The 234,544-nt window shown below is 34.6% G+C and overlaps 24 protein-coding genes, 6 long non-coding RNA genes, 2 other non-coding genes and 1 pseudogene across 44 annotated transcripts; 16 read left to right on the top strand and 17 right to left on the bottom strand.

The window, feature by feature from the left end:
- Positions 1-7,930: 7,930 nt before the first annotated feature.
- Positions 7,931-13,027, top strand: LOC104892566 (uncharacterized). Its single transcript, XM_010678531.4, has 2 exons — positions 7,931-8,246; positions 12,581-13,027. The coding sequence occupies exons 1-2, from the start codon at positions 8,136-8,138 to the stop codon at positions 12,806-12,808; spliced, it is 339 nt and encodes a 112-aa protein (XP_010676833.1). The 5' UTR covers positions 7,931-8,135; the 3' UTR covers positions 12,809-13,027.
- Positions 13,028-14,706: 1,679 nt separating this feature from the next.
- Positions 14,707-23,564, top strand: LOC104892565 (uncharacterized). Of its 2 annotated transcripts, XM_010678528.4 has the most exons (4): positions 14,707-14,934; positions 22,583-22,783; positions 22,870-22,938; positions 23,169-23,564. In XM_010678528.4, exons 1-3 carry the CDS (start codon positions 14,824-14,826, stop codon positions 22,921-22,923), a joined length of 366 nt encoding a protein of 121 aa, XP_010676830.1. In that variant the 5' UTR covers positions 14,707-14,823; the 3' UTR covers positions 22,924-22,938; positions 23,169-23,564. The 2 variants fall into 2 exon arrangements, with proteins under 2 accessions (XP_010676830.1, XP_010676832.1); XM_010678530.4 differs by lacking the exon at positions 22,870-22,938 and having other exon boundaries at positions 14,711-14,934.
- Positions 23,565-26,157: 2,593 nt separating this feature from the next.
- Positions 26,158-28,755, top strand: LOC104892564 (putative FBD-associated F-box protein At5g56440). 2 transcript variants are annotated; one of them, XM_010678527.4, is made up of 5 exons: positions 26,158-26,509; positions 26,668-26,703; positions 27,059-27,931; positions 28,027-28,167; positions 28,277-28,755. In XM_010678527.4, the coding sequence occupies exons 1-5, from the start codon at positions 26,507-26,509 to the stop codon at positions 28,712-28,714; spliced, it is 1,491 nt and encodes a 496-aa protein (XP_010676829.1). In that variant the 5' UTR covers positions 26,158-26,506; the 3' UTR covers positions 28,715-28,755. The 2 variants fall into 2 exon arrangements, with proteins under 2 accessions (XP_010676829.1, XP_019105007.1); XM_019249462.3 differs by having other exon boundaries at positions 26,161-26,509; positions 27,566-27,931.
- Positions 28,756-30,242: 1,487 nt separating this feature from the next.
- LOC130591558 (uncharacterized) lies at positions 30,243-33,403 on the bottom strand. Its single transcript, XR_008969337.1, has 3 exons — positions 31,730-33,403; positions 31,524-31,598; positions 30,243-31,433 (listed from the first exon to the last, which is right to left on the bottom strand). It is a non-coding gene; the product is annotated as an uncharacterized LOC130591558 (long non-coding RNA).
- A 2,273-nt stretch (positions 33,404-35,676) lies between these two features.
- Positions 35,677-41,505, bottom strand: LOC125497616 (uncharacterized). The gene is made up of 3 exons (XR_008969336.1): positions 41,183-41,505; positions 37,511-39,222; positions 35,677-36,339 (listed from the first exon to the last, which is right to left on the bottom strand). It is a non-coding gene; the product is annotated as an uncharacterized LOC125497616 (long non-coding RNA).
- Positions 41,506-44,660: 3,155 nt separating this feature from the next.
- LOC104892563 (probably inactive leucine-rich repeat receptor-like protein kinase IMK2) lies at positions 44,661-48,014 on the bottom strand. The gene is made up of 2 exons (XM_010678526.4): positions 45,990-48,014; positions 44,661-45,534 (listed from the first exon to the last, which is right to left on the bottom strand). The coding sequence occupies exons 1-2, from the start codon at positions 47,776-47,778 to the stop codon at positions 44,921-44,923; spliced, it is 2,403 nt and encodes an 800-aa protein (XP_010676828.1). The 5' UTR covers positions 47,779-48,014; the 3' UTR covers positions 44,661-44,920.
- A 3,962-nt stretch (positions 48,015-51,976) lies between these two features.
- LOC104892562 (PRA1 family protein B4) lies at positions 51,977-52,844 on the bottom strand. Its single transcript, XM_010678524.4, has one exon. It carries the CDS (start codon positions 52,676-52,678, stop codon positions 52,004-52,006), a length of 675 nt encoding a protein of 224 aa, XP_010676826.1. The 5' UTR covers positions 52,679-52,844; the 3' UTR covers positions 51,977-52,003.
- A 1,328-nt stretch (positions 52,845-54,172) lies between these two features.
- LOC109134858 (uncharacterized mitochondrial protein AtMg00310-like) lies at positions 54,173-54,769 on the bottom strand. Its single transcript, XM_019249242.1, has one exon. It carries the CDS (start codon positions 54,767-54,769, stop codon positions 54,173-54,175), a length of 597 nt encoding a protein of 198 aa, XP_019104787.1.
- Positions 54,770-57,672: 2,903 nt separating this feature from the next.
- Positions 57,673-58,149, bottom strand: LOC104892732 (uncharacterized). Its single transcript, XM_010678718.1, has one exon. The coding sequence runs from the start codon at positions 58,147-58,149 to the stop codon at positions 57,673-57,675; it is 477 nt and encodes a 158-aa protein (XP_010677020.1).
- Positions 58,150-60,547: 2,398 nt separating this feature from the next.
- LOC104892561 (hypothetical protein) lies at positions 60,548-66,146 on the top strand. Of its 2 annotated transcripts, XR_789950.4 has the most exons (4): positions 60,548-61,513; positions 62,211-62,305; positions 63,237-63,394; positions 65,877-66,146. XR_789950.4 is itself a non-coding variant. In XM_010678523.4 (3 exons), exons 1-2 carry the CDS (start codon positions 60,611-60,613, stop codon positions 62,256-62,258), a joined length of 951 nt encoding a protein of 316 aa, XP_010676825.1. In that variant the 5' UTR covers positions 60,548-60,610; the 3' UTR covers positions 62,259-62,305; positions 65,877-66,146. The 2 variants fall into 2 exon arrangements, 1 of the variants encoding a protein (XP_010676825.1); XM_010678523.4 differs by lacking the exon at positions 63,237-63,394.
- Positions 66,147-71,665: 5,519 nt separating this feature from the next.
- On the bottom strand, positions 71,666-74,137 carry LOC104892560 (dehydration-responsive element-binding protein 2E). Of its 2 annotated transcripts, none has more exons than XM_010678522.4 (2): positions 73,919-74,137; positions 71,666-72,998 (listed from the first exon to the last, which is right to left on the bottom strand). In XM_010678522.4, the coding sequence occupies exons 1-2, from the start codon at positions 73,939-73,941 to the stop codon at positions 72,146-72,148; spliced, it is 876 nt and encodes a 291-aa protein (XP_010676824.1). In that variant the 5' UTR covers positions 73,942-74,137; the 3' UTR covers positions 71,666-72,145. The 2 variants fall into 2 exon arrangements, with proteins under 2 accessions (XP_010676824.1, XP_057250929.1); XM_057394946.1 differs by lacking the exon at positions 73,919-74,137 and adding an exon at positions 73,745-73,912.
- Positions 74,138-77,627: 3,490 nt separating this feature from the next.
- Positions 77,628-79,272, top strand: LOC104892557 (dehydration-responsive element-binding protein 2A). Of its 2 annotated transcripts, none has more exons than XM_010678520.3 (2): positions 77,628-77,867; positions 78,072-79,272. In XM_010678520.3, the coding sequence occupies exons 1-2, from the start codon at positions 77,836-77,838 to the stop codon at positions 79,021-79,023; spliced, it is 984 nt and encodes a 327-aa protein (XP_010676822.1). In that variant the 5' UTR covers positions 77,628-77,835; the 3' UTR covers positions 79,024-79,272. The 2 variants fall into 2 exon arrangements, with proteins under 2 accessions (XP_010676822.1, XP_048500973.1); XM_048645016.1 differs by having other exon boundaries at positions 77,628-77,871.
- Positions 79,232-87,483, bottom strand: LOC104892558 (protein DETOXIFICATION 44, chloroplastic). 3 transcript variants are annotated; one of them, XM_010678521.4, is made up of 13 exons: positions 87,186-87,480; positions 86,976-87,097; positions 86,302-86,460; positions 86,061-86,194; positions 85,448-85,583; positions 84,790-84,886; positions 84,581-84,681; positions 83,867-84,030; positions 81,735-81,806; positions 81,503-81,619; positions 80,330-80,425; positions 80,084-80,205; positions 79,232-79,872 (listed from the first exon to the last, which is right to left on the bottom strand). In XM_010678521.4, the coding sequence occupies exons 1-13, from the start codon at positions 87,422-87,424 to the stop codon at positions 79,821-79,823; spliced, it is 1,611 nt and encodes a 536-aa protein (XP_010676823.1). In that variant the 5' UTR covers positions 87,425-87,480; the 3' UTR covers positions 79,232-79,820. The 3 variants fall into 3 exon arrangements, with proteins under 3 accessions (XP_010676823.1, XP_048500971.1, XP_048500972.1); XM_048645014.2 differs by lacking the exon at positions 85,448-85,583 and having other exon boundaries at positions 86,072-86,194; XM_048645015.2 differs by lacking the exons at positions 79,232-79,872; positions 80,084-80,205 and having other exon boundaries at positions 80,363-80,504; positions 87,186-87,483.
- A 3,814-nt stretch (positions 87,484-91,297) lies between these two features.
- LOC104892556 (protein BREAST CANCER SUSCEPTIBILITY 2 homolog B) lies at positions 91,298-101,749 on the top strand. 2 transcript variants are annotated; one of them, XR_007274605.1, is made up of 19 exons: positions 91,298-91,598; positions 91,678-91,836; positions 92,657-93,694; positions 93,773-93,897; positions 93,983-94,131; positions 94,922-95,044; positions 95,139-95,388; positions 95,477-95,527; positions 95,624-95,699; positions 95,808-95,919; positions 96,005-96,076; positions 97,344-97,539; positions 97,628-97,810; positions 97,945-98,087; positions 98,164-98,226; positions 98,334-98,544; positions 99,374-99,541; positions 99,623-99,766; positions 100,850-101,749. XR_007274605.1 is itself a non-coding variant. In XM_010678519.3 (19 exons), the coding sequence occupies exons 1-18, from the start codon at positions 91,448-91,450 to the stop codon at positions 99,677-99,679; spliced, it is 3,327 nt and encodes a 1,108-aa protein (XP_010676821.1). In that variant the 5' UTR covers positions 91,298-91,447; the 3' UTR covers positions 99,680-99,707; positions 100,850-101,749. The 2 variants fall into 2 exon arrangements, 1 of the variants encoding a protein (XP_010676821.1); XM_010678519.3 differs by having other exon boundaries at positions 99,623-99,707.
- Positions 101,750-101,877: 128 nt separating this feature from the next.
- Positions 101,878-104,358, top strand: LOC125497618 (protein BRASSINAZOLE-RESISTANT 2-like). The gene is made up of 2 exons (XM_048645017.2): positions 101,878-103,793; positions 103,898-104,358. The coding sequence occupies exons 1-2, from the start codon at positions 103,476-103,478 to the stop codon at positions 104,084-104,086; spliced, it is 507 nt and encodes a 168-aa protein (XP_048500974.1). The 5' UTR covers positions 101,878-103,475; the 3' UTR covers positions 104,087-104,358.
- An 869-nt stretch (positions 104,359-105,227) lies between these two features.
- On the bottom strand, positions 105,228-108,886 carry LOC104892555 (protein trichome birefringence-like 35). The gene is made up of 6 exons (XM_010678518.4): positions 108,555-108,886; positions 108,028-108,304; positions 107,727-107,898; positions 107,417-107,613; positions 107,177-107,329; positions 105,228-105,656 (listed from the first exon to the last, which is right to left on the bottom strand). Exons 1-6 carry the CDS (start codon positions 108,721-108,723, stop codon positions 105,326-105,328), a joined length of 1,299 nt encoding a protein of 432 aa, XP_010676820.1. The 5' UTR covers positions 108,724-108,886; the 3' UTR covers positions 105,228-105,325.
- Positions 108,887-109,820: 934 nt separating this feature from the next.
- LOC104892554 (protein trichome birefringence-like 34) lies at positions 109,821-121,125 on the bottom strand. The gene is made up of 5 exons (XM_010678517.4): positions 120,522-121,125; positions 117,804-117,975; positions 112,201-112,397; positions 110,954-111,112; positions 109,821-110,447 (listed from the first exon to the last, which is right to left on the bottom strand). The coding sequence occupies exons 1-5, from the start codon at positions 120,917-120,919 to the stop codon at positions 110,096-110,098; spliced, it is 1,278 nt and encodes a 425-aa protein (XP_010676819.1). The 5' UTR covers positions 120,920-121,125; the 3' UTR covers positions 109,821-110,095.
- A 687-nt stretch (positions 121,126-121,812) lies between these two features.
- Positions 121,813-130,416, bottom strand: LOC104892553 (protein trichome birefringence-like 34). The gene is made up of 5 exons (XM_010678516.4): positions 129,782-130,416; positions 126,996-127,167; positions 124,177-124,373; positions 123,141-123,299; positions 121,813-122,368 (listed from the first exon to the last, which is right to left on the bottom strand). Exons 1-5 carry the CDS (start codon positions 130,216-130,218, stop codon positions 122,017-122,019), a joined length of 1,317 nt encoding a protein of 438 aa, XP_010676818.1. The 5' UTR covers positions 130,219-130,416; the 3' UTR covers positions 121,813-122,016.
- Positions 130,417-133,136: 2,720 nt separating this feature from the next.
- On the bottom strand, positions 133,137-140,335 carry LOC130591557 (uncharacterized). 5 transcript variants are annotated; one of them, XR_008969334.1, is made up of 7 exons: positions 140,007-140,335; positions 138,800-138,903; positions 137,868-138,052; positions 137,607-137,761; positions 137,077-137,196; positions 136,704-136,777; positions 133,137-133,439 (listed from the first exon to the last, which is right to left on the bottom strand). It is a non-coding gene; the product is annotated as an uncharacterized LOC130591557 (long non-coding RNA). The 5 variants fall into 5 exon arrangements; XR_008969332.1 differs by having other exon boundaries at positions 137,868-137,959; XR_008969331.1 differs by having other exon boundaries at positions 137,868-137,920.
- Positions 140,336-149,154: 8,819 nt separating this feature from the next.
- On the bottom strand, positions 149,155-150,326 carry LOC104892551 (abscisic acid receptor PYL4). The gene has a single exon (XM_010678514.4). The coding sequence runs from the start codon at positions 150,188-150,190 to the stop codon at positions 149,519-149,521; it is 672 nt and encodes a 223-aa protein (XP_010676816.2). The 5' UTR covers positions 150,191-150,326; the 3' UTR covers positions 149,155-149,518.
- A 3,183-nt stretch (positions 150,327-153,509) lies between these two features.
- Positions 153,510-156,055, top strand: LOC125497619 (uncharacterized). The gene is made up of 3 exons (XR_008969330.1): positions 153,510-153,724; positions 154,091-154,157; positions 155,607-156,055. It is a non-coding gene; the product is annotated as an uncharacterized LOC125497619 (long non-coding RNA).
- A 2,136-nt stretch (positions 156,056-158,191) lies between these two features.
- Positions 158,192-161,886, top strand: LOC125497620 (uncharacterized). The gene is made up of 6 exons (XM_048645020.2): positions 158,192-158,398; positions 158,508-158,682; positions 158,756-158,881; positions 161,084-161,221; positions 161,293-161,493; positions 161,570-161,886. Exons 3-6 carry the CDS (start codon positions 158,837-158,839, stop codon positions 161,675-161,677), a joined length of 492 nt encoding a protein of 163 aa, XP_048500977.1. The 5' UTR covers positions 158,192-158,398; positions 158,508-158,682; positions 158,756-158,836; the 3' UTR covers positions 161,678-161,886.
- A 435-nt stretch (positions 161,887-162,321) lies between these two features.
- On the bottom strand, positions 162,322-164,573 carry LOC109134862 (auxin-responsive protein IAA4-like; annotated as a pseudogene).
- A 3,781-nt stretch (positions 164,574-168,354) lies between these two features.
- On the top strand, positions 168,355-169,232 carry LOC125497936 (putative formamidase C869.04). The gene is made up of 3 exons (XM_048645655.1): positions 168,355-168,424; positions 168,600-168,790; positions 168,876-169,232. The coding sequence occupies exons 1-3, from the start codon at positions 168,355-168,357 to the stop codon at positions 169,230-169,232; spliced, it is 618 nt and encodes a 205-aa protein (XP_048501612.1).
- Positions 169,233-171,266: 2,034 nt separating this feature from the next.
- On the top strand, positions 171,267-173,998 carry LOC130591672 (uncharacterized). The gene is made up of 3 exons (XR_008969688.1): positions 171,267-171,740; positions 172,276-172,333; positions 173,633-173,998. It is a non-coding gene; the product is annotated as an uncharacterized LOC130591672 (long non-coding RNA).
- Positions 173,999-178,685: 4,687 nt separating this feature from the next.
- On the top strand, positions 178,686-181,967 carry LOC130591556 (uncharacterized). Its single transcript, XR_008969329.1, has 4 exons — positions 178,686-179,135; positions 179,835-179,868; positions 180,388-180,444; positions 181,725-181,967. It is a non-coding gene; the product is annotated as an uncharacterized LOC130591556 (long non-coding RNA).
- A 1,358-nt stretch (positions 181,968-183,325) lies between these two features.
- Positions 183,326-184,441, top strand: LOC125497937 (uncharacterized). Its single transcript, XM_048645656.2, has one exon. The coding sequence runs from the start codon at positions 183,326-183,328 to the stop codon at positions 184,439-184,441; it is 1,116 nt and encodes a 371-aa protein (XP_048501613.2).
- Positions 184,442-191,194: 6,753 nt separating this feature from the next.
- On the top strand, positions 191,195-197,728 carry LOC104892550 (hypothetical protein). The gene is made up of 3 exons (XM_010678513.4): positions 191,195-191,440; positions 195,172-195,226; positions 197,230-197,728. Exons 1-3 carry the CDS (start codon positions 191,354-191,356, stop codon positions 197,598-197,600), a joined length of 513 nt encoding a protein of 170 aa, XP_010676815.2. The 5' UTR covers positions 191,195-191,353; the 3' UTR covers positions 197,601-197,728.
- A 999-nt stretch (positions 197,729-198,727) lies between these two features.
- Positions 198,728-198,813, bottom strand: TRNAM-CAU (transfer RNA methionine (anticodon CAU)). The gene is given in 2 exon segments: positions 198,728-198,763; positions 198,776-198,813. It is a non-coding gene; the product is annotated as a tRNA-Met (tRNA).
- Positions 198,814-198,883: 70 nt separating this feature from the next.
- TRNAG-GCC (transfer RNA glycine (anticodon GCC)) lies at positions 198,884-198,954 on the bottom strand. Its single transcript has one exon. It is a non-coding gene; the product is annotated as a tRNA-Gly (tRNA).
- A 1,676-nt stretch (positions 198,955-200,630) lies between these two features.
- Positions 200,631-205,572, bottom strand: LOC104892549 (hypothetical protein). Its single transcript, XM_010678512.4, has 2 exons — positions 205,195-205,572; positions 200,631-201,116 (listed from the first exon to the last, which is right to left on the bottom strand). The coding sequence occupies exons 1-2, from the start codon at positions 205,390-205,392 to the stop codon at positions 200,940-200,942; spliced, it is 375 nt and encodes a 124-aa protein (XP_010676814.2). The 5' UTR covers positions 205,393-205,572; the 3' UTR covers positions 200,631-200,939.
- A 4,749-nt stretch (positions 205,573-210,321) lies between these two features.
- On the top strand, positions 210,322-215,528 carry LOC104892547 (ferritin, chloroplastic). The gene is made up of 8 exons (XM_010678511.4): positions 210,322-210,750; positions 213,477-213,560; positions 213,665-213,725; positions 213,852-213,939; positions 214,629-214,690; positions 214,812-214,877; positions 215,014-215,077; positions 215,200-215,528. The coding sequence occupies exons 1-8, from the start codon at positions 210,434-210,436 to the stop codon at positions 215,232-215,234; spliced, it is 777 nt and encodes a 258-aa protein (XP_010676813.1). The 5' UTR covers positions 210,322-210,433; the 3' UTR covers positions 215,235-215,528.
- An 8,766-nt stretch (positions 215,529-224,294) lies between these two features.
- Positions 224,295-233,267, top strand: LOC104892546 (probable inorganic phosphate transporter 1-4). The gene is made up of 2 exons (XM_010678510.4): positions 224,295-225,071; positions 231,559-233,267. The coding sequence occupies exons 1-2, from the start codon at positions 224,295-224,297 to the stop codon at positions 232,402-232,404; spliced, it is 1,623 nt and encodes a 540-aa protein (XP_010676812.2). The 3' UTR covers positions 232,405-233,267.
- Positions 233,268-234,544: the final 1,277 nt, after the last annotated feature.

Here is a 234,544-nt window from a genome sequence, read left to right as displayed (position 1 = left end):
TTTCCAAATTAATTGCCACATGTTTCTTATGGGTGGTGCAATTTAGTTTCAGTATATCCCTTTTAGTATTTTTTTCTCTTAATCTTTCTTTAATATTGGGCCCTCTTATAATTTATCTACTTTTCCTCTCTACATTGCTACCCCTATCTAAACTTTTGTCAAAAGTGTGCAGCAATTAAAGCGTGACAAAAAAAAAAAAAAAAGTGTTTTTTTAGTGTTCTAAGAACATCCCTAAAAATGTTAGGCATACACCCATTGTCATTGTGGATAGAAGCGCCAAACTCATTTAAAAATCAGAGTTCTAGAATGATGCCAGAATACTTTCACAAGCTTAAATGTTCTTTGTTGGCAGTTTTTCTGGTTCTGGTTTTTACTTAATAAAGCAATCAAAACTACATTAGTCTAATGGAGTTAGACGAGTGGTGATGGAGGTGGATAATATAAATGTGATCAATGCTTTGAACAATCGAGCTAATGGAACGAGTACTTTTTATCTTATTTTAGAAGACATGTTGTGTTTAATTAATTATTTTGATTATGTTTGGTATTTTGTTAAGCGTAGTGGTAATAAGGTTGTTTATTATATGGCTCATCTCAATCCTTTAGAGGTGGGACGTTGTTGTTGGTGCTCGTTTCGATTTAGTAATATAATTTTCCTCTCTTTGTGGGTTCGACAAAAAAGAAATTTACTTCCTCCGTTTTAAATTAATTGTGACACTTTCACTTTTCACGCATGTCAATGCAAAATTTTGAGGACATACATCTCTAATTTTGTATTTGTAAAACCTATAAAAAGCACATATTAAAATATATATAATATTAAAACGAATCTAACACGATCTCACATGAGTACTATATTTTTATTCACGTATAAATCACAAACGATGGTCAAAGGGAAATTTGTGAATCGTGTAAAATGTCAAAATGTCACATCTAATTTGAAACAGAGATCTCCTTCTCTCAATGACGGTAGTAATAATATCACTCCCGAACCAGCCTTCATCCTCCTCCAATGGTAATAATTGAAACCCTCTATACTCCACCTTTTTTTACTTCAACAAAGAAAACTTCAACTATATCACTTCCGCTCAACCCTTCCGGCACCCAATAGTTCGACTACCAAGTGTTGCCAAACATTAAAATCTTGAACAAGTAGGTCAATACTCGCAATTTTTAGTCTTCTCTCCAAAGAAGACAAAAGAAAAAATTCCGTCCAAAGTAGGCTCATCAGGTTTCCAAATTGCGGAAAGAAACGAAAAAAAGCCCTACTTGAAATTGATGCATTTAGTGTACAAAGTCTACTTCTAGCTAAACTCCAAGTTATATTAATTTCATGGACCTCTTTTAAAAGAAAAAAATTAAGGTGAATGGGTGGTTCACAAACTCCTCAAGCAAGACTTATCAACTAAAGTTCATGCAGTGCATGTCTATGTCAAGATCTTACTAACAAGACCCGACTTTATTTTTCAACGCTAATTCTAATCAATTTCTTTCACACCCTTTCTTCAGCATTCAGAAAAAGAAGTAAAGACCTTTCATCAAAGAAAAGTAAACACCAACTTCTTTCGGTTGTGAAAAACATCTTCTATATGTTTACTTTTCAAGTTCGTATGGTAGGAACGAAAACTGGTTACTAAATAAATTAACTTATCTGATAATCGTGTTGTGAATGAAACACTGTCCTAAAGTTGAATTTGTCTCGCTATATCACACGGACTTACAACGATCAACCTTCATGGATACACGGTTTCTACCTTTTCGGTGTAGAAAGAAAAGTAGATTGAGAATGATCAAGAACATTGCTCAGAATAATAGAGAAAATTGAAAGAGAGCAGAAGATGTGTTTACTTTTTTTGTGTGTTCAACGAATACCCGAACACTGGTATTTATAGGAAATAGAACCCAAATGTGATCAAATTATGGTTGATAACGTGGGAGAAAACGATCAGTAATGGGTTAATGGCCGAAGACGTGGAGAGAAATTAGGAAAACAGTCATTTAGAAAAAAAAACGGTAACTTAATCAGTTACAAAAGACGGTTAGTAAATGCTGATAAAAAATTGACTCAAAAAGATAGTTAAGTTTATTCCGCAAGTCCCAAGTCCCTAGCCCGAACCGGGCAGCGCAAGTGGTAACTACACATCACCACATACCCACTAAAAGTCTCATTGCTAATCAACTCAAAGGGTAGAGGAAGAGTAATGATTATAAACCTTACTTTTCCCTTCCATTCTTTTAATATGGGACAAAAGATAAAAAAGACTCTTCATATTCTTTTGAAGCCAACTTAGAGTTTCTACTATAAACTCCAACAATCCCCCATATGATTCAAAAGAAAAAAAATAGAAAAAAACGGGGATGAAAAATGATGATCTGGGTAATTGATATTAGGTTTTGAAGTATCAATGTCTTATGGACTTGAATTGACACTCAATATATACAAATATATCTTAGTGTCGTAATAGGTAGATTTATCTTTGAACCTTTCATGAAGTTATCAAAGCATAGTTGCGTACTCAAACTTTTTCAAATCAAAAAACGTTCTCGCAATTGTAATATCGGTTCCCCACAATTAGCCTGGATTCTCATGAATGTTGTCGAGAGCCTAAGCCTTTTGAGTCATAGGGGATTGGGCGTAACCCGCACATTCACATAGGTAAGTTCATCAAGTTTGCACTGTAACAAACCACCTTAAATAAAGCTATAAACTTATTAATAACACTAAGTTGAACCTTATAGTACATATAACAGTATAATAAAACAAAATACTACATCACTTTTATAAATAGGAATGGTAGTAGTATATAATAACTTGAGTTTTTTTATGATTTCGTTTGACCCTTTTAACTTAGAAATTCCTAAGAAGGATATCCATCACAATTTACTCCACAATAGGCTTTAAACTCATTCCTTGTGCTGACTTCAGTGCCATTTTTCTACAAAGGTCTTTAGTGAGAGGATCAACAATATTCCTTTCTGACTTTACATATGCTCAACTGATAACACATTATTTTAATTAAATATCTAACTACGGCATGCCTTGAGCGAATATGCCTCTCTTTCCCTTATAGGCTTGATTATTCGCTACCCCAATTGTTGTTTACGAGTCACACAACATAGAAACTGATGGCACCGACTTCCTCCACAATGAAATATCATCGAGCAAACTCCTTATCCATTGAGCTTCTTAACCTGCCAATTCTAAAGCATTTGACAATACATGTTTTCTTTGATGACTTCCATGATATAGCTCCTCCATCAAGAGTAAAAACATAACCGCTAGTAAATTGAATTTCATCATTATTCGACACCCAATTGGCATCAGTACAAAATCCTTCAAGGATACAAGGTGTTCATTGATAATGCAGACCCCAATTGATAGTGCCTATTAGATACTTCAACAATCTAATCAAGGCACCCCAATGCTCCCAACACCCAATTGGAGAGAAATTAGGAAAACGGTCACTTAGAAAAACGGTGCTTAATCAGTTACAAAAACGGTCATTAAATGCTGATAAAAAATTGATCCAAAAAGATATTTACGTCAAGTTATGAAGTTCAATTTTATTTAGGTTGAATTTCATGTTCTAAGATTTTGTATTTCATATTCTAAAATTTGTTATTTCACGTTCTAAAACTTGTTATTTAATGTTCTAAACTTTGGAAATTCGTGTTCTAAAAACCATAGCATATGTTCTATAAATTATTGTTCTAAAAAGTGTTGCATATGTCCTAAAACAAAAAAGTTAAATATATTCTAAAAAGTATTGCATATTTTCTAAAAAGTGTTGCGTATATTCTAAACATAAATTTATTTTCTCATATAATATATGTTCTCACATAAGGACACACACACACACACACACACACACACACACACACACACACACACACACACACACACACAACACACACACACACACACACACACAACACACAACACACACACACACACACACACACACACACACACACACACACACACACACACACACACACACACACACACACATATATATATATATAAAATTAGATACAATTTTTTACATTACTTCTTCAATATGTTTTAAAATATATACCCACGATAGCGAGGTAGAAATGAAAGGAGTATTATTCTTTCCATAGATGCCCGATTCGTTTCCTATATACGCTTCCGTTCCATCCTACTAAAAAGGCGCGTAAAGGGCCACCCGCCTCTCCCCTTACGCAGCAATGAGTAGTTCGCCCTAGGACTCCAACCCTTCGAGAGCAGGATGCCGGCCGAGATGGAGCTGGGAGCCAACCTAGACTTTCCTGGGCCCCAACAACTTCTTCTCCATGGGGAATGGCAGGAGTGAAATCTCAATCCAAGAGTTCCTTTTCGCGGAATCACAACTAAGAACTATCGAAGTAAGTAGGTCAATGATTTAGCTCAAGAAAGGAATAAGGCCATTTTTAAATAGGGAGATACCAATTGTCCCACGTTAATTAAGTCATTAAGCAACATCTCTTTATACCTTAGTATATAGTTAATGGCCTTGTTAGAAAGTTCAGAACAACAAAAAGGTCTTCTTATCTTATCCAGGCAACACTTTGAATATTGGCCAAGGAAACATCACGGCCACGGGCCTTTTACATTAGTGAAGACTAGAAGACAAATAGGTATAGTACATCATAATTGTTATTTTTTATACAGATTTTTATTGATACAAATTATGTTCATATTTGGAGACGAAATCAGGAATCAAAAGTTAACGGATTAATAATATTTTTAGTAAATTTATATGTAAATAATTATTTTTATCATTCTCACTTTACAACTCAAATAAGAATATTTATATGATATAATAATCAACTTTGATATATTTCAAAAACTCACAAAAACGCTATAAAAAATATATAGACCGCAAATGTAGCCGACGGGGCTGGCCCCTGCTAGTCCCCTTGTAGCCTCATTCTGGACTTAATATGCTTGATTCATGTCTGCTTTGTTACGGAGGAAAACCTACGAGCTAAGTTAACCTACATTCTAGCTCTTCAAGCATCAATAGAGACCACTAACTTCTCTTTGATTCATAATTAGCGATGACTTTTGAATGATCCCCTATTCCCCATTATAGAGATCAGTGGTAGGCGTCAGGCAATAGTCCCTCATTAGTCGAATGAATTAATTTATTAGTCAAATTTTCAAGGATAGACTAGTTATTAGGTCCGGGCTATGTCCCGGGTAAGAAAAAATTTCATATTAATATAATATCTTATGATAATAACACTAAATACAACTTAGCTTAGTGGTTAAGACTTTAGTATATTGTACTGAGGTCTCGGAATCAAACCCTATACTATGCAATTTCTAAATTTTTTATTTTACATGGATTACATGAACTAAAACTCCCTAGAGATAGCGCCACATGGCACAGTTTCTTGTTTATGCACGCCTTTTAATATATTTGTATAGACTAGTTGTTGAACAGTGTGATGCCTCGAGGTTATCTATATATTGCATTACATTTTAGTTATTTAAGATGGTTAATATTGTTCTTATTTTTACTTTTTTTTTTCTTTAAAAAATGTAATCCATTAATGAGAATTTGTTGCTTAGAGGTGTTCATAGTCGGTTACCTAGTTATTAATTTGGGTATCAAATATGCGGGTACCAGAATATGTAGGTATCCTCATTTGCAGGTAGCTAAAAAAAGCAACCCATGAGCCATGACTCGACCCTGAACAACCGAGTGTCAACAAAAGTGTCATAACTTTTTTTATGAAAAAAGATCCATAGGAGAAGCTATTAATATGAGTGTCAAATGTCGATCCATATTGATTACAGTACTTGGGGTACTACCATGAGTGTCAACTGTCAATTGCATGCCAACTCTATTCCTCATTTCTCAAAATGATCTACTAACAATCAACATAACGTAAATATTCTCAGTTACAGATTGCATTGCAATTAATTATTCATCAACATGTTGATTCATCAAATCCTTTTTTTTAAATGTTGAATTGTTGATTCATCTAATCCAACTTCTCCTATAAAATGTTGATTCTTCTTATTGTTTATCTTTTCTTTTCCCTTTCAAAATCACAAGAACAACAATATGATACCTGGAAGTTAATAAGCCAACTTAATACATTTTCATAATTGTTTATTGTAAGAAGAGATTAATGTAACTGTGAAAAAAAGAAAGAGAAAAATAATGTATAACAATGTGTTTATTCGAGATACACGTTTAAATAAAGCAAGCCCATTAACCGACTCGATTTGTGCATCTTTTTTCTTGGGTCGGTTACTTGACCCATAAAAATAAAATTTCATTTATTACCTTTTTGGGGGTAGAGTTCAACATGTCGGATCAAACAAATCGGGTCTCTTGAACACCCGTGGTGTAATTACAATTTGGTTCTTAAAGCAGAATCAATGTAGCTTGTAGCTATAATTTATGAAATATTAGGCTATTAAACTTTCCAAATTTGTCAATCATATACTTTTTTTTTGAAATTTAAATATTATATTGCCTATAAATAACCCCCCCCCCCCACCCCACCACCACAAATTAAAGACAACTATGATATTGTAGATTAGTTGGTTAATGCATTTGTATATCAAATGGGAGGTCATGTGTTTAGCCTTAAACACTATATTTTTATAATTTAATTTGTGTCTTTTGATTAGGGAGGGGAGTACACGTGACAGCATGACAAATCATATTTACTTTGCATCATTTGTTTGGGGAGGGAGGGGAGTACATGTGAAATCATGGGTATGTAACACCTAAATGGAAGGAACGAAAGATTAGCAATTGTACTTCTTACTTCTATGAGAATGTTGAGTTTGATTAGTCATCCGGGTGTGTATTTGATGGTTTGTGTATTTGATGGTTGGTTTGGATCTTTTGATGGATATAGAGCAAGCAAATGAAGGAGGGACTATTAGCTGTAGTAGTGTGCACTTTTGCTCCAACAATGTTGGCAATAAGCCACATAAGCTACTTGTATTATGGGCCATAACTTTTGAGATAATTGGATGTAATAGTAGGTCTCCTCAATAATTGTGTGGTATATGTGAGATGTAAGTTACCACATCTTTAAAATGCTTTTCTTAGATGTATGTTATACTATTTTTCCTCCCCACAAAAACCAAAAAGAGATTGTAGATTAGTTGGCTAATGTGTGCTTATGTCAAATGAGAGGTTGGATGTTCGAGTCTTCATACATGCATTTTTGTCGATTACTTTGTATTATTTGTTTCGAGGGGGAGGTACATATGACATCATGACATTTCTTTGCTTTGGGTTTTAGATATATACTAGTGATACATCATATATATATTTTTTTGGTAAGAAAAAGTGGCCCATGTTTTGAGAGAAAAGTAGGGGTATTTTGAAAAGTCTGTGTATAAGGATAATTTAGTCCAAATGAATTAATAAAAAAATAGACACAATATTTTGGGACACCAAAAAAAGAATGCGAGCATTATATTATGAGATAGAGAGAGAAGTATATTTCAGGTAAAGCTGATCAACTCCAGCCTGACCCGATTATGATCAGGTTTGGACATAATTTGTTTTTCCTCGCGATCAAGCCCGCCGCGATTTTTTTTTTGCTTTGGGCCGGGCATTGGGCAAGTCAAAAATGACTTTTTAGTCTATTTTTTGTCCCGGCCCAAATTTGGCCCGAAAAGCCTGCTCATTTTGTCCCGAATAGCGGGCTTTGACACAAAATTTTGCCCCGAATTTCGACCCGACCCGAATTTTTAATGCGTTGTCCGAACCCACCCCGACCCGGTCCAGGATCACCTTTAATTTTAGGGACTCCTTTACTTTTGGGCATTTGGTGTCATCATTGGCTAGTATGAAAGTGATAAGGGCTTAAATGCATATTCACTTTAAGTACCATCTGCCCATCTCTGTCTTTCACGCTCATCCAATATGGACTCAACTTACCGACTTAATTACTGCCGTTTCAGACTCCAAAATATTCGACTTCTTTTATAATACACAAATGATTGGTACCTAATATGCCACTATTTAAAGCCCATAAATACTAGATCCTCAGAATTCAATTATATCTAATCTTCTAAAACACCCAAAATATATTCAAGGAGAGAAAAAAAAAAAGGAGCAAAAGATAAGTTATTAAGAAGAAGAGGAAAAATGCCAGCACTAAATATTACAACAAATGTGAAGTTGGATGGAGTTGATGTTGAACCCATCTTTTCTGAAGCTGCTGCTGCTGTTGCTTCTATAATTGGCCGACCCCAACATGTACGTACTCTTCTCTCTAGTCTCTAATGAGTCTGTTTGTTTTATCTTGGTACGTAATTTGGTAATTACTTGTTGTAAGTCTGCAACATAGTGTTGTTGGATTTGTCTCGATATATATAACGCTAAAGATTGAGGGCAATAGCTAGCTAGTAAGTTAACATATTGGATGATGTGTGAAAGAAAGAATTTTATAGTTGAAGTTTGTCAATGGTTAACATGTCAAGTTAGTTATGATTAGGAAGATAACTAACTAAATATTAGCTATATAGTGTGAATACAAAAAACTACTTCCTCTATTTATTTTTTCTTATAACACTTTCTATTTTTGCTTTTTCTTTCTCTCTATCTCTCTCCAATTACATAAATATCTCTCTTATTTTCCTCTTTATCTCTCTCCTACCCCAAATTTTGCATTGGAGTTGATGAAAAAAAGTGTTGCAAGTAAAAAAAAAACGAGGGAAGTATTAGAATAAAGATTGAAAGTTTATGTATATATTTAAGCGATTTTTTTTCAAGAAGATTTCTAGGATTGATCCTAGTTGTGCTCCATCTTCTCATAATAATGCTAATAATTAGTTTTTTTTGCCCGGGCGATGCCTCGGGTCAATTACGATGAACAAATATGTTATTATTTTTAAATTTCATAATTTATTTTTCTATTTTTCATATTTTTTGTCTATTAATAAATTGAAAAATTCACGTCACGACGTGATAAGTAAAATTGAAAGGTTTGAGTTTGAAAACAATACCTTAAAAAGAATTGTGGTAAGAGAATATGACATCAATATTCTCTTATAAGTTACGTAATAAGAATGTTAGAGATGTATATACTTGTTTAAGTCTTTTTTGTTAATTATAATTATTACAAGAATTCATCATATTTTATTTGAAACATTAAACAATAAAGTCATAGTGTATTGATGATTAAACTCTCACTTTTCACTTTAAAGTCACGTGTTCGATACCTTGCACTTACACATTTTTTTAAAAGTGAGGAGAGTGTTACGTGGCACATAAGCTTTCTATCGCACGCCTTTTAATATATTTGTATAGATATGTTATCCAATAATCATAATCTAACCTATCGAGTATTGGGGTGCTCTCATCTTGATCTAGAGATGTGAAAAAACTGGTTCAATTGGTTAAATCGATGATGTCAATCTTAGCTAGTTAGGAAGAAGAAGGGAACTAGAGACAGATAGAAAAAATAAAATAAAAAATTACAGTTATCAGTCAATTGAAATCATTTGAAAATATATGTCATACTCATAATATTAGAATTACGCATAATATTTTTTTTTATGTCCAAAATTTGAAAATTTTCTGCATTTTAATTTTGTCTAAGCTAAGATTCAAATGGTCATTTGTCTAAATTAACCAATAGAACGTAAAATTTATACTCCTATCTAAACTTAAAAATTATGGACTAATTAAAGTTACAACTAGCTTATTCAATTGTAAGGTGAACTTGACCCGAGCGTAAAATGGCCCAAATGCACCAGATGTTCCCTAAAATGCATTGCTATATAATTGATTTAATCATACTCGACGAGAATCAACCTTGTTCTAATCCTAACTTGACTCGATCGGAAGTTGATCCAATACGAGACTTGATTGTATATACAACTCTACGTGAATCCAAATTAACTCGAATTAAACTTAACTTGACCAAAACTCAAAAGGTCGACAAACGACTCTCATTTAGCCGACCAAATTTAAATAGACAAAACGGGCACATGTCAACTCAATCTTAACCTAATATGACCTGAATCCAACCTACACACTCGAGTCTAGACCGGTGATATTATTGTTATTGGGCATATATATTCGACTTTGTAGCTGTGAAGTCAAGTATTGCTAGTTTGCTACATAAGCTTGCTAAATATTGATGGCCGGCCTACAAGGCTACTATATGTAGAGAGATAGATCGTAGTATAGTACACCAAATATAGTGGATTGTTACTTTGTTAGTTTATTAGTTTGTTACTAGACAACCAATCAATATCACTTTATCAAGTTATGGTGACTTCAATTAGTCTTGTAATGGGGTCTATTGCCAATTTGACTATGGAGCGGAGTGTAACATCAACAATGTGTTTTCCACAATACCACTATAGCTACATATAGCCTATAGGTTATAGGTTATAGGTTATAGGTTATAGGTTATAATTTTTCCCTCAAAAAACACCTCATATAATATCATAAAGTATTGAGAAATTTCCTCGGATACCTCTGAGATTTAATGTAATTCTCAAATTACTCCTTACATTTGAGAATTCCTTAAATACTCCTGAATATTGTGTTTGGACTCAAAATACCCTTATCATACACCCAAATTCAAGTGCATTAATTTCCTAAGGTACTCTTGAAACTTAAACTTTGAACTTCAAAATTCAATAAGTGTATTTTGATAATTAAGCTAAATCTCAAAGGTATTTTTGGAAATTCCCTAAAGTATATATATTACCACATGGTTATATGAAGTATGGTTAAATTCTCTCTTAATGTTTATTTTGAATAAATAAAATATAGTTCTAACTTTTCTATATGTACCTAAAAGATGTTAATCAATGTTCAAATATGGAAGATTGTACACATAATAAATGGAATTAGCGGAAAGAAGCTGGGGGAGGCGAAGTATTATATAAAATCTATTTGACTACCATGCTAGTAATATTAGGACCAAATAAAAAAAAAATCAACACCAAACGTGTCACTTCACATTTTTATTGATTACCAAAGTTGAGAGTATTATAATTTCTTGTTCCTCTATCACATTTTCTCTAAGACCCTTTATGATTTATATGATTTCTACACCTCAAAAAAAAAAATCGATGTCTAAGACCTTTTCTTAATGTAGTACTACTTTATAAGTAATATATATGTAGTATAAATTAACATGTGTGTGAATACATCTCTTAATGTAGTACTACCGTATACTTCCCCCGTTTCATAATATAGTGCTTGTTTCTTTTTTATATGGTGTCCGAGATAAACATTTGACCTTCAATATTTTCAATTTCTTATTAATAAAAAAATATAAAAAGTTGATATTATGAAAATACACATTGAGGCAAATCTAATAAGATCCCACATGAATAAAATTTTTTATATACAAATGAGAATATTTGGTCAATAATTTTAAAGTTTGACCTTAAAAAAGAGAAATAAACGCTATATTATAAAACGGAAAGAGTAATATATTCCACGACAATTCTACGTTGGAAACCACACCAACAGGAACCAAGGCCTTAAGTAGGTTTCTTTTGCGTAGAAAAGATATACAGTGGAGTTAGTACCTAGTACCAATCAACAGTGGATCCTTACATTTTCAAAAGCTGTTTTGATTGGCTTGTAGAAGTATAATTTTGAACCCTAAGTAAAGGTGATATTCATAAACATTAATTAAAAATATTATCCACTTTTGAAATTTCTTTCAAAAATAAATTTCATGTTAAACTCACGTGCTAAAAAAGATAAAAAGTGCACCATGAGGCGCCCATGGCATGATTTTATGGGGCTTTTTTGGATACTTAAGTTGTTGGCGGGCTGTAAAGAGATTGATAGAAACTATTCTTAGGACTCCAACCAAAAGCTTAAGCTAATAGTTGGAGTCTCAAGAATAGTTTTATACTCTATATTTTTTAGACTCCAACCAAAAATTTAAGTTAATAGTTGGAGTCTCGAGAATAATTTTATACTCTATCAGAAATATACAGTTCTAAATATAATCAAGTGGTCGATAAAGTTGTGTCACATGTGTGGCACTTTTAAATCAATTTAAGAGCTTAAAATAGTTTGATGACTCTTTTATAAAAATGTCTTTAGAGTTGACACATTCTAAGTTGATCGAAAGTAATTTTTTAAAAACAAAACCGAACATAATTAGACCATTATTTCCCCCTAGTTTTCTCATTAAGGTTCCAATGACCATCATATGATTATTTTATATATCTAAACCCAAGTACACAAGTGATGACACAACCACACATAATGGTCTGTTCTTCCCAGTTTATTTTCAGTTCAGTTTAGTTCAATTCAATTCAGTTCAGTTCAATTCAGCTCTGGACAATACTTTTACTTTCACATATCACTATTCATTTTAGTTCAGTTCAGTTCAATTTAGCTGTTTTATGTAGAAGAGAACAAGCTAAGGGACCATGACAACTTCTATTAACTTAGTTCAAATTTTTGTAAATGATATTGGTTACTCCATTGTCTTTTTTCATTTGGGACATTTCTTACCTTGGGAGTTGTACAAGCTAGGTAGGTAACTGAAAATGATGGATCAAATAATTAACTTTGTGTGTTTTTGTTGCGATGTGTGGGTGCAGTTGGTGATGGTGGTGCTGAAAGGATCAGTTCCAATATCATTTACAGGAACAAAGGAGCCTGCAGCTTTTGCACAATTAATATCAATGGGTGGAATTGATAAAGTAGTAAAGAAAAAGCTAATAAAGAGTCTTGGAATTATCCTTGAAACTCACCTTTCTATCCCTCCTACTAGATTCTTTTGCCATGTTGTTGATACTACTGCTGGTCGTCAGCAATCTAAGCTTTGAATAAGTTATGCTTATGCATGGTGATTAATTGAACATCATCTTCTTTGCTTAAATTCAACTTAAAATGTACCAATTGGAATAGAGCTAGCTAGTGTGTGGTAGATGGCTAAGTTATTGGTTAGTTCAATTTTTATTTTTAAAAACTTTTTGTATTATGAGTTATGATTCAAGGGTTTCATCTCAAGATCTATGTCGAAATTGAAGTGAATTTTCATGTGATTCTTTATATCTTCTTACGGTCCATATGGCAAAAAGGGTACAGGGTACTCTATGGTAATACCGACTATATAATTTGGAAGCGGCTTGCCTATTTGTTGCCATGATAATGAAATCTCATCTCCAAATATGTGAAACTATTTGCAATCTAGTTCGCTCGATTTGTTACCTATGCTTTTTAGCGGTAGTAGATAGAATATTATTCAAAGGTTACCATGTTCTTTTGTTTGTTGACATGAGGTGGAAGGCATTAAAAAATATTAATAAACACAAAATTCAATGATATGACAACTCAAGTTTTAGGGTGTGATTGTCAAAAGAATGCTGGAGGTGAGTATAGTGTTGAGACTTTGTCAAGACACTTAAGTCTTGTGCGGTAAGGAGTATGAAAACTTGGAGGTATTATAGGCATCTCATAGTGAGATGCCAAAATGACATCTCACACAAAAAGACTAAATTTTTGCTACCAAAGCGAAGTCAAAGTGATACCAAAATAAAATCACAATACAAGATTGTCATTTTGGTACCAAACTGAAAGTTACCACTTTGACTTAGCTTTGGTACCAATTTTTTTTGCCTTTTTGTGTGAGATGTCATATGCGGGGACGCCAATACTTTCTCGAAAACTTGAGAGAGTTTGGAAGTTGGTCTTTAATTCTCAAACTACATTCGAGATTGTCAATGTTAAATGAAAGTCATGTGGGTAGCAAATATATTTTCCTCCAACCCATTACAAGCCCAAGTAGCATCCATTTTATCGTGCATAAATAATAATTGAATCAAATATTCTTACATATTTTTGATGAGTTTAAGGGAGTTGGAGAGAATCTGATCGATCAAGTATAAAACTGAAACAAGTCTGAAAAATAAAATAATTAATAAAAATTAGTGAAAAGCTCATGTGCCACAGACTGAAATTTGGTGTTATGTCTAAGGAATAAACTCACGTATAGCTAGGTTATGTGTTTGGTGAACTTGTTGTCTAGTAACTTTGTGGATGACACGCCAACCTTTGCTCTTGGAGAGTTGTTGAATTCGAGTAAGGCTCTACTTAGTAACCATAAGCCTAACGTTCGTCTCAACTCTTATACTTTGTAATAAACTTACCAAATTATGCAAAACAATCCAAAATTGAGTTGTTCGATGCGGTACATAAAACCCCCATAGCTTTAAGACAAGCAATACCTTTCTGCATGTAAAGTTGAATCTGCTCCTTCATAAGCAGTGGTGGAGATAAGATCTTCAATGGGAGAAAGATGGTGTAATTTTGCTATATTACCGAATACAAATGAAAACAATTCCTACCAATTAAATTTGAAATTTAACAAAATCTAAATACAACATACATACTTCAACAAATAAAATTATATTTAGGTCATGCTCTTTTGGACTTGTTTTCAGTTTCGTTTACTTCAAACGCTTTGTTAAGCTTTGTAATAGTTTAGTTCATTTCTTCTCAAAATTCAAGTTATTCCACTCAATTTCTCCCGTTCCAAAAGAATGTGGCCTAATCATGAGCACATTATGAAACTTTGGCACCCATTTTATTTGAGTTGGATGAATAACAATTTTGTTTGCTTGGGCCAAAATGGATCCTCACAAAGCCCAATCATAGTGGCCCATAATGGATTAATTTCTAGAAGTTTCTTTTTAAAGTGCATGTAAACAAAAACAAACAAAAAGATCATTTAGAAATTCCCATATCCCAATTCCCAACCTTTGAGGTTTTTGCTGGTTCATTGATTAGCAAAGAAAGAAGAAGAAGAAGAAGATAGAAAAAATCAGTGAAGCAGGAGAAGATGCCGTGCCTCAACATTTCTACCAACGTTAATCTCGACGGTGTTGACACTTCCGCCATTCTTTCCGACGCTACTTCCTCTGTCGCCGATCTCATCGGAAAACCTAAAGCTGTACTCTCTTTCTCTCTCCTCCTTTTAAGTTTTCTCGCTATATTGATAATTTCCGAATTTTGGGTTTTGTGCTTTTGTTATCCCATTTCTGGTTTTGTATGGTATTTGAATTGTGGTGAAATTACGGCTTCAATTTTTGATTTTTTTTGGGTTTTAGGTACTGGAAAAGATGTTGGCTTTTGATTTTGCTTGGAACCCTAATTTGTTTTTCCTGATTAAGGGATTTTATGCTGACACATTACTGTTACAACGTTTGAGTTGAATTCCTGGTTTTTTTTTTCCATCGATAGACTTTTCATTTCTCCTTTTCACATTTGCTAATGCACTTTTTGTATAATTATTATTTTTAATTACATTTATATTTGCGTAATTTACTCAATTATACGAAACGAATCAAATAAGACTCTACATGATTATGTTTTTTTAGTAATACAAACTTGATGACCGGATAGGTCATACAATGAGAGCACAAATTCAAAGGAATAATATTAAAGAAGAGAGAGAGAAATAGATGAGCAATAACGGAATTAATATTCTCTTTTAATGCTGCCCACTACCAAGGTCTCATTACATATTTATAGGCTAAAACCAATAAAGGACAAGGACAAAATATCACTAAGTAAATAGCTGTAATAACATGGTAATAGTGCTGCCCTTAATACTCCCCCTCCCTCAAGCTGAGGAGGGAAGACCATCTGAAGCTCCCAGCTTGGTGACTAGCTTCTGATGCTGCTTCACAGATAGAATTTTAGTGAGTATGTCTTCCACTTGGTCAGAGGAAGAGACATGTTGGGGGATAATTGTGCCTGCTTTGACTTGATCTCGAACATAATGGCAGTCAATCTCGACATGTTTAGTTCGTTCATGTTGGACAGGGTTAGCAGCTATTGCAAGTGCTGTGTGGTTATCACATTTGAGCACTGTGGGGGGGAGATTTGTGAGCCCAAGATCCTTCAACAGAGCGGAGAGCGAGGTAACTTCACAAGCAGTAAGTGCCATGGCTCTATATTCTGCCTCAGCAGATGAACGAGCCACCACTGGTTGTTTTTTTGTTTTCCAAGAAACGGGAGATTGCCCAAGAAAGATACAGAAGCCTGGTAGAGCGCCTAGTGACAGGACAACTTGCCCAGTCACTGTCACAATAGGCAGTGAGTTGAGCACCGGACTTGGAAGCAAGGAAGATGCCTTGAGAGAGGGTACCAGAGAGGTACCTTAGAAGTCTTTTACCAGCTTGAAAATGCACAGTAGTGGGTTGGTGCATATATTGACTTAAGAGCTGGACAGTGAAGCTGATGTCATGTCTAGTAATAGTTAGGTAAATTAATTTACCAAGTAGTCTTTGATAGATAGTGGGGTCTGGTAGGGGGTCACCCTTGTCTGGGGTTAATTTAAGGTGAGTATCCATGGGAAGGTGTAGGGGTTTGACATTGAGCATGCCAAATTCCTTAAGTACATGAGTGGTGTGTTTTTTTTTTGTGAGAGAAAGAATCCAGCTTCACTTCGATCAATCTCAATGCCTAGGAAGTACCTCAAGTCTCCTAGGTCTTTCATGTGAAACTGAGAGGATAACATATCCTTGAGGTGCTGTATGGCAGTGAATTGATTTCCACAAATCAGCTAATCATCGACATAAATTAGAATGAGTGTGATACTTTCAGAGGTAGTTTTCACAAAGAAACTATAATCTGATTTAGATTGAGTGTAACCAAGTTGAAGCAAGGTGTTAGAAAGTTTGGAGAACCATTGACGAAGGGCCTGTTTGAGGCCATAAAGGGCTTTTTTGAGTTTGCAAACAAAGGGAGCAGTGGTAGATGAAGAGGAGTGTGGGGTAATTCTGCATCCTAAATCGGTATAGCCTTGAGGAAGTTTCATGTAGACATCCTAAGGAGGTCTCCATGTAAAAAGGCATTGGTAACATCCATGTGAATGGTGTACCATTCTTCAACTGCAGCCACAGCTAGCACAGTTCTCACAGTAGCCATTTTGGCTACTCGAGCAAATGTTTGATCATAGTCCTCATCTGGTTTTTGTCTGCAACCAAGTATAACTAGTCTGGATTTACCAGGTGGAAGTGTGGTGACTTCCCACGTCTGATTCTGTTCAAGTGCAGCCAATTCAGTGTTCATGGCTGTAATCCAGTGAGGATGCAGAATGACAGCTTTGAAAGATGCAATGTGTTGTGGTGAGGGTGGAAAGGAATGAGGAAAAAAGTGGTTGTATGGTGGTGTAGGCTAGGTTTGAGATGTGTGGTGGTTGAGTGGTAGAAAGATTGGTAATGTAATCTGAGTGCCAGGTAGGGGGGATATGTTATCTCGTGCTTTTTCTTGGAGGGGGAGGTGTAGGAATTTTATGAGGTGATGCAGGAGGAGTAGGTTGAGGAGAAAATGAGATAGGAGTGGATGGAGTAGAAGGGTGATCAGTATCAATGTAAGTGAAATCATCTATGAGAGGGGAGGATGAGGATGGGTGGGGGTTAGGTATGGGGTGCATATAGGACTGTGAGGAAAGGAAGTATAGATTCATGAAATCTAACATCTCTTGACACAAATAGTTGCATAGTGATCAAATTCAACAGTTTGTATCCTTTTTGAGTGGATGGGTAACCAAGAAAGACACAGGGAACACCTCTGGGAGAAAATTTATCAGTGGAGAAAGCTGGGTTTGTAGCAAATGCAAGACATCCAAAAAATTTCAGGTGGTCATAGGAAGGTTTGGTGCCAAATAAAGCTTCATAGGGTGTTATATTGTTGAGAACAGGGGTAGGAAGCCTGTTAATTAGGTGCACTAAGAATACAATCTCCCCAGTAGGAGTAGGACTGAGGTAAACCACCTTGGAATCTCAACCCTCTACTGATTTCCAGTATATGCCTGTGTTTTCTCTTTGCTCGAGCATTTTGTTGGGGTCTTTTAACACATGAGGTTTGATAGATAATGCCATGATCAGCAAAAAAACTTGTTACAAGGGGCATCATCAAATTCTAAGGCATTATCATACCTTAGTTACTTGATGTTCTTGTTAAAATGAGTTTGAGCATAAGAGAGAAAAACTTCTAAGGTGGTTAAGGAATCAGATTTGTATTATATCAAATATACCCATGTATGTCTAGTGTGATCATCCACAATGTTAAGAAAGTATCTATACTTTCCTTTGGTGCATTCTTTGTATGGTCCCCATATGTTCATGTGAATGAGCTCAAAAGGAACAAGAGCATGGGAGTCACTGAGGGAAAATGAGAGTTTTGTGAATTTGGCTATTGGACAGGTAATGCACACCTTGTGATCCTTAATGGTAGTGAGGGGAAACACAGGGGAGAAGTTTAAGTTTGGCTAGTGGGGCATGCCCTAGTCTGTGATTCCACAAAGCTATGGGATCATGTATGTCAGGTTGAGATGGAATTTTTGGAGAAACATCTGTAGAAGTATTGGTTGTGAAGTGTGAAGAAATTTGGTTTGGCTGAACAGTGGAGTTTGTGAGATAATAGAGGCCATTTCTAGCTTTGCCTACACCTTTAACTTGTTTAGTGGTGCTATCAATGATGCAACAGTGAGAGGGAAAGAACTGAATTTCACAGTTGGATTCTCTTACAAGTTTTTGGACTGATAGGAGGTTGTGTTTGAAATGTGGAACACAGAGGACTTTTTGAAGGATTAGGCCATTGTGAAGAATAACAGTTCCTATGTGAGTGACAGCAGTGGTGGCACCAGTGGGAAGGTTAATAGTAGTTTTGGCTATTTTAGGAAGGAGTTGAGCAATCTGAGCCAGCTGTTGTGGTGTAAAAAGAAGGCCTCCATTGTTAGAGATTTAAGCTGTAGCTGGTAGTTTAGGTTGGTTTTTTTTGTGGTGCAGGGTTCCATTTTGCAAAGTTTTGTGATGGGTTTTTAGGTTTGGTTTGGTAGGATTTGTATTTTGGGTTAGGTTTAGGAAAACCAACAACAAACCAACAAGTATCACTAAGGTGACCTCTTTTGTGGCACACAGTGTTGTGTGCACTTGCTAGATTGCCCTTGAACATACATAGCAAAGATGGTGTCATCCAGTTTAGGTTTATGCAAGATTTCTCGTTGAGATTCTTCTTGCATTAACATCCCACAAGCACTTTCCACACTTGGAAGAGGGTCCAGGATAAGAAGCTGACTTATTTGAAGACTATATGTCTCATCTACTTCATTAAGAAACACAAACAGTCTAGACTCCTCTTTGAGTTGCTCTATTGTTTCAAGGAGTTTTTTCACTTCATCAGTGGGAGTTAAAATCACAGGCAACACATTTAAGCAATCTAACTCTTCCCATATGGATTTCATCAAGGTGTAATAATCATTCAAAGGCATGCCATTTTGTTTTACTTCATACAAATCTTTGTTCAAGTTGTACTTTCGAGAACCATTTGTAAGAGCAAAACGTTTTTCCAGATTATCCCATATGTATTTAGCATTTGTCATATACATAACAGATTTTTTGACATTGAAAGAGAGATTATTGGTAATCCAAGCAATTACCATATTATTACACGTTTCCCATAGCTCCGCCTTTGTTTCATCATCAGTTGGCATCTCCACTGTTCCTTTGACGAATCCCAGCTTGCGTTTTGAAGATAAATTGATCTCCATTGTTCTTCACCATGTTCTATAGTCTGTTGACCCTTGAAGCTTATCAATTTGTATAGATGTGGCACTCTCTGAAGGATGGAGAAACAGTGGATTCATCATATCTTGGTATGTGATTTTTCCACTTGCCATTGAAGGTTTGGATTTAGGGAGAAAGGAGGAGAGAAGATTTACTAATTTAGTAGAAAAGAATGAATTTTTGAGGGATTTCAGAGAGAAATACAGGGAAAGGTCAACACTTTTAGGAAGAAAGAGGAAAGAAGAGAATTTTAGAAGAAAAGAATTTTGGATAGATGGGAGATGAAGGCACAGAAGCAGGGATTAGGTTTTTTTTTTCCACAGAATTTTCATTCCTTTGGACAGGTGTATGGCTCTGATACCATGATGACTGGATAGGTCATACAATGAGAGCACAAATCCAAAGGAATAATATTAAAGAAGAGAGAGAGAAATAGATGAGCAATAACGGAATTAATATTCTCTTTTAATGCTGCCCACTACCAAGGTCTCATTACATATTTATAGGCTAAAACCAATAAAGGACAAGGACAAAATATCACTAAGTAATTAGCTCTAATAACATGGTAATAGTGTTGCCCTTAATAAAACTTTTACCGATTAATTTTTAATAAGTCAACCTTTCGATTATTCTTGAATAATGTAAACCTTTTGGAGGTATTTGCTTTTAATGGGCTTTGACGTGTTGATAATCAGTTTTTCTTTGATAAGTCACATTTTCCAACTCGTCCAATTTTCTACTTCCCTTAGCAAATGTTAATGTTCTAGACGGTGTTCATTCGTTTACACTCATTAGGAGTAAATAGGGTATAAAAGTTGCATTATTCAGGAATAACTGAAAGGTCGGTTTATTAACAATCTATACAAATATATTAAAAGGCGTGCGAAAGAAAGTCTATGTGTCATGTGGCACTCTCCTCACATTTCTAATACAAATGTTTTATGTCTATGTGTAATTGTGTACTACTCACTTTAAAAAAATGAGTAAGTGTAAGGTATTGAACAAGTGACCTTTGAAATGAAAAGTAAGAGCTTAACCATTAATACACTATGACTTTGTTGTCTAATGTTTCAAATAAAATATGTTGAAGTCTTGTAATAATTATAATTAACTAAAAAGACTTAAACAAGTATATACATCTCCAACACTCTTATTACGTAACTTACAAGAGAATATTTATATCATATTATCTTACCACAATTCATTTTAAGGTATTGTTTTCAAGCTCAAACCTTTCAATTTTTTGTACTTATCACGTCATAACGTGAATTTTTCAATTTCTTAATGGATAAAAATACGAAAAGTAGCAAAATAAATTATAACATTTAAAAATAATAACGTATTTGTTATTGTAACTGACCCGAGGCATCGCCCGGGCAAAAAAACTAGTTAATTGGAGAAATGTTGTATTAATAGAATCAATTACTTCTTTTTCTTATATATTGGATAATTGGAAAAGGGAAGATTTTCTTTACTTATTAATAGTGCTAAAATTAGAAATGGCAAATATGTTGGGGGACATAGGGAATTAGGGAGCACATTTCAACGAGTAGCGAATTTTTTGCAATTAGTAAGATCCTTTTGTCTTGGGTTTTTTATGAGTATGTTATAGGTAATTCTAGTTACTTCCTCTGTTCTTTATTAATTGCTATATTTCCCTTATTTGGAAGTTTGATATTAATTATATTATCTATTTGTATCTCTCTCGTATTCCTTAATATGTGTGTCTTCCAAATTGCCTTGTTTTGCATCCTCAGCTATGCAAGTGATATTGTTACACTGACACAACAATCTTTTCTTAGAGCTCCTTTATTTTGTAAACCCACAATTTCTGGGTCTTTGTCAAAATGGCTTTGTGAGCACGACATGTCATTTGTGCTGTGTATGAATTATCAACCTGCCGGTGGCTTATGATCGCTGTGTTAGCCCTCAATTCAGTTGGCTCTCTTCTGATCAGACTATTAGTGACCTTACTATTGTCATTTATCGAAAGATATCATTTCCAACTAGAATATTTTGGGGGTTGCTTAAGGATCCTTAGCGGCTAGCGGTATCATCGTTAGATATGAGTGGTCCGTATTGTTTTTGTGCTTCTTGATAAATGGTGAATAGATCATCAAGAGTGGCATGTAATTGATCAATGATCACACTCACAATCCTTATTTGTGAGACTGAATTCTCTTATAGTACTCTTTTCTTATTACGGGCCGCTAAACTGCAGCTACTCGGTTTTGTTCAGTAGGAGCCTCTGTCTAGTTAGCTGTCGCATGGGGTAAATAATTTTTTTCGTGGTGTTAGGTGCTGTGGCGAATGTGATTGAGTTTGTTTTCCATAACCTTTCGTTACCTGCATGATGTTAATCCGTATTTAACTTCTTTGATCGCTACCTTACTATATCATCATCCAAATGTTGTCTCTTCTATTCTTAGTCCATTATAACCTGATAAGAAAAGTTCATGGGATAGCGAGGAGTTCATAATTTCAGCTCCACCTTCGCTGGTTTCTTGAGGGTCTGTGACTTCAGAGGAATTAATGTATCTTGGTGCCTTGCAGGCTTAGTCTCGATTGAACTGACGTATGTTCAATATTAGCCACAGGCGATGCAAGCTTTACTTTCCAAACAAGTCTAATAGAAATGAGACGTTGGCTTATAGTTTATCCAACCCCCTCCTTTTCTCCAGATCAAGATAAGGACATTGATGCCTGTGAAATGTCATTTGGAATTGGTTGATTGGCTTATTTCCTACTATCTGCTCATAACCTATCGTCCAACTCCTTCATGTGTCAGGCTATGCTTGCTAATCTCTGTTTGATGCTGACTAGTGCAAGTGATGCTTCATACGTGTATTTTGTGTCATCAATATATAATTGGCCATTTTCTTTGTATCCTGAACTATGAAGAAAATCTGTTTTGTCCTTGTTTAATTCTGATTTTGCTTTTTGTTTGCTGAAAATTACCTTGTGTATTAGATGTGTACATCTTGAGATTGAAATTGGCCTACTACCTTGAACAAAACATTGCAGTATGTTATGGTGGTGCTCAAAGGATCAGTGCCCATGGCATTTGGCGGATCTGAACAGCCTGCAGCATATGGTGAGCTTGTTTCCATTGGAGGACTTAACCCTGACACGAACAAGAAATTGAGTGCTGCGATTGCCTCCATCCTCGAGAGCCAGCTGTCTGTTCCTAAAAACCGTTTCTTCCTCAAATTCTATGACACCAAGGCAAGTTATTTGATCATCTTGTTCATGTTAGTGGAATACCCATCACACCCTCATTTTCTTATCATTGCACTCTTCCTGCTGTTTAGGACCATCCAATTCAAGAACATGCACAGTGTTTGCATGCTTTACACCAGTGCTAGCCAGTAATAGAACATGTAAACAAGCTTTCACCATGTAAAACTGTCCTCAAAGCTAGTCTTTCATTTCCCTTGCATCTGCCGGTTTTTCTTTGTTGCTATTTTTCTTCATATTATTTCTAGAAAGTTCTGTATTAATGGTCGGGGGAGTAACGTAGTTGCAGGTTTAAGTTCTGCCATGAGTCACTGTCCAACATTATCTCGCATTTCACCAGTTGATTTAGAATCCTTTTCCTGAACTTTTGCAGGGTTCCTTTTTTGGATGGAATGGAACCACCTTCTAAAAGGATGTATGGTTGAAGGATACTATTATCTATGTCTTCAAGTTTGCCGCTAGCTGGAGCTTGAATCGTGGAGCTATTTCTGTTCTTACCTGGTAGTAGAATATTATGTAGCCTTGTGGTTCAATTAATGAAATGATACTATAATTAACATTGCCCCTCATATTAGAACCTCTGTTATGAAGTTGTTAATGTTAGTACTTGCCCTTATAAGTCCGATTCGCGAACCAGCAGAAGTGTAAGTAACCCATAGCTTAGTCTTCACTGGAGCCACAATGAGCAATTGATCATTGTAAGTGCACTCTTTGAAGGTATATTTGGCTTGTTTTTCAATAATTGGCTGCAGATTGGTTTGCTCGACAAGCAGGTTTGGTGGCCTAGAGTGGATTAGCAGTCTGTTTATCTGTGTCTTTTGTTGTCGGCTTGCTGTTCTATATGAGTAACATATAAAAACTTGTCCGAATTTCTAATGGTTATATGTGAATAGTAGCATGTCGATGGGTATCTTGTGCATTTTTGAAATAAATTACGGACACTTGGGAGATTTCCTAAAAAATCGAAGGGGTCTAGTGTTATTTTTCTACAAAATCACCAAATGGTCAAAGCTAATTAGCCATATGTTGTGACAAATATGTAGTTGTTGGAATCAATCATGAGGGGGAAAGCTAGAGGTTGTGGATTTTATCGCCAATCTCTTCTATACGAATACATTTTTCACTTTTCCTAATGGTTTATTTCCAATTAAGGAAAAGAAGGAAAGAGAAAGGAAAAATAAGAGAATAAAAAGTAGGAAAACCTTGATCCTTTTTTTTTCTTTTGTTTGAAGGGAACTTTTAATTATTTTTTTCTTAGTTGTAATACTATTACTATTTGTTTTTAAAATATCAAACTTCAAAACATTAAAAAAACTAATATGAACCCGTTGTACACTTACTTAGTGTATACCTTATTCATCTCACACGAGTTTTAATGATTACAACTTTTCGTTTTTGCCGCGTTTAGTCTTTCGCTCTTTTTTCTCTCTTGATAACTTCTTTCTCGTCTGATAACTTCACTCTCCTGATAGTGTATTTTTAAAATAATATAGCGTATTTTGAAATAATACAGTATATTTTAAAATGATATAGTGTATTTTAAAATCATAGTGTTTTGCTGAGTTTTTTGACATGATAGTGTTGCATGTTATAGTGTATATTGACATGATATAGTGTATATTGACATGATATAATGTATTTTGACATGATAGTGTGTTGCTGTGTTTTTTTGATATGATAGTGTTGCATGATATAATGTGTTTTTACATAATATAGTGTATTTTAAAATGTTATAATGTAGTTTATTTGTATATTACACAAAATTATCACAATCGATCGTTATAGTGTTTGACATGATAGTGTATTTTGACATCATATGTATATAAATTTAGAAAAACAAAGCATATAAATTTTTGAAAAGTAATGTAGTATAAAAAATATAGTAGATAAAATTCTATATCAAAAATATAATAGAGTAAATATAACTAAGAGTGTCGCCAAAAAAAATATACAACGAAGAGATTACAGAAAGAATTTTGTGCATATGAGTTAAGAATTAAGATAACTGCTTTATTTATTTCTTATTTATTTTTTAAGATTGAACTTTACAAATATGCCCTAACTACTTTGTGTAAAATGAAAAGCTTTTAAAGGTTAATTTGGTAATTTCATATGGATACCAAATCCCGCAGGAATTACCTCATATAATTTATTTATTTTGACGGGAACTACCTTATATAATTAAGATTATATAAAAAAAATCAAAAATGGCACTCACCTACTTGATCATTCAATTTTCAAAGTAATAAACCTTTTGACCTCTCTTCTTCTTCGTATTTGTGCATCCAAGGGTACATATAATCATATATCTCTAACGATACTTAATAATAAATCACCAAAAATAATTCTCTCTTCTTTCTTATATTCACTTTTTTGTATTGTTTAAATTAACCTAGTCTGTATTTATATATATCTCTAACGATATTCAATAATAGATATCTCTTCTTTCTTATATCCACTTTTTTTTGTAAAAAGTTAACCTAGTTTGTATTCATATATATCTGTAATGATACCCAATAATAAATCATCAAAAACAATTCTCTCTTCTTTCTTATATTCACTTTTTTGTATTGTTTAAGTTAACCTAGTTTGTTTTATATATATATCTCTAACGATACGGCCCAATAATAAATCACCAAAAATAATCCTCTCTCCTTTCTTATATCCACTTTTTTTGTATTGTTTAAGTTAACCTAGTTTTTTTTTTTTTTTGAATAGTAAAATTAATTCATTAATAAAAAGTCATACGACATCTACATAAGCAATCGAATCAAACAAATACATAAGTTGAATCAAACAAAAATTTCCTTCATAAAAACTACGATCGTCAAACAAATCTTGCAATGTGGAACATCTCCCGCTTATATCGCTGGAAAATACAGCCTTGTTGGAGAGACAATCTAACGATCCCTTGTAGTCGTGAGGACGATTTCCGTCGGATTCATCTGACCGTATTCGAAAAATTGATAACCTTTGTGATCCCGCATAATTCTTCACCAACAAAATAATTTCACCGCAATCCATTAGATCTAGTATCCCGGATTGTAACCTATAGAAATTCCCCCTCAGGAGAAAAACCCTGTCTTTCGAAGGAGGTCGAAAAACCTTGTCTTTCGAAGGAGATCGAAAAACCTTTTCTTCAGAAGGAGATCGAAAACCCTGTCTTTCGAGGGAGAAATCGTTATTGGAAACCTAAAAAACAAATAAAAAAGCAAAGGTGGGGGCTTTCCAACGGTAAAAACCGATGGAAGCCCCTTTAAAAAATCAACAATGGAGGCTAGGGTTTTTGAAAGTAGAGAGGAGAGAGGGGAGAGAGAAAAAAAGGGTGGAGTCGGTTCTGATATGTTTTTTAAGTTAACCTAGTTTGTATTTATATATATCTCTATTCTCTAACGATACTCAATAATAAATCACCAAAAATAATTCTCTCCTTTTTTTATATCCTTTTTTTTGTATTGTTTAAGTTAACCTAGTTTGTATTTATATATATCTCTAACAATACTCAATAATAAATCACCAAAAATAATTCTCTCCTTTTTTTATATCCTTTTTTTGTATTGTTTAAGTTAACCTAGTTTGTATTTATATATATCTCTAACGATACTCAATAATAAATCACCAAAAATAATCTTATATCCATCGGCACCGCCGTCTTCGATCTCCACCACCATCCACTGACCACTTTCATCTTTGATCTGTGGTTAATTGTTCATGGTAAGACTTACTTTTTATATTAGTATGTTTTAATTTTAAGATACAAAAATACTTGTATATGTATATTCTCTTGAATATTGCTATTCTATATATATTGAATCTCATCTAACACTTGCCATGAATCCATGATACATATCTTGGTCGTACAAATGGCTTAGGTTGTTGATGCTGCAATGGAAGATTCTATGCTTATGGTAATTAGTTTACTCTCTATTTTTTGGTTGTTTATTTTGTACTTGGTATGTTTTATGTTTTTTTTTTTTGGTAACACATGACATGATAATGATAAGTAGTGTATGTTATGGTTACTCGGTGTTACTGCTAAATTGTGCACTTCTACTTGTAATCTACTCTCTGCGTCCTCTATAAGTTTACGTGTATTCTTTTTAAGGATGTCCCTTATTCTAAGGGGTAAATTAATAGAGGACGGAGGGAGTACTTTGTAGTGACTTTCCTGCAGCACCTAGACTCTTTTATCATTGTTTTTTTGGTCACCCAAGGCTCTAACCACTTTATTTTCCTTTCCATGCTGCTGGTTGTAAATAAAAGGAACAAATTGATAAAAATGACAGGCTCACCAATTTGCCAGACGATATTCTTTGGTTCATTCTATCCCTGGTTGACTTCAAAGATGCTACAAAAACTAGCATTCTTTCGAGGAGGTGGAGATATATGGCAACTTATTACACAAGTTTGAACTTCGATATTGCGCAGATATTGGTAGATAATAGTCCCAACCCCAATGATATTTTGGCATATTGGAAATCAACTATGAATAGAAAAAAGAAATTCCCAAATTGGGTGAATGGGGTTTTGAACTTGCATCGTGCTCCATTCATTAATGACTTTAGAATTCGCGTTCCATTAGGTGAGTCTTGTACACATTATATCAATATGTGGATTAAATTTGCTATTTCTAAAAGAGTTAAGAATTTGGAGCTCGATTTGAGTGGTGGAACATCTGTTTATGAGCGTGATTACTCCTTACCATTGAATGTCTTGAATGATTTTTTATACGAGAATGGGCTTAGCTACCTAACATCCATATGTTTAAAGTGTGTTGATGTGAAGGAAGAGGTTCTAGAAGCGCTCTTGTCTCAGTGCCATCTGTTAGAACGGCTACACATCGAAAGAGCTGACAATCTGTCAAATGCGAAGATCATGAATTTGTCACAAAAGTTGAAATATTTGGCTATTCACAATTGCTTCTTGCTGGGTAAAGTTGAAATACATGCTGTGAATCTTCGATCTTTTGAAATTTCATCCATCACCAAAAGGCTAGATCTGGTTTGTGCTTGTGTACCATCGCTTGTTGAATTAAGTTTCCGTTGGAGGTATTTTGATGCTTGCGTGCTTCCAAATATCTTGCGGAGCAAATGCTTCCCCACACAGCTGTCTAAGCTTTGCCTTGATATGAACATGGTCTGTATATAGCAAACATAGTCAGCAGCATCTAATATATTATTATCATTTTGTTTGGTTCACACTAATCTCAAATTTTCAATTATTATTGATAGATTACTGGTGATCTTAGCATTCCTTCCTTTCCTTGTGTCAAATACTTGGAGTTGCGAGTTATAGTTGATCGCCATAGAAACATTCTTCCGTTGATGTGCTTTGCAGAGGCCTGTCCTTTATTGCATGAATTAAAGTTGCAGGTGAATGAGCTAGCTAGCATTCTTTTTGGCTGTACTTGCTAGTTTTAATCTTTAGTCATTATTTTGTCATGTATTGCATGTTATCTCTAATTTTGGAGGGGTTGTACAGGTAATGTGGTGGTGGTGTCGTTCTTGCAGGAGACCGGATGTTGAATCGAATTCTGAGAACGAGTCAGAGTCAGAATCAGAATCAGAGTCAGAGTCAGAATCAGAGTTAGAATCAGAGTCAGAGTCAGAGGAGTGCAATCTGGATTATGTGAAGCATTGGTTGGAGACACTAGATGATACTAGTGCAACCCTTCCTAACTTACGAAAACTCGAATGGATGGGAGCTTTTAGTGTTCATGAAAATTTAGAATTTACATTAGCCTTGTATTGTCTGAAGAATGCCATCAACCTTGAAAAATTCATATGCAATCCGCGGGATTTGTCATATAATTTTCTTAAGCGTGGTGGTGATACTAGTGGAATTGAAGAATCTGGTAGACGGCGTGCAAGGAAACTAGCTTTGGTTATCCCATGTCATGTTCAATATGTCATTCTTTGATAATACACAATGATTAATTTTAGCAAAGACACATTTATCTATCCCTAGTATTATCCCATGCTTTAATCATCTTTGAGTTACCAGCTTTCAAATCATTTTTATATTGTCTAGTTCAAGCTTTTCAGAGAACACCAAGATATCATCAATATATAGCTAGTAGACAACAATTATTAAGATCTTTATATATATTATCCATCCTTCTTTGAAAGATTTGAGGTGCATTTTTTTAATCCAAATGGCATAACTAACCATTTGTAATGTCCTTGAGGAACACTAAATGCAGTTAATGGAATACTTTCTTTTTCCATTTTAATTTGCCAATAACCACTCTTGCAATCCCGGATAAGAAAACATTTCATTTATTAATATAAAATTTATGATAATAACATTAAATACAACTTAGCCTAGTGGTTAAAACTTTAGTATACATACTTGAGGTCTTGGGATCAAACCTTATACAGTGCAATTTCTTAATTTTTTATTGTACATAGATTACATGAACTAAAATTTCCTAGGGAGAGCGCCACGTGACACGATTTTTTGTTTTCGCACGCCTTTTAATATATTTGTATAAATTTATAGGCGTGGTTATTGGGCCCACGTCACAAAGGGACTGAGTACTTGTTAACATCGCACATGAGTGCGTTGGCATGAGGATTAAAGGTTCGTGGACACCCGAGACAAATAAACCAGAGTCATAGGTTCGGGGACAGGGTACGAGTGTGAATCAATAAGCCACACTCGCCCGCTGCAGCGGCCTCTACTCGGCCTCATTTGTAATGTCACCGTAATAAGACTTAACCAACATGGGTATGTCAGTTTCAGGGCCTAAGCATACTACCTAAATTACTAGGTGGATTAAAGTTGATGCAAATTTAAACTAAAATTGAATGTGACCACTTACGATTAGTTCAGGTTTAAAATCCTAAAACAAACCTCATTGCAAAGGTGACTATGGATCATGGACAAAAGTTATAGGATAAACTAAAGGGCCAAAAATACATTGGTTTAAGTGACAAATGATCAGAACTTATATGGGACAAAGAAATTGCATAATAAGAGACATGGAAAATAAGGTTATTAAGAGCCTAAAAATATTAACATGAAAATTAGCCTAAAAACTAGGTCGGTTTCTACTAATTATAAACATGTTAAATTAAACTCGAAACTAGAATTAAGCATAATGAAAATAGATTATTGATTAAATTAAATAAAACTAATTAAACTTGAAGTTAGTTAAAAACATAGTTTTACATGTAGTCATACACAAACAAGGCAAAGAAAATTAACTAATTACATTTTTAATTAGTTAAAGTCGATGCAAGTTCACAACCCCATTCACCCAATTTGGGAATTTCTGTTCTCTATTCAAAACTGATATCCAATATGCGAAAATATTATTGGGTTTGGGACTATTATCTACCAGTATCTGCGCAATATCGAAGTTCAAACTTGTGGAATAAGTTGCCATATATCTCCACCTTCTCGAAAGAATGCTAGTTTTTACAATTTCTGGTCCATTTATTGGGTTTGGGACTATTATCTACCAGTATCTGCGCAATATCGAAGTTCAAATTTGTGGAATAAGTTGCCATATATCTCCACCTTCTCGAAAGAATACTTGTTTTTACAATTTCTGGTCCATTTATCTTTAGCGCTAAAATATTAATAGGCCCAGTTCACATGCAAACACTCTCATACGGACTAACCCACTAACTCAGTGTACTAGACCCTCACTTGTCACTGTCAAGTGGAAACATCTTGTCAACCTTCACTCCCTTAGACGCTGCCAACTCTATCATCTCAGGTTTCTCAGCAACATCTTCTTTTAAAACCAGGATGCCCATCCATTTAGATTGTTCTTTGAGAAAATTGACCAGCCCCGTTTCTGAGATTTTGGAGGCCCAAGGGCGAGCCTACATATTATGGACCTAATTAAGTCCAAGTTTTTTGAATGTTTTATTTTTCGGTCTAGACCGAAAAATAAACAATTTTTTGGTCCGAAATTTTTGAAAGAGACGTTAAAATAAGGATGTAAGTACTTGATCATTTAATATGTCAATCAGAAAACTCAAAAACAAAAAAAAATCAAAAAGATGCACGATTGAATGATTAATAAAGAAATTACAAATAAAGTTTGATCATTTAATATGTCAAACAGAAAATCCAAAAAAAAAAAATCGAAAAGATGCACAATTAAATGATTAATAAAGAAATAACAAATAAAGTTCAATTTTGCAAAACCAAAAAAAGTTGCAACCATCCATTGGAGAAGGACCATTTTTTTCTATTTTTCCTTTTATTCTCTTTTACCTTTACTTATTTGGGTTATGTGTTTTGGACCGTGGACAGCTGCCCCTCTCGCCCATGCCCAAATACGGCCCTGGCGTTGACTTCCTTAAGAGACCCAACTAGAAATACAAACTTAGACATTTTCTTGAAGATGTAGTCCATTTCTTTCTCCAGGTCAGCCTCCAATTGGCTTAACATCTCCCTATTCTTGTTCCTTTCCTTGCTAAACTGCTTCCTAATGGATGGTGCAAGGCTATCTTTGTTATGCTTTTTTTACTTTGGACGAGTTGAGTTTTATCCATCCACTGTTCATCTTACCAATCTCCTATTCCCTTTCCTGAAGGTAGGCCTTCCAATCCTCAAATTTGCCATGTGCTTTCACAAAGTTTTGAAAGCACACCTGAGTTAATCCTCCATAATAGAACTCCTGCCATAATTTAAAACAAATTAGGTATATCATCAATTTATTAAAGAAAAAGTATAGAATTGATGCAATAAAAATCAGCATATATATTACCTCTGCATATTCGACCAAATCTTTCTGATCAGTAGCTACAGAATTAATCACTTTTGAAATCAGATACTTTGCGATCTGCGAATATACAAGGGTAGGTTAAGTGCATATGTCTATAAATACATTAACACAAAGATTATTACTGCTCTCTTAACTAACATATCTTTATTTTTTTCATGATAGTGTCATATAAGTACAACATTTCATACCTCTGTTGGAATCTTCTCCATGATCATGATAAGCCTATTACCGCATTGCATTTGGAGCAGCACATCTTGAAGGTACTTCTTAACTTCTTCATAGGGCGTGTTCGGCACAAGCTTTTCAAGTAGTTTTTAGTGTTTTGACTTGGTCAAAACACTAATCTATATATATATATAAAGCTAAGTACATAATGCTTATTTGTCAAGCTAATATCAATTCCGCCAAATGTCGTCTCCACAATTATCCTCACATTTTCAATACCACGTGTCGTCTCTATCTCTAAATTTGCTGATGGGTAGACTCCAGAATCAATCCATGCATGTGCCATGGTCATATAAGTTTTGGAAATTAAAAGTAATTGGATAAGGTAATAATTTGGTTCCTTAAATCAAGGAAAGATTGATTTGGTTGAAAAAAATTATTATATTTAACTTCCCTTTTCATTTGCCAAATCAATGGATTGTATAAAATGTCTTGATTAAGGACAAGATTGTTCAACACCAAAAAAAAGAGGCTAGATTGTGTTCCTCGAGAGAAATGCAAGAGATTTTAAAACTTTCTGCAGTTATATATATACGATATTATTATGCAGAAATTTTCGAGGCACCATTGCACACACAAAATAAGGGTATTCCAGCAATAGATACATAATAGAGTAGAGCGAAAAAGAACATGCAACACTCAACAATTAACCATTGTCCGATCGCTGGTGGCAGAACTCCGGTGGAAGTACCGGTGGCTTCAAGTTCGACAAAAAAAGCAGAGAAAAATATAGTTGTGCAAATGAAAATGAGTTGGACTTAAGAGAGTCCCAATTGAGAAAATTGGTTTAGATATTAAGAAAAAGATTTTTTTGGTGAATAATCTGGAAGATCTAGGATGGTGGATTGATTGAAATCAGGTTCGTATCATTTGGTGAACTTCATTGAAGAAATAGGAAATGGATTTCTAAATATTATATGGAGAAAAGAAAACGGGACGACATTCTAAATAATAGAGAGAGAAAAGGAGAAATTGTTTTACTATATATTTGTAATACTAATACTGAGTACTATAATAAAAAGCTTTTTTTAGGATAGTATAATACAAAGCTAGGATAATTAAAGAAATTTTATGTTATTGAGGTACACCAATAACTACGAAGATAAAATACTTAATTGATATATTGGGAATGATACTCATCTTCGCAGATAAAGTGAGGTAAATGAAATGAGAAATGGTAGACATGTAACTTAATAAGTTACGGACTTTTATTTTTAGAGGATAAGTTATTGACTTAATCATTCACACTATATCAATCAAGCATATATTGAATCAATCAACCACCTTAAGCATTGTGAATTTTCGCCATAAATAAGACAAGTTAGGGAATGTTATCTTCGGCATAAAACAGCTGAACTGAACTGAACTGAGCTGAATTTAGTTAAACTGAATTGAATTAAATTGAATGTAATAAATATATAAATAATACTTAAACAATAATAATATGAATATTAAATAATAATTATAATGATAAGTAATAATAATAGTATTTGGATATTTTTAAATGATAGTTATGAATAACTAATATTAATAATCATAAAATAATAATAATAATAATAATTAATGATAATAATTAAAGATACTAATGATAATTAATAATTATTATTCTATATTATTTGTATTAATATATTAATAAATGATGATGATTATATCATAATAATAATAAATAAGAAGTAAATTGAATTTACTATTTTAATAATTAGATTTAATAATATAATAATATTTAGTAATAAAAAGAATGATTTGGTCGGATGCGTAAAATTACATCATAAACCATTTTGACGCAATTTGATTGGTTTATGGGCTAAAAAACGTGGCTTTATTTGTGTTTTTTACCTAAATCATATTCCTTCTAATAAATAGTAATAATAATGAGTAAATCTATAATAAACAAAATAATAATATAATAATAATACTAATAATAATAATACTTAATAATAGTGATATAACAATAAATAATAATAATAAGAGTAATTAGTAAAATAAATTAGACCAACATAATAATAATATTTAACAAAATGGTTATAAAAGAATGGAGCTGAACAGAACTGAGCTGAGCTGAACTGAAAATAAGCTGGGGAGAATAGGCCCTTAGGGCCTGTTCACTTCGGCATAAAACAGCTGAACTGAACTAATCTGAGCTGAACTGAGCTGAACTGAATTGAACTGAGCTGAACTGAACTAAATTAAATTGAATTCAATTAAACTAAATTAAATTAGATTGAATGTAATAAATATATAATTAATATTTAAATAATAATAATATGAATATTAAATAATTATTATAATATAATGATAAGTAATAATAATGAATAATGAATAATGAATAATAATAATAGTATTTTTGGATATTTTTAAATGATAGTTATAAATAAATAATATTAATAATCATAAATTAATAATAATAATAATGATAATAATGATAATTAATAATAATTATTTTATATTATTTATTAATATATTAATACTTGATGATGATTATATAATAACAATAATATCTAAGAAGTAAATTAATATTACTATTTTAATAATTAGATTTAATAATATAATAATATTTAGTAATAAATATAATGATTGGGTCGGACCACGCAAAATTGCATCATAACCCGTTTTGAAGCAATTTGATTGGGTTATGGGCTAAAAAACGTGAGTTTATTTGTGCTTTTGACCTAAACCATATTCCTCCTAACAATAATAGTAATAATAATGAGTAAAGCTATAATAAACAAGAAAAATCCTACTACTAATTATAGATAATAGTAATAATAATAAGTAAAGCTATAATAAACAAGAAAAAATAGTTAAAGTTAAATAATGACCCTAAGAAGGTCCATTTTTTTAGGGCCCGTTTCAAGAAAAAAAAAGAAAAATCCTACTACTAATTATAGATAATTCACAAGTCATAATCTTGCAGCACAAGGGTCGTAAGCCAGTTTTAAACAATTCTCATTACAAGATTCTAAATTTTTTAATCTCAAGGCCATAATAAATATTTTAACCTAAAATTCCGAGATACACCTCATTCACGAGTATGTTAGAATGTAAATATAGAAGTTTGAAACTGGTCTACAATTCAATTCTAAAAATCGAAAAGAATATAGAAAAAAACAGGTCATATGGTGATTAAGAAATAGAAGGCAAATCAAGACAAAAACATGCCATATTTAAAATAATTTTTTCACTTAGAGATTTAGAGATAACCTCATTCATTGTGATGAAAATCATGCTATATAAACTTTGAGATTGTTCTTTAATACAATTTGGATAATCATATCATACAAAAAATAAAATCTGTAATAAGATAGTTAATAAGAGAGAGGGTTGAGCGAGACTGCAAAAGCAAGGAGTGAAAGTTGTTGCATGATTGAGTGCACAAGTAGCGCACATATGAAGCCTCTGAATAAAACAATGGCAAAACAAAAGCTTCTTCATTCAACTATTTTTTGTTTAAAAAATTTTTTTTGCTAAGCAAGTAATTATATTAATTAGAGCAAACGATTACAACCTAAAACCAACTAAGAGGAAGCGAACAAAAAAAAGAGTTGGTTGGTCACATGTTTTATCATGACATTAGCTACATCAACCACTTAACATACGGGTCATAAGTCGGTTTTAAAATTTATTTTTAATACACGATATGATTATGAAAACTTGAAATCAATCAGCTACTATTCAAATCATGATTTTGTGAGAAACATCCTAAAATCTTAAATTTATAAACAAAGTATTCCCCCGCATTTTAATGTGTTTTTTGTTTCATGTACGTATTTATAGATGTATATATCACGATTACAAGATTTTTAAAGTTTAAAATATAGTAACAAAGGATTTTTATATATAATATAATTTACATTTTATTATTTTAATCTTAAATAAATAGATTCTAATAATTACGGATTAATATATTTCGAATAAAAACAACTACATAATATACAAAACAATTGTTGTACATTATACACGGCTCCAAATCATTTCTACATAAACCTCCCGTGCATTTTTGCACGGGTGGAAAGCTAGTTAGAAAAAATAAAAGTGTTTGGCAAGATAGTGGTGTAAGTAGCTTTTAATGGTACAAGTAGTGTTTTAGTAGTGTTTGTCAAAAGCTACAATTTGTAGCTTTTGGGTAGCTTTTAGTGGTGTATAAATTATATGTTAAAGTTTTATTTGAGTTTTTAACTAGTTATTCTTAAACAACTACTTTGACAGCTTCTTTTACCGAACATCAATATTTTACACCGCTACTTGGACATCTAACAGCTAACAGCTACACACCAACCACTAACAGCTACCAGCACAGCTAACAGCTACTCTCACAGCTAAAAGCTACCACCACAGCTATTGTTGCCGAACACGCCCATAGTCTATTACTTCTGTTAACTTGGCTGGTAGGATGGTTTCAGGGGCACCAGAGTCCCCTGTCTCCATCTTCGAGGCTTAACAATTTTGAAAAATTAACATTTCTCAGAAATAGAAAGCCTACTACAATAAAGTATGAATGGAAATCATTACCTACGGCAGATGCGTTCTCGCCGGAAAGAAAACCACCAATAGCTATGGATAGCAGCTTTTGGACCTGCAAGTAGTAGTTTTAGCATCAATCACAGTCAGATACTTGCTCTAGAAAGTAGAAACAATGGAGAGCTTGTCACTATAGCTACCAAAGGTGTTTACTTATAATCTGCAAGCAATCTCTCTTGCCCAGCAGCGGACTTGCCCAATGAGTGAACCTCATCAATATTCAATCCATCTCTTGCCCAATGAATGAACCTCAATATTCATGGGTTTCATGGTTAGGGCATCTCAAGAGAACTATAAGCCTTTTATTAGAGACTATTGAGTTTCAGTAATGAATAACATACTGATATGTATTAGGGATGTCTCATGCACACTTTGCAAAGAAGAATTGATTACAGTTGATTAAGATTAAGCGTTCCTAGGCTTGAATATCTAATTCTAAAGGCTGGAAAAACGTAATTAATAGCAAAGGATATGAAGATATTAAACTTAAGCAAAGTCCAATATCAACTAGGATGAGTTTGCATTCACTGCTCAACAAGGATTCTCTCCACAATTTTACTCAAATTCACACTAGGACTTAAGAGGAAGAAGCAAATAAATTCCAGAGTTCATAACACCTTTTATCCAGCATGATGAAGCACGTTTTTATAGCTAAAAAAGTGTGTTTACAAGGTAATTTTAATCCTATCTGAATTAGGATTACATACCTACTTAAACTGATAAAAAAACTAATTAAATCCTTATGCTAAGCTGGCCGGATTAACAAGTTATTTCACTTAATTTGGGAATCCAAGTTCATCCTAGTAAGTAGTAACCATGCAAACCTAAACAAACTAGGAGTATTATCATTCAGCCTGATCAATTCGAAATTTAACCAAGTAATCAGCAGCTCAAATCCGAATAAGGCTAGGCCAGAATTCATATCACAAATCAGCCCAAACATTAATTAAAGAGCCTAAGTCTGAATTATTCAACTAACAAAGGCCTAAGTAATTCAGACTAATTACATTTAAACAGCAAAAATAAAGTCCAAGCTTATTATTCTTAAACCAGAAACTAAATTAACTTAAAACTAAGCATAGAAGCTTCTAATGTGCCACTTGAAACCAGATCACATACACTACATTATCATTATTATGTGTTGCCAAAAATATAAACACTAAAAAAAAACAGAAATAAACAATAACAATCAAATAACCAACAGTTAAGTATTCAAGTTTAATTACCTTAAGTACAGACTCCGCTTGCGTAGCCATTTGTTGTGATCGACTGCATATTATGAACACAGACATCACACATCAGTGCCAAATACCAATGGTTACTAATGAAATCTCCTTATATTAAGCAACAATTCAACTCCAATGAAAATATATCAACAAATATATCAATATAAATGGAAATTGTGAGTAATATACACTTGTTATTATTCAAACAGTTGGAGAAAACACAAACTTTTATATGAGGCGGGCCACACCTTCCTCTTATTTCCTCTAAAATTTTACCATTAACACATTGATAAATAAGGACGTGGCCATCTAATAATAAGTCCAAGCTATGCCTTATAATGATGCTCGTGTCCCATTTAGAAAAAGCCAAGCGTGAATCCGTTTTCGAATAACCATATCTGAATGTACGTGTAATGCTTATTATTTGTAACCTTATTTTATGATACAAGGAACCCATTACTTCATAATAAGTAACTATTATTATTTGTACACTTATTTTATCATACGAGTAACCCATTTATTTTACAAGTAACCCTCATATATATTTTCAAATGACCCATTATATTATAAAAGTAACCTCATTAGTTAATAAAAGTAACCCTAATTACATGTTTGAGTAACCTTATTTATTTGTTCGAGTAACCTCATATGTTCGTAAAAGTAACTCTAATTATTATATAATAGCTTGAAATGTTTATAAAAAGTAATCATAAGAAAGGTACAAGTAACCCATTAATTAGTTCATAAAAAGTATCCCCGTTATATATATAAAGTAATCTCATTTATTCATAAAAAGTAAAACGCGTTGCTTTTCAATGTTAAAGTGTTACTTTTAGTGAATTAGAGATTACTTTATCCAATACTAAGGGGTTATTTTACTGACACTAAGGATTACTTTTTATAATGCTAAGGAGTTACTTTTACTGAAAGTATAGGTTACTTTTTGTACCTACTGAAAGTATAGGTTACTTTTTGTACCTATAAGGGGGTTACTTTTTTTGTAAATAGGGGTTACTTTTATTATACATAGGGGTTACTTTTATTGAAAGTATAAGTTACTTTTTGTAACGGTAAGGGGATTACTTTTACTATAACTAGGGGTTACTTTTTGTAATGTTAAGGAGTTACTTCTACTAAAAGTAAGTGTTACTTTTGTAATTATAAGGGGTTACTTTTATTGAAATTAGGAGTTACTTTTTAATTATAAGGGGTTACTTCAACCGTAAATAGAAGTTACTTTTAATTATGAGGGGTTACTTTTGTAATTATGAAGGGTTACTTCTACAGTGAATAGTGGTTACTTTTTATAATTATAAGAGGTTACTTTTACTTGTAAGTGTCATTATAAGAGGTTACTTTTACTGAATTAGAGGTTACTTTTTATAATTATAAAGAGTTACTCGTGAGTCTCATCAGATTTTTACAGAGCATTAGATAATCCTATTTGCTTCATCTTCTTCAGTTGGATAAGACCTTCTCTCTCCTTTACTCCATTACTATCTAAAACTAACCTTTTTCAGAGGAGAGAGAAAATCATCAACAACAACAACAAAAAAAAAAAAAAAAAAAGTTAAACATCCACTTCCATGGAAGCTACACTTCATTTCACAGCGATAACTCCATTTTCCTGCCAATTTCCTTCTCTCTCCTCCACCTCAAAACTCAGCAATTGTCCTTCTTCTTCATGGACTGGTTCAATTCTCGCCATTAATCTATCACCAAGAAATTCTTTCACTGTGAGCTTCTCAATTTTTTTGTTAATTTGATCATAAAATTAATCAAATTTCGCATAAAATGTCTAGCTGACATGATTGAGCGCCAGGTGAAGCTTGTTGTTGGGCACAATTCACAGCGATAACAAACACAAATCAAATCCTTAAAAACCACAAAATTCACCGAGCAAAATAAAAGTCAATCAGAAAAAAGCTAGGGTTTCCTTATCAAATAACAGTATCACAACGAAATCAATTCCACAATCAAAAATTCAAAAACATCCATTGAAGCTCTGAAGAAGAAAACGTATATGGCTTGAAACTGTCGACGAGAATTCTCGCATCATAGCAGAATGATGAAGGAGGAGAGAGAAAAACAATTTCTGGGGTTTTTTTTAGAAAGATAAATGAAGGTGGAAAATTTGTGGCCTGCAAATACATTGATGCTTTGCAGAAATGAGGAGAGAAGGAAAAGAAAAGAGCAACATAATGAGGAATTGGGAAAAAGAGAAGGAAAAGAAAAGAGCAACGTAATGAGGAATTGGGGAAAAGAGAAGGAAAATTCGCGTGTTTTTGAAGGATTTGTGGAATTCTTTTGGATTTTCTTCAGGGAATTCTGCAGAAATGAGGAATTGGGGCAGGAGGAGAGAGAAAATGGCAGAAATGAGGAGTGAAGGAAGTGGCTCAGGGAAGCAGGAGGAGCTACATAATGTGGCCACACGGTTTGGGTTCCGTGTGGCGTGTTGTACAAAAAACGCACTTTGGAGAAAATGTAGCAATTTTCTGAGCAGCAATCATACAAACTGAAATAAAAGAACATATAATATAATTGAAACTGACATTATGAAAGTAATGCGTCAGAATTGAAGAAAATAGATATCTAATGGTGACTTTTCACAAACAATTGGTGCGTAAGTATAGAAATCTAGAAGAATGAGAAACAGATACTAGAATTTAATCAATTGCAAGAAGAATCTGAGCAGAACAATGAAATATCAATTCAATCGAGCAATTATAGGAGGAATTGTTCAGAACAAATCAAGAATCAAAACAACAGAATCAAATCTGTCAAAATTAATGAAACAGAAACAAAGAACTAAAACTAAGCTAGAACAACTTCAAATGTAAAAATCAAAAAGAATGATAGACAGATACTAGAATTTAATCAATTGCAAGAAGAATCTGAGCAGAACAATGAAACATCAATTCAATCGAGCAATTACAGGAAAAATTGTTCAGAACAACAACAGAATCAAATCTGTCAAAATTAATGAAACAGCAACAAAGAACTAAAACTAAGCTAAAACAACTTCAAATGTAAGTATAGAAATCTAAAAGAATGAGAAACAAATACTAGAATATAATCAATTGCAAGAAGAATCTGAGCAGAACAATGAAACATCAATTCAATCGAGCAATTACAGGAGGAATTGTTCAGAACAACAACAGAATCAAATATGTCAAAATTAATGAAGCAGCAACAAAAAACTAAAACTAAGCTAGAACAACTTCAAATGTAAGTATAGAAATCTAAAAGAATGAGAAACAGATACTAGAATTTAATCAATTGCAAGAAGAATCTGAGCAGAACAATGAAACATCAATTCAATCGAGCAATTACAGGAAAAATTGTTCAGAACAACAACAGAATCAAATCTGTCAAAATTAATGAAACAACAACAAAGAACTAAAACTAAGCTAAAAACAACTTCAAATGTAAGTATAGAAATCTAAAAGAATGAGAAACAGACACTAGAATTTAATCAATTGCAAGAAGAATCTGAGCAGAACAATGAAACATCAATTCAATCGAGCAATTACAGGAGGAATTGTTCAGAACAAATCAAGAATCAAAACAACAGAGTTAAATCTGTCAAAATCAATGAAACAGCAACAAAGAACTAAAGCTAAGCTAGAACAACTTCAAATGAAAGCTTGAAGAATAAGAAAACTTCATTACCTTTGTGAGGTATTCTTGGTTTCTTACAGTGAATATTTTCTGGTGTGAGAGAAACTTAAGAAAAACAGAGAGATACAAATGCGTGTTTCCTAATTCCTCAGCATATAGTTAACTTTGTTGTATAAGCTTATAGTTAATTCTTTAGCTTAGAAAATCAGCTACTTGTATATAAGCTGATATTAATGTGTGTAGAATTCAATATTAATAAAATTCCTCTCTCCTCTTTTCAATATCTCTGCCTTAGAAGCATTGTTGTAGATTGAATATAGTCATCCAATGATCTCTTAAATGCAGGCAAAACTGAATTGATGAGCCAAAATGCATGTAAAATTGGGCAATTGATGAGCCAAAAAAGTTTCGACTGCCACGAAAAATGTTTGAGTAATACTTAGGGTTGCCAACCCTCCTAGTCTTAGACATGTATTTATTTTCATTGTAATTTTTGTTGATGCAATTATTATTTTTACTAGGGGCCATTTGGATGTAACATGTATTTATTTGTTCAGATTTTGTGGGTTGCTTTGTAAAATGCACGCACAACATATCAAGTGATTAATCTATTGGTTTTATGGGAGGATATCGTTTCTACTTTGTCATATTTTATGATAAAAAATAAATCTAAACACAAGCATAAATCAGTTTTAAACTCAATCAATACCCGTAACCCGTTCATTGTATGAGGTTATGATTACTAATCTAGCCATCCTTATTTGAGTTGAGCATCAAATTATATCCCACCCCTTTTTATCCAAAAATAAAATAAAATAAAATTATATTCCACCACAAAATAGATTGGTTCCCTGCGATGCACGATTTTAACAAATTTATGTGTAGAAACTTGTAAATATAGAAGTACTTCCTCCGTTTCTTTTTACTCGCTACACTTCCATTATGGAAAGTTTCACATTACTTGCTACACTTTTTTTTGGGCAATAAACTCTCTCTATCTCTCTCCTCCCACATGGGTCCCTTTTCTTTTTACTCTCTACCTCTCTCTTCTACAAAAATTGCCTAGGAGTCCGTGAAATGAGAAGTGTAGCGAGTAAAAAGAAACGGAGGAAGTATAATATTTATGTTTAAATATTCATTAAATTACTATTAGAAGAGAATTATCTTGGTAACTAATGAAAGAAATGATCTTATTTTTTTTGGAACTTAAATGAGTAGTAATTAAAAATATACTCATTCTTATATTTCTTTTAATTTACAACAGATTAACTTTTTATGTCTTATAGAAAAAACCACACTTGTTGCAAAAGCTAACACCCAAGTAATGCCCGACTTTTCTTTTGGGAATAGAATTTAGCGACTTTTCTTTTAATATGGGTCATTTGGCATATACAATATATTTATTTACCAAGCCTTTGTTTTAATTTCTTTTAAATGTTGGTAGCCAAATAGGAACCTTAATTAAATTTTATAATCCTATGATTGTTAAAAACATGCAATTAAATAAAATACTTTTTTATGTATGAAAAAAATGAATAACTTATAAAATAAAAATAATGACAAAATTATTATGAATTTCATCTAAATTATGAATTCAATTAAACTTTTTACGAGTTCTTTTATATTGCTACTAAACATTACATGAATTATTTTATTAAATACACTTTAATAAAAAATTTGTGCAAGTGATGCAAGTGAATTATAAAATACATGTAAATTGTTGAAACATTCGTTATCAACATTATTCAATAACCATTGACCAATTTTTTCTAGTTGAAACAAAGAGTGAAAAAGGATTAATATGGTTAGTAGTGTAATTTCACATGATTGTAATATATTTAATTTACTAAAATAACTTTACTCAAATAAAGAGTAAAGAAGAAATAGTAAGGGTAGTATTGTAATAATCTCACATGGTTATAATATATTCAATTTACTAAAATAACCTTAATCAAATAAAAAGTGAATAAGAATTAGTAAGGGTAGTAGTGAAATCTCACGTGATTATAATATATTCAATTTACTAAAATAACCTTAATAAAATAAAAATTGCAGAAGAATTAATAAGGGTAAGGTGGTAATTTCAAGTGCCCACCAACCACCACATCCTATCCTCTCTTATATAATAGAGATAATCAATATATATATATAAAAGAGGAACTTTTCGGGAGTATAGAGCGCACCACCTAAGATTGCCACGTCATCTTATTAATTAAGAGATAATAAAATTTAGAGTTTGAGAGATAATAAAATTTAGAGTTTGAGAGATAATAAAATTTATTCACTCTACGGCTATGACAAAAACCAAAAAAATTTATCTTTTAGGGATCTATTATAACTAGGAATCTATTATAAGTACTACTATACTTTATATTCACTCTACGGCTATGATTCAGATATAAAATCACAAAATAAAATAAGAAAACCCGATTCTTGAGATTTGCCTAAACCATACAATAACATCTAATGAACTGCTGCAATTTGCATTTGTGGAATTGTGGCCACTCAATATCTACTTTATTTTATTTTCAAACTTTTATTATAGTGATATACTGATATGTTAGTTGACAATACCGGTCAACATGCCTTCACTTATTAGAGATGGAAACAACCATTGCAATACTAACTTTATATCAACTTTTTGTAAACTTATTAATAGATAATTAAAGATATTAAAGATAATCTAAAAATAAGGGTATAATGACAAATATTTTATCAATTCTTTTTCTACTACAATAATGGATTTGGGCATGATTTTTAAGAAAATGAAAAAAAATGTGTAGTTTAGCATAGAGGTACTCCTTTAATTAACAAGTGTAGGGGATAAGTGAATCCTTAATAAAGTAAGCGTAACTTTATGAGGCAATTTGATGATGATTTTATTAACATAAAGTAAAGGTAATACAAAATCAATAATGTTAACAAAAAATTACAAAAAAAAATATAAAAAAAACAACCCGTGCAACGCACGGGCTTCAAAACTAGTACTAAAATAAAACCAGAAGTGCCACATGACACTTCCTGATTAAAAAAAATTTCATCCATCTTCATTTAACAAATATACCAAAAAATATTTATTTTATAATACTCTATAGAATCATAAACATCTATAATTATCTATAAAATAGCAATACTAATCAATTTAATTAAATAAATCAATCAAAACCTATTCATATTAAGCACTTTTTTTAATGAAGATATATCTGCTTTTTTTAAAAAAGAATGAATGCATATATATCTAAGTATATCCTAAATATTAAAATATAATATATTCATATTGAATATTAAAAAACACATACTTTAATTATAAATCAATTTTATAGCCAATGGAGTTATATATTGCAATTTGTTCTCATATAGTCATATCTCCCTCTACCTAATATTCCGATTTTGATTATTGTTCACAAAGAACCTAGTGGTATTACTGTGTAGCAGTTGCTACCTTTGATACGTAAGTGCACCAATTTTAACAACAGATTGTTCACAAAGAACCAAGTGCACTGCTACCATCATAGGTGAAAGTTGAAACTAAGAACTAATAACATAGTCAATATATTACAAACCACAGATCTCTTACAACATATTACTGCATCTCGACCTGAAAAGAATAACAAATGCTACATCTTCTACAGTATATGGACCTTATTAGTATTTCCCATGTTCAAAGAATAACAAATGGCACATCTATAAGACTACAACTGAAGGCCTATGTACTAGAAAGAATTGAAGTATATAGTATATCACAAGTATATAGTACAAAGACTATACCAAAAAAAGGATAACCAATTTTCAGATAAGGTGATGGTCTTTCTCAGCAGGATCCTCAGAAGCTTCAGCAATGAGCTTAGGGTTGATCTCCTCTAGCTGCTGAAGTACCTGTTGGACATCTGGTCTTGCATCAGGCGAAGGATCGACCAAGTGCAATGCCAATTTCAATGTATTAAGCATTTCATCCCCTGTAGTTGAAACATCCCTCATCAGCTCTAGATCAAAAACCTCATTAGTCCACTCTTCCTTAACTGTTGATGCCACCCACTGTGGCAAATCTAAACCGTCCACTGCTTCGTTAGGAGACTTCCCTGTCAGAAGCTCCAATAGAACCACCCCTAGACTGTAGATGTCAGTTTTTGTAGTTGCCTTCTTCGTCTTTGGAAGTTCAGGTGCACGATAACCTGCTGAGCCAACTGTGGCAATAACATTGGTGTTTGCAGTATCAGTCATCAGTCTGTGAATTCCATAATCTGATATTCTGGGGTTGTTTTGCTCATCTAGGTAAACATCACTTGAAGTGAGATTTCCATGAACTAAGTTTTCTTGGTTATGGATATGGCTCAGTCCACTTGTAATTCCTATCGCGATCTTCATCCTTGTTGGCCAATCGATGGTAGACTCTGGTCCTCGAGCTGCAGCAAAACACTCCACGTCATATCCATGACAAATTATGCAAATCTTTATCATTTTAATCAAGATCACAATGTTACTTCTATGTACTTATAGACTATTATAGACTATTATTACATGAGTGAATTGGTAACTAAGTACGAGGGTTGCCTACTGCATAACTGATAACAACAAAAAAGAGGTAGTCTGTTGAATCAAAATACTATTTTTTTGTACATTTTTGACAGTTGTGAACTGGGCTTTTCTCCTAATAGGCCATCATCTTAGTCATGCATAACATAAAAATTTCATTCATTTAATCCCTAAACAGTTATGAACCAGGCATTCTCCTAATAAACCATCATCATCTTAATAATGCAAAACTTAAAAATATCATTCATTAAATCCCTAACATGACATATACTCCTTGTAAGTTGTAACACACAATTGCTGGTGTGAAAGTTGAGTTGCTGCTTACCATGAAGAAAAGAGGAAACACTACCCTTGGACATGTAATCGAACACCAATAGCTTCTCTCCTTTAGGTCCCAAGTAATAAGCCCTAAGGGGGAGAAGATTCGGATGGCGAATCCTTCCGAGAGCAGCAACTTCAATTTCAAACTCCTTAGGAATCTTTGCAAGCTTCTCTCTAAGCCTTTTCACTGCAACTTGGTTACCATCCTCAAGCGTGGCCTTATACACCGTCCCATAAGGGCTCTTCCCCATGATCTCAGCTGTTGCACACAACAAATCATCAGCTGTAAACACAAATGGTCCATCAAACAATACTAATTTACCGCCATTTGGTCCAGCTTCAGCACTTCCTCCTGCAGCTCCTGCAGCAAAACCCTTCTCAATACCAGCAGTCTTACCATTTCTAGCTTTAGAACCTGCTCTTTTCCTGATCAAACAAAACAGCAAAACACAGCAGAGTATAAACAAAATAGCAAGGAGTGCTCCCACTATTATGAGGATTATGTCTTTAGTACTCAATCTTCGGTGGTGGTGTTCTGGTTCCTCACTAGTTGATGGACTCATTGATGGAGCCTCAGACACTGGTGATGCTGCAATACATGGAGTTGAGGCACTAAACCCACATAACTGAATGTTTCCCACAAAAGAAGAAGAATTGAATCGCTTCGAAAGGCGAATGGGTACTTGGCCAGAGAAAGAGTTGTAGGAGACATTGAAAGAGGTCAAATTTGAGAGATTTTCAAGCGAGGCCGGAATTTCTCCTGTGAAATTGTTTTCTGATAAATCAAGGAGACTAATGCTAGAAAGGTTACCAATAGTAGAAGGAACATCTCCTGTAAGGTGATTTTTCTTAAGATTAAGAGATGAAAGATTCTTCAAACCAACTAATCCTTTAGGCAAACTACCATTAATAGAATTACTAGACAAATCCACAGCTCTAAGCTTCAAAAGACTACTTATCTCATCTGGGATAACACCATTAATCTTATTATGACTCAAAGACAACTCCTCAAGATTACCCAACTTACCCAAAGAATGTGGGATACTCCCAGAAAAAGAATTATGATCAAGGGTCAGTGACCTTAAATTTTGGGTACCCCAAGAACTAGGAATTGATCCAGAAAGATTGTTATTTTGAAGAGCAAGAAAAGTAAGTGATGAAGAATGAGAAAAACTACTAGGAATCGAACCCGAAAACGAATTAAAGCTCAAATTAACCCTATAAATCCTTGGAGAACTAACAAGATTTTGTGGAATAAACCCAGAAAGCAAATTATTACTAAGATCAATAGCTTGAAGTTGAGGAGAGTTACCAATTAAAGAAGGAATCATCCCAGAAAAACGATTGTTGAAAAGATAAAGTCCTCTAAGTTTAGGGAGTGACCCTAAAGATGAAGGGATAGTACCCCCAATAAAATTATCATGAAGACTAAGCTTTCTTAACTCTTTAAACTGCCCAATTTTGTTTGAAATTCTTCCTCCTAAAACCTTAAATGGAAGTTGTATAGCAATAACATGTCCTTTCATACACTTAATTCCTGTCCAGCTACCTGAACAAACTCCATTTCTTGATCCATTCCAGCTCTTAAGCGTGTCTCGAACATCAACAAGTTCACGCTTAAATGCTTGAAGTGCTTGAAAATCAGAAACATTGATTATTTCTTCATCAATATTTTGCCCTGTAACAATCTTAGGTAACACACACAATTCATGAAAAATTGAGAAGAATAACACAAATTGAAGCAATTTCCAGATTAACCCTCTATTCTTTCTCATATGATAGTGATTACCCATAAATTAGAATGCTATAAAAATGCAAAATCAATGCAAAAAAATAATAATATGTATGTATAAATAAATACTATAATAGTAACAAAAATGTGATGCTAAATACAACAAAGCAAGTTTCTTTAACTTGCTTTGTCTTCTCTTTTGATGTTATAGATCAGGAGGAGAGAGAGAGATAGAGAGTGAGAGAAAGATAAAGACAGAAGAAAGATTAATGGAGGAAGTGAGAGTTGGTGAAGGGGAGTGATATGGAGGGTTTGGGTAGATTCCAACGGCTAGTTTTCATGTTTTTTTTAAGGTATTGCAGGAAGAAGAAACAAAAACTAATGTTAATTTGTTCAGGTGATAGTCAGTTTAACGGGCTTTTGCGTTGAAAATTGGTCGTGGAGTTTAGTTTAGTGTCCCCATTGTTGAAAGAGGTCACGGATCTAACGTATAACGGCTCTTTGTGGATGTTATTATGAACCAACGCCTTATAATTATTGAGTTATACTCCATTAACTTTTAATTTGTCATGTTGTTACTTTGTCATGCTCATTTGTATTAGGAAATATAATAGATCCGAAAACCAATTTTTATTAGTTCAGAAATTGGGTATAAGGTTAAACAACTCAAAAATAAATGTTTTAAGAATTTGAATCTTGAACAATGCCCTATAATTTAGGATGATAGTACACTGAACTACCACCTCTAGCTCGAAAAAGTACTTTTATGATTATTTATATAAGAAAAATCTATTTCAGTATTTTATACACTCTAAGATTCTTAAACATGTTGGCTTATTAAGGTACAATGTGCTCCAACCTACAAATGGATTTATAAAACATATTAGAGCCATTATCATTTCACGTCATCCAATGAATTTTGAAATTGAATTTGTTGATTGAATTTTTTTTTATTTAATAGCCTCCTTTTTCTATGATGGTGTTATAAAGATGATAGATTCTTAGTTTGCTAAAAATTAATTTCATTAAATGTCGTCAACATAGAATCGGATATTTTTTATGATTCCGACACATGAATCACAACAATGTAAACAAAAAAATAGTTGTCTATTATAACAACTAGTGAAATTAAACCTGCAGAAAATTACAGTGACTTTGCAAACTTAAAGAAAAAAAGTCATATTAATTAGCTAGGAAATAATGGTGTCGTCTCACTACCACCTTGTTTCCATGATTCCACAACCCAAAAATGGAGCTATTGCTACCCTTTCAACATATTTTCTCTAAATTCATTTCATTCTTTATTGATCCTTTACATACCTATAATATCCCGAATATTTATGAAATTATAAATGCATTCTATTATATTTATAAAGTGTTTTAAGGAAGATGTCAATGGAAAGTTTGTATTATATTTATATTATAGTAAAATTACTAATAAAGCTTTGTTTTATATTTCATTCAAATGATTCCTATTTTTAAATGAAAGGAAAAGAAGTAGAGAATTTCCTAATTTAGTAATACATTTTAGGATCTAAAAAACTCATTACATCACAACCCAAAAGTCTTTTATTGCAAGAACAATTTATTTGATGCTGATGCACGTACGATGTAATAAGGCAGTAACCACATTTATTCAATTACTACTGAAATTTGTTCTTGTGTAAGTTTGTTGGTCTGTTTTACTACTACTTTCAATATATTTGGAAACAAAGGCTTTTTCATGGCTAAAGTTCACTTATTTTAACCCCCTCTTTCACTATTTGCATCAGTAAATACACAGTAGAATACTATAATTGGAATCTTGCTAAATTTGTTTCAAGGAGTAATTTCGAATTTTCGACTTTTTCTAATACTACTTCAGTTGCTTTCTCTTGAATCTTGATGTCTAGGAAGATAGTAGTGAGTATCCAACAATTTTGGGTATGAAGCCAACTCTAAAGTCTAAACTCTGATCCCATGTAGTATTAATAGCCAGATCGGTTGTTGATTATCAAGAATGGTCAATGGCGCAAGGACAGATAATGATAATCTTAAATCCTTGTATTTATGAGTTATTAGGTAGACCACAAGGCACAACTCTACGTTCGACACGATTTGGGTGTACATTGTGTGTGCCGATGGTGCTCCCGATACTTAAATTGGATCGTCCAACATGATTTGGGTGTACACTGTGTGTGCCGATGGTGCTCCCGACACTTAACTCTCGATAATGATGCCACTATCCTGGCCTGAAACAAAATACATGTACCTGAAAAACAATATTGTACTGCCAACTCAATCTAATCACTGAACAAAATCATACTCCATCACTTAAAAGTTCAATCCATACCAGAATAGTGGCTGCATCGAGTAACTACTACCACGCATGTCATGAAAATATGGAGTACATTAGACAGATGTAATGTTCAAAAGCAATGAAAATACCTGAGTCCAAAATATACAGGAACGATGCAAACTATTTTTCTACGGTTTTCATTTATCTTTATCTCATCCCCTTCACCCTGGCAGGTGAAATTGCAACACTTACAGCGTATTGCCTCAGACAACCAACATTGTGAACATCATACACCCAGCAAGGCAAAAACCTTCCAACAGACAGACCTCAAAATCAACCACACATAACCCAGAAAGGCATGCACATTCTGAGGCGAAGGTGTCATGATATCTGATATGAGTATTTTTATAAATCTTACCTCACACAATTGATATCCTATTAGTCATTCTTTTATTTTTCCTCGCACAATCAAAGAGCTTGGAGTGGCACCCTAGTGGTAAGCATACCTATCTCCCATACCTAGGTCACAGGTTTGATGCTCACGAGGGTTTGAGGTTTTAACTAGTAGCTTTAGACGCTTTACCCTGTCCTGAGATAGGATACATGTACCCGAAAAGACAACATATTGCCAAGTGCCAACCCGTATCAATATATAGGGGCTGCATCAAGTAATTACTAATGCCACCAGTCATGAACATACAAAGTATAACTCTAACCGCATGTAAACATCATACTGCACCTAGCAACGCAACAACCTTCTACCAAACAAACCTCAAATCCTCCCCCCCCCCCCCAATTTAAAGTCCTGCACCCCAAGGCAAGGGCGGTATACAGGATCAGGTATGTGCATTCTTACATAATTGATACTCGTTCTTAATTTTTCCTGCACACATTGAATATACTAACTAAGAGTTCTCAACTTCTCACTGAAACACATGGAATAGGAGAGGAGAAACTCCGCCTTCAACTTGCATAATGTGTTTTGTTGCAATACCTTGTCTTAAGTATCTCCTCCACACTCATATACATTCCTAGATTCTTGAATGATACAAGTTCACCTATGATCATACCTCATCGTCTTAAGTATCTCCTCTACACTCATATACATTCCCAGATTCTTCAATGACACAAGTTCATCTATAATCATACCTCCTCTTAAGTATCTCCTGATTCTCCTCTACACTCAAATACATTCCTAAATTCTTGAATGATAAACTTCATCTATTATCATACCTCGTCTTAAGTATCTCCTCTACACTCGCATACATTCCTTAATTCTTGAATGATAAAACTTCATCTATAATCATACCTCATCGTCTTAAGTATCTCCTCTACACTCATATACATTCCCAGATTCTTCAATAATACAACTTCATCTATAATCATACCTCATCGTCTCAAGTATCTCCTCTACACTCATATACATTCCCAGATTCATCAATGATACAACTTCATCTAAAATCCTACCTCGTCGTCTTAAGTATCTCCTCTACACTCATATACATTCCCAGATTCTTCAATGATACAACTTCATCTAAAATCCTACCTCGTCGTCTTAAGTATCTCCTCTACACTCATATACATTCCCAGATTCATACCTCGTCATCTTAATTATCTCCTCTACACTCACCTACATTCCTACATTCTTCAATTATATATAAAACTTCATATATAATCATAGTATTAATTAAGGTAAAAACAAATTATTATTGCAATCAAATTCCATCAAAATCAATCACCTTACATTATTTGCTGATCCATCACATTTCTTACAAAAAAAAGTATTGCAATCATTCATCACACACATCATCAACTACTAATTATTATTATTAACATTCAAAAAAAAAAAAACATTATATTTACCATAGATCTGTAATTAGAAGACGAAAACACAAACAAAAAGATCAGATCGATCATACACTAAAACATTCATCCAAATCTTAAAGAATTCAATTACATCTCATATTTTTTACCGTATAACAAACGATCCACCAAAATCAAACGATCATCAAACACGAGCAGGGGCAGCTCCACGTGTAGCAGCACCAAGAAACGACAAAAACCCAGTCGTTTCACCACCAATAGAAGAATCTTGTTCATCAAGGAAAAGATCTTCAGGAACCCTAAAAACACCATGCGCACAAACAGCAGCAACACCGACAAATACAGCGTACATAAGAACAGACGCAACATTGGTAAGAAAAACAACGAATATACTAAGAAGAGTAAGACATCCTAGGGTTTCACGATCAGAGAAAGTCCGCCCAAAAAGAACAACGGGCCTATCGTCGGGCTTGAAGAGGTAAAAGAAGGACCATGTAGCGAGGAGGAAGGCAAGGGTGAGGAGAGAGAAAGGATGAGTAACGAGAGATAGAGCGACGACGGAGGAGATGAATGCGAGGTAATTGACGCGGAAGTAGGAGTAGTTTTTGCGGAGACGTGTAGTTGCGTCGGAGAAAGAGTCGGGTTTAGAGATGGCGGATCTGTCGATGAGTTCGGGCCATGGGCGGGCTTGGGAGAGAGCGTCTTTGATTTGGTCGTGGAGACGAGAGATGAATGCGCGGAAAGCGGGGGTTGGGGTGATGGTGGTGTCGGAGGTTGTGGTGGTTGTGGTGGTTGTGATTGTGGCTGGGGTGGTGGTGGGGGTGGAGATTGGGAGGATTGGTGGAGCTGTTGTTGCCATTTGAGAAATGAGGAGAGAGAAAATAAAATTTGTGATTTGGTAGATGGGTTGTGAGAAATGAGAATGAGATTTAGAATTTTGCAGTAAGAAAAAGATGATTATTGCTTACAAGTTAAGGTAGAGAAATGTGTGACGGTCGAATGTAGTTGAAATAAACGAGGAGTTTCTGGGGAATGGATATTGACCGACGATATTTCGTGGAAGGTTACGACTAACGCGTTTTTTTTTTTTTTTTTAAGGGAAAAGCGTAGTGCATTATATTAGGGACAAATTGTCCATAAGTACATAAGGAGCAACAACACTACGACAATGATTAATCCAGCATTGTTCATAACCAAACGGCACTACCTTCGCGAGGTGATGGGCAACATAATTCCCATCCCTTTTAACATGAGAAAAGCTAGCAAAATCAAAATCTTTAACAAGAAAAAGAATATCACTAAGAATAGCATCTAAATCAGATAGATAGATGGTCGCCCGGGAGAGCCGAGATATAAGGATCTGAGCATCAGATTCAAAAACCACCTTCTTAAGACCTTGTCTTCTAGCCCAGCTAACCGCCAAGAGGATGGCTTTGGCTTCGGCAATCTCCGGAGGCCACCAGGCCTTCACTCGCTTCACCGCTGAAAAAATTACCGAGCCCGTACTGTCACGTGCAATGGCACCCATGCCAACCCAACCTTCCTCACTCAAAGATGCATCCGAATTTATCTTCACAACTCCCAAAGCTGGCGCATTCCATATGTTCGAGCTGGCCACTATACACGTTCGCGGACGTGAGTAAATATTACATGAGTATGCATTAAATTCCTCCAGTTGACGATGAATGCGCTGGGCTACTATGACTATGGGGGTAGCCACTCCGTCAAAGACGAACTTATTCCGCTCATACCACAGGTTCCACGCTAGGTAACAGCCTTTTCTTACCATCTTCATGTCCAACTCACTCTAACGATCAAAGATTTCGAAAAAACTCCATCCTTCGATTCCTGTAATCATATCACCACACCCACTGTCAAACCAAAGCTGTCGAATCCTTGGACATTCGAAAAGAGCATGATGTGTGGTCTCATCAACCCCGACACACCACGAACAATTGCCAACATTAGTAATATGACGGTATCGCAGCAACGCTCGCACAAGGAGGGTATTTGTGCAGACTCGCCACAGGAAATGGCGGACTTTTGGGGCCACATCCATATTCCAGATATTAACCCAAGCTCCATGAAAATCCTCAAGATTACCACCCTTGCCCAGCATATATGCAGTTTTCACTGTATACTTCCCATCTTTGGAGTAAGCCCACATAAACTCGTCCTTGCCACCGCGCATACTAAGTGGGATTGCCAAGATACATTTTTTGTCTCTCTCATTAAAGTATCGCTCTAGCAACTCCTGTCTCCACTCCATCCTAGCGTGATCAATTAAGTCTCCCACACTCTTTAAATCAGGTGTTACTGCACTCTCGATAAATCTTCCCCGCTCATCTCCAATTCAAGGATCACGCCATATATCGATGTCTTTCCCATGACCCACTCGGTACATCACCCCTTCTTTCACCAAACTCTTAGCACTCCATATAGTACGCCATGAAAAACTAGTAGAATGCCCCAAACTTGCTGTGAGCATATCACCATTTGGATAATATTTTGCTTTCATGACACGGCTTAGAAGAGAGTCCTGGAAATGAATCAGGCGCCATACTTGTCGACCAAGGAGAGCATCATTAAATACCGTGATATCTTTAAAACCCATTCCTCCCATACACTTTGGTTTGCACAGTTTATCCCAACTCAGCCAATGCATACCCCTCGCTTCCCCTTTCCCACCCCACCAAAATCGAGCCATCGCTGAACTGATAGCCTGAGTAATTGCCACTGGAAACTTATATACACCCATGAGATATGTAGGAATCGCCTGAATCACCGCTTTTAATAACACTTCCTTCCCAGCTCGAGACAACAACTTTTCCTTCCATCCCCCCAACTTCTTCCACACTCTATCCAGCAGATTACGGAAAACCATTCTCTTTGATCGACCACTGACAGTAGGAATGCCCAGGTACTTCTGGTGTTTATCAACTTGCTTCATCTAAAGAAGATTAATCAGTTCCTCTTTACGCTCCCTACTAACTCCTCTACTAAAAGATACTTCCGACTTCTCATAGTTAATTTTCTATCCGGATGCTTTTTCATATTGGTTGAGAATGTCAACTATTATCAAGCATTCCTGTCAGGTAGCACGAGTGAAGAGTAAACTGTCATCTGCGAAAAGAAGATGAGAAACCTCAGGACCGTTCCTGCTAGTTTTAGCCCCATGGAGAGCTCTGGAGTCAACCTTTTGCTGGATCATCTGAGAGAAGGCATCAGCTACTAAGATAAATAGGAAGGGAGAGAGAGGATCTCCCTGCCGCAGACCCCTGGCAGGTACTACTGAACCACATACTCTCCCATTAATGATGAAGGAGCATGACACTGTGGAGACACACTGCATCACCAGATTAACCCATCTGCCATCAAAACCCATGGTAAGAAGAAGTTTTCGCAGGAACCCCCATTCAACTCGGTCATACGCCTTGCTCATATCAAGCTTCATAGCCATAATCCCTGTTCTGCTTTTTAGTTGTTTCATAGTATGAAACAATTCTAGGGCTATCAGAGAGTTATCAGTAATCAGACGATCAGGAACAAAGGCACTCTGGTTCTCCGTTACAATCGCAGGCAGAATATTTTTTAGTTTAATCACCAAAGCCTTAGAGGCTATCTTATACAAAACATTACACAGACTAATTGGTCTAAACTCAGAGACAACAGTAGGGGACTTGACTTTTGGGATGAGAGCAATATTAGTACAATTAACATTATCAGGGAAGAATTGATGATGTAAAATATTACTCACAAAAGAAAATACCTCGTCTCCAAAAATATGCCAAAACCTCTGGTAAAAAATAGCGTGCATACCATCTGAACCTGGAGCCTTGCAGGGATGCATATGATTCAGTGCAGTGTAAATCTCCTCCTTTGTATAAGGACGCATAAGCTCTGCATTATAAGCTGGAGTAATAGAAGGCCGAATATACTGCAGGACTTCGTCGAGATGAGCTGTAGATGGCTTATTCAACGTGAAAATATTCCGAAAGTAATTCCCAACCTCTACTTCAATGTCCTCAATCTCAGTTCGCCACTGTCCCTCTCCATCCAACAGACCTTTGATAAAGTTCCGTTGCTTCCGCTGAGACGCCTTATGGTGAAAATATTTCGTATTACGATCACCATCCTTTATTTCCGCAACTCGAGATCTCATATACCAGTAGGCTTCTTGTTTAGCATGCAAATCATCCAGTTGTTTTTCCAATTTAGCACACTCCTCACAATTTGCCGTAGAGGTTGGTCGGCCTTGCGCCACGTGAAGCGCTTTTTCCACCTTGTCGATCTGTTTAGGCAAGTTCCCACAGCTACCTTTGCTCCAACTCACCAACTCCTTAGCCACCTGCTCCAATTTAACCTGGATTGTCTCCCCCTCCGCCGCCTCCCACGCTCTCTTCACCACCCCTTCACAGCCTTCATCAAGCAACCAACACGTCTCGAATTTGAAATTTTTCCTCCGTCTCCCCCACTTAACACCATTCGGCTCAGAATCTCGGAGTATAATGGCCGCATGATCGGATCGGTATCGAACAAGATGCTCGATATGAGCCTCCGGAAAGTGCATATTCCAATAATGAGTTACTAGGAAGCGGTCTAGCCGCTCTCTTATCCGCGTCTCCGGACTGTTTCCCCTCTCCCAGGAATACCACTGACCAACAACTCTCAGGTCTCCAAGTCCACACGCGTCCGTAAAATCACGGAACCCTCGCATCTCCCGCCTATCTTTATTCGAACCGCCCTCCTTTTCGCCATAATGTAAAATCTCATTGAAGTCTCCCCCAATCACAGTAGGCAAAGAAGTAGAAAGACAAAGATCATGCAGGAGTGACCATGTTCTGTGCTTATTAGATTCCTCCGGCCAACCGTATACACCAATGAACCTCCAACGAAATTCACCCTTACTCACAACATCGCCGCAAATGTGATTTTGGGAAAAAGAAATCATATTAAAAGAAATAGTCTCCCGGTTCCACATCAGACATAACCCACCAGATAAACCCACACTTGAGACTCCAATAGCATTAGTATAACCAATTCTATCCTTCAACTTTTCTGCAACAACTTTTTTAATTTTCGTTTCCGACAAGAACATAATGTCGAGGAGATGAGATGTATACCATCTCTTCAGTTGACGAACTGTCCAAGGGTTGCCCAAACCCTGACAGTTCCAGCACAAAACATTCATAATGCCGGGCGGGGTTGGTCTTCTCCAACCTCCGCCTCGACAGTTACCAGACCACTGCCAAGATCAAAATTAGGCACACTTTTTGGTTTTTTTGGGTTCTGCAACTCAGTACCAGTTTTGTCATTCACAAGCATCATATCAGGTAACTTCCTTTTTTCCCCCAAACAGAAATCATTCACAGCATTATTAATGGACCCCTCTGCTTCATTAATCTCCATAAGGACCACACGTGATTTTACTTTATGCTTTCTTGTTTTTGGTACAGCTTGTTTGGAGATAGCATTAAAAGCAAATAAAGGTGGGTCATTAGTCATATGGGGAATGAAATTACCTGGTGGGGCAGACTCCTTAGGAAATGAGTCATCCATCTTGGGATTCGCATCCCCCAATTCAGTGGCTCCAAGAACCGTGGAACAGACCTCCACCCTAGCAGCTGGGCCATTTGCTACTGCACAAAAAGGTACAACCACCTCTTGGGTGACTAGGCTCTTTTCCCCAACAGACCCACTAATGCAAACAAGATTCGGCTCCTTCACAGTCGAAATTACAGGCCCATTTTCCTCGCTCATTTCCGTAGACACACTAGAAGGAGTTGCTTCCTGCCTACCTTTCCTTAAACTCGCAAAATCAAGAGACTCTGCACAACGGAGGAATTGTCGTGCTTAATCTTCCATTTTCAGACGCCCCTTTCGCGGCGAGGCTCGTAGCCACGATCCCCATTGCTTCTCAATATCCTTCTCCTCATCTTGGGGCATCATGCAATCCCTTTCTATGTGACCTATAGTCCCACAGACATAGCAAAAAGTCGGCAACCGTTCATATTTTATTTCCACCATTGTCGAGTTCCCATTCTTTAAAGAAATACGTTGAACCCTGCGCAAAGGTAGGGTTACATCAAGCAAGATACGGGCTCTAACAGATTTGTCCCACCGAACTCCATCATTCTCCACCTCCAGAACCTCCCCCAAACAGCCACCAATCTGCCGCACATGGCGTTCCGACCGACTTCCTAGAGGCAGATTATAAAGCCTAACCCAGAAAGGGAAAAACTTTAGGGTTATATTAGATGGTTGTTGGTCACCATCGATCTCATTCAATAAAACTAGATGTTGATCAAAAGTCCACGGGAGACCCGCCATGACTTTTGCTTTATCCCGCTGATTCGCAAATTGGACCACAAAGAGGCCATTTTCGATCACCCGAAATAAGGCGCCATTAGAGATAGACCATATCTGGTTTAGAGTTCGCTTCTTAGCATCAAAGTTATATGATCGTACAGATAAAAGTTTCCCCACCAACGATAGGGCAAGATCTTGATTATTTTCATTTTCCAAATTTCCGTCGAGAACTAACAGTTTGTCTTCGCTTCTGTAATTCGCATATTAGAGACTTTAAGAGAGATTTCTTCAGCCATAATGGCCAGTTTCAATCCCAAGAAGGGATCAAAACCTCGAAAGATCGAGAAGAAACAATGGACTACCAAGACTAGAACACTCAAACCCTAGTTCGCCCTAGGGAGAGACTTTCATCGTGCAAGATTTAATCAGATCAGGTCAGATCATAAAAAATAATTTCATATCAGGTCAAATCAAAAAAATAACTTTAGATTAGTTCAGATCATGCTTATACTTAAAAATCATTATTAATATTAAATATCTTTCATTACATATTAGTAAAAATTATAATAATTGAATATTAATAAAGTATTCATCGAGACGAATCAAACAAGACCCCACATGACTATATTTTTTCTTATATATTGAGAAAAATCTAAAAGATAAGATCTTGTAAATCAGATCAGATCAGAAAAAATAAGTTCAGATCAAATAAGTTCAGATCATAAAATTTCAGGTGAACTAAACATAGCCTGTGTGAAATACGAAGTCAGTATATATAAAAAAAAAAGGCTAGGGATTCGAACTTGTAACTTGTAGTTCAGGTTACTTTAATTTTAACCACTACGCTAAGATATTCTTAGTACGACTTGTGTGTTTGTGGATGTGGTTTTTTTTTTCTTCTTTTCTCTGTTTGGGGTGTGTGAATTATTGATCTATTGGGTGTATGAAGAACATGATAGAGGCGAGGGGTGAGTACAACCAGAAATCTGGTGGAATTTTGTGGATCCGAAACTGGGATGGGTCCCAAAATATTGCAATTGGAATTGAAATTGATCCAACCGGGTACTAATTTTTGGACCCAGATTTGAAACCACTAGGTATCGGGTTCAGAACTAGTTACCCGATTGTCGGTTTAACATCATACAAAATGGGACTATTGAGGTGTGAAATTCGAAAAACAATTAAACGGGCCTAAAAGCCTACGAACTTTTTACTTAGGAACTTGTTACCTAATTATATTTGGAACGTCTAACCACCTCACATATGCCAAAAATAGACCAGGTTCGGGTCTTGGATCGGGTTCCCGAAATTTTTGCTCCCCCTAATAGAGGCAAGGCTTTTTTTGTGGCTTATTGGTCATTTGATATCATCCAACTAAGCAATATATACTTCTTCTTTTTTTACCAAGAAATAAGCATTATATAGTAAAGAAAGATAGTTTCAAATGAGCAAATACAGGTAATTAAAAGAAAGCTATATAATCCGAGTTAGTATCATATTCAACTTTCTAGTAGCTCAAATATGCTTAAAGAATTTGAGACAAACCATTATTGTCTATTAAAAATCCAATAATTATGTTGAACTTTCACAAAGAGAAATTGGGTTTAGGAAAATTGGTGTAAGGTTTCAAATCCACCTTAAATACCTATCTTAGTGAGAGTACAATTGTTATAAAACTACATTAATACACATATTTTGGAACTAATATGTCCATTAAATAACGTTCTTTTCTTTTTGGTGTAGAGAGAACAACAATGACAATCAATGTAGACTTGAATTTAATCACGGGTCTTAGGTATCACCTTGTAAAACCCTAACTAATTATACTAGTTGATATTTGGTAAAGTATAATGTGAAATAGGTTTTCATATTCCATAGATATTCAAGTTTTCTCTTAGAAATAAAATGAAGGATAGATGAACTAATATGATGGAAGAGAAATGGCAAAGAGAAAACTTTCCCAAAGAGTTACCAAGCTTAAAATTGAATACTATCATTTTAAAAAACTTTTTTTTTTCTTATTGTAATATAATCGTTACAAAACGACAACATTACATATATTTTAAAACTATGTCTAGTTGATAAAGTATTTTGTGAAATAGGTTTATGTGTTTCATAATTATAACTATTTAACCTTTTTCTTTTAATAGCTACACACCTCTTATAAAATAAATATAATTATTTAACTTTTCTTTTGAAAATAAAGGAAAAATGAACGAATACGATGAAAGAGAAACAATCAAAAAAAAAAAATTGAATTCTTTTACATGAGTTTGTGTTCATCACATGAAAAATATTCAATTTCTTTATCCACTTGTCATTTGTCATCACTACAGTTGACATTATAAACATGAAAATCATTTAGAATTTTTAACCACCAATGTAAATGCTCTTATATAAACAAATTACGTATGAGTCCACTCTCAGAGATCAGGGAATCACGCCTCCACACCTATTAACAATACCAAAACAAATTGAAAAAATGGCTCCCATCCCACCACCTCCCAACCTCAATCTCACCTCACTTTCTCTCTCCTCTCTTCCTTCCCCAATTTCACTCTCTTCTTCCGCCATGGAAGACCTTCCATTGCAGAAAATCACAATCTCAGGTCCAACTCTTTCTTCTCTCATCAATCGCTTATCTTCTTCTCCATCAAACATTGAGGGTCTTCTCTTCGGAAAATTCTCTCTCCAAACTCCACTTTCTCTTTCCGACGACTCTCCTTCTCCTTCCCCTGACTCTCTCGTCGCCACAATCACCGGATTCATCTCCTCCGCTAACTCTTCCGGCGATATATCCTCACTCCTCCACCGGAATCACCACCGCCAAGTCATAGGATGGTTTTCCGGTCGCCGGAAATCGCATCTCCGGCCATCTCTCCGTGAATTCGCCGTCACTCATTCTATGTCCTCGGATTCACCTCGGATTTTCCTGATCCTTACGACGCCGTTTCAGGATTCTCAAACCCTAATTCACACTCACGATTATAGGGTTTATCAGTTTAGGAGATCGGATAATTCGTTCGAAACGATGTCGTTGGATGTTGTTAACATTGGTCCGGCGTTTCGAGGGCATTATAGTGCGTTTTCGCCGAATTCGGAGCTTCCTTGTTTTCCGTGTGAGTTTCAAGGTGGGTCCCCCATGAGGGAGGATGAGAAGGAGAGAGAAAATATGAATTTGAAAGAGATGAAGAGAGTTGCCAAGGATCAGAAGGATTTGGGGGCGTATGTGGAGGGGTATGAGCTTGGGAGTTTGAGTAGATTAATGGGAGTTGATGCTGTGAGTTATATGGGTGGAGTTGAGGAGTTGTATGAGAAGATGCTTGCTAAGCTTGATTGTTTGGCGAGACAAGTCGAAAGCTCGTCTTCGAAAGTTCTTGAGATGGTAAGTTTTATGTAGTGATTGGTGGTTTTAGTGATTGTATTGTTTGGTTTCGGAATCGTGTTGGAACTATTGTGTTTGAGTTGATTGGAACTGGAATTGAATTGAATTTTGTTGGATTGATATCGAAATGACATTGATGGGTTATTGATGGTATGTTTTGTGTAGTGATTGGTGGTTTTAGTGATTGTATTGTTTGGTTTCGGAATCGTGTTGGAACTATTGCTTTTGAGTTGATTGGAACTGGAATTGAATTGAATTGAGAAATGTGCATTGTTTTTTATGTTAAAAGTTATGTAGGGTTTGTACTAATTGCTTTGTTAAATGCTGTGAAAATTGGGAAATGTGGATGCATTTGATGTCAACTAAGATATGAGTTGCACAAATGTTGTCTTAACATGCTATGGAATTTGGAATTATACTATTAATGACTTCGGTTACGAACTTTTGAAAGACTTGGATTGAATTTGATATGTATAAAGGCTGACATTTTCCAGAATTTTAGTAGCTATTAAAGAATATCGTTTATCTATTGACGTTGTATTATGCGGAAAAGATACAAAGTTTGCTCTAATATTTTATTGAATTCAATGGTAACTGGGAATATTGAGGGTTGACTGATATTTCAAATTTTGAACTTCTAACAATGCTGGGCTGTGGTACCAAGAAACTTATTGTGTTCCTTGATTGTTTTGTATAGGAAAATCACAACATGAAGTTAAGGCACAGAGTTGCTGGGCTTGAATGATTGGGTGGTTGTGGATAAAATTGGGCATATTTTTGTTCTAGTTTCAGGTAACACTCCTTGAATTTCTTATGACTTCATTATCATTGCTTATCATACTGTGAAAAGTTGAATATGATGCTGCAAGCTCATTCTAAGATGATGATAGACTATGGAATTTCATTGTTACTGGATTATGTGTATTTTGAGTTTAGTATTGTACCTACCAATTATCTTTCTGTTCTAGTGGGTTTAGATTTATCTATAATTGGTTGATAGTGTGCAAGTATATGAAAATTTCTCTTTTTAATACGCAGATGTGATGAATGTCTGGAAGAAATGGGTATTGGGCTAGTGTCATAGTGAAAACCTCCTAGGAGTGCTCAATGTTCTCTGTGTATACCCGTTGATGTTTATCATTGTTGTTATTTTTAACAAACTAGATATCTAATCATTTATAAAAACAAGCTTAGCCAAAGCAAGTTCAGCTCACCAAGATAAGTTTAATTTGGTTAAGACAATTTCTGGTAAGTCGGAAAAAATACGAGTTGAAAAGAGTCAACCATTACTGTATACTCAATGCATTAGATAATCCCTTCGATATTTCTCCCTAATATCATTTTGTTAAGGTGACAGCTGTCCAAAATGGCTCAATATAAGGAAACGGTTAGAATTTGGATGAAGGATTATTCTGATTAGAATATTGGTACTAGTTTTCGGAGAACAAGCACAGGTTGTCCCCTCCTTGCTCATTATGTCTAGGTCCTCTATCTCGAAACCTTATACTTTGTGTGGTGCTGGTTTATTTATTATTTATTTCCGTCTCTTGCATCTTGGTTTTGGACTTTTGGAGAATATAATCTAACAATTTCCTATTTTAATTAGGATGTTTTGTGCTGTACCTTATTGAAATTTCGGTCGTGTTTGAGGAACTTTGATATTTCTAGGTCTTTTTTTGTTGCTATTCTAATCCTCCCTGTTGCTCATTTTCGCCTTTGATAGCTTCCGAGGGTACACAGCGTGCACAAATAAATAGGAGGGATTGTTTCTCATTCAATGCTTGACGAGTATATATGTAAATTATGTCCAACAGTGAAGGCTTTCCTGACCCTTATCTTTTCCACGGATCTTTGCTTCTCAGTTTGAAAGACTAACTTAAGGTGAGAGATTTCTAACTCCTAAGCCATGTTACTCAGACTCGGGATATTTGTGTTAGACAGGGGTCAGAGTACAAGTGTTGAATTCAGCTATTTCGTGGCAAAAAGGAGAAATTTTTATTCAAACTGAAATGTCAAGTGTCCATACCCATGTCCACTAGACGCCTGTGGTGAAATGGAGACTTTGAGTAACATACTTTTAAGGGTGGGCTTTTCTAACATATGAGAGACAGTTTCTCATAGCAAGGGGTCAAAGAGTGTTAAGGTGTCACTTTTGGGCAACTCATACATGGAATAGTAAAATAGGTCTTAGAGTCAGGGCTGTTTTGATGTCTGCCCCTTTTTTTTTCTTTGCCTATCTTTGATTTTCAGTTTGATAGACAGCTTTGGATAAAGATATAATTAAATGAGGGTTAATTAGCTCTTATAAAAAAATTGAGATAGAGCTTTTCAGGGTTTATCTGCATGTTTAGAGCGAGACATTGTGGCTGAATAGATTCTGCTTTTGTGACAGATACTGCCAATTCAGCCATAAGCGCTTGGACCAACTTTCAAGAAGCACTTTAACATTGCTTCTGTAATTACGCTTGTTTTCTTTTTTTCTTTGTTTCTTAGATTAGTAATGAGTATACAACAAATCTTGTGTGCACAATAATTTATTGTAAGACACGTCACTTTTAGCCCAAAAGGGTGACTTTTAAGTCAAAAGGGATCACTTTAAAAAGAAAAGGGTATCTTCTTTCGAAATTGGGAAGTCCTGGTTCTAGATAAGTGCGTTTGACTAGTTGCATCCACTGAGGCAGACAGGCTTGCTTGTACGTGCTCTATTGATAACTTACCTCATCTTTTCAAATCTATACCTGTGTAAGTATTTGGGTTCTACCATTCTAGTGTGAGATTTGAAGTTTACACATTTTGTTCTCCTGCTTGTCGTTGTGTTTGGAGAAGAGGGGGGGGGGGGTTGGGGTTAGTGTAGTGTGGGGGTTTCCAAATTTACGAGTGCTACCTCTTGCCATCAGATTTTTCGTGCTTGTCGTTATTTGGTTGGGGGGGGGGGGGGGGTTAGGATGAGGGTTACAGATTTACAAGACGCTCTTCCCATTCATCCAGTTGTGTTTCTTTCCTTGGTATAGCCTTCTGCTACTAGCTCCAAATATAGAGATAAGACAAGATAAATTATATAAAGTTTTGAAGTTCAAAATTTTCTCTGTGAAGATTTCACAATGTTATGGTGGTGCGATGGTGGTCTTGTGGAGATCCTATTTCTTAATACCTTTTTTCTTTTGCTGAGAGACTGAGACTGTTGTTGCTTATAGATGCTAAAGTCAGCAACTTTTTACTTGATTCAGTGTAATAGTTGACCCGGCAATTAGCATGTTTTTATTAAATCAGTTTCTGTTTGCATTGAAATTTGAACCTGGTCAGATGCTAAGCCTTGTTCATGTTCTAAAACTTGGAGATCTTTATGTACAGTTTTTAACATGGTAAATTATTGGTAACTAATGTTCAGGTTTTTTGTTAAGATTGATTCATGCTAGATGTTGTAGACATTATAACTTTATGGAAAAGAGAATAAGATAAATGCAATCCGGACTTTGCATGCAAATACAAGGAAATTACAACAGCCGACTCATCTTTCTTAAAACCGATTGTCTGTCCCTCTATTAGCTGATATACCTGGAGAGGATAGAGGAAGTTAGGTGAATATGTAGAAATCGAGAATAATCAAATGGTGATTGAAGGTAAATAGAAGTATAAGAAAGTTAGAAAAAGAAGAGCCAAAATGGTAGGATTGGATAAACAAGTTGCACTAATCAATCTCTTTCTATTAGAGCTGGATATGGCCAAGAAAGTAGAAACGATTGTAACTCGCTCTAGATATCTGATAGAAGAATCCCTGCGGAAATTAACAATTATGTTGTAGAGCTAGCTTGGGTATTCTGCAGCTATAGATTTCTGGAATCATAAAAGTAAGTTGCTATTCTGGCAACATCCTTAAATCTCTGCACTGAATAGGAGTATTAATTGACTCATCATCATTTATATGATTGCTAACATAGGGAGAAAATTGTCACTTTTCCCAAACTGTACCCGCTTATGTGCAGCTCGCGCGGGTGTTGAAGCTACTTCTCAGTTACAGTCGTCCCACCCTCCCTCCATCTGGCTTAGATATGCCAACTACACTGCAGAGTCTTGTCCGTCTTTCTCTTCCCTGTCATGCTAGGAAAACGTCATGAATTGACCCTGGGTTGAGGGGTCATTGAAACTCAGGAGATAGAATCACAGTTCAGGATTTTTGTCTATGGTGAAGATAAAACCACAGCAAATAGGGGTATTTTGGTCACTAACAAATGAAATTGATAATTTCAAAGTTGATAAGATGACATGCCTTATCTGCTGATGTGAGTTTATATCTGCCTAAGAACAGTCATGGATATTTGTTTTAGCAGCAATCCAATTTTGAACTCTTGTTTGTACTTTTCAGCTGGAAAGGGCAGCTGTTTTGTAAATGAAGCATCAGCATGCTGCCACTGCTTCTGAGATGTGTGCTAGCGTTATTGTGATTGGACGAAACGACTGGCAGATGTCTTGCTGTTGCAATTTGACTGAAGGAAGCGTTGGTACTTTTTCTGTGGGTATACAAGTGGAGATTACAGTTTGTTTTTGAAATGTACAGCCATTGAGCTCAGATACAGTAACAACTTTTTGCTATCTGTGCCTTTGTCAAACTTGGAATGGAACGCAACTTGTTATATACTACGGTTTTAAGAGGTATGATAAATCTATATCAGATATAGGCAGCATAACCTATATCACCAATATAAAATTGAAAAAGTAATGTTGTGAAAAGGTTGAAGTACAAAAATAATGTATTAAATTCAGAAAACATATTTGAAAGGGAATAGAAGGGGGAATGGAAGGGAATGGGAAAAAAGTAACATCCTCTCTCTCTCCTCTCTTACAATTGATCTGACCAAACAGAAAGCCATTCTCCAAAACTCCAAAATTCTTACAGCTAACTTTATTTTTATTATGGAGAGAAATAAAAACTAAATTAAGTGGGAAATTAAATGTTGTTGAATTGTGGAAAAAAGGCCTCGTCAATTTGCTTGTTTTGAAGATATTGTGGAAATTTGGAGAATAAAATTGGGCTTTCATGGAGGTCGAGAGCTGGGAGAAGAATCAAAAATCAGATAATTCAGAGATGAACAATTCAATACAAAAATTAGATAATTCAAAGATGAACAAAGCATGCGTAGAAACACAATATGTATCTGCATTGTACAAAAAAGACATGACCATCACATATGTTGTTCAGAATATAGCCTAACTGATAAACACAATACCATGTCTTTATTTTCATTAGTTAATAAATTGATAATAATAACATTAAGCTACAAAAAATTTATATTATAAAAAATTGTTTTTATTTTTTTATACAACAAAACCATCATATTTTCAAGAAAACAATACTAGTGTATAATCTTAATTTGTGTGAGTTATCATCCAATAAAATCATTTATATACAAATAAACCTTATAACATGTATAAATTAACCAAAACGAATATTACATTGAATGTTAATGGAAAAAAAGTTGTTGCATATTAGTTCGTTTTTCACATCTGAATGATTGACTACTAATAACACAATTTTAATGCGACGTTAATAATTTACGATGGGATTTATTAAGAAAAAAGGCATGCGTGGAAAATGTTCACACGAACACCATATCTATCATATTTGACAATATATGGCAACGCAGAAACACAATACATTGCAATTATAACACCATTTCTATGTATTAGTGTATAATCTTAATTTTTTTGACTTATCATATATATATACTAATAAACCATTTAACAATAAATTACCCAAAACCAATATTATATTGAACGTTAATGAAAAAAAAGTTTACGCATTTCATTTTTCGATATGAGGGATTGACTACTAATAACACTAGTTTAATGTCACAAACATAAGTAATTTACGATGTGGTTTATTAAGAAAAAAAGGCATGCGTGGAAAAATGTTCACAAGAACACCATATCTATCATATTTGACAATATATGGCAGCGCAGAAACACAATACGTTGCAATTATAACACCATTTCTATCTATTAGTGTATAATCTTAATTTTTGTGACTTATCATATATATATACTAATAAACCTTTTAACAATAAATTACCCAAAACCAATATTATATTGAACGTTAATGGAAAAAAAGTTTACGCATTTCATTTTTCAATATGAGGGATTGACTACTAATAACACTAGTTTAATGTCACAAACATAAGTAATTTACGATGTGGTTTATTAAGAAAAAAAAGACATGCGTGGAAAAATGTTCACAACAAGAACACCATATCTATCATATTTGACAATATATGGCAACGCAGAAACACAATACGTTGCAATTATAACACCATTTCTATCTATTAGTGTATAATCTTAATTTTTGTGACTTATCATATATATATATATACTAATAAACCTTTTAACAATAAATTACCCAAAACCAATATTATATTGAACGTTAATGGAAAAAAAGTTTACGCATTTCATTTTTCAATATGAGGGATTGACTACTAATAACACTAGTTTAATGTCACAATCATAAGTAATTTACGATGTGGTTTATTCAGAAAAAAAAGACATGCGTGGAAAAATGGTCACAAGAACACCATATCTATCATATTTGACAATATATGGCAGCGCAGAAACACAATACGTTGCAATTATAACACCATTTCTATCTATTAGTGTATAATCTTAATTTTTGTGACTTATCATATATATATACTAATAAACCTTTTAACAATAAATTACCCAAAACCAATATTATATTGAACGTTAATGAAAAAAAAGTTTACGCATTTCATTATTCAATATGAGGGATTGACTACTAATAACACTAGTTTAATGTCACAAACATAAGTAATTTACGATGTGGTTTATTAAGAAAAAAAAGACATGCGTGGAAAAATGTTCACAACAAGAACACCATATCTATCATATTTGACAATATATGGCAACGCAGAAACACAATACGTTGCAATTATAACACCATTTCTATCTATTAGTGTATAATCTTAATTTTTGTGACTTATCATATTAATATACTAATAAACCTTTTAACAATAAATTACCCAAAACCAATATTATATTGAACGTTAATGGAAAAAAAGTTTACGCATTTCATTTTTCAATATGAGGGATTGACTACTAATAACACTAGTTTAATGTCACAATCATAAGTAATTTACGATGTGGTTTATTCAGAAAAAAAAGACATGCGTGGAAAAATGGTCACAAGAACACCATATTTATCATATTTGACAATATATGGCAGCGCAGAAACACAATACGTTGCAATTATAACACCAATTCTATCAATTAGTGTATAATCTTAATTTTTGTGACTTATCATATATATATACTAATAAACCTTTTAACAATAAATTACCCAAAACCAATATTATATTGAACGTTAATGGAAAAAAGTTTACGCATTTCATTTTTCAATATGAGGGATTGACTACTAATAACACTAGTTTAATGTCACAAACATAAGTAATTTACGATGTGGTTTATTAAGAAAAAAAAGACATGCGTGGAAAAATGTTCACAACAAGAACACCATATCTATCATATTTGACAATATATGGCAACGCAGAAACACAATACGTTGCAATTATAACACCATTTCTATCTATTAGTGTATAATCTTAATTTTTGTGACTTATCATATATTATACTAATAAACCTTTTAACAATAAATTACCCAAAACCAATATTATATTGAACGTTAATGGAAAAAAAGTTTACGCATTTCATTTTTCAATATGAGGGATTGACCACTAATAACACTAGTTTAATGTCACAAACATAAGTAATTTACGATGTGGTTTATTAAGAAAAAAAAGACATGCGTGGAAAAATGTTCACAACAAGAACACCATATCTATCATATTTGACAATATATGGCAACGCAGAAACACAATACGTTGCAATTATAACACCATTTCTATATATTAGTGTATAATCTTAATTTTTGTAACTCATCATATATATATACTAATAAACCTTTTAACAATAAATTACCCAAAACCAATATTATATTGAACGTTAATGACAAAAAAGTTTACGCATTTCATTTTTCAATCTGAGGGATTGACTACTAATAACACTATTTTAATGTCACATATGTAAGTAATTTACGATGTGGTTTATTAAGAAAAAAAAAGGCATGCGTGGAAAATGTTCACATGAACACCATATCTATCATATTTGACAATATATGGCAGCGCAGAAACACAATACGTTGCAATTATAACACCATTTCTCTATATTATTATATCAATTTCGACAGTACTTAACAATGGAGAAACAAAATATGTTGCAATTTTAACACCATATCTGTCATATTTGACAATATATGGCAACGCAGAAACACAATACATTGCAATTATAACACTATTTCTCTCTATTATTATATCAATTTCGACAATACATAACAATGGAGAAACAAAATATGTTGCAATTTTAACACCATATCTATCATATTTGACAATATATGGCAACGCAGAAACACAATACATTGCAATTATAACACTATTTCTCTCTATTATTAAATCAATTTCGACAATACATAACAATGGAGAAACAAAATATGTTGTAATTTTGACACCATTAGATATGTTGTTGACAATATAGCGGAAATGATAAACACAATATGATGCTTCATTTTAAATACAAAATGATAAGTTCACATATTCATAAAACAATAATCATACAAAGTACTTAACATCATCCATACAACCATTAGAATGCTAAGTGAGGTACTTAAAATTACACTTGCATTAGATCGTTACAAAAGAAAGCAATCCGACGCGCAAAATACAACGAACATGTCATTGTTATCTATTCATTTCGCTGTGAAATCTTCCTCCACCACCCCTGACTTGCATTAAACTATCGGCTACAATTATGAACAAAAATTGTTAGAATTAAAATGTAACTCATAAACTTAAAAGTAAAGACCCAATAATGTTCTATAACGTTTTGTAATGTTTTTAGGTGAACTGCTAAAAGTTCTATAACACAAAGTAATATAAATTACCAGAAAATAAGCAATTTCAAGAAGTAAAAAGTCAAATTTCAGAACAAAAATCACCATCAAATAACTCGTATCAAATTCCACAGCATAAAACCCACTCAATTTGCTCTAACACCACCATAAAACAAACCCACGAATGGAAAAAACATGAAATTTGCTACTTATAATACACGAAATTAAGACATGTTTAGAACTTTAACATGCAATTTTCATGAATTAAACCCACGAAATTTAAAAAACCCAAGAAATTTCTTGATGTACACCACACAATTTTCAAGTAATTAAACATACCTTCAATTCACGAAAAAACACAGTTACGCCTCTTTCCGGCGAATTTTCCGGCGAATTCCGGCTTCAAACCTTCCGGTTCTGGTGGGTGGGTCTCCGGTGGGTGGGATGATGACTGAGGTTGAGGAGTTAGGTTGAGGAGAGAGATTGAACTAACTTATGGAATGAGGGGGAATACCCCATTCCCTTGCTTTTGCATTCCATTTTACTAAGTTATTTGAAATGACAAAATTGCCCATGATATAGGTTATGAAACCTATATCTGATATAGATTTATCATACCTCACGGTTTTAAGCATATCTTAATTTTCAAGAGTATGCTTGGCTCAAGAATATGCTTGTTGGCTTTATTTGAATGACAGATGACAGACAATGATCCTAACACATCTATTGCCTCTGTTTCTTTCTATTCTTTGCACTTGTAGTAAGAGATTTTTTTTTTTTTACAGGGTGGTAAGAGATATAAGTACTTAGTAGGTACAATAAGCTAAAAACATAGCCATATAAGATCTTGTCAGATTTATTTCGATATTTTATATTCAGAATGCGGATCTCACAATTTTTATTACTTACAGCAAAATATGAACAGTTAAATATGTGTATTGGAGACTGGAAGCACATGAGTACATAATCTATGACCGCGGAACTGTTAGTTGCATGTCTATCTGATGTACATGGAGAATATAGTTCAGTTTACTTTTTATCTACGCATAGCTAAAACTTTATGAGCATCTTTGTGTATTTCAATAACAGGAGTGTGAAAGTATGATGAATTTGCTCTCTTTATCCAGTAATATCTTATCTCTGCATCCTTAATCAGGGAGGATAATATACGAAAAGCAGAACTTAATGGGGGCGTCGAATAATTTTAGCAGAAGTACTAGTTGGAACATTGATAACGCTGCTTGTGAAACGCACAGCGAAAACCACTGATTCAACACTGGTTGATGTTACATGTTTTAGCTATAGAACAAAAGAGAACCATCTAAAATTACTAGTACTAGTATTAGGACCAAATATGTGGTAAAAAAAACTCTTCTCCACCTTCCTCTGTTAGAGAAGGTAAAAACCTACATTCCGATCCTACTGTCATTACCAAGCCTTATTACCAGATAGACTTACTAATCCATGAAATTATTAATCCTAAGAAAAATTTCAGCCAAAAACTATCCCAGGAAGCAGCCTAAAAACGCCTCGAAGCCAATGACTTGCATGAACAGCCGGAAAACGAAACTCTTAGGCTGCAGCTGGACAAAAAAAACTTTTCTGAAGCCATAGACTTGGAAAAGAAAACCACAGACATGTTTCGGTCCTTGCCGGAAGAACCGGAACTGTGCCTGCGGCTTTTAGTTTAAATCGCCGAGATTGGTATTAGGCCTTAAAAAATCTGAAGAACTGATGAAATCAATCCCTAAAGATCCACTCAGAGGCTGTTGTATCTTGTAATTTGGCATAGCATCTGAAGATCTGTTGTGTTGAAACAAGCAGTCACCATAAAACAAATTATTTTGATTAAACTCATAATCATCCTCTTGCTTCAACCCAAAACTACCACCTTCAAACCCATCTAGTGGCTCCATTACCCAATCTTGACTATAATCAAATCCTAAATTCAAGTAATTCCCACCACCTGAATGCATGACATACTCCTCTTTTGTTCCACCACCCTGCACCTGAGACGTGCATGGTGACTTAAGTTCTTCATTCATTTCCTTGTATTTTTCCGACCCTTGACTCGATTCTGAAGACGGAAGCTGATCAACGTGTTGTTGTTCGTTCTGATGAGGGAAGTTGAGGATCGCGGAAGGGCCATACATAGCCTTGGCAGCTTCATCATAAGCTAAGGCTGCTTCAATAGCAGTAGAGAAAGTGCCAAGCCATAACCTTCTGCTTCTTTTGCTTTGTTGATTGTTGTTACCATATCCACCTGTACTGTTGATAGGCTCGCGAATTTCGGCTACCCATTTACCCCAAGTCCTCTGTCTAACTCCTCTGAAAGTGCACTCTAAGTTTTCAGGACCACCTTTTCCTGGCATACATCCTTTTCTTGATCCTCTTGCTGGACCTTTTCTTGGGTTTTTTTTAGGCTCCTCAATTGTAGTAGCACCACCAACTTGTTCATTGTGGATCTTCCATTTTGCTAGAATCTCTGCCACTGAGTTGTACCCATTGCGTCGTCTACGGGCGTTCATATATGCCCTGGAAACACACACACACACACATTACACAGTTTAGCTAGGCCGGACAAACATCAGCTCAAAATTCGAGTGTGTATATCTAACTTATGTCAGTTATCCTTATGGATCACCTTCTTAAGAATAATGCAAAATCAACCCTTTAAACATCTTTGGCAAGTCTTAAGAAAAATACACCCGAGTTGTCCAACATGAAAAAAAAGGCAAAATTGGCTCTGGTGCATTCAACAACACCAACTTTAACTAATAGCTAAAATACCACATACTATATTACTATTAGCCTTGATACGGCAAGTGTCATAAATGACGCTGAAGCTAACTCTTCCCTGGTCAAACTCTGCTTTAATGCTACTCCATCTATTATCATCTAACCTAGATGGAATTATACGTGGTCAAACTTTACTCTTATGTTGGCCTGTGTATAGGCTGACACATTGAACAATCAATTGGTAGGAGTTGGTCCATTTACCTTAAGGTGGAAGTGCAATCCAAATTAAAAAATTTGTAATTAACTTTCAACGGAACACGATGTATAAGAGTTACATAATGGGAAATAAGAGGTATAGTGCAACTTCTATATACCATCTACCTATTTCTAAGTAAATTCGAGTATATGTAAAAATCTCCATCGACCATGTAACTAGTATATAGAAGACCATGTAACTAGTATATAGAAGAAACTTCCGAATGAAGCACTAAATCTTTACATGAATATTCAAAGCAAGATTTACATTCAAAAATTTAGCATACTTGCTCCAATTCAAAACAAATAAAACGTTTGAATGCGAGCTTTTCAAGAGAAGTGTTTCGCTTATTTCATAATATTTCGCTTATTCCATAATAGAGTAGTGGTACATAGGCAGACAACTAGTATAATGCAAGTTATATAAGAAACTAAAACAAGAAAGTTGCACAAAAACGGACCTTTCAGAAAGATGAGACTCCATTTTATGTTGATGAATAGTTGGGATATAATAAATCTCTTATTTTCTGTTAAAAAAACAGTGAATTCAACCTGCAGGTAAGTCTCTTAAAGAAGAAGAAAAAGGCAGCAAAAAAAGATGAAAGTGGGAAAAGATATTTATAGGAAAATATACATAAGAGTGCAAAGAAAGACGTGAGATTTTAACAACCTCTGAATAAGTGAATATAGTGATATGTTTGGTTATATATATGCGTGGCGGTGTTTGTAGGCTTAAGCGGACACTATAATCTCTCCCTATATTGACACCTCAACTTCCCTCACGTGTTCATAAAATTCTTTCAGTTGTCCCCTGCAACACTGGTTGGTCTACATTTTTCATAGCCTCTATTCCTCCTAAATTCCCTCATTGTTTTTTCACTCTCGAGTAAACAATCCTTTCTTGAAAGGCCAACTATTTTTTCTTGGTTTATATTTGGGTTGGGAAATGATAAAAACTTCGTTTTTTTTATACATATGAGTTAATGCATATGAGTTACGAAGACAGTATTAGGATGGAGAGGGGGATTTGAATCTGTGACTTATCATTTACAGCATCTCAATCTATCTTAATCACTAGGTTAAGACCATCTTTGGTAATGATAAAAACTGTGTGTAGTTGGTGAAGCATAATATAGTAGTGATTACTTTCTCTATGATATTATTTATTACGTACTTGGGTGTATCAAGACAAAGTTTTACGCACGATACATTTGAGTATATGATAAAATGTGCATTCTTTTATTAATTTATCCACTTCTTTGATTCTAGAGTTTTGGAAGAAATAATATGCGGGTGTCCAAGAGAAAGAGAAAGAGAACGAGAAAATATTAATTTGTTGTCGGTCTAAAGAGAAAGAACAGTAACAAATAGAAAAATGAGATAATATTAGCGATACATTTCGAAAACAATAAAAAAAATATGTAAATCGATAAGAGACAACGCAAAAAGAAAAGTGATAAATTAATAGGATACGAGGGTGTATATGGGCATGTTCTCTTCGGTATAACTGAATTGAATTGAATTTAACTGAACTGAATTAAATTGAACTGAACTAAACTGAATGGAACTGAACTGAAATAAATAGTGATATGTGAGAGTAAAAGTATTGTCCAAAGCTGAATTGAACTGAATTGAACTACACTGAACTGAAAATAAGCTGGAGAGAACGGGCCTATGTCTGTCTACGGTGATAATTGTTTACAAGGGAGGAGCTGTCAAGAAAATTTCATATTTGATAAAAGGGGATGATGATGAATATTATAAGTTGGGAGGTACTCAATTGTACCCAAGTAGGGGATGGATCGAAGCTACTTTTGTATGTGGTGCGACATTCTTTTGATGGAGGCATGTGTTTAGTAGGCTTTTTGGGATTTAATATGGCATCAAAGTAGGAAGAGAGTTTGACTTTATGTTCGGTTTATCAGTTGGTCTTGTAAGAGACCGTCTATTTTTAATTTAAAAGTAGGTGCAACCCAAGTTTAATAGTAAGAAGAGAATGGACCATTTTTTAATATAGTGACTACTTTATTAGTGACCATTTTAATCTATTTAGTGACTAGCTTAATGCCTTCATCTATTGATTAATAACATTCTTTATTTCATTTAGTGACTGATTTAATCCATTTAGTGACTAATTTATCCATTCCGTAAGACTGTCAAACTATTTTTTAAAACTATTTGTTCAGAGAATAGATGACTAGGATAATGCAAAATACCTACAAATAGTATTAGGTTAGAGAGAAATGAAATGGACTTCTTAGGAGAAGGTAATTTGTGTCAGTTTATTTGTTTGAAATTATATAATTTTAACTGATTTTACAAATCATATCTTCGTTTAAACTTAAAAATCTAACTTCCTTTGGTATAATGGTAAGCAACCTTGACCAGGCTTGTATTTCAAAGAATATAAAGAACAAAATGGATAAAACTATAGCCTTTTAAATAAATCTACTATCAATTCCTCTCTTGCCTTTTTTTGCTAATTTGATTGTTTTGAATATGCCAATTAGATATCAAAAATGTTTTTCTTCCAAGCTTCCTCACTGAGTAGGTGCATATGAAATAACCTTCTCGTTTTCTGATAGAGTATAAATCTATTCCTGGGGCCTCAACCATCAGTGAGGCCCCATAAATAGATGTATACTCTATCATTTTTCTTCTTCCTGGTTATCCTAACCATGCTTGTCGTGTCGAAAATTTTGTTTAGTGGATTAAAACAAGTACGTAGAGCTTGGTTTCATCGTTCTATTAGCTTGTAGAATTGTAGATATATAGTAGTATTGCTTAACAGATGCATAATACTGACTTGTTGCTTATACAATTGTTCATACATGTTGCAGGTTTAAGTACTCATTCGTCAACCAACAAAGCTTTTATGTGATAATGTTTCTAGTGAACATATAATGGTTAACCATGTTAATTAAGCATGATCACAAGAAGCATATATCTATCGACTATCAATTTGTCGGGCACTGTGCTTCTCATGGCAATATGGTTTTACGTTATATTACTACTAAGTAATGATTAGTTTGCCCATGTAATCAAAAATGTCTTAACTTAGTGGTTAAGATTGAGGTGCTGTGAACGATAGGTGACAGGTTCGGATCCCCCTTCTCCTTCTTTGTACTGCCTTTATGGCTCATATGAATAAAAAGAAAATTAGTTCACATGTGATATCCTAATATATATATATATATATATATATATATATATTTCCTGGGCTCCCATTAAAGGTGAGTTGGATCATTATTTGCACAATTCTCTTTTGATCACCCGAGTTATGGAGAGTTCTTTGTTGTCACGCTCACCTTTCTTACAAGATCCTTGAAAAGGATAGCTTTCGACCACTTGGTTAGCTAACTGTTGCCTTCTATTTTTTATATCATGCTAGCGTTGTCGCTAAGTTTAATATTAACGTTTGAAAGGATAGTTTTAGGCTACTTAGTTTGCTAACTGTTGCTTTTTACTCCTTTCATTTTATTTTAATCTACACCCTTACACTTTTTACGTATGTCAATGCAAAACTTTGAGGACATATATCTTTAATTTTGTATTTGTAAAAATTATAAAAAGTACATATTAATAATATACATGGTATGATCAGTCTAACAAGATCTCACATGACTATATTTTCATCCGCGTATAAATCACAAATGATGGTTAAAGTGAAATTTGTGAATAGTGTAAAATATCAAAGTGTAACAATTAAAATGAAACGGAGGAAGTACTTTTTATGTCATGCAAACATTGTCTCTAAGTTTTCTTTTTAAATCGAAAATCATTTTTGCATCATAAGATTTCTCATGTACAACCACAAATAGATTTTTCAATTTATAAATGGCCATAGTGGTAAGGGTTTGTTTTGTAATAGACCGCCTACTTTTAAATTAAAATTAAACAATAGTAAGCCCAATATTTAAAAGAGAATTAGTCTAATAGAGACTAAGTTAATTTCTCTCAGTAATCAGTTTAATTCCTTTAGTGACTAGGTCTACTTTTATATTAAAATTAGACTGTCTCTTTTAATAATTTTTGTAGCGGTAATCCTAATTTCTTCTTATGTAAGTAATTATCCAATGGCAAATGTTGCCTTGATCCCCAAGAAAACAAGTGCAACTAGTAAAGAGGCTACACCAAGGACAAGCAAAACCTCAACCGTTTCGCAAAAACCGGCGGCCAAGGAAACGCCATGTCACCCCTTTTTCATTAAACAAAGATATCCCACGTCATCAACTAACCCAAAATGATATACACAAAAAACACTCCAGCTTTTCTTCTCAAAAACACACTTATAAAGATTCAAACAAATTCATCTTCAAATTCTTTTCCAGAAACTTAAGTAAATACCAATTTAACAGAGAAGATAGAGAAAGAATCCATGTCATTTGGAAATGAAGACCAAGAAAAAAGGTTGGTTAGTTTTCTTTCTTTTCTTTGTTAAATTCTTGGCATTTTCTTGTACATGTGTTCTTTGTTTTTCTATATTTGATGATTAATGAACTTTCTGTGTTTTTACAAATTTATAATAGGAAGATTATTTGTTATGTAAATGAGTATACTTGCAATAATGATTCTTTATTTTAACTGGACTACTTTTTTATGTGTGGAAATCAGGAATACCCAGCAAAGGAAGAAAAGGATTAAGGATGCACGTATTGCAGTTTCAGAAACACTAGCAAAATGGAGAAGTGAGGAAATGCCTGATGATTCGTGCGAGGGGAAGTCTAGAACAAAGCGAAAACAGAAGCCTATGGGTTCGAAGAGGGGTTGTATGAGTGGAAAAGGTGGTCCAGAGAATTCGAGTTGCAGATACAGAGGTGTTAGGCAGAGGGTTTGGGGTAAATGGGTGGCAGAAATTCGCAAACCAATCTCCAGTGAACTACAAAATAGTGGTAATAAGATACGACGTCTATGGCTAGGCACCTTCCCAACTGCCTTTGAAGCAGCTTGTGCTTATGATGAGGCTGCTCGGGTTCTCTATGGCCCATCTGCTATTCTTAATTTTCCTGACGCCGGGTCTGAATCAACAGGTTCATCTGTTTATGGACTATCATCAGAAAAGAATGTTATATCTTTAGAAACACATTCATCAGCTTCTCTGCATGTATGCAATGGTGATAGTGAGCCTGAGTTCTTGGAGAATAAGAGAACACATATAGTAAAGGACAGTAAAGAACAGATTGATGATCTAGAAGGCAAAGTGACAAGCAAGACAGAATCTTTCAGTGCTGATGATATTCAGTGTTCACAGAAAAAAGAACAAGATGGAGCAACAGGCACTCGAGATTCGAAGAATAGTCTAGTAAATTCAATGGATGTCGTGGCTATGCAACAAACAAGTCGTGATTGTGGTGGATATCGGCAGGAAGAGGAAGAAGGTTCTTTGGATTTGGATGATTTGACTGGTTTAATCAACTTTGATGAAAGTTCTTTCAATATTGGCCAAGTTGATGATTTAATCAACTTTGATAGAGATTTTTTCAATTTCGATGACTTATCTGATTTTATGAAATCTGATAATAGCGACACCCAAGAAGTGAAGAATGTCCTATTCCCTGACCTGTAGGTTAAATTGTCAGACAGCATATCGTTGGCTGAAGTGATCAATTTTACTGATAGCATCTCAGTTAGGTTTTGTTCTAGCATAGTTGTACAAAGAGATACAATCTCCTCTCACATCTGGCAGTTCTGGATTTTGGTTTACATTAAAATTTTGTTAGTCATTGAGGAAGGATGATACAAGCAGGTAAGATAGGAGCAGATTAATCGGAATCTATACAATTTCTAATGCAATATAAATTCATCTATCATTGTACACTTTTTTTCGGTCTTCTCTTTAGCTGTATATGTACATCAGTATAACATATATGATCCTGATGTTTAACATCAAATTTCTAGTAGTTTCATATCAATGGTTAAACAGAGCATAACAATTATTAAATCTAGATGATACTTTTCTTTCTGTCAGTATCTAGTTATTTACATATAGAAGCAGAAAAGCAATGATGTGCAGTTTCAAATAGCAGTCGAGAGTTACAGAAGTATGCACCTCAATGATTGTGAGTTGTGAGCTGTAACTGAATTAAGCAGCATACAATAGTCAATGGAAGCTCCAACAATGTGTGATCCTGAGCAACGTAACTCTATTAGCATTTGAATGTGGAAATGCTGCATCATACTAGATCATGATGACCTCATTGCTCAATGGCTCCAGAAGCCTTTTCTGCTGATGAAATTCAGGAGCAGTTCAAAAAGGGCTCAAACGTCTCAACATCTCATCACCTTATGCTGGCTGGCATGGGAAATTGAGCTGCCTGATAAACAAGGCTAGCCACAAGGACATGACTGAAGCACACCTGTCCCCTACTCCAATTCAGACCAAATTTTGTTCCATGGTCCGCTTTTTGTGCCCAACCTAGATACATTAGTATAAAAAAATATTATGAAAAGACACGATAAAGAAGGGGGAAAATAAAATGTTGTAAGGCAATGAAAGCCCCATAGATTTCAACATTCAGCAAGCATAATATTGAAAATTTATCAAGCAAAAGTATCTAACAGATAGACGATGGATAAATAATAACATCGGTTGTAAATCTTTGGTACAAGTATTACAGAAATTTCACCTCAAACTTCCAGCAACTACACGCAAGCTCATGAACATAAACAACCCTGCCCAGACCCCAGGGAGACCATAAACAGGAACACCAATTAGCAGAAAAATTGATGAAAGTAATGCAGCTACAACCTGCACCAAACACGACAAGGAATAAATTTATCTTTTTTCGGGTTCAAAAGCTTTGGACAAGATAAAGCTACTCGGATATGGAATGAAACTATCTTGAGAACTTTCTCTCGGAAACTATAAATACCGTAGAGTAGGCAGCATATTCAAAGTCTGAAACCCCGTAGTAGAGCCCGTCAAGAACAAATGCAATTGCATTGATTGGCTGTGATCCAGCAACAAACTGCAGAATAATGTATATATCAGGTGATCCGGCATATTCGGTGTTGCATGCCCTCAGCAAAAGGGATTGGAAACTCATTCTGAAGACCCCAATTAATTGTCAAACAACTAAGGTTACACAGTACGTTAATTATCTACAAAAAACATAATATAAATTGCAGATACGAAGAGAGGGAAGCCAAGTAGCATAAATCATGAAATATACACAGGCAAGCATGTAAAACATAAATGTATAATATTAGATTAATCGTAGATTATTTGAAAAAATTATTAATTGAGGCACATGTTTAGTGTGAAAGTGACCTCTAGTCCTGTGATTGAAAATGCAACTAACCATGTTAGTAGTGGATTTTTTGGTGCACATTAAGAATCTAGAAGCTTTCTAAACTATCTGAGACCGTCTTGTGACTCGACATGTTTAATTCTAATTGATCCAACTATCCATCATATTTGGCAGTTCATACACAACTGGACGACAAAAATAACCCAGATCCTGTCAAAAAAGTGTTCAAGTGAAATCCCATAATTTGTCCATAAGGCAGCAGAATGTTCAAATACATCTAAAGGGTAGGAACTAGAAAGTCAAGAAATAGAAGAGTTAAAAGATTCATAATCAACTTGGTTTGCCTCAATATTGCAAATGGCAGAATTACATGGTACGACTTCTGCGACTGAAAAGGTAAAGCTGCAAACAACCAATTTTGACAAGTCTAAACGGTGGAACCAGACCCACTAGTTTCAAGGATCCAAAGGCAAGCTAGTAGCACTCTTCCTATACGAACAGATATTGGTTATGTGAGTGCACAAAGATGAACTGCATTGGAGGAGATTGAAAGAACAAATACATCAGGATAACTATGGTAATGTTTCTGTCTTTCTACTAAACCTTATACAGATAGATGCACAAGTCTGACTTGACTAAGCAGTGACTCTGTACAGAGAGACAAAGAACGCCATAACATCAGCTCAAACTGCCATAAAAACTTAATATTTACATCATATTATAGCAGAGTTATTTATTCACCACAAAACAGAAAAGGAAGTGGATCTAAGAGCAATTATAGAACTGAGTTCATACCAAGACGCCAGACCAGGCAACTTTTGTGACCTCTGCATCTGAGGTGAATAAGTTTAGAAGCACTCCAAAACCAAGGAACAAAGTGGCACCCAAACCCATTCCAATTACAAAACCTATCTGTCAATGATATCAACAATGAAACAATAAATTGTAAGTCCAAGTTCTATTGTCAGGAATGAATAAGCAAGAGCATCAAAAGGAAAAGTGTGGGGCAGCTTAGGAAAATTCCAACCTGCAGCACTCTATAAACAACTTGGCGTGCCTGCACATAATTGCCTTGGGAGTAACCACCAGCCAGAAGAGCCTGTAAAAAGAAAGAGCGTAAAAGTGAAGGCTTCAATAACTGACAAATCAATAGACTTGAAATTGCAATTATCAGCAGTCAAGCAAAAGACTAGGTCCCTTGACTATCGACAAAGATACTGAATACAAGTAGAATACTAGCATCAAATTTTGGAGTCCAGGTATATACAGATAAACTTCTTCTCAGTTGGAGAAATTTTTGGCCTTGGCCAGGAAAACACTACTTTCCTGCCGTTTACATCACAAACATCCACTCATAAACTGATTGAAGTATTGAACTACACTGGATAATCGGACAGAACGCGACAATTGCATAAAATGAAATCCTAAGCAGGCTAGCAGCTTTGAAATTGCTCTTGAGTTGTACACTTCAGCCATTTTACTTCTGAAGCTTACCCATTTTAATAAATCAATCACCTATGTTGAGCTCTATCATAAATGCTTGAATTCAATAAAGGCCACATCTAGTACTCTGTTGTCGACTTCTATTGACTTACTGTTAGATTTGAAGGCACACTACTTGCTCAATCAAACAAGAATAATTATGTAAAGTAACAGACAAGCAAAAATCATAAAGAACACACGTGAAAACACAGGAACTAGGAGAAAAACAACCAACAATGCACTAGGACTTTGAAACGAAGTATGTGAGACAAATACAAGGCTCTCCAGATCTATCTATAATCTCACAGGGTCACATATCTAAGCCCCAACGTGTTAACTCTCATAAACACCAAACACAACCACATGAACAATCGTCACAAACACCCTATATATAAGCCTAGTGTAAGTAGTCAGTAGACTTAGATAAGGTAACTCCCAAAGTCAGAGCCTGAACAACACGAACGCGTCAAACTCCTCATGGTCATGTTATCGCATCCGTAGCTGTCATGTTGTCAATTCAGTAACCCCAGAACACAGCCAGCACACTGAGGTGTTGCAACCAACAAAGTCATGCCTATCCCAACACGGACAAGTCACTATTGATGCCGGCGTATCAACTGCCTAGTAGCACGTCCTCTCTTCCTTGTCGTTAAACATCAAGCGACAACCTGTGACAACTTATAACTTCTCCAAATTCATCCACACAGCCAATACTTACACTTTGTAGTGCTTTCAAGGATCAAAGTCGACCTTGTAACTAACCAAGATTCTCTCTAAATAAAGGGGAAAAAAATTAGTAACCATAAAAAGTAACTGAGACAACTTAATTGGGACAACCTTATTGAATGAAACTGTTCCCACTGTCCATAAGAAAATATTGTTTCCTTAAGTACATCTTAAACGTAATGTCAGAAGAGAACCAGTTGTGACATGCTGACATCTACTGCTCGCTTAAATCTACCAGTAATGTCTCCATAACTTGTCATCATCTAAAGTGGTAAATACATAAGAGTCTATGCTGATTCCACTCTGAATTACTATTTCTGAACTCTGCTTTTGACATTGCCTCCACAGGATACCTCAATTTTGTCCAGAATTTTAGCATTTTCAGAAGGGGTGAAAAGATATTCTGGGTCCGCAAGGAGGATAAAAGCAAAGAATTCACGTACATAGAGTATGAGTCTAGCATCAGAGTCAGAAGCATCTCTTCAACTAACGTAATTCTACAAGAAACACAGCTAATCCATGTTATAAACTGATAATGATAAAAAAAAAAAAAAAAAACTTAAAAGATCCAAGACAGAGCTTCTGCCTCAATAAGTTGAAAATGAGCAAAGACCCAAGAGCAACTCACGAAAGTCTAAAGGGAGGAAGCCAAGGAGAGGAATGTAATTTGCATAGATTCATCAAACTATCATATATTGAAATTTGAAAGGTAAGAGCTAAAATTAAAAGCACACGTATCAAAAAGACTCATCTTTTCCTTTTTGATGAGCATAGCAATAAATGCATAAAAACCAGGACCAGACATGGAATCTTAGTGATTGGAAACAAGTGTAATATCTCAGGTGTATGGTAAAATTGTAGTAGGCTTTTATCCAGCATTATACACAAAGAATAAGCACAAGATAGTTTTTCACTCTATTAATTCTTCAATTGAGTTGGGAGGGGGTTTACCTGCGCAGCAAGTGCCAAAGCATCAGTCAACAATGATATAGTCAGCCAAATTTCAACACAAATTTGATAACCAGCCATTGGTACAGGACCTTCCCTTGCAGCCATAGATGTAGCTAGCGTCATTGGCACAAGGACTGATAACGTCCTTCCAATCAAGAGCCCTCCTATAAATAAAATTGAAGAATATTACATTGAGAAGGAAAGTTGTGAGGCTACAATGTATCACAAGCACATGTACACATCTTTCCATTAACATGACAAAAACTTGACAAAAAGGAAAACTATTGTGCACATCAAAATGGTTATATAGACTGCCATTTCCTAAATGGCTAAATCATCCGACTACAGCTTCACAACCAAGGAAAACATTGACACCAAAAACTAAGTCCTAGTTGGTCTTCATATGCATAAGACTTCTAGTTCATTACTAAGAAAAATTCTAGCTCTTTTGATGTCCAGCTTATACAGCTGGCTGATCATTCCACAATTAAACTAGGAAGTAGGAACATATAAAAACTGTTTCAATATCCAAACCATCCAACTGAAAAGTATACATATCCCACTAAGGCTGCCTTCACATGACCATTGTAAGGATTTATACGTATACTCCAACTCTGACAAATCAACCCAATCATTTCATCTCCCAAGCAATATTATTAGATCTGCAAACATGAAAAAATTTATAAAATCAAGACTTTATCAGCAGGAGCCTACCTGATTTAAGATATTGGAGAAATCTTCCACCGTCGATATTTGGAGAGGTAAGTGATACTTGTACATTCAACTTCCAGAGTAAGATAGAAGCTATCACATATCTGATACGAAGAGTAATGAATTAGTATGATAGAGTTCTGAAGAAAACGGCAAATGATAATCCATTCATGATTCTAGAGTTCAAGAGCTATGTTACAAAATTGACCTACTCAGCAATTACGGTGGCTATTGCTGCACCACCAACACCAAAGCCTAAGAAATATATCAAGATCAGGTCAAGAATTGCATTGAGTAGGTTTCCTGCTCCTGCCAATCGAAAGCACATGTGAAATCGCAAAGATTAAAAGAGCAAGACACAAGTACCTTATCTGGCAAAAGTTCAACCATAAGCACACAACAGAAAGCCAAAATAATAAGCATGTAAAAACTCATGATCAGATACTGGGATCCTTGCCTCCTACATGACTTGACTGTATGGTAAGTCTTACAGTAATCTACTTTATAACCTATATTTTTGCCGAATCACCGATATAGCCAATAGCTCATACTTCAGTAGATAGAGAGTGAATTTGAATACAGAACCGCCAACACAAATTCCAGATGTTCATATAGTGATGAGCAAGTCACTAGCATATAGATAATAGCTCTTAGGCTATGAATGTGTAATATCAAAGAAGATGAGATGAGTGTAACTGAAAATGTGTAATATCAAAGAAGATGAGATGAGCAAGTCATTTTCTCTCCAGGCTTCAAGCCTTTACTGCAGTGCATGAAAAGTAAGCAGGTAACAGTACTGAGAATTCAAAAAGCCGTGCCTCATACTGACGTGCTTTTATGTCTTCAAAAAAGTTCCATGTGAATACTTACCAATGGCAAACAAAGGTGTCTTGGTATCTTTAAGTCCTCGGAAAGTTCCCTGTGCAGCAAGTGCGATAACAATAGGTGGAGCACCAAAAGCCCTCATCGTAAGGAACTCTTCTGCTGGTTTGCGCATCGGTGAATCCTACAACATAAATAAATGTATTTGCTACTTAATAACGATTCTAATGCTCATAGTGGAGGGAAGCACTTGACGTGTATTGGATTTAAACTCCAAGGTTGTGATAATATTCAGAGATCTGAAAGGTATGAGACTAATAAAAAACTGCAGGAAGTAAGCAACTGCTTAAAATCTGAACTGTAAATAATTTAGTAGATAATGCCCAGCATATCCTGCAACTATGAATTCATTTCAAATTCATCCTGAAAACTAGTAGAATAGAGTATCATTTGTTGGAAGCATATTGTAGCAATTGTAATATGAATGAAAATGTTTCCTGTAGATGCTGCATATTATGGATGATTAATGTCAGAAAGTTATTAAAGCTCATCCATCAAAAAATTAAGCTAAAATCATAAAAAGGGAAAACGATAAAATGATTATTGAGTCAAATTAATATAAGAGAAGCATAAAATGAACAAATAGCCAAGTCAGACGTACAACAGATATACCCATAATATTCATTAGATATCCAGATCCAGCTGAAAGTGCGACAGCTTCAGCCAATCCGAGGCCTGCAGCAAGAATTAAAGATGACGACACCGATGGAAGGACTTTTTTCCTTTTTCCATTATCTGCAATATACAACGATACAGTATAAGAGCCAAACTCCATGGATCAAACAAACATGAGAGCTTCATTAAGAGTATAGACCTTGAAGGATCTTTACTTGAGTGAATACCTTGGCCAACTTGAATGGAACTTTCATTTTGCATACTGACTAATGCTTGCTCTTCAGCAATAAATGATGTTGTCACATTGAGCAAAGGAACATTGAACAACTTTGATACCAAGTTAAACACTGATACTGACACCCCAACAGCTGCTAATTCAACCGACCCTGCGGTATCACAAAGGAAAAAACTAAACTTTTCAATAAAACAGCAACTTCTATATACTATTCAGAAACCTGCAAACCCCCCAACATGCATTTCAATTAAAAAAAATATTCAATAAACACTTTGTTCCCCAAATTCAAGGGACAATAATTACCATCTATTCACAGTGTCTTGTGCACTTTGGTTATTAACAGAGTTTTGGATTTATGTGACACAACAATATAGCTCAATCAATACATGAGAGATAACACAAACATAACGCCAAAAAATCAGTTTATAATGTACTCCTACCCATTAGTATCATATCTGATGAATTTTACCAGCTCCATGAAATCACCATGGACCCAAACATAACAAGAAAAAATCACTCGAATTACACGAATACGCCCTCATTTACTTCTCTCATACCTAAAAGATTAATACTTTTGATTTAAGATAAGAAAATTGACGTCATATATACCAAATAATGAGCTGATTCTACAAAAATTGGAGAGATATAATAAAAAATCATCAATACCCAAATGACCAACAAATGCAGTATCAACAAGGGAAGTGATAGGATCAGTAGCTAAAGCCAAAAGAGCAGGCAATGCAATCGACAATATCTCCACACCAAGATCATCTGAATTCAGTGCATCTCTGCAAAATTAAGATTAACAACAACAAAAAATTTAAAAAAAAGTAGAAAACATTAAGAGTGATATTAAAATTGAAAATTGAATAGTACCTGAAGCGGAAAAGTGGAGGAAGGAAGGAATTAGAGGGAGAAGAATGTGAAGGAGGAATTGAGGATTTGGGATTTTCTTTGGATTTTGGGAGAGCTCGAAGACGAAAAGAGGAATTAGGGTTTCGTTTGATGGAAATTGAATTGAAGAAAGAAGAAGTGTGGAGATGATTGTAATGGCGGGAGTAAGAGAATGAGTGAAAGTTTAAGAGGTGATAAGAAGGAAGAGAAGAAGTAGCCATTACAGATTCTACAGAATGAAGGAGAGAGAGATATTTTTATTATTTTGTGTAGCAACTAATTTAACGGATGTGGTAGTAAAAATATCACATAATCTCCCTCCAATAATATAGGGCCTGCATCATTTTTTATGGGTTAGATTTTAAAATTTTTAATTGAAAATTCTCATTTACATATATAATAAAAAAAATTATTTATATACGATCTTGTTAGATCCGTCTCAATTAGAGGTGAACATGAGCCGGCCCAGATTCGAGTTGGGTCGCGTCTACAAATATTTGCCTATTGGTCGGGTCGGGCCAAAATTTTGTGCCCAAAGATACTATTTCGGGCCGAAATCGGACTGGGTCAGAAAATAGACTAAAAATCTTGTTGGCTTGCCCATAGCCAAGAAAATCGGGTCGGGCCCGATCGCGGGCAAAAAAAACTGCCCAGACCCCGCTCAAAAATCGGGTCGAGCCCGCGGGGCGGGCCAAAATAATCACCTCTAGTCTCAATGTGTAGTTTCATAATATCAACTTTTTATATTTTTTATTAATACGAAATTGAAGACATTAAAGGTCAAAGTTACGTCTTGAAAACCGTGTAAAAAACAAGCACTATATATTATGAGATGGAAGTATTATCTTTTTATCAGTTTATATATGAGCATAAATTATTAAAGTTCATAGACATATATGACTATCAATTTATGGGCGTAACCGCACTAGGTTGTGTATAAGACTATCAAACGGATACATGTTATGGGTTAATTGATAGATATTTGCTTAAATTATTATGTTATAGGTTAAACTAAGATATGCAGCCTTTTGGAGTTCTTCTTGACTTTCTGAACATTTTTCATGATTACGAATTTGTATAAAACTTTTTGAACTGTGTAGTTTTTTTTTTAATTCTATAAAAGATTTCTTATGAAGGAAATTTTGAGATCTGCATTATTAGGAGCAGTCAGGCTGCATAGGAGATATCACAATGTAGAAAAGAAGCCATGAAACTTATGATGAATAGCACTACGGCCCGTTTGGTAGTTGGTCATAAATGGTGGTAATGGGAATGAATTTGTGTGTAAATTTGTTAAAAATATCATTGTTCATTACCATGGTAATGCTAATTTATCCTAAAGTGTCTACTTTCCTTCTTGAATTTTCATTCCTATCCAATACCACCTTGTAGGGTGGTAATGAGTGGTAATGAAAATTGCTTCCCCTTGAAGACAAAAACACACGTTTAGGGGTGAGATTGCTTGTCCATGGAGAAAAAATGCCTCCCCATGGAGATTTTAAGGGTGCTTCCCTAATAAAATTACACTTAAAATTCATTCCCATTACCGCAATTTATTAACGACTACCAAACGGGTCGTATATCATAACATCATCAACTCGTAAAATTCCTAAAGTAGGATCAATAATTGCACTTCTTCTTCGATGAAAAAACAAATAATGACAAATATATATATTAATCTTTGGTGTTATCCCTTATGAGTTTCACACACAATAGTCATCAGAATAAGCCATCTATCTAATTTTCGCGGTTTTGGGGTATTTTTTGACTTCCTTAGGCCCTGTTATATTTTTCGCCTAAAACCTTCCTATGGGCTTCGACGTCTTGTAATGTATCCCGAGTGCTTCGGCCTTTAAACAATTGCGTAGCTTTAGAATAGCTCTAAATACCCAAATTATACGTTGTCGATGCAGCGTCGACATGGTCGTGAAAGTCATTTTATGCATGTTCTCAGCTATGAGAGTTCGTAAATTACATCCCATTGTTACCGAGTTGCATCCCATGGCCTCATATGCCCAAGCCTTGAGAACATCCGAAAATGTTTACTATAAGCTTTGATTTTTTGCGGTTTTAAGGGAATTTTCAAACTTTGCCATGCCCGATCGTAATTTTCTTCTAAAAACTTTTTATGGACACCAGCATGACTTGTAATGTATCCAAGGTGCTTGGACCCTTTGTGTTGCCTTATAAAGTCTCTAAATACAACATTTATACTTTTTTGGTGCAACCTTCGAATGGCACCAAAATAGTCGTGAAAGTCGTTAAATGCCCGTTTATAAGCCATGCAAGTTCTTATAATTGACCTCCCATGTCCCAACGAGGCATCTCATGGCCTAAGGTGTCAGGGCTCCGGAAACATCCGAAAGCGTGTATTATCACCTTCAATTTTTCAGACCTGGTCATATCGTTCTCCCAAAACCTTCGTAAGGGATTCGACATAAGTTGTAAACTATGCAGGATGCTTGGAACTCTTCGATGCCTCTAGATAACCCATTTATATTTTCCCCGGTGCAACCTCGGAATGACCCCAAAATGGTCGTGAATGTCGTCATATGCCCGTCCCAAGTCATGGCAGATCTTAAATTGACCTCCCATGTTCCCAGGTGGCATCCCCATGTCTTCCAGTTTTAAGGCCTTAGGAACCTTCGAAAACGTGTATTAACCTTCAATTTTGGCGGTTTTGTGATATTTTCGAACTTCTCTGGGGCCATCCATATTTTTGTACTAAAATCTTCCTAGGGGAGCCGACAAGACCTGTAACGTATTTCAAGTGTTTGGGACCCTGTGCGTTGCCTCGAAAAGCCTCTAAACACCCCCATTTACTCTTTTTCGATGCAACCCACAATTGTCATAAATTGACGTGAAAGTCATCATATGTCCTTTCCTAACTATAGCAGTCCTTAACTTGAGTTCCCATGTCTTAAGGAGGCATCCAAATGTTTACGATATCCAGACCCTGTGAACGTCCGAAAGCGTGTATTATGACCTTCAATTATGGTTGTTCTGGAGTATTTTCTAACTTATTTGGGCCCGGATATTTTTTTTTCCTAAAACTTTTCTACGGGTGGTGGCGTGAATTGTAGCGGATCACAAGTGCTTATCCCATCTTGACCGCCTGACATGTATTCTTCTTTATTGCTCAGTTTGTTGTATTGCTCATGGTGTAAGGTGCTCCAAGCAATGACAATGGCGACCTTGGTCGTCATTAAAACTTTGGGTCCTCCATTTGCAAAGCACTAAAATTGGTGGATATCGACCATTGATATACTGACGAGGCAAACAATGACGGTCGATTGTTGGCGATTCATATACACATACTTTATTAGTTTAGAACCTGATTCCTATATTTGTGTCCTTGTTTAGTTTTTCCATACCTTAAAAACTATATTAAAGCAACCATCCGTCTATGAATTTGATCCTACTCACCCCCCTACATTATTAAGAGGTTTTGCTAGAATTTTATTTTTAACAAGTGTATGATAACCTATCATGGATGGACAAATATAACAACTCAAATGTTTGCAATTAATAAAGAGCGAAATAAGTATATCTTCAAAATAGTAACTATTCACAATTTTTATAGATAAATAACTAGAAATTTTTTTGTGGAGTACATTATTACAACTCACGCGACTTGAATTTTTTTAATGATCAGCCACCTCTTATCCGTGGGTCAAAACCGTGCATCATCAACATACATTTACATACTAGTAAACTATCACGATAAGAATCAAGCGAGCTAGTTGATTAAAAGTCCTTCTTCAACTATAACAGATGTCCGATTCTTACACATTGCAATATAAGATCCCGAAATTTCCCCCCACTTGACAAAAATCATCATCTTACTTTCTAGGAATAGGAAGTACAAGATTTTCATTTATATATATCAAAAATTATTAAAAGAGATAGTCTAATTTTAATATAAAAGTAGACTTAGTTACTAAATGAATTAAACTAGTCACCGAAAGAAATTAACCTAGTCACTAGTAGGCTAATTCTCTTTTTAATATTAGCTTACCATTGTCTAATTATAATTTAAAAGTAGACGGTCTCTTACAAGACAAACTCTATATATATAGAGGTACTACAGTACATTCTACACTCTACAATCTAAAAACTTCAAAATTCCCGCCTTGAGAAAACTTTTCACACAAAAAACTCTGCAAATCTCCACCAAAAGGGAAAAAAAACCCTAAATCCCAAAATTCACCGGAAAATTGACGAAATCTCGCCGTCGACACCGAATGGTGTCATCTTGGCAGATATTTTCCGACGCCGGAGATAATTTCCGGTGGGAAATATCTCCAATTTCTAAACCTTCTCATCAAGATAATCAACTTCACTATTCTCCTCCTCCTACTACTCTCCCTTCATTCCATGATGTTTTGGTTCAAGGTATTTCTTCTCTCTCCTCAAGTCCTCACTCATTTTTTTGTCGATTTTGATTTTGCTGAATGTTGGAAAATTTGCGCAGGTTGTTCGAAGATTTTGGAGGATTGTGATAAACGAAATGTTGATGATGATATTCCGATGTTTCGAACTGGATTCGGAAGCTCTGTTGTTATAAAGAAGTCGTCGATTGCTAAAGCTTCTGCTGTTCTTGGAGATGATTGTATCAGTAAATTTGACACAGGTTAGGGTTTTAGTTTTAATTGATGTATTAATTTTATATCTTAGCTGAGATTGATATTAATGTGATTGAAAATTTGGGAATTGGATTTTGATGGTCTAAATTTTACTGTATTATAAGCTAATTATATGCAAGAGTTACTGAGTATTATTTGTTGAATACATTATTCATGATACTTTAACTCTTGTAATTAACTTTAGTACTCTGTGTCGGACATTTGAGACTTCGACAAGGATTTGGAATGGTTACCAGACACATTGATTTTCACTTGGACGCGTGAAATCTCAATTCTGTTGATCTGCAAAGTCATAGAAAAATTAATAGCCAATAAAGGGAAAAGGAAGAGCGAGTTATGTGCTCAAAACTGGGCTTGGGATGAGAAATTTAACAAGAAGTAGCACACATTCAAAAGCCTGTTACAATCAGAAATATGTTTTATGAATGTTGTGTCTCCGCACCTGTGTCAATAGTTCGAGCTTCAGAGTGTTTGACACTTGTATATTTTATCATATTTGATGCTCGGTGTTTTATAGCAGCATAGGTTATCTTTGATATTTCTTGCATGATGTTTCTTAGATTTTAGTGAACAAGTCGGACTTCCTTTTGGGAGTCACCGTATTCTTTCAAAAGGTTTTTCATTATGCTTTTTAAATCATACATTTTTAATTCTAAAGGATAAGTGGAATGCGACACATAATTGGGGTGTTAGGATTGGAGCGGTTCATGCAATCAGATTAACATGAGATTTCTACATGATATGCTTAATAGGTTCCTTTGTTTTTAGTATTACAGCACATGTAAATTTGGATCAACTACTTTTCAGGGAAACCATGTTATAAAGGAAATGGGTTCAGTTCTCCAAATTCCATGTTTCAAACGGGCTCTGGGAAGACAGTCAATATATCTTCAACTGGACTTCTTAGAGCTAGAGCATTGTTGGGTGTCGACGAAAGTAATGAAGAATGCACCATCCAAGGCTTTGAGCCTGCAAAGAAGAAATTTCGTGGAGTGGACAAGTCTACATTTGAGAAAAGATTCCATTTACAGAAAACACAGATGGGGATCAACAGTATGGGAACTGAGAATGATACACTCTGTGCAAAGGTTCCATTCCATTTGAAGGGTGATTCACCAGGAACTGAGTTGGTTGAGGAAGATGTTGGTGAAATTCTACGACCAGAGGTGTCTAATTCTACTACCAAACAGTCTGCAGTTAAGTTCCAGACTGCAGGTGGTAGATCTGTTTCAGTTTCGAGGGATGCTTTGCAGCGAGCAAAAAACCTTCTTGGTGACCCAGACATGGACAGTCTTTTAAACGAGGGAGATGCAGGTGCTTCCATGTTTTCATTTATGAAGTATAGCAATTCTGATGGGAGCCTCTTTAACAAAGAGAACAAGACTGATTCTTCTCATCAATTTGAAGAAAATCCAAAAATCTTTGTATCACCAATGAAGTCATCTTCTAGCAGAAAGTCATCAGAAGCCAAATCAGAGACATTGATCTCAGGGACCAATTTGATGGGGAAATTTGATGCTGAGGAAAGCATCTGTAAATCAAATGGTAAACTATCCTCATATTGTCCAACAAAGAGTTTGCAAGCAAAGCCCCTTGTTCCTGATACAGTACTGCAGCACTCTATGGGAATTGGTTCAGGTCCAGGTTTCCATAGATTCTCAAAGCCATCCGGGGGGCCACTTGTTGATATTACAAACACCAGAGGCATTGACTCTTCAACTAAGAAAGGAACAACCGCTGAGATAAGGAGATTTGGGACAAGAACTTCTGCCTCTCCATTCAAGATGCCAAGAAGTTCAAAGTTCATTACTCCTTTAAACTGTAACCTTTCCTCGGCGCCTAACGGTGAGTTTACGAGATCATCTGATGGGATTGACAAAATTGAATCATCCATCCCCATTTAACAGGCTTTTCATGATTCAGGATTTCCCAACATGGAACCCGAGGCTTCAAATTCTAAAAAAAGGGTTTGTACCCGTTATCCATTTCAGCTTCCAAGATTATATGTCAAGGAGTTTTTTAAAGAGCCTCCGATCTATCCAGAAATGGTAAGCAAAGGTATCCTGATGCATTTTTACTTCTAATGCTTCATATACTTTTGCTAAATGTTTCATGGAACTTTAATGAATATAGCTGGAGCATTTATCAGAGCAAGTACGGCAGATAACTTCTCGAGCTTCAGAGAAATACATATTTTGTGATGGATCCCAGCCAATTGGTGCTGAAAATTTATATCATATGCTGGTTCAGTCGGGAGCTTCCGTGCAACATGCATCAAAAGAGTAAATTTATATTTGATTATATTCCTTTTCAGATCTTCCCTCTACTAGACACAGACTTCTTGTCTTTGCAGAGTTGTATTATTTTTGGGGATATAGAAAATTTGATTCTTGGCCTAAATGGATGGAGTGCATTTATATCTAATATTTCCTTGGACTTCTTGAGCTCAAGCTAGTTTTTGATGCTTGCATTGTTTACCTGATGTTTTACCAACCAAGACATGCAGAATGATGAACACCTCATCTCGATAAGAAAACAACAATAACAATGACAACAACAACAACAAAAACAACAACGTTAGAGCCTTACTTCCATCAAAATGGAATCAGATGCATGAGTCAAGTTACTATAAGGACATTTATGTTAATGTTTATACTGTGAAGATTGATTGCGTCTGTTAGTTACCTATAGAGATTATCGGGAGACCTAGGTTGGCTTAACCCCCCTCCCCTTCACGGGATGGCCATGAACTTCTTTAGCGGAAGCCACTTCTATAAACTAGTGACAGTCCTTTGTGCCACGCTGCTCCCAGATTTATGTGATATTCAACTTTTTGTTAGATGAGGACAGTCAGGACACAATGAGATAGACCACATTCTGCTTTGCAGAATTAATAATCTATGAAGATATAAATTATATGGGTCAGTTGAAATTTAGTTTCAAATTTTCTGCTTTCTCAACATAGTTGGAGAACATATTTCCAATACTAAGCTGTTATGGAGCTATGCTGCGTTGTTAGTTGTTACTCATAAAGTTTATTGAAATTAATTTTTTTTTTTGCATTTCCGGTAGGTGGGTTGCAAATCATTGCAAGTGGATTGTGTGGAAACTTGCAAGCTATGATAGGTGTTATTCATCTAAATTTATGATGAGATTTTTAACTGTTTCAAATGTGCTTGAGGAATTAAGATATAGGTAAATGACAATTATAATTATTGTCCCTTATTGACCTAGGAGCTTGAAGTGTTTCCAGGTGACATCACTTTTTTTCTCCAATCCACTTTTGCAGATATGAACGTGAAGTTAATCATGGTCAGCGTTCTGCAATTAAGAGAATTTTAGAAGGAGACGCATCACCTTCTTCCATGCTGGTGCTATGTGTCTCTGAGATTGAGAATCTCAGTACAAGTATGGCTGAAAATAGTAACAATTCCAGAATAGAACTGACTGATGGGTGGTACTCAGTATGTGCCCAGTTGGATGTCTTGCTATCAAAGCAACTTGCTGCAGGAAAGTTATTTGTGGGACAAAAACTACGGGTATTGCATTTCTGCTTGAAGCACTCCTTATTTTTCTGAGAGCACTGTCATTGAAACGACAGTTTTTTAATGGTTATTTGTCCTGTAGATATGTGGAGCTGGTTTAATTGGCTGGGATGGACCTGTATCTCCCCTCAAGGTTTGTTTCCCTTCTGGTTTTCTTCAAGATTTAGAATAGCTGAGTACTTCCGATTTCCCTTTGAATGGTTTCTCAGGACTTCTACTGAAATCTCAGGCATCACCAACGATTAGTTTAATGCTGCATATAAATGGGACGTACAGAGTTAGCTGGCATGAACGTTTAGGATTCTGTAAGTGTCATTTAGTGACTTACTTCTCTTGTCCCATAGCCTTTTGTCCTAGCTTAGTAATAGTCTCATGGTCTTGGCACTTTGTCTGATTCTATTTTGAAATTGAAGGTAGAGGGGCATGCGCACCTTTGGCATTTAGATGCATCAAGGGTAAGGGAGGTCTAATCCCTAGGACCCTAGTTGGAGTTACCAGGATATATCCTGTCCTTTACAAGGAAAGGTAACTTTCTCATGTTGCTGCTGCACATATGAACAATATATATTGCTTTTCATGTTTTAATTTAGATCGAATCTGTTTTCTGTAGGTTGAAGAGTGGAGGATGTATTGTGAGGTCCGAGAAGATGGAGGCTTCACTTACCCAGCTTTACAACCAGAGGTGAGGTTTGTCCTGTCGTTGTTAGTTAGATGTGTGATTGTCCCCCTTTTGAACTAATGATCATCTTTAGTCACCGTGAATTGTCTGTCATTTTTGGTGAGGTGAAATTGTTTCGCTTTTCAATCAATGATCACTTTTTTAATTATGATGGATTACTTGTGTGTTGTGGTACCATTTGCTTTTGAATTGCTAGTAAGATGCCTAATTGTTTCCTTCCTGTTTTAATGATCAGTTTTTAGTCACGCTGGAATTATAGTCGCCATTTTATTCCATGTATCATTCTTAAATTAGCATAATCACTTGCACCATTAAAGTTTTATCTTTCATGATTGTTTTCGTTGGCTAATCTTATCTCGACACGGTACATGAATATAATTCTGCATAATTTTCTACTTTTGAATCTTTCCCTATCTTGCAAGCTTCTCTGATTTAAGGCATATACAGTTAAAGGCAAAAACACAAAACTTAGCTACGCCAATTGTTTTGATAATCCATTGCTATCTCCTATGAGTACTTTGAATTGGATAAATCGGGGTAACTAAAAGTTTAGTTTCGGCAAGTCAGAAAGTATCAATTAATTATATAAATACTTCACGAATAAAATAAATGATCAACTCGGCTGACATAAATCGGGGTAACTTAAAATTTAAATTCGTGCAAGTCAGAAAGTATCAATTAATTATATATATACTTTACGAATAAATGATCAATTCGGCTGACTGTTTCTATATATAAAAAGCTTGGGATTTGGTGATGCAAGTCTGCACAATGACAGCAGCAACCACCTAGCTATTATCCCACCATTGGCACTTGGCAGGGCCTTAAGAGTAGAGAGCTCTGGATGGATGCAACCGGATCCCTAATAAGGGGAGATTAGTAGGGGAGGTTGGTTCCGAAAGTTTTGCTGGAGAAAGGTAATTAGACAAGGAAACATTTTTTAAGTTGAAGGTGATAGAAGATATATTCTTAAAACACACTGGGCCTCCAAATCTTGGTATATCCGGAGCTGTATCCTGCCAGCCTTTATAGAGATGCTGTGATATTGTTGTGTTTTTCAGACTCCTTGATGGGGGATCCTCCCAACCACTCCCCTCTCCCCCTGAAAAAAATTAAAAATTTCGAACAAATGATATACAAAATTTTGTTCTAAGCAGATGGAAATTTTGGGACCATAGCTTCTTTAAGAACATATATACCTAACAAAATATTTTCAATATTTTGATTCTGAAAATGCTTCATACTAATTGTCTCAAGCTTATTCGAGTAGGCGGACTAACATCATAGAAGGAATGACGTCAGACTTCCAGAGAGGTCTGGTCGGTTCTTGTACAGAGAATGACTATGACAATGAAGGAGCAAATATCCTGAAGATGCTTGAGAGTGCTGCTGAACCAGAACTGTTGATGGCAGAAATGAGCTCTGAGCAGCTAGCAGCATTCTCCAAGTATCGAGCAAAAGTGGAGGTGCATTTCTGCTTTTTTTTTTTTTTTTTTTTTTTTTTGATGAGAATCTAGATTATTTTTGCTAGCTAATTTACTGTCCTGACTATAGGAAACCAGGCAGTGCAACATGCAGAGATTGATCGAGAAAGCACTTGAAGATGCAGGATTAAGTGCTAGAGAAGTCACGCCATTTATGCGAGTAAGGGTTGTTGGACTAAGAAGTAGAGGACAGTATGCAAGTGAAGTTCTAAGAGAAGGATTAATTACAATTTGGAATCCTACTGAACAGCAGGTAGGTAGAAATTAAGAGAATATCTGTTGCATGTTCAACACTTAGACATAGCTTCTGCCTTCACATATCATCTGGACCTACTGCCTTTCTTGTCTGAATGCATCTCATTCTGAAAAAAAATTCTTGTTTATCAGAAACTTGAGCTGGTAGAGGGGGAGGCTTATGCTATCTCAGGTCTCATACCGCTGCATTCTGATTCAACTACACTCTATCTTCAAGCTAAAGGATCAAGCATTAAATGGAAGCCTTTGACTATAAAAGAGAAGGAATCTTTTGGGTAACTATCTGTTCACTAGATGGTGAAATTGTTTATATTTCAGGCTAAAATTAAGCTCGCTGTGTTCTTTCTGTAGGCCCTTCTTCAATCCTCGCAAGCGGATATCATTATCAAGAATGGGAGAGGTTCCTTTGTCCAGGTGATAATACTTTGGTAGCAATTTTTTAATTATAAAATTCATAGGTGTGCTTCCAGAAAGTCGTGAATTTATGTGGTCATGCTTACTCTCATACTTTGGCTGTGCAGTGAATTTGATACTGCTGTGTTAGTTTTACACGTGGGCCTGGAGTACATATCTGGTCAGCAGAAGAGACAATGGGTGTTTGTTACTGATGGAACCTTGTGCGAGTTACAAACAGAAGTATCAACAATCTCCTTGTTGGCTATTAGCTTCTGTTCCCCTTGCAGTGATGATGATTCAACATCTCCAATTAACCATAACCTTCTTGGCAGCATAGTAAGTATATTAAAGCTGGAGAACTTGGTTATAATGGTGTCTTTTTAGCAGTATGTGTATGAATGGGATTTTAGCATTTGATAGGACGATTTTAGCTTGGAAGGGGGCAGTGGAGAGTACGATAAGTTGCAAGGAAGATTATCCTCATCAAGTATGCTCAGGATCAAGCATGATAATAATCCTTCCTTTTTCTTTCTTAGTACTGAGCAAGATTTCTGCTCCTGAAGTAGATGATCTTCACCACATATCTGCTGCGAAAAGAAAACTATATTTAGAGATGCTTTACTAGCTTCTAGGTTTATAGTCATTTGTTTCCTGTCATATCACTGTTGAAATATTCTCATTGGAAACTGAGGTAAAGGAAAAGAGCCTATATGCATCTCGATTTATGTATACTTGGGATCTGTTATTTTTTAATTGTTTTTTTTCTTAGGGTGCAAATAATTATCGATTGAGTTCCCTCAATGCAGCACAGTTAGGATGTGGGTATAACTGACATTTTAGAATGGTATTTGGGAGGAGATGGAGCCAGGAGTGTTTGGTCTTCTTCTTCTTCCCTTGTTTTTCCTCCCCTCTTTTCTTTACAAAGGGTTAATCAGTGACCCTGGTGAATTGACCACTGAGGCACTGACATAGAATGGAATAAGAATTTTGCTTGCCCCAAAATACTTATGAGCACTGAATTATGTAGTTGCATAACTCCATTGCCATTTGCTCATCTTTAGCTCGTTATCAATTCAAATTGTCATAAATTGATGATTACTAACATGAAGTTGCTTTTTTATGGATTTTACATCCCAAGCTTGACTTTCTTTTGCTTTTGTAACAGATTGGCTTTTGTAATCTTGTGAAGAGAGCTAAGGATCACGTGAACCATATGTGGGTAGCAGAAGCTACTGAAAATTCAACATATTACCTTAAATATGATCATCATTATTGCTCCCATCTCAAAGATGCCTTTGCTCGTGTTAAGAAATGGGAGCAGAGTGCTAGTTTGGTATGCATGTTCTATATACTATACTTGTGCTCTATTTTCTCAATGCTCAGTGTTCTTAAGGCCCTTGCTTACTTCTTACAGACGATTGAGAAGCTGAGGGAGAAGGTTTTGCATATAGTTGGTGGCCCTAAAGGCTAGTACATCAAGATGGTTACCTGACTGTCGTGTAAGTTGAAATGTTGGCTGTTATCAGTTTTCAAAATATAGCCAAGGGGAAGGGTATAGGTTCGGTTGAAACTTCAAGTCATATTACATTTAATGTTATAGTATCTTTCTAAGATTTTCTCCACTTTTAGTTTGCATGTATAAGTAACTTGTTCTTGATGCATAATTCCATCATTCTTTAACGTTTTGTGACTGGAAGACTTAGTTACTTAAATAGCTGGAAGGCTGGGCCAACACGAGGTCTAACATGGCCCATCACAAGAGGCAGATGATGGGCCATGAGCCATGCATGGACATCATTTTGACAAGTTAGCACGAGCATGATAGTTACCACACACCAACCTCCCATACGGTCGATGTGGGATCCTTTCCCTGGGAGCAGTCCATAACATTCGTCCCCCCATAAGGACCAACGTCCTCGTTGGTCACGGCCACGTTGGTCACGGCCACGTTGGTCACGGCTGGCTGGTTCCAGGCCACCACTCCGTGGGCCACCACTCCGAGGTTTGGCTCTGATACCAAGTTGTTATGACCTGGATTCCTAGGAGTTTCACAGCAAAAATACCAATCACACACACACAAGGACTAGAAGGTTAGAGAGAGAAACTAAAGATTTTGTATTGCAAAGGATAACCAAGTTCACAGATTTCGAGCACTGGAAAGCTCCCAAAGAAAAATACAAACTTCACTAAATTTTCAGATAGATTTCCTACAATTTCCTCCCCTTTATTTATAGGCCTACTAAGATATTTTTCTGCCCAAAAGTACTGACATCTCTGCTGCCCTCCTGCTGTCATCAGGTGCCCATAACAGAATTCTCCTAATCCCCAACGTTATTCTCCACGTCAGCATTCTTTCCTCCTCCTTTTTGTGAAAGCCCAGAATTACCCCTCTTCTTGTGGTTGCGCCTAGAGTAAGTGAATAGTATAGGTGGCTTGGGTGTGTGCATGACAGGCTCACTCATTTTTCATCTCAAAAAGAAAGACTGTTAAAGGGGGTTTGGTGGGTGGATGGATTGTGCCAAAAAATTTCCGAATGGTGGAATTTTTCTTCTGAATTAGTTACCTGATGCAAGACTGAAAGGAACTCTTTTGCTGCTAACATGTTTCTTTCTTCTGATGTCCTGCATGTGTACCTTTTCAGTTTCCAGAGGCTTTCTGACCAGAAATTCACGAGGAATAGGGGAACTTCTGCACAAGTATTAACAGGAGCTGAACTCAATGTTCCAGTATGAGCTTTTGCAAGTCCTAAATTTTTGCACGAGTATTAACAGGAGCTGAACTCAATGTTCCAGTATGAGGTTTTGGAAGTCCTAAATTACTTCCGCTTATACTAATGCTCTGACATTTACATGGAGCATCCATACATCATATGAAATATATGAAGCATGCATTCTAGTAGCTCCAATCATTACAAGAGGGTATATGTAAATCTGTCCCAGGTCCTGTATTCTCCAAGCCACCTCCCATAGGCTGCAACACATTGTTACTCAACCTGCTGGCTGACTATTGTTACTCTCCTTCAACATGGCCAAGCGCCAAACAGTTTACGGGGGATAACAAGCATCTAAGTCTAACAGAGACATGAAAGTTTGTGCTAAGATCATGTTCATATGGCGATGGTATTAGTAACAACCTTTATGCGACATAGTTGACACTATTAAGTGAGGTCTGTCCGTGTCCTACTACACCGGAGTATTGTCTTGCTGGTTGACTTTGTATAGAGGCAAGGAATCATGCTGGCGGACTTGTTGCAGGACAATGCCAAATTTGTATAGTAAAGTAAGGCTGATGAGGTATTTAATGTAAACAAAAATATGTAGTTGTGTATATTCAGCATGTTGTTAGCAGCCCCCTCCCTGCCACAACGAAAGGTAGATATTGAAAAGAACAGTTTACACTTAAGAATTAGGATGGAGCATTTTGCAAAGAATTGTGAAAATTTTGATTTCAGATTGCAATTATTGAAGTTAAAATAGGAAATGTATAGATGAGTCAGAAAATGTTTCCTATTATATTGATTTTTATGTTTATATGTTGTACAGTTCTGCGTACACTTGGGAGGAAGCGTTTGAAAAGAAATTCTAAGTTACTCTAGTCTCTTTTAGATTTTTTTTGGAAGATTTGTTCGATTCAAATCTTTAAAATTTCATATTATGTCAAAATTCACCTTTAAAAAATTTAGTTTGCTGGTTCGAATGATGTCTCGAGTACTTTGTTTGGGCTATGTCTTTCTCTTTTTCTTTAATGAAGCAACAACACATAGTAGTTAGATTTAGACTTTAATTTAATTACAAAAATGTAATGTAGCTTAGTGGTAGAATGATGATATTTTGAATAGATGGTCAGCACTAGAGACTTGAGAAGATGTAGAGGTGATATATGATCGGGTGCAGTTTGTACCCACACGTTTTAATTATATATATTGATTTGACACAAAATTATCTTTTACGAACTTTTTATTGTTAAAATTCACCTTATGACTGAATTTCATAGTTGACTTCAAATATTCACATTAACTTGCTTGTGTCTGATGAATTATTCGTAAAAGGTGGTAGGATGCCAACTTTTTTGACCAATGTGGATTTATTTTAAAAAAGATGTTATTTACAAAAGTGGTTTTTGTCAAATTTGTCAAGTTAGAGCAAGTCAACCAGAGAAAACTGAAGTGAATACTGAGATTGCGGCAAAATATGGCTTTTCAAAAAAAAAGTTTGTAAAAGGTGGTTTTGTCCCACTCAAAAATTTGTGATGTTTTAGAGTTTTAAAAGTTTATCTTCATATTTCAATAAAAAATTGGAAAATGGTCAGATTAGTTACACATAAGATATTAAAAGTTAAGCAAAATACATAAATTATATATTTTCAGTAGATATTATGTGTCTTTTGTGTAATATTGTCTAATCTAATCAAATAATTAAGTCACATAGTATAACTCGAGAAAATTATTTTTTTAATATGTAGTCATAGTTACATGGACTCTTCAATTCACCTCAAGTACCTGTGTTGGATTCTTGACATTCAGACGTGGACACCGACACTTAGACACTTCATTTTGGGCCAAAATTATTGAAATTTTTCATAGAATAACGGGGTCAGACACTTGGACACGTACCCGTATCAGACATGAGTATACGAGTCCAGGTAATATAGTCTGTAGTAGTCTCAGGTGATTTGTGGAAGTGCCCAAATAATAGTTTTTTAAAAAAACTCATGGTTATCTACTATTTAGTACTCCTATTCATGTAACAAATTACCATAATATAGGTAACTTGTGCATTTACAAGTATGTAACTCAGGTACCACTAAAAAAAGTCTGTCTAGTTTATGTTTTGATCCCAAAAACATAAATTTCATCAGAAAATCATACTTTCCCAGACCAATATTGCTATAGAGAAGAAAAACATGTTCCAAACTCTGACAGTATGAGCTTTATTAACAGATAAGCCGCCATGATGCATATTACAGTATATATTCCTGTCAGTACTCAGTACTATATTCCTCACTGTTTTTTCTTCTCAACTTTTTAGAACATTCTTCTGTTAGAGTTTGTCTCTAGTACACTATAGTACTGTACTAAGTACACCCACACAACTCCACTCTCTTTTTTTTCATCTCAAATTTCATCCCTTAGATGTTGTCTGCAATGAACTACCTAAGACCGTTGATCGAATATTCAGAGAAGACATACCATGTGAAAGCTAAACTTTGCTCATTTTGCATAAATAGGACAGCAAGAAAAAAGAAGATGAATTTTCAAGTTACATGAAATGGAAGGATTTGTAGGTGTAAGAAAGAAAAGTAACAAGGTAAGAGGGTGTATTAAGACAAGCAGAGGACCTTGGGTGGTTCATAGAAACACTAAGAAGGGTGTTGTTATGTCCCTCCGGTTTCCAACTGATAGGGAACGCGAAAACAATAAGGAAAGGGAAAAGAATCGCAGGAAAATCACCCGGAAAATCTATGCAGGACTTCGAGTTCATGGAAATTACAAGTTGCCTAAACATGCTGATAACAATGACTTGTTGAAGGCTCTCTGTGACGAAGCCGGATGGTACGTTCAGGAGGATGGTACAGTCTGTAGGAAGGTCTGAACTCTGAGTGTTATTAGCTTTCTTGGTTTGATTCTATGTGTTTGATTTATAAGTGATTCACTAATGGTTTTTTTACACTGTTTTTGATTCTGTTTTAGGTTGCTGTAGTAGAGAATGTAGCAGGGTTGAAAAGTGAGCTTAAGACTCAAATCTCAAGTGGTGGTGATGTTGCAGTTTCTGAAGATCAATCTAATTTGTGTAACAAAAATGATGGATGCATTCAAGAATCTGTTGGAGAATATGGGATTGATTTAACACTTTCACTTTCTCTACCTGGCTATAATTAGTTATAATTCAAGAGTGTCAAAAATAGAGAGCTACTAATTGATTAATAGATATAGAAGATATAAGATGTGATTTATTGACAAATACAAGAATGTGCACATTAAACTCTATCTATGAATGAGAAATGCCCCCTTCATATAGCCCACTATAAAGGCTAGAATGTTCATAATACTGTTTGGAAATCTATCTATGAATGAGAAATGTTCGGTTCATAGCCACTACAAACGCTAAAATATTTATAATAATGTTTGTTAGTATAATTTTCTTTAAATATAGTAGTATATTTAATCATAATGGTTGCATTTTAAATGATAAAAAAGTGGTACAAAAAAACAAACATATACTTCCTCCGTTTCATATTACATGCAACACTTGTACTTTTCACGCATGCCAATGCAAAACTTTGAGAAAATATATCTCTAATTTTGTATTTGTAAAATTTATAAAAAGTAATTACAAAAATACATATTAAGACGAATCTAACAAAACCTCAGATGACTATATTTTCATTCACGTATAAATCACAAACGATAGTCAAAGTGAAATTTGTTAATAGTGTAAAAAATACAAGTGTTGCATGTAATATGAAACGGAGGAAGTAACTAACATCTTTTAGGCTTTAGCTATATTAATACAAAAACTTGTTGATAGCAGCTATGAACTAGGCAAAACTTTGTAATGAGTACATAAGATAGAGATGTGGGAGTCCTGACTATTCACTATTATTATAGTAATTAAGATTAACAGTCAGCTTAAAGATCATTTTCGAGGTTATGATGAATAGGCATTGATCATTATTGATTTTGCCTATGACTGGTGCGATTGCTGCAGTTTCAACAGAATTACAGAACCATTTTCACTATTTGAGCATTCTGTAATTTGTACCTGTAATTACTGCTCAATTTAGACGTCGAAAGTCAAGTAATGGGATAACCAACGAAATGGGTTCGAGTCGATCTTGGACCAAGAACTCATCGCTAAACTGCGTTATAAGCCTCTATAGAGGTAACTTATTACCAACTAGCACCTCTTAAGGAGAAATTTAACAACGGATATCTAACCAAGACTACTGTTGAAATTTTGTCATACAATTGCTTGATCATCAGGTTCATAATCTGGGTTTTAAGATGAATTCAACTTAGAGAAAGTGAAAGTGTCAAATACTCATCTTTAAATTTCAGGTTAAGATAAACTTGACAATGTAATGTGCTAATTACAATTCCCTGTATCTCTGTTACAATTTACAAATAATGAAAGAGCAGTTCATTCCATACATCAGGTACACCAGGCAAGCACCAATGTATACAATCAGAGTAGGACTCAGGTTTTGACAATTGTTCAGGACTAAGCGTTTCCCAAAACTTGCGATAAATAGAAGGATGCCCGTCTTTTCGATACTCAGAAAGCTGAGTGATGTTGAGAACTGTGACCTTTGAACCTAATTGGCTAAGGATGTTGTCCACCATGCTCATTGTTGGCAAGTCAGAATCACTTCCCCAGTAATTCTCCCGAGTAATGGGGTTACTCTCGTTGTAGCAGTTTCCTTCACTTTCTGGATTCCACTCTTGGCTCCTGATTGTGAAGAAATTGAAATGGAAGCTATCAGTTAGCAGAAATACAATACAACAAAAAAAGAGAGGAAAGAGGACGTAGCTAAAAGTGATTAACAGGTACAAGCTTCATTAGACTCCTACGTTTAATTAATGGGTCTCCTTAAGCAAAAATGTAGAGGCAATAATGGTAAGTTTCATTTTGATCCATAAATGCAACATTTCTGACTTCTTTCAAGACCCAGGACACAAGAAGGCTAGACTTAGCTACTTGACTAGTCTGAAACATAGAACGTACGAGATATGGGAGAGATTACAAGTCTTGGATACTGAAGGGCGCCACCATAAATAAGGGCGACTATACGTAATTGCAAGCAGGATTTTTCCACAATAAACAGGACTACTTTGTAAATGCAGTCAGGAGCTTTCAGTAATAAACAGGAGGGTGTTGAAAATGCACGCAGGAAGTTTCCAACGCTACCTATATTAACCTTGTTTTGTCAATCAATAACAAGTCAGATTTATGAGACCAAAAGTGTCAAAACCACGGATAATATCATGATGTTAGAAGCATAGCAATGAGAAAATAGGAACTGAAAAATAACAGCTAGATAACAGGTTCTGACATAAGATTGCTGCTCCAACCTGCACTTCAGCACAGCTTCAGTAAGCAATGGTATTTCCCAATTTCATATTCAGTGTATAACCATTAATTCATATCACTTTGTCAGAGCGAGATTATCGTAATTCTTTAGTCTCAGTAGCAGTATATATACAACAAGCTAGGAGTAGAGTTGTAAACTTGTAATCATAACACCTGATATGAAGGGGAGGCGAGAAAGACCAAGGAGGTGCTCCACAATGCTTAAGCACAATAGTACACTACTAAACATAGCTAGAACCTTTAGCACAATAGAATGGCTATAGCAACTAGTTAGACGAAACTCACATTACCAAAAAAAAAAAAGAAACTAAGATTAAAAAATTCATCAACACTTAGAATTAACGAACATCATACTTTATCTAGGAAGGCCATATCCTGAAACAACTTCAAATATGTGCCAAAAAAGGCGCAATTTCAGAGGATTAATGCTGTATATAAAGATATACAGTAAACAAGTAGAACCAACAACACTCAAAACACTAGTTATGATAAAGAGATTTCATCTTCATTCACAAGGAACCTCCGCAACATTGAAAAGCAATAACAGACATTTGTTCACCATCCCCTAAGTGACAATCACGGCATATGATTATGAAGCAACAGGAGGTGCTAGAGTATCAAATAATGTTCGGGATAAATATATATTCTTGATCTGCTATTCTATGAGGATTCTAAAACTAGTGTTATTTGGTTGCTCCTAAGTGCATGGATTATTATTGTCTTTTAGCTTTAGGAGGCACACACTTGTACATAACCTTCAGATTCTTCCATATGTCAGTATATGACAAAAACAAGGAGTGACCGTGTTTGATGATCAGCCGAGTTCGTTTGAAACCAAATGGCAAGGTTCTACAGAGTTTGAATGGTTAGGAACTCACCGCTGATGAGTTGGTGACATGGTAACAAAAAACACTCTCTTTTCAAGAGGATTGACATTAGAATCCACCCAGTTAGCCCAGGTTTTCATGGCCAACTCCATGGCTGGTCGACCATCCACCTCTTCACAAACTCTATTTTCTTCTTTACTCCACCTGCAATTTGAAATTATGCATGATAACTATTAGTTACATCCCAGCCTCAAGTTAAATCTTTGCCAAAGATGAAAGAACCATACTCACAACAACTTAACTGGCCCTTGTCTCCACCATAAGTACGTATTGAACACGAGTATATCAGCATTCTCCCATTTGGAAAGATGTCTTAGAGCTGAATCTGGACGAATTATCCGATCATTTAATCTATGATTTACAGGGTCATCGGAATTCGAATCAACAAGTAACGGAGCCCATAGGAATTCAATGGAGGCATTATAATCCTGCATAGAAGAGGGCATTTATAATAATAAACTCTATAGTCTACATCTCCATGACCAGCAACAACTAAAACATACATGAAAGAACATTCAAAAAGAAAACTACTACACATTACCTCAGCTCGGAAGACAGTAAGATGAGCATTGGGGGACATAGACCTCTTCTCAGCTGGAATCACTGACTGTAACAAACACACCATGGAGATCCATTGCCCTCTATTGAGTGAATCTCCCACAAACATTAATCTTTTTCCTCTCAGTTTTTCCCACATTTCAGTAACATTCCATCTAGAAACACCAAATCATCATCAAATTCACTATAAACAACCATAATTCACAAACAACTGCAAAAAGTAGGAGAAATGTCTCATCATAAAATTGATAAATCCAAAATCAATCACTAATACATAGTGTTACCTCTTCAAGTTACAGTCATTAGGCTGCCACCTCCAATACTGGTAGCCCAAATCATGTCTTCCATGCTTATGACAGGCTAACTGATCAGACATGTATGGACAATGTGACTCATTGTAAAGAGGATATGAAGCATTATCAAACACCCATTTCCCTGAAAACACATCACATTCCTTCACACCACCCGAAACCGGCAAAAGCCGGTCACCTCCATTCCACCCCACTTTCCCACCATTATACTTTACAGTGGAGCTGCAAGTAGTGAATCTATCCAACTCAACTGCAAAGTGCAAATCCCGCAACAACAAAAAAATATACATATCAGAAAAAACTCACCTTTTGAAGCATACACAAGAAACTTCATACTCAAAAATCAAAATGCAAGAAATCTACCCATTTTCTAGCACTACCCAGTTCAGAAAAAACCCACAATTTGAACAAATTCAAGAATTTTAAAAAAGTACACAACATTAAAAATGCAAGAAATCAAAGAAACAAATGAAATGTACTAATTAGTGAGTGTAACTTACTTGGAAAGAAGTTGTGGGTATGTTGAAGATGGGGGTCATGATCTGGGTGTTGGAATTGATGAATTTTGAATTCATTGAAGAGAATTGTAACAGTTAATAAAACCATAAAAATTAGGGAAATCAGAGGAAAGTAAGACCTTCTTCTACTCCATTTCCAACCCTGCACCATTGAAGCTGAAGCAAAGAAATAAAAGGACTAAGGAGAGTGTGTGGGTTGTCCTCAAGGGTTTACGTTTACCGACAGTGACTGGTAATGGAAAACCTGAAGAATAGACTGTAGTCTGTAGTATTATTTTTTCAAGGATGGATTTTGTTAATACCCATATTATACTTCATTAAGAACATGTTATTTGTTAAATCGGAAGTATTTTTCTTATTGATTGAAGAATGAGTGAATAATCATCTGAATTTCCCCCAAGGCCTCGATGGTGCACACGCTAGTACATAGACTATGATGCGTACATGTACGTGGATGACAAGTTAAATGGTCACATGTACATCTCTGTTGGTTCATTTTCATTGGTATTGGATTTTGTGTTAATAATCTAGTCCTTTATGTTCATTCGTGCATATGAGCAACAGGTGATAGCCTAGTGGTATTGGCATCACCTCCGTTTCCAAAGGTAATGAAATCGAGTCTCACCCCTTGCAAGGAGAGATTCGCAAATTCCCCCTCTTCTTGTAAGGGACTTCATCTTACCTTCAAAAAAAAAAAATGTTCATCGTGCATATAATTCTCATCATACAGACGTGTTTATGTACTAATTAGAAAAGTTTCCTAAATTTTGTTATTAGATGGGTGGGAGTAAGTTTGAAATAGAATACTAGTGTTTGGACTAGGGTGACGGCTTGAATTATTGTTTTATTAATGGTGTAATTAGGATTTTTTTCAACTCCCACATGACTATATTTTTTCTTAGTATAAATCACAAAAGATAATCAAAGTTACACATGTAAATAATGTCAAAAGTCAAAACGGGTCATCTAAAAAAATGCAGGAAGTATAGCCAATTAATGATGTTCATAAATTTAAAAGGGTCTTAAAAGGGGTTTAAAAAAGGGGACTAAAGAGGTTTTTGAATTTGGCTATTGAAATGAGTTAAAAATGGATTTGAAAATTAGAAAGACTTGAACCAAAATGATTTTAAACTCGTTCTTTATTCTTTTTTTGGATTATGATCAAGTAGATGGAGACGATCTAAATCAACTAGATTAAGGTATTATTTATAATCGAGTGTTCATGTAGAGATCGGGGATCGAGACAAATTAATGTGTTTACAAGCTTTAATTTTTTAAAACGTGTATTTTATCATTCAAACAAACTTCAAGGTGAAGTATAAAGAGAAAATAACAATTTCTCCTTTTCAATACCTAAATTCACTTATTTCTTACACTTTTCTCTTGTAACTATCAACTATCAAGGCCCTTAGCCCATTATAAAATCAACAAAATTAAGGGCACTTTGTATAAATTACTTTGTGCATACCAAATATAATCTAATCCTTTCAATTGAAGTAATTAAGAAAAAAGAATATTATTTGTCATAAAGAACTAACAATATAAGTGTAAAGGATCTCATTCCAAGTATCGGGAACACCGGGAAGACACCAATGAAAGCAATCGGCATATCCACTTGGATTCGATAATTGCTCTTCTTTTTGAGGCTTCCATTGCTTTCTATAAATTGAGAGGTGGGCATCTTTTCTATACTCTGAGAGCTGAGTTATGTTGAGTAGTTGGATGTTTAACCCCCTTTTTCTCAAATTATCAATTGATGCTTCCACTAATCTCATCATATTTGGGTCTGATCCACTTCCCCAATAGTCTTTCTTCTTGATTGGTTGTGTTTCATTGTAGCAATTTAACCCACTTGCTCCTCCCCATTCTTCACTTCTGTATATAGATATGTACAAATTACAATCCATTTTATGATCACATACCAATTGCCTTGAGTATTTTCGAAATGGAAAATTTTCGAAAAACTACCTTATGTAACCAACTTTTTTCAAAAAAACTAACTTTTAAAAATTTTCTTTCAAAAAACTACCTTCTATAAAATTTATTTCAATATACTACCATTTTACGTTGATATTTCATACTAATCGATAAATGACAATCGCCGTAGGTGTTGCGAGAAAAGAGAAAAGAAAAGAGAAGGGAAGAAAGAACAACAATTGATCGGTGATTCAATTATTGTGATTTAACTCCATTAATGGTAAAATGGTAGTATATTGAAAGAAATTTGTTATATAAAATAATTTTTTAAAAGAAAATTTTTAAAAAGTATTTTTTTAAAAAAGTTATCTATAAAAGGTAGTTTTTTATAAAAAATTTCTCTTTGAAAATTAATGTCATTATTAATATTTCATATGAATAACATTTTTGTAAGACCATTATACCTTTCATGGGTGGGAGACATGCTCATCCAAAAGATTTGAGTCTTAGAATGGTTGACATGAATCTCTAGCCAATCTGACCATGTTTGTAATGTCATTTCATAACCCTTTAGCATTTCTACATCCTTGTATATTCCGTCCGAACTTTCAAAGTTTCCCCACCTAAAAACGAAATAGTTACACTCATTAATTTAACTTCAATGATGAACAAATACAAAATCATATTCACATAAATGTTTAAACTTTGGGATTACAAATTTTATAAATAGAGGCGAGCAAGATGGGGTATCCGGTCAAATTTTCAAAAATTGAAACTAAAGCCGAACGAGACCAATTTCATATAATTTGTAACAAATAATAGACCCAGTTAAACAAAAATATTTATAGTACACCTGGGTGTACCATGCTCATGGTACACCTAAGACTATTTTCTCTAAATGAGCGAAATGAGCGAATGAACAAATGAGCAAAATGAACAAATGAGTAAATGAGCAAACATTTTTACTCATTTAAGAAAATGAGCAAACACTTTTATTACAAAATGAACAAATGAGTAAATGAGCAAAATGCCTATATGAGCAAATTTGGTGTCAAATGAACACCCGAAGTTCTAATCTATTACAAAAATACCTCTGGGTGTACCTTGCTCATAATACACCCGGGTGTACCATGATTGAACTCCAGTTAAACTAGTTCTTAAAAGTTGGAACTGAAATATAATCAAAATCCCCCAATATTAAATATTTGGTTATTTTGATAATTCGTAATTAACACTAATATATTAGTAATTATTATTTTTGAGAAAAGATTTTTTTGAAAAGCCACCAAGGTCATTCGAAGCTAAATGCACAATAACAGTCAATACCATCTAGATGATTTTAAAATGATTATATTTTCAATAATGTTAATGTAATTGAATATTAATGTAATTAGTAATGATGCTAATTAACATCGTGAAACTTGTATTTTTGTATCAATAACTACAAGAATTACTTCTAAAAATCTATATTCCATTATCTTTACGTAATTAGAAAGAAGTGGAAATTTTTTGTTTGATGTAAATAAGCTACTAAATGCAGTGATGTACACGAAATTCGATCCAGGTCTTGAGCACCACCTGTATGACTTTATTTTATCTATTGAGCTAGATAACATCTACAACAAAATTGAATCTTGGTGAAAATTATAAATGGGTTTCAAGTCATAAAACATAAAAAATGTAGTAAAGAAGACAAGAGAGAATGACTTACAATACTTTCATGAAGGGCACTCTCCACCACAAATAAGAGTCAAATATGAGGAAGTCAGCATCGGTCCAATATCTGGCATGCTTCTCAATGGCTTGGGTTCTTGCTATTCTCTCGTGTACGCGATGGTTTATTGGGTCATCAGAATTGGACTCCACTAACAATGGTGCCCAATAAAACTCTATCGTTGCATTATATTCCTTCATTTCCATCAATTTTCACCTTTTAATAAGTTAGCAAGATCCAAATATATTATAAATCTATCAATTTCATAGTGAATAGTAAAATAAAAATTATTAGGAGACTATGATTCCTAATGCATGTTACATACATATACATATACTCCCTTCGTTTCCTAAAGATCTTCTTTGTTATTGTTACTACAGATACCAATGAAAATCAATTTGTGTGGGAGTGTGGGGCGAGTAAAGTATGAGAGAAAAAGGGGTTAAGATAAATAAACAAATAAAAAGGGGTTAAAGTATGAGAGATAAAGGGAGTAAAATTGAACTAATAATGTAGTGATGGACCATATGATAGGAACATGAGAGGGTGAAAAAGAAAAAAATTCCAAATAAAGAATAAAGTAAAAGAGGGAAGATCTTTTGGAAACGCACTTATATGGAAAGAGGAAAGATTTTTAGGAAACGGATGGAGTATACAATAACTCTTCAAGATACAATATATATGTACATGTATATCCCCCCTCATACGAGAGTCTATTGGGCATTTGGGTTGGAGGGGTGAATGAGATTTCAACCTATGTGTGTGACCTTCTTGTCATGTTGGATTTGAATTCCGATACCATGTCAGAGGATCAATTCAACCACAAACTTAAGTTCTGATACGAGATTATTACCCGTGATAACTTAAGCTAATGGTTGGAGTTCCAAGATTAGTTTTATATGCTATCATATTTTAGAGTTAAAAAAAATGCAGATTTAGAGATTTGAATTTCCATACAATTATTGGGTGCAACTGTTACACTATAATTTATGATGTAACAAGTAACAACTCACTAACTACTGCTTTTTTTGTAAAAAAAAAAAAGGAAAAATTGACAATAAAGGTCTAAACTTTGGATGATAATTTTTAAAAGGTCTGAACTATTGATTAACCTGTGTAGGTCCCAACTTTAGGGGGTCTTAACTTTTAGCGGGCCTTAGTGACTTAAAACTGGCTTAATAGGTCATCACTTGTAAAATTTGGGTCACATCATAAGGGCTAATTGAGGGAGGGATGTAGGAACTAGGTGATAGTTTAAAAAAAATCTTCAATTTTAAGTCGTCGAGGCCTGTTGAAAGTTAAGACCCCCTAAAGTTGGGACCTACACAGGTTAATCAATAGTTCAGACCTTTTAAAAATTATCACCCAAAGTTCAGACCTCTATTGTCAATTTTTCCAAAAAAAAAAGAACTTAAAATGACAAGAAGACATATTATTTGTATACTCCAATTTATTCTAGTTGAATTTCATTTCATTCATGTCATACAATAAGTTACGGTGTAACATGTTACACCCATTTCTTCATTTTATCATAGTTGGGGACTTAAAGTATGAGCTTTTTTGAGCTAAGGACCTATAATAATTTTATTAACACTTATAACTAATACTACCTCCGTTCTCTTTTAGTTGCAACGTTTGACAAATTGCACTATTCATGTTCTCTTATTTGACCACATTTATTGATTTATATGTTAAACAAAATATAGTCATGTGTGGTCTTGTTTGATTCGTTTCGATGTAAGCTTTCATAATATCAAATTTTTATAATTTTTACTTACATACAATTAGAGATAAAACGATTTGAAATTGTACATTGGCAAGCGTGAAAGTCAAAACGTTGCAACTAAATAAAAACAGAGGTAGTACTATTATCTAAATTTAGGTCTTTAACAATAAGTTTTGGAACTTTAGTTCCTGAACTATAAAAATTCCAAACTTTTTAGTACTTGTTTTTATAGTTGACTCAACGTATTAATCATCTTAAGCCCTATTCTTCTCGATACATTTTCAATCTAATTTTGTTTCGTTAAATCTGGTTCAGTTCAATCTAATTTAAACAAAAAAAACAGATGAAGCTTATTTTAAATATAAATCGGCTGTCATTAATGTAGAAGTTTCAATTTCCAAGAAATTTAGACAACAATCATAAATGCACTGACATTACCAGATTGGCTTGCATTCCAACGAATATGATTGTAAACTTTCCAGGAACCTAGCTGCCTTTCCCGATACTATCCCAGTCAGGAGTGTGGTTTTGGACTCGGATCGGAATTTTGCTCCGGTCTCTTGTTCATGAAAACTTGGGATTTCGAATTTTGGTCCGATACTTTTAAATCCAGAATTTTCTGGTCCAAATCAAAATGGACTGGATTTTTTTATTAAAAAGATAGCTTTGAAGGTTAAAAAAAAAAAAAAAAAATTTAGAAAATTTAGAAAGTTAAAACCTCATTTTTATTGTCTAAAATTATTGTTTTTAGTATTATAGTTTTTAATCTATCGAATTATTGATATAGTTAAACCTTAGCAAAAAAAAAAAAAAAATTAAATAATAAAATACAAATTTCAACCAAACCGATGCAAAATCGGACCGGAAAATTCCAGTCCGATCCCATCCAAAATAATTTCAGATTCCGCTCCAGCCGGTCCGGTACGGATTTGGACAAGTGTAATTCCAATAATCTTCTATGAGGCCCTGTTCTTTTGTACTTATTTTCAGTTCAACTCAATTAATTTTAATTCAGTTCAGTATAGTAGTTTCCTCTCATAGTTTTCAATCAGTTCGGTTCAGCGCAGTTCGGTTCAGTTCAATCCAAAAGAATATTGCCTGAATATTTACTTCCTTCCCTCCCTCGAAATATGACAATTCGACTTAACAAAATATATATTTTTACCACCTTTTCTTTTACTCAGTTTGAGTATTATTATATTTTTTGCCTTTAAAGATTTACCAATTTAAATAACTTGACCCGCTAAAAAACAATAAAAACACCACAAATATCAAATTGTTTGTTGTGATTTACTCCCTCCGTTTCATTTTAATCTACACACTTACACTTTTCACGCATGCCAATGCAAAACTTTGAGGACATATATCTTTAATTTTGTATTTGTAAAAATTATAAAAAGTACATATTAATAAAATACATACTAAGACGAATCTAACAAGATCCCACATGACTATATTTTTATTCACGTATAAATCACAAATGAGGGTCAAAGTGCGATTTGTGAATAGTGTAAAATGTCAAAGTGTGTAGATTAAAATGAAACGGAGGGAGTATATTACTCCATTCGCCCTGAATAAAGTATCAATTTTCCAAGAGCTCGTTTGGTTATCGTTGGAACTTAATTTCCATGGAAAATCTTATTTCATGGGAAATAAATTCCCTTGTTTATTTCCTAGAAAATGGCTTTTGGTGTTTGATTGAGCATAGGAATTTGTAATTGATACAGGAAATTTTAATCACCAAGGGGGGTTGATAATTAATTTCCTATACTTTATAGAAATTTCTATTTCATTGAAAATTCTATTTTCCATGAATTTCCTATTTTTTGCCTACCAAACAACTATCCTATTTTGTATTTTCTAGAAAATCCAAATTCCAGCAAAATTTGAAATGAACCAAACGACCTCTTAATTTTACCATCAACAAGAAATGATCATTAATGAATCTAATTCCAATTTAATAATTATAACAAATTTATTTAGATTTTACACATGATTGCAACAAACTTGTTAACAAGCTCACACATAATTGTACTTTTATTTTCTTATATATTGGAAAGAAATGTATGTACTCCATCCGTACCATAATATAGTGTTTATTTGTCATTTTTCACGGGAATTAAGAAAATAGAATGAGGCTATATTTAGTTCACCTGAAATTTTCTGATCTAAACTTATCTGATCTGAACTTATTTTTGTTGATCTGATCTGATCAGATTTATAAGGTCTTATCTTTTATAAATATATTATTACTATTATATTATTACTTTGTAATTCATTATTATACAATACATTATAAGATCTTGTTTATAGTATTACTATTATTATCATTTTATTTCTATCACAACTTTTACACAACTTTTATTAATAATAATAATTATTATCATTATTATAATAACAACAATAATTATAATCATAATAATAATAATTATTACTAAAAATAATTATATAACCCAAGTCATTAATTAATAAGAGCACTTATAAAATGTTTCACACTTGAACAGACTCAACTATTTTTTTTCCATATAAAATAAAATAAGATATACAAACAATAATGACTTGCGCAAGAAAGAAATGGATAGCGTGCAACTTCAAATAGCTAGAGAGATTTAGAATTCGGTAGGAAGAGGTATGCCGGATCTAAATTTATAATTTGTATCTCGCACTTATCTTATTTTGAAATGTAATCCGAATTTAGTAGTTTCGTTGTCATGAATTTGAGCTATCATATTATATAAATTTCTTATTTTTGCGTCAATCTTATGTTCTTAACACGTGGCTTTTAATTTTCTATTATTTAATAACAACAAAATAACTTAATATAATGATAACAATGACATTTATAATGGTAACAACAAGATTAATAATAATTACCAATATTAATAATTAATAAGTACAACAGCAACAATAATAATCCTTTTGAACATATGTACTAGTAAATAATAGTATTAATAGTAATAATGAGTTTTTAAATACAAGCATGATTTGATTTGAACTTATCTGATCTGAACTTATTTTTTCTAATTTGATCTGATTAGATATGAAATAAGCAAAAATAAGGTGAACTAAACATATCCTAAGTAGTAGGATTTCCAAAAAAATATTTAATGAAGTGCTTTTTTGATACGTTTGTGTTGAAATTAGGTCTTTATTTTCTTTTTCCTTTAAACAAAATCAAAAGATAACAAAATTAAATGTTCCTTAGAATTGTATAAAGCAATAAATGGGGTCACATGCTTTGAGAGAAAAGAAGGGGTCGTATTTGAAAAGTTTGTGTAGAAAGTGAGAGTAATTTAGTCCAAACAAATTGATAAAGAAGAAAATAGGCACAACCCCTAAAAAAAAAAAAAAAAAAATAGGCACAACATTTTGGGACACCAAAAAAGAAATGTGAGCATTATATTATGGGACGGGGAGTATATATTTTTGACATATGATTTTGACTTTTTTTTAAAAAAACTTATTTAATATGGGACGGAGGGTGTGTATAAATATATATCTTTTGACTTTATACTCCGATCTTTAATCATTGTTAAGTTTGACTTTTACTATTGCCAACCCACAACTTTGACTATTAATATTATACTCCCTCTGCCCTGTAATATCTTTATGTTTCTTTTTGCACAGTCTTCAAAACGTATCTTTGACCTACTATATATTATATTTCGTATTAGTAAAATATATAAATGTTGATATTAAGAATGCACACATTTAAGACGAATCTAACAAGACTCCGTATAAGTATGTTTTTTTATATACATTAATGAGAGTATTTAGTCAAAAAATTTAAGATTTGACTACCAAAATAAAAACCGGAATTATATTTTAAAATGGATGGAGTATTTAAGTAGAACAATATAACGAAGATACTTACAATGGCTTTGTAGGTGAATAGGGAACCATTCATCTGCATGGATTTTGGGGAATGAGGAATTGCGGACTCCACCATACACATCATAGAGATCCATTGGTTTCTATTCAAGGAATCTCCAACAAACATAAGTCGTTTGTTCCTTAGCTTCTCTAGCAATGTTGTGGCATTGAACCTTTATTTACCACAAAGACAAAAGAAAAAAAAAAACCACAAGTAGCTTAAAAACCAGCATTTAAAATAATAAGTACTGTTAAAGCATATTAATTAACTTTCAATGATTATGATTTAGAACATGGGGTTAAATAATTAGTCGATCTTAGTTTCGTTAGGAGATAATGTGAGATTATACATGCTCACATTCGTGTGTTTATCATGACTTTTTGTACAGTAAATGAACATGCATCGTAATTGGTATAGAATATAAGTTTATGGTATCATATCTGATTACTATGTCAGAAATTTAATCATAAAACGTTCTAGTTGTATACAATGTCTGTTTTTTTAGATTGAGAGAAATAGAAATAAATTAAGGAAAATTGAAACTGAATTGAATTGGAAAAAAGCACAATATAAAAGAGTGACTCAACTGAAAATAAGTCTAAGAAAACAAAGCAATAATATTTCTTTAGAGGAAAATTTTTTGGTGTTCTTAATTGAATATTTCCAAATATTGGTTCTAGTTTTTGGGTTAGATTTTAGATTTTGCCATGTTTGGTAAATAATCTTTTCATTGGCTTTTCAATTTGATCAGACAGTCAAAAAAAGTGTTTGGTTATTGGCTTTTTGGTTGGCTGAAAAGTTGGCTTTTAAGCCAAAATGAAAAAGCTGCCTGGAGCAGCTTTTTGGATTGACTTGTTGGACCACAAACTCTCTAATAAACAACAACCATCACAATTAATTTTGTCAAACACTTTTGTAAACAGCTAGCTTAAACAACCAATTTAAAAAGCCAATACATACAACCAATGCTTCCAGTCAGTCAAACAAGCCAACTAAACCAGCCAAAAGCCAACAACCGATTGCTAAACAACCTATTTGTCTTGTAAGAGACTGCCTACTTTTTAATTAAAACGTAGGCAATAGTAAGCCTAATATTAAAAAGAGAATAAGGCCAATAATGACTAGTTTAATTTCTTGCGATGACTAATTTAATCTATTTAATAACTAATTTTATTTTATATTAAAATTAGACCGTCTCTTTTTTTTTGAACGGGATCTTTGGGTCAGAATTTTTTTTGACGGGATATTTGGGTTAGAATTTAGAAGTTGGTAAATTGGTTGATCCAAAGTCAAGATTTAATAATGGCTTGCATGTGAAACTGAATTCTATAGTTTACGCTGTACGACTCGTGGGATGGCAATGGCATGTTCTACACTTGTACTTATGACTTATGACTCATCAGTCATCACACTTTGGGAAGAAAACTTGCTATTTTTTAAATTATATACTACTATTTTCTCTGATTTTTCCTCAGTTAATTATTTTTAGCTCTGCTCAACAAAAAAAATGATACTCCTAATCAATTAAGAATATAAAGCTCATACTATCCTCGTTTTAAAATAAGTGAAACATTTATATGAGAGATTTTAAGAGAAATAGATAGAGCACAAGATGGAATTATCATACTTTTTCATCCGTTTTAAATTAGTCGTTACACTTTGCAAATTCTACTATTCATTTATGAGGTTTGCGTGTTTGACCATGCATTATTTTGTATTAAATAAAATCAAATGTTATAATATAATATATTATTAAATTCATTTCGATGTACTTTTTAATAAAATCAAATTTTTACACTTAACTCTAACATATAATAAAAAAAATATTAGTAGTCAAAATAATACATCGGCAAACGTAAATGTTACTTCCTCAAATCTGATTAAAATTGGATACACACTTGATGTATAGGTTAGAAAAACTCTTTTATTTTTTAAGAATTATATTACTTCCTCAAATCTGTTTACTTGTATCACTTTAAGAATCTGAATCAAATATTTTAGCTTGAAGTTTTCCTTTTTTCTCATCTCATAAGTGTGCCTAGTACTTAACATATCTTTTTATGTCCTTAATTTCTCATTAAAGGAATCTCTTAAACTCTCCTGTCACACTCATATTTCAATTTTAAAAACCAGAGAAACCACATTTTTCAACTATTACAAATTACATGAATAAAGAAATGCAAGAATTACAACTTTTGCATAAAACTTAAACGTTTGTTTATTTGATCAATCATATTATGCACATCAGCACATGAATTAAGGTGCTTTTTACCTACTGTCATCAGTTCTTTTGTAAAAACACCAACTCCTCTGACAATAAAGTCAATCTTAATAATTTTATGAAATTTTGAAGTGAAATATATTTCAGCCTTATAGTGCAAATAGTTCGAATTTTTCTTAAATAAGTAGGCAAATGTTCATATTTTTTTTTCCATACATATATATAGAGGACCATCAAGGGAAACTAATATGATCATGAATTAAAAATTAATACTAATAAGAAGGAGAAATTTAATGCACCAAAGATTCAACTTATTATATCCCAACTAGTATAAAATTTACCAATACACTTTTATGTAATTAGAAATAAATGAACATGCCAAAAACATAAAATATATTCATCCCACTTGAAATAAGTAACTTATCTGTTTTATGTGAGAGCTTTTCGAGAAAATTGTTTCACTTTTTTTAGAACGGAAGAAATATATAAAAACATACCTTAGGAGGTCACAATGGTTAGGTTGCCATCTCCAATATTGATAATTCAAGTCTTTACGTCCATATCTTTCACAAGCTAATTGATCTGCCATGAAACTACACTCTTTCTCCTTATACAAAGGATGACTTACATTATCAAACACCCATTTTCCCGAAAAATAATCACACTTGTGCACCATTTCTTTAACAAAATCATTGTTTTTCGACGGCGGCGGCGACGACGACGATGGCGGAAGTGGTTTTGATCCGTCGTATTGGTTGAAGTAAAAGATGGAAATGACAAGAAAAATGAGCACAATTGATAGGAAATGATAAGTGCTACGAATTCCCCATGTTGAAGATAAATTGATAGTGGTATTACTTGTATTGATTTGGTTTATTTGGGGTAGTTTAGCCATTGTTTTTGTGGTTTGTATAGTGTGTTTATATGGTCTAAAGTATATAAGTATATATGTAGGTTTTTACACCAACTCTTAGACTTTGAATATTAGTTGGGTTTTTGTTGAAAAAATTGATTTTTTTTATGACTTTATTGTGATGGAGTTAGTTTTGAGTACATGGGTCGCCCGGAATTAGCTGAAGGATATGAAAGCAACAGCATAAAACTCCTGGATATGAATTTTTTAATTATATTTCTGTAGATTTCTGAACTCTTTGTCTGAATATGAATCGATCACCCTAAAAAATTTCTTCTACTCCCTCTAGTTTTAAAACATAAGTCACGCATGATGTTTGAGGTCGAACTTTGACTGTTAATTACACTTAATTTATGTTGATAGAAAATTTAAAAAAATAATGTTATCATAGTATTTTTCAAGACGAATTCAATTTTTATAATTTTTATTTATCGTATTTGAGGGAAATTTGTGGTCAAAGTAAATTTTCATAAAGCGTGAATGCCTTATATTTTGAAATAGAGGGAGTATATAATATTTTTCCGTCACATAAGTAATTTTTCATCATATGAGTTTTGCACAATATTCTAAACATAGTTTTCACTATTGATATTTTAAACTAATTATGTTTAATAAATAATATTATCTCTGTTTTTTGATAAGTGCAACACTCTTCTTATTTGGAATAGTCATAATAAGTGTAAAATAATATAAAAGGTTCAATATTGAAACTTAGGGAGTAATATTTGATATACATGTAATATAATTGAATTGAGGGTACGCTAAGGATTTAAACTTTCACATAATCTAAGGTTAAAGACCTCATCTTTTATTGTTTGTGGTTGAAGACCTCATCTTTAATTCGAAAATCGGCACATTCTTCATTACCAAATACATTAGAATGGAAGCATGTCCTTTAAACTCTAAAGTGATATATACAATTAATCGAATATTGTGGAGATCTCACTAACAATCGACATTGCTTGAGCCCTTTGGCTATTGCAAAATGAACAATATTAACTAGGGTAGTTTTAAACATATACTACATATACAAAATATTATGTATCACACTTCAAAAAGAAATACGTATTTATGTGTCGTCATAAGGAACTAAAAATATAGGTATAGAGAATTTCATTCCAAGTATCAGGAACACCAGGAAGACACCAATGAATACAATCCGCATATCCATACGGATTTAATAATTGCTCCTTTGTGAGAGGCTCCCATTGCTTTCTATGAACTGATGGATGGGCCTCTTTTCTATATTCAGAGAGTTGAGTTATGTTGAGTAGTTGGACGTTTAACCCGTTTTTGCTCATCTTGTCAATTGTTGTTTCCACTAATCTCATCATATTTGGATCTGATCCACTTCCCCAATAATCTAACTTCTTTATAGGTTGTGTTTCATTATAACAATTTAGCCCACTTACTCCTCCCCATTCTTCGCTCCTACATACATGCATCCAAATTCCAATGTATAACGTACCACATATTAATTACCTTACAAAAATTATTAAAAAAGATTGTTTAATTTTAATATAAAGTAAACCTGGTCACTAAATGGATTAAATTAGCCACCGAAAAAATTAACTTAGTCACTATTGGGCTAATTCTCTTTTTAATATTGGGCTTACCATTGTCTAATCTATACAAATATATTAAAAGGTGTGCGTCTTGAACCGTGACATCTGCTATTATACATAAAACAATTACAATCTCAACCAACTTTTAATCATGCTTTAAGTGTCCACATTATTATATTTGTACCTTTGAAATGTTGAGTTTTCCTTAATATATTTCAGTGGGAATGGAAAAAAATGCATATCAAGTTCGAAAAAACAATACCAACCCGGGGCAACGTTCGGACCCAAATACTAGTTTTAATTTAAAAGTAGACGGTCTCTTAGAAGACAAACTCCCTTACCTTTAAACATTTGGACATAAATCAAATAACTTCGGATTTTAAAATTGAGGTTAAGGTTTTCTTTTTAGGGAAAATTTAAGCTAGCATTAAATTAAGGACGACGAATCCATGGGTACATAGGGTGCCACTTTCGAAGTAGGGTGGTTTTCTCAAACTTGTTCAAACTCAAAGGGTACTAACTTAGCTAAATGATGAGCGACAAAGTTGCCATCTCATTGGACATGAGACCAATTAAAAGAAGAGAAAGAAACACTATAAGAAAGAATATCATAGAGGATAGTTGTAAGATAATTGTACCTTTCATGGGTAGGAGACATGCTCATCCAAAACATTCGAGTTTTGTTATGGTTGACATGGATTTCTAACCAATCTGACCATGTCCTTAGTGCCATTTCATAACTCTTTAGCATTTCTACCTCTTTATATATTCCGTCAGAACTTTCAAATGTTCCCCACCTAAAAAATTAAACATGAAAATTGCTTAAATTTATTTTCGACTTGGCCTACGTTGGAGTAGTTGGTACTTCTTCCGTTTCAAAATAGTTGTACCATTTGACATCTAGTCACTATCCATTAATCAACTTTGATAAGTGATCTCTCACCATTATATAAGAAAAAATATAGTTAAATGGAATCTTGTTAACTTCGTCTCAATACAAGAATTTCAAATATTAACTCATATAACTTGTTTTTACGTACTTATACGTAATTAGAGCTATTAACATTCAAAAAAATGTCTTGACAAACATGCCAAAAGCAAATGATGCAACTATTTTGAAACGGATGGATTGTAGTACTTTCTGAATTGGTCATTTTTCACATTGAAGTCTAATATTCACATTGTAGTATGTGTTTTGAATTACTTTCTTCTCGCGTTTCTAAAGTTTGTGAAGAATTCTTTTACTAAGTTGTCTCAATGGTAAATCTATTATTGATATGTTGGGTCAATGATAATTTACTATCAATATATAATCCTATTAGAAATTACTTTCATAAATTTTGTAATATAAATATAAATATTGACTACGAAATATAAGGATTTAGATTTTATACTACTTTTTCCATTTCATAATATAGTGTTTGTTTCTTTTTGCACAGTCTCCAAGATATACCTTTAATTTTAAATATATTCAATTTCATATTGATAAAAAAATATAAAAAGTTGATATTATGAATATACATATTGAGACGAACCTAACAAAATCGTATATGATTATATTTTTTGTATATATTTATGAGAATATTCGATAAAAAATTTTAAAGTTTGATTTTAATAGAGAGAAACAAACATTATATTATGATACGGACGAAGTATTCAAAGGGAATTACTTACAGGACTTTCATAATGGGCCTTTTCCACCACAAGTAAGAGTCGAAAATGAGGAAATCAGCATTAGTCCAATATCTGGCATGCTTCTCAATTGCTTGAGTTCTAACAATTCTCTCAGGCAGCCGATGTTTTATAGGATCATCTGAATTAGACTCAACCAATAGTGGAGCCCAATAGAACTCTATTGTTGCATTATATTCCTTCATATTCACAAAAAGTGTCCTTTTAATATGTAATCAAGTTATATCTACACTACTTATCCATCCATCCATTTCATTATATACTTATATATTAGTAGCCGAAGTTATACATTGATAAGAGTGAAACCCCATATGATACACTAGAAAAAAATAGAGAAAATATATATCAGGGACAATAAAGCTAACCCCTTTGATACTCAATAGATGTAAAACTTTTGATCAAATGTGCGCTATACATAAGGAATAGGCTAAAATAGTAGGTATTTGGTATCAACCCGGGCCTAGTGAATATGCATCGGGTGCTAAATTAGAACTGATACCTCTGAGATCAAACCCGAAACTGAAAAATTGGACTCGATCATAACCTATTTATGTTCATAGTTTTCGGACCCAGCACCCAATAGAAACGTGATGTAAACGATTTTCGATTCAAGTACCCTACAGAATAAGTTCCATAACCCGGCAACTTATCCATATCCAGTATATTCGTAACAATAAGTTAGTATGTAACATAAGTTCTCCAATATATATGTGCATAACAAGCTAAGCTTGACCTAGTGGTAAGGGAAGAACCTTCCACCCTCAAAGTTAGAGGTTCGATCTCCAATATGGGCACTTTGGGAGAGGGTTTCCTCTTACCACCCCCACTCTCAAAGCGTCTGCCCACAAACCCAGGGTGGATTAACTTGCGAGAGATTACAGTCTGACAAGGCCTTTCATCTTACCCTGTAGTTTTTATTGGGGGTCCAAAAAATATATTATTGTATGTGTGTGTACATGAGATGATGCTTTCAATTTGAAGCTCTTATTTCAGGTACTTCTGTAGTTCTGGAATATACATGGAAGCATGGATGATGGAACCAGTTGAAAAAGGGTCAACTCTTTGGAAGCCCACATTGACTTGATAAAGATAGCGGGTAAGGGCAATAAGTTAGGCTCGGGTGAAATAGTAAGGCTTGGGTTACATGTATCCGGCCCAAACTCACATCAGAAAAGCTTTGACAAAACTGACCTGGTCCAACTAACCTTGTTCGGATAAGACGAAACTCGATTCTAACTTGCAAAATGGAGATTCAAAGTTAACTCGAAAATCGACACGATACAAAATTAACCTGACTCAAAATTGATTTCACATGATATTGACTTGACCTGAAATAAACCTAACTCAAATTGACCCGAATATTAATGACACCTACTCAAAAGTAGTACAAAATCCAAATTCCCATCAATTTAGTATTTTTATTTTTATTTTTCTTGTATTATCCACGCAAGTAATTGTGTCAACTTCCATGTACGACATACACAGACTAAAGGTCAAAGGACCAAGGTTATTGTAACAAATGCTTAAAAATTATTTAATTGTACTTACTATACTTTTTTTTTTTTTACAAGAGCACTAACTAATAACTATACATGTAAGGTGCACTTTGCATTTAAGAAACTTATCATATTGTAAGATGCTTGATATTCAAGTGTGTTTTTTAAATGTGTATAAGTGTGGATAAAATGCGTCCAAAAGATATTTGCTAGTCTATTAGGACAATTATTGGCCTTTAGTGTGCATATAGTAATAATTTGCAACCAACACCACAAGTTTTACCAGGGTGTTAAAAACGGTATCAAAGCAATCTCGAGACCACGTATCAACTTGTACTTGAGTGAGCCCAAGTTCAGGAGCGTAGCGGGGGAGGATTTTGGATTGTATCATAGGTCATGACGCCTCAGATAATATATGTCAGTTGACATTGGAGTGCTAAGATTGGGATGTAAGCAATATCCAAGAGACCATTTTTTTTTACAAAGCTCATATGCTAAAATACTCCACAACTCTTCTTCTATGTACACAATTGTTAGCCCTAGCTAGCTATATATGTGCTTTTGATGACACTTTGCAGCTCATGTACGAGGGTTGAGTACTTGAGTGTTATGTTATCATCTTATAACATTTAGTTAAATCATACACCAAATCTTATATGCATATCAATGTACTGGCAAAGGCTCTAGCTAAATAGTAGCAAATCAACATAATATTGTAAAACTTGGACCAAAATAGCTTACATAAAACATTTTCAAATGACTCATGGGATACTGGTGGAGAACTAGAGAAGTAGGCAATCCTCATGAAGGATTGTATTATATTGTATCTTAATAGGAAGTTAAATAATTAAGTTACAGTTAGAAGTTAAAGAATCTAAAATGACGTGATTAGCACTTAATGTTTGTCACCACTAATAATGTATATATCCCTACTCATTTGAAGGCAACTAAATTTTCATATTTGAGAAGAAATTTCAAGCACTCTTATTATTAGTACTTTTTAGATAGATGTTAAGTGGAAAAAATTAATAAACGTATGTGTGATTTAGTATTGGTTTCTACTTTAAGTTTATAACACACTAACACATACTTCCTCCGTTCTTATTTACCTACAACACTTACAATTTTGGATTTTTTTTACTCGCACATTACCTTTTTTTGAGTATTCTTTATCACTATTTCTCTCCTCATCATATGAATCACCTCTATATATCTCTTTGTCCTCATTTAAGTTATGAATGGCACAAAACTAGGATTAAAACCATGGATAAATATTGTCAATCAATTACGTATGGTAGAACTTACAATGGCTTTGAAGGTGGACAAAGAGCCATTAGTTTGCATGGATTTGTGGGAAGATGGAATTATGGAGTCCACCAAACAGATCATAGAAATCCATTGTCCTCTATTCAAGGAATCTCCAACATACACCAGTCTCTTGTTCCTCAGCTTCTCTAGTAATGCTGTGGCATTGAACCTTTTTTTTTTAACATAAGAAGGAAAAATTCCAGAGATAGCTTAAAAAATATGTCTTTTTTATAACAACATAGCGTTTTATGAATTTATGTTTTTCTTTACTTGTAAATAAAATGTAAAAGAATATAGATTGGCTTATTACTATTAGTCTATCAGTGGATTATCCTTCTTTCGTAACTTAATAGATGCATAAGATTGACTTTTTATACTAGTTAAATATTAATTTTGACGGTATATAAGTACACATATATAAAGATCAATAATGTCATGATTTATATGTTATTGGTTTAATCTTAGCTTATACTTTCAAAGTACTACTTCTTATTTTAGTTTTTAATAATATACAATTAGAGATAACAAAGATCGAAGTTATGTATACGATTATGATGATGAGTTTATCTTTATAAGAGACCCTCTACTTTTAAATTAAAATTAGGTAATGGTAAGTTCAATATTAAAAAGAGAATTAGCTCAATAGTGACTAGGTTAATTTCTTTCGATGACTAGTTTAATCCATTTAGTGATCAGGTTTACTTTTATATTAAAATTAAACCGTCTCTTTTAATAATTTTTTATGATGGTAATATCAGGATGAAATTTTTCTGGACTTTTAGCAAATCGTCAAATAAATTAGGTTAATTAGACTTTCTGATCGATCTCTTAGTTGATTCGACTTTTGACTTATAAGTAGATAAAGTTGTTGATTCAAAGTCAAGCGTCTTTTTATGTGGAATCGGATGAAATGGCAAATATATCAATCCCTGTTTCTAATCATTTGTCTCTTTGACTGTTTAATTTTTCTCTTGTTACATACAAATTATTCACTCCATCATTCTTATTTTTTGTGTTTGTAACGCTCTAATTTTTTGAAGTCAATATCATTTTCAGTTATATTTTGTTATACTTATACGTAAATAAGAAGAAAAAAATCTTATGTGAAATAATATGGTATGCACTTGTAAGACACAAACATGACATGCATCTATTTTTTGTGCATTAAATTAAAGTGTAGACAATAGATTAAAATGTAGTATTTCCTAATTATTCATTCATTACACTATTATTTATCGTCATATCAATATTGATTAATTTTTCAATAACTGCTTTAAATATCAATACAATAAATATCAATACAATAACTAATAACAATTACATGATTTTCAAATGACACTATTCTGATAAAATAAGAATTAAGTAGGTACATGTTGCACCATTTCATGTCATATGAAGGGCATGTTCTCCCCAACTTATTTTCAGTTCAGCTCTAATCAGTTCAGTTCAGTTCAGATCTAATCAGTTCAGTTCAGTTCAGCTCTAATCAGTTCAGTTCAGTTCAACTCCATTCTTTTATAACTATTTTGTTAAATATTATTATTATGTTGTTATAATTTATTTTACTAATTACTCTTATTATTATTATTATTATTATTATTATTATTATTATTATTATTATTATTATTATTATTGTTGTTGTTGTTGTTGTTGTTGTTGTTGTTGTTGTTGTTGTTGTTGTTGCTGCTACTGCTGTTGTTGTTGTTGTTGTTGTTGTTGTTGTTGTTGTTGTTGTTGTTGTTGTTGTTTTTTTTCTATATATTATTTTGTTTATTATAGATTTACTCATTATTATTACTATTATTGTTAGGAGGAAGATGGTTTAGGTCAAAGTACAAATAAACCCACGTTTTTTAGCCCATAAACCAATCAAATCGCGTCAAGACGATTTATGATGTAATTTTTGCGGTCCAACCCAGTCATTATTTTTATTACTAAATATTATTATATTATTAAATATAATTATTAAAATAGTAATATTAATTTACTTCTTAGATATTATTGTTATTATATATCATCATCAAGTATTAATATATTAATACAAATAATATAAAATAATTATTATTAATTATCATTATTATTATTATTAATTCATGATTATTAATATTATTTATTTATAACTATCATTTTAAAATATCCAAAATACTATTATTATTATTCATTATTATTACTTATCATTATAATAATTATTTAATATTCACATTATTATTGTTTAAATATTATTTATATATTTATTACATTCAATTCAATTTAATTCAATTCAATTCAATTCAGTTTAGTTCAGCTGTTTTATGCCAAAGAGAACAGGCCCGAAGTAAGATGCAACCAGTTCATGCCATATATATATACTTGATCCCTCCATTTCTTTTCAATACACTCATAACCTATCAACTTTTTCTATTAAACAATTACGATTTATTTATTTAGGGTCTATTTGGTTCAATTTATTTTGTCTTATCTTATCTTATCTCAACTTGTTTTATCTAATCTTATCTTATCTTATGCGATCTTATCTTATCTTATTTTTTCTGAAATGAGTGAAGATAAGTTAAACATAACATCTTACTTATCTCATCTGATCTTATAAAATCTTAAATAAGTTGAACAAAATAGGGCCTTAGTGATCTCACATCTTACACACCATTGACATGGCATTCATTTTATTTGGTGCATTTTGAAATTAAAAATGAAATCAAAAGTAAGTTATAGACCATAATAGTAGCAACAACGAACATAATTTGGACATATGTAATAATACAAACTTTCAAAAAAAAAAAAAGTACCTTAGGAGGTCACAATGGTGAGGTTGCCATCTCCAATATTGATAACTCAAATCTTTACGTCCAAACTTCTCACAAGCCAACTGATCTGACATGAAACTACACTCTTTCTCTTTATACAAAGGGTAAGTTTTATTATCAAACACCCATTTCCCTGAAAAATAATCGCACTTTTGCATCATTATTTGTACTTCTTCCATTGTATCCCTAACAACATCATCATGCTCTTCTCTCGGCGATGACGGCAATGGCGACGACGACGGCGACAACGATCTTAATCCATCGGAGTCCTGAGTGAAGTAAAGGACAGAGATGACAAGAGTAATGAGGATCATTATAAGAACTTGAAAACTGGTTCTAATTCCCCATGTTGAAGACAACAATATATTAGTGCTGCTACTTGTATTGTTATTATGATTTATTTGAGGTAATTTAGCCATTGTTAATTGTTGTTATTCTCTTTGTTGTTCTTGTTTTGTGGATTGAAATTTATATCATGTCACACAATTTCTTATAAGCTTGGTAGGTTGTTTATGTTGTCTAACTGATCTTAGGCTTTTGGAAATGGTTATTGGTGTGGTGTAGTTGGTGAAAAAGTTGTTTGTTTTTATGTTTAGTTAAATGGAGTTAGTTTTGGTGAATGGATTAGAACTTTATGTGTATATATGGGACATAGGGTAGTGTTCAAGTTGAAGTAAGCACCTTACTGAAAGCAACAGCAAGATAGTCCTCTCCTCTCTCCTGAAAATACTTCGATCTATAACATAAAGATCACATTTATTTTGATCTATTTTAATTTCAATGGTTATTTTCTCTTGAAGTATATTGACAGAGTTCATTCATGGTACACCCAGGGGTATTTTTGTAATAAATTAGAATTTCAGGTGCTCATTTAACACCAAATTTGCTCATATGGGCATTTTGCTCATTTACTCATTTGCTCATTAGTAATAAAAGTGTTTGCTCATTTTCTTAAATGAGTAGAAATATTTGCTCATTTGCTCATTTGTTCATTTTGCGCATTTTCTCATTCGCTCATTTTGCTCATTTGGAGAAAATAGTCTTGGGTGTACCATGAGCATGGTACACCCAGGTATACTATAAATATTCTCTCTTGGGTGTACCAATGGTACACCCAGGTATACTATAAATATTCTCATATTGACACACAATTATAAAATACTATATCCATTTTGATTTACTTGTTATACTAGGGATATTCATGCCTCACAATTAGGAATGGGCATAGTCCACGATCCCAACTGAACCCTATTGGACCTAACCTTTATTTCAGGGTTTGGGTCCAACTTTTTATGAACCCTAAGGGTCCGGGTGAACTTCTTAGAGTCTGGGTCTGGGTCTTAATATTCTAGACCCAGATCCTACTCATACCTTATACTTGAACCTTAATATATTTAATATTCTTATTGTTTTTGTGTTTTAGCGAAAAACTTTCGTATTTATCCTAAAATTTCAATTTTCGTCGTTTAGACCCTAAATCCTAACCCAAATCCTAGACCCTACACATCGTAGGCAGTATCGTAAGTCAAGAAATATAAAAATATTGAAAATTGGACAAAAATAAAGAAAATAGGCTAGACCCTATACCCGAACCCTAGACCTTGTAGACCCTAAGAGTCTGGGTTTGGGTCCAACTTTTCTAGACCCTTAGAGTCCAAGTCCGAGTCCAACAAAAATTTTAGGGTCGGGGTCTAGAGTCTGGTCAGACCCGATCGACCCAAACCCTACCTATGCCTAGGGGTGTTCATGGGTGGTTAACCGTCCCGAAACAATATTTCGGTTCGGTAACCGGAAGTTTCGGTACGCTCTTTTTGCGAACCGTAACCGTAACCGTTCAAACCGGTTACCGCCTAAGCGGTTACCGTTTTTTCGGTACGGTTTTTCGGTTAACCATTAACCGTTGTTTAAGTTATACTATTATGTTTTACTTAGTTTACATATATATTTTCAATTTTTTTTTGCATATATTTTAATATTATATATACTCTAATATAAAATGTATTATAAAGTGGATAATAAATCAATTGGAAAACATAACTAACACTAAGAATTCACTTCATTTCCTAATTACAGTGTTTATACTAGTACTAGAGTTTCTAAATATTTACATACTTCCTCTAATTGTTGTAACTTAGCAACAAATATTAGAATTACTGTAATTGTTTGAAAATGTTTCACAACAATTAAATACAGAAAAAAAGATTTCGGTATTTCGGTTAACCGTTTTCTCAAAAATCATAACCGTAACCGTACCGTTTAACCGCTAATTTTTTCGGTTCGGTAACCGTACCGTTCAAACTTTTTTTGTCGGTACGGTAACCACCCATTTAGACCGGTTTTTCGGTATTTCGGTACGGTATTTCGGTTTCGATTTTTTATGAACACCCCTATGCCCCTCCTTACTCTCAAATTTTAACCATTAATATTTTCTAATTTGTATAAGTACATACGATTTATAAAAATTGATATTTTAAAAGTATAGGTGAAAACAAATCTAATAAGATTTGCATTACCATGTTAAACATAACATATTAGTCATACTAAATGATTAAAAGGAAGTGAATGAAGAGTGTATAAAAGTGTCATTTGTTACAAGTAATTTAAAATTAATTAAGAAAGCATCACATTATGAAAATAGTAAATGTGTAATATATATATATATATATATATATATATTAATATATATATATATATATATATAAAGTTATGTCGTACATACTCCTTAAATTGATTTGTCTTGTATTGGATTATGTTCTTTTTTTCCATGTGTACCAAGTTAGAAATGTTAAAGATAGGGTCATGAGAGTTACATAGTTAGATTTTATCATGTAAAACCTAAAAGATCAGAGTAGGAAAAAAAAAACGATATGGTGAGAGTACGATACTCTCCTCATTTGAAAAGACCTGAATTAAGTGAGTTGAACTTATTACACCTGATTGACTCTTAATAGAACTTAGTTTTGAGTGTTGTGTATTTGTGTTAGACATTATCAAACCTAATCTAAAATTATTGGACATAAAACTTATTCTTTAAGTTGAAGAGAACACACCTTAAATAGTATGAAAAAGGATTTCTTCTAGTAATTTTTAACACTTATGTATATATCTAAAAAATAATTTTATTGGTGAATTTAGTTACGAACTTTTATGAAATCAATTACACTTCATCAATTTGTTATTAACTGTACCATTTTTTACTTTCTTAAATACTACTAGTTGTTGGCCCGCGCGCTATCGCGCACGGCCCCCCAAGAAAGCGAAAATTGTTATTAATAGCTCTATAGAAATATCAGTGAATTGAATTTAAGGTATTTCAAAATATATGAACGTATAGGTAAAGATAATAAGGCAATTAGATTATATTTCATATATGCGTTGGTTGAAAACCGTTTGATTGTTACAAAATTTGCCCCAAGGTTTTGTGCTTTGTCTAATTTGTTATATCTATTACAAGGATTAAATCACGCTTATCAGCAAAAAAGATTAGTTTATATTAGGCACTGATTAACTTTAGGTGGCACATCATTAACAAGGACCATTAGGCCGCAAAGCAAAATAGCGAGTAAAAGAACTTGATGTTCCTGCAATCTTCGTTATTGAAATCTTCGTTATTGAACAGTTATTGGGCGCAGGTTTCAACCTACACGAAGGCAAAGACAATTTAAATGAAGCAATGTTGAGAAAGTAGTAGAACTTGAAGTTATTATCAGTACGAGAGATGTAATTTAAGTTTTTTAGAACTTGGTTGTTACTAAGCACGATGGAGTAATGTAATGTATGTTTTTTGTAAATTTCCAATTGAATTTGATGACACCCAAAGCTATGTATGCCGTCTAGACTGGACCTTATCAAAATGACCTCAACCAAGGGCCATGAAGGTGAACACTTTGTGCATCCCAGCATCAATCATGCCCTTCTTCAAAATGGCATAAGAGTTTGTAAGGAAGCTAAATAAAAAGCAGTGCTGTGAGTAGGATCAAAGCAATCCATTAGTAAAAACTAAATTTAGAATCAAATTTGAGCTATGTTGTGGTTCATGAATCAACGTATTGTTTTACTCTTGCGAGTCCACAACCGGTTATGCGATCATGACCGAATTTGAAATTTTTGGAACATGATTGCAACTTACAAAGAACAACAACATGCAGCATGCTAAACTCAAAAGTGCTCTTGCCACTCAATTGATCAGATAAAAACTACCAAACAAAGGAGATTAGCTCTACATTTTCGCACTTCTTTTAAAATGGGTTTTTCTATTTCTCAATAGTACCTAGTTTCTCGCTAGAAACTTATCGTATGATTTGATGATAATTGGTATGCCATCTCTAACTATTGAGTAAACTAACAATATCTCATGAACAAGAGCTAAGTAAAGCGTCAAAATCCTAATATAAACAGCCTACATTACTTGTTAATGAAGTATATAAGAAAGTTATCTCATAAGCTGCACTTAATATTTCGCACCACTTCTTTTACTTATCCACTGACATTGGCAAGCAAAACTTGATCCTTAATGTGTTTATCATCAAACCACCATAGAACCTTACTATCATAATTGAATGTTTGGCAACCATATATAATGACATTAACTAAATCATCAATAGCACATAAATGAGCAAAGAGGCTATCCAAACTAATACTTCACAAGGTAATTTGATATCAAAATTAAACTTTAAAAAATGGACTTCCCCTCTAAGCAATGTCGAGAATCCATGGTGATAAATCAAGTAAACCATTTCACATCAATAAACATTGGAACAAAACACTAACACTAAGAGAATCTACTGTAAAACAGATAACGAATTGAGAACAGACCATTGAGAAATTTAGCGATTCACCTTCCATTGTTCGACTATCAACTTTTCCCCCAATCTAAAAGACTGTTTATTGTATTTTTGGAACTTGTAAATTTCCTTGTACAGATTTCAATCTTGTGCTGAATATATAAGACAAAGATCGGATCTTTAACGAATTCTAACGTTTTAATAATCATTTACATGATAAAATTGAAAATTAAAATGTTACAATTTAGTACCAAAGGAACCGTCTCTTCGAATTATAAGACTGGAAGAATGAAGATGAACTCAATGAACTGGAGAATTGGAGAAATTTAATTCATGGAGTAGATGAATCTGGAGAATTGGGGAAATTTAATTCATGGAGTAGATGAATCTGGAGAACTGGAGACATTAATGAATTGTCTCGTAAATGGCTTACTACCTCTCAAGGAGCGAAAAAAAAGAGAGTAATTATGGCTAGCTAGCTGTCAAAAATAAAAATGGGCGATTTTGTGTATGCTAGGATTCGAACCTTGCACTAAGCTTTAAAAAGCCCATTATCTTACCAACTCCTCCACATCAATTTGTTGCTAATCTATTTGTAGTACAATTTTAAGTACAGAATTTTGGGGCCTTGCGGTCGCGCTGCCCGCGCTGGCCAAGAACTGCCCCCGCTCTCACCCCCCCCATTCTCCCCCTCTAACCCCCACCCTCACTGCCTACCCTCTCATCCCCTCTCACTCCCCATTCTCTCCCTCACTCCCCCCCTCCGCTCCCTCCCTCTCTCCACCCTCTTATTTCACCCTCTCACCCTCCACACTCGCTCCCTTCCCTCTCACCCTTTACCCTCACTCCCTCCCTCCCCCTCCCTCCCCCCCCCCCCCTCACCCCTCCCCTCTCCCCTCTCCCTTCCCACCCTCTCACATTATATGCACAATGTGAACTTGTATATCAACCATCACATTGTCTGGGTAAATAAAACTGTTTTATTTTTCATTGCTGGGTTTGTGTGGCCCAAATTCCTCTATGGCCTACATTATGTTTTCCTATTCAAGGATACATCTCAAACTTCTTTACATGAAGGTCGGCGCTCTTACAAATTGGATTTGATCATCTAGATATCTTCCAAGTGCACACCTTAATCTAGAAATCTCGAGCAAAATATGATATGAAGAGCATAAAAGGCAAAATATTCTACATTTTTTTATGGAATAAATGCTAGAGACTTCTCTATTCTTTTTGACATTAGTCAACCAATTTAGGCACCTCTATAAACAATTGAGTTCTATTTTGGGCATCCACAAGAAGCTACATAGATCCACCAACATAATCCATAGATTATCCTCCAAGGCTCCGAGCCTCAATGATTCTTCCTATACCCATAATATTTTGGCTTAGAAATTACCTACAATGTAAGTTATCTCCACTTCCGAGATAATTGTTGGCACCTATTAGGAGAATGTTTGACTCTCTAAGAAATTGAGCAATTAGATCCTTTCATACACACAATCTCCATACCCTTATATTCCAGTGTCCCGCTCAATTACTCCTTTGTGAGTTGTGGTAAATCATAGCACACTCTCTTCTCCTAAATCCCCGTGCCAAGGCTCTATTTTTCATTTAAAAAACAGAACGGAGGAAGCATATAACCTTTTAAAGCATAATACCAGTTGTGGTTATACCTTAATTCTTGATTTGGGTAAGCAAAATTCATAAAAACAATAAGCAAAATTGAGTTGAGTTGGGTGTGGAGGAAAAAAGCAGGTTGCAAGCAAGAGAAATGGTCGAATTAAGGAATTGATCAAGTGAACTAAGAATAAGATAATGGATTGTTTGGGCAAGCACAAATCCACGGACTAAACGTGTGTAAAATTTAATGCTCCTCAAATTGGAGCGATGTAGTGAATTAAATAGAAATTTGTTAGTCAATGTACACTGGGAATTAATTCATCACGTACGGTCAAAAGTGTAATTTTTTAGGCAACTTGAATACTATTCACGGCTTTAGGATGTAGAGCAAGAGTACTTTGCATGATCATCAAAATTAATAGAGAGAAAAGATAATGACTTTGCTTCTAAAACAATTAAACGAAATATTGATCAATTCTTAATTTCGTATTGCTTACCAACGGTAACAACTGCAAGAATAGACTCATATTGTTCTTCAACAGCCAAAGGTCTGCAGCAGCTCATCCTCCATCTTTTGAGAAGGGAAAAAAGAAGATGATATTAGTAATTGATAAGGAGCAATTTAAAGGTAAAAGACAAAAGGAACTTTTTGTCTACTGCATGCAAAGAACTAACAATGCAGAGGGAAAACTCTCAAAAAAAAAATCGATTGATGAAACAAGACAACAATGAGCGTCTACAACGAGAACACGCTGGAATCATCCTATATTGCTGACATTCAACATATGTCTAGGATATCAATGATGGACAACAGTTCACTTATTGTTTATAAATCGAGGGAAATAAAAAGGAGATAGATAAAGATTGCACCTTCATAACTGAGATAAGCTCATTGTGAGCTGAAAAATCTAAAGATCTGATTGGCTCGAACCCATTTATCACATTGAGAGAGTGAAACATACTCTGATCTAACTGCAAAATTGGAACCCTCTAAAGAGAGGCATACAAGTCTATGTTAGGTTTACTATCAGAAATTCAAGTCTATGCTAGGATTCACGATAATGTATTGCAAATGCCAACAAAATTTTCTAAAAAAATAACGTAGTGGAAACTGAAACTCAGGGGAAAAATATATCAACATCTTGAAGGGAACTCTTGAAGTCAATACAATTAGAGAAGACTAAAACTCTGGAATTCATTGGCTAATCTTATGTAGATAATGTCCAAATTACAGTAAAATTTTCAGCTTAAGAAATGTCCAAAAAAACTGATCTGGCATATAAATTTGCTTAATTACAATTAAGAAACTTCTATAAACTAATTGCAACATCATTCGAAATAGACCACTAACATCACCAATCATATATCAAAAAGGGAACCCAAAAGACTATAGAGATTACCTGGAGTAGGCCACTTCCTCTTTCTTTCCCCTTTTTTTTTATTTTTCTTGTTGAATGAGATGAAAAATGGGGGTATTGAGTGATCGAACTTGATTATTTCGCAACCGAGGGTCAGGTTGAATTATACAGCTGAACACCATATAATCAAGACGTACCTATGATTTGAAAAAATTTCGAAATTATAGTTCAGACTTTGAATTTCTAAGTAGATGATCTAGAATTTTGGCAAAAACACAACAGCAAAATGGTAGGAGTACACACCCGACTGGTTCATAGAGAGACTTTGTACCATTAGATTTTCTCGTCATCTGTATCTTACAAATTAACCAAACATCAGTCTTATAGTACACACTCTGCACCAATCAAAGAGTTGTTTTAGCTAATTCCTTCTGATAATCTTGTCTAAAATAAAATATAAATCAGTTCACAATGTAGCACCGGGGTCACTGAAATATGAAGAACTACATTATGGATCTTGTTAACTAATATGTATTTCAAATACTACCACTAATTCAACACACCTTAGTAGCAAATTACTTTTTTGGGAGTCTTACCACCAGTAGACATACCCACAATTTTCTTAGCACAAGACATTCTGAAGCAAATTCAGCTTAAAGAAATGGGCAAATTTTAATTATACAAATAGCACTTTAACTTCAAAAAATGGAAACAAATCAAACTGGTAATGGGAACAGTGAATGAATCAAAGTGAATTAACTAATACATATGACCAATTTCATAAACCACCCCTCAAATTTTATAAGTCAACCTGGTCACATAATTTGCTATTAATCCGTCTTATATAAATAATTGTGTATCATCAAAGACCAGCATTAAATATCTAGAAAAATCTACTAATTCAACCCATTTGAAATTACAAGTTACAACTTGCATGTTCAAACATGAACAAAAAGCATACAACTTCAGCACCTCTTGTCATTTTCACTTTGCCTAAAAAGTACTATCAGCTTTTCTACGGCATTCTACAACATTCGTGCACCGACATGGAACTGATGGCCCTCCATAGTTTGAATGCTTTTTCATTCGAGAGACATCCCAAATCTGATATCAGCTATGTCACATATTAATGCTACCAATTGATTATACATAGCAATCTATATCATCCTCATTTCAACTTTTGATATACATATTTTGAAAGTAAAAATTATTCAGTTATGAAAAGTATTAATTACTTGAACTTTGCCATTGTTTGCACCAATTGCCGATGTGTCCCATGCTGAGCCAATCCTACTAAGCATATCATGTCATCAATCTCCATATCACATAAATTAGTTACCTGCAAATGCATATTGTTCCAATTAAGGCTATCATTACAACACTTTATACAAGCAAAGCATTCAAACAATCAACCAAGCATCAAGAAGCCTAAAAAAAGAATTATATTGAATATCTAGACTACATAGCCAGACAAAAACAAAATATAATATGCAAACAAACACAAATTGCACAAACAATAGATGAAACTTTAAGAACTGACCTTGATAATGCATGCATTCCATAAGTAAAGGCGATTGCCTAATTTCATAGCAAGGAGCCAAATAAATTGTTCAGATCAACCAAGTTTTTTAAAAAAACAATCATCCAGCACCTAATAGGCTAATACAAACAAATTAACAAAATCCAACATTATGAAAACATCTTTTTAATCACAAAATACACCCCACAATATGTCAGTTTGAAGAAATAAATCCCTATCCTCAAATCAAACCTTCTAATAGAGTAGAAAACAGCCATCAAAGCTACAATTTCTAAAACATCAACTAACTCACCAAAAATATCACTGAAGTAGCTTCAAACGAAGATCCATATATGTGGGGAGAAAAAAAATGAGAGGAACGTTTAAACGATAGTGACGAACATAAACACTAAACAGAGAGAGTAAAACCTAGCTGTCACTACTCACTGTAGTAGCTTGAAAGTCTGAGTGGGTGAAACCCATTTTTGGAGAGGATGTAAAAATGAAATTAATTGAAATAAAAGGAACCCAGTGTAAGAACAGAAGGAAAAAACTGAGAGATTTCAGCAATGGAGAAGCCAGATGAAAGAGGAATCTGATCCAAGGCTGGAACTTGGAAGGTTAAGAGAGAGAAAAGAAAACTACAGACATTGTAAAGATTCACCATGAAACCCCCTAAAAAGATGAACAAAAATTTGGGGTTTATCAGATTAACCAATGATGCTTTAAGCTTTAAGCTTTAAAACCAAAACCCAACCAAATTATTAAACCAAAATTCAATCAAACAATAAACCTTTAAAGCTTTAAACTTTAAAACCAAATATCAATCAAATTATAAACAATTACGTGAATTACCCATTAAAGTTTGAAGCTTCAAAAGGCCAATTTTATAATGCGGGTGAGGGAGGAGAGAGAAAGCTAACCTGTAACAGTGAAGGTAGAAGAAGAGAAGGTGAAGACGAAAATGAAGCAGAAATATTCGAAGAGTTAATCTTTCGATCTCTCAATGGAGCTGCTGTATCCTGTAATGTTACTGAACCTTGGTCCTGTTTGAAAAAAACAAAATTAGGTTAAAATGAAAGAACAATCCAGGTTCATATTAATGTGTTTGGATAACGATGGTGAGGGTGAATTGCCGGCGATTTTTGAAAGGTGGCGATGTGAATCGCCGGCACCAGGAAGTAGAGGAGGAAAAATGGAGATGGCGAAGGTGGTGACTGGGTGAGGTGGAAACTTCCAGGTGATGAAGAAGCCACGAGGGTGATTAATGGTAGCCCAGTAGTTTTAGGAAGTTGGGAGGGCAGAATTGGCAATGCACTGTTACTAAGGAACAGTAGCTTGAACTCCCCACTTTTTAATGGGTAATGGATACACATTTTTTTACTTTGACCTGTCAAAAAATGATGGTTAGAAACCTTATAAAGTTATCTTGGGGTGGATTTTTATTTTTTTTTACTTTTCTTTTCCTATTATAAGGAGTTTCCCACTGTCTTCGTCAAATGGACTAATCTTGCACGGAAGTTTGCATATTTATCTCGAAGGATAGCATTCCTTCTAGCTGGGTTTTTTTCATACCAAAAACTCGAACTCGAGACTTTGGTTAAGAAACGAGAGGTGTTTAACCACTCACGCCAACCCCAATTGGTTGGGGTGGACCTTCTTGTTGTACTGTCTACTGTGTATTGACGCACTGCTCTCATAAGTGATAACTAACCTCAAACTTTTTAATAAAAAAACGTCAATTTCCGTCCTAATATTAGTAACAGTGCTTTTTCTGTCATGTCTTCTACAACCAGTTATTATGATTGGTGGCATTGGCATACATGAGAAGATCAATTAAGTTGGTAGCTGAAGGGAACATAAAAGCAGTTTGGTGTTGTTTTCAGCTTAGTTGAGTCAAATTCTTTTCTAGGAGTTGCCCTTTACATGGAATACTTTATCAGATTCAATAAGTTTGCAACTTTTTGAAGGAAGAAATCTCTTGCTTAGCCTTAGTTTATAATTGTGTACCAAGATCCACTTGGATAAGGTCATCTTTCCATTATCAAAAGTTTCATAGTCTTGGGTTGAGTCCTTCAGGTATAGGATATTGTTAAGAGTATAATTTCCATATAAGTTAAGATATAGTTGTCCGATTTCATATTATAGAACTATAATTTTTTGCACGCGATGCGTGCTTGAATTTTTTTTCGAAACAGAAACTCGATTTTCATCGGGATAAGAGTCAAAATTTGAACATTTTAGAAAAAAAAATATATATATCATTGAAAATTTCAGAAAATGTCATTGCGAACATAATAATATTCTGGAAATGCGCGAATATTGTTAATCTAATCATGACCTATTAAGTTATTAGCGTTCTAAATTTATTTTTGTTTGGAGCTTCTCTTCTGAGTTATAAAAAATTCATTGGATCGTAGCATTGTGTAGTTATAAGCCCATAATCGAATTCGCGCAACCTGTATGATATATGGCACGAAATATTTTTTTTCCTTGATTGTGGTTGTGGGAACTGGATATGGTAACATCTTTTTGAGGGAAAAAATAGGAGGAATACAATTTGCCAAATATAGGCAACTCTTAAATTTAGCAAAGTCAAAAATACAAACACTATTTTGTAATTTAGAAAGAGAAGGGGGGCAAAAATGGCATTTCAAAAGAGGACACCATAACTCCCCACTTCCCTTATATAATAGAGATTAGAGAGAGAATGACTAATATATAAATTGGTAGGTTACTCCACCTATTATCAATTAGTTTTAGGATCATATCGAACCCTACCAATCTTGTATATAGTCAAACTCTCCTTCAGGTTCTAAATTTTTTTAACATTTTATCTATAAAAAAATGTGTTATACATAAAAACATATTGACCATTACAATTGTTGCGGTCTAAATATCGGCCCAAACCCATTTCAATGTGGCCAAACGGCCATTGTGAAGCAATCAGGCCCAAAGAAGGGTCAGTGGAGGTAAAGGTTCATAGAGGACCGGCCCAAGTCCTTTAGACCGACCTTCCATTATATATAACCAATTCGAAATCAAAAGAAAGGTAATTAACTTCATCTAAACTAAATCCATACAATTGGTAATTCTCTCATCTCTCTTACTTAGTTGCGGAGAGGATTGGCCTGAAAACCCCGAGGTTGGTCTTCTTGTTTTGCAAGTGACAGCCAATGTGGAGATTCCAACGAGCATTCGTTGTTCTCATATCCAACTAGCAAAGTCCGACTTGCTACTTCCATTCACGCTACTGTTTTTAGCAGAACCAACAATCAATGAGTTTGATATATATCACCTTTTTGTAGTATACAAACTTTATGATTTTAGGGTGATTCTAAGTTATATGTTGAATCATGTACTAAACCTAAATTACCTACCCATAATAGGGTTTTGGATTTCAAAAAAATAAAATAACACCAACAATTATCTTTTTTATTCATTTTGGACATTTGTACATAATATAAAAAAATACATACAAGTTCACTCATGACATCTATTCTTACATATTGCTTAGGCACGCACATAGGTATTCACATCCCACTTTCTTATTACAATTTACCTTATTAATTTGCTAACTAATCACGCTTAACAATATTAATTCAAATTATTGAACCATAACTCGCAGCGAAAACAACCTTAAAACTCTTAGAGCACAATCAATGGTTGCCCTATAGTTTGTGGTCATTGATTATTTTAAAATTTCCTCACTCTTCCACCTACCCCACACCATATTTTCTCTCTCCTCCAATCCCTTCTTTGCTCCTCTTTTTCTTGGTCCATCATGAAAAGCTGGACATCAATTTTTTGGCCAACTTTTTTCTCTCTCCTAATAAACTAATAATATTTTTATACTCTCTCTCCTCATAACCCACAAGGAGGACAACGAGTGGGAGTACTCTTATATAGAATTGCAATTACAGCTATAGATAGGCGGCCAAAACATAATAATCTTAAGTCTTAACAGTAAATCTTAGATTTACATAACGGCCTTAACATATTAAACATTCCAATCATCTTGAAAATTGAAATGCAAAACAACAATCTAAACTTGACCTCTACCATACCACCATCCAACCTCAAGAAAATGACTTTTTTATCGCTTCAACCTGTAACTAGGACACTCCCACCACGTGACAAGCCACATCAAACAAAACAAACACGAGTAATGAACCCATAAAACATAATAAACCATGCTTTTGAGGTGTTCTTGCTAAAAATGAGTCAACACATTATTCTCGATCACTCCTACTCCTATAATATATCAATCGGATAAAGAATTACTTGATAGTGCTCAAAACTTCATACTCCATCCGTCTCAAAAATGGTGCTACATTTTAACCATTGGCATTATTCACTTGGTAACTTTGACTGTCTTTTAGTTGAAAAACATAGTTATGTTAAATCTTATTTGATTCATCCCAATTTGTATTTTCCAAATATATAATTTTTATATTTTTTCATATATGTAACTCAAAATATTGGTATTTGAAGTTACATCTCGTAAACTGTGAAAAAGCAAATGTAGCAACATTTTTAGGGCATAAGGAATACTGTTTGTAGAGATCTTGAATTTCAATAGGATAAAGAAAAAAAATGATCTTAAATCACAACCAAATTATCATAATTCATAACCTTGGATTAAACAATTGATTTATCATAAGAAAACCATGAGTTTTTATTATACGAGTTTAATAAAATATCTCTACTGAACTATTGGTTTAAATTATATTTCGATTTTATTTTTATATGGATCCAAACATCTAAAATTCTATTTTTAAATATATTCAATCTAATTCAATCCAATTTGAAAAAAAATTAAGCCTAAATTATTGGTAATTCTATTTATATTGGATTGGACTTTTGGATTAGTTTCTATAATTAAATTACGAAAAACTCATAAACTATGCTTTAGTAATTTAACTTGTGTAAAAGACGTAAAAACTGAATAAAAACCAAGTAATAGTTTTAATTTCCATTTTGTTTTTAGAGAACGTCTCCTAATAAAATTCAAAGAAACCACATATTAAATTTAGTAGCGAGCGAGAGTATTAAAAGTGACAATCGTTGAGATATGCTACAAACTATTCCTAAACGACCTCTACTAGCACTTCTAATCAAATTATGAAATTCTAGTGAAAAATTAATAAAATTACTAGCGAGTTGCTTTTAAACAACAAACATACTAATTTAGTTAAAGTTGGATAAATATTGGTTAAAAAGATAAGAATAATAAGTCGGGTGTACATAGCTCTATGCACTCCAATTAGCATTCTGTAACTAGATAAATCTGGTGTACATAACTCTACGCACTCCAATTAACATTATGTAATTACTGTCCTATCATATGTTTACATGTGACCCTTTCGTTTTTCATTCTTTTTATCTCTCTTTTCTCCAAAAATTACCTAGGAGTCCATAATTTAAAAAGTGTAACATCTAATAAAAAATGGGGGAAGTATTTTATTTTAATAAGTTATACTACTATATGTAACTCTACAGTCTAATAATTTGTTCTAAAAAAAAACAATTGTAGTGCTTTTCAAAGACAACGGCAGACTTAAGAAAGCATTATAAAAATGCACCAAATGGAATTATGGAATAGATCAGTTGACAGTGCAAGTGATGAATAGAAGTACATGCAGTCAAAATTGTACAGAAAGTTAAAGAAAACAAAATCCTATTTTTCTCTCTTTATCTAATCTAAAAGAAAAAAAACAGTGAAATAGAGAAGAAACAAGAAAGAAGCAAGGGATGGGGTGTGGAAGGTAGCGTGAAGAAAAGCATAGAGACAACTCATTCTCAATACCCACACGAGATTCATTAATTCCCCCACCTCCCACACCCTCCTTTCCTCAACTTGCACTCTCTCTCAGTCTCTCTCATGCACTTACAAATTCCAATTCTCTCTCCTCTCCCACTTGCACTTCTCTCTCTCCTCTCTCAACCTGCTAGGAATTTCTCTATATAATTGTTGCGTCACGTGAAAATATAACCCTATTACAACTCTAAAAACATAAATTAAAGGTCTTGTTTGACAAACAGAGTTTGGAGTTTAGAGTTTGTTGTTAGAGTTTTAACTTTTTGTTTAATAGATTTGACTATTGATTTGACAACTTTTTTTTTAATAAATGTGTTTGGTAACAATAAACTGATTGTCATTTGTTTGAGTAAAATGACATTTGCAGACATTTTAATATATATATATATATATATAGTACTATTATTAGAGGCAAAAAAGTCATTTTGAGAGTTTTCATTCCAAAACTCTTTCTAAATCTCCATTTTATTAAACACCCGTTTTAGAGTTTTTGACTAGTCAAAACTCTAAAAGTTATCCAAAACTCTCTTTTTACTTCAAAACTTTAATTGCCAAACACCGCATAAATCAAGCCGTGGTTGAAATTAATAAAAAGTTAAACTTTTAAACTATTTTAATTGGATTAATACCATTTGATTCTAATAGGTATAAAAGTACTCTTAGGACTCCAATCATGAATTTAAAGTAACTTTTAACTGAATTGATCCTTTGACATGATATCAAAACCAACATGACATAAAAGTCACGTATTCAATTCTCATCCATCACTTTTTTTCTAAGTACTACGACTGTAGCGTAACTGCGTGATAGAGTATAAAACTAATCCTCGCACTTATGAGTTTAAACTTTTAGTTGATTTAGTATTTAACGAGATTCTACGCGTAAAATTTACAGCGATGGTAGAGATATTTTGATATTTTCTTCTCTGCATCGTCCCCATGCAAGTTGCACTTCTTTCTATTTCTCTTTCTAGTACAAGTACTATTATCACCACCTTAAGCAAATTAGGAGAGAGAGAAAATTATTATTATTCAACAAACAAACAACTTGCAACTTGCTCTTTTTTTTCTATTTTTATATGTAATACAACAAACAATAACATCATCTCCAACAACCCAGTTGATCAAGATATAAAGAACTTTTTTTTTAATATACTTTTAAAAAAAAGACTGCAACTTGCAAGAAAAAAAGATGAATACCGGCCAAAAAAACCGTTCTGATTCTTTCTTCCACCCCATTAATTCCCACCTTTCACGTTATTTTTCAATGTCTATATATCGAGTATTGACGCCTATCTTTTTATTTCTTTATTTCACTAGGATTATATTTTATGGATTACTAGATAATATTAAATAATATCTTCTTCTGTTTTTTTCTTTATACTTATAGATATATGAAGTGATAATAATACTAGCTTTTCAAAATCTCAAACTATATCCATTTTTCTTCCCATCTCCTAACTTTGATCCTTTTTTTTCTTCCATGCTGGCTGCATTATCCAGTTCACGCATGGACTAGTAGGCAATAATAAGTCAAATCCTCACTAGATGCACTTTGGAGAACGGAATCTCATCATCTATCAAATGTTCCGATCTGATAATCCGCTTATAATCTTTATTATACATTCATGAACAGGAACATCTAAGATTATTATTTTGTTCGTCTGGAACCCCAAATAAGCAAAAAATAGGCTCTGATACCATGTGTAAGCGTGGAGAATCATTGTGTTAACTTTTAACCTGACATTCAATATATATAGTGTTTTATACAGACCTATGACTAGTTACAGACTATTCTATTTTTTTTTACATATAATGCTATCTAATAAATACATCCAGATATATGATAAATACAGTCTTGAGATATTATCATAAACATTATCATGAGATGTCAACTAGCTAGCTTAACACTACATGGAAAAAAAAGAAAGCAAAATATAGCTAGTTCTAGATGAACAAAAGTTGAGGCACATGGGGAAGTACATGATTATACTTAAGAGAGACAAATTAATAGAGCTGGAAATTCATAGCATATTACTAACTAGTGGGAGTTAGTGATCTTATTATGCATTGCTTACTACTTGCATCACATGCACTCAAAGCATATAAAATCTCTTTTAACTTGATCTATCAATTTCTTTAATCAATTGGACACACCACTATTATATATGTTGGTATTATGAGTTAAGAAGCAACAAGCCAGGAAAACATAAAGGTGAAGTAAGCATCCATTTTCTATTTCTATTTAAAAGTGTACGTTCTACCTAAAGTAGTACTAACTTCGTTTTATCAATATCTTCATTAACTTTCCTATTCAAAAACTTAATATATCATCACATCAAAACCACGCAACGATGTGGACTCACATTAATTTTAATTAGTATCAGAATCTCCAACAAAGTTTAAGAAAAAAAAGTACGAAGGATGGTAAAATTCACTCTAGATTGAAATTACCAAACTTTTATTAATTTTTCTCGATGGAGAACAATTCTCTAAACAGCCTGACTCTAATTTATTTTTACACATTTGACCACCATTATATCACAAGGTGAAATCATACTAACCGTTTGAATTTTAAGTAGAATTGCAATTATGTAAAATAAAGTACAACAACACCAAGAGATCGAAGGATACGATCATCTTCATAATTGATTAAAGAATTATACTATATACAGTCTAAGAAATATATACACTACCTAAAATGGAAATAAGTTGTAAATTTATAGAAAATTATGCATCAATCGATGTAATAAATAATCAATTAATGCATATTTTTTTCATTTTTAACTTCTTATATACAACCCTGCATATAACTTTTCCCTTAATTAAATTAAGGGTTATGCTATATGCAGCTCTTAGGGTTGCATATAAGAGATAAATACACTACTTAAAATGGAAATAGGTTGTGAATTTATGGAAAAAATTTGCATCAAGTAATAAATGATTAATTAATGCAATTTATTTCTATTTTTAGCTTCTTATATACAACCCTTAGGACTGCATATAACTTTTCCCTTAAATTAAATCCCTAGAATCCCAAATATTCAGATAATTCCTCCATCTAGAGTTAGTTATTGATAAAATCATCTCTCGCATGTCAACAACCTATATCATCCATTCTTTTGCATCAATGATGAATGATGCCATCACCAAACCTCGTCGTCCATACTTGTATTTAAAAAATATTGCATTTCCCTTTCATATAAATAAATAAAAGGACAATTTGTGGGTGCAAATGCAAGGACGAACTAATCCAATGTTGCACATAAGAAATTTATATGCTACACTTATCTCAACATAATTAACAACAATTATTGACACATATAATATCGAATTTCCACCATGAAAGTTGATCAAAAACAGCTTGTACCAAGGAGTCATCCACTCATCATCCATTTTTTTATAATACATGGCTATTTAACAATCTAAATTTTTGCTCCAATCTTGACTATAGTTGGAGCATTTTCATAAATTCAACTTACATGAAACTCGCTACCTTCCTATCTCTTCGGCCTGATTCTTTCAACGCATTTTAATTCAGTTCAATTCAGTTTAGTTCAATTCGATTATAACTTTACTTCAAGTCAGTTCAATTCAATTCGATCTAAGAACTTAAACTGTGCCTCAGAGTGTACGGCATTTTTTTTTCCATATGAGCCACGAAGGCGCTATAAAATACAAAGAAGGGGAGAGGGGATTCAAACCTGTGACCTATCATTCACAGCACCTTCCAAAATGCACAACATTAATATAAATAAATAACTAATAAAATTAGTCCAATAACATTTTTTTATTACTACCTCCCAAGTCATGTATATTATGAACCAAAAATACAATAATAACTAAAAAAACCATGCCGAATCTTTTCCATTGATTGATGCATTCTCATAAAATCAAAGTGCCCACACAATCTTACTTTTCTAAATATACCAAAAATAACTCAATCTCAAAGCTTTAAAAGCTTCAAAGTACAGTTAAGCACCCACATTTAGTAGGTAGATCCTCAAGAGTTCTAATTAACCCTAAAAGATTTTGATTTTCATCATCTCTACATTATCTTAAACAAACATTATCATCTTTATCACCCTTAAATAACACATAATCAAAATTAGAAAACATAAGCAGTTAAGCACCCACAATGTGAACAACATCAAGATTTATACACAAAAAATCATAGAATTTTACTCTATAAAAGATGATGATAATTAAACCAGGAAACCCAAAATCAAAATACATTTAATACAAGATCGATTTAAATACAACAAAAACAAACCCAGTATCAAGATATATATATAAGAAAAACGGTGAAATCATAATAAAGTAGTAATTAACATAAGATAACAAAAAAAAAAATTATATATAATCACCACTTCAACAGTTCAACGTCGTTCATCTTCCTCGAGATTCCATAAAAACCCAAACAACAAAACCAACTTTCTCTCTGAATGAACAACAACAACTAGAGAAAGAGGGGAACAAAAAAAAAAAAAAAAGAATGAACAAAAATAGAGTTCATTGATCATACACCTCGAAATCGCACGGTACATCTGGGTGTATGATAAACTATTCGCCTACGATATTTAAGATCCATATTAAGCGGGAAGAAAGAGTATGATTATTTGTTGATGGTTTTCTCTCGTCTAGCTAAATTCTCAGCAATCTGAGCCAAAGATTGAAGATTACATCTAACAATAGTATCAACAAAAACACAAGTTTCTTCCTTAGTATTTCCAGCAGGTGTATCAACAACGTAAGATTCAACAACAATCGTAGATTCATCACCGACTTCATCAACAGAAGGATGCAAAGAAGTAACAGACCTATAATTCGACAAACGATGGTCCCCACCAACAACGGAAAACGAGATGACGTGTCGGTTATCATCAAGTATTTCCAACCTTTCATCGGAGGTAGCAGCAGGTAAACCTGAAACTACACGAACACGTCGGAGAGTGCCTACGTCACCGTCGCCGGAGATGACGTCACAGCTTCGTACGAAGTGTTTGTAGAGTTGAGGAGCGTCGAAGCGGCGAACGACGGACCATACGGAGGAGATTGGGGCGGAGATTTCTTGGATGACAGCGGAAGAACATTGATGGATGGAGTTTACGTGTTGAGAGTGGTAACGAACGACGTCGTCTGGGACATAGAATGGTTTGTGATTGTGGTTGTGGTTGTGGGTGTGGTTGTTGTTGTGGTGGTGGAGGTGAGAGAATGGGGAGGTTGTGTTTGGGTGGGTGGGTGTTGTGGTGGTTATGCGGTGGAGTAAGACGGAGGATTTTGGCATTTTTGTTGGTTTTTTTTTTTTTTTTTTTGGGTTAAAGGAGTTTGATTTGAGGAGAGAGAGATGGGATGAGATGGGATGGATGGAATGGACTTTTTAGGGGGATGGTGGGGAGTTTTATATGAGAGGGGGGTTAGTCACTTTCCAAAGTTTGATTTAAATAATGAATGAGGGGGTGGGGGGGAGGGGATAAAGGTAGGGTACAAAATACAAATTATAATGTGTATAATGATATTAAAATAATAGTAATGATAATAGTTTTGTGTCTGGGAGTATCGTCGACATGGTAGAATGATAGGAGATTTTTTTTTTTTGTGGGAGAGTTGTGAATGAGCAAAATGATAGTGTAGGATGTTTGGGGAGGGGGGGGGGGGGTTGTTATACCTGTTTTATGATCTTATTGGGTCATTGGGTGAGGGGTGGGGGGTTTGGCTTTTTCGAGCTTGTTATTTGTCATGCTTGTGTCTGAGTGAATTGTCGACATGGTAGAATGGTAGGAGATATTTTAATTGTGGAAGAGTTTTAAATGAGCAAAATGATAGTGTAGGATGTTTTGGGAGGGGGGGGGATTTGTTTATAACTGTTTTATGATCTTATTGGGTCATTGGGTAGGGGTGGGGGTTTAGCTTTTTCGAGCTTGTTATTTGTGATGCTTGGGTTTGCCGAGGTGGGTCGTGAGTGTTGCATGTCTCTTTTGTTGAGATTCTTCCAATTTTTTAAATGTGCTTATAATGATTCACGAGTTATAAAGGGTAGGTTGTATGAATAACATATCATTAGCTAGCAACGACTTATGTGGGCAAGTTATGATGAGGTTCTGACGATTAATCGTGATCTACTATGTTGTTCTGTTGTACCTTATCCATGGAATTGTTCCCCCTTCCTTTACTTGCTTAATGAGGCACCATCGTCATCTTTCTTTGTAGCGGTTTTTGTGGTTGATGTCCCGTTTGGATAAAGAAGTCTTTTGTCCCTTACAACCCTTACATGATCTTTCCATAATTCTCTTGTCTTTAGTAAACCACTAAATAATATTGAGGTGTGTGTGATGAGGATTGTGAATCCAATTAAAGACTACCAGTTATATGTGCATTGACATTTTCTGCTCAAAAGGTAGATTGATTGGTGTCATCGTGACTTGTGTGGGTAGTGTATTCCTGTTGGTTGTTGTAAGTGGTATTTGGATTAACGTTGATGCAATTATTATGTCGAGAGCATGTTAGGCTATATAAGTGCAAGTTGGGCTTAGATCGGGTTGAATAACCTAGATTAGAGCATATCCAATTTGGATTAAATATAAAGTTGAATTGCTTAATTACATGGATGCATGATGGGTTTGGATTGGATTGGTTAGTCTGAAGAAGTACATGGTGGGGTTGGATATAAATTGAATAATACATGGGGACTGGGGTGTGCATGATGGTTGTAAGTTACATGGGTGCACAAAGGGTTTAGATTAAGCTTATGTGAGTGCATATTGAGTCAATGGTTGGACCATTGCACTAGATTTAAACTTTATGAATGTATATTGGGTTTTTATGCCTGGGCTTGAACTAGATCTATACAAGTGCAGAATGATTAAAAGACTTACTATACCATTGGACCAAAGGATCCTTGGTGATGATAAAACTTACTTAGATGCATTAGACCTAGCACTAGTGCTATACAGATATATATTGTGCATATATATATATATATATATATATATATATATATATATATATATATATATATATAGAAGTGAGTTCATATGAGAATGCATACTTATATGAGAAATGAGAATGAATTTTACACACTATAACTCTTATGAATAAGTGATGTAACTCTAATGAAAAAGTGATGTAACTCCAAAAACAAAATATTTGAATTTTCAAAATTCAAAAAAAACAATTTTTTTTTTGAATTCAAAATTTTTTAGAGGGATATAACTCTAATGAATAAGTGTTGTAATTCTAAACCAATCGTGTGGTTGAGATTCATTCTCATTTCTCATGTAAGGAGCATTCTCATGTGATCTTGCCTATATAATATATATATATATATATATATATATATATATATAATATTATATATATATATATATATACTTTTCGTCGGACGGCAAGTTGACGACGACATCAACAACGTATCTCTGCGACTCTGCGACTGCAACAACAAACAAATCAGAACAAAGAAAGAGGATGAGTGAATAAAAAAAAAGATCATGTTGAAGAAAAAAGAGAAGCACAGAAGAAGCAAGTCCCAGTCTCCCGCGAACGCTTTCAAAGGCCACCAGTTGATGAATTCATCAATCTGCGGCACTTGTACAGTGTACTTCAAAAATTGAGTGAACACCTGGAAAGAGAGACAGAGAGAGTGAGAAAGAGAGGGAAAAATGAAGCAAGAAGAGAAAGAGAAACTATATTTCAGTGTTTTGTCAACGTCTATGTCATCGCTTCTTCTTCAGGTTTCAAATTCAATAATACCAGAAACTATGTTTGATTAGTGTTTTGTTTTCTTTTCAGTTGGATTTTGTTTTCTTTCAGTTGGACTTTGTTTTCTTTCAGTTGGACTTCGTTTTCTTTCAGTTGGACTTTGTTTTCTTTCAGTTAGACTTTCTTTTCTTTCAGTTGGACTTTATTTTCTTTCAGTTGGACTTTCTTTTCTTTCAGTTAGACTTTCTTTTCTTTCAATTGGACTTTCTTTTCTTTCAGTTGGACTTTCTTTTCTTTCAGTTGGACCAACTGAAAGAAATAATGGGCCAACTGAAAGAAATAATAGACTAACTGAAACAAAATGAAGACTACCTGAAGAAAAATGTAGACTACCTGAAAAAGAATAAAGACCAACTGAAACCCAAGTAAGTTTAACTGAAGCACAAAAACCAACTGAAAAACAAAGAAGACTAACTGAAAACAAAATGAAGACTACCTGAAAAAAAATTGGAACCACCTGAAAGTCGTCCGACCAAGATTATGGTCGGACGAGTCCGACACAATACGTTCTCATATATATATATATATATATATGTATATGTATATACATATACATATATATATATACATACATATACATATATATATATATATATACATATATATATATATATACATATACATATATATATACATATACATATATATATAAATAATATATATATACATATGTATATATATATATATATATATATATATATAGATTTGGGCTCATGTGAGAATAACATGGTTATGTGAGAATACTTAGTTATATGAGAATAAATCCTTGCCCTTAGATCCCTCTCATCTAACGGCTGTACTGTAGCTCATTAACACTACTATAGCTTACTAATCCCCAAAAACAACAACCGACCTACTGTACTGTAGCTCATTAATCCCCAAAAAAAAAAACCACCGAACTTTCAAAAAATTACGTGTATCTTCTTCGTGCAACCCCATTGAAGATCTCCATTTTCGTCCATTGTTGAAGCTTCAACAACATCCAAAACTAGCAATTTATCCTCAATTAAAGCTCGAACAAGATTCCAAATTCTCCATTGAAGCTCGAAAATGATTTAAAGTGGTAAATTTTTCAGATTTTTTTGCTCCATTTTTCAGTTACATCTGGAATTATAGGGTTTCAATTTCATAATTTGATGACTTTGAAATTAAGTTATGGAAAATGTCATCTCATTTTGCCTATTTTCTTGTAATGTTTCGTTTTATTTCATTCTTGTATTTTTCGGATATTTTTTTTGCTCTATTTTTCAGTTATATCTCGGATTTTATGATTCAATTTGATAATTTGATGTTGTTACTTTGAAATTAAGCTATGGAAAATGTCATTCTCATTTTGCCTTATTTATTTTCATCTTATGTTTTTTTTTTCTTTCTGCATCATTTATCTCTATACATTTTGAAATTCTTGTGTGTTTGGTGTGAAATACAGTTGTTATTGATGCTGGAATAAGTGGGAGGATTTTGATGAATTGGTCTGACTTTTGCAATTGAGAATTGTAAGTTTGATTACATTGTCTCTTTTGAAATTTGTAGTTATTTCATTTTGATGTACTTGTAGTGAACTTGTGATGTTTTTTTAGGCAATTCATGATGTATACAGAATAGTATTAGTCTTTGTTAATTTTTGCGCTAGTAGCTTCCCAAGAACTCTCCCTATCTTTCTCAGAATATCACTAAACATCCTTTAATTTCTCGAAAATGACCAAAAATATTGCAACTATAAAATGGAGATACATCGGATATAAATTAGGACAACCCCGATTGTGTTGCAGTTACCTTGATGGCCAAATTAAAGCTAAGTAATTGATTAAGTCAGGAAGAGATTCACGCGCTTGTGTTTCTGTCATTGATTTCAACAGAAGATCAATGTCATTTTGTCCTATATCAAACATGTATATAGCCTTTGAGAAGTCTTCAGGCCTTGGCAGAGCTTTAGTGTTCGAGATTTTAGCTGAAAATCACAACGGAAACACCAAAAAGAAAGTAATAGAACAGATTACCAACTAGAAAGGTCAGGTATGAAGCTTAGCTGATTAAAAATTGTGATCTTGTTACAATGAGAAAGAAGAAGGCCAACCTTGTTTAATATTATATAGCTCGTGAGAGCGCTGTTTTAACTGATGAAACTGCGAAAGTTGTATGTTAAGGGAAAAAGGACTAGCACCGCTTCTATATAGATTGCTGTCAACTGGCTGGATTGTAGCCCCAAAAGCAGTATAACACAATTAAATGTACCTGACAAGAATAGTCGAGTCCAAGTAACATAGGATTCAGACACAGGAAAAAAAGGCTCAACTATCAGAGACCCTTGGGTTCTGCCAGGACAGTTTATTTATGCTTTCTTCTTTCTTCTCGTCGGAGCTATTGCACAAAGACTAGCCATGTTAAAAATGAAGAAGGAAGTACGAGCACACTTGGAGAGGGAAGTACAACGGGAATTGTACACTGCATCTAAGAAAGATGAATCCCTTCTGAAAAGTGAAAACTCCTCAAATAAACTTGAGCTGTAATCAACATGTAATATAAAGGTTTCAATCAAATGCTCTTGAGAGTATGTTAGTTAATAGTTAGTGGTATTCCTCTCAAAAAAAGAAAAAAATTTAAGTTAGTAGAATTGAGATTCCTCTAGTGGTCTTTATTAGGTGGGGTGAAAGTAATTCTTTTAGACTTGAATATCCCAAGTGCAATTAGGGAGAACGAATTTGTGAAATCGCATAATTAGACGGGTGATTGATGTTTCTTAAAAAACTGAAGCACGTACGATGTTTCTTAATTGGATTGTGCAATTGTGACTTTTTTTTCTGTGTTTCTCTATTCTGAAATTGCCTAGTCACTACATGATTTGTACCAAGTGAAATTTCGCATAATTCATTCCTTGCTTTATATTTCAGTTGTTGTTACAACGGTTATGAGTTTATATAATTTGTTTATATGATTTTCACCAGGTTTGGTTTTGTACATCATATTTCAATGGAGGAAGTTGAAAGAAAAAATTCTGTCCGTAAGTTTGGAAGTCGTATGTCTCCATCCGGACTTCACTCTATGATTGAAAATATGAGTTCTGAACAAAGACAAGCGGTAAAAGATATCGGGTTCGGTGTTTTTCTTGAGTTGGGCTTTGGGGCTCTAAACAATAAGCTAAGTCTTTGGCTTATTGAGAACTTTGACCCATATAGTCGTACATTATATGTACGAGATGGGAAGATCACGATAGATCGAGAAGATGTCCAAGTGACTCTTGGCCTTCCTATGGGTCCTAAGGTTGTGAAGGAAGCAATGAAGGATGATGACAATGACGAATTCCGTATTCTTTTCGAACAATGGAGGAGTATATGGGGTTTGGAGAAAGGATGCCCTAAAACTACAAAAATGCCGGAGAGGATTCTTACTTTGGGGGCCGAGATGATTTCAAGAGAAGTTTTGTTGTTTTTGTTGTTTCCTCGTGTTTGCATGGGCAAAGAATCAATTTGCACTTACAAGATTTTGTTTTCACTCATGACACAAGTGAAATAAGTCGGATGGATTGGTGTCAATATACAATTGATTGTTTAATCGATGCAATCTTGATTTGGAAGAAAAATCCATGTGGTTTTTTCACGGGATCTCTATTATTTCTCACGGTATATGACACTTTCATATACTCTATTGTATAATTAATAAAATACGCTTTTAGATCATGTTTTCAAGGTATCATGTTGATATTTGTTTGCTTCATTCTTTTTACAAATAAGGTGTACATAGAAGGTGTATATATATATTTGAAATAAGTGGTATTGGTGATGTATATGTAGTAGAAATATGATGTACATATTGTAGAAATCTGATGTACATATTGTAGAAATCTGATGTACGTGTTATTTTATGATACGCATATATATTATTTTTGTGTTTTTGTCATTACTAATTCATTTTTATTGTTCAATAGTTATTCTACTTGGATAGGGTGGAATTTATAGGATCACAAATTGAAAGGAAGGCTCCGATTATATGTTGTTGGAAGGCTAAGGCTATAGAAGAAAGATGTAAGGCAGAGATAAAAGCCGGAAATTTGGGTTTGGAAGGATTTTGCCTCCTATACGAATCAAAAGTGATGCCGACACAATTATTAATGATCTTGTACCAGTCCATTCTACAACAAATGATCAAGGAGATTCATCACAAAAATCTACAGAGGTACACCTCACATTCCTTAGTTTCTTTGTCAATTCTCATTTAATTATGTGCTTGTCTAGAAAGTGTAAGATTTCTTTGGACTCTAGCTAGCTTGGTTATGTTTGATAATTGCTTTTAGATTCTCATATGTACATCAGTAATAAATTAATTTAGTAACTTGACCTTAGAAAAGCCTACTAAGGTCTACTTAAAGTTCAACTATCATGTGTTTGTGTTAATTTGAACTCGGAAACACGAAAAAAGTAATTTGTGAACTTTAATGTAATCGTCTCTGACAGAAGCCTCTGAAAAAGAGGGCCAAAGAATTTGAAGGGTAAAAAATGCTCGTACTGCCTTTATTCTGTATGTTATTGGTGAAAAATATTTCTTCTGTGATGTTTCGGCATGAACTTGAACAGCTGCAAATTCAGCATTGATTCATTAGATTTACAAGAAAAGAAACAAGGAAAAAAAACACCATACTCCACAAAGGAGCTGTTAAGAGCTTCCAAGTAATAGCATACAGCTCCTTTGTGGAGTATGATTCTTATTATACAAATGCTAATTATTATGATTCATTGTGTAATATTAAAATCCACCCAAATGCTTGAGCTAATTGACTAAGGCTACCACTAAGAAAGAAAAAAACTTTTCTAGGGTTAAAATTATTATACAAAGTTTATGTATTTTGAATCATTCTTTTTCATGAAGTCATTCTTACTATTATTCTTTATTCCTTGTTTCAAAATGTTCCTATGTTCACTTTTTCGCTTTAATAGTATCCTCCACTTCTTTGTTCCACAATTTACATAAGCTATGAATTGATATTACAGGATTTGATTGATACCCTTTCATGTGTGACAAAGAATTTAGCTACAAACTTTATTCAATTTGGGCAAGTTCTCTCCTTGGTTCAAAAACAATACCCGGGTAGTGAATGTATAAAGAAAATACAAAGCACAGCGGTTGATATGTTCACTAAATTCTCAGAGAAGCAACAAGCTCAACCGGAAGTAGAGCCTTCCGTTTCTAATCTTAATGAGAAGTCAAATTCAGACGAGTATGATGCTTTCTTTGATCAACCTGGAGTTCTGGAAGCAGTTGATGCTCTTGTGAATGCTTATCAAGAGACTTGTGGAACACATAATCAACAAGAAACTATGAAGGAATTGAACATTCCTTATGAGATTTGTGCTACTCCACAACAACAACCGGATGTTCCTAGTTTTGACCTTGGACTTGACCTTTCACCGTTTGTTCATGCGCCTCAAACTAAAGATATCAATCTAATTTCATCCACTGATGCACCTGAGTTTGATGCACCTGAGATTGAGACCGAGAGACCCATAGTCGTTGCTTTACAAGGTTGACTAGGCAACAAAAAGGGGAAGAACAAAGTTGTGCATTTTGATACGGAATTAGAGGGAAAACTCGAAAATAAGAGACAACGTCCTCTAAGGAAGCCAAAGAACCTGCCTTTGCAAATTAGGTCTCCATACTATGATCGAGTTGTTGACGTGTTGAAGAAGTTGACTATCATCGAGAAGCAAATCTGCAAATATGTTCTGACATATGGAGATAGAAAGTAAGATGATTATGTTACTTCTTTTGTCTAATTTATTGCTTGATTTATAAATTACAAACTTCAATTCATTGTCATTCTTTTTTTTTTAAAAAAAATCATGTCTCTTCAGTGAAGTATTGTATCATTACAAAGGATTCCAAGGTGAACGACATCTTTTCTCATCACTTTTGGAAGAGTATGTGGACACCGGGATCATTGATATATGGTCATTGCTTTTAAATCGGAAGGAATCAGGACGTGGGTTAGGGTCCCCAAAGAGATTCTTTATCCCTCCTACAGCTTGTGTAAGTTTCTAATCGATTAAATTTTTGTTCTAAGTCTTCATATTATTTAATAATTATTATATTTAATCTATAGGTTAACTTGACTGAAGAACTTCTTAGACGGAAAAAACCGGTGCTACAATGTGAGCTTGAGTTCCATAAGAGATTGTTGAACATGCTCAACTGCTCCGAGTATGGAGATATGTCAGATGTTGATCTTGTAAGTAATTAGTTAATTTTTAGCCTAATATGATGTACTTATCATCAAGTCATGATTTATGACTATATGGGAGTTTATTGTGTTTATGATTTAATCGACAATGTACTTTTATGTCATTAGTGATGTACTTATAAGTCATGAGTGATGTACTTTTAAGTCATTAGACCAAATCAACTTCTTGATCAAAAACCCCTCTTTCCAGGACCCAATCTTCAATCATGACCTAAGAATGCTAAGAATGAACAATCTGATCAGTAGGGATAAAATGGCCTGCTCCCAACACTACAACATGTGTTAAACTCGTCCATTTCTGCACATAACCAACGACTTCCCCCTTCACTTTCCACACTTTCATTTCAGCATCTTCAAACTTGTCATTTTCTTCCCACTTCAATGTTTTCATCCAAGCCTCAACTGAAACCACCCCATCTGAGGTCTCTTTGGCCCTGATATAACAATACTTTGCTCTCTCTCACCAACAATTCCACCATGTATTTCACACTCTTCATCACATCTTCATGTAAAATCGAGCCAACTACACGGCTACATTCCTCCCAAACCGTCGAATTCTCCACCCCTAATGCCGTCTTCACTTCCACCTTGTTCATAAACCTCGCTATATATCTACGTGCCCATTAGAACATCTGGGGAAAAAGAAAAAATCAGTCCTTCCTGTGGGCAAGACACTGAGACAGTAAATGGAAACCTACACAACATACAAGAAAATGTAGTAAAAGAATCACATAATTCTTCACGTTTCTAACATTGTAACACAGGAGACCTATCTAATTTAACAATCAAACCAGCTGCTCAGATTAATAGTTTTAGTCCAAGAAAGCCCAAGTTTTTCTTTTTTTCATGCTTTCCACACATTAAAAGCACATTAATGCTTTCCAGCTTAAAAAAAAATCAGATCAGCTAGTTATATATATATAGTTATCCAATTCTATAATCATACGCACCATTTGTTGTTCCACAGAAAAATCTTTCTTTAAGGTTCGATTTTGAGTTTACAGGCAATTAATTCGGTAGGTGCATCTTCTTGGAGTATGATTTATGAATTTCATTTTACAAGGCTTTTATGTCATTAGTGATGTACTTATAAGTCATGAGTGATGTTGGATATTTCCCAATTCCAAATGGTAATTGTAGTTTTGTTCATGTCTTGTAATCCTTTTGAGTGCCTAGATTTCTGGAGATCTCCAAGTTTGGAGTGCACACCTTATATTTACCATCTTTTTTTTTTTGGTTCATCTTGAACCTTTTATCTATTCTGGTTTGTCCATGTTTATCAACATCTAGTCAATCATTCTTCAATTCATCTCCCCAAGATTATCCCTCAACATCCTATTCATTTGCTTAAGTAAATTTGATGATTTTATTACATGAAATACCTAAATTAAGGTATGGATTTAGAAGATAAAATTTGAAAATCGATTTGCAAATAAGAGCTTGCAATTACATAGGGCTCGGTCTCTTCATTATTTGGAGTAATAATAATAATTTATTCTTCTCTTCATTAGGGTAAACCTTAAGTGGATGTGAGTACTCAATACATGGATGTGGACCAAATTGCTAATGGTTTTGCAAAACTCAATATGTAGATGTACACTAAAGTGTAAAAGGATGTGCAATACTGCATATGTGGATGTGGATGTGGATGTGTATGTGCAGAAATAAACAGAAGACAGAGATGTTCCGGTTTTCTCCCCTTGAAAGCCACAAAGTTGTGTATGTGCATCTGTGATGAAAATACACCACCTAAGCACACTAACATTCTCAATTTACAAATATTTGAAATCAGTAGACAGTAATTATAAAATTCCAATAGTTTCATTGAAGTCCGAAACTAGAATAGGTTTTTTATATGATGCAAATGTTTCATAATACAAGATTTCAGATTCATTTGAATTAAAATGGTTCCTTAAATAATATGTGCACCATGGCATTAAGTATCGGCTCATCATGAAATCATAGTAATTAGTAAAGCTAATTATTCTCTTTTCCCTCTTCTCTCTTCCAGCTGGTGCCTACAACCCAGAATCATCTCCAGACTCCTCCCATTCAACACCCTTTTTATTAGCCCCTCTTTGATTCCTATCATACATTTGAAATTTTATGTTTCCCGACTAATTTGTTACCCCTATTCCAAAGATGATTGAATGCTATGACTTAAAAGCGTACCTTCTTATCTTATCGCAGGTTTTTTGTCCTATTCTTCAAAGGGGTTGTTACGTAGTTTTATGTTTCAATTTCAAGCATTCCAAGATTGATATTATTGACCAAAGGATGCTTACCGGAATATTGAATGAAAATTATGGTGGCTACGCAACAATATTGGTAATTTATTGATATTTATCTCAACTACTTTGTTCTTTTTTATGAATACCATTAACAATGTGCATTTGTAGGCTAAGGCATTTTCTAACTATTTGGAGTCAAGCGGTGATCCAAGAGCCGAAAAAGTATTGAACTTCGACCTAAAACTAATCAAACTACAATGTAAATCAAATGAGAATGATGATATCGATAGTGGTGTGTGTGCAATGAGGTACATGGAAATGTATATGGCGCAAGGGACTTCTTCGTGGGATACTAACTTTAAAAACAACGTAAGAAATTTTTTTTAGGTTGTTTTTTTCTAGTTATATTTGATTTTAAAGCTGATTAATATTTGTTTATTTTTAGGTTTTTTTTCTGAAAACTTTGAGAGCCAAGTATTGTTGTGAGATCTTGAAGGACGACTCCAATGTAGTTAAACAACTTATGCTAAAGAAAGTTAAGGAGATGAAATGAGCTGCAAGAATTTCAGTATTCATGTACTTGTGAGCCTTCGGTGATGTACTTGTAAGACATCGTTGATGTACTTGTGTTGTCTGCTATAGCACTTAGTATTATGAATTTTATGTTTTTACATTTGATAGTTTTGTTATGATGTTTTTACATTTGATACTACAATGTAAATTTTTCATGAGTTAATTTAACTGATAGTTTTGTTTGTGTTATGATGTTGTTACTATTGTCATAACACCATAACTAAACAGTTTTAACAATTAATAGTATTATTTATAGAAGCAGGGCTTGTTCATTAATGATAAGTTGGGCAAATACCCTCCTATATTCCTCAAAGGCCCAAACTACAAAATATGCCACTCCGATATGCAAATATCTCCATATTACAGGTGCTAGATTAGGAAGCCCTCCAAACAATTCATTTTTCCCATTCCCCAATATACATTCGAAAACACTAAGAAACAAAGGGTGTCAAACAAAGTATAAACCATGACTTAGTTAAAAGGCAATAGTCATCAAGAAAGAAATTTAACGAGAAGTTGCTTTACTAGAATTTGTTAAACCATGACTTTTTTATTTTATTTTTTTAGAATTTGTTAAACTTATGAACATAGAACAGGAAAGAGCAAAGAAACTTGAAATCAAAATCAAAAGAAAACTTTTTCTTTCATCAATATATATATGTATATATATATTACATACAGAGCTTTGCGCCAAAAAAAAAGATCTTTTTGAGAATATAAGGAGCATTATATACATGAAAATGAGATGCTACAGATCCAAAACATGATAATCTCCCAAATGTACATGAAAAAAAAATACTCCTTTTTCCAAAAATTTAAAGTAAAAAAGTTTCCTTTACGAAAAAAATAGACTCCGCTATATATTTTTTATATATAAATATTTAAGCCAAACAACCCAAGCCTCTTGCATCTGATCCTTTCATAACTCTCGGCCTTTTGCAAGAATTAATGAACATTTCCCATGGAACATCTCCTACCAACATCCAATCTCCATCTTTGTCTTCATAAGTTGGTACAAGTTCTGATCCATTATACCCTTCTCTCTATGAGTATTTACCTAATAAATCAAAACAAAAACAAGGATATAGTTAAGTAATTTAATTCACCAAAAATATCAAATAATAATGTTATTGTAATAATTTATTAAAATTAATTATAGATGATATTGACACTTACCAACTGTAACTTTAAACATCTCTTCCAAGGACTTAAGAAGTTCTGCATAGCCATTGTAAAGTTTCATGTCAATCTTTCTAAATAAGGAGCTCCATCCATGCTAACTTTAACGTAATTTCCTCCAACTTCTGCTTCTTTTTTAATTGCTTGAAGGCAATTTTTCCTGTAGGATCTAACTGGAGGCCAACCAACTACTTGTGCCCTATCTTACAGTCTGACACTTGTACAGTCAGAAGAAAATAATTTCTTAGGAGCCATATCGATAGCTCTCGTGTACTATATCCGGACAGAATCAAAGTCCAGATAGTTGCAGGTATAAATAACTAGAGAAAAACGGGGAAGATCATGGAACTATCATGAAACAAAATTCACAAAGATCATGGAAGCCAAAAAGAGACGACAATTTGGTAATCTTTTCTAGGCAAAATATATTCAAATATCACAATTGAAGTCTAGTTTAAAGAGTTCAAAAAGGACCCATATATATCAAGCAAGCTGGTATAAATAACTAGAGAAAAACGGAGAAGATCAACACTTTCATTGTTTGAGCATCATCTTGATTCCTGCTTCTGTGTCGATGTGTGCACCATCTTGTGATATGGATGATTCACAAAAAGAACCACGTAATAACTGAAACATCATGATAAAGGTACCAGTTAGAAAGTGAGCCACGAAAAACGAGAAAGAACGAACTTTACTAAGACAACTAGTTAGAAAGTGCCAACAAGAAGATAAACTTACTTGATTGACAGGTGGGATTTTAGCAATAGTATACACTTACTTAATTCGGGTAAACAGTCATGTTTGTGTTTGTTCTTGGGTTGATTTAAGCTACTTGAGAACATGAAAATATATATAGATAGATTTTTCTGGTAATTTAATAAAACAATGATGTACTTTTAATCCATTCTTGATGTACTTTTAAGCTAGTGGTGATGTATTTTTAGCCACCATTAGTTATATTTTAGCTAAAATATACCATGAACATTTAACAAGTCAACATTAGATGTTCCCAAAACTTTATAAGGTCTGAATTTGTAAAAAGAAATGGGAAGTTTATTATTTTACGATGGAAGGAGTATTACGAATTGTTTGATTCTTTTTGATGCATATATGCAGGTTAGTGGGGGAGTTTCCAATCTCTAATAATGGAGCAGATCACATGCCTACACTGCATAAGCGTCTGAGCCAGGTTCTGTTTCGCTTTTTTCGAGCTCTAAGTCCTAATGTCTGAGCTCAAATAATTTCCTATCTTACTTTGCTAGAAGTCTAATGATCAATAGAAGTTACTAGACCAATCAAAACAAAAAAACTCCAAACTCAAAAGTCTGACGTCGAACTTGGAAACTGCTACAGGGGAATCTAGGGCCTGATCATGAATATTATAATGTGAAGGTATAAACTCCAAACTCAAATCCCCCCCCTTCTACCATGTAATGTTTGAATAGATATACAAATCAAGACTCAAACTTTCAAGTTCAAGTTCTTTGAGACAGCAAAATGTAACAATAGCTGCTCTTGTTGAACCAAATCTAGATATACAAACCATATCATCGTAAAGGTGGTAAAAAATCTGACCCATTTGGAAAATCATAAATCTATTCAAGCTTGAGACTATACCCTTTGATGTACATTGAAGATATCAGTGACGTACATTCAAGCCATCTCTGATGTACATTCAAGCCATCTCTAATGTACATCGGTATACCAGTTGTTTCACTCTATCATACCTTAATTAATGTGAACCAAGTAAAAGTAACATTTAAGGACCAATAAACATACTAGAAATCATAAAATCATAATAGAAATGAGTTTCTAGTTACCTTAGATCATGAAGGTATCTTTGACGGACAATTTCGAAGGTCATGGTATCCAAGCTCTCCACAAGCGCTGCATAACCTCTTTTTCTTTTGATGTTGCTCAATTGCCTTCTCCCTCTCTCCCTTGATCCTTTTTCCGCTTCTAGTGCCACTTCCCTTGTTACTTGATATCTTAGGGGGTTTGATTGTTGTCTCACTAGGAGCCACAGATCCAATTAGGAGCTCTATGTCTTGTGCTTTGCTACGAGTGTTATTTGCACTCTTTTTGGCTTCCATGTCCAATCTCAAGGTCCGAAGGTTTTTAACAAGTTCAGCAATACTTCTTCATTCTGCTCAGCCTCACTTACACAATTGTAAATTTCTGACCAAAGCTCATTCAAGATTTTTTCTTGTCCACCATTCTTGTGCATTGGTCTAAAATGTTGCCTTCCAAGTCAAATATTGGCTTTTTTGTTGCCATTGTAGTCCATCTGTTAAGAACATATTTCTCAGGAATCATGGCTAGGTTCTTTGCCTTCCATACCCAAACCATGTGCCTACAAGGTAAACCATGTCTCTCAAATACCTTGCATGAACAATTTTGTTTCATAGTTTGTGTTATTAAACACTACCTCAAACGTTCTTTTACGATTCACCTCATTAACCGTGGCCATTTCTAAGTCATTTTCTCTTTTGAACTCTATAATCCCACAAGAAAAACAAGCACTATACACCTCCTCTTGAACCTGATAAAATATGGAGTGCGTAAATACCTCTGAAGCATGCTTCTCAATGAGCAACGGTGTCTTACATTCTGGAAATTTGTTCTTTGAGTCATTGTCAAATTCAGCTTGTGAGTGTCTTTGTGAATCCATCGCAGTTTCGAAGCGCATATTAAACTCTACAAGAGTAACATGGGGATTAGTAAAGGAGGTAAAGAAGTGATTTTCACTTTCCGACCTCGAAGTTGTCTTCATGATCCCACCAAGAATAAATCTCTAAAATAAGCCGGGATCCACATATTTCTTATCTTATACAACTCAGTTAGCCACTCATGTTTTTCCAACTTAAATTCAGCAATCAATTTGTTCCATTTTTCTTCAAATTCTAAAGGCTCAACCCTAGGTCCCACACACATAATCGTAACTTTTCATGGAAGTCTGTCTCACTCAAAAGATTTCTGTCCATTTTGGCAGACACCTTCTCCATAATATGCCACATGCAAAACCGGTGCTCCGTTTCTTTGAAAACTTTCCTCACTGCAATTTTCATTGCTGGATCTTGGTCCGTTATCAAACAAGTGGGTTCATTATTTCCCATTGCCTTCAAGAAAGTGGTAAACAACCACTCAAACGAGCTTATGTCTTCCTTGGCAGTAAAACCGGCACCAAATGTGATACATCTTTTATGGTGATCAACACCAGTAAAAGGCCCAAAGACCATATTATACCGATTAGTCTCATAAGTGGTATCAAAGGAGACCATATCCCCAAACAAAGCATAGTTCTTCCTACAAATGGGATCCGCCCAAAAAGCCTTAGTAAGACATTGTTCATCATCTACCTCAAAATCATAAAAGAAGGCACCCCAAAATAATTTTTTCATTTTAAAATTGTCCACAAACATTTGAGCATCAGAGCCATCAATATATGCTTTTAGATCTCTTGAGAAATTCTTGAAATCTTGTTTTGAAGCCCCGATATTATCATATCCACCAACATTCTCTTTTAAGATTCTAAAACTTTTTGTTGGCCCAATATTCAGTTTTGAATTATCAACTATGAACTTCTTATGCAAAATTGTCATTTTTCTACCTTGCTTCTGAAATTTTCTACAACTTGGGGTGTAAAGAGGGTGGGTATGTCCTTCATAAAAGTTTTTGACAAAATATCCGCCTTCCTCCCGAATCTTAAGAACCAACTGAGCTTTACACCCCACTCTTGTCACCAACCTTCTTCTAGTAGAAGCTTTTTATCTTCCTTTTGTTTCGGTTTGTCCTCAATGTTTGTCTTACGCTTCTGTTTAAAACCCGCCTTATTGCATAAGCAATATTTTATTGCAACAACACCACTCTTGTTCTTGTTAGTCGTCGACTTTCGAGTGTTGAAGCCACAATGTAGGCATAAGCATCATAAAATTTAATCCCTTCTTCCAAACTATCAAACGTCATCCCTAACACAGGTTTAACTCATTAGAACACAAAGGCATCCACTCCCTTGTTCCTCCCGGGTAACAAAAGGCGTGCTCTAGGAGTAACCCCATGTAGCTGTATTGGAAGTATTCGTTTGAGCTGGAAAGGAAAGCATATATCATATATGAATTAAGCTTAACTTATGTAAAACAATAGAAAATAATGCATACAATTTTTATCTTATGCGCACACTAGACAATGCATACAATAGCTGCATCTTACGCATTATGTATGCACAAAAACAGAATTTTAACCACATGATGAAATAGTATTTAACCAACTAATTCATCATGATTACATGAAATAAAATTAACCAATTAATTCATCAACCTCATTATATCATATTATCATTTTTTACATTAATGAAAGTTTTGAAAGCCATGTATTAGCTAATAGTACCAACTATTTTAATACTAAACTATCATGATGTACTTATCATCAAGTCCTAATTTATGACTATATGAGAGTTTAATGTGTTTATGATATTTAAACTAAACATTTTTAATCGATGATGTACTTTTATGCCATTAGTGATGTACTTTTAGCCTTATCTGACATCTTCCTTCAAATAAGAAACCTAATTATGCAAGAGCCATATTTGATATTTCACATGACTGATAGGATACATTTATGCTAGAAATCAGATATTCACTCATAGAAAGTATTGTGATCCCAAACTTATCACATACAAGAAATCTTTGATTTGAAATTTGATAAACATTAATGATTAAGATACTTATTATCACATCGGAGAAAGCCAATCATTCACCTGCTACTTGTATTATTGGAGTATGTTGATTATGGTCTTCCATAGTAGGTTGAATTTCCATGAAATCCTCTGGAGAAAGGAACATAATAATTTTAGTTGAAAGACACAATACAAAACTTAACTGAAAGAATCACAATAATAGAAGTATAGTGCATATTACGATATGAATAAACTAAGTAAGTACGTATACATTTCATGGAACGGACAATAAATTGACAAATTAATAGTTTCATTTAAAAAATGAAAGAACTCGTTAATTTATGCAGTTTAGAGTTTAGACTCTAGAGCGTATTAACAAATAACAATGTTTTCTTCTAAGTATCATGTACTATAATTGACCAAAGTGTATAGCTATTGGCACTCTTGCATTAATTATTATCTAATACTCATTTATGCAACCTAGCAATACTACGAATAATTAATTAAAGTACAAAGAGATTACTCCTAACAAATTGTTCATCATCTACAAGAGTAATTTTAGTTGATTATGGTCTTCCATAGTAAGTTGAATTTCCATGAAATCCTCTGGAGAAAGGAACATAATAATTTTAGTTGAAAGACACAATACAAAACTTAACTGAAAGAATCACAAAAATAAATTAGATATGCATAGATCACATTTCATGTTTGTGTATGATATTGCCAAAAAATCCAACTTCTATTTTTATAAGAGATTTAATGTACTTGTAGGTCTTTAATGATGTATATATGGCAAAGATATAATGTACATGAGTTGTATTGGTAAACCAAAGGTTAGAAGGCAAACACTAGCCATGAATCATACATCAAAAGGTGTTAGACTAGAGGTCAAAACATATTAAGCTAACTACCCTTCTTGAACCTTTAATCTAGTTAATTCATAGCAAAAGCAAAAAACAGAGTAAGATGATTACAAGTTAATACTGAACAGGCCATCATTTAGCTTATTTTCTTATAATTATTCAGGCGTATTAAATCAACTTATCAGGAGTATGTTTCCCGGGTTTGACTCACCCTGGAATAATTGGGACAGCGCCATCAAAGGAGCTCCTGGATATATGGAATGGGAGAGAAAGAGAAGTTGAAGAAAACGGTCTCAAGTCCCTAAAGCTGTGCGAGGTTCTGCATTCTAGACCATTAGCAAATTTACCATCACCCAAAGGTTGCCAATTAGGAAAGGTAAGAGTATTAAGGAGCAGTTTATTAGTGTACTTAAAAAAGAAAGAAATTGATGATTCTGATGTATTATAATGATCATGGATAGATAGTAAAGGGGACGCCAGAATGGGAAAGAATTGCTACAGAGGCAGCAAGAACAATTCCAGGAAGAGAGAATGGAGGAAACTGCGACATTAAGAATCTTAGCAAAGGTTCAAAGATTTACCTTCCAGTGTTTGTAGAAGGAGCAAATCTTAGCACAGGCGATATGCACTTTTCTCAGGGGGATGGTGAAGTTTCATTCTGTGGTGCAATTGAGATAAGCGGCTATCTTGAGCTAAAGTACTATAGGCTGCTCTTCATAAAACCCTTCAAGAGTGCCAATCAACTTATCAGTACTATAGGCTGCTCTTCATTGCCTTTTCTGTCAAATTACTTAACCAGTTGTAGTGATATGGAGTAAGATGATTCAACATATGTAGCATCAGAAACAAAGCTAGATATATGTATATATGTGTCTTAAATCTTATGTCACTCGCATCTTATTTTTTACTTAAAACCCATGTCGGATACTCTAAACGACACGGTACGAATTCTGTACTTCTGAATCACCGAAACTTCCAATGCCCATATAATGCAATGTCATTCCCCTAGGTGTCGTATCAATGAGTGTAAACATAAATTCATTTTGTTAATCATTTATATGCTTTTCTTAATCATTTAGTAAATTCAAAACTGATGTACATGTAGTAAATATATGATGTACATGTAGTAAACATATGATGTACATGTCCAAAGTTATCAGATTGCAGTACAAACACATACGAGTCTCAAAATTTATTTCAACTGGCATGGCATCCATCAACAAGCAGTCTATACAAGCGAATTTAGGAAAGAATAGCAAGCAAAGTCATAAAATTTGCTCAATAACTAATAATAATTAATCCTCCAAAAACACAATCCACACATTCAATCATCAGGACAGAACAAAAGATGCAAATTAAACCTAAAATTGAAATTTACTCATAATAGAGAGAGAAAAAGTTGATGAACAAATTCCATGACTCCATCACATCAAGTATACTCTCTAAAAGACCTAATTTTCTATTAAAAAATGCGAAAAACCATAACTATAATTATAGAATCCATGAATTCGTACCTGATGATAATTACTTTGATGGATGAATTTCGATCAATCGATAGAAAAGTTCGACTTTAGTTTGCAATCAATCAATCGATGATGAGAGGTATGGATTTTTGATTTTTTTTTTCCTCAGTGAGTACGTACTGTTCACGCTTAATTACTAAGAAAATTGTGACTTTGTTATTACTGTTATGGCAAATCACAGCCCTTAGTTTTTTTTTACTCTAACGCTCCCAGTTAATTCTCACATATTACTTTATTCTCACATAACTATTCATTCTCACCGGATCCCGACTCTATATATATATATATGTATATATATATATATATATGTATATATATATATATGTATATATATATATATATATATCTGTTAAAACCCCATATCCTTGGCATTTATCCTGGTATCAGAGCCAAGGGGTTGTAGTATTTTTGTTCCTTATAAAACTTTATCTTTCTGGTTATATACTTTCCTTCTTAACTCTTGCTGCAGTCTTTTTATTTCGGCTATTTTTAAGGTTTGTAGAGGCAGTAAGTCCAAAAGTGGCGGTCAGACCATAGGGCTACACCTTCTCTATGGCAAGTAGATTATAGGGCTTGTACCAAGTGTTAACCCTGGTCTTAGTTTTTTTTTTTAACCAGATTCATGAGTTCTATTTGGAGCAGAGGAACTTCATCCTCTTCTCATGGTAATAGTAGTAAAGCCAATAAACTGGTAAAAAATGAAACCTTTACTATAGAAAATCTTGAACAAAGTATTGACAATTGGGAAATACCCAGAGTCAATAAAGACCAAATTTACAAAATGAGTAGATATATAATTTTTAAAACAGATTATATTATCAAAACCCAAGAACGTGATATACATTTAACAAAGCCTATTGATACTATAAAATTTTTTCAGCTAAAACCTTGCAAAAACATGTTGAAAAGGGATATCGTTACATCCATATAGGATTGGTTCAAGTAGGTTTAAAACCTCTTACAAAAGAAGGATTGAATTCTTCAGTCCTTGTGGCTCTCAGAGATGGCCGATTCAAAGACTTTAATGATTCCTTATTAGGAACAATAGAGTCAAGCTTATGCATGGGTCCAGTCTCGTTCGATTGTTATCCAAATTTCAGTGTCTCTTTAAGTGATAAAAATATCTTATCCTCCTTGCTTTTGCAAATCAAAACTCATAATTACAAAATGTTCGATGGTTCTATACCAGTAGCTTTGATTTATAAAGTCCACTACAAAGCCATGATGTCTGCTTTTAATACTAAAAACATACAACATAGCAAGAAAGGAGAAACTCTCCTCCTCCAAACCGACCTTTCTAGGTCTAACATAATGTAATCCCCCATATTTTTAAGATATTTAATTAAATAGTTTTAATCATTTTTAATTATTAAAGCTATTTAATTTCGGTATTTAAGAGCAGAAGGGTATTTTGGTCATTTTACCAAAATAGTATTTGAGTATTTCCACAAAGAAGTATTTTAGTATTTTCAAGGAAGTATTTTATTAATATTAGTAGGAAGATTATTTTGGAAATTTATCATCAAATGTATTTTGGCAATTTGATGAGTAAGGGCATTTTGGTCTTTTACCCAAATTGACTACCACTATAAAAAGAGAAAACCTAAAGTTTCCCATCTTTTTCCATCTCCTTCACTAGCCACCATTTTGTCAAAAAGGAGTAAGTGGGTTTTTCCTCTCAAACCTTTGTTCTTCCTCAAGTAAGTTTTTCAAGTAATCCTCTTCAATAATTCTAGCTTCTAATCTAGTTTTGTTTTTGAAATTTATAGGAAGATCTTATAATTATCAAAGGGAAGCAAAGAGGTAATGATTTTTCTGAATTTTTTGGGGTTTTTCTTCCTTATTTTCTCTCTCCTCTTTGTTCACGATTTCCGGCCACCACAAGGGTGGTTCGCCGGCGAGATCGACAGGTCCGACAAGACCATTGTCGGGACAGCAGTGGTGGCAGCCGACTGGGCACGGGCGCCGCCTGCCACTGCCGCGCAGCTGGTGGTGTGGTGGTGCTCGTGGTGGCGCCAGTGGTTGTGGTTTTTCAGATTTGTGGTTTTCGAACCACTTGTAAAAAAAAAAAAAAAAAAAAAAATCTGTTATTATTTTAGTTAAATTTCCAGCAGTAATTAAATTAATAAATAATTAATTTTAAAGAGGTTTTAAGTATTAGTTTATAGTGGGTTTTGCCTACTAGTAAAGGTTTTCAAGTTTATGCCCAAAAAGAGTTTCTAAAGCCTTTTTAAAATAAAATCAGCTTTATTATTTATTTAAGAATGCTGATTTTTATTTATTAGTAGCTTTAGATTGTTGTTGGAAGTACTAATTGATAGTACTTTATTGTTGGTAGGTTTCAAGAATAATTAAAGCCAGTCAAACTTTTGACTGTTGATTTTTGTGTAATCAAGGTACATACACTTTGACCTTGACTTTAGTAGTTTCAAAGGATGTATATATTTTATTGAGCATGAGGAGTAAGGAGAGGCTTATGCCTTGAAATTGTTTGAGTATATGTTGAGAACTTAGAAAGGAGATTAGGAATGGAACTTTTGAGTTATTCCTATATTTGAAAAGCATGTGATTGATGATTATTGCTTTTGAGCATGATTAAAGTTATTAAAGTTACTCTTAAAGTTATGGCTTGCCTATGAATATTTATTAAGCATGGTCTCATTTGAGGTTATATATTGTATTGAGCATGGTCTCAATAGAAGTTTATATATTTTATTGAGCATGGTCTCATTAGAAGTTTATATATTTTATTGAGCATGGTCTCATTAGAAGTTTATATATATTATTGAGCAAGGTCTCATGAGAAATTATATTTTGTTGAGCAAGGTCTCACAAGTTTCAAGTTATTGAGCAAGGTCTCACAAGTTAAAGTTATTGAGCAAGGACTCACAAGTAGTTGAATCATTGAGCAATGACTCAATTGATTGGATCATGGATCCTTAAGAAAGCAAGAAAAAGGACTCATGGAGTCATTAAAGTAATAAGATGAGCAAGGTCTCAAAGAATTTAGAATTGAGTTAATTATGGTGTTGTTGCATTCACTTGTTAAAGAAAGATAAGAAATTAATTTATTTGCTAGATGTATTATTGTGATTGTGTCTCACATAATGGGCTTTGGCAATAAAACTCTTGGGATGGATCCCCCATGAGTATTGAACATAAGGGGGGAGTTAGTGTGAAACTATACTCCTGCATATAGCATAGCATGACGATGTTAATGCTTTTATTTTATCAAGCAAGTTTATGGAATTCCAAATTATCAAGATCTTTGAGTGGACTAGGTGTCACTCGTATTCTTTATCTCTGAGATGTTGAGTCTAGAGGCTCACTCTCACCCTCGTTCATTACTAACAAGCTTAAATTTCTCGAGTCAAGTTATTTAAAGTTCATGGAACTTTAGTAAGAGGTGTGGGATCTCTTACACAAGTAATAGTAGCCCGTATGACTCCAAGAGGAGGACGGTGCCCGTTCATTGCCAAATAATAATAAAAGCAAGTATTTAGTAAGTTCAGTTATATGCTTGTCGCATGTAGAGTCGTAAGAAGAGCAAGCCGAAGTGATTGAGGATTGCATGCATTATTATTCGCATTAGTTTGTTGTGTTATGTACTCAGCGTTGCTGATGTATGTGTTTCTTGTTTTCTTTTGGTTGTTGTTTTTCCTCAACAACCCTGTGATGATCCATTTGGTGAGCAGAGTTTAGAGAAGAAGTTGCAGGTACAAGTTCTTGATGTGCATGGAAATCATAAGCATCCGGATGGGAGTTTTAGTACACGAGTACTTTCTTATTTAAGCTATCTTGAATTTTATGTTTGACTTTACTTGACCAATGGGGTCAAGGTTTGACTTTGAAGATGGGACTAGTATGGGATAGTCTCGGAGTTTGTAATTCATTTACATACTTTCTTATTTCCGTTGTATTAAAGTATTTTCAGTTTATTTTAAAAGACTTCCGCTGTATTATCTGATTAGCCTTACGTATTATCATGCGTGGCATAACAACTCCCGCAATTTCTCCTAGTTTATAAAAGGAGGAGTCGTGGGGGTGTTACAAAGTGGTTACCAGAGCTCCAAGGTTTATATTACCTTATCTTACAAAAAGTTTTCGAACTTAAAAGTATTTCAAAGTCGAATAGCAAAAAGGGAAGGGAATTGCATATGCATATGTACATTGCGTCGCATTAGTCACTAAGTCTTTATGTGTCTTAGAACATATGTACATTGCGTCGCATTAGTCACTAAGTCTTTATGTGTCTTAGATTAGTAAGTGCTCTAAGTTCTAGTAGCACTTTTGATGTGTTTTATGTGACTAAGTGTTTGATTGCAACGGATTGGTATTTTCTACTTGCATGGAGTCCAGTTTGGACTTAAAGGTGTAGTATGACTACGAAAAAGTGCTAGTTTTGCTTAATCTACTACTCTAGTAAGAGAGTTAGTATAAAAGTTCCTTAGAAAGGAGATTGCGAATTAAATGTCAGCGTGGCATTTGCTTAGTATTTTTGACCTATATTGAGGGTCAATAAGCGATTTTTGAGTCAAATTTTTTTTTCTTTGGCAGATCAATGGCCGATAGAAACGCTAGAATTGATGCTCAGCTGAGGAATTTAGTCCGAGTGACTACGAATTTAGCTAGAAGAGGTCCTTCGAAGAAGAAGTCTGTTGATTGGTTTAAGAGGGTTAGTGATAGTAAACCGCCTTCTTATGATGGGAAGGGTGATCCTGTTAAGCTTGAGAACTGGGTTAGGGATTTCGAGAAGCTATTCGATGCTATCCAATGTCCAGATAATAGGAAAGTAGCTATAGCTGCATATTACCTCAAGGAGGAAGCTGACTTTTGGTGGTCGCAGCATAAGGAGACGTTAATGGCAAGGCCTGACTTTGATTGGAAGGTTTGGAGTAGCTATGAAGGAGAAATTTTATCCCAATTTCTTGAGGAGGCAAAAGGCCACTGAGTTTGATGAGTTGAAGCAAGGTGACATGACTGTGGAGCAGTACTATGAGAAGTTTGTAGGATTGATGAAGTTTGCTCCAGAGTTAGTACCTACTGAGGAAAGAAAGGCAATTAGGTTCGAGACTGGACTTAGTCTTGAGGTGAAGCTTGGGCTAGGAGGTTCAACTTTCAGGACCTTAGAGGAAGTGTATGATAGAGCTGCTCATTTAGGTTCCTATTTGAAACAAGCTGGAGTTGAGAGCTCAAACAACAAGAGGAAGGAGAATCCTAGTCAGAATTTCCAGAGGAACGACAAGAAGTTCAAGCCTCAAAATAACTTTCACCAAGGAGGACAATCTAGTGGCCAAAGGAATGGAGGCCAATATCAACCACAGAAGGGTGGAAATGGTTCTAATAAGGGAAAGAAAGGAGACGAACGCGTGTATTTCTGCAAGAGGTGCCCTACAATCATCCTGGAAAGGATTGTGAAGGAAAGCTGGTGGAGTGTAACTACTGCCACAAATTGGGTCACGAGAGTATGAGTGCTTCTCCAAGAACCCTGAGTTGAAGACGACAAGGGCAAGAGCGGAAACCAATTTGGTCAGGGTAATCGAAACCAGTCAGGAGGCAACAACTATCAAGGTGGGAACAGGCAAAATGGGAACAACAAGACCGTTTTGAGTGGAGCTGGTCCTAGTGTGCCTGCAGTGGCAAGGTTGAATGTCATAAGTGCTAGGAAGCTGAGACGTCCAAGGACGTAGTTACGGGTAATGTTTCTATTAATTCCACTTTTGTTAAAGCTTTATTTGATTCAGGAGCCGAACGTTCTTTGTTTCAAAGTTAGTTGTTTCAAAATATGGCTTAGGAAACCCTAGAGATGTTGAAATTCCTATTATGTTACCATCTGGGGAAGTAGTAACTTGCTCAAGAGTATATGAAAACGTCCTTGTGAGAATTGGGGATGTAGACTTTGAAACCAACCTCATAGAGTTTCCATTGGAAGACTTGGAGATTATTTTAGGATGGATTGGCTTAAGGAGTATAAAGCCGAGATTCTTTGTGGAGAACAAAAAGTGAGATTGAGGAATAAGAATGGGAAAAAGGTGACTTTCAAGACTAAACCACAAGAAGGTAGAATTAAGATCATTTCAGCCCTAAGTTTGGTAAAGCAAGTGCAGAAGGGAGCTCCGTTATTCTTGTGTAATGTGCAGAGGTTGGAAGAAGAGAAGCTTAAGATAGACATGTGAAAGTGGTGAATGAGTTTCCAGACGTATTTCCGGAAGATATACCGGGAATGCCACCTCAGAGGGAGTTAGAATTCACCATAGACTTAGTTCCTGGAACTGCCCCTATATCAAAAGCACCCTATAGAATGGCTCCAGCAGAGATGAAGGAGCTCAACAAGCAACTAGAGGAATTACTCGAGAAAGGGTACATTAGACCTAGTTATTCCCCATGGGGAGCGCCTGTTTTATTCGTAAAGAAGAAGGATGGAAGCTTGAGGCTATGTATCGATTATAGAGATCTCAATAAGGTGACTATTAAGAATAAGTATCCGTTACCGAGGATTGACGACCTATTCGATCAATTAAGAGGAGCTGGAATATTTTCAAAGATAGACTTGAGGTCAGGGTATCACCAATTGCAGATTGGGAGAAGGACATACCAAAGACTGCCTTTAGGACGAGGTATGGTCACTATGAGTTCACCGTGATGCCATTTGGTTTAACCAATGCACCAGCGATGTTTATGGACCTCATGAATAGAGTGTTTCGAGAGTATTTGGACAAATTTGTAGTCGTATTCATCGATGATATCCTTATCTACTCGAAGAACAAGGAGGAGCATGAAGAGCACTTGAGGTCAGTATTGTCTACACTTAGGGAGAATCAGCTTTACGCAAAGTTCTCGAAGTGTGAATTTTGGATGGAAGAAGTGGCATTTCTTGGCCACATTGTGTCAAAGAAGGGAATTTCCGTAGATCCGTCGAAGATAACCGCAGTGAGCGAATGGCCTAAACCTAGGAATGTTACTGATATAAGGAGTTTCTTGGGTCTAGCTGGCTACTATAGACGTTTTGTGAAGGATTTTCGAGGGTAGCTAAACCAATGACTAGTCTTATGAAGAAGGATACGAAGTTCATATGGACCGAGGAGTGTAGAAAGCCTTTAAGAAGCTTAAGGAGTTGTTGACTACAGCTCCGATTTTGACGTTACCAGAGGAAATGCTGAGTTGGAGGTATATAGTGACGCTTCGAAAAATGGTTTAGGGTGTGTTTGATGCAAAATCGAAAGGTTATAGCCTACGCTTCTAGGCAATTGAAACCGTACGAAGTGAATTACCCAACCCATGATCTAGAATTAGCCGCAATAGTGTTTGCTTTGAAGATTTGGCGACACTACTTATATGGAGTGAAGGTGAAGTTGTATACAGATCACAAGAGTCTGAAGTATTTGTATACTCAAAAGGATTTGAATATGAGACAGAGAAGATGGTTAGAGTTGGTGAATGACTATGACATTGAGATCTTATACCATGAAGGAAAGGCAAACGTCGTTGCCGACGCGTTAAGTCGTAAGTCTAGCCATAGTTTAAGTACTTTGGTACTTCCAGAGAGAGTTGTGTGACGAGTTTAGGAAGCTCAACATTGAAGTTGTTGGAGTAGTGGAGTGGAAGCATGCTTAAATGCCATTTCAATCCAGTCAGAATTGAATGAAGAAATTTTAAAGGCTCAAGAAGGGAATGAGGAAATGGAGAAGATAAAGAAGCTGATCAGAGAGAAAAAGACAAAGGAGTTTAGTATCCATGATGATGGAAGTGTCCGATTCAATGGAAGATGGTGCATACCGTCAAGTTGCACCGAGTTGAAAGAAAAAGTGATGAAAGAAGGGCACAACACGACTTATTCTATCCACCCTGGAGGGGATAAATTATATAAGGACTTGAAGCTAATGTTCTGGTGGAACAATATGAAAAGAGAAGTAGCTGAATTTGTTGCTAGGTGTTTGACTTGTCAGAAGGTGAAGAGCGAACACAAGAGACCTCAAGGGACGATTCAACCGTTACCAGTGCCTGAGTGGAAATGGGATGACATAGCAATGGATTTCGTTGTAGGTCTTCCTAAGACAGCGAAAGGATTCACCAAAGTGTGGGTGATGTAGATAGACTAACTAAGGTAGCAAAATTTGTTCCAATGAAGGACAATTGGTCGATGGAACAGTGTGGTAAAGTATATGTGGACCAAGTGGTGAGGCATCATGGAGTTCCTTCCACTATTGTGTCTGATAGAGATTCAAGATTCTTATCTCATTTTTGGGAGGCATTACAGAAAGCTTTTGGGACCGATGTGCTTAAGAGTACAGCTTTTCATCCAGCAACTGATGGTCAATCGGAAAGAACCATTCAGACTCTCGAGGATATGTTGAGGGCGTGTGCCTTAGATTACCCTAAGACTTGGGATGAGATGTTGGCTTTAATAGAATTCTCATACAATAATAGCTACCATTCTAGCATTAAGATGGCTCCTTTTGAAGCTCTATACGGTCGAAAATGTCGCAGTCCATTGTGCTGGAACGATATTAGCGAGACGGTTACTTTGGGACCGCAAATGATTGAAGATACCGTAAATCAAGTGAGATATATTCGTGAGAAGATGAGGGCGGCCCAGGATCGTCAAAAGGCCTATGCAGATCAGAATAGAAGAGATAGCGAATATCAAGTAGGCGAGAAAGTCTTACTAAAGGTGTCACCTATGAAAGGGGTGATGCGTTTTGGGCAAAAAGGAAAGCTTAGCCCGAAGTTTATAGGTCCTATGACATCATTGAAAGAATTGGAAGATTGGCTTATCGTTTAGATTTGCCAAATAACTTGGGAAAGGTGCATAATGTGTTCCATGTATCCCAACTAAAGAGATATGTGCCCGATAAGTCTCACGTATTAGATCCCGAGATTATAGAAGTGGATGAGACGCTTTCTTTTGAAGAGAGACCAGTAAAGATCTTGGACTCTAAGGTGAGGAGTACAAGAAATAAAGATATAAAGATACTCAAGGTTTTGTGGTCTAACCAGCGTACCGAAGAGGCTACCTGGGAGGCTGAAGACGAGATGAGAAAGAAGTATCCTGAGCTCTTCGACTAGGTGAGTTGAGTTCCGGGACGTAACTCCTTTAAGGGGGGTAGAGTGCGTGCGCGCATTTTGCTAGAAATTAGTAAGAATTTGTTGCATTTGTGCACTATTTTTAGAGTTTTCAAGGAAAACTTTTCAAGCAAAGTAAGCATTTCATAGTTTGAAATTCAAGGCAAAAGTAGTTTTTTATTCAGTAGCGTATTATTTGGCTACTTGTTTTACTCAGTAGCGTATTATTTGGCTACTTGTTTTACTTAGTAGCGTATTATTTGGCTACTTCTTAAGAAAGAACTATATTATGGCGTAATGCTAATCAAATTTCAAAGTTGAAAGTTATTAAGAGAGGAGGGTTTTGTTTAAGTTTCGGGACGAAACTTCTTTTAAGGGGGTAGACTGTAATCCCCCATATTTTTAAGATATTTAATTAAATAGTTTTAATCATTTTAATTATTAAAGCTATTTAATTTCAGTATTTAAGAGCAGAAGGGTATTTTGGTCATTTTACCAAAATAGTATTTGAGTATTTCCACAAAGAAGTATTTTAGTATTTTCAAGAAGTATTTTATTAATATTAGTAGGAAGATTATTTTGGAAATTTATCATCAAATGATTTTGGCAATTTGATGAGTAAGGGCATTTTGGTCTTTTACCCAAATTGACTACCACTATAAAAAGGGAAACCTAAAGTTTCCATCTTTTCCATCTCTTCACTAGCCACCATTTTTCAAAAAGGAGTAAGTGGGTTTTTCCTCTCAAACCTTTGTTCTTCCTCAAGTAAGTTTTTCAAGTAATCCTCTTCAATAATTCTAGCTTCTAATCTAGTTTTGTTTTTGAAATTTATAGGAAGATCTTGCAATTATCAAAGGGAAGCAAAGAGGTAATGATTTTTTCTGAATTTTTGGGGTTTTTCTTCCTTATTTTCTCTCTCCTCTTTGTTCACGATTTCCGGCCACCACAAGGGTGGTTCGCCGGCGAGATCGACAGGTCCGACAGACCTGTCGGACAGCAGTGGTGGCAACCGACTGGGCACGGCGCCGCTGCCACTGCGCGCAGCTGGTGGTGTGGTGGGTGCTCGTGGTGGCGCCGTGGTTGTGGTTTTTCAGATTTGTGGTTTTCGAACCACTTGTAAAAAAAAAAAAAAAAAAAAATCTGTTATTATTTTAATTTAAATTTACAGCAGTAATTAAATTAATAAATAATTAATTTTAAAGAGTTTTAAGTATTAGTTTGTAGTGGGTTTTGCCTACTAGTAAAGGTTTTCAAGTTATGAAAAATAGTTTTTAAAGCTTTTTAAAATAAAATCAGCTTTATTTATTTATTTAAAATGCTGATTTTTTTATTAGTAGCTTTGAATTGTTGTTGGAAGTACTAATTGATAGTACTTTATTGTTGGTAGGTTTCAAGAATAATTAAAGCCAGTCAAACTTTTGACTGTTGATTTTGTGTAATCAAGGTACATACACTTTGACCTTGACTTTAGTAGTTTCAAAGGATTATATTATTTATTGAGCATGAGGAGTAAGGAGAGGCTTATGCCTTGAAATTGTTTGAGTATATGTTGAGAACTTAGAAAGGAGATTAGGAATGGAACTTTTGAGTTATTCCTATATTTGAAAAGCATGTGATTGATGATTATTGCTTTTGAGCATGATTAAAGTTATTAAAGTTACTCTTGAAGTTATGGCTTGCCTATGAATATTTATTAGCATGGTCTCATTGAGGTTATATATTTATTGAGCATGGTCTCATTAGAGTTATATATTTTATTGAGCATGGTCTCATTAGAAGTTATATATTTATTGAGCATGGTCTCATTAGAAGTTATATATATTATTGAGCAAGGTCTCATAGAATTATATTGTTTGAGCAAGGTCTCACAAGTTTCAAGTTATTGAGCAAGGTCTCAAAGTTAAAGTTATTGAGCAAGGACTCACAAGTAGTTTAATCATTGAGCAAGACTCAATTGATTGGATCATGGATCCTTAAGAAAGTAAGAAAAAGGACTCATGGAGTCATTAAAAGTAATAAGATGAGCAAGGTCTCAAAGAATTTAGAATTGAGTTAATTATGGTGTTTGTTGCATTCACTTGTTAAAGAAAGATAAGAAATTAATTTATTTGCTAGATGTATTATTGTGATTGTGTCTCACATAATGGGCTTTGGCAATAAAACTCTTGGGATGGATCCCCCATGAGTATTGAACATAAGGGGGAGTTAGTGTGAAACTATACTCCTGCATATAGCTTAGCATGACGATGTTAATGCTTTTATTTTATCAAGCAAGTTTATGGAATTCCAATTATCAAGATCTTTGAGTGGACTAGGTGTCACTCGTATTCTTTATCTCTGAGATGTTGAGTCTAGAGGCTCACTCTCACCCTCGTTCATTACTAACAAGCTTAAATTTCTCGAGTCAAGTTATTTAAAGTTCATGGAACTTTAGTAAAAGTGTGGGATCTCTTACACAATAATAGTAGCCCGTATGACTCCAAGAGGAGGACGGTGCCCGTTCATTGCCAAATAATAAAAAAGAAAGTATTTAGTAAGTTCAGTTATATGCTTGTCGCATGTAGAGTCGTAAGAAGAGCAAGCCGAAGTGATTGAGGATTGCATGCATTATTATTCGCATTAGTTGTTGTGTTATGTACTCAGCGTTGCTGATGTATGTGTTTCTTGTTTCTTTTGGTTGTTGTTTTTCCTCAACAACCCTGTGATGATCCATTTGGTGAGCAGAGTTTAGAGAAGAAGTTGCAGGTACAAGTTCTTGATGTGCATGGAAATCATAAGCATCCGGATGGGAGTTTTAGTACACGAGTACTTTCTTATTTAAGTTATCTTGAATTTTATATTTGACTTTACTTGACCAATGGGGTCAAGGTTTGACTTTTGAAATGGGACTAGTATGGGATAGTCTCGGAGTTTGTAATTCATTTACATGCTTTCTTATTTCTATTGTATTAAAGTATTTTCAGTTTATTTTAAAAGACTTCCGCTGTATTATCTGATTAGCCTTACGTATTATCATGCGTGGCATAACAACTCCCGCAATTTCTCCTAGTTTATAAAAGGAGGAGTCGTGGGGGTGTTACAAAGTGGTTACCAGAGCTCCAAGGTTTATATTACCTTATCTTACAAAAAGTTTTCGAACTTAAAAGTATTTCAAAGTCGAATAGCAAAAAGGGAAGGGAATTGCATATGCATATGTACATTGCGTCGCATTATCACTAAGTCTTTATGTGTCTTAGACATATGTACATTGCGTCGCATTAGTCACTAAGTCTTTATGTGTCTTAGATTAGTAAGTGCTCTAATTCTAGTAGCACTTTTGATGTGTTTTATGTGACTAAGTGTTTGATTGCAACGTGATTGGTATTTTCTACTTGCATGGAGTCCAGTTTGGACTTAAAGGTGTAGTATGACTACGAGAAAGTGCTAGTTTTGCTCTAATCTACTACTCTAGTAAGAGAGTTAGTATAAAAGTTCCTTAGAAAGGAGATTGCGAATTAAATGTCAGCGTGGCATTTGCTTAGTATTTTTGACCTATATTGAGGGTCAATAAGCGATTTTTGAGTCAAATTTTTTTTTTTTGGCAGATCAATGGCCGATAGAAACGCTAGAATTGATGCTCAGCTGAGGAATTTAGTCCGAGTGACTACGAATTTAGCTAGAAGAGGTCCTTCGAAGAAGAAGTCTGTTGATTGGTTTAAGAGGGTTAGTGATAGTAAACCCCTTCTTATGATGGGAAGGGTGATCCTGTTAAGCTTGAGAACTGGGTTAGGGATTTCGAGAAGCTATTCGATGCTATCCAATGTCCAGATAATAGGAAAGTAGCTATAGCTGCATATTACCTCAAGGAGGAAGCTGACTTTTGGTGGTCGCAGCATAAGGAGACGTTAATGGCGGCCTGACTTTGATTGGAAGGCTTTGGAGTAGGTTATGAAGGAGAAATTTTATCCCAATTTCTTGAGGAGGCAAAAGGCCACTGAGTTTGATGAGTTGAAGCAAGGTGACATGACTGTGGAGCAGTACTATGAGAAGTTTGTAGGATTGATGAAGTTTGCTCCAGAGTTAGTACCTACTGAGGAAAGAAAGGCAATTAGGTTCGAGACTGGACTTAGTCTTGAGGTGAAGCTTGGGCTAGGAGGTTCAACTTTCAGGACCTTAGAGGAAGTGTATGATAGAGCTGCTCATTTAGGTTCCTATTTGAAACAAGCTGGAGTTGAGAGCTCAACAACAAGAGGAAGGAGAATCCTAGTCAGAATTTCCAGAGGAACGACAAGAAGTTCAAGCCTCAAAATAACTTTCACAAGGAGGACAATCTAGTGGCCAAAGGAATGGAGGCCAATATCAACCACAGAAGGGTGGAAATGGTTCTAATAAGAGAAAGAAAGGAGACGAACGCGTGTTATTCTGCAAGGAGGTGCCCCTACAATCATCCTGGAAAGGATTGTGAAGGAAAGCTGGTGGAGTGTAACTACTGCCACAAATTGGGTCATCGAGAGTATGAGTGCTTCTCCAAGAACCCTGAGTTGAAGACTGACAAGGGCAAGAGCGGAAACCAATTTGGTCAGGGTAATCGAAACCAGTCAGGAGGCAACAACTATCAAGGTGGGAACAGGCAAAATGGGAACAACAAGACCGTTTTGAGTGGAGCTGGTCCTAGTGTGCCTGCAGTGGCAAGGTTGAATGTCATAAGTGCTAGGGAAGCTGAGACGTCCAAGGACGTAGTTACGGGTAATGTTTCTATTAATTCCACTTTTGTTAAAGCTTTATTTGATTCAGGAGCCGAACGTTCGTTTGTTTCAAAGTTAGTTGCTTCAAAATATGGCTTAGGAAACCCTAGAGATGTTGAAATTCCTATTATGTTACCATCTGGGGAGGTAGTAACTTGCTCAAGAGTATATGAAAACGTCCTTGTGAGAATTGGGGATGTAGACTTTGAAACCAACCTCATAGAGTTTCCATTGGAAGACTTGGAGATTATTTTAGGGATGGATTGGCTTAAGGAGTATAAAGCCGAGATTCTTTGTGGAGAACAAAAAGTGAGATTGAGGAATAAGAATGGGAAAAAGGTGACTTTCAAGACTAAACCACAAGAAGGTAGAATTAAGATCATTTCAGCCCTAAGTTTGGTAAAGCAAGTGCAGAAGGGAGCTCCGTTATTCTTGTGTAATGTGCAGAGGTTGGAAGAAGAGAAGCTTAAGATAGAACATGTGAAAGTGGTGAATGAGTTTCCAGACGTATTTTCGGAAGATATACCGGGAATGCCACCTCAGAGGGAGTTAGAATTCACCATAGACTTAGTTCCTGGAACTGCCCCTATATCAAAAGCACCCTATAGAATGGCTCCAGCAGAGATGAAGGAGCTCAACAAGCAACTAGAGGAATTACTCGAGAAAGGGTACATTAGACCTAGTTATTCCCCATGGGAGCGCCTGTTTTATTCGTAAAGAAGAAGGATGGGAGCTTGAGGCTATGTATCGATTATAGAGATCTCAATAAGGTGACTATTAAGAATAAGTATCCGTTACCGAGGATTGACGACCTATTCGATCAATTAAGAGGAGCTGGAATATTTTCAAAGATAGACTTGAGGTCAGGGTATCACCAATTGCAGATTGGGGAGAAGGACATACCAAAGACTGCCTTTAGGACGAGGTACGGTCACTATGAGTTCACCGTGATGCCATTTGGTTTAACCAATGCACCGGCGATGTTTATGGACCTCATGAATAGAGTGTTTCGAGAGTATTTGGACAAATTTGTAGTATCTAAAGATACCTCAAGAAGAAGATACCACAAACCTCAAAAATATTGTCCTACAAAACAACTTCACCAACATTACCCTTAACACGTTAGGAAAGCAACTTTCCAGAATTGAGAAACATAACCTTAAAACTGATACAAACTCGGTCTCAACCCCTGTAGATAAGATCCTCCGAAATCGATTTTTAAACCTTTCAGATTTCCAAAAGGCACAAAACGAGGTCATGACTTCAAAAACCGAATTTCTTCAAGCTATCAAAGACCAACTTAGCAGGGTGGAACCTTCTACCTCACGAGTTGTTAGGGAAGAAACAGTCCAGAATAACACTATCAGTGTCCTAAACTTAGGTGAAGACACCGATACCGAGACTACCTCCATCCATGACAAAACACCTGAAATAGCTAAGCTCTCTTGGCAAAATTCTGGTCCTCTTGATGTTATTCCTATAAGATCTAGTGAATTCCAGGTTGGAAGTCAGCCTAACACAATTGTTCAACCAAAATATAAGCATCTTCCATTTATGAATGGAACATAGATGGCATGAGTGAACACCAGATTTTAAACCTTTTACAACAATGACCATGGCTTCAAATGCTTATAAAACCCAATCGGGTACGTCAGATAAAACGGTTGCAGAACTTTGAAATTGCAGGCTTCTCTGGCCAGTTAAAGGGATGGTGGGATTTCTATCTCACCAAACAACAGCAACTGGACATTTTAAATGCTATCCAAACAACAGAAGATGGGGTTCCCATTCTCAACCAGAATGGTGAACCAACCCAAGATTCTGTCTCGACCCTAATCTTTACCTTATCTCTACATTTCATTGGAGATTCCTCCCATCTAAGAGATAAAAACGCAGATCTTTTATCTAATCTTAGATGCAAAAAACTTAGTGATTTTCAATGGTATAAGAATACTTTTCTCACTAGGGTTATGCTTAGAGAAGTATCTAACCAACCCTTTTGGAAAGAAAAATTCCTAGCAGGACTCCCAACCATCCTAGGAGAAAAAGTCAGAAACAGAATCCGGGAAGACTTTGGGGAACATATCATCCCTTATGATAGACTAACCTACGGTGAATTAGTTAGCCTAACCTCTAAACAAGGCCTTCAAATATGTCAGGATTTGAAGCTTCAAAAACATCTTAAGAAGGAGTTAAAAGAAACTAAAAAGGAGTTAGGATCCTTCTGCCAACAGTTTGATAACTCCTTCCCCCAAGCAAAAACTTGCAAAGGAAGTTGTAGTAAACCAACCACTTACCAAAAACCCTATAGAACCCGAAGGTTTTATAAAAAGACTGAGAAAGTCTTCCATAAAAAACCCTTTGAGCAACGAAAATGGAAGACCCATAAGAAACACCAACAAACCACCCAAAACCTGACTTTAAAAATATAACTTGTTTCAAATGTGGTAAAAAGGGTCATACTGCCAGATATTGTAGAGTTTCTAACAAGATCCAAAATCTTGACCTAGATGATGAGACTCTAGGAAGAATTTCAGCTCTTCTAATAGAATCTTCTGATGAAGAGACTGAATCTTATAATTCTGCTGAGAGTCATGGACCTCAGGATGAAATTGAATCCTCATCTTCGAAAGAATATGAACCTTATACCCTAAACGTTCTAACCAAAGAACAAAGCCTTATCCTATATGTTATCCAGGATATTAGCAACCCTGATTTACAAAAACAATACCTTGAGCGCCTTCGTGAATCCCTTGAAGAAAACCTAAAGAAAAAGATCTCAACCCCCCTCCCCCAGCACTGAACCATACAACCTCACCTCTATTTTAGAAAAGAGGAGTTCTAGAAAGAAGCCAGAAAGAACCATACAGGATCTTCAGGCCGAAGTTAAAACCATTAAAGCTGACATAAGAGATCTTAAAACAAAACAACAGCATGACTCTGCCATAATTCAACTTCTAACCTCTCATATTACTACAGACACCCCTAACGAGAGTGATCCTGACACCGACCCAGGTGAAGAAAATAGCCCAAAAGTCCCAGAGGATTTCCTCTTTGTTTTAAAAGAGATCAGTTCTAGAAAATATTATATAAAGGTTACACTTGAATTTTCTAGTGATTTCAATATAATACCATAGCTTTATTCGATACCGGGCAGATTTAAATTGTATTAAATCTAGTCTTGTCCCGAGACGTTTTCATCAAAAAACTTCTGAAAGACTTAGCTCGGCTAATAACACCAAGATGCAAATAGAAGGAAAAACTGAAGCCAGCATTCTTAATCAAGGTCTTTCACTAAAAAGCCAGTTTGTCCTTGTTACCAATATACACCATTCTGTAATTTTGGGAACACCTTTCATAAATATAATAACCCCTTACAATGTTAGCTATGATAGGATATCCTTCAAAACCAAAAATAAGAAACTAGAATTCCTTTTCCTAGAAAAACCAAAAACTAGGAATCTCAACATTATAAAAGCAAGTTCTATTTACAATAGTGAGATAAATTCTCTTATCAACCGAAAGCAAAGTGATGTGCAGATCTAAAACAAAAAATCCATTTACAAAAGATCGAAGATCAGTTACAAAGTAGTGCTCTAAAAACCCAAATAGCTGACTTCCAAAGTCTCCTTGAACAGAATTGCTCTGATCTTCCAAATGCCTTCTGGGATAGAAAGCAACACATGGTCGACTTACCTTATGAACCAGATTATGATGAGAAGAATATCCCTACCAAGGCCCGGCCAACCCAGATGAATGCCGATTTAGAACGTCATTGTCAGAGATTATATTTCTCGAAAGTAAAGGCTTAATTTCAAAATCCCGCTCCCCTTGGATTGTGCAGCGTTTTACGTTAACAAAGCTTCAGAAATTGAACGTGGCACACCCAGATTAGTTATAAATTATAAACCTCTTAACGACGCCCTTAGATGGATTCGTTATCCTATACCCAATAAAAAAGACTTGATGCAGAAGTTACACCATGCTTTCATCTTTTCAAAATTTGATATGAAATCTGGATTCTGGCAGATACAGATCAAACCACAACACCGTTATAAAACCGCATTTACTGTTCCTTTTGGCCAATATGAATGGAATGTAATGCCTTTTGGCCTTAAAAATGCTCCTTCTGAATATCAACGGATAATGAACGATATCTTTAACCCCTATTCAGAATTTTGCATAGTTTACATTGATGATGTGCTAGTTTACTCAAGCACGATTGACCAGCATTTCAAAAATCTAAAGACCTTTTTCTATCTAATAAAAAAAAATGGTCTCGTCGTTTCAGCAAAAAAGATTTCCTTATTTCAAACAAAAATTAGATTCCTTGGTCACTTGGTGTCTTGTGGAACTATTACCCCTATTGATAGATCTCTCCAATTCACCAGCAAATTTCCTGATAAAATCCTAGACAAAACACAGCTACAGAGATTTCTTGGTAGCTTAAATTATGTCTTAGACTTTTATCCAAATCTTTGTAGAATTGCCAAGCCTCTCCATGATAGATTAAAGAAAAAACCCACAACCTTGGTCTGATGTCCATACCCAGGCTGTTAAAACAATAAAAACCCGTGTTTTAGAAATTCCATGCCTTAGTTTAGCAAACCCTAACCTATCTAAAATTGTTGAAACAGATGCCAGTGACAAAGGTTACGGAGGTATCTTAAAACAAGTCGACAATGGAAAAGAATACATTATCAGGTTTACCTCAGGGCACTGGAATGATACCCAGAAAAAATACTCTACTATAAAACAAGAAATGTTGTCAATTGTTCTTTGTATTACCAAATTCCAGTCTGATTTATTAAATAGAAAATTCCTCTTACGAGTTGATTGTCAAGCTGCTAAAGCTGTTTTAAAAAAGGATGTCCAAAACATTGCTGCAAAACACATTTTTGCCAGATGGCAGTCTATTTTAAGCATTTTTGAATTTGAGATTGAGCATATAAAAGGAGAAGAGAATTCTATCCCTGACTTCTTAACCCGTGAATTTCTTACAGAAATGCCAAAAAAGACAAAAGATAAGGAGAAGTCCCGACCTCCTCCTGAGAAAACCATATGCACCACACAAAAGCCAATAAAAACCTGGTACGACGCAGTTCAGAATATGGAAAGTGAAACCTCCTCCATTGATAGAACTCAGGAAGTTCAAGACTGGCTCCTTTCCATCTCTGAGCACCCTTCTTCTATCCTAAAACACCCCCAAATACTCCAAGCTTTCCAAAGCTCAAAGCAAAGCCAGGAAAACTCCAACAAAGCAGTCATAGAAGACAAAAATCACGCAGGTAAAAATATTACAGTTATTTCAAAACCAGAGGAAGGAGAATCTTCCCAAAAAACCCTTCCTCAAAAACAATTTGTTAAAACAGGCAGCTCTCAGGTTGTGTTGGCTCAACCAAAGAAAAATGAGACTTCCGAATATTTTGTAAAAACTGCTTCTCAAAACATTATAACTATTGAACATGGGTATCATGATGATGATCCTTATGTTTCAATTCAAAAGATTTTTGGGAAAAACTGGTTCTACAAACCTGGGATCGTACTAAAACAACAGATTATTACCAGACGATCCTTGAAACCACTGACTCTGCTGAATTCAAGCACTTTTTCTATAAGAATGAACATACTGAGCCTTCTTATTCAACCATCAAAATCCTAAAGGTTCTCAGTCCTCACGACTGGAATCAAGACCTTTCAAAACACAAAGCCTTCCCTATTAGCTTCAACAACACTTTCCCACATTGTAAAACCTTTAATTATTGGGATTACCAACAGGCTTGGTTCTCCACCTTCCTAATACAAAACAATAGATTATCCCATTCTTGGTTAATCTACTTTAACACTAAAACCATACAGCCAGAAAAATTGCCATCTTGGTTTACACATTGGTGGAAATTCTATGGCTCTTCTACAGAAATCCTTCACCCTGAAGTCACAAAAAGCTATAATACTTTTAGAACCCAATATAAACCTTCAAATATTGAAAGGCGTTTTCCTGCCTTATGTATATTTTCAATGAAGTTCTACCTCCCTTGGGTTTGTCAATGGTTCCTCGAAATAAACCAAGATCAAGGGGGCATGGTCCTACAAAGAAAATTTAAAACTAGATGGTGGTCAAACTTCAATGCTCCGCAGTCTATTCTCGAACCAGCCATTAGAGAATGGCTAAAGAAAAATAGTAACACAGGTATCATGACATCAGGGGAGAACAATCTCAGTTCCTAGCCCGTAAATCACAAGCAAATTCCTTGCTTGCCTCAGCTAAAACCCCGAAGATTACGCACGGATCCTTCGACAGCTAGCTAATAGCATGTCTGAATCCTCCATAACCTCGGACAATGAAACAATAGCAGACTCCTCCATCCACCTGAGTGACGATGAAGAAGATGCTGGTTTCCAGACTTAAAAAAAAAAGAAAAGAAATCGCTCACTATCTTCAAAGCAGCAACAAGTTTTACGCAGCAAACAGACAAAATGCTTCAGAACTACAGTCTCACTAGTAATTTTGAACAGCAACAGACAAGTTTCTCAGATATAAAGCTACAAAACTATTCATCAACAGTATAAAGCTTCTACAAGACAAAATTGTGAACAGTTTAAAGCAGAAGACAAATTGTTCATACACAGTAAAACAACGTGACATTACTAGTTCTCCCCTGCCTATATATTGAGGACTCTTCTTCAGATTAAGGGGAGAGCAAAATAGACGAGAAAAAGCTCCTCAGAAAATCTCTCTCTCTCTCTCTCTTCTTCCACAAATAAATTTGTAACTCTCTTTAGTATTTTCAGTTTCATATCAAGACGATTTGTAAGTCTTTCATTTTAAGCAATGGCTGGTTAAACCGCCTTAGTTTTAATTGTTTTATGTTTGATTTTAAGATTTTATTTTATCTTTGTATTATCTGTTAAAACCCCAGATCCTTGGCATTTATCCTGAATAGTAGGTTTGAATGTACATTAATTGAATTGACTTGATCTTAACTCCACATCTTGAAAGTCAACTTCCTTAAAAAATACAATTTACAATCGCTCATGTCCTTACAATGTTGTTAAACAATAAATAGAGTAGACCGAGTACCATATGAAAAAAAAATGAATTAAATTACTCCTCCGTTTCAAAATATAACTAGTTATTAGGCCCGAGCTATGCCACGGGTAAGAAAATTTTCATTTATTAATATTGTACTTTGATATGATAGCACTTAATACTACTTGGTCTAGTGGTTAAAACTTTAGTACATGAACTTGAGGTCACGTGATCAAAACCTATACTATGCAATTTCTAATTGCCACGTGGCACCGTTCCGTGTTTACGCACACCTTTTAATATATTAGTATAGATTTCTGTTTCTTTTTATACAGTCTACAAAACGTACTTCTAACTTATAATACAGATTGAGACGAATTTAACAATACACGATTACAATTGGGTAGAGTAGGAATTTAAGATCGTGTTAGGCAGTTAATCACCTTTTTCTCTCTCTCTTTTCCCCCCCTCTTTCCTCACCCTTTCTTCTTTCTCTTTCTCGCACAACAAATATCTAAAACTCCATAGCCCTAAATCGGAGCTCCAAGCTCAGGGAAGAGAGAGAAAGGGATATTTTTCTAGGTCAAAATTCGAATAAAATGGACCAGATTATCAATAAGGTCGGATCTTACTGGTTAGGTCAAAAAGCTAACAAGGAGTTCAATTCCGTCGGCGATGACATTAATGTAAGCCCCTATTTTTTCTTCCCTCATCTTTCGTGCCTTATCTTATCTAATTTCACATCGATTTTCGCTTTTTTTAGGGTTTTTGTCAATTCAATTCTATTTTGTTGTTCATTTTGGTGGCAACTGTAATTCTTGTTCCCAAACGTCTTGGATGGGCCGAGTTCACAATAATCTATTGTGCATTCAAATTGATTCTTTATCGCATAAAAACTGACTATATCATACGAAAACTGACTATGTCGAGTGAAATTTGACAATATCATTGAAGTTTTTTTTGTTATTGTTCTATGTGGTACATAAATGTGTAGAGCATGATGGTAAAAATGATGTGTTTGATTTGCTTAATTAGTTTAAGGTGTTTCTAATCGAAAATCTCAATGTAAATTAATCAATGTCTAATAAAGCCAGTGGTTACATTTATAGTGTAGTCCTCTATTAAAGTTTGATGTGTTTAGGACGGAATTTAGGAGGGAAACCTGAAAACCTCTTCTATAGAAAGGAACATTAGGTTGGGAACCATATTTAGTGGCTTTCCGCTTTAGTATGATATGTATAGATATGTGAAAGCTTCGGTTTATACCGTCATCAATAATGCAACTTATTCATATAATGGAGAAATCTTACTGAAATATGAAGTGATATCATAAATATGTATGTATAAATCTTACTCAAATTCCCTAGGGGATTTATTAAATAAGCTTAACACTTTGTTTGTATTCAACTATGAGCTAGGTTCGTTGTATGAGTATCTATTCATTAGTGCGCCGGTTGGTGATCTAGCTCTTCGAGGAACTATTGGGCAATTCCAAGAGTTTTATACTTGTATAGTTCCAGGAGCCAATTGCTTAGGTAGTTCTTCAGTTAAGCTTGCATCATCATGTATGTCTGGGATATGAGCTGGGATTGTTGCATTAATCTATCTCTTTAAGCAATATTTGAATATTTCTGCATAGCTTTTGTTTAACCGAGATGTTTTGTTTGTAGATGCAGTCCACAAGTTTTGGGATCATCTAATTTGGATAGCTCCAAGAGCCGTTTGATCTAATTTAAAAATTGATATATGACATAAATGCTTTTGCTTGGGTATAGATATGAAAGATTACATGAAGCGATTTCCTTGTTAGCCATTCATTTTTTTACGATTTCCGAGGCATGTTATAACCAATCACTTTGAAGCGTATGCGTAGGTGATGAATTTATTTTGACACTATGGTAGTCTTTTGCTAATAAAAAGAAAGGAAACGGGAAACAAAGGCTTAGAGGGTAATAGGAAATTATTTTGACTAATATTACTCTTGTTATAATAATCTATACAGATGCTCTGATGGAGACTTGGGGTTAGAGATTGATTTTAGTGCATTACATTACTTTATTGAGCACTTTCAGGTCATAAAAGGAAACAAAGAACAACTACGCTAGTTAAACTTATTGTATATAGATGGTTTATGATTTGACTGATTCATATTCTTAGTTGTTTTTCTTTTTATGTGTGTGTGTGTATGTGTGTGTTTGTGTGTGTGAAATGATTTATTAGCTTAGGTTTTCTGTAGTTGGAAGTACTTATTGGTATTGTTGCTTGAGATGATTTATTTGCTTAGGTTCTCTCTAGTTGGAAGTACTTATCGGTGTTGTTGCTTGCCAAGTGTGATTCCTAGGTTAATTTGAAACTTTATTGTAAGTTAGCCATGGAGAAGGTAAATTAAGCTATGCACTGTAATAAACTATGAAGTCTGATTGTTGAAACTAAGTTAGAATAGGAATCTATCAAATCTTTGGGCTACTGTTAGGAAATTGTGAGCGCTAATATTGACAATAAGGCTGAAAAATAATTCTAAAGTTTTCCCTTTATAAGCTGCTTTGCCTACTTCCATGTTGTCATCTATTGAGGATGAGTATGATATATCTTCTTAGAATATTGCAAAGAAAAAAGTGGATTTGTATCATTATTTTCAAGTTGCTGATTGATGCAGGAGTATCTGAATAAATACCCGACCATTGACCATTTATTGCAACATGGTGTTTGTATCAGCCTCTTTGCTCTTCTTTTTGCATTCTCTTGTTGCTGCTTTGGTGTGTTGCTTTTTTTTATCACGTTGCCAATCTAATCGGGTGCTATGCTTTAACGGGAGAGAAATTTTTCCAAACTCTATTTTTATTGATCATCATGATGGTATCTTAATATTCTAGTGAGTGGTAAAGGTTATGAAGGAGAGGTTAGAAATTATCAAATATCAATTATATAATTTCTACGAAACAAAATTGATCTTTAGTGGAATAGTTGATTGAATATTTGATAGTCATCATAATATAGAATTTTAGATAGAGGTTGTTACTTTGAGGACACCTTGTGAACTTTTCAAAGTGACACCTTGTGAACTTCAAATAGCTGCAGTGTGCAAATATTGGAAAGAATGGACAAGAATGAAAATCTATTTCTTCCACGAACCTAACTCGCTCGTCCTTTTTGGACTCTTAACCCACTTAGAAGTGGACTAAACTGGCCTGTACCATTTTGGGAAATGGCCCACAGCAACAGGGGGTGGAATCTGTCAGCTACGGATTCACTTGTGGGGTGCTTTGGGATCAGCTCAATCACCATATCCAAGCAGAACCTTTCATTGTCCAAATGAAATCTGACTTGCAACAAGCGGTCAGCACCCCAAAAGGCTTCACAATTGAACATGATATAGTGAAGTGCAAAGGAAATTTAGTTTTGCAGTCTTGCCTAAAAGCTATCTCTTATTTACTACATTGCTTAAGTAGCCTCATGACTTTCCTTTAGGAGGGTAGACAGGGGATCTTAAAACCCATTGAGGGGTAGCTTTTGAATGGTACTGGCCGCTTATGAGGAAGATTATTGCTCAGATTTTTCAAGCCTACACTATCTGTCACCAACACAAAACCTCTACCCTCAGCGGATAACAAGGTGACTGTTTGGAAAGGGGGTAATGCAAGGAACCAACCTTTTCGTCCCATTAGATTTTCTAACATGAGAAAAAGGAAGAAAGCCACATCAGCACATTTTTTCTGGAGTCAGTGACACGAAGGGTTCTGCAAAGAGGTGCAGCTGGGTAATTCTCAAGAGAGTTAGTAAGACTTGAGTGGGAAGGAAGTCAGGTAGTAGTATAAATAGAGAATGGGGAAATCGATGTAGTCATCCAGAAATTGTGCAAGGGAATTCTACAGAGTGGGGAGCACCCTAACCTCTTGAAAGTTTGGGGCTGTACATGGTTAGGATATGTTGATCCGATCAATACATCTATCCCTATACTACTTCGTGAAAAGACCCACAGCCAAGTTCCAGGTGTTCCATGGCTGACCTCATGCCGTGAAATGTTTGAAGTCCTATAACGAGTGGTACCCTCGGAACTCGGATACCTTAACTTGATCTCCATTTAAGATCATTTGTTGGCAGTAATCGCGCATGTTGCACCATGTCATATTATAGAGCTCTTGACCCAAACTTGGTATGGTTGCAGTCTCACTTGATTGGCTAATTTTTTAAATAATATAGCTGGATATATGGAAAATATCTGTATACGGGAGAAGGAAAATTTCTTCCCCTTGCTGACTTGGCCGTAGTTTAGGTTGTAGATGATAGTGTTATTGCAGTCTTTTTTCAATGATGATTTCTGCACCCCTTTCTTCTTGTATCAAGAAACTGGTATGCCATGTTTTTATTGGAAGTTAAAGTGATGTTCTAATGCTACTTACTATGTCTCTGTAATTAGTCAGTGGGAAGCAGCATTGGAGATGGCACGAAATGGTTAGTCAACAAACTCAAAGGTTTGAATTTTTTTTATCCTTAATTTATTTCCTGCTGCTCAAAGCCTCAAAAGTTCTCGAATCTGCTTTGCAGTTGAAACCTTATTGCTTGGCTCTATTTCCCTTGTATGCTTTTGCTATTTTGGGTAAATATTTGCAGCTTCATGTATTACAAGTGGACCAATAGCTTTTTGCCTTCTCATATTCTCTACTTCCAGCTTGAACATCAATATCAATGCATTATTCTTAATAGTCGTATCTAGATTTTTTAGGATGTGGTTTCAAATTCAAGTATCTTATGGGGTGTATTGAATAGTTGACACCTAAGAGGTTTCTGTGCCTAACAGAATCACTAAGTATTTTGTAATCGAATTGGTGTTCCTCACACAACATTTTTGTTGGACTTTTCACGCACGATTACTAAATACTGTCTAACTATCGCTAGAATTCATGGAGATAATTAAGTAAAGCATTATACCTTGCAAGTCAGCAAGAATTGTGCCAAAGACGTATTTATAATAATCTACAAATGATGAAGAAAACAATCAAAATTAGTGGAAAATTTTAATGTTGTCACTCAAATACAAGAACTTGCTTACCTTTTCTAAATTCAGAAATCGAATGCTTAAAAAGGATCAAAGGCTAAGACATCTTATGGATGAGGCCCATCTTGTTGATCTCAATATATATGTTATTTTTGATGTGTTGAAAAACGTGTGAAACAAATCATAAGCAACAATCTTGGTAAATTTGGAGAATCTAAAATTTTCAATTTCTGCTGTTTATTTCATAAATTCCTATAATTTTGGTAGAGGAAAGGAGAACTGTAAGGACACAAGTGCAATAGCGTACTAAGAAGTTTAGAACAATTAAACCAGCATTTTAAATATGATGTAGGTATGTAACCTTCTAATTATTCCTCTGTGTAAGTTACTTTCTTTAATGTTGTAAATGCTTGCTTTTATCTAGTCTAGTAATAACATGAAGACAAGGAAGCAAATAATTATATACTCAACAGCATAGAAGAGTAAAAGTGACTGGGAACAAGTTCTTCCCAATCACTTTTCATCTTCTATGCTGAATAACTCTGGAGTACTGTTGGTGGGTATGACATGTATGATATTGGTGAGTGTTCTTCTAAATTACTCCCTCCGATCTTTATTAGTTTACCCGTTTCTTTTGCACAAAGTTTTAGGAGAAACAATGTTGTGGGACATAGAAGGAAAGAAAAACTATTATTTTATGTCAAAGTTGATGTATGTGTGATGGAAAGTTAGTGGTCCCATCCCAAAAATCGAAACAAAAGAAATGGGTAAACTAATAATGGTATACGGGTAATCTAATAAAGACCGGAGGGAGTATTTATTTACCAAACCCCTCAATTTTCTAATTCTAAAAAAGTAAAAATACAAATTGGGGAGTGTTTTTTTGTAGGGATGACGTGTCATATAGGGGTAATTATTTTTCTTAGCACTAGGTATAGATGTATCATTGCTTTTATGTTTTTCTTTCTTCTTTAAATTGATCCATATTGCCAACACTGTGTTGATCATGATTTACAGTATGGGTCGATGTAATCGGAAGCAGAAAGGAGCCATGATTTAGCTTTTAATATGGTCACATACTTGTATGCCTTACCTTGGATTGGGTTTCACAAGAAAAGATCCCCTAACATCGTTGAAAATCTTACATAATACAACCAAACCCTTGTCACCCTATGAAAATATTTTAAAAGTAATATTTTCATTTTCGTAAATCCTTTAAAATTCCTTCTAGGGTTGTGAGAGGGTTGTATTGTCCTATGGTGCAATGGATGTATGGGAAATAATCTGCGGTTTCACTTAGCAATTCTTTGTGCATAGGTTTCTTCGCGTGTCAATTTTAAGGGAGATGATTCTTCTGGATTTTACTTAATTAGTTGATGTCACCCTGCTACTTGTACTTCACAGTTACTGGTAATGCAGATGGTCTGATATGTCTAAGCATTATTTGATCAATTAATGACTAACAAGATAAACCTGCAGGGAAGATGCAAAAGCCATTACCCGAGCTATTGCAGGAGTATGATTTGGCAGCGGGTATCTTCCCAAGGGATGCCACCCACTACGAGTTTGATGAAAGAACGGGAAAACTTACTGTATATGTACCACAAATCTGTGAAGTTGGCTACAAGGACTCGTCGGTTTTACGATTTTCTACCACTGTGATTGGATTTCTTGAAAAAGGGAAGTTGTCCGATATAGAGGGGTTGAAGACAAAGGTAATGATCTGGGTAAAAGTGACTGCCATTACTTCTGAAGGTCCGAAGCTCCATTTTACGGTTGGGGTGAAGAAAACCCGAAGCAAGGAGGCTTATCAGGTTCTTCGCGATGGAGTAGGTGTAGACAAGTTCTAACCTGAGCCCAAAAATTTTATATATAATGTAAGATTTGCGTTGTATCTTAATCCACTGTAATGTGATTTTGAGTGCCTCTAAATGTAATTTATACTAGCAATTCGGTATCTAAGACTGAAATGTGCCTACGCCTGCTTCGCGTATTCCAAAATCATACCAGTAATTCCTGCCGCTCCTTCGCAACTTTTGTGCTGATGGATTCTTTTTTGAGAAAGGATTTTTCGTCAAAAACAACCTATTAAATTTCGATTTTTGAAGATGATTAAATAATTCTTTTTTTTTTTTTTTTTTTTTTTTTTTTTGAAAATAACTACCTTAAAATCTCAAAAAACTTGAGTAGCTTTACCTATTAATGATTATCGTCAGTCTATTTTGTTAGTAGGGCCTACCTTGTGATTTCCATCCAATTAACGTAGTTTCATTCACGAATTTTGCTACTTTCGTGCTGATGGATTCTTTTTTGTGAAAGGATTTTTCGTCAACAACAACCTATGATTTCGTCAAAAGTTTATTTTGTTAGTAGGGCCCACCTTATGATTTCTATCCAATTAACGTGGTTTCATTCACGAATTTTGCTACTTTCCATACTAATGTACACTTCGAATTTGGCTACTTTCCATACTAATGTACACTTCGAATTTTGCTACTTTCCATACTAATGTACACTTCGAATTTTGCTACTTTCCATACTAATGTACACTTCGAATTTTGCTACTTTCCATACTAATGTACACTTCGAATTTTGCTATTTTCCATACTAATGTACACTTCCTAATCTATTATCATCCCGTCGTAGTTACTCAACAAAATTCCCTTAACTCCCAACTCATTTTGATTATCACGAAAATCCTTTTTTCAATTATATGGAACGTGGGGGTTTGGATCGATATTTATATGGCAGCGCCAAAATCTTTTATGTCCTATTAGCTTTCTAGTTAGCTCTAGGGAGGCGGATGCCAAGACAACGGGTTGTTTTTTTCAAGATTTCGGAACCCAAAGAGGTTGACGATGGCACCATTGAAAATATAACCGTATTTGAAGTGTTATTTCCATTGTACATTAGGATATCTAAGCTTGGTAGGATTTTGAATTTGGGAGATTAGCCTGACAAAAAAATGAAAAAATATTGGGGTGAGAGAGGCTCGAACTCTCGACCTCAGGATCACTCAACAAGCTATGAGACCTACGCGCTAGCCAACTGCGCCACCACCCCTTTGTAAATACAAAGATTCTACTGGTTTATGAACAGTTAGACGTATGTTTTCATAAGCATATGAAAAAAATGCACCAGCCGGGAATCGAACCCGGGTCTGTACCGTGGCAGGGTACTATTCTACCACTAGACCACTGGTGCTTATTTGTTTTACATGTCTCGTATAATAATTTCTTGATCTAGTAGTGCTTTTCGTCGCTACTGTTAGATATGACGCTCAGAACTATTATCATACAAAAAATAATATTGTTATTGGTATATGAATTATGAAGTATGAATTTAATTAGTGCTATTCTTTTACATAAATTATCTCATTATTGGTTCAAATTTTTTTTTTTTTTGATAACTATATTGGCATATAATATGGTCGTCTATTGAAGTATTTGAAATGATATCTCCAATTATTGTTGAACCTGCATGTAGTAGCCCTTGAATTAATTTTGCTTCGCCATGTGTTGCAAGATAAAGCTAAATTTTTAACCTTTATGTTCTTCGACGAACTATTTTTCCGTTTTTTTCCACATCATGTCGTAGATCTTGAACAGTTATATATAATTTATTATAATTTACCCTGTTTCAAGCCTTAAAATCGAAATTCTATAATTTTTTTCGGATATTTTTTTCTTTATTATAGGCTAAACACTGACATAAATCATAAAAAAGTTATGAGATGTATTTAAAATATGCATTGTTTTTACCCCAAATCTAAAGTTATGCCCTTCTAAGAAAAACTTCTAAACCGGCTATTTTTTTCGACCACCTTAATGGGTGACCGATGACTGCAGTTATAAGAACGACAACGATCAGAGATAAGAGAGTGTAAATAGGGAAGAAGGTAGGAGGGTGGGGATAAAGAGAAGGTCATTGCATATTTAGGATCAAAAGCCAATGAACATGGTGATATACATTGATCATCTACTTTGTCCTTTTTGCTAATGGATGTGCAACACATATCTTAATTGTTTTGAGTCATACATCAAACAAACTAGTACCTTTTTCTAATTCTATTCTTGTTTTTGAGGGGATCAAACATACTTACCTGATTAATTAATAGAAAGCGTTGTCTTCTTGAAAGTTTCTACAACATCGCTAGATTCGCTACAATTTATTAACTCGTGCTTTATCGGGAGCAAAAAAACTTTTAGGCAATTTTACACATTCAACTCTTAAAAACTACTTCTACACTACTATGTACGACCTTCACAACCACTTCAAAATGGATAATTTCTTCTCCCACCAGGACTATATAATTGCATCTCCAAAATTTCATAAACAACCACAAAAAGACCATCAAGAATCAAGACAAGCATCACATTTACCTTTCCTAAGGTTTTACGAGTAATTGTGAATTTCGTTTGAATATGGCTCATCTGTTTAATCACGCTAGCCACACAGTTAGCAATCATTTACTGATTTACATCAACGACCTTCAAATAGCCATTGATCTATCTCGAGCGTTGAGCCAAATATGTCAGCTAGTCATTTTCTCACTATAAACAACATATATAGACGATTAACAATTAAACTAGACTTTACATAATGTAGTAACATACGCAATAACATTACCTTTGCAAAAGCAAGAAAAAAGAAACAATACATTAGCAAAGGCTAGACGATTCTACTATAAGACGAGTGCACGCACTCAGGAATCAGGATGAACATAGCAATGAAATAGTTGTATCAGCAATACCACTTTCTCCTGCTTTCTCCTTGAATAGAAGAGTAACGAACTCGTACCATATTCATCCGAGTGCACTCGTCTTAAAGTGAATCGTCTAGCCTTAGCTAATGTATTATGTGAATCACTTCGTTATCAGTATTGAAATTATAATCATTATTATTAGATGTACAATCGCAAAACTATAGTTATTCTCCATCTATTAGCCAGTCCAGGCGTCCGTCGCACTGGTTTGAAGGCTACTAATTCAATATGAACACGCAGAAAAAGAAACCAACTGAGCAATGCAAGTAGAACAGAAAAATCGTACATTAATGTGAGTAAAGAACTTTCATTTGATACACACATAGTGACTGTCAAAAAGATTAATCTAGTTAGTTCCAACTTCTAACAGGGTTTTATATAACCACGACGAAAAATATGCTTCATAGCTCATTGCTCAACTTGTCTATTCCTTGGAAGGTTCAGAGGGATTTTGCTTAGGAATAGGTTGAATTCTCACGTATGGCTTTCTAGTTAACGTTTCCCCTTTCAAAGCAGCCACGTATCGGTCATTTGTGTCTTCCTTCCGCTGGAGCTCCGCTAGATATTCAGCTAGCCTCTCTTTATTCACTTGTCCCATCATCTGAAGCACAATAACAAGTCATATTACCAAAACCATGCAAGAATTTACATCTCCCATTAGGGAAAAGAGGCACATAATATGATAATAAGCAGGCTTCTTGTTTTCCTCCCCGTCAGCAAGAAAAAGACAATACTTAATTACACGCTTAAGAACATTAACTATCTATCCTAATAACAATGAATATATAAGTATATAACTTTGTCAATCAGAAAACTGAATTCCATAAACATAAATGATGGAATCGCTTAATTTAACCACAGAAATGGAGCAGGTGATCTTTGGACTTCAGTTTCACAAAACATATGAAAGACAGTTACATTTGTCCTCATCCATTTGCTCTACTTGGAATTACCATAGTAAAGATGGCAAAAAAAAAGGTTCCTGACATTAGTCCTTGGCTTGAAGGAACCGTCATATCTTCAGTTTTCATTATTACCTCAGCGGTGTTTCCAAGTTCTAGTGTGATGTGGAGTGCAAAAATAACACCTAAAACATAATGTGATGTGGAGCGGTGTTCCGTATCAACATTCCCTCCTCCCCCCCCCCACCCACCCCCCACAACCAAATTCTTATTATCTATCCGCTGGCCTTGAATTTTTCTTTACAACTTTTTTTGAAGCTTCATAACAGAACTCGCAAACTTTATACCTTAACAGAACAACTCCTTAACAAGCTTAGGTAAGAGCTTCAAAAACCTTCCAAACCCCCTATCTAAACTAGAATAAGATATAGATTGAATAAGCTGTAGCTGCGTAGCATATCAATTATTAACAAACCAAACTAAAAATAAGGAATTAATATCAGTCATAACTTGTTATGCTTGAGGTCCAACCATATTAGCATTCCTCCCATCAATTTAGACCTCACCCAACAATAGATCAGAGCAAATTTTCCTACCAATTGATTGAATGATCTCACAGGATATATGTTGCATTTCCCTTTAGGTGAAAGCAATATAGACTCAGTTCGAGCAGACTCATCCATGAAACTAGCAGATGGGAGACAAGCCATTAAGTGCCAAATCAAAATATATCTTAAATATTGGCTTCCCAGTCCCCACACATAAGTTATTGATTATCTCTATTACTCCTTGCACTGCTAATTCTTAACATTATCCTATTTGCACTCTTTCCAACATAATGTGACTGCATTCTGCAATATATGCAGCAACTATGTCAGACATTATCGCATCAGATTTTGACCTTTCCTGCACCATCAACAGCAAACAGCACGTTCAAGGTTTACTATTCTGCACCATCATCTATCTCGGACACAACATTTTCCTCCCCGGAAAAAGATGGAAACACAAATTTGATAGGACATTATTACACCAAACATGGTTGAGGAATGAGATGTCCCCTCTGGAAAAAGTATAACACAGAAAAAAAAGCCTCTTTTTTTTCATATACTTCCAAGATCAAATAAGATACTTCCTCAAGAAATTCCACTAAGAGCTACAAAAATTACCAAGACGAAGCAGTACATGCAGCTGTTACAAAGATTCCCTCATTTAAATATGCCAAGAGATGTGGCCATGTGGGTAGAGCCAAAGAACCTTGCTATAGCTAATAGTATATTCTACAGCTTGACAACAATAGAGTGAGAGACAAAGATGTGGACTTGGCCAAACTTTGAAGAACAATGACCTCTAATCTACTTGCCATTCAAATCATTCTGATGTAACATGTTTGCATATTCCAAGTAATGATACTCTGTCCTATGTCAAAAATCTCAGCAAACTTCTTGCAGTCTTCAGGACACATATTCGACCAACTACCTCTCAAATTATTAAAAGTTTATTTTTCAAATAGAAAGTTAAAAGTAATACAACTTGAGATATGATACTTCTTACTATAGGCCTTCATATCACAAAAATCACTACACTTCTGAAGAAATTTATAAGCAAACCTTTGACCACAAAGGTCAGTCATAACTAGCAACAGAGAGAGTACATGACAAGGATCATTGAGCCCTTGCCATTATATGAGTCTCTCCTCAGTGCGTCAGCATGCATACTAGTAAAGTCATGTATAGTTCCTTCACTTGACCCCCTACCTTCCTACGTAGATATCTCGATGCTCATGTATAAAGGAGCAATACTCCCGAGCAATATCATTGCACTCTAAGAGCATGTTTAGTTCTAACATTTTTTAACTCTAAAAACGAAACCAATTATCTACTCCCTCCTTGTTTGGTTCAACCCCTTCTCAATCAATGGTAATGGAGTCGCCTAATCTGTTACCTTCCCCTTCCCTTCCCCCTCAAGTAACAAAATTCATTTCTTCATGGTAATGGTTACATTTCCACTATGGAACCAAACACCCAATTATAGTAACAATTGTGGTTACCCGTTCCCCTTCTTTATTTGATTCCATTCCTTTTTCCATTTCATGGATTTAACCAAACAAGCACTAAAGTTCTGAAAATTTCACATGCAAGTGACCTTTACTTCAAAAAATGTAAAATTTTCATCCTAGAAATCAACCAAAAATTCCAAACTAAGGAAGCCTTACTCCATGTAAGGGGTTGCATTGGCTCTTGGCTCTTCGCAACCAAAATAGAGAGGTAAAGAAAAGCATTTAAAAATTCTTGCAAACCTCCAAAGGATATCCACACTATGTGTCAAACTTTCTGCTCCAGTCTTTCAACAATGAAAAACGAAGTAATATACAGCCTCTTATTCTACTCCATGCAAGACTTTATTTTGACATATCAATAAGTGTAGGTTGTTCCCTTTTGTCATTAATCTTGACAATTAAGCAGTAGCACAGCTTCTTAGTGTATCCTAACGTATTAGTTGGGGAGGCACTAATCAGTAATCACAGCTCTATCATGGATGAGACAGAGTTGTAACTTGCAAGAGTTTGAGAAGCACAAGACAAATTTCATAAATTGAAGTGGACTAGATTCATCTTTGAGGATCTCCACATATATCTTGGGAAAGTTTATGCAAGGAAAAGACTCCAATTTATATAATTCTGATTGATGCCTCTCCGTTTCTAAGATTATCATTCAATGGAATCATCAGCCTGCACCACTTTTTTGCACGGGCACAAGAACAACAGATAGCGTTGACATGAATTCAGGTTTCCCAGAGGCCGGCTCTTATAATTTCGAATTGCGACTATTAAACCAAGTTGCCACGGACACATTTTTTTATATCTTGAGAGTCTGCTCCGTGCTCTATAGCACGAAACCTTTTGAAGCCTCAAAGCTTTCCTGCACAGATATATTGTCTTTCAGCAAGTTTTAGGTCTCAATATCACTCAAGCTTGAGGCCTTCTTCTGTAAGTCAACTTCGCTCCTTCACAAGCAATGTTACACGTCTCAGACACGGGTATAATTAGGTAATTTATACACGTTTGCAATTTTTGGTTCAAATGAAGTGTCAAATGTGCACACCCTAGTGGCAACGTCTAAGTGTTAGAGGATCCTACTCAAGTCCTTCAGGTAAAAAGAGAAGTCCAAGTACCATAGCTCACAAGCTGGTATAAGTTACCATATATATTGTTATGATCCTGCAAGTCGCTCGTGGGTGGCCTAAGCCTAACCGTAGACTCCAAGAAGGAAGACCCTCATTATTCCAGATTGCACAGTTTTACTTCTACCCTGAGCTACTCATTTTCTAGTAAGTTAATGCTTGCTTGTACCAACACATTATCAAACCAAAAGAAAGCCATTATACTTGAAATTTAGCCTTCATTTCAATCCACAATTCGGCCAGTCAACCATCCATCATATAACCCTAATTGCAAAACCCAATCAACATAACTCATCCACCATTTCAACCTCAGCATAAACAAAACAAAAACACTTAAAAAATAATACAATTTACATATAAAATTGCAAACTTCCTCTCTTGGATCAAACTCCCCAATACACTCCATGTGTTTCAAACTATGCAATTGAATCACACAACAAGAAAAAAAGCAACTAATTTCCAAAAAACCATCATAACACTCAATGAAAAGGGCATCAATGCATCATATAGTAAGTATATAGCAAATAAAAAAAACCCATCAAGAAAACAACATAAAAACATATATATACACAAAAATATTGTGATTAAAGAACAAACCCTGGTTTCAGGGCGAGAGTTTTTGCGAAGATGGGACTCAAGCTTGTCGTTACGAGAGTTAGTGACCTGCATAACACCATAGCCAACGATCCCAGGAATAACACCGCAAACCATAGCAAAAGTGAAGAAGAAGGGCTTTGAATCCCGACTTTTAGCTACGATACGTCTCCATGATTCACTCTTCCATAATATGTTCATCTCTATTGTTTTCTTTTGGGGTAAATTTCTAGACTTTCGACTCAAATGTTTGCATCAAGGAACCAACTTTTCCAGTTTCACTGTACCAAAAATCAACCAATGTATCAATATTTGATTATTGATGAATGTAGTCCGGTTTTGGGTTGGAAAAAGCTCCAAGTCTCAAAATTAAGGCCATTAAGTTGGGTAGTCGGGCGACCTTTGTCTAGCACATATATCACGCAAAAATTGACTATATCGAAATTGGATAAACCTAAATTAACTATATCATGTAAAAATTGACTATAATAGAGAACACAATTTATTAGAATATACAGTCTAATTTTAATATAAAATTAGACGAATTTAAGACTGGATTTTTCTAACAAGCTTCATTACATTTCACTCTAACCCAACACTATCCAAATCATTTCTTCTCTTTTCCTTTTTTGATTCTCGAACTACGACAGATAATTTCAAAAAAATTAACTCGATAGTCTTACCAAACGGATTAAACTAGTCACTAAATGGATAGTGACTCAATGAGTTAAAAACTATCATTACTAAATAGATTAAACTGGACACGAAATAGATTAAATTGATCCCTATATAAATTAATCTAGTCAGTATACTAAAAAAAGAAGTGGCATGTTCTCTTCTTAATATTGGGTTTGGGCCGCGGTTAATTTTAAGTTTAAAGTAGGTGGTCTCTTACAAGACCAAATGAATAGAGAAAAGTGACTATATCATACAAAAAATGACTAATCATACAATAATTGACTATCCAAAAAGATGATCGTGTCATTAAAAATTGACTATATCATATAGAAACTAACTATATCAAATAAAATCTGACCACATTATACGAAACTTAGTGCACAATAAATCTTTGTGCATAAACTTCATTCAAATTTTTAAAAAATCATATGTGAATAAATTGGAGTTCGTAACAACAAAATGAGCGGTATTTTGAATCTCAAAAGTAACGTACTAATAGAACTTGTAGTCGTTATAAAAATAGTATAACTAATATACTAGCTAACAAATAGTGGTTATATGTTGGCTCTCATAATCTAACATGTTAACTTGTGCTATCCCACTAAATTTAAACAATGACAATTTTCAGAAACATTTCAATAGTTATATGAAAATAATGATAAATGTCTTTAGACAAGATACATGTCTGAAAATAAAATACATATTATGTTTTTTTTTGGGTAAGAAGAAGTGGTCCGGATTCCGTTCGGATTTTAATGGGCCAGACACTTGAGAGTAAGGGGGAAGGGTAAGGGAAATTTTTACCCTCAAAGTGCCTCTAGTGGGGATTGAACCCCAACCTTGAGGTTGGAAGGGTGCTCTCCTTACCACTAGACCAAGTACTAATTGGTACATATTATGTTTATTTGTCTCGAAGGAAGATGGTGTATTTATATGTATATATACATTCCATATGACATTTTATATACTTCATGTTTTTAATTATAAATGTCTTAGCCTTCATTTTTTGGAAACACTTTTCTATAGATGCTTTTCTAGTGAAATATGAGCATACGAGTTCTGAATTCTCTCTTTTAAGTACACCCTAAAAGAATATTTGTGTGAAATCTTGAGGGTCGACACTATTGTTTAATTGCACTTGTGTCATAGCGAAATAATCAACGAATTGACCTACATTAAGCTATTCTTAGTTCTTACAAATATATGTAAAAGCAAAATATATATACAACACACAAGTATACCAAGAAGTATTATCTGATCATCTGACGAAACTCTAACTTAAGATATTTGAGGTGTAAGGTTCAAATCTTGTCAAATATGATGTTCAGAAGTCGAGATCTCCTTATCCCTATCAAAAAACAGTGAATGTATATAAAAATAAGGTTGATAAGAACGGGTTGAACATTGTATATATGAGGGAGGTAATTTAGAAGGGGTCGGATGCTTATCTACTATTGGCGGCCAAAATTTCTTAGAGTTTGTATAGATCAAATTTGCTTCCTTTTGTTACCAAAGTATGACTTTGTCACAATTCTTTTGAGATGAGACCTTCAACACGAAGCATTTGAAAACGTCAAAGTCATGTTCCAACTCTAGGGGATCCTTTTCATAATCATAATCCTAATTTTAATCTAAGCCTCAAAAATGATTATTGTAAAGTAGATGACATAAAAAACATAGGAAGTAATTGATAGAAATAATTATTTCATGATTATTTTGGTATGATTTTCTTAAAATAGTCCTATCCTTGAGGACTATATATTTTTTATCTATTGATTTCTAATACGTATAGCTAATATGGAAAAAAAGAAAGTAATGAGGTGTTTTAGTTTATAAGAAATAGCTAATACTATATTTTATTTTTATACAATCTTTACTCTATAAAGAAAATTAATCAATTGATGTAGATACACAGTCTTATGCAAGTTAAAAATTGGGTACATATGTTTTCTTTACTTTATTTAGTGAAGATAGATAGTGTGAGGAATTCATGCAATAAAAGAAGTACTTTCACTAATATATAATGAAGAAATTAATAGTTAAGTTAATATCTTGAAAAATTGTATATATCAATCTTATACTTTTCATTCGAAATATTCATTTCTTTTTTACTAATTTTGACAGTTTTTTCTGACGAATACTTCATTCATCAGCAACATTTTATTTTCACGTTATCAGCATATATAATTGACCATTAGTGTTATATCCAATTAAGAAAAATGAAAAATATTTTGATGTTTTGAAATATAAATTGAAGCTAATCCAACAATATGTCATTAAGAAATTTGCTAAAAAATACCTTTTAAAAGTCAAATTTTACGAAAAAAATCTTTTAAAACATTATTTGCGAAAACAAACCACAAACTTATTTTTCTTTGTGCAAGATGAAACCTATTCACGTTTTTCGGTGTGGTTTTTGAGATGCATAAGAGAATTGCTGCAATTAGTGGAAATATGGGGTTAAAGGAAAATGGACGAGCCCCTCTCATGTATCTCAAAAATCACACGATAGACGGGAATAAGTTTATCTTACAAATAAAATTAAGTTTATAGTTATTTTTCCGCAAAAAATGCTTTAAAATGTGTTTACGCAAAATTTAACTTTAAAAATGTTTTTTTTTTTGCCGAAATGAAGTTGTTTTTTATCCCATAAATATATATATCAATCTCCAAAATAAAGTTATGACTTATGAGCAGAGTTTGTCTAGGCAACCAACCGTTTGAGTCTTTTAGGAGACTCAAACATGGGCAATTTGGTCATTTTAAGCCTTGGAAATTTCACGCGCGTGTTGTTTAGTACCAATGCTAGGTTAGATTGGTACCATTGTCCGAAAATTTTGATACCAAAGTAAGGTTGCTTGGTACCAATCCTGATAACAATGTGATACCAATACCAGGTTATAATGGTACCAATGTGTAACTTTTTGAGTGTTTGAATCTTTTTTGGACTCAAACAATTGGTTACCAAGGCTTTCTCCTTATGAGCAGTAGTTATGGAGGGAGGGGTTTGACAAGACTAGAAACACTTAAAAGAGGACAATGTCCACGTCATTCCAGGCTGTTATAGCCACTAACTGCTAAGCATCTTCCGCCCTTAGACTCGTCTTCATCCCATCATTTTCCCATAACATTTTCCCCACTCTCATCTCCTTCTTTTGGTTTCACCAACACTTTCCCCACAAATTTTATTGTTTTCAATTTTCATCTGATTTACTCTTTCCGTCTCATAATATAGTGCTTGTTTTTTTTTTTACACGGTCTCCAAGTTGTAACTTTGACCTTTAATATCTTCAATTCCGTATTAATAAAAAAATATAAAAAGTTGATATTATGAAACTACACATTGAGACGAATCTAACAAGATTTCACATGAATATGTTTTTTTTTAATATATAAATGAGAATATTGGGTCAAAGATTTTAAAGTTTGACCCACCAGAAATGAAGTATGCACTATATATGGGACGGAGGGAGTACAATATATCCAGTATAGTTAGTCTTGCGTGAATCTAATCCATACTAATATGATTTTGGACTAAAACTACTCAAATGACATAGTGATTCTTTTTTCATATAATAACCTTCTAAAATTTTAAATTACACTAACCTATCGCTTTTGACAATTTTAAATTGATGTAGTTACCACTTGCTAAGTTTTCATTTTATAGCATATTTCTCAATAATCACCTTTTACAATTTACACCTATTGTTTATATTTACATAGTGACCCTTATTTCATAAATTATACTTCATCCATCCTATTTTATAATTCGGATATTCTAGTTTGGGTGTCTCAATATGTTATTACCATTTTTGAACATCTTTTGTTACTCTCTCTCCATTTTTTACATGGGTTTTTGACACCATCATTTAATATTCTTCAACTCTCATTGGTTGTTGATAACAAAAAAACATTTTTATTCTCTCTGCTCTTTTCACATGCCCAACCATTTAATTTTCTCATTTTTTTTCATTATTTTATGATAATAATTCCAAAAAAACAACAACTCCGAAGATAAGTACATAATAATCATTGTTTCCTTAATTTTCATACCCAAAATGAAACGAAAAATATAAAATGTGACAGAGGAAGTATATACTAACATTAAATTCACGCTAATTTGGTGTACCATGTCTCTCGTCTATATAAGGCTTTTTTTACATGCAATCCACAAAATTATTAATTTCCTGCAAATAAAATCAGCGCGTACCCTAACTTAATTCCCTCAGGCGCGTGAGAATAAACGACAAATTTAATTGGAGAGATAAAAGCAAAATACAACGTGGATTGGATATTTGCAAGATTCTCCATGTGACACGAGCTCACCACACGCCATTTCCTAACTTTTCATCTCAACCGTCCACGTTACCACTCAATCCAACGGCTCAAATCAATCCCCAATGCTACTCAAACACTTGTCTTTCTCCTATATAACCTCTTCCCTTTTGTTCCACATTATTCTCATTAGTGTTCATCTATCTTTCTCCCAAAATTAAATTTTCAGCATTCCCATTTTACCCTTCTCTGCCATTTTTGTGAGCTAATTTTCAGTTTTAGGAAGATTATGATGATGAGAACAGTTGCAGGAGGGTCTCCTTCTCCCCTGTTTAGCTCTTTGAAGGTGAAAACCCCGGTTTCGACGAATGGAAGCCATGGATTTGGTTCTAGTTTTGTGGGATTTGGAGGAGAGAGAGTGAAGAATAATGGTCATGGAAGAATTGTATCTGCTTTACAAGAAGGTGGGCCCATTACTGGGATTGTGTTTCAGCCTTTTGAAGAGGTGAAGAGTGATGATTTTATGGTGCCTATTTCATCACAGGTCTCACTTGCTAGACAGAGATTTGTTGATGACTGTGAATCTGCCATTAATGAGCAGATTAAGTAAGTTTCTAAATCCCTTTTTTTGTTTTTGGAAAAAAAAAGGTTATGTATTTACTTTGGTGGTTGAGATGGGTAAACGTAAAACATAAAATTGTGATGAAAAAAGTTTGATGTGATACCATTATTAAAGGTGAAAACTCAAAAAGTAAGATGTGTAATAGTTTTTTGTTTGTCGTTTCTTTTTTCCACCTTTGGAAATTTGCGTTATGATGAATTTCCTCTTAACTATTTTCGCATAGGACCATTTACCTTGAGGGCCCCAACAAGTTCCAAACTCTCCCAATTATATTAATATTTTACTTCCATCACGATTTTGAATCTTAATGTTTCATGTGGGAGATAGAAAGTCATACTATTACTCCCTCCGTCTCATAATATAGTGCTTGTTTCTTTTTTCACGGTCTCCAAAACGTAACTTTGACCTTTAATATCTTCAATTCCTTATTAATAATAAATATAAAAAGTTGATATTATGAAACTACACATTGAGACGAATCTAACAAGATCCTACATGAATATGTTTTTTTTATATATACAAATGAGAATATTCGGTCAAAGATTTTAAAGTTTGACCACCAAAAATGAAATAAGCACTATATTATGAGACGGAGGGAGTAGATCTTTGGTTGTCGGTTATAATATATGCCATCCTTTTCTTATAAAATAAGTCGTATTTTATAATAGTACTTTATTGGCTTAGGAGTTTATGATATAATCATATGTTGATTGATGTTATTGGTTCTTGTTTCTTACTAGGAGCGTTTGGTATATGTCATGTTTGGAAAACGGTTTTTTCGTTGGCTTTTTACTTTTTAATTTGGTCAAATAATCAAAAAAAGTGTTTTGATTATTGTCCTTTTGGTTGGTTTAGCTAAGATGAAAAAGTTACTTAGAATAGCTTTTTAGATTGGCTTTTGGTTTGTTGGCCACAAACTCTCTAATAAATTGCTTTTTGAGTTGGTTGTTCAAGCTAATGCTTCCAGCCAGTCAAATAAGCCAACTCAAACAGAAGCCAATAACCAAACAATTCCATAATCAATGTAAACGGAATGACAAAGATTTGGATAAGGAGGAGAAATAGAAATAATAATTGTTACTTTTAATAGTTGTTTGTTACTAGTTTGATAAGGATAACAAATGAAGAGATTATGGTTTACTCCAGAAACGTTATTTGTTACTTAACACTCATATTAAACAATTAGAATTAAAAACGCCTATTTGAATTCATTTCCTACATCAAAATATACCATACCAAAACGCCCTCTTAATATTTTTACTTTTAGCTTCGTATATACTCCTTATAAAATATTGTTTATGTTTATTTATATTAACCTTTTGTTTTATACTACCACTATAAGTTGGTGCGATGATAAATTTAACATAAAGGAAATGCCGACCAATTGTTTGTTAAAATGTCTTAGTGAAAAATGTTGTCATGTTATAAGCTTTTGTTCACTATAGCTGTCTTTTCTGTTTTGTAGTGCCTTATTTTGTGGTTCATCTTATAATGAAATTACTACTTTTAAGTAGTAGTTGCATCATGCATAGCTTCACTAAGCCCGTTTATTAATTCCTTAACATGTTCTCAGCTATGTTTATGATTAGTTTTTAAGTAGGTAATGCATGGAGAGTTACCTTCTTTAGTTTGGGGAGAGAAAGCAATCTAATGTAGTAATATTGGTAATTTCAACTAGAGAGAGTGTTGAAGTAGTGATGTAGACGAAATTTAATCTTAGATTTTTCGTACCACACACCTCCAAAATCTTTACTCTTGTTTAAGGGTATTGGGTAAGGATAATATAGCAATACGTGTCTAATTGTTTGACTTGTGATTTGTGAATCTTAGTTGGTTAAGTCTATATATTCTATAGCTGAATGTCAAGAGAATTTGGTGAAAATGGTAATATATGGTCGAAACATAAATTCCGAAAAGCTTTATGATATGTGTAAAGAAGAAAGCTAAAATGATTATGGGACGTAGGAAGTAGGACGTACTATCTTGAGGAAGACACGGAGTTGTGGAACATTGAGGATCAATGAGGTTGCGTAACTTAAAACAAATTAATTTGATATTAGTGGTTGTTTGGTACTTTGTTTGAACCTAATAGGTTTAACTTCCTAGGAAGTTTCAAAGACGACGAATTATATTTTCTTGAGAAGTGTAACAAGGTATTTGATTAAGTACATGAAGTAAAAATTTACATAGGAATTTTCACATACCTAAGAGCTAAGCAACATCTCGAATAACTCCACAGTTTTCCACTTCTGAGGAACTTCCATTTCCCATGCTTTATGTCCTCCAAAGGAGCACCCAGTGGAAGATTCCATCAAGTTTATTTAGTCGACTAGTCGTGGCTTTAATATTGATGTTCCTTTTAACTGTAGGTCATTTTCTCAGATTAGGCTATATTGGGCAATACTATATCTACTCGGTGGATAGTTAACTCACTAGAAATAGAGAATTAAAAAACTATTAAAACTGATGAGTTAGATTCCACTTTTTTTCATGATTCCATTTGTAGTGTGTTGTTGACCGACTAGGAAGAGAAAGTTTTTTTCCATTATTATTTGCTTACATGATTATATATCAAGTTGTTCTTCAGTAGTTTTTTTAAAAGGTATCTTGTACCTTGTCTGCAAATTTGATCTCTACCCAGCAAAAGAAGTAAATTTAAGTATGATTATATTTCTCTAATGTTAAATGGGTTTGGTTGTATGATTTACAGTGTGGAATACAGTGCGTCCTATGTGTACCATTCGCTGTTTGCATACTTTGACAGGGACAATATTGCTCTTAAAGGTTTAGCCAAGTAAGTAAACTCAATAGATTACTTATAAAACTCCATTCAGTATAGCTGCATTAAGTGAAGGGATGTAAATGTTTAATAAATGCTGTCATTTTGCCATGATCTAGCTTTTTCCGTGAATCAAGTGAAGAAGAAAGAGAACACGCTGAGAAGCTAATGAAGTATCAGGTAATTAGCAAACTGTTGTAGTGTCTTTTGTCTGTTTTAAGTTTTGAAATGGTAATTAGGATCATATCTTGTATTTGTCTGGTTCATAGAATCATAGTATCATTGATCATTTCTATCCTTTTTCAGAACATGAGAGGAGGAAGGGTGAAGCTGTTTTCAATTCTTATGCCGCCATCAGAGTTTGAGCATGTCGAAAAAGGAGACGCATTATATGGTACGCCTCTATTTTTCTGTCTTTTATTAGCAAAGTTTGTGACCAAGATTCGGTATACGGTTTGGATTACAGCATAATTCAATTCGATCCGTACAAAATTTGGATTTCAATTTTCCAATATGAATCCAAACCGATTAGAGTTGAATCCGACCCAATCCGAATTTTCATAATTTAGATTGGATCCGATCTGAAAATTCGATTTTTTATAACACTCTAGTTTTTCGATGAAATAAATTAAGCATAATAGCAGCATAGTAGATTTAGGAAATGAGAAATTAAGTGGTGTTAGGGTTTTAGGGGAAGGGTTGAAGTGATACGTCTATTGGGATTATGAAAGAGGCTTTTCGAAAAAAAATTGTTAAGTACTTAAGCCCAATCCGGATACATAATATAATGCATATTGCTATTCGTTTATATTTGATTTTTGGATCTAATTACCTGAATCCAATCCGATCCGAAAATCCATTTTTTCAAAAAATCTCAATCCGAATCTTATCGAAACATAGTTCGAATCAGATCCGAATTACTAATACGGATTGAATTGGATTGAGATTTTATCCGAATAACTTTCACCCCTAACCAAGATGGTAGCGAACAAAGAGATGATTACGAATAAGTACATATATCTCTGTTGAACTCTGTTTTATATCTTATTCATTAGTTCTAATTATTTTGATATCTTGTGGCAGCAATGGAGCTAGCCTTGTCGTTGGAGAAGCTCGTGAATGAAAAATTGTTGAACTTGCATAGCGTAAGTTATTGAACACCCCTATCCCCTAAAATGGATATTTTCATTGTAAAATAAAGAACAAAGAATGTTGTATTATAGCAGTTCATAACTTCATATCATTCTTATATTGTGTTACATTCAGGTGGCTGAGAAACACAATGATGTCCAGTTGCAAGAATTTGTCGAAAGCGAATTTTTGAATGAGCAGGTAAATTATACTTCTATTAGTTCTTCTAAAGAGCAAGCAGATTTTATTCTCTTGAATAAAAGTCTATTTTGCAGAATGATTTGATGCTATGTATTGAATGTAACACTAACATATCACGATTTACAATCTTACTTAGGTTGAGGCAATCAAGAAGATTGCAGATTATGTCACTCAGTTGAGAATGGTTGGCAAGGGACATGGTATGAATTGCTCTTTTAATAGTAGTGTTTTTTATTGGTCTTACTGGTAACATATTATCCACGAAAACACCATGATTTTTAATAATGCAGTTTCTAAGAACATATTGTGTGTGTGCTTGCAGGAGTTTGGCACTTCGACCAAATGTTGCTTAACTAGGGATACTCATCAGAACTTCGAAGTTTTGGTTGTGCACGCTCTAGTTTGAATGGGATAGCTAGACATTACTTATGCACGCTCTAGGTGTCGAGTTTCTTTCGTCCAAATAAATTCATCTTTAGTTTGGATGGAATAGCTAGAAAATACGAAGCTTTGTATAAATGTATGTGTTTCGATTTTTAAGTTATGTTTAAGGAGATGATTGTAAGTAGTCCTTTTAGATTTCGTCTGGTATTTGAAGTTTGAAGGTTTGATAATATTTCACTATAAGTGATGCTTGAAATTTCTTAGTTATATTGTGTTCTATTCTCCCATTGCTAATGCTATATATATATATATATATATTATAATTATATATATATATATATATATATATATATATATATATATTTGATACATTAGGAAAGTTAAGACACTGTTCTTTTAAAGGGGACTCCTAACGAATCTAGATGCTAATGCTATATTCTTGGGTGTTCTAGAATACTCCTTTATATTTTTGTTGTTGAAAAGGGAAAAACTGTTCAATATTTTGCTACATGTGCCACTTAATGCTATTGGTACACATCATCAATTTAAACTTTCTCCATCCTATTTTGTCTCATCTTTTTATTATTCCTCCCCTAGAATAAATCCAATATACTGCCACGAATGCCTCTTTGATTATCGTCAGAGTAGGGGCTGTTTGGAGCACTTGATTTGGCTTGTAGAAGGTTAAGGATGGCGATTGTCCCCGACTTGCTGGAGACGGAAGATGGGCGTGGTCACATTAGAGTTTTGAACTTATCAACAATAATTCTGATAGTCATTTGACAACTACAAATTAAAGGTGATTAAATGACCGACCTTTTCATATCAAAAATAAAATGGCCTGCCGGTCGGGTTTGGGTTGGGCTGCACCCAAAATATAAGGCCATCGTGCCGAGGAGGCCAAATCTGGTGGACTTTTGAGCCAAAATCAAGTTGGGCACTCTAACTGTCATGAAACAATAAGATGACTTTAGAGGGGTGGGCTTAGGATGGGTTTGATGGGCCATGTTGGGCCTTAGATATATAGGGTAAGTCTAAGCTCAACCTTAGCTTGTATGTCCCTAGGGGTGTTCAAGAACCAGTCTGGGTCGGAGAAATGGAATGAACGAGTCTACCGGTCCGGTCTCTGGGTTGAGAAATTATTTTTTTATCTTCGATTCGGTCCGGTCCGGTCCAAAACCCTATAAAAAGCGTTCTTGGACCGGACCGGTTTTTTTTGCTTAAAACTATGCATAAAATCTTTAAAAATAATTAATATTATTCTTAATAAGTTAGGAAAACTATAGCTTTCTGATTTTTTTAAAGGTTTTTTCACCAAATACCCTTGACAAAAATATTTATTCACCAAATACCCCCAGTTTTTTCAAAATTCACCAAATATCCTTGACTTTTTAAAAAATTCACCATATACCCCAATTTTTTTTAAAAATGACATGAAATACCCTTAATAACTAACGACGATTAACTCCGTTAGTCATTAGCGTTAATTAACCCTAAAAATCCTTAAAATACCCTAATTAATCCAAAAAATCCTAAAACCCTAACTAACCCTAAAACCCCTAACTAACCCCAACCCATTCACAGCTCACCAAGCCCACACCAACCCCCAACCCCACCAGCCCCTACCCCAGGCCCACCAGCCCCCCCTTCCCCCTCGATCATCCTTGCTGTCGCGCCTCCCTATCCCCACCACCCCCGCAGCCCCTACCAACCCCTCCCCCACCCTTTCAAACTCAGTCGCTCGCCCTCATCCGCCGCAAAATTGCCACAAACTCGGATTTCTTTGACATGAATGGAAGATCTAGTGCGTTGTGCAGAAATCGTCGACTCGTTGTGCAGAAACCGTCGATGATATCCCACATAAACCATCGACTCGTCGAGTGAAATCAAGGTGGGAGAGTTAGGAGGAGAAGAGAGAACCGGAGGTGGGTGCAGACGAGGTCGGAGGGGCTGCGGGGATGGTGGGGATAGGGAGGCGCGACAGCGAGGGAGATCGAGGGGGAGGGGTGGCTGGTGCGGCTAAGGTAGGGGGCTGGTGGGGTTGGGGGTGGGTGTGGGCTGGAAATAGGTTAGGGTTAGTTAGGGTTTTAGGATTTTTTGGGTTAATTAGGGTTATTTCAATGATTAATTAGGTTTTTTAGCATTAATTAACATTAATGACTAACAGAGTTAACCGTCGTTGGTCATTAAGGGTATCTGGTGAATTTTTTTTAAAAGTCGGGGGTATATGGTGAGTTCGAAAAATAGTTGGGGTATTTGGTGAATAAATTTTTTTGTAAGGGGTATTTGGTGAAAAAAACAATTTTTTTAATATTAGATCTACAAAAAAGGACGATAAAAATTGATTTTTCCTTTTTTTTTTCAAATATTTCATAGTATAATTAAAAAGAATTGAAAATTTTCTAAATATATTCTAAAATCGGTATGATCCGGGTCCGGTCCTAGGTTAACCGGTTCGATCTTCGGTTCTTAAAATTAAATTTTTCGGTCTTGGACCGATGAACATCCCTACATGTACCAATTAGTAAAACATGTATCGGCTATTTTAATTGGGTTTAAATCAACTAAATACTATTCGACCTAATACCATGGAATAGACATGAAAGATATATATAGATACCTTTAAAACCAAACTTAAATTTCTCCAACGAAAAAATATCTAAAAATAATAAAGATTTTTTTAAAAAAGCAAAAATATATGCATACTCTTAAAATATACTCAAGAGAAAAATAAAAAAATATTATGCATTTGCATAGATTGATTCAACTATGTTATCGAAAATATAATATTAATCACGAAGATACTGATTATGTACCATAAAAATGCTATGTTTCCATCCCGAACTTCATAATCTTAGCTGGCTAAAAAAAAGAGTAATTCATTATAATTAGAATTTATGTTTTTGCTACTTACATGATTTTAGATTTAGGAAAATACTAACGATAGTACTAAATATTATAGATAAGTCATAAGTCATAATCGTGCAACATAAGAGTCATAAGCCAGTTTTAAATTATTTTCAATACAAGATCATATAATTTTAAATCATTGAACCATTGATTTCCTCTAGACAACCACTTATGTTTTGGGATAGTTGTACATAACTACATATACATGGGTGTTCTTTATTGATTTTTAGCAACTTAATTAAAATTATCATTCTCAAACTTATATGGATTTATATCCACTAGGGGAAAAAAAAGGAAGGGTTGCGCTGGAAGGGCTGCGCTTTCTTCATTATGCAGCCTTTCTATACAGTAGGGCTGCGCTTTTAAATAAAACGCAACCCTTCATTAAAGTAGGGTTGCGTTTTAATAGAAAAGCGCAACCCTTCACATAGAAGGGTTGCGCTTGTTAAAAAAAAACCCGCAGCCCTACTGTAAAGAGTAAGGTTGTGCTTTTCCAAAAAACCCAGCCCTACTTTTAGAAAAGGGCTGCGCTTTTTGGATATGCGCAGCCCTATTGGGCCTTAAATTCTATTTTGCCTTTGCCCGCATACTCCCTCTCTATTGTCGCTGTATTATTGAAACCCTCTATCTCCTCCCATTTCATCTCCTCTTCTTCATCGCATTTTCATGTTTTCTCTCATCTTTCTCTCTCCTCCCCATTTAGACCATAAATTACCCTCTCTCACCATCCTCATCAATCACAACAACAAGAAAACTACCGTCGCTTTCAACCCCGACGAGTGGGGTTACGCAAAAACAACAACCACCGTCGCCATTCGTCTCCGCAAGAAAACTACCGTCGCGCGCAAAAATCAGACCCATTCTCTCTCCTCTCTCGCCGTTCGTCTCCTCACAACAACAACAACCATCGTCGTCGTTCGTCGTTGACCTGTTGGTCGAACTCCCCCTTGCCGCGCAACTTCTCCGTCTTTATCTCGTTCGTTCGCCGTTCTCTCGTTGGTCTTCAGATCTATAATTTTAGGGTTTTTTTTTTCATTTTTGTTTATTTTCGTTTATTTTTCTCATTTTTTGTTCATTTTCGTTCATTTTTTTTCATTTTTGTTCTACTTTCGTTCCTTTTTTTTTCTATTTCCGTTCGTTCGTTGCAGCAATTTCTGATCTATAATTTTAGGGTTTTTTCTTCATTTTTTCATTTTCGTTTATTTTTTGTTACATTATTCGTTTCTGATTTTTTTTTTGTTTCTGATGTAATTTTTTTCGGTTTTTCTTTTCAGGATATTAATTACTGTTTTTTGGTTTTTATTTATTTCTTTTTGTGCAGTTACTCTGTAATTTTTTGTAATTATTTTGTAGTTTTTTGGGATATTTTTCATTTTGGTGATTTTGTTGAATATTTTGTTACAGTTATTACTTTTTTTTTTTGTTGTATTATTCTGTTTTATTTCGATGTTTATGTCAATTTTTGCGCAAATGGTGATGGCGGATAATGAATTGTGTTTGTATTCGATGTTTAATGTCAATTTTATGTAGTTTTTAGTAATATTTCTCTATATAAAAAATGCAAAAAAAAAATTTTTTTTATTTTTTTTTGGGTCAAAAGGGCTGCGTTTTTCACTAAAAGCGCAGCCCTTTACTTGTAGAAAGGTTGCGCTTTTTAGGTAAAAGCGCAACCCTTCGTTGTGAAGGGTTGCGCTTGGCAAGCGCAGCCCTACTTGAAAAGTGAAGGGCTGCTATTGAAAGGGCTGCTGTCAAAAAGCGCAGCCCTAAGGGGCTTTTTTTAGCGCAACCCTTCCTTATTTTTCTACTAGTGATCTTACATTCTTAGTGTTGCCTTTTATGGCACGGAGCCGTTGGTAAAGTGGGTGCAGTTATAACTCAAGTAATTTTCTATAGAGTATCTCAATTTGCAACAAAGTAAGATGAATGACATACATGGATTTCATGATCATAGCTGAAAGGCGTGTCGCGTACGTAACAAAAATAACCTAACTATTCCTCCTAATTAATATAGTCGGGGAAGTAAGGGGTCGAATCCCAAGAGACTAACTGATTCAAAGTAGTTGAATTAACTCTAATTAATACTAAGCAAGTAATCAAAATAAGTGATGATGAACTAATCTAAATAACTAAAGCAAATGAAATTATCGAGAATGAATCATGGACTAGAAACATCTAGGTTTAAGTATCCCCACTAACACGAATTAATGCCACAAAGAATCCCTCTTCCCTTAATTAATTAATAGATAACTCATAGGATGGACGCGCCCTAATGATACTAAGGATTGCTTTCGATTAATCAATAGCTTCCCTAACAATGCAATCATGCCGATTTTCATGGAGTCATGCAAATTAATGACTTTAGACATAGCATCTTAACATCCTAATAAATTCCATCAACTACTTTCGTGACGATTTCCGTTATCTTAAATTAAGGTTCTAGATTCGATTAAGATTCAACTTTCGTTGCAAAAATAATCACATTCAATAAATACTATTTCTAGTCATATATTGATAATTAAAACCAACCCTAAAATAAATGAACCATAAATTAATCAAGGTTTTGAAATTGGGAATTAAACATGTATCAATTCATGTTAGGATTCAACCTAACCCTAGAATAGAAAACTACTCACACATGATGATTGAATAAACAAAATAATTAATAAGAGAAAGCATGATTAATAATCAAAATTATAAAAGAGAATACTTGAATTGATGATGAAAAGATGAAGTCTTGAATGGTTCTTCAAAGCTAAGATCAGCAAATCCAACACCTAGGGGTGTAAGTTCGGTTTTTGGTTTGGTTTAAGGTCAAAACCAAACCAAACCAAAATAAATTCGGTTTTGAAATTTCCAAACCAAATCCAAACCGAAATTCGACTCAATCCAAACCAAACCAAACCAAAATATGAAATCAAAAACCAAACCAAACCGGATTTTTTTTATCTTTCAAAATCCAAACCAAAACAAACCAATTTTTTTTCATATTCCAAAATCCGAACCAAACCGAAATGAAATTAAATCAAACCAAGATAAAAACCAAACCGAATTTAAACCAAATTTTTTGATAATTTGTATTTCAAGTGACAATATTTTTGTATTTTCGTAATTAATATTAAAAAAAAGAAACACAAAAAAATAATAGACAAAATTCGTATGTTAAGTGACAATAATTCGGTTTTTTTCGGTTTTTTCGGTTTTCCAAAACCAAAACCAATCCAAACCGAAAAACCGAAAAAATAATTTTTTGAATCCAAACCAAACCGAATTTCAAAAAAAACCAAACCAAATTACTAATTCGGTTTGGTTTGGTTTGGTTTTCGGTTTTGAACCAAATAATTTACACCCCTACCAACACCTCTCTCTCTCTAGTATTACGTGATATCTGTTCTCCAAAAATCCCTCTTTTTAATTTCTATCTAAAACCTATTTATATCCTATCAAAATACAACTAGTTCGACTAGGATTTGGATTCCTAAAACACTCTAAAACTAGGATTACTCGACTCCATCGCCTTGCGGTAGGCTTGAAAGGACATCCAAGAGGTGGCGGTTTATGCTGTTTTTTTTTTGTTCTCTTGCTATCAAAAGTCTAATTTCTTGCTTCTTAGGCACGATAATTAATGGTCACCAACTCCATATTGCAATAGGTCTTCAAAAGCATCGCTGAATGAAGCTATCAATCAATCCGAATGCTCCGCAGTCATCCAAGCTTTCGTGCAAATTCCAATCAACTTCCATATACTTTCCACAATAAAAAGGTATATTTTACGGTCTCAATAATTTAACACTAAATTTAATATATTAAAATCCAAATTGGCTTAACAGTAAAACTTAGATGATTCATTACATAAATTAATTATGCAAATAAAACCTAACTATATTTAATTGAAATAATTTATTATGTCATTCATGTTTTTTTCTACTTAACTTTTTTTATATAATATATATGAAGATATTTTATTTCTTTTTTCTTTAAGTAAACTACAACTTGTACCAATGTGAAAGTTTCCGACTTGATTCGTGAAATCTTGATCTCAATTTTATTAGAAGTAGTTGTATGTAAGATGCTATGAAATATATTGGCCCTGTTTGGCAATTAGCGGATATCTGTTAGTTGTTAGTTGATAGCTGATTGTATTAGCTGTGTGTATAAAAATGTTTGGTATAAGTAGCTGATAGTTGTTTGTTACATAATTGTGTAAAATGACCAATAAAGATATGTGCATAATCTATCGTTGTACCTTTTATTGTTTATTAACGTAATTTTGAACAGCTTTAGGACATAAATGTATATTGGCCACTCATGCCAAAACCTCTAATGTCAAAAAGATCCCCCCTAGATTTTTTCAAAAAGAGCTTTTTAAGCACAATTAGCTAATTGAAACCTCTCTTTACCAAACACTCAAATTAGAGGATTGGGTAGTCATATCCTCTATTATGAGTTTAAACCTCTAATTTTACCCCAAACCTCCACTAAACAATGCCATTGTTTATTTAATAACTTGAATCACACACTTTTTTAACAGGAGTGGATTAGACATTTCCTCTTTAATGTTATAATATACATGTCATTACTTTTATGTCTAATATTTCATTTAAAATATTTACAACATAATTTCCTCAAAAAAAATACTTACAGCATAATTTTGAAAATTATCTTAATTGTGACCTAGTGAACTTAGTATTGATGAACAAGGCCCGTCTTTAGACTTTAATAGGCATACAAAAAGGTGACCTAGAGATACAAGTAAGATATCAAAGATATCTTGACCTAGTGATTAAGATTGAGGTGCCGTGAACTATAGGTCACAAGTTTAAATAAATCGAATTCCTTCTTTTTTTATTTGTACGGCTTTCGTGGCTGATAAGGATATTCTCTAATTATTCCTTAAAAACCCTATTATCCTACGCATAAATACTGAGTAGTCCGTGTAAATCAGTGATTTTCATTCCTTAGTCTTCCACATTTCTTCCTTAACTTTTGCACTTTCACGCTCTTCTTCGACTTTTCATTTTAAGGTATGCTTTCAATCTATTATGCAATATTTGTTTTTAACAACACGTATATTCAACAAAATAACACTTTTAACGTAGGAATATTATATAAAAAATGAGCAAAGTATCAAATTCATTTTGTAGTTGTAACTCTAGTTGCATCACTCATGCACATGCAACGTTATAAGTTAATTACATTTATTTCATAATCTTAAATTTATTTTCTTGTTTTTTTGTGGGGAGAAATGAATTGTGTGAGAATTTATGGTTTACTGTCACAGTATGACTGTTTGAGATATTATTTTCTGATTATCCCTAATATCTCATATTGTAACATTTACCTTACTTAATGCTGAATTCTTGGAAATTTATGATGAAAAAAAAAAACCCAGTAGATTTTAATTTTAATGATTGATGTATTCTTAGTGTCGTGATTAGTAAAATTAGAGAATTTTTAATATGTAGAACAAAAAACTATAAAATTAATGGAAATCTCTTCTTATTATGGTCTTATTGTATTGATGAGTGTTTTTCTTTATTTTTTTGGCAAGGAACTTATTAAAAATTGTTTGCGAGGTTTCTTCGGACTTCCATTCTTTTATAAAGTTGTTTGCAAAATATTCTTTTCTTTTTTTCAGATTTATTTTCAACTCTTATCTTTTTACCTTATCATATTGGTACGTAGTTTGTTAGGAGTGAACGAAGATTAAGCTTTAATTTAATACGAGAGACCATATCATAATTTATATTGGCTTATTTTCAGTTCAATTCAGTTCAGCTGTAGACAATACTTTTACTCTCACATATCACTATTGAATTCAGTTCAATTCAATTTAGTTGTTTTACGCCGAAGAGAACAAACCTTAGTGTTTTTAGTTAAATGATATTGTGTTTTGGACGTGGTACACCTAGCTAGTCGATTGTATCTCTTGTTCTAAATTCAAGATGTGTGATTGAATCATGTATGTGCGGTTTTCCTTGTGATTCTTTTATATGCACACGAAAAAACATATACTCCCTTCGTCTCAAAATCATGACAAATCCATACTGATATATATGAGTGTACATAATTTATTTTCCTCTGTTTCTATCAGGTGTGATATATATAGGCCACCCAAAAATCCAAATGGGACAAGAACAACTAAAAGTGCTAAATGCACTAGATGTTGCAAAGACACAATGGTATCATTTCACTGCAATTATTGTTGCTGGCATGGGTTTTTTCACTGATGCATATGATCTCTTTAGCATATCCTTAGTGACAAAACTCCTTGGTCGTATATATTACACTGAGCCTGGTTCACTTAAGCCAGGGACATTACCTCCAAATGTCTCAGCTGCTGTTAACGGCGTTGCCTTTTGTGGGACTCTAACAGGGCAGCTCTTCTTTGGGTGGCTCGGAGACAAATTGGGTAGAAAAAAGGTCTATGGTATGACTCTATTGATGATGGTCCTATGTTCCTTTGCTTCAGGCCTTTCATTTGGGCATGATGCTAAAGGTGTCATGACGACTCTTTGCTTCTTTCGATTTTGGCTTGGATTTGGGATTGGAGGAGACTATCCACTTTCCGCCACCATCATGTCTGAATACTCCAATAAGAAAACTCGTGGAGCCTTCATTGCCGCGGTTTTTGCTATGCAAGGATTTGGGAACTTGACTGGTGGTATATTTGCTCTTATAATTTCGACTTGTTTTAAGTCTGCATACCCTGCTCCCACTTATCAGGACAATGCAGCTGCCTCATTGGTACCACAGGCTGACTATGTGTGGAGGATCATCCTAATGTTTGGTGCTATTCCTGCTCTGCTAACTTACTACTGGCGCGCCAAGATGCCTGAAACTGCTCGTTACACTGCTCTTGTTGCCAAGAATACTGAACAGGCTGCCGCTGATATGTCTAAGGTAATACAAGGGCTATTCATCCCTTTATAAACTTGTTATATTATGTTACTCGAACTTTTCATTTTTCTTGTGTCAATGTCCATCAGTCCCATAAATCTAGTCTCCTTAGTTGTTCGTTTATGAAAATTGTTGTCAGATATGTATATATGATCAAAGACAAGATTTCTAAACTTAATTAACAAGAAAAAAGTATAGTGTAACTTTGGGTTTTGGTTTGCTAATAGTAATTAACAGAAATTTCTCATGAGTGTTTGAATGTCAATGTTATTAGGATTCAATTAAGTATATGATTTCTTACTCCCTTCGTTAAGATTGGATATCCATTTACTATATTCTTTCTGGTTAAGGATCATTCTAGCTAGATTTTTTTCTTTCTCAGATGTGAATTTCTTTGTAGTTTTGTTCTGCTAACTTTGTTGCATTATATCAGACTTTGTTCATTGTATACTTTTTTTTTTTTTTTTGACGAGAAACACACCCAAAATTTATTACTCAAGCAAATCTGCAGCTACAGCATCCCCTACATCTGTAGGGACTTCTGCTAGCCATACAATTAGTTCATCCACCTCTAGGCTTTTCTTTGCTAAAGAATGGGCTACTCTATTTCCAGTTCGCCTAACAAGACTAAACGAAACAGTCCCACATTGAGACAAAAGCATAAAAATATCATGTAAAATCAAACCGAAAGTGGACGCCTCTCGTTTCCCCCGATTGAGAGCTTCAAAAACCATCACACAATCCGTTTCAAGTACGAACTGCGTAAAGCCCGCCTCCATGGCTATTTTGATACCTTTTCTTGCCGCCATTGCCTCTCCTTCATGTATGGCACATTTCCCCTTCCAGGAGGCACACATAGCCATGAGCACCTCACCTTCCCCATCCCGCAGAACAGCACCCATGCCCACCAGCTCCCCTTCCTTAAACGCAGCATCGAAATTCAGCTTTAACAATTCTCCCGTGGGTCTGACCCATTGAGTTGGCACTCGCAACGAGCGACCCTTATCTCGATCCACCATCGTCGCTTTATGATATTCCTCCAGAATGCTTCTAGCTTTCCCAATCCTTCCCATAAAATCCCCCCTCACACCATTATATACCCAGTCATTTCGGTGCAGCCACAAGGACCAACACAACATCCAGAAAACATCCCACCATTCAGCCTCTCGGACTAGCTTCATTTTCTCCACTATCCATTCCCGAAAACCTCCGTGGCTGCTCTGAGATGTATCAAGCCGAAGTGGAGATGCATACCAAACCGCCTGAGCTTCACTACATGTGAGCAGAAGATGGTCCACACTCTCTTCTTTCTCCCCACAGCGAGGGCATATTGGGTCCACGTCCACATGCCTGCGCTTCAAGTTCTCTTTAACCGGAATTGCGTTATGTAGAGCTCTCCAAGCAAAGTTCCGTACCTTTGGGGGTACACTAGCATGCCACACTTTCTTCCACACTGTACAACCATCCTCAGTTGACGAGCTGGCCTGCGAGCCTCGTTTTATCTGGACAGCCACATGATATGCACTCTTCACAGTGAAATTTCCATTTTTTGACCAGCGCCACGCCCAAACATCCGGGCAGGGGAAAAGTGGTAAAATTATCTCCTGGACTTTTGCTACGTCCCAGGGAGGTAGGACCTTGGATAGGACTTGCGAATTCCACCCACACCCCTGCACTAGCTCACTTACAAACTCTACTTGGTGACCTTCCTCATTTATCGGGGCTAAGAGCCCGTTATGTCTTTCGGTAGGGGCCCATGGATCCTGCCATACTCGAGTGGCTCGACCATCTCCTATCACCCTTCGGACTCCCCTTTGCAGCAAAACCCGTGCTTGTAATATGGATTTCCATGTGAAGCTAGCTGTGGGAGGAGTTTTTGCTTCGAAAAAGCTACAAGATGGAAAGTATTTATTCTTTAGCACTCTCGTCATCAGGGAGCTATCATCTGTTAGAATTCTCCATCCCTGCTTCGCCAATAGTGCCTGATTAAAAGCTTCCATGTCGCGTAGCCCGATCCCACCCTCTCTTTTTGATCGACACAAGTTTTCCCAAGAGAGCCAGGGTATCTTTCTCTCGTCCTTTTTTTGACCCCAAAAAAATGCTCGACACATTTTCTCAATTTCCAAAATAATGCTTTTTGGAAGTTTGAAAACTTGCATAGTGTACATCGGGATGGCCTGTGCCACAGCCTTTAAAAGAATCTCCCGTCCAGCTTGTGATAGGAATTTTTCTTTCCATCCTTTTAGCTTCTTCCAGACTCGTTCCTGAATAGCTTGGAAAACTTCTTTCTTTGATCTTCCTATATATGTAGGTAGACCCAAATATTTATCATGATCTTCAACAGCCTTAAAATTTAATCTCGCCAGGAGCAAATTTTTCTTATCAGTCTCGACATTTCGGCTAAAAGATACCACAGATTTTTCCATATTCAGTTTTTGTCCAGATGCAGCCTCATAAATAGAGAGAACATCCAACACACTATCCACCTCCTCAACTGTTGCTCTAGCAAACAACAGACTATCATCTGCAAACAGTAAGTGAGAAATAGGGCTCACTTTCTTGCCGATTTTTATCCCATGAATCATCTTTTTTTCTCCAGCATCCATCAATAAAGCCGACAAACCTTCCGCACAAAGAATAAACAAAAACGGGGAGAGGGGATCCCCTTGTCTCAACCCCCTGCTAGGTGTAAAGGTCTTAGAAGGTTGCCCATTTACAAGTATAGCAAAAGTGGGGGAAATCACACATTTCATGATCAAATCAATATAACAACTCGGAAAAGCCATCTTCTGCATCATTTGCCTTAAAAAAACCCATTCGACCCTATCATATGCTTTGCTCATGTCCAGTTTAAGCGCCATGTCCCCTTTTATTCCTTTTTTCTTCTTTCTCAGATAATGGAAGCATTCATGAGCAACTAAGATATTATCAGTAATTAATCTCCCTGGAACAAAACCACTCTGCGCCTCATTTATGATGGATGGTAACACTTCCTTCATTCTGTTAGCTAGTGTTTTAGAAATAATCTTATACAAGACATTACACAAGCTAATGGGTCTATAGTCACGTGGAGTTTCACACACTTTCTTTTTTGGAATAAGAACAACATGAGTGTGATTAATATCAGATACCTCCCCCCCGTGGTTTAGAATATGGAGAGCATGTTCAATTATATCCGCCCCAACAACATCCCAAAAATTTTGGTAGAACATAGCAGACATACCATCCGGTCCCGGAGCCTTCGAGGGATGCATTTGAAAAAGCGCCATTCGAATTTCTTCCCCTGTATATGGACGAGCCAATTCTGCAATCATCCTGTCATCCAGCCGTGTATGCACTTTTTCAATCACTGGGTTAGTATCAACGTTTCCGCCCGATGTGAAAAGGTCCTGAAAGAAATTTACAAACACCTCCGCAATATCGGTTTCATCATCATACACATTACCCGCTTCATCCAGAATCTTTCGCACCTGATTTCTCGACTTCCGTTGTTCCGCTTTTGCATGGAAGAAACGAGAGTTTTTGTCTCCCCCCTGCATCCAACATTGCCTACTTCGTTGCCTCCAATACGTCTCTTCCCGCACTTCCAGTTCATCCATTCTCAGGTCTATACTTCTCATCTCCGCAATTACATTCTCAGATTGATCCTCACGCATAAGCTCCTGCATTCTACTCTGGCACTCCCTCAATTCTCGTATAGTACTTCCAAACATATCCCTTCCCCATGCTTGCAACCTACTTGCCGTGGCTCCCAAATTGTGTGCTACAGTATCACCATGCCGCCAAAAGTCTCTCACAATCTGTCCACACTTCTCCTCCCTCAGCCACATTTCCTCAAATCTAAAAAGTTTCTGGAATCTCTTCTTTTGGTTGCCATGAAGCTGCGAGACTACATGTAAGAGTATCGGCAAGTGATCCGACTTTCTTTTTGTGAGATGTGAGACAAAAGATCCTGGGAATAACTCCCTCCATGTCCTACTAACACAAAATCTATCCAGCCGCTCTTGTATGTTATCTTCTCCAGGCTGATTGTTACTCCACGTGAAATCGTGCCCCACATAACCCATGTCCTGCAATTCGCACCCCTCTATCGCTTCTCTAAACATGTGCGCATCCCGAGCATTAAAACTATTCCCTCCCTTTTTTTCCGCAGCATACATCATGAGGTTAAAATCTCCCCCACACACCCAGGGGAGCGAGCTGGCCCTATATAGCTGTTCCAACAACTCACACGTTTTTGTCTTATTTGCTTCCTCGGGATGTCCATATAACCCTGTGAAACGCCAGCTTTCCACCCCCTCTAATACAACGTGCACATCGATATGATTTAATGATAGGGTCTTCATATTGAGATCAACTTTTTCACTCCACAACAAAGCTAAACCCCCCCTTCGACTTCTCCCCTCTCCCTCACAGCTGACTGCCACCAAATTCATGCCCTGCACCTTCTTTTTCACATTTTCCATTTCCCGCGCTTTGAGTTTTGTTTCAGAGAGAAACAAAATTTGGGGAGTTTCGAGAGTTACAACTCTCTTTAAAGCATTTATCGCACGAGGACTCCCCAGACCTCGGCAATTCCAGCTTAAAATTTTACTCATTGATCACCGAGGGCCCTATTTGTGGGGCCCGCCACTTCATTCAGCTTCTCCTTCTCACTTATATTAATCAGCCTTCCTTCATTTTCAAAACTTATCGGGGATATGCCAATTTTCTTCCAAGCTGGAGCATCCTTCTCCTCATCCAGCTCATGATCGCGCTCTCTTTTGTCCCCTATACCCGTGGCATTGTTCTCCCCAATCCACAATGTCCCTGGCTTTCGATGTTGTTTTTTCCAGCCACGGTTTTTTGAAGTTTTCTTTTTGTCCCCTTCTTGCACTTTCCTTCCCACACTACTTACCAATCCATCACTTATCCCATCTGCATCATGCTCCATTTCCATAACCCCCATATACTCTTCTACGAGTTTCTCTTCGTTGCCTATGATTATTTTTTGTTTACTCCCCTGATCAGTCAAACCGTCCCTTCTAAAATCAGCCCTAGCTTCATCCTCAGTGTTCCGACTTACTTCCTCTTCCAAAACATCCTTGCTCTTACCATGCACCGTCGCATCTCCATTATCTTTTGCATTGCCATCCCCTTTCCCCTCTCTCTTTGCACCAGTTTCCATCCCCCAGCCCACCAAACTTTCAATATTTTTTGTTCCCCCTCCAAACTCCCCTCTCTCATCTACACAAAGTTCTGATTCTTCTTGTGTTCGCTCCACAACACTACTCTCTCTCAGGCTATCCCTACCCCCTCGCACCCACACCATTTTATTTGACTTTGGTGTAAGGTCCAGCCGCTTTCGAGCAGCCATGAAGCTTCGAGTCTCTTCCTGGAGTTTCAATCTGCCCTTCCTTGGTGAGGCCCGCAACCAAGTCCCCCATTGTTTTTCCACACTTCTATCTTCATCAGGTATGTTAATGCAATCCCTTTCGATATGCCCAATCATTCCACACGCATAGCAAAACGTGGGAAGGCGTTCATACTTAAACTCAATCATGTTAATCTCTCCCGACTTATTTTAATGCGTTGTAAGCGTCGTAATGGTTTCGTGATATCCAAGAGAACTCTTACCCTTGCCGATCGATCCCATAACACCTCATCAGTTTCCACCTCTAAGATCTCACCCATGGACCCTGCTATGGTCCTAACATCTTTTTCTGACCGACTATCAAGCGGTAGATTATACATTCGCAACCAGAAAGGGCAGTGGGTAATGTTAATTGCTGAAGGTTGAACACTTCCCTTTATTTCACTCAATAATACAAGGTGTTGGTCGAAAGTCCACGGGCTCCCATCCAACACTTTTTCCCTATCTCGTACATTCGCAAATTGTATAACAAAATAGCCATTCTCAATTGCTCGAAAGATCATTCCTTTTGGAACCGCCCAAATTAACGTCATAGTCCGTTTGAAAGCATCAAAATTATAAGGCCTCTCAGAGTAAACTTTCCCAACAATGGATAATTCAATATCATTCTGTTGAAAATTCTCCTCTCCTCCCTTCAATGTCACAATTTGGTCTTCGTCATCTGTTAACTTCAGGTTCGCACACTTTCCAATCAGATCCTCAGCCATCGGGCTGTGATCAAACCCCAGTAGAGGTGCCAACGCTTGAAAAATCAAGAACCCTAAAAACTCAGCCCTAATCGCACTAAAATCGCACGCTAGAGAGAGAGACTCTTGTTCATTGTATACTTTGTTAAGCTATTCCGCATTATTATATAAGAAAGAACATAGTCAAGTGGGGTCTTGTATACTCAATTTCAATCAATTTTTGAGCTTAAATTTTATTTACTCTCTTACCCCAAACACGACTATTCATTAAAGTTGACTCAAATGTGTTGCCAAACAGAGCCAGGTCTCCAACATGTCAGTATATATCGTCACTGCCAATTTGCCACCTGCTAGAATCTAATATGCTTATTTTTGGTTTTGTTGTTCAAAGGTGTTACAAGTTGAGATCAAAGAGGACCAACAAAAGGCAGCAAAAACAGAAGAAAGTAGGACAAAACAATTTGGTTTATTCTCTAAGCAATTCTTGAAGAGACATGGTCTTCATTTGCTTGGAACTGCCACATGTTGGTTCTTACTAGACATTGCATTCTACAGCAACAATCTCTTCCAAAAAGACATCTTTAGCGCAGTAGGTTGGCTACCAAAAGCTCAGACAATGAGTGCACTTCAAGAGCTCTACATGGTTGCTCGAGCACAAACCTTAGTATCTCTATGTGGGACTGTTCCAGGCTACTGGTTCACAGTAGCCTTCATCGACGTAGTAGGTCGTTTCACCATTCAATTGATGGGATTTTTCCTTATGACAGTCTTCATGTTTGGACTTGCTATCCCTTACAACTATTGGACCACCCCTGGAAACCACATTGGGTTTGTAGTCATGTATGCTTTCACCTTCTTTTTTGCGAACTTTGGTCCCAATGCTACCACTTTTGTGGTGCCTGCAGAGATCTTTCCAGCCCGTTTTAGGTCTACTTGCCATGGGATTTCGTCTGCTGCAGGAAAAGCCGGTGCCATTATTGGCGCATTCGGGTTCTTGTACTTGGCTCAGCCTACTGATCCAAGTAAGACTGATGCTGGATATCCTGCAGGTATTGGAGTTAGGAATGCACTTATGATATTGGGTGGAATTTGTGGACTTGGATTCTTCTTTACTTTCCTTGTTCCTGAAGCTAATGGGAAGTCCTTGGAAGAAATGTCAGGTGAGAATGAAGATGAGGATGAAGTTGAAGAGTATCAGCTTTCTGGGATTGATAACAGAACTACTGTACCAGTTTAAGAAATTTGATGGCATCTTTTGTTTGTTTATATATGTAGGTACATTGTTTTTCTTATTTTCCCAGAGGTTTTAATGTTAGAAAAAGTGTTTGCATGTGCTAGTGCTTTTACATTATAAATAAGCACTTTTAGATGGTGCTGTAGTTAGATGATGGTTGTTCTTGAATTTTTCTTTCGAGCTTTAGGTTACTCTTTTGATTATTTTCATTAATGTAATGAAAATTCCATTATGTACGTTGTGCAATTAACATGTCATGTGTTACTTTTTTTTTTTTTTTTTTTTTTGAGTTGATGATAATTTGAACCTTTTCCTTTTAATCTATTTCAACAGTTATTTAATGCAAAGATAATATTTGTATTATACAAAGATAATATTTGTATTATACAAAACGAATTTCATGTCAACAAAAACAGAATACTAAAAAATTTAGAATGTAATAAGAGTACACTTTAAAAACACTAGGTAATAGTATCATATTCATGGATCAAGGACATTAGGCGAATAACAGAATCGAGGCGTATCTTGCTGAGTGTGGAGGAGTACTTCGGTTATTCTCTCAACTTTGGCTTGTGTAATTGGCCGATCAAAGAGTAGTTCAAAATAGAGTTGATTCAACTCCCTCTTCTAAGTTTAGGCCGTATTTTGTACAAGGATATTGTGGGTGTAGCTTTACCTCAGCTTCATTGCTCCCTAGTTTTTAGTCAGTTCGTTTGGTTTTTGTTCTTAGTTTGTAGTTGGTTTGTTGCCTTTTTGCTTTATTGTGTCTGAAGTCTTCCCCTCTTTGCATCAAAAAAATAAATTTCACTCTCATAAATTTATCAAATTCAGTTTGCAATACATCCATCTAGTACGAATTGATAGTATCTTAGTTATTATTTTTAAGGAAAAAGTTCAACTCAGCATACTTTAATTACGATGAAACACGCAACAACATCACACCTATTACTTTTACTTATTTACAGGACGGATTCCAACATTTTATGGACCCTAGCTAAAGTAGAGATAAGACAATCTTATACAAAAATATACTAGAAAAAAATCAAATATATATTTCAAGAAAAAGTAATAAATTATTTCATCAAAATTTATTTTGTCTAATATTTTCCAATAACTCATATCATATTGTGATTTTATTAGCACTTCTACTTATTTACTTCCCTTTTTTCCCTCTCTTTTCTTTGTGCCCTTTCTTTGACTTCCACATAAATGCTTTTATAGCAAAGCATGGATTATGGACTAGGGTGCACAATGCTCATTGTGCACCCAAAAAGAACATGCAATTAATATAAAAGAACACGAACTTTTTTCAACAACTTTTCTACTTTAAAAAAGAACACACAGCTTAAAATTAAAGAACGTGTAAATCTATATTTATAGAAGAACAAATGTTATAATGAAAAGAACATATAGTAAATGAACATCTACACTTAAGATAAAAGAACATACACCTTTTAAATTTAAATTTGAAAAAGGAATCTTTACTTGCAAAATTTAAGGAAACAAATAACAATAATTTTTTAAAATTACATACTCTAAAAATGATAAAACGACGTAGTTTAAAAAAGGGTGCACCATGCTCTACATGCACTAGGGTGCATGTACTTATTTGCGCTTTTATAGTTGGTCTTGTAAGAGAACGTCTAATTTTAACTTAAAATTAGGCACGGTCCAAGTCCAATATTAAGAAGACAACATGCCACCTTTTTTTTAATATAGTGACTAATTTAATTTATTTAGGAATTAGATTAATCTATTTCGTGATCAGTTTAATCTACTTAGTAATGATATTATTTAATCCATTTAGTGACTACTTTAATCCATTTAGTGACTAGTTTAATCCGTTTGGTAAGACTACCGAGTTAGTTTTTTTGAAACTATCTATTGTAGTTCGATAATCAAGAAAAAGAAGGAAAGAGAAGAAAATGAATGACTATTATAGTTTTGGGTTAGAGTGATATGGAATGGACTTGTTAGAAAAATTCAATTTGAGTTCGTCTAATTTTATGTTAAAATTAGTCTGGCTATTTTAATAATTTGTGATGCTTTTAATAGGAAATATCTTATGCAACACTAATCAAATAGGTAACCAGAGAAGCAGAGCCGGCCCACCGATGGCGAAGATTTTGAAAAGAAAATACAA

The sequence above is a fragment of the Beta vulgaris genome, chromosome 5, assembly GCF_026745355.1.
Source record: "Beta vulgaris subsp. vulgaris cultivar EL10 chromosome 5, EL10.2, whole genome shotgun sequence".
Lineage (NCBI taxonomy): Eukaryota > Viridiplantae > Streptophyta > Magnoliopsida > Caryophyllales > Amaranthaceae > Beta > Beta vulgaris.
This window is presented reverse-complemented; position numbering and strand designations above follow the sequence as displayed.

Bases quoted from the DNA above. Each gene is read 5' to 3' on its own strand.
- LOC104892566 (XM_010678531.4), top strand. From the start codon at position 8,136: ATGCCAGCACTAAATATTACAACAAATGTGAAGTTGGATGGAGTTGAT. The intron at 8,247-12,580 runs GTACGTACTCTT...GTGTGGGTGCAG, and splicing joins TAATTGGCCGACCCCAACAT to TTGGTGATGGTGGTGCTGAA.
- LOC104892565 (XM_010678528.4), top strand. From the start codon at position 14,824: ATGCCGTGCCTCAACATTTCTACCAACGTTAATCTCGACGGTGTTGAC. The intron at 14,935-22,582 runs GTACTCTCTTTC...AAAACATTGCAG, and splicing joins TCATCGGAAAACCTAAAGCT to TATGTTATGGTGGTGCTCAA. The intron at 22,784-22,869 runs GCAAGTTATTTG...CCTGCTGTTTAG, and splicing joins TCAAATTCTATGACACCAAG to GACCATCCAATTCAAGAACA.
- LOC104892564 (XM_010678527.4), top strand. The intron at 26,704-27,058 runs GTAATTAGTTTA...TGTAAATAAAAG, and splicing joins TGGAAGATTCTATGCTTATG to GAACAAATTGATAAAAATGA. The intron at 28,168-28,276 runs GTGAATGAGCTA...GGGGTTGTACAG, and splicing joins TGCATGAATTAAAGTTGCAG to GTAATGTGGTGGTGGTGTCG.
- LOC104892563 (XM_010678526.4), bottom strand. From the start codon at position 47,778: ATGGGTAATCACTATCATATGAGAAAGAATAGAGGGTTAATCTGGAAA. The intron at 45,535-45,989 runs GTAAGCAGCAAC...GTTTTGCTGCAG, and splicing joins TGTTTCCTCTTTTCTTCATG to CTCGAGGACCAGAGTCTACC.
- LOC104892562 (XM_010678524.4), bottom strand. From the start codon at position 52,678: ATGGCAACAACAGCTCCACCAATCCTCCCAATCTCCACCCCCACCACC.
- LOC109134858 (XM_019249242.1), bottom strand. From the start codon at position 54,769: ATGAAGCAAGTTGATAAACACCAGAAGTACCTGGGCATTCCTACTGTC.
- LOC104892732 (XM_010678718.1), bottom strand. From the start codon at position 58,149: ATGGCGGGTCTCCCGTGGACTTTTGATCAACATCTAGTTTTATTGAAT.
- LOC104892561 (XM_010678523.4), top strand. From the start codon at position 60,611: ATGGCTCCCATCCCACCACCTCCCAACCTCAATCTCACCTCACTTTCT. The intron at 61,514-62,210 runs GTAAGTTTTATG...TGTTTTGTATAG, and splicing joins CTTCGAAAGTTCTTGAGATG to GAAAATCACAACATGAAGTT.
- LOC104892560 (XM_010678522.4), bottom strand. From the start codon at position 73,941: ATGGAGTCTCATCTTTCTGAAAG. The intron at 72,999-73,918 runs GTCCGTTTTTGT...GTGTGTTTCCAG, and splicing joins GAGTCTCATCTTTCTGAAAG to GGCATATATGAACGCCCGTA.
- LOC104892557 (XM_010678520.3), top strand. From the start codon at position 77,836: ATGTCATTTGGAAATGAAGACCAAGAAAAAAG. The intron at 77,868-78,071 runs GTTGGTTAGTTT...TGTGGAAATCAG, and splicing joins AATGAAGACCAAGAAAAAAG to GAATACCCAGCAAAGGAAGA.
- LOC104892558 (XM_010678521.4), bottom strand. From the start codon at position 87,424: ATGGCTACTTCTTCTCTTCCTTCTTATCACCTCTTAAACTTTCACTCA. The intron at 84,887-85,447 runs GTAAGTATTCAC...TTCGATTGGCAG, and splicing joins GACACCTTTGTTTGCCATTG to GAGCAGGAAACCTACTCAAT. The intron at 80,206-80,329 runs GTATTTATAGTT...TGTTTGGTGCAG, and splicing joins AATATGCTGCCTACTCTACG to GTTGTAGCTGCATTACTTTC.
- LOC104892556 (XM_010678519.3), top strand. From the start codon at position 91,448: ATGGTGTCATCTTGGCAGATATTTTCCGACGCCGGAGATAATTTCCGG. The intron at 95,700-95,807 runs GTAAGTGTCATT...TTGAAATTGAAG, and splicing joins GCATGAACGTTTAGGATTCT to GTAGAGGGGCATGCGCACCT. The intron at 98,227-98,333 runs GTGATAATACTT...TTGGCTGTGCAG, and splicing joins GGAGAGGTTCCTTTGTCCAG to TGAATTTGATACTGCTGTGT.
- LOC125497618 (XM_048645017.2), top strand. From the start codon at position 103,476: ATGGAAGGATTTGTAGGTGTAAGAAAGAAAAGTAACAAGGTAAGAGGG. The intron at 103,794-103,897 runs GTCTGAACTCTG...ATTCTGTTTTAG, and splicing joins ATGGTACAGTCTGTAGGAAG to GTTGCTGTAGTAGAGAATGT.
- LOC104892555 (XM_010678518.4), bottom strand. From the start codon at position 108,723: ATGGTGCAGGGTTGGAAATGGAGTAGAAGAAGGTCTTACTTTCCTCTG. The intron at 108,305-108,554 runs GTAAGTTACACT...TGCACTTTGCAG, and splicing joins TACCCACAACTTCTTTCCAA to TTGAGTTGGATAGATTCACT. The intron at 107,614-107,726 runs GTAATGTGTAGT...TCTTCTATGCAG, and splicing joins TTACTGTCTTCCGAGCTGAG to GATTATAATGCCTCCATTGA.
- LOC104892554 (XM_010678517.4), bottom strand. From the start codon at position 120,919: ATGGCTAAACTACCCCAAATAAACCAAATCAATACAAGTAATACCACT. The intron at 117,976-120,521 runs GTATGTTTTTAT...TGGTAAATAAAG, and splicing joins AACCATTGTGACCTCCTAAG to GTTCAATGCCACAACATTGC. The intron at 111,113-112,200 runs GTAAGTCATTCT...TTTCGTTTTTAG, and splicing joins GTGCCCTTCATGAAAGTATT to GTGGGGAAACTTTGAAAGTT.
- LOC104892553 (XM_010678516.4), bottom strand. From the start codon at position 130,218: ATGGCTAAATTACCTCAAATAAATCATAATAACAATACAAGTAGCAGC. The intron at 127,168-129,781 runs GTACTTTTTTTT...TAAAAAAAAAAG, and splicing joins CACCATTGTGACCTCCTAAG to GTTCAATGCCACAGCATTAC. The intron at 122,369-123,140 runs GTACAATTATCT...GCATGTATGTAG, and splicing joins ATGTCTCCTACCCATGAAAG to GAGCGAAGAATGGGGAGGAG.
- LOC104892551 (XM_010678514.4), bottom strand. From the start codon at position 150,190: ATGCCAAAATCCTCCGTCTTACTCCACCGCATAACCACCACAACACCC.
- LOC125497620 (XM_048645020.2), top strand. From the start codon at position 158,837: ATGCTCAACTGCTCCGAGTATGGAGATATGTCAGATGTTGATCTT. The intron at 158,882-161,083 runs GTAAGTAATTAG...ATCTTATCGCAG, and splicing joins ATATGTCAGATGTTGATCTT to GTTTTTTGTCCTATTCTTCA. The intron at 161,222-161,292 runs GTAATTTATTGA...GTGCATTTGTAG, and splicing joins GTGGCTACGCAACAATATTG to GCTAAGGCATTTTCTAACTA.
- LOC125497936 (XM_048645655.1), top strand. From the start codon at position 168,355: ATGTACATGAGTTGTATTGGTAAACCAAAGGTTAGAAGGCAAACACTA. The intron at 168,425-168,599 runs GTGTTAGACTAG...TCAACTTATCAG, and splicing joins CATGAATCATACATCAAAAG to GAGTATGTTTCCCGGGTTTG. The intron at 168,791-168,875 runs GTAAGAGTATTA...GATCATGGATAG, and splicing joins AAGGTTGCCAATTAGGAAAG to ATAGTAAAGGGGACGCCAGA.
- LOC125497937 (XM_048645656.2), top strand. From the start codon at position 183,326: ATGGAGGCCAATATCAACCACAGAAGGGTGGAAATGGTTCTAATAAGA.
- LOC104892550 (XM_010678513.4), top strand. From the start codon at position 191,354: ATGGACCAGATTATCAATAAGGTCGGATCTTACTGGTTAGGTCAAAAA. The intron at 191,441-195,171 runs GTAAGCCCCTAT...CTCTGTAATTAG, and splicing joins CCGTCGGCGATGACATTAAT to TCAGTGGGAAGCAGCATTGG. The intron at 195,227-197,229 runs GTTTGAATTTTT...ATAAACCTGCAG, and splicing joins GTTAGTCAACAAACTCAAAG to GGAAGATGCAAAAGCCATTA.
- LOC104892549 (XM_010678512.4), bottom strand. From the start codon at position 205,392: ATGAACATATTATGGAAGAGTGAATCATGGAGACGTATCGTAGCTAAA. The intron at 201,117-205,194 runs GTTTGTTCTTTA...ATTGTGCTTCAG, and splicing joins ACTCTCGCCCTGAAACCAGG to ATGATGGGACAAGTGAATAA.
- LOC104892547 (XM_010678511.4), top strand. From the start codon at position 210,434: ATGATGATGAGAACAGTTGCAGGAGGGTCTCCTTCTCCCCTGTTTAGC. The intron at 210,751-213,476 runs GTAAGTTTCTAA...TATGATTTACAG, and splicing joins GCCATTAATGAGCAGATTAA to TGTGGAATACAGTGCGTCCT. The intron at 214,878-215,013 runs GTAAATTATACT...AATCTTACTTAG, and splicing joins GCGAATTTTTGAATGAGCAG to GTTGAGGCAATCAAGAAGAT.
- LOC104892546 (XM_010678510.4), top strand. From the start codon at position 224,295: ATGGGACAAGAACAACTAAAAGTGCTAAATGCACTAGATGTTGCAAAG. The intron at 225,072-231,558 runs GTAATACAAGGG...TGTTGTTCAAAG, and splicing joins CTGCCGCTGATATGTCTAAG to GTGTTACAAGTTGAGATCAA.